At 38.8% G+C, this 269,175-nt stretch overlaps 6 protein-coding genes across 12 annotated transcripts; 1 reads left to right on the forward strand and 5 right to left on the reverse strand.

Annotated features, from left to right (window-relative positions):
* Positions 1–103,199: 103,199 nt before the first annotated feature.
* On the reverse strand, positions 103,200–166,169 carry pnpla6 (patatin-like phospholipase domain containing 6). The gene is made up of 40 exons (XM_088342899.1): positions 166,023–166,169; positions 160,428–160,516; positions 159,156–159,209; positions 158,708–158,795; positions 156,903–156,985; positions 156,746–156,837; positions 153,835–153,975; positions 152,608–152,767; positions 151,394–151,474; positions 151,202–151,330; positions 149,635–149,715; positions 149,428–149,566; positions 149,291–149,353; positions 147,823–147,923; positions 147,580–147,747; positions 145,686–145,763; positions 145,421–145,626; positions 144,868–144,999; positions 144,678–144,801; positions 142,452–142,565; positions 140,178–140,253; positions 139,963–140,112; positions 138,828–138,891; positions 136,511–136,679; positions 136,261–136,443; positions 135,908–136,026; positions 134,262–134,418; positions 133,281–133,397; positions 131,892–131,961; positions 128,176–128,292; positions 125,627–125,743; positions 119,652–119,800; positions 119,419–119,571; positions 117,802–117,918; positions 116,241–116,328; positions 114,550–114,740; positions 112,558–112,674; positions 110,997–111,084; positions 109,375–109,496; positions 103,200–108,286 (listed from the first exon to the last, which is right to left on the reverse strand). The coding sequence occupies exons 2-40, from the start codon at positions 160,473–160,475 to the stop codon at positions 108,233–108,235; spliced, it is 4,500 nt and encodes a 1,499-aa protein (XP_088199025.1). The 5' UTR covers positions 160,476–160,516; positions 166,023–166,169; the 3' UTR covers positions 103,200–108,232.
* A 2,163-nt stretch (positions 166,170–168,332) lies between these two features.
* Positions 168,333–175,563, reverse strand: atp5pd (ATP synthase peripheral stalk subunit d). Its single transcript, XM_088341228.1, has 6 exons — positions 175,491–175,563; positions 172,586–172,716; positions 170,319–170,415; positions 170,177–170,248; positions 170,044–170,106; positions 168,333–168,522 (listed from the first exon to the last, which is right to left on the reverse strand). The coding sequence occupies exons 2-6, from the start codon at positions 172,705–172,707 to the stop codon at positions 168,391–168,393; spliced, it is 486 nt and encodes a 161-aa protein (XP_088197354.1). The 5' UTR covers positions 172,708–172,716; positions 175,491–175,563; the 3' UTR covers positions 168,333–168,390.
* A 1,176-nt stretch (positions 175,564–176,739) lies between these two features.
* nsmce1 (NSE1 component of SMC5/6 complex) lies at positions 176,740–185,677 on the reverse strand. 3 transcript variants are annotated; one of them, XM_088342952.1, is made up of 8 exons: positions 185,583–185,677; positions 183,654–183,761; positions 183,464–183,579; positions 181,357–181,434; positions 181,152–181,295; positions 180,125–180,241; positions 178,894–179,020; positions 176,740–176,890 (listed from the first exon to the last, which is right to left on the reverse strand). In XM_088342952.1, the coding sequence occupies exons 2-8, from the start codon at positions 183,757–183,759 to the stop codon at positions 176,844–176,846; spliced, it is 735 nt and encodes a 244-aa protein (XP_088199078.1). In that variant the 5' UTR covers positions 183,760–183,761; positions 185,583–185,677; the 3' UTR covers positions 176,740–176,843. The 3 variants fall into 3 exon arrangements, with proteins under 3 accessions (XP_088199078.1, XP_088199079.1, XP_088199080.1); XM_088342953.1 differs by lacking the exon at positions 185,583–185,677 and adding an exon at positions 184,700–184,718; XM_088342954.1 differs by lacking the exon at positions 178,894–179,020.
* Positions 185,678–187,303: 1,626 nt separating this feature from the next.
* Positions 187,304–198,523, reverse strand: vps37a (VPS37A subunit of ESCRT-I). Of its 3 annotated transcripts, none has more exons than XM_088341232.1 (12): positions 198,038–198,523; positions 196,541–196,615; positions 194,975–195,092; positions 194,763–194,866; positions 194,500–194,677; positions 192,110–192,180; positions 191,916–192,043; positions 191,790–191,848; positions 190,300–190,368; positions 190,027–190,170; positions 188,672–188,760; positions 187,304–187,684 (listed from the first exon to the last, which is right to left on the reverse strand). In XM_088341232.1, exons 1-11 carry the CDS (start codon positions 198,136–198,138, stop codon positions 188,680–188,682), a joined length of 1,128 nt encoding a protein of 375 aa, XP_088197358.1. In that variant the 5' UTR covers positions 198,139–198,523; the 3' UTR covers positions 187,304–187,684; positions 188,672–188,679. The 3 variants fall into 3 exon arrangements, with proteins under 3 accessions (XP_088197358.1, XP_088197356.1, XP_088197355.1); XM_088341230.1 differs by having other exon boundaries at positions 188,654–188,760; positions 194,500–194,680; positions 198,038–198,522; XM_088341229.1 differs by having other exon boundaries at positions 194,500–194,680; positions 198,038–198,521.
* Positions 198,524–201,401: 2,878 nt separating this feature from the next.
* Positions 201,402–243,521, reverse strand: micu3a (mitochondrial calcium uptake 3a). 3 transcript variants are annotated; one of them, XM_088341233.1, is made up of 15 exons: positions 243,231–243,521; positions 237,045–237,192; positions 232,232–232,263; positions 228,491–228,569; positions 224,672–224,719; positions 223,656–223,738; positions 222,535–222,606; positions 218,183–218,224; positions 216,647–216,742; positions 208,100–208,194; positions 206,838–207,009; positions 204,846–204,954; positions 204,611–204,768; positions 203,030–203,116; positions 201,402–202,941 (listed from the first exon to the last, which is right to left on the reverse strand). In XM_088341233.1, exons 1-14 carry the CDS (start codon positions 243,492–243,494, stop codon positions 203,048–203,050), a joined length of 1,467 nt encoding a protein of 488 aa, XP_088197359.1. In that variant the 5' UTR covers positions 243,495–243,521; the 3' UTR covers positions 201,402–202,941; positions 203,030–203,047. The 3 variants fall into 3 exon arrangements, with proteins under 3 accessions (XP_088197359.1, XP_088197360.1, XP_088197361.1); XM_088341234.1 differs by lacking the exon at positions 218,183–218,224; XM_088341235.1 differs by lacking the exons at positions 216,647–216,742; positions 218,183–218,224.
* Positions 243,522–249,822: 6,301 nt separating this feature from the next.
* LOC148360408 (fibroblast growth factor 20-like) lies at positions 249,823–260,314 on the forward strand. Its single transcript, XM_088342955.1, has 3 exons — positions 249,823–250,164; positions 255,089–255,192; positions 258,808–260,314. The coding sequence occupies exons 1-3, from the start codon at positions 249,918–249,920 to the stop codon at positions 259,051–259,053; spliced, it is 597 nt and encodes a 198-aa protein (XP_088199081.1). The 5' UTR covers positions 249,823–249,917; the 3' UTR covers positions 259,054–260,314.
* The last annotated feature ends 8,861 nt before the right edge of the window (positions 260,315–269,175 follow it).

Here is a 269,175-nt window from a genome sequence, read left to right on the forward strand (position 1 = left end):
CCCCTTTATTGTTTTTTTTAAATTATCGACATAGTAACTCCTTTGGGTTTTTTCAACATTTTCGACAAAGTAACCCCTTGGTTTTTTTTCGACATTTTCGACATAGTAACCCCTTGGTGTTTCTTCGACATTTTCGACATAGTAACCCCTTGGTGTTTTTTCATATTTTCGACGGACTAACCCCTTTGTGTTTTTTCAACATTTTCGACATACTAACCCATTTGTGTTTTTTCGACATTTTCGACATAGTAACCCCTTTGTGTTTTTTCATATTTTTGACATACTAACCCCTTTGTGTTTTTTCGACATTTTCGACATAGTAACCCCTTTGTGTTTTTTCTAAATTATCGACATAGTAACCCCTTTGTGTTTTTTCAAAATTTTCGACATAGTAACCCATTTTTTTTTTCCAAAATTTTTGACATAGTAACCATTTTGTGTTTTTTTTTCAAATTTTTTGACATACTAACCCCTTATGCCTTTTTAAATCAACATTTTTGACATACTAGCTCCATTTGTGATTTTTCATCAATTTTGACACAGTAACCCCTTTGTCATTTTTCCGAAAATTAGTCATAGTAACCCCTTTATTGTTTTTTCTAAATCATCGACACAGTAACCCCTTTGTTTTTGTTTCAACATTTTCGACATAGTAACCCCTTTGTGTTTTTTCATATTTTTGACATAGTAACCCCTTTGTGTTTTTTTTTTAACATTTCGTGTTTTTTCATAATTTTAACATACTAGCCCCTTTGTGTTTTTTCGACAATTTTGACATAGTAACCCCTTTGTGTTTTTTCTAATGTTTTATGTTTTTTCATAATTTCCGACAATAGTTTTTTTCAACAATTTTAACATAGTAACCCCTTTATTGTTATTTCTAAACTATCGACATACTAAACCCTTTGTGTTTTTCAACATTTTCGACATAGTAACCCCTTTGTGTTTTTCCTGAAATTTCGTCATGGTAACCCCTTTATTGTTTTTTTTTAAATTATCGACATAGTAACCCCTTGTGTTTTTCCAACATTTTTGACATAGTAACCCCTTGTTTTTTTTTCGACATTTTCGACATAGTAACCCCTTGGTGTTTTTTTTTTTTTAACATTTTGTGTTTTTTCGACAATTTTGACATAGTAACCCCTTTGTGTTTTTTCTAATGTTTTATGTTTTTTCATAATTTCCGACAATAGTTTTTTTCAACAATTTTAACATAGTAACCCCTTTGTGTTTTTTCCAAAATTTCGTCATAGTAACCCTTTTATTGTTATTTCTAAACTATCGACATACTAAACCCTTTGTGTTTTTCAACATTTTCGACATAGTAACCCCCGTTGTGGTTTTTCAAAATTTTCAACATAGTAATCATTTTGAGTTTTCTCAACATTTTCGACATAGTAACCCCTTTGAGTTTTTTCGACATTTTCGACATAGTAACCCCTTTGTGTTTTTTCCAACATTTTCGACATAGGAACCCCTTTATTGTTTTTTTCTGAAATTTGGACATAGTAACCATTTTGTGTTTTTTCGACATTTTTGACATAGTAACCCCTTGTTTTTTTTCGACATTTTCGACATAGTAACCCCTTGGTGTTTTTTTTTTTTAACATTTTGTGTTTTTTCATAATTTTAACATACTAACCCCTTTGTGTTTTTTCGACAATTTTGACATAGTAACCCCTTTGTGTTTTTTCTAATTTTTTATGTTTTTTCATAATTTCCGACAATAGTTTTTTTCAACAATTTTAACATAGTAACCCCTTTGTGTTTTTTCGACATTTTCGACATAGTAACCCTTTTATTGTTATTTCTAAACTATCGACATACTAAACCCTTTGTGTTTTTCAACATTTTCGACATAGTAACCCCTTTGTGTTTTTTCAACATTTTCGACATAGTAACCCCTTTGTGTTTTTTCGACATTTTCAACATAGTAACCCCTTTGTGTTTTTCCTGAAATTTCGTCATAGTAACCCCTTTATTGTTTTTTTTTAAATTATCGACATAGTAACCCCTTGTGTTTTTCCAACATTTTAGATTTACTAACCTCTTGGTGTTTTTTTTGACATTTTCGACATAGTAACCCCTTTGTGTTTTTTCAACATTTTCGACATAGTAACCCCTTGTGTTTTTCCAACATTTTTGACATAGTAACCCCTTGTTTTTTTTTCGACATTTTCGACATAGTAACCCCTTGGTGTTTTTTTTTTTTTAACATTTTGTGTTTTTTCATAATTTTAACATACTAGCCCCTTTGTGTTTTTTCGACAATTTTGACATAGTAACCCCTTTGTGTTTTTTCTAATGTTTTATGTTTTTTCATAATTTCCGACAATAGTTTTTTTCAACAATTTTAACATAGTAACCCCTTTGTGTTTTTTCGACATTTTCGACATAGTAACCCCTTTGTGTTTTTTCAACATTTTCGACATAGTAACCCCTTTGTGTTTTTTCGACATTTTCGACATAGTAACCCCTTGGTGTTTTTTCAACATTTTCGACATACTAACCCATTTGTGTTTTTTCCAAAATTTTAGATTTACTAACCTCTTGGTGGTTTTTTTGACATTTTCGACATAGTAACCCCTTTGTGTTTTTTCAACATTTTCGACATAGTAACCCCTTTGTGTTTTTCCTGAAATTTCGTCATGGTAACCCCTTTATTGTTTTTTTTTAAATTATCGACATAGTAACCCCTTGTGTTTTTCCAACATTTTTGACATAGTAACCCCTTGTTTTTTTTTCGACATTTTCGACATAGTAACCCCTTGGTGTTTTTTTTTTTTTAACATTTTGTGTTTTTTCATAATTTTAACATACTAACCCCTTTGTGTTTTTTCGACAATTTTGACATAGTAACCCCTTTGTGTTTTTTCTAATGTTTTATGTTTTTTCATAATTTCCGACAATAGTTTTTTTCAACAATTTTAACATAGTAACCCCTTTGTGTTTTTTCCAAAATTTCGTCATAGTAACCCTTTTATTGTTATTTCTAAACTATCGACATACTAAACCCTTTGTGTTTTTCAACATTTTCGACATAGTAACCCCCGTTGTGGTTTTTCAAAATTTTCAACATAGTAATCATTTTGAGTTTTTTCAACATTTTCGACATAGTAACCCCTTTGTGTTTTTTCATATTTTTGACATACTAACCCCTTTGTGTTTTTTCAACATTTTCGACATAGTAACCCCTTTGTGTTTTTTCAACATTTTCGACATAGTAACCCCTTTGTGTTTTTTCGACATTTTCGACAAAGTAACCCCTTTGTGTTTTTCCTGAAATTTCGTCATAGTAACCCCTTTATTGTTTTTTTTAAATTATCGACATAGTAACCCCTTGTGTTTTTCCAACATTTTTGACATAGTAACCCCTTGTTTTTTTTTCGACATTTTCGACATAGTAACCCCTTGGTGTTTCTTCGACATTTTCGACATAGTAACCCCTTTGTGTTTTTTCAACATTTTCGACATAGTAACCCCTTTGTGTTTTTTTTTTAACATTTCGTGTTTTTTCATAATTTTAACATACTAGCCCCTTTGTGTTTTTTCGACAATTTTGACATAGTAACCCCTTTGTGTTTTTTCTAATGTTTTATGTTTTTTCATAATTTCCGACAATAGTTTTTTTCAACAATTTTAACATAGTAACCCCTTTATTGTTATTTCTAAACTATCGACATACTAAACCCTTTGTGTTTTTCAACATTTTCGACATAGTAACCCCCGTTGTGGTTTTTCAAAATTTTCAACATAGTAATCATTTTGAGTTTTTTCAACATTTTCGACATAGTAACCCCTTTGTGTTTTTTCATATTTTTGACATAGTAACCCCTTTGTGTTTTTTCAACATTTTCGACATAGTAACCCCTTTGTGTTTTTTCAACATTTTCGACATAGTAACCCCTTTGTGTTTTTTCGACATTTTCGACAAAGTAACCCCTTTGTGTTTTTCCTGAAATTTCGTCATAGTAACCCCTTTATTGTTTTTTTTAAATTATCGACATAGTAACCCCTTGTGTTTTTCCAACATTTTTGACATAGTAACCCCTTGTTTTTTTTTCGACATTTTCGACATAGTAACCCCTTGGTGTTTCTTCGACATTTTCGACATAGTAACCCCTTTGTGTTTTTTCAACATTTTCGACATAGTAACCCCTTTGTGTTTTTTCATATTTTTGACATAGTAACCCCTTTGTGTTTTTTTTTTAACATTTCGTGTTTTTTCATAATTTTAACATACTAGCCCCTTTGTGTTTTTTCGACAATTTTGACATAGTAACCCCTTTGTGTTTTTTCTAATGTTTTATGTTTTTTCATAATTTCCGACAATAGTTTTTTTCAACAATTTTAACATAGTAACCCCTTTATTGTTATTTCTAAACTATCGACATACTAAACCCTTTGTGTTTTTCAACATTTTCGACATAGTAACCCCCGTTGTGGTTTTTCAAAATTTTCAACATAGTAATCATTTTGAGTTTTTTCAACATTTTCGACATAGTAACCCCTTTGTGTTTTTTCATATTTTTGACATACTAACCCCTTTGTGTTTTTTCAACATTTTCGACATAGTAACCCCTTTGTGTTTTTTCAACATTTTCGACATAGTAACCCCTTTGTGTTTTTTCAACATTTTCGACATAGTAACCCCTTTGTGTTTTTTCAACATTTTCGACATAGTAACCCCTTTGTGTTTTTTCGACATTTTCGACAAAGTAACCCCTTTGTGTTTTTCCTGAAATTTCGTCATAGTAACCCCTTTATTGTTTTTTTTAAATTATCGACATAGTAACCCCTTGTGTTTTTCCAACATTTTTGACATAGTAACCCCTTGTTTTTTTTTTCGACATTTTCGACATAGTAACCCCTTGGTGTTTCTTCGACATTTTCGACATAGTAACCTCTTTGTGTTTTTTCAACATTTTCGACATAGTAACCCCTTTGTGTTTTTTCGACATTTTCGACATAGTAACCCCTTTGTCTTTTTTTGACATTTTCGACATAGTAACCCCTTTGTGTTTTTTCAACATTTTCGACGTAGTAAACCCTTTGTGTTTTTTCGACATTTTCGACATAGTAACCCCTTGGTGTTTTTTCAACATTTTCGACATAGTAACCCCTTTGTGTTTTTCCTGAAATTTCGTCATAGTAACCCCTTTCTTGTTTTTTTTTAAATTATCGACATAGTAACCCCTTGTGTTTTTCCAACATTTTCGACATAGTAACCCCTTTGTGTTTTTTCAAAATTTTTGACATAGTAACCCCTTTGTGTTTTTTTTTTTAACATTTCGTGTTTTTTCATAATTTTAACATACTAGCCCCTTTGTGTTTTTTCGACAATTTTGACATAGTAACCCCTTTGTGTTTTTTCTAATGTTTTATGTTTTTTCATAATTTCCGACAATAGTTTTTTTCAACAATTTTAACATAGTAACCCTTTTATTGTTATTTCTAAACTATCGACATACTAAACCCTTTGTGTTTTTCAACATTTTCGACATAGTAACCCCTTTGTGTTTTTTCAACATTTTCGACATAGTAACCCCTTTGTGTTTTTCCTGAAATTTGTCATAGTAACCCCTTTATTGTTTTTTTTAAATTATCGACATAGTAACTCCTTTGGGTTTTTTCAACATTTTCGACAAAGTAACCCCTTGGTTTTTTTTCGACATTTTCGACATAGTAACCCCTTGGTGTTTCTTCGACATTTTCGACATAGTAACCCCTTGGTGTTTTTTCATATTTTCGACATAGTAACCCCTTTGTGTTTTTTCAACATTTTCGACATAGTAACCCCTTTGTGTTTTTTCGACATTTTCGACATAGTAACCCCTTTGTGTTTTTTCATATTTTCGACATAGTAACCCCTTTGTGTTTTTTCAACATTTTCGACATAGTAACCCCTTTGTGTTTTTTCAACATTTTCGACATAGTAACCCCTTTGTGTTTTTTCAACATTTTCGACATAGTAACCCCTTTGTGTTTTTTCGACATTTTCGACAAAGTAACCCCTTTGTGTTTTTCCTGAAATTTCGTCATAGTAACCCCTTTATTGTTTTTTTTAAATTATCGACATAGTAACCCCTTGTGTTTTTCCAACATTTTTGACATAGTAACCCCTTGTTTTTTTTTCGACATTTTCGACATAGTAACCCCTTGGTGTTTCTTCGACATTTTCGACATAGTAACCCCTTTGTGTTTTTTCAACATTTTCGACATAGTAACCCCTTTGTGTTTTTTTTTTAACATTTCGTGTTTTTTCATAATTTTAACATACTAGCCCCTTTGTGTTTTTTCGACAATTTTGACATAGTAACCCCTTTGTGTTTTTTCTAATGTTTTATGTTTTTTCATAATTTCCGACAATAGTTTTTTTCAACAATTTTAACATAGTAACCCCTTTATTGTTATTTCTAAACTATCGACATACTAAACCCTTTGTGTTTTTCAACATTTTCGACATAGTAACCCCCGTTGTGGTTTTTCAAAATTTTCAACATAGTAATCATTTTGAGTTTTTTCAACATTTTCGACATAGTAACCCCTTTGTGTTTTTTCATATTTTTGACATACAAACCCCTTTGTGTTTTTTCAACATTTTCGACATAGTAACCCCTTTGTGTTTTTTCAACATTTTCGACATAGTAACCCCTTTGTGTTTTTTCGACATTTTCGACAAAGTAACCCCTTTGTGTTTTTCCTGAAATTTCGTCATAGTAACCCCTTTATTGTTTTTTTTAAATTATCGACATAGTAACCCCTTGTGTTTTTCCAACATTTTTGACATAGTAACCCCTTGTTTTTTTTTCGACATTTTCGACATAGTAACCCCTTGGTGTTTCTTCGACATTTTCGACATAGTAACCCCTTTGTGTTTTTTCAACATTTTCGACATAGTAACCCCTTTGTGTTTTTTTTTTAACATTTCGTGTTTTTTCATAATTTTAACATACTAGCCCCTTTGTGTTTTTTCGACAATTTTGACATAGTAACCCCTTTGTGTTTTTTCTAATGTTTTATGTTTTTTCATAATTTCCGACAATAGTTTTTTTCAACAATTTTAACATAGTAACCCCTTTATTGTTATTTCTAAACTATCGACATACTAAACCCTTTGTGTTTTTCAACATTTTCGACATAGTAACCCCCGTTGTGGTTTTTCAAAATTTTCAACATAGTAATCATTTTGAGTTTTTTCAACATTTTCGACATAGTAACCCCTTTGTGTTTTTTCATATTTTTGACATAGTAACCCCTTTGTGTTTTTTCAACATTTTCGACATAGTAACCCCTTTGTGTTTTTTCAACATTTTCGACATAGTAACCCCTTTGTGTTTTTTCGACATTTTCGACAAAGTAACCCCTTTGTGTTTTTCCTGAAATTTCGTCATAGTAACCCCTTTATTGTTTTTTTTAAATTATCGACATAGTAACCCCTTGTGTTTTTCCAACATTTTTGACATAGTAACCCCTTGTTTTTTTTTCGACATTTTCGACATAGTAACCCCTTGGTGTTTCTTCGACATTTTCGACATAGTAACCCCTTTGTGTTTTTTCAACATTTTCGACATAGTAACCCCTTTGTGTTTTTTCATATTTTTGACATAGTAACCCCTTTGTGTTTTTTTTTTAACATTTCGTGTTTTTTCATAATTTTAACATACTAGCCCCTTTGTGTTTTTTCGACAATTTTGACATAGTAACCCCTTTGTGTTTTTTCTAATGTTTTATGTTTTTTCATAATTTCCGACAATAGTTTTTTTCAACAATTTTAACATAGTAACCCCTTTATTGTTATTTCTAAACTATCGACATACTAAACCCTTTGTGTTTTTCAACATTTTCGACATAGTAACCCCCGTTGTGGTTTTTCAAAATTTTCAACATAGTAATCATTTTGAGTTTTTTCAACATTTTCGACATAGTAACCCCTTTGTGTTTTTTCATATTTTTGACATACTAACCCCTTTGTGTTTTTTCAACATTTTCGACATAGTAACCCCTTTGTGTTTTTTCAACATTTTCGACATAGTAACCCCTTTGTGTTTTTTCAACATTTTCGACATAGTAACCCCTTTGTGTTTTTTCGACATTTTCGACAAAGTAACCCCTTTGTGTTTTTCCTGAAATTTCGTCATAGTAACCCCTTTATTGTTTTTTTTAAATTATCGACATAGTAACCCCTTGTGTTTTTCCAACATTTTTGACATAGTAACCCCTTGTTTTTTTTTCGACATTTTCGACATAGTAACCCCTTGGTGTTTCTTCGACATTTTCGACATAGTAACCTCTTTGTGTTTTTTCAACATTTTCGACATAGTAACCCCTTTGTGTTTTTTCGACATTTTCGACATAGTAACCCCTTTGTCTTTTTTTGACATTTTCGACATAGTAACCCCTTTGTGTTTTTTCAACATTTTCGACGTAGTAAACCCTTTGTGTTTTTTCGACATTTTCGACATAGTAACCCCTTGGTGTTTTTTCAACATTTTCGACATAGTAACCCCTTTGTGTTTTTCCTGAAATTTCGTCATAGTAACCCCTTTCTTGTTTTTTTTTTAATTATCGACATAGTAACCCCTTGTGTTTTTCCAACATTTTCGACATAGTAACCCCTTTGTGTTTTTTCAAAATTTTTGACATAGTAACCCCTTTGTGTTTTTTTTTTAACATTTCGTGTTTTTTCATAATTTTAACATACTAGCCCCTTTGTGTTTTTTCGACAATTTTGACATAGTAACCCCTTTGTGTTTTTTCTAATGTTTTATGTTTTTTCATAATTTCCGACAATAGTTTTTTTCAACAATTTTAACATAGTAACCCTTTTATTGTTATTTCTAAACTATCGACATACTAAACCCTTTGTGTTTTTCAACATTTTCGACATAGTAACCCCTTTGTGTTTTTTCAACATTTTCGACATAGTAACCCCTTTGTGTTTTTCCTGAAATTTGTCATAGTAACCCCTTTATTGTTTTTTTTAAATTATCGACATAGTAACTCCTTTGGGTTTTTTCAACATTTTCGACAAAGTAACCCCTTGGTTTTTTTTCGACATTTTCGACATAGTAACCCCTTGGTGTTTCTTCGACATTTTCGACATAGTAACCCCTTTGTCTTTTTTCATATTTTCGACAGACTAACCCCTTTGTGTTTTTTCAACATTTTCGACATACTAACCCATTTGTGTTTTTTCGACATTTTCGACATAGTAACCCCTTTGTGTTTTTTCATATTTTTGACATACTAACCCCTTTGTGTTTTTTCGACATTTTCGACATAGTAACCCCTTTGTGTTTTTTCTAAATTATCGACATAGTAACCCCTTTGTGTTTTTTCAAAATTTTCGACATAGTAACCCATTTTTTTTTTCCAAAATTTTTGACATAGTAACCATTTTGTGTTTTTTTTTCAAATTTTTTGACATACTAACCCCTTATGCCTTTTTAAATCAACATTTTTGACATACTAGCTCCATTTGTGATTTTTCATCAATTTTGACACAGTAACCCCTTTGTCATTTTTCCGAAAATTAGTCATAGTAACCCCTTTATTGTTTTTTCTAAATCATCGACACAGTAACCCCTTTGTTTTTGTTTCAACATTTTCGACATAGTAACCCCTTTGTGTTTTTTCATATTTTTGACATAGTAACCCCTTTGTGTTTTTTTTTTAACATTTCGTGTTTTTTCATAATTTTAACATACTAGCCCCTTTGTGTTTTTTCGACAATTTTGACATAGTAACCCCTTTGTGTTTTTTCTAATGTTTTATGTTTTTTCATAATTTCCGACAATAGTTTTTTTCAACAATTTTAACATAGTAACCCCTTTATTGTTATTTCTAAACTATCGACATACTAAACCCTTTGTGTTTTTCAACATTTTCGACATAGTAACCCCTTTGTGTTTTTCCTGAAATTTCGTCATGGTAACCCCTTTATTGTTTTTTTTTAAATTATCGACATAGTAACCCCTTGTGTTTTTCCAACATTTTTGACATAGTAACCCCTTGTTTTTTTTTCGACATTTTCGACATAGTAACCCCTTGGTGTTTTTTTTTTTTTAACATTTTGTGTTTTTTCATAATTTTAACATACTAACCCCTTTGTGTTTTTTCGACAATTTTGACATAGTAACCCCTTTGTGTTTTTTCTAATGTTTTATGTTTTTTCATAATTTCCGACAATAGTTTTTTTCAACAATTTTAACATAGTAACCCCTTTGTGTTTTTTCCAAAATTTCGTCATAGTAACCCCTTTATTGTTATTTCTAAACTATCGACATACTAAACCCTTTGTGTTTTTCAACATTTTCGACATAGTAACCCCCGTTGTGGTTTTTCAAAATTTTCAACATAGTAATCATTTTGAGTTTTCTCAACATTTTCGACATAGTAACCCCTTTGAGTTTTTTCGACATTTTCGACATAGTAACCCCTTTGTGTTTTTTCCAACATTTTCGACATAGGAACCCCTTTATTGTTTTTTTCTGAAATTTGGACATAGTAACCATTTTGTGTTTTTTCGACATTTTTGACATAGTAACCCCTTGTTTTTTTTCGACATTTTCGACATAGTAACCCCTTGGTGTTTTTTTTTTTTAACATTTTGTGTTTTTTCATAATTTTAACATACTAACCCCTTTGTGTTTTTTCGACAATTTTGACATAGTAACCCCTTTGTGTTTTTTCTAATTTTTTATGTTTTTTCATAATTTCCGACAATAGTTTTTTTCAACAATTTTAACATAGTAACCCCTTTGTGTTTTTTCGACATTTTCGTCATAGTAACCCTTTTATTGTTATTTCTAAACTATCGACATACTAAACCTTTTGTGTTTTTCAACATTTTCGACATAGTAACCCCCGTTGTGGTTTTTCAAAATTTTCAACATAGTAATCATTTTGAGTTTTTTCAACATTTTCGACATAGTAACCCCTTTGTGTTTTTTCGACATTTTCGACATAGTAACCCCTTTGAGTTTTTTCGACATTTTCGACATAGTAACCCCTTTGTGTTTTTTCCAACATTTTCGACATAGGAACCCCTTTATTGTTTTTTTCTGAAATTCGGACATAGTAACCATTTTGTGTTTTTTCGACATTTTTGACATAGTAACCCCTTGTTTTTTTTTCGACATTTTCGACATAGTAACCCCTTGGTGTTTTTTTTTTTTTAACATTTTGTGTTTTTTCATAATTTTAACATACTAACCCCTTTGTGTTTTTTCGACAATTTTGACATAGTAACCCCTTTGTGTTTTTTCTAATGTTTTATGTTTTTTCATAATTTCCGACAATAGTTTTTTTCAACAATTTTAACATAGTAACCCCTTTGTGTTTTTTCCAAAATTTCGTCATAGTAACCCTTTTATTGTTATTTCTAAACTATCGACATACTAAACCCTTTGTGTTTTTCAACATTTTCGACATAGTAACCCCCGTTGTGGTTTTTCAAAATTTTCAACATAGTAATCATTTTGAGTTTTTTCAACATTTTCGACATAGTAACCCCTTTGTGTTTTTTCATATTTTTGACATACTAACCCCTTTGTGTTTTTTCAACATTTTCGACATAGTAACCCCTTTGTGTTTTTTCAACATTTTCGACATAGTAACCCCTTTGTGTTTTTTCTAATGTTTTATGTTTTTTCATAATTTCCGACAATAGTTTTTTTCAACAATTTTAACATAGTAACCCCTTTATTGTTATTTCTAAACTATCGACATACTAAACCCTTTGTGTTTTTCAACATTTTCGACATAGTAACCCCCGTTGTGGTTTTTCAAAATTTTCAACATAGTAATCATTTTGAGTTTTTTCAACATTTTCGACATAGTAACCCCTTTGTGTTTTTTCATATTTTTGACATACTAACCCCTTTGTGTTTTTTCAACATTTTCGACATAGTAACCCCTTTGTGTTTTTTCGACATTTTCGACAAAGTAACCCCTTTGTGTTTTTCCTGAAATTTCGTCATAGTAACCCCTTTATTGTTTTTTTTAAATTATCGACATAGTAACCCCTTGTGTTTTTCCAACATTTTTGACATAGTAACCCCTTGTTTTTTTTTCGACATTTTCGACATAGTAACCCCTTGGTGTTTCTTCGACATTTTCGACATAGTAACCCCTTTGTGTTTTTTCAACATTTTCGACATAGTAACCCCTTTGTGTTTTTTCATATTTTTGACATAGTAACCCCTTTGTGTTTTTTTTTTAACATTTCGTGTTTTTTCATAATTTTAACATACTAGCCCCTTTGTGTTTTTTCGACAATTTTGACATAGTAACCCCTTTGTGTTTTTTCTAATGTTTTATGTTTTTTCATAATTTCCGACAATAGTTTTTTTCAACAATTTTAACATAGTAACCCCTTTATTGTTATTTCTAAACTATCGACATACTAAACCCTTTGTGTTTTTCAACATTTTCGACATAGTAACCCCCGTTGTGGTTTTTCAAAATTTTCAACATAGTAATCATTTTGAGTTTTTTCAACATTTTCGACATAGTAACCCCTTTGTGTTTTTTCATATTTTTGACATACTAACCCCTTTGTGTTTTTTCAACATTTTCGACATAGTAACCCCTTTGTGTTTTTTCAACATTTTCGACATAGTAACCCCTTTGTGTTTTTTCAACATTTTCGACATAGTAACCCCTTTGTGTTTTTTCAACATTTTCGACATAGTAACCCCTTTGTGTTTTTTCGACATTTTCGACAAAGTAACCCCTTTGTGTTTTTTCCTGAAATTTCGTCATAGTAACCCCTTTATTGTTTTTTTTAAATTATCGACATAGTAACCCCTTGTGTTTTTCCAACATTTTTGACATAGTAACCCCATGTTTTTTTTTCGACATTTTCGACATAGTAACCCCTTGGTGTTTCTTCGACATTTTCGACATAGTAACCTCTTTGTGTTTTTTCAACATTTTCGACATAGTAACCCCTTTGTGTTTTTTCGACATTTTCGACATAGTAACCCCTTTGTCTTTTTTTGACATTTTCGACATAGTAACCCCTTTGTGTTTTTTCAACATTTTCGACGTAGTAAACCCTTTGTGTTTTTTCGACATTTTCGACATAGTAACCCCTTGGTGTTTTTTCAACATTTTCGACATAGTAACCCCTTTGTGTTTTTCCTGAAATTTCGTCATAGTAACCCCTTTCTTGTTTTTTTTTAAATTATCGACATAGTAACCCCTTGTGTTTTTCCAACATTTTCGACATAGTAACCCCTTTGTGTTTTTTCAAAATTTTTGACATAGTAACCCCTTTGTGTTTTTTTTTTTAACATTTCGTGTTTTTTCATAATTTTAACATACTAGCCCCTTTGTGTTTTTTCGACAATTTTGACATAGTAACCCCTTTGTGTTTTTTCTAATGTTTTATGTTTTTTCATAATTTCCGACAATAGTTTTTTTCAACAATTTTAACATAGTAACCCTTTTATTGTTATTTCTAAACTATCGACATACTAAACCCTTTGTGTTTTTCAACATTTTCGACATAGTAACCCCTTTGTGTTTTTTCAACATTTTCGACATAGTAACCCCTTTGTGTTTTTCCTGAAATTTGTCATAGTAACCCCTTTATTGTTTTTTTTAAATTATCGACATAGTAACTCCTTTGGGTTTTTTCAACATTTTCGACAAAGTAACCCCTTGGTTTTTTTTCGACATTTTCGACATAGTAACCCCTTGGTGTTTCTTCGACATTTTCGACATAGTAACCCCTTGGTGTTTTTTCATATTTTCGACATAGTAACCCCTTTGTGTTTTTTCAACATTTTCGACATAGTAACCCCTTTGTGTTTTTTCGACATTTTCGACATAGTAACCCCTTTGTGTTTTTTCATATTTTCGACATAGTAACCCCTTTGTGTTTTTTCAACATTTTCGACATAGTAACCCCTTTGTGTTTTTTCAACATTTTCGACATAGTAACCCCTTTGTGTTTTTTCAACATTTTCGACATAGTAACCCCTTTGTGTTTTTTCGACATTTTCGACAAAGTAACCCCTTTGTGTTTTTCCTGAAATTTCGTCATAGTAACCCCTTTATTGTTTTTTTTAAATTATCGACATAGTAACCCCTTGTGTTTTTCCAACATTTTTGACATAGTAACCCCTTGTTTTTTTTTCGACATTTTCGACATAGTAACCCCTTGGTGTTTCTTCGACATTTTCGACATAGTAACCCCTTTGTGTTTTTTCAACATTTTCGACATAGTAACCCCTTTGTGTTTTTTTTTTAACATTTCGTGATTTTTCATAATTTTAACATACTAGCCCCTTTGTGTTTTTTCGACAATTTTGACATAGTAACCCCTTTGTGTTTTTTCTAATGTTTTATGTTTTTTCATAATTTCCGACAATAGTTTTTTTCAACAATTTTAACATAGTAACCCCTTTATTGTTATTTCTAAACTATCGACATACTAAACCCTTTGTGTTTTTCAACATTTTCGACATAGTAACCCCCGTTGTGGTTTTTCAAAATTTTCAACATAGTAATCATTTTGAGTTTTTTCAACATTTTCGACATAGTAACCCCTTTGTGTTTTTTCATATTTTTGACATAGTAACCCCTTTGTGTTTTTTCAACATTTTCGACATAGTAACCCCTTTGTGTTTTTTCAACATTTTCGACATAGTAACCCCTTTGTGTTTTTTCGACATTTTCGACAAAGTAACCCCTTTGTGTTTTTCCTGAAATTTCGTCATAGTAACCCCTTTATTGTTTTTTTTAAATTATCGACATAGTAACCCCTTGTGTTTTTCCAACATTTTTGACATAGTAACCCCTTGTTTTTTTTTCGACATTTTCGACATAGTAACCCCTTGGTGTTTCTTCGACATTTTCGACATAGTAACCCCTTTGTGTTTTTTCAACATTTTCGACATAGTAACCCCTTTGTGTTTTTTCATATTTTTGACATAGTAACCCCTTTGTGTTTTTTTTTTAACATTTCGTGTTTTTTCATAATTTTAACATACTAGCCCCTTTGTGTTTTTTCGACAATTTTGACATAGTAACCCCTTTGTGTTTTTTCTAATGTTTTATGTTTTTTCATAATTTCCGACAATAGTTTTTTTCAACAATTTTAACATAGTAACCCCTTTATTGTTATTTCTAAACTATCGACATACTAAACCCTTTGTGTTTTTCAACATTTTCGACATAGTAACCCCCGTTGTGGTTTTTCAAAATTTTCAACATAGTAATCATTTTGAGTTTTTTCAACATTTTCGACATAGTAACCCCTTTGTGTTTTTTCATATTTTTGACATACTAACCCCTTTGTGTTTTTTCAACATTTTCGACATAGTAACCCCTTTGTGTTTTTTCAACATTTTCGACATAGTAACCCCTTTGTGTTTTTTCAACATTTTCGACATAGTAACCCCTTTGTGTTTTTTCAACATTTTCGACATAGTAACCCCTTTGTGTTTTTTCGACATTTTCGACAAAGTAACCCCTTTGTGTTTTTCCTGAAATTTCGTCATAGTAACCCCTTTATTGTTTTTTTTAAATTATCGACATAGTAACCCCTTGTGTTTTTCCAACATTTTTGACATAGTAACCCCTTGTTTTTTTTTCGACATTTTCGACATAGTAACCCCTTGGTGTTTCTTCGACATTTTCGACATAGTAACCTCTTTGTGTTTTTTCAACATTTTCGACATAGTAACCCCTTTGTCTTTTTTTGACATTTTCGACATAGTAACCCCTTTGTGTTTTTTCAACATTTTCGACGTAGTAAACCCTTGGTGTTTTTTCAACATTTTCGACATAGTAACCCCTTTGTGTTTTTCCTGAAATTTCGTCATAGTAACCCCTTTCTTGTTTTTTTTTAAATTATCGACATAGTAACCCCTTGTGTTTTTCCAACATTTTCGACATAGTAACCCCTTTGTGTTTTTTCAAAATTTTTGACATAGTAACCCCTTTGTGTTTTTTTTTTTAACATTTCGTGTTTTTTCATAATTTTAACATACTAGCCCCTTTGTGTTTTTTCGACAATTTTGACATAGTAACCCCTTTGTGTTTTTTCTAATGTTTTATGTTTTTTCATAATTTCCGACAATAGTTTTTTTCAACAATTTTAACATAGTAACCCTTTTATTGTTATTTCTAAACTATCGACATACTAAACCCTTTGTGTTTTTCAACATTTTCGACATAGTAACCCCTTTGTGTTTTTTCAACATTTTCGACATAGTAACCCCTTTGTGTTTTTCCTGAAATTTGTCATAGTAACCCCTTTATTGTTTTTTTTAAATTATCGACATAGTAACTCCTTTGGGTTTTTTCAACATTTTCGACAAAGTAACCCCTTGGTTTTTTTTCGACATTTTCGACATAGTAACCCCTTGGTGTTTCTTCGACATTTTCGACATAGTAACCCCTTTGTGTTTTTTCAACATTTTCGACATACTAACCCATTTGTGTTTTTTCGACATTTTCGACATAGTAACCCCTTTGTGTTTTTTCATATTTTTGACATACTAACCCCTTTGTGTTTTTTCGACATTTTCGACATAGTAACCCCTTTGTGTTTTTTCTAAATTATCGACATAGTAACCCCTTTGTGTTTTTTCAAAATTTTCGACATAGTAACCCATTTTTTTTTTCCAAAATTTTTGACATAGTAACCATTTTGTGTTTTTTTTTCAAATTTTTTGACATACTAACCCCTTATGCCTTTTTAAATCAACATTTTTGACATACTAGCTCCATTTGTGATTTTTCATCAATTTTGACACAGTAACCCCTTTGTCATTTTTCCGAAAATTAGTCATAGTAACCCCTTCATTGTTTTTTCTAAATCATCGACACAGTAACCCCTTTGTTTTTGTTTCAACATTTTCGACATAGTAACCCCTTTGTGTTTTTTCATATTTTTGACATAGTAACCCCTTTGTGTTTTTTTTTAACATTTCGTGTTTTTTCATAATTTTAACATACTAGCCCCTTTGTGTTTTTTCGACAATTTTGACATAGTAACCCCTTTGTGTTTTTTCTAATGTTTTATGTTTTTTCATAATTTCCGACAATAGTTTTTTTCAACAATTTTAACATAGTAACCCCTTTATTGTTATTTCTAAACTATCGACATACTAAACCCTTTGTGTTTTTCAACATTTTCGACATAGTAACCCCTTTGTGTTTTTCCTGAAATTTCGTCATGGTAACCCCTTTATTGTTTTTTTTTAAATTATCGACATAGTAACCCCTTGTGTTTTTCCAACATTTTTGACATAGTAACCCCTTGTTTTTTTTTCGACATTTTCGACATAGTAACCCCTTGGTGTTTTTTTTTTTTTAACATTTTGTGTTTTTTCGACAATTTTGACATAGTAACCCCTTTGTGTTTTTTCTAATGTTTTATGTTTTTTCATAATTTCCGACAATAGTTTTTTTCAACAATTTTAACATAGTAACCCCTTTGTGTTTTTTCCAAAATTTCGTCATAGTAACCCTTTTATTGTTATTTCTAAACTATCGACATACTAAACCCTTTGTGTTTTTCAACATTTTCGACATAGTAACCCCCGTTGTGGTTTTTCAAAATTTTCAACATAGTAATCATTTTGAGTTTTTTCAACATTTTCGACATAGTAACCCCTTTGTGTTTTTTCATATTTTTGACATACTAACCCCTTTGTGTTTTTTCAACATTTTCGACATAGTAACCCCTTTGTGTTTTTTCAACATTTTCGACATAGTAACCCCTTTGTGTTTTTTCTAATGTTTTATGTTTTTTCATAATTTCCGACAATAGTTTTTTTCAACAATTTTAACATAGTAACCCCTTTATTGTTATTTCTAAACTATCGACATACTAAACCCTTTGTGTTTTTCAACATTTTCGACATAGTAACCCCCGTTGTGGTTTTTCAAAATTTTCAACATAGTAATCATTTTGAGTTTTTTCAACATTTTCGACATAGTAACCCCTTTGTGTTTTTTCATATTTTTGACATACAAACCCCTTTGTGTTTTTTCAACATTTTCGACATAGTAACCCCTTTGTGTTTTTTCAACATTTTCGACATAGTAACCCCTTTGTGTTTTTTCGACATTTTCGACAAAGTAACCCCTTTGTGTTTTTCCTGAAATTTCGTCATAGTAACCCCTTTATTGTTTTTTTTAAATTATCGACATAGTAACCCCTTGTGTTTTTCCAACATTTTTGACATAGTAACCCCTTGTTTTTTTTTCGACATTTTCGACATAGTAACCCCTTGGTGTTTCTTCGACATTTTCGACATAGTAACCCCTTTGTGTTTTTTCAACATTTTCGACATAGTAACCCCTTTGTGTTTTTTTTTTAACATTTCGTGTTTTTTCATAATTTTAACATACTAGCCCCTTTGTGTTTTTTCGACAATTTTGACATAGTAACCCCTTTGTGTTTTTTCTAATGTTTTATGTTTTTTCATAATTTCCGACAATAGTTTTTTTCAACAATTTTAACATAGTAACCCCTTTATTGTTATTTCTAAACTATCGACATACTAAACCCTTTGTGTTTTTCAACATTTTCGACATAGTAACCCCCGTTGTGGTTTTTCAAAATTTTCAACATAGTAATCATTTTGAGTTTTTTCAACATTTTCGACATAGTAACCCCTTTGTGTTTTTTCATATTTTTGACATAGTAACCCCTTTGTGTTTTTTCAACATTTTCGACATAGTAACCCCTTTGTGTTTTTTCAACATTTTCGACATAGTAACCCCTTTGTGTTTTTTCGACATTTTCGACAAAGTAACCCCTTTGTGTTTTTCCTGAAATTTCGTCATAGTAACCCCTTTATTGTTTTTTTTAAATTATCGACATAGTAACCCCTTGTGTTTTTCCAACATTTTTGACATAGTAACCCCTTGTTTTTTTTTCGACATTTTCGACATAGTAACCCCTTGGTGTTTCTTCGACATTTTCGACATAGTAACCCCTTTGTGTTTTTTCAACATTTTCGACATAGTAACCCCTTTGTGTTTTTTCATATTTTTGACATAGTAACCCCTTTGTGTTTTTTTTTTAACATTTCGTGTTTTTTCATAATTTTAACATACTAGCCCCTTTGTGTTTTTTCGACAATTTTGACATAGTAACCCCTTTGTGTTTTTTCTAATGTTTTATGTTTTTTCATAATTTCCGACAATAGTTTTTTTCAACAATTTTAACATAGTAACCCCTTTATTGTTATTTCTAAACTATCGACATACTAAACCCTTTGTGTTTTTCAACATTTTCGACATAGTAACCCCCGTTGTGGTTTTTCAAAATTTTCAACATAGTAATCATTTTGAGTTTTTTCAACATTTTCGACATAGTAACCCCTTTGTGTTTTTTCATATTTTTGACATACTAACCCCTTTGTGTTTTTTCAACATTTTCGACATAGTAACCCCTTTGTGTTTTTTCAACATTTTCGACATAGTAACCCCTTTGTGTTTTTTCAACATTTTCGACATAGTAACCCCTTTGTGTTTTTTCGACATTTTCGACAAAGTAACCCCTTTGTGTTTTTCCTGAAATTTCGTCATAGTAACCCCTTTATTGTTTTTTTTAAATTATCGACATAGTAACCCCTTGTGTTTTTCCAACATTTTTGACATAGTAACCCCTTGTTTTTTTTTCGACATTTTCGACATAGTAACCCCTTGGTGTTTCTTCGACATTTTCGACATAGTAACCTCTTTGTGTTTTTTCAACATTTTCGACATAGTAACCCCTTTGTGTTTTTTCGACATTTTCGACATAGTAACCCCTTTGTCTTTTTTTGACATTTTCGACATAGTAACCCCTTTGTGTTTTTTCAACATTTTCGACGTAGTAAACCCTTTGTGTTTTTTCGACATTTTCGACATAGTAACCCCTTGGTGTTTTTTCAACATTTTCGACATAGTAACCCCTTTGTGTTTTTCCTGAAATTTCGTCATAGTAACCCCTTTCTTGTTTTTTTTTTAATTATCGACATAGTAACCCCTTGTGTTTTTCCAACATTTTCGACATAGTAACCCCTTTGTGTTTTTTCAAAATTTTTGACATAGTAACCCCTTTGTGTTTTTTTTTTTAACATTTCGTGTTTTTTCATAATTTTAACATACTAGCCCCTTTGTGTTTTTTCGACAATTTTGACATAGTAACCCCTTTGTGTTTTTTCTAATGTTTTATGTTTTTTCATAATTTCCGACAATAGTTTTTTTCAACAATTTTAACATAGTAACCCTTTTATTGTTATTTCTAAACTATCGACATACTAAACCCTTTGTGTTTTTCAACATTTTCGACATAGTAACCCCTTTGTGTTTTTTCAACATTTTCGACATAGTAACCCCTTTGTGTTTTTCCTGAAATTTGTCATAGTAACCCCTTTATTGTTTTTTTTAAATTATCGACATAGTAACTCCTTTGGGTTTTTTCAACATTTTCGACAAAGTAACCCCTTGGTTTTTTTTCGACATTTTCGACATAGTAACCCCTTGGTGTTTCTTCGACATTTTCGACATAGTAACCCCTTGGTGTTTTTTCATATTTTCGACAGACTAACCCCTTTGTGTTTTTTCAACATTTTCGACATACTAACCCATTTGTGTTTTTTCGACATTTTCGACATAGTAACCCCTTTGTGTTTTTTCATATTTTTGACATACTAACCCCTTTGTGTTTTTTCGACATTTTCGACATAGTAACCCCTTTGTGTTTTTTCTAAATTATCGACATAGTAACCCCTTTGTGTTTTTTCAAAATTTTCGACATAGTAACCCATTTTTTTTTTCCAAAATTTTTGACATAGTAACCATTTTGTGTTTTTTTTTCAAATTTTTTGACATACTAACCCCTTATGCCTTTTTAAATCAACATTTTTGACATACTAGCTCCATTTGTGATTTTTCATCAATTTTGACACAGTAACCCCTTTGTCATTTTTCCGAAAATTAGTCATAGTAACCCCTTTATTGTTTTTTCTAAATCATCGACACAGTAACCCCTTTGTTTTTGTTTCAACATTTTCGACATAGTAACCCCTTTGTGTTTTTTCATATTTTTGACATAGTAACCCCTTTGTGTTTTTTTTTTAACATTTCGTGTTTTTTCATAATTTTAACATACTAGCCCCTTTGTGTTTTTTCGACAATTTTGACATAGTAACCCCTTTGTGTTTTTTCTAATGTTTTATGTTTTTTCATAATTTCCGACAATAGTTTTTTTCAACAATTTTAACATAGTAACCCCTTTATTGTTATTTCTAAACTATCGACATACTAAACCCTTTGTGTTTTTCAACATTTTCGACATAGTAACCCCTTTGTGTTTTTCCTGAAATTTCGTCATGGTAACCCCTTTATTGTTTTTTTTTAAATTATCGACATAGTAACCCCTTGTGTTTTTCCAACATTTTTGACATAGTAACCCCTTGTTTTTTTTTCGACATTTTCGACATAGTAACCCCTTGGTGTTTTTTTTTTTTTAACATTTTGTGTTTTTTCGACAATTTTGACATAGTAACCCCTTTGTGTTTTTTCTAATGTTTTATGTTTTTTCATAATTTCCGACAATAGTTTTTTTCAACAATTTTAACATAGTAACCCCTTTGTGTTTTTTCCAAAATTTCGTCATAGTAACCCTTTGATTGTTATTTCTAAACTATCGACATACTAAACCCTTTGTGTTTTTCAACATTTTCGACATAGTAACCCCCGTTGTGGTTTTTCAAAATTTTCAACATAGTAATCATTTTGAGTTTTCTCAACATTTTCGACATAGTAACCCCTTTGAGTTTTTTCGACATTTTCGACATAGTAACCCCTTTGAGTTTTTTCGACATTTTCGACATAGTAACCCCTTTGTGTTTTTTCCAACATTTTCGACATAGGAACCCCTTTATTGTTTTTTTCTGAAATTTGGACATAGTAACCATTTTGTGTTTTTTCGACATTTTTGACATAGTAACCCCTTGTTTTTTTTCGACATTTTCGACATAGTAACCCCTTGGTGTTTTTTTTTTTTAACATTTTGTGTTTTTTCATAATTTTAACATACTAACCCCTTTGTGTTTTTTCGACAATTTTGACATAGTAACCCCTTTGTGTTTTTTCTAATTTTTTATGTTTTTTCATAATTTCCGACAATAGTTTTTTTCAACAATTTTAACATAGTAACCCCTTTGTGTTTTTTCGACATTTTCGACATAGTAACCCTTTTATTGTTATTTCTAAACTATCGACATACTAAACCCTTTGTGTTTTTCAACATTTTCGACATAGTAACCCCTTTGTGTTTTTTCAACATTTTCGACATAGTAACCCCTTTGTGTTTTTTCGACATTTTCAACATAGTAACCCCTTTGTGTTTTTCCTGAAATTTCGTCATAGTAACCCCTTTATTGTTTTTTTTTAAATTATCGACATAGTAACCCCTTGTGTTTTTCCAACATTTTAGATTTACTAACCTCTTGGTGTTTTTTTTGACATTTTCGACATAGTAACCCCTTTGTGTTTTTTCAACATTTTCGACATAGTAACCCCTTTGTGTTTTTCCTGAAATTTCGTCATAGTAACCCCTTTATTGTTTTTTTTTAAATTATCGACATAGTAACCCCTTGTGTTTTTCCAACATTTTTGACATAGTAACCCCTTGTTTTTTTTTCGACATTTTCGACATAGTAACCCCTTGGTGTTTTTTTTTTTTTAACATTTTGTGTTTTTTCATAATTTTAACATACTAGCCCCTTTGTGTTTTTTCGACAATTTTGACATAGTAACCCCTTTGTGTTTTTTCTAATGTTTTATGTTTTTTCATAATTTCCGACAATAGTTTTTTTCAACAATTTTAACATAGTAACCCCTTTGTGTTTTTTCGACATTTTCGACATAGTAACCCCTTTGTGTTTTTTCAACATTTTCGACATAGTAACCCCTTTGTGTTTTTTCGACATTTTCGACATAGTAACCCCTTGGTGTTTTTTCAACATTTTCGACATACTAACCCATTTGTGTTTTTTCCAAAATTTTAGATTTACTAACCTCTTGGTGGTTTTTTTGACATTTTCGACATAGTAACCCCTTTGTGTTTTTTCAACATTTTCGACATAGTAACCCCTTTGTGTGTTTCCTGAAATTTCGTCATGGTAACCCCTTTATTGTTTTTTTTTAAATTATCGACATAGTAACCCCTTGTGTTTTTCCAACATTTTTGACATAGTAACCCCTTGTTTTTTTTTCGACATTTTCGACATAGTAACCCCTTGGTGTTTTTTTTTTTTTAACATTTTGTGTTTTTTCATAATTTTAACATACTAACCCCTTTGTGTTTTTTCGACAATTTTGACATAGTAACCCCTTTGTGTTTTTTCTAATGTTTTATGTTTTTTCATAATTTCCGACAATAGTTTTTTTCAACAATTTTAACATAGTAACCCCTTTGTGTTTTTTCCAAAATTTCGTCATAGTAACCCTTTTATTGTTATTTCTAAACTATCGACATACTAAACCCTTTGTGTTTTTCAACATTTTCGACATAGTAACCCCCGTTGTGGTTTTTCAAAATTTTCAACATAGTAATCATTTTGAGTTTTTTCAACATTTTCGACATAGTAACCCCTTTGTGTTTTTTCGACATTTTCGACATAGTAACCCCTTTGAGTTTTTTCGACATTTTCGACATAGTAACCCCTTTGTGTTTTTTCCAACATTTTCGACATAGGAACCCCTTTATTGTTTTTTTCTGAAATTTGGACATAGTAACCATTTTGTGTTTTTTCGACATTTTTGACATAGTAACCCCTTGTTTTTTTTTCGACATTTTCGACATAGTAACCCCTTGGTGTTTTTTTTTTTTTAACATTTTGTGTTTTTTCATAATTTTAACATACTAACCCCTTTGTGTTTTTTCGACAATTTTGACATAGTAACCCCTTTGTGTTTTTTCTAATGTTTTATGTTTTTTCATAATTTCCGACAATAGTTTTTTTCAACAATTTTAACATAGTAACCCCTTTGTGTTTTTTCCAAAATTTCGTCATAGTAACCCTTTTATTGTTATTTCTAAACTATCGACATACTAAACCCTTTGTGTTTTTCAACATTTTCGACATAGTAACCCCCGTTGTGGTTTTTCAAAATTTTCAACATAGTAATCATTTTGAGTTTTTTCAACATTTTCGACATAGTAACCCCTTTGTGTTTTTTCATATTTTTGACATACTAACCCCTTTGTGTTTTTTCAACATTTTCGACATAGTAACCCCTTTGTGTTTTTTCTAATGTTTTATGTTTTTTCATAATTTCCGACAATAGTTTTTTTCAACAATTTTAACATAGTAACCCCTTTGTGTTTTTTCCAAAATTTCGTCATAGTAACCCTTTTATTGTTATTTCTAAACTATCGACATACTAAACCCTTTGTGTTTTTCAACATTTTCGACATAGTAACCCCCGTTGTGGTTTTTCAAAATTTTCAACATAGTAATCATTTTGAGTTTTTTCAACATTTTCGACATAGTAACCCCTTTGTGTTTTTTCATATTTTTGACATACAAACCCCTTTGTGTTTTTTCAACATTTTCGACATAGTAACCCCTTTGTGTTTTTTCAACATTTTCGACATAGTAACCCCTTTGTGTTTTTTCGACATTTTCGACAAAGTAACCCCTTTGTGTTTTTCCTGAAATTTCGTCATAGTAACCCCTTTATTGTTTTTTTTAAATTATCGACATAGTAACCCCTTGTGTTTTTCCAACATTTTTGACATAGTAACCCCTTGTTTTTTTTTCGACATTTTCGACATAGTAACCCCTTGGTGTTTCTTCGACATTTTCGACATAGTAACCCCTTTGTGTTTTTTCAACATTTTCGACATAGTAACCCCTTTGTGTTTTTTTTTTAACATTTCGTGTTTTTTCATAATTTTAACATACTAGCCCCTTTGTGTTTTTTCGACAATTTTGACATAGTAACCCCTTTGTGTTTTTTCTAATGTTTTATGTTTTTTCATAATTTCCGACAATAGTTTTTTTCAACAATTTTAACATAGTAACCCCTTTATTGTTATTTCTAAACTATCGACATACTAAACCCTTTGTGTTTTTCAACATTTTCGACATAGTAACCCCCGTTGTGGTTTTTCAAAATTTTCAACATAGTAATCATTTTGAGTTTTTTCAACATTTTCGACATAGTAACCCCTTTGTGTTTTTTCATATTTTTGACATAGTAACCCCTTTGTGTTTTTTCAACATTTTCGACATAGTAACCCCTTTGTGTTTTTTCAACATTTTCGACATAGTAACCCCTTTGTGTTTTTTCGACATTTTCGACAAAGTAACCCCTTTGTGTTTTTCCTGAAATTTCGTCATAGTAACCCCTTTATTGTTTTTTTTAAATTATCGACATAGTAACCCCTTGTGTTTTTCCAACATTTTTGACATAGTAACCCCTTGTTTTTTTTTCGACATTTTCGACATAGTAACCCCTTGGTGTTTCTTCGACATTTTCGACATAGTAACCCCTTTGTGTTTTTTCAACATTTTCGACATAGTAACCCCTTTGTGTTTTTTCATATTTTTGACATAGTAACCCCTTTGTGTTTTTTTTTTAACATTTCGTGTTTTTTCATAATTTTAACATACTAGCCCCTTTGTGTTTTTTCGACAATTTTGACATAGTAACCCCTTTGTGTTTTTTCTAATGTTTTATGTTTTTTCATAATTTCCGACAATAGTTTTTTTCAACAATTTTAACATAGTAACCCCTTTATTGTTATTTCTAAACTATCGACATACTAAACCCTTTGTGTTTTTCAACATTTTCGACATAGTAACCCCCGTTGTGGTTTTTCAAAATTTTCAACATAGTAATCATTTTGAGTTTTTTCAACATTTTCGACATAGTAACCCCTTTGTGTTTTTTCATATTTTTGACATACTAACCCCTTTGTGTTTTTTCAACATTTTCGACATAGTAACCCCTTTGTGTTTTTTCAACATTTTCGACATAGTAACCCCTTTGTGTTTTTTCAACATTTTCGACATAGTAACCCCTTTGTGTTTTTTCGACATTTTCGACAAAGTAACCCCTTTGTGTTTTTCCTGAAATTTCGTCATAGTAACCCCTTTATTGTTTTTTTTAAATTATCGACATAGTAACCCCTTGTGTTTTTCCAACATTTTTGACATAGTAACCCCTTGTTTTTTTTTCGACATTTTCGACATAGTAACCCCTTGGTGTTTCTTCGACATTTTCGACATAGTAACCTCTTTGTGTTTTTTCAACATTTTCGACATAGTAACCCCTTTGTGTTTTTTCGACATTTTCGACATAGTAACCCCTTTGTCTTTTTTTGACATTTTCGACATAGTAACCCCTTTGTGTTTTTTCAACATTTTCGACGTAGTAAACCCTTTGTGTTTTTTCGACATTTTCGACATAGTAACCCCTTGGTGTTTTTTCAACATTTTCGACATAGTAACCCCTTTGTGTTTTTCCTGAAATTTCGTCATAGTAACCCCTTTCTTGTTTTTTTTTTAATTATCGACATAGTAACCCCTTGTGTTTTTCCAACATTTTCGACATAGTAACCCCTTTGTGTTTTTTCAAAATTTTTGACATAGTAACCCCTTTGTGTTTTTTTTTTAACATTTCGTGTTTTTTCATAATTTTAACATACTAGCCCCTTTGTGTTTTTTCGACAATTTTGACATAGTAACCCCTTTGTGTTTTTTCTAATGTTTTATGTTTTTTCATAATTTCCGACAATAGTTTTTTTCAACAATTTTAACATAGTAACCCTTTTATTGTTATTTCTAAACTATCGACATACTAAACCCTTTGTGTTTTTCAACATTTTCGACATAGTAACCCCTTTGTGTTTTTTCTAAATTATCGACATAGTAACCCCTTTGTGTTTTTTCAAAATTTTCGACATAGTAACCCATTTTTTTTTTCCAAAATTTTTGACATAGTAACCATTTTGTGTTTTTTTTTCAAATTTTTTGACATACTAACCCCTTATGCCTTTTTAAATCAACATTTTTGACATACTAGCTCCATTTGTGATTTTTCATCAATTTTGACACAGTAACCCCTTTGTCATTTTTCCGAAAATTAGTCATAGTAACCCCTTTATTGTTTTTTCTAAATCATCGACACAGTAACCCCTTTGTTTTTGTTTCAACATTTTCGACATAGTAACCCCTTTGTGTTTTTTCATATTTTTGACATAGTAACCCCTTTGTGTTTTTTTTTAACATTTCGTGTTTTTTCATAATTTTAACATACTAGCCCCTTTGTGTTTTTTCGACAATTTTGACATAGTAACCCCTTTGTGTTTTTTCTAATGTTTTATGTTTTTTCATAATTTCCGACAATAGTTTTTTTCAACAATTTTAACATAGTAACCCCTTTATTGTTATTTCTAAACTATCGACATACTAAACCCTTTGTGTTTTTCAACATTTTCGACATAGTAACCCCTTTGTGTTTTTCCTGAAATTTCGTCATGGTAACCCCTTTATTGTTTTTTTTTAAATTATCGACATAGTAACCCCTTGTGTTTTTCCAACATTTTTGACATAGTAACCCCTTGTTTTTTTTTCGACATTTTCGACATAGTAACCCCTTGGTGTTTTTTTTTTTTTAACATTTTGTGTTTTTTCATAATTTTAACATACTAACCCCTTTGTGTTTTTTCGACAATTTTGACATAGTAACCCCTTTGTGTTTTTTCTAATGTTTTATGTTTTTTCATAATTTCCGACAATAGTTTTTTTCAACAATTTTAACATAGTAACCCCTTTGTGTTTTTTCCAAAATTTCGTCATAGTAACCCCTTTATTGTTATTTCTAAACTATCGACATACTAAACCCTTTGTGTTTTTCAACATTTTCGACATAGTAACCCCCGTTGTGGTTTTTCAAAATTTTCAACATAGTAATCATTTTGAGTTTTCTCAACATTTTCGACATAGTAACCCCTTTGAGTTTTTTCGACATTTTCGACATAGTAACCCCTTTGTGTTTTTTCCAACATTTTCGACATAGGAACCCCTTTATTGTTTTTTTCTGAAATTTGGACATAGTAACCATTTTGTGTTTTTTCGACATTTTTGACATAGTAACCCCTTGTTTTTTTTCGACATTTTCGACATAGTAACCCCTTGGTGTTTTTTTTTTTTAACATTTTGTGTTTTTTCATAATTTTAACATACTAACCCCTTTGTGTTTTTTCGACAATTTTGACATAGTAACCCCTTTGTGTTTTTTCTAATTTTTTATGTTTTTTCATAATTTCCGACAATAGTTTTTTTCAACAATTTTAACATAGTAACCCCTTTGTGTTTTTTCGACATTTTCGACATAGTAACCCTTTTATTGTTATTTCTAAACTATCGACATACTAAACCCTTTGTGTTTTTCAACATTTTCGACATAGTAACCCCTTTGTGTTTTTTCAACATTTTCGACATAGTAACCCCTTTGTGTTTTTTCGACATTTTCAACATAGTAACCCCTTTGTGTTTTTCCTGAAATTTCGTCATAGTAACCCCTTTATTGTTTTTTTTTAAATTATCGACATAGTAACCCCTTGTGTTTTTCCAACATTTTAGATTTACTAACCTCTTGGTGTTTTTTTTGACATTTTCGACATAGTAACCCCTTTGTGTTTTTTCAACATTTTCGACATAGTAACCCCTTTGTGTTTTTCCTGAAATTTCGTCATAGTAACCCCTTTATTGTTTTTTTTTAAATTATCGACATAGTAACCCCTTGTGTTTTTCCAACATTTTTGACATAGTAACCCCTTGTTTTTTTTTCGACATTTTCGACATAGTAACCCCTTGGTGTTTTTTTTTTTTTAACATTTTGTGTTTTTTCATAATTTTAACATACTAGCCCCTTTGTGTTTTTTCGACAATTTTGACATAGTAACCCCTTTGTGTTTTTTCTAATGTTTTATGTTTTTTCATAATTTCCGACAATAGTTTTTTTCAACAATTTTAACATAGTAACCCCTTTGTGTTTTTTCGACATTTTCGACATAGTAACCCCTTTGTGTTTTTTCAACATTTTCGACATAGTAACCCCTTTGTGTTTTTTCGACATTTTCGACATAGTAACCCCTTGGTGTTTTTTCAACATTTTCGACATACTAACCCATTTGTGTTTTTTCCAAAATTTTAGATTTACTAACCTCTTGGTGGTTTTTTTGACATTTTCGACATAGTAACCCCTTTGTGTTTTTTCAACATTTTCGACATAGTAACCCCTTTGTGTTTTTCCTGAAATTTCGTCATGGTAACCCCTTTATTGTTTTTTTTTAAATTATCGACATAGTAACCCCTTGTGTTTTTCCAACATTTTTGACATAGTAACCCCTTGTTTTTTTTTCGACATTTTCGACATAGTAACCCCTTGGTGTTTTTTTTTTTTAACATTTTGTGTTTTTTCATAATTTTAACATACTAACCCCTTTGTGTTTTTTCGACAATTTTGACATAGTAACCCCTTTGTGTTTTTTCTAATGTTTTATGTTTTTTCATAATTTCCGACAATAGTTTTTTTCAACAATTTTAACATAGTAACCCCTTTATTGTTATTTCTAAACTATCGACATACTAAACCCTTTGTGTTTTTCAACATTTTCGACATAGTAACCCCCGTTGTGGTTTTTCAAAATTTTCAACATAGTAATCATTTTGAGTTTTTTCAACATTTTCGACATAGTAACCCCTTTGTGTTTTTTCATATTTTTGACATACTAACCCCTTTGTGTTTTTTCAACATTTTCGACATAGTAACCCCTTTGTGTTTTTTCAACATTTTCGACATAGTAACCCCTTTGTGTTTTTTCTAATGTTTTATGTTTTTTCATAATTTCCGACAATAGTTTTTTTCAACAATTTTAACATAGTAACCCCTTTATTGTTATTTCTAAACTATCGACATACTAAACCCTTTGTGTTTTTCAACATTTTCGACATAGTAACCCCCGTTGTGGTTTTTCAAAATTTTCAACATAGTAATCATTTTGAGTTTTTTCAACATTTTCGACATAGTAACCCCTTTGTGTTTTTTCATATTTTTGACATACTAACCCCTTTGTGTTTTTTCAACATTTTCGACATAGTAACCCCTTTGTGTTTTTTCAACATTTTCGACATAGTAACCCCTTTGTGTTTTTTCGACATTTTCGACAAAGTAACCCCTTTGTGTTTTTCCTGAAATTTCGTCATAGTAACCCCTTTATTGTTTTTTTTAAATTATCGACATAGTAACCCCTTGTGTTTTTCCAACATTTTTGACATAGTAACCCCTTGTTTTTTTTTCGACATTTTCGACATAGTAACCCCTTGGTGTTTTTTTTTTTTTAACATTTTGTGTTTTTTCGACAATTTTGACATAGTAACCCCTTTGTGTTTTTTCTAATGTTTTATGTTTTTTCATAATTTCCGACAATAGTTTTTTTCAACAATTTTAACATAGTAACCCCTTTGTGTTTTTTCCAAAATTTCGTCATAGTAACCCTTTGATTGTTATTTCTAAACTATCGACATACTAAACCCTTTGTGTTTTTCAACATTTTCGACATAGTAACCCCCGTTGTGGTTTTTCAAAATTTTCAACATAGTAATCATTTTGAGTTTTCTCAACATTTTCGACATAGTAACCCCTTTGAGTTTTTTCGACATTTTCGACATAGTAACCCCTTTGAGTTTTTTCGACATTTTCGACATAGTAACCCCTTTGTGTTTTTTCCAACATTTTCGACATAGGAACCCCTTTATTGTTTTTTTCTGAAATTTGGACATAGTAACCATTTTGTGTTTTTTCGACATTTTTGACATAGTAACCCCTTGTTTTTTTTTCGACATTTTCGACATAGTAACCCCTTGGTGTTTTTTTTTTTTTAACATTTTGTGTTTTTTCATAATTTTAACATACTAACCCCTTTGTGTTTTTTCGACAATTTTGACATAGTAACCCCTTTGTGTTTTTTCTAATGTTTTATGTTTTTTCATAATTTCCGACAATAGTTTTTTTCAACAATTTTAACATAGTAACCCCTTTGTGTTTTTTCCAAAATTTCGTCATAGTAACCCTTTTATTGTTATTTCTAAACTATCGACATACTAAACCCTTTGTGTTTTTCAACATTTTCGACATAGTAACCCCCGTTGTGGTTTTTCAAAATTTTCAACATAGTAATCATTTTGAGTTTTTTCAACATTTTCGACATAGTAACCCCTTTGTGTTTTTTCATATTTTTGACATACTAACCCCTTTGTGTTTTTTCAACATTTTCGACATAGTAACCCCTTTGTGTTTTTTCAACATTTTCGACATAGTAACCCCTTTGTGTTTTTTCTAATGTTTTATGTTTTTTCATAATTTCCGACAATAGTTTTTTTCAACAATTTTAACATAGTAACCCCTTTATTGTTATTTCTAAACTATCGACATACTAAACCCTTTGTGTTTTTCAACATTTTCGACATAGTAACCCCCGTTGTGGTTTTTCAAAATTTTCAACATAGTAATCATTTTGAGTTTTTTCAACATTTTCGACATAGTAACCCCTTTGTGTTTTTTCATATTTTTGACATACTAACCCCTTTGTGTTTTTTCAACATTTTCGACATAGTAACCCCTTTGTGTTTTTTCGACATTTTCGACAAAGTAACCCCTTTGTGTTTTTCCTGAAATTTCGTCATAGTAACCCCTTTATTGTTTTTTTTAAATTATCGACATAGTAACCCCTTGTGTTTTTCCAACATTTTTGACATAGTAACCCCTTGTTTTTTTTTCGACATTTTCGACATAGTAACCCCTTGGTGTTTCTTCGACATTTTCGACATAGTAACCCCTTTGTGTTTTTTCAACATTTTCGACATAGTAACCCCTTTGTGTTTTTTCATATTTTTGACATAGTAACCCCTTTGTGTTTTTTTTTTAACATTTCGTGTTTTTTCATAATTTTAACATACTAGCCCCTTTGTGTTTTTTCGACAATTTTGACATAGTAACCCCTTTGTGTTTTTTCTAATGTTTTATGTTTTTTCATAATTTCCGACAATAGTTTTTTTCAACAATTTTAACATAGTAACCCCTTTATTGTTATTTCTAAACTATCGACATACTAAACCCTTTGTGTTTTTCAACATTTTCGACATAGTAACCCCCGTTGTGGTTTTTCAAAATTTTCAACATAGTAATCATTTTGAGTTTTTTCAACATTTTCGACATAGTAACCCCTTTGTGTTTTTTCATATTTTTGACATACTAACCCCTTTGTGTTTTTTCAACATTTTCGACATAGTAACCCCTTTGTGTTTTTTCAACATTTTCGACATAGTAACCCCTTTGTGTTTTTTCAACATTTTCGACATAGTAACCCCTTTGTGTTTTTTCAACATTTTCGACATAGTAACCCCTTTGTGTTTTTTCGACATTTTCGACAAAGTAACCCCTTTGTGTTTTTTCCTGAAATTTCGTCATAGTAACCCCTTTATTGTTTTTTTTAAATTATCGACATAGTAACCCCTTGTGTTTTTCCAACATTTTTGACATAGTAACCCCATGTTTTTTTTTCGACATTTTCGACATAGTAACCCCTTGGTGTTTCTTCGACATTTTCGACATAGTAACCTCTTTGTGTTTTTTCAACATTTTCGACATAGTAACCCCTTTGTGTTTTTTCGACATTTTCGACATAGTAACCCCTTTGTCTTTTTTTGACATTTTCGACATAGTAACCCCTTTGTGTTTTTTCAACATTTTCGACGTAGTAAACCCTTTGTGTTTTTTCGACATTTTCGACATAGTAACCCCTTGGTGTTTTTTCAACATTTTCGACATAGTAACCCCTTTGTGTTTTTCCTGAAATTTCGTCATAGTAACCCCTTTCTTGTTTTTTTTTAAATTATCGACATAGTAACCCCTTGTGTTTTTCCAACATTTTCGACATAGTAACCCCTTTGTGTTTTTTCAAAATTTTTGACATAGTAACCCCTTTGTGTTTTTTTTTTTAACATTTCGTGTTTTTTCATAATTTTAACATACTAGCCCCTTTGTGTTTTTTCGACAATTTTGACATAGTAACCCCTTTGTGTTTTTTCTAATGTTTTATGTTTTTTCATAATTTCCGACAATAGTTTTTTTCAACAATTTTAACATAGTAACCCTTTTATTGTTATTTCTAAACTATCGACATACTAAACCCTTTGTGTTTTTCAACATTTTCGACATAGTAACCCCTTTGTGTTTTTTCAACATTTTCGACATAGTAACCCCTTTGTGTTTTTCCTGAAATTTGTCATAGTAACCCCTTTATTGTTTTTTTTAAATTATCGACATAGTAACTCCTTTGGGTTTTTTCAACATTTTCGACAAAGTAACCCCTTGGTTTTTTTTCGACATTTTCGACATAGTAACCCCTTGGTGTTTCTTCGACATTTTCGACATAGTAACCCCTTGGTGTTTTTTCATATTTTCGACATAGTAACCCCTTTGTGTTTTTTCAACATTTTCGACATAGTAACCCCTTTGTGTTTTTTCGACATTTTCGACATAGTAACCCCTTTGTGTTTTTTCATATTTTCGACATAGTAACCCCTTTGTGTTTTTTCAACATTTTCGACATAGTAACCCCTTTGTGTTTTTTCAACATTTTCGACATAGTAACCCCTTTGTGTTTTTTCAACATTTTCGACATAGTAACCCCTTTGTGTTTTTTCGACATTTTCGACAAAGTAACCCCTTTGTGTTTTTCCTGAAATTTCGTCATAGTAACCCCTTTATTGTTTTTTTTAAATTATCGACATAGTAACCCCTTGTGTTTTTCCAACATTTTTGACATAGTAACCCCTTGTTTTTTTTTCGACATTTTCGACATAGTAACCCCTTGGTGTTTCTTCGACATTTTCGACATAGTAACCCCTTTGTGTTTTTTCAACATTTTCGACATAGTAACCCCTTTGTGTTTTTTTTTTAACATTTCGTGATTTTTCATAATTTTAACATACTAGCCCCTTTGTGTTTTTTCGACAATTTTGACATAGTAACCCCTTTGTGTTTTTTCTAATGTTTTATGTTTTTTCATAATTTCCGACAATAGTTTTTTTCAACAATTTTAACATAGTAACCCCTTTATTGTTATTTCTAAACTATCGACATACTAAACCCTTTGTGTTTTTCAACATTTTCGACATAGTAACCCCCGTTGTGGTTTTTCAAAATTTTCAACATAGTAATCATTTTGAGTTTTTTCAACATTTTCGACATAGTAACCCCTTTGTGTTTTTTCATATTTTTGACATAGTAACCCCTTTGTGTTTTTTCAACATTTTCGACATAGTAACCCCTTTGTGTTTTTTCAACATTTTCGACATAGTAACCCCTTTGTGTTTTTTCGACATTTTCGACAAAGTAACCCCTTTGTGTTTTTCCTGAAATTTCGTCATAGTAACCCCTTTATTGTTTTTTTTAAATTATCGACATAGTAACCCCTTGTGTTTTTCCAACATTTTTGACATAGTAACCCCTTGTTTTTTTTTCGACATTTTCGACATAGTAACCCCTTGGTGTTTCTTCGACATTTTCGACATAGTAACCCCTTTGTGTTTTTTCAACATTTTCGACATAGTAACCCCTTTGTGTTTTTTCATATTTTTGACATAGTAACCCCTTTGTGTTTTTTTTTTAACATTTCGTGTTTTTTCATAATTTTAACATACTAGCCCCTTTGTGTTTTTTCGACAATTTTGACATAGTAACCCCTTTGTGTTTTTTCTAATGTTTTATGTTTTTTCATAATTTCCGACAATAGTTTTTTTCAACAATTTTAACATAGTAACCCCTTTATTGTTATTTCTAAACTATCGACATACTAAACCCTTTGTGTTTTTCAACATTTTCGACATAGTAACCCCCGTTGTGGTTTTTCAAAATTTTCAACATAGTAATCATTTTGAGTTTTTTCAACATTTTCGACATAGTAACCCCTTTGTGTTTTTTCATATTTTTGACATACTAACCCCTTTGTGTTTTTTCAACATTTTCGACATAGTAACCCCTTTGTGTTTTTTCAACATTTTCGACATAGTAACCCCTTTGTGTTTTTTCAACATTTTCGACATAGTAACCCCTTTGTGTTTTTTCAACATTTTCGACATAGTAACCCCTTTGTGTTTTTTCGACATTTTCGACAAAGTAACCCCTTTGTGTTTTTCCTGAAATTTCGTCATAGTAACCCCTTTATTGTTTTTTTTAAATTATCGACATAGTAACCCCTTGTGTTTTTCCAACATTTTTGACATAGTAACCCCTTGTTTTTTTTTCGACATTTTCGACATAGTAACCCCTTGGTGTTTCTTCGACATTTTCGACATAGTAACCTCTTTGTGTTTTTTCAACATTTTCGACATAGTAACCCCTTTGTCTTTTTTTGACATTTTCGACATAGTAACCCCTTTGTGTTTTTTCAACATTTTCGACGTAGTAAACCCTTGGTGTTTTTTCAACATTTTCGACATAGTAACCCCTTTGTGTTTTTCCTGAAATTTCGTCATAGTAACCCCTTTCTTGTTTTTTTTTAAATTATCGACATAGTAACCCCTTGTGTTTTTCCAACATTTTCGACATAGTAACCCCTTTGTGTTTTTTCAAAATTTTTGACATAGTAACCCCTTTGTGTTTTTTTTTTTAACATTTCGTGTTTTTTCATAATTTTAACATACTAGCCCCTTTGTGTTTTTTCGACAATTTTGACATAGTAACCCCTTTGTGTTTTTTCTAATGTTTTATGTTTTTTCATAATTTCCGACAATAGTTTTTTTCAACAATTTTAACATAGTAACCCTTTTATTGTTATTTCTAAACTATCGACATACTAAACCCTTTGTGTTTTTCAACATTTTCGACATAGTAACCCCTTTGTGTTTTTTCAACATTTTCGACATAGTAACCCCTTTGTGTTTTTCCTGAAATTTGTCATAGTAACCCCTTTATTGTTTTTTTTAAATTATCGACATAGTAACTCCTTTGGGTTTTTTCAACATTTTCGACAAAGTAACCCCTTGGTTTTTTTTCGACATTTTCGACATAGTAACCCCTTGGTGTTTCTTCGACATTTTCGACATAGTAACCCCTTTGTGTTTTTTCAACATTTTCGACATACTAACCCATTTGTGTTTTTTCGACATTTTCGACATAGTAACCCCTTTGTGTTTTTTCATATTTTTGACATACTAACCCCTTTGTGTTTTTTCGACATTTTCGACATAGTAACCCCTTTGTGTTTTTTCTAAATTATCGACATAGTAACCCCTTTGTGTTTTTTCAAAATTTTCGACATAGTAACCCATTTTTTTTTTCCAAAATTTTTGACATAGTAACCATTTTGTGTTTTTTTTTCAAATTTTTTGACATACTAACCCCTTATGCCTTTTTAAATCAACATTTTTGACATACTAGCTCCATTTGTGATTTTTCATCAATTTTGACACAGTAACCCCTTTGTCATTTTTCCGAAAATTAGTCATAGTAACCCCTTCATTGTTTTTTCTAAATCATCGACACAGTAACCCCTTTGTTTTTGTTTCAACATTTTCGACATAGTAACCCCTTTGTGTTTTTTCATATTTTTGACATAGTAACCCCTTTGTGTTTTTTTTTAACATTTCGTGTTTTTTCATAATTTTAACATACTAGCCCCTTTGTGTTTTTTCGACAATTTTGACATAGTAACCCCTTTGTGTTTTTTCTAATGTTTTATGTTTTTTCATAATTTCCGACAATAGTTTTTTTCAACAATTTTAACATAGTAACCCCTTTATTGTTATTTCTAAACTATCGACATACTAAACCCTTTGTGTTTTTCAACATTTTCGACATAGTAACCCCTTTGTGTTTTTCCTGAAATTTCGTCATGGTAACCCCTTTATTGTTTTTTTTTAAATTATCGACATAGTAACCCCTTGTGTTTTTCCAACATTTTTGACATAGTAACCCCTTGTTTTTTTTTCGACATTTTCGACATAGTAACCCCTTGGTGTTTTTTTTTTTTTAACATTTTGTGTTTTTTCGACAATTTTGACATAGTAACCCCTTTGTGTTTTTTCTAATGTTTTATGTTTTTTCATAATTTCCGACAATAGTTTTTTTCAACAATTTTAACATAGTAACCCCTTTGTGTTTTTTCCAAAATTTCGTCATAGTAACCCTTTTATTGTTATTTCTAAACTATCGACATACTAAACCCTTTGTGTTTTTCAACATTTTCGACATAGTAACCCCCGTTGTGGTTTTTCAAAATTTTCAACATAGTAATCATTTTGAGTTTTTTCAACATTTTCGACATAGTAACCCCTTTGTGTTTTTTCATATTTTTGACATACTAACCCCTTTGTGTTTTTTCAACATTTTCGACATAGTAACCCCTTTGTGTTTTTTCAACATTTTCGACATAGTAACCCCTTTGTGTTTTTTCTAATGTTTTATGTTTTTTCATAATTTCCGACAATAGTTTTTTTCAACAATTTTAACATAGTAACCCCTTTATTGTTATTTCTAAACTATCGACATACTAAACCCTTTGTGTTTTTCAACATTTTCGACATAGTAACCCCCGTTGTGGTTTTTCAAAATTTTCAACATAGTAATCATTTTGAGTTTTTTCAACATTTTCGACATAGTAACCCCTTTGTGTTTTTTCATATTTTTGACATACAAACCCCTTTGTGTTTTTTCAACATTTTCGACATAGTAACCCCTTTGTGTTTTTTCAACATTTTCGACATAGTAACCCCTTTGTGTTTTTTCGACATTTTCGACAAAGTAACCCCTTTGTGTTTTTCCTGAAATTTCGTCATAGTAACCCCTTTATTGTTTTTTTTAAATTATCGACATAGTAACCCCTTGTGTTTTTCCAACATTTTTGACATAGTAACCCCTTGTTTTTTTTTCGACATTTTCGACATAGTAACCCCTTGGTGTTTCTTCGACATTTTCGACATAGTAACCCCTTTGTGTTTTTTCAACATTTTCGACATAGTAACCCCTTTGTGTTTTTTTTTTAACATTTCGTGTTTTTTCATAATTTTAACATACTAGCCCCTTTGTGTTTTTTCGACAATTTTGACATAGTAACCCCTTTGTGTTTTTTCTAATGTTTTATGTTTTTTCATAATTTCCGACAATAGTTTTTTTCAACAATTTTAACATAGTAACCCCTTTATTGTTATTTCTAAACTATCGACATACTAAACCCTTTGTGTTTTTCAACATTTTCGACATAGTAACCCCCGTTGTGGTTTTTCAAAATTTTCAACATAGTAATCATTTTGAGTTTTTTCAACATTTTCGACATAGTAACCCCTTTGTGTTTTTTCATATTTTTGACATAGTAACCCCTTTGTGTTTTTTCAACATTTTCGACATAGTAACCCCTTTGTGTTTTTTCAACATTTTCGACATAGTAACCCCTTTGTGTTTTTTCGACATTTTCGACAAAGTAACCCCTTTGTGTTTTTCCTGAAATTTCGTCATAGTAACCCCTTTATTGTTTTTTTTAAATTATCGACATAGTAACCCCTTGTGTTTTTCCAACATTTTTGACATAGTAACCCCTTGTTTTTTTTTCGACATTTTCGACATAGTAACCCCTTGGTGTTTCTTCGACATTTTCGACATAGTAACCCCTTTGTGTTTTTTCAACATTTTCGACATAGTAACCCCTTTGTGTTTTTTCATATTTTTGACATAGTAACCCCTTTGTGTTTTTTTTTTAACATTTCGTGTTTTTTCATAATTTTAACATACTAGCCCCTTTGTGTTTTTTCGACAATTTTGACATAGTAACCCCTTTGTGTTTTTTCTAATGTTTTATGTTTTTTCATAATTTCCGACAATAGTTTTTTTCAACAATTTTAACATAGTAACCCCTTTATTGTTATTTCTAAACTATCGACATACTAAACCCTTTGTGTTTTTCAACATTTTCGACATAGTAACCCCCGTTGTGGTTTTTCAAAATTTTCAACATAGTAATCATTTTGAGTTTTTTCAACATTTTCGACATAGTAACCCCTTTGTGTTTTTTCATATTTTTGACATACTAACCCCTTTGTGTTTTTTCAACATTTTCGACATAGTAACCCCTTTGTGTTTTTTCAACATTTTCGACATAGTAACCCCTTTGTGTTTTTTCAACATTTTCGACATAGTAACCCCTTTGTGTTTTTTCGACATTTTCGACAAAGTAACCCCTTTGTGTTTTTCCTGAAATTTCGTCATAGTAACCCCTTTATTGTTTTTTTTAAATTATCGACATAGTAACCCCTTGTGTTTTTCCAACATTTTTGACATAGTAACCCCTTGTTTTTTTTTCGACATTTTCGACATAGTAACCCCTTGGTGTTTCTTCGACATTTTCGACATAGTAACCTCTTTGTGTTTTTTCAACATTTTCGACATAGTAACCCCTTTGTGTTTTTTCGACATTTTCGACATAGTAACCCCTTTGTCTTTTTTTGACATTTTCGACATAGTAACCCCTTTGTGTTTTTTCAACATTTTCGACGTAGTAAACCCTTTGTGTTTTTTCGACATTTTCGACATAGTAACCCCTTGGTGTTTTTTCAACATTTTCGACATAGTAACCCCTTTGTGTTTTTCCTGAAATTTCGTCATAGTAACCCCTTTCTTGTTTTTTTTTTAATTATCGACATAGTAACCCCTTGTGTTTTTCCAACATTTTCGACATAGTAACCCCTTTGTGTTTTTTCAAAATTTTTGACATAGTAACCCCTTTGTGTTTTTTTTTTTAACATTTCGTGTTTTTTCATAATTTTAACATACTAGCCCCTTTGTGTTTTTTCGACAATTTTGACATAGTAACCCCTTTGTGTTTTTTCTAATGTTTTATGTTTTTTCATAATTTCCGACAATAGTTTTTTTCAACAATTTTAACATAGTAACCCTTTTATTGTTATTTCTAAACTATCGACATACTAAACCCTTTGTGTTTTTCAACATTTTCGACATAGTAACCCCTTTGTGTTTTTTCAACATTTTCGACATAGTAACCCCTTTGTGTTTTTCCTGAAATTTGTCATAGTAACCCCTTTATTGTTTTTTTTAAATTATCGACATAGTAACTCCTTTGGGTTTTTTCAACATTTTCGACAAAGTAACCCCTTGGTTTTTTTTCGACATTTTCGACATAGTAACCCCTTGGTGTTTCTTCGACATTTTCGACATAGTAACCCCTTGGTGTTTTTTCATATTTTCGACAGACTAACCCCTTTGTGTTTTTTCAACATTTTCGACATACTAACCCATTTGTGTTTTTTCGACATTTTCGACATAGTAACCCCTTTGTGTTTTTTCATATTTTTGACATACTAACCCCTTTGTGTTTTTTCGACATTTTCGACATAGTAACCCCTTTGTGTTTTTTCTAAATTATCGACATAGTAACCCCTTTGTGTTTTTTCAAAATTTTCGACATAGTAACCCATTTTTTTTTTCCAAAATTTTTGACATAGTAACCATTTTGTGTTTTTTTTTCAAATTTTTTGACATACTAACCCCTTATGCCTTTTTAAATCAACATTTTTGACATACTAGCTCCATTTGTGATTTTTCATCAATTTTGACACAGTAACCCCTTTGTCATTTTTCCGAAAATTAGTCATAGTAACCCCTTTATTGTTTTTTCTAAATCATCGACACAGTAACCCCTTTGTTTTTGTTTCAACATTTTCGACATAGTAACCCCTTTGTGTTTTTTCATATTTTTGACATAGTAACCCCTTTGTGTTTTTTTTTTAACATTTCGTGTTTTTTCATAATTTTAACATACTAGCCCCTTTGTGTTTTTTCGACAATTTTGACATAGTAACCCCTTTGTGTTTTTTCTAATGTTTTATGTTTTTTCATAATTTCCGACAATAGTTTTTTTCAACAATTTTAACATAGTAACCCCTTTATTGTTATTTCTAAACTATCGACATACTAAACCCTTTGTGTTTTTCAACATTTTCGACATAGTAACCCCTTTGTGTTTTTCCTGAAATTTCGTCATGGTAACCCCTTTATTGTTTTTTTTTAAATTATCGACATAGTAACCCCTTGTGTTTTTCCAACATTTTTGACATAGTAACCCCTTGTTTTTTTTTCGACATTTTCGACATAGTAACCCCTTGGTGTTTTTTTTTTTTTAACATTTTGTGTTTTTTCGACAATTTTGACATAGTAACCCCTTTGTGTTTTTTCTAATGTTTTATGTTTTTTCATAATTTCCGACAATAGTTTTTTTCAACAATTTTAACATAGTAACCCCTTTGTGTTTTTTCCAAAATTTCGTCATAGTAACCCTTTGATTGTTATTTCTAAACTATCGACATACTAAACCCTTTGTGTTTTTCAACATTTTCGACATAGTAACCCCCGTTGTGGTTTTTCAAAATTTTCAACATAGTAATCATTTTGAGTTTTCTCAACATTTTCGACATAGTAACCCCTTTGAGTTTTTTCGACATTTTCGACATAGTAACCCCTTTGAGTTTTTTCGACATTTTCGACATAGTAACCCCTTTGTGTTTTTTCCAACATTTTCGACATAGGAACCCCTTTATTGTTTTTTTCTGAAATTTGGACATAGTAACCATTTTGTGTTTTTTCGACATTTTTGACATAGTAACCCCTTGTTTTTTTTCGACATTTTCGACATAGTAACCCCTTGGTGTTTTTTTTTTTTAACATTTTGTGTTTTTTCATAATTTTAACATACTAACCCCTTTGTGTTTTTTCGACAATTTTGACATAGTAACCCCTTTGTGTTTTTTCTAATTTTTTATGTTTTTTCATAATTTCCGACAATAGTTTTTTTCAACAATTTTAACATAGTAACCCCTTTGTGTTTTTTCGACATTTTCGACATAGTAACCCTTTTATTGTTATTTCTAAACTATCGACATACTAAACCCTTTGTGTTTTTCAACATTTTCGACATAGTAACCCCTTTGTGTTTTTTCAACATTTTCGACATAGTAACCCCTTTGTGTTTTTTCGACATTTTCAACATAGTAACCCCTTTGTGTTTTTCCTGAAATTTCGTCATAGTAACCCCTTTATTGTTTTTTTTTAAATTATCGACATAGTAACCCCTTGTGTTTTTCCAACATTTTAGATTTACTAACCTCTTGGTGTTTTTTTTGACATTTTCGACATAGTAACCCCTTTGTGTTTTTTCAACATTTTCGACATAGTAACCCCTTTGTGTTTTTCCTGAAATTTCGTCATAGTAACCCCTTTATTGTTTTTTTTTAAATTATCGACATAGTAACCCCTTGTGTTTTTCCAACATTTTTGACATAGTAACCCCTTGTTTTTTTTTCGACATTTTCGACATAGTAACCCCTTGGTGTTTTTTTTTTTTTAACATTTTGTGTTTTTTCATAATTTTAACATACTAGCCCCTTTGTGTTTTTTCGACAATTTTGACATAGTAACCCCTTTGTGTTTTTTCTAATGTTTTATGTTTTTTCATAATTTCCGACAATAGTTTTTTTCAACAATTTTAACATAGTAACCCCTTTGTGTTTTTTCGACATTTTCGACATAGTAACCCCTTTGTGTTTTTTCAACATTTTCGACATAGTAACCCCTTTGTGTTTTTTCGACATTTTCGACATAGTAACCCCTTGGTGTTTTTTCAACATTTTCGACATACTAACCCATTTGTGTTTTTTCCAAAATTTTAGATTTACTAACCTCTTGGTGGTTTTTTTGACATTTTCGACATAGTAACCCCTTTGTGTTTTTTCAACATTTTCGACATAGTAACCCCTTTGTGTGTTTCCTGAAATTTCGTCATGGTAACCCCTTTATTGTTTTTTTTTAAATTATCGACATAGTAACCCCTTGTGTTTTTCCAACATTTTTGACATAGTAACCCCTTGTTTTTTTTTCGACATTTTCGACATAGTAACCCCTTGGTGTTTTTTTTTTTTTAACATTTTGTGTTTTTTCATAATTTTAACATACTAACCCCTTTGTGTTTTTTCGACAATTTTGACATAGTAACCCCTTTGTGTTTTTTCTAATGTTTTATGTTTTTTCATAATTTCCGACAATAGTTTTTTTCAACAATTTTAACATAGTAACCCCTTTGTGTTTTTTCCAAAATTTCGTCATAGTAACCCTTTTATTGTTATTTCTAAACTATCGACATACTAAACCCTTTGTGTTTTTCAACATTTTCGACATAGTAACCCCCGTTGTGGTTTTTCAAAATTTTCAACATAGTAATCATTTTGAGTTTTTTCAACATTTTCGACATAGTAACCCCTTTGTGTTTTTTCGACATTTTCGACATAGTAACCCCTTTGAGTTTTTTCGACATTTTCGACATAGTAACCCCTTTGTGTTTTTTCCAACATTTTCGACATAGGAACCCCTTTATTGTTTTTTTCTGAAATTTGGACATAGTAACCATTTTGTGTTTTTTCGACATTTTTGACATAGTAACCCCTTGTTTTTTTTTCGACATTTTCGACATAGTAACCCCTTGGTGTTTTTTTTTTTTTAACATTTTGTGTTTTTTCATAATTTTAACATACTAACCCCTTTGTGTTTTTTCGACAATTTTGACATAGTAACCCCTTTGTGTTTTTTCTAATGTTTTATGTTTTTTCATAATTTCCGACAATAGTTTTTTTCAACAATTTTAACATAGTAACCCCTTTGTGTTTTTTCCAAAATTTCGTCATAGTAACCCTTTTATTGTTATTTCTAAACTATCGACATACTAAACCCTTTGTGTTTTTCAACATTTTCGACATAGTAACCCCCGTTGTGGTTTTTCAAAATTTTCAACATAGTAATCATTTTGAGTTTTTTCAACATTTTCGACATAGTAACCCCTTTGTGTTTTTTCATATTTTTGACATACTAACCCCTTTGTGTTTTTTCAACATTTTCGACATAGTAACCCCTTTGTGTTTTTTCTAATGTTTTATGTTTTTTCATAATTTCCGACAATAGTTTTTTTCAACAATTTTAACATAGTAACCCCTTTGTGTTTTTTCCAAAATTTCGTCATAGTAACCCTTTTATTGTTATTTCTAAACTATCGACATACTAAACCCTTTGTGTTTTTCAACATTTTCGACATAGTAACCCCCGTTGTGGTTTTTCAAAATTTTCAACATAGTAATCATTTTGAGTTTTTTCAACATTTTCGACATAGTAACCCCTTTGTGTTTTTTCATATTTTTGACATACAAACCCCTTTGTGTTTTTTCAACATTTTCGACATAGTAACCCCTTTGTGTTTTTTCAACATTTTCGACATAGTAACCCCTTTGTGTTTTTTCGACATTTTCGACAAAGTAACCCCTTTGTGTTTTTCCTGAAATTTCGTCATAGTAACCCCTTTATTGTTTTTTTTAAATTATCGACATAGTAACCCCTTGTGTTTTTCCAACATTTTTGACATAGTAACCCCTTGTTTTTTTTTCGACATTTTCGACATAGTAACCCCTTGGTGTTTCTTCGACATTTTCGACATAGTAACCCCTTTGTGTTTTTTCAACATTTTCGACATAGTAACCCCTTTGTGTTTTTTTTTTAACATTTCGTGTTTTTTCATAATTTTAACATACTAGCCCCTTTGTGTTTTTTCGACAATTTTGACATAGTAACCCCTTTGTGTTTTTTCTAATGTTTTATGTTTTTTCATAATTTCCGACAATAGTTTTTTTCAACAATTTTAACATAGTAACCCCTTTATTGTTATTTCTAAACTATCGACATACTAAACCCTTTGTGTTTTTCAACATTTTCGACATAGTAACCCCCGTTGTGGTTTTTCAAAATTTTCAACATAGTAATCATTTTGAGTTTTTTCAACATTTTCGACATAGTAACCCCTTTGTGTTTTTTCATATTTTTGACATAGTAACCCCTTTGTGTTTTTTCAACATTTTCGACATAGTAACCCCTTTGTGTTTTTTCAACATTTTCGACATAGTAACCCCTTTGTGTTTTTTCGACATTTTCGACAAAGTAACCCCTTTGTGTTTTTCCTGAAATTTCGTCATAGTAACCCCTTTATTGTTTTTTTTAAATTATCGACATAGTAACCCCTTGTGTTTTTCCAACATTTTTGACATAGTAACCCCTTGTTTTTTTTTCGACATTTTCGACATAGTAACCCCTTGGTGTTTCTTCGACATTTTCGACATAGTAACCCCTTTGTGTTTTTTCAACATTTTCGACATAGTAACCCCTTTGTGTTTTTTCATATTTTTGACATAGTAACCCCTTTGTGTTTTTTTTTTAACATTTCGTGTTTTTTCATAATTTTAACATACTAGCCCCTTTGTGTTTTTTCGACAATTTTGACATAGTAACCCCTTTGTGTTTTTTCTAATGTTTTATGTTTTTTCATAATTTCCGACAATAGTTTTTTTCAACAATTTTAACATAGTAACCCCTTTATTGTTATTTCTAAACTATCGACATACTAAACCCTTTGTGTTTTTCAACATTTTCGACATAGTAACCCCCGTTGTGGTTTTTCAAAATTTTCAACATAGTAATCATTTTGAGTTTTTTCAACATTTTCGACATAGTAACCCCTTTGTGTTTTTTCATATTTTTGACATACTAACCCCTTTGTGTTTTTTCAACATTTTCGACATAGTAACCCCTTTGTGTTTTTTCAACATTTTCGACATAGTAACCCCTTTGTGTTTTTTCAACATTTTCGACATAGTAACCCCTTTGTGTTTTTTCGACATTTTCGACAAAGTAACCCCTTTGTGTTTTTCCTGAAATTTCGTCATAGTAACCCCTTTATTGTTTTTTTTAAATTATCGACATAGTAACCCCTTGTGTTTTTCCAACATTTTTGACATAGTAACCCCTTGTTTTTTTTTCGACATTTTCGACATAGTAACCCCTTGGTGTTTCTTCGACATTTTCGACATAGTAACCTCTTTGTGTTTTTTCAACATTTTCGACATAGTAACCCCTTTGTGTTTTTTCGACATTTTCGACATAGTAACCCCTTTGTCTTTTTTTGACATTTTCGACATAGTAACCCCTTTGTGTTTTTTCAACATTTTCGACGTAGTAAACCCTTTGTGTTTTTTCGACATTTTCGACATAGTAACCCCTTGGTGTTTTTTCAACATTTTCGACATAGTAACCCCTTTGTGTTTTTCCTGAAATTTCGTCATAGTAACCCCTTTCTTGTTTTTTTTTTAATTATCGACATAGTAACCCCTTGTGTTTTTCCAACATTTTCGACATAGTAACCCCTTTGTGTTTTTTCAAAATTTTTGACATAGTAACCCCTTTGTGTTTTTTTTTTAACATTTCGTGTTTTTTCATAATTTTAACATACTAGCCCCTTTGTGTTTTTTCGACAATTTTGACATAGTAACCCCTTTGTGTTTTTTCTAATGTTTTATGTTTTTTCATAATTTCCGACAATAGTTTTTTTCAACAATTTTAACATAGTAACCCTTTTATTGTTATTTCTAAACTATCGACATACTAAACCCTTTGTGTTTTTCAACATTTTCGACATAGTAACCCCTTTGTGTTTTTTCTAAATTATCGACATAGTAACCCCTTTGTGTTTTTTCAAAATTTTCGACATAGTAACCCATTTTTTTTTTCCAAAATTTTTGACATAGTAACCATTTTGTGTTTTTTTTTCAAATTTTTTGACATACTAACCCCTTATGCCTTTTTAAATCAACATTTTTGACATACTAGCTCCATTTGTGATTTTTCATCAATTTTGACACAGTAACCCCTTTGTCATTTTTCCGAAAATTAGTCATAGTAACCCCTTTATTGTTTTTTCTAAATCATCGACACAGTAACCCCTTTGTTTTTGTTTCAACATTTTCGACATAGTAACCCCTTTGTGTTTTTTCATATTTTTGACATAGTAACCCCTTTGTGTTTTTTTTTAACATTTCGTGTTTTTTCATAATTTTAACATACTAGCCCCTTTGTGTTTTTTCGACAATTTTGACATAGTAACCCCTTTGTGTTTTTTCTAATGTTTTATGTTTTTTCATAATTTCCGACAATAGTTTTTTTCAACAATTTTAACATAGTAACCCCTTTATTGTTATTTCTAAACTATCGACATACTAAACCCTTTGTGTTTTTCAACATTTTCGACATAGTAACCCCTTTGTGTTTTTCCTGAAATTTCGTCATGGTAACCCCTTTATTGTTTTTTTTTAAATTATCGACATAGTAACCCCTTGTGTTTTTCCAACATTTTTGACATAGTAACCCCTTGTTTTTTTTTCGACATTTTCGACATAGTAACCCCTTGGTGTTTTTTTTTTTTTAACATTTTGTGTTTTTTCATAATTTTAACATACTAACCCCTTTGTGTTTTTTCGACAATTTTGACATAGTAACCCCTTTGTGTTTTTTCTAATGTTTTATGTTTTTTCATAATTTCCGACAATAGTTTTTTTCAACAATTTTAACATAGTAACCCCTTTGTGTTTTTTCCAAAATTTCGTCATAGTAACCCCTTTATTGTTATTTCTAAACTATCGACATACTAAACCCTTTGTGTTTTTCAACATTTTCGACATAGTAACCCCCGTTGTGGTTTTTCAAAATTTTCAACATAGTAATCATTTTGAGTTTTCTCAACATTTTCGACATAGTAACCCCTTTGAGTTTTTTCGACATTTTCGACATAGTAACCCCTTTGTGTTTTTTCCAACATTTTCGACATAGGAACCCCTTTATTGTTTTTTTCTGAAATTTGGACATAGTAACCATTTTGTGTTTTTTCGACATTTTTGACATAGTAACCCCTTGTTTTTTTTCGACATTTTCGACATAGTAACCCCTTGGTGTTTTTTTTTTTTAACATTTTGTGTTTTTTCATAATTTTAACATACTAACCCCTTTGTGTTTTTTCGACAATTTTGACATAGTAACCCCTTTGTGTTTTTTCTAATTTTTTATGTTTTTTCATAATTTCCGACAATAGTTTTTTTCAACAATTTTAACATAGTAACCCCTTTGTGTTTTTTCGACATTTTCGACATAGTAACCCTTTTATTGTTATTTCTAAACTATCGACATACTAAACCCTTTGTGTTTTTCAACATTTTCGACATAGTAACCCCTTTGTGTTTTTTCAACATTTTCGACATAGTAACCCCTTTGTGTTTTTTCGACATTTTCAACATAGTAACCCCTTTGTGTTTTTCCTGAAATTTCGTCATAGTAACCCCTTTATTGTTTTTTTTTAAATTATCGACATAGTAACCCCTTGTGTTTTTCCAACATTTTAGATTTACTAACCTCTTGGTGTTTTTTTTGACATTTTCGACATAGTAACCCCTTTGTGTTTTTTCAACATTTTCGACATAGTAACCCCTTTGTGTTTTTCCTGAAATTTCGTCATAGTAACCCCTTTATTGTTTTTTTTTAAATTATCGACATAGTAACCCCTTGTGTTTTTCCAACATTTTTGACATAGTAACCCCTTGTTTTTTTTTCGACATTTTCGACATAGTAACCCCTTGGTGTTTTTTTTTTTTTAACATTTTGTGTTTTTTCATAATTTTAACATACTAGCCCCTTTGTGTTTTTTCGACAATTTTGACATAGTAACCCCTTTGTGTTTTTTCTAATGTTTTATGTTTTTTCATAATTTCCGACAATAGTTTTTTTCAACAATTTTAACATAGTAACCCCTTTGTGTTTTTTCGACATTTTCGACATAGTAACCCCTTTGTGTTTTTTCAACATTTTCGACATAGTAACCCCTTTGTGTTTTTTCGACATTTTCGACATAGTAACCCCTTGGTGTTTTTTCAACATTTTCGACATACTAACCCATTTGTGTTTTTTCCAAAATTTTAGATTTACTAACCTCTTGGTGGTTTTTTTGACATTTTCGACATAGTAACCCCTTTGTGTTTTTTCAACATTTTCGACATAGTAACCCCTTTGTGTTTTTCCTGAAATTTCGTCATGGTAACCCCTTTATTGTTTTTTTTTAAATTATCGACATAGTAACCCCTTGTGTTTTTCCAACATTTTTGACATAGTAACCCCTTGTTTTTTTTTCGACATTTTCGACATAGTAACCCCTTGGTGTTTTTTTTTTTTAACATTTTGTGTTTTTTCATAATTTTAACATACTAACCCCTTTGTGTTTTTTCGACAATTTTGACATAGTAACCCCTTTGTGTTTTTTCTAATGTTTTATGTTTTTTCATAATTTCCGACAATAGTTTTTTTCAACAATTTTAACATAGTAACCCCTTTATTGTTATTTCTAAACTATCGACATACTAAACCCTTTGTGTTTTTCAACATTTTCGACATAGTAACCCCCGTTGTGGTTTTTCAAAATTTTCAACATAGTAATCATTTTGAGTTTTTTCAACATTTTCGACATAGTAACCCCTTTGTGTTTTTTCATATTTTTGACATACTAACCCCTTTGTGTTTTTTCAACATTTTCGACATAGTAACCCCTTTGTGTTTTTTCAACATTTTCGACATAGTAACCCCTTTGTGTTTTTTCTAATGTTTTATGTTTTTTCATAATTTCCGACAATAGTTTTTTTCAACAATTTTAACATAGTAACCCCTTTATTGTTATTTCTAAACTATCGACATACTAAACCCTTTGTGTTTTTCAACATTTTCGACATAGTAACCCCCGTTGTGGTTTTTCAAAATTTTCAACATAGTAATCATTTTGAGTTTTTTCAACATTTTCGACATAGTAACCCCTTTGTGTTTTTTCATATTTTTGACATACTAACCCCTTTGTGTTTTTTCAACATTTTCGACATAGTAACCCCTTTGTGTTTTTTCAACATTTTCGACATAGTAACCCCTTTGTGTTTTTTCGACATTTTCGACAAAGTAACCCCTTTGTGTTTTTCCTGAAATTTCGTCATAGTAACCCCTTTATTGTTTTTTTTAAATTATCGACATAGTAACCCCTTGTGTTTTTCCAACATTTTTGACATAGTAACCCCTTGTTTTTTTTTCGACATTTTCGACATAGTAACCCCTTGGTGTTTCTTCGACATTTTCGACATAGTAACCCCTTTGTGTTTTTTCAACATTTTCGACATAGTAACCCCTTTGTGTTTTTTTTTTAACATTTCGTGTTTTTTCATAATTTTAACATACTAGCCCCTTTGTGTTTTTTCGACAATTTTGACATAGTAACCCCTTTGTGTTTTTTCTAATGTTTTATGTTTTTTCATAATTTCCGACAATAGTTTTTTTCAACAATTTTAACATAGTAACCCCTTTATTGTTATTTCTAAACTATCGACATACTAAACCCTTTGTGTTTTTCAACATTTTCGACATAGTAACCCCCGTTGTGGTTTTTCAAAATTTTCAACATAGTAATCATTTTGAGTTTTTTCAACATTTTCGACATAGTAACCCCTTTGTGTTTTTTCATATTTTTGACATAGTAACCCCTTTGTGTTTTTTCAACATTTTCGACATAGTAACCCCTTTGTGTTTTTTCAACATTTTCGACATAGTAACCCCTTTGTGTTTTTTCGACATTTTCGACAAAGTAACCCCTTTGTGTTTTTCCTGAAATTTCGTCATAGTAACCCCTTTATTGTTTTTTTTAAATTATCGACATAGTAACCCCTTGTGTTTTTCCAACATTTTTGACATAGTAACCCCTTGTTTTTTTTTCGACATTTTCGACATAGTAACCCCTTGGTGTTTCTTCGACATTTTCGACATAGTAACCCCTTTGTGTTTTTTCAACATTTTCGACATAGTAACCCCTTTGTGTTTTTTCATATTTTTGACATACTAACCCCTTTGTGTTTTTTCAACATTTTCGACATAGTAACCCCTTTGTGTTTTTCAACATTTTCGACATAGTAACCCCCGTTGTGGTTTTTCAAAATTTTCAACATAGTAATCATTTTGAGTTTTTTCAACATTTTCGACATAGTAACCCCTTTGTGTTTTTTCATATTTTTGACATACTAACCCCTTTGTGTTTTTTCAACATTTTCGACATAGTAACCCCTTTGTGTTTTTTCAACATTTTCGACATAGTAACCCCTTTGTGTTTTTTCAACATTTTCGACATAGCAACCCCTTTGTGTTTTTTCAACATTTTCGACATAGTAACCCCTTTGTGTTTTTTCGACATTTTCGACAAAGTAACCCCTTTGTGTTTTTCCTGAAATTTCGTCATAGTAACCCCTTTATTGTTTTTTTTAAATTATCGACATAGTAACCCCTTGTGTTTTTCCAACATTTTTGACATAGTAACCCCTTGTTTTTTTTTCGACATTTTCGACATAGTAACCCCTTGGTGTTTCTTCGACATTTTCGACATAGTAACCTCTTTGTGTTTTTTCAACATTTTCGACATAGTAACCCCTTTGTGTTTTTTCGACATTTTCGACATAGTAACCCCTTTGTCTTTTTTTGACATTTTCGACATAGTAACCCCTTTGTGTTTTTTCAACATTTTCGACGTAGTAAACCCTTTGTGTTTTTTCGACATTTTCGACATAGTAACCCCTTGGTGTTTTTTCAACATTTTCGACATAGTAACCCCTTTGTGTTTTTCCTGAAATTTCGTCATAGTAACCCCTTTCTTGTTTTTTTTTTAATTATCGACATAGTAACCCCTTGTGTTTTTCCAACATTTTCGACATAGTTACCCCTTTGTGTTTTTTCAAAATTTTTGACATAGTAACCCCTTTGTGTTTTTTTTTTAACATTTCGTGTTTTTTCATAATTTTAACATACTAGCCCCTTTGTGTTTTTTCGACAATTTTGACATAGTAACCCCTTTGTGTTTTTTCTAATGTTTTATGTTTTTTCATAATTTCCGACAATAGTTTTTTTCAACAATTTTAACATAGTAACCCTTTTATTGTTATTTCTAAACTATCGACATACTAAACCCTTTGTGTTTTTCAACATTTTCGACATAGTAACCCCTTTGTGTTTTTTCAACATTTTCGACATAGTAACCCCTTTGTGTTTTTCCTGAAATTTGTCATAGTAACCCCTTTATTGTTTTTTTTAAATTATCGACATAGTAACTCCTTTGGGTTTTTTCAACATTTTCGACAAAGTAACCCCTTGGTTTTTTTTCGACATTTTCGACATAGTAACCCCTTGGTGTTTCTTCGACATTTTCGACATAGTAACCCCTTGGTGTTTTTTCATATTTTCGACAGACTAACCCCTTTGTGTTTTTTCAACATTTTCGACATACTAACCCATTTGTGTTTTTTCGACATTTTCGACATAGTAACCCCTTTGTGTTTTTTCATATTTTTGACATACTAACCCCTTTGTGTTTTTTCGACATTTTCGACATAGTAACCCCTTTGTGTTTTTTCTAAATTATCGACATAGTAACCCCTTTGTGTTTTTTCAAAATTTTCGACATAGTAACCCATTTTTTTTTTCCAAAATTTTTGACATAGTAACCATTTTGTGTTTTTTTTTCAAATTTTTTGACATACTAACCCCTTATGCCTTTTTAAATCAACATTTTTGACATACTAGCTCCATTTGTGATTTTTCATCAATTTTGACACAGTAACCCCTTTGTCATTTTTCCGAAAATTAGTCATAGTAACCCCTTTATTGTTTTTTCTAAATCATCGACACAGTAACCCCTTTGTTTTTGTTTCAACATTTTCGACATAGTAACCCCTTTGTGTTTTTTCATATTTTTGACATAGTAACCCCTTTGTGTTTTTTTTTTAACATTTCGTGTTTTTTCATAATTTTAACATACTAGCCCCTTTGTGTTTTTTCGACAATTTTGACATAGTAACCCCTTTGTGTTTTTTCTAATGTTTTATGTTTTTTCATAATTTCCGACAATAGTTTTTTTCAACAATTTTAACATAGTAACCCCTTTATTGTTATTTCTAAACTATCGACATACTAAACCCTTTGTGTTTTTCAACATTTTCGACATAGTAACCCCTTTGTGTTTTTCCTGAAATTTCGTCATGGTAACCCCTTTATTGTTTTTTTTTTAAATTATCGACATAGTAACCCCTTGTGTTTTTCCAACATTTTTGACATAGTAACCCCTTGTTTTTTTTTCGACATTTTCGACATAGTAACCCCTTGGTGTTTTTTTTTTTTTAACATTTTGTGTTTTTTCGACAATTTTGACATAGTAACCCCTTTGTGTTTTTTCTAATGTTTTATGTTTTTTCATCATTTCTGACAATAGTTTTTTTCAACAATTTTAACATAGTAACCCCTTTGTGTTTTTTCCAAAATTTCGTCATAGTAACCCTTTTATTGTTATTTCTAAACTATCGACATACTAAACCCTTTGTGTTTTTCAACATTTTCGACATAGTAACCCCCGTTGTGGTTTTTCAAAATTTTCAACATAGTAATCATTTTGAGTTTTCTCAACATTTTCGACATAGTAACCCCTTTGAGTTTTTTCGACATTTTCGACATAGTAACCCCTTTGTGTTTTTTCCAACATTTTCGACATAGGAACCCCTTTATTGTTTTTTTCTGAAATTTGGACATAGTAACCATTTTGTGTTTTTTCGACATTTTTGACATAGTAACCCCTTGTTTTTTTTCGACATTTTCGACATAGTAACCCCTTGGTGTTTTTTTTTTTTTAACATTTTGTGTTTTTTCATAATTTTAACATACTAACCCCTTTGTGTTTTTTCGACAATTTTGACATAGTAACCCCTTTGTGTTTTTTCTAATTTTTTATGTTTTTTCATAATTTCCGACAATAGTTTTTTTCAACAATTTTAACATAGTAACCCCTTTGTGTTTTTTCGACATTTTCGACATAGTAACCCTTTTATTGTTATTTCTAAACTATCGACATACTAAACCCTTTGTGTTTTTCAACATTTTCGACATAGTAACCCCTTTGTGTTTTTTCAACATTTTCGACATAGTAACCCCTTTGTGTTTTTTCGACATTTTCAACATAGTAACCCCTTTGTGTTTTTCCTGAAATTTCGTCATAGTAACCCCTTTATTGTTTTTTTTTAAATTATCGACATAGTAACCCCTTGTGTTTTTCCAACATTTTAGATTTACTAACCTCTTGGTGTTTTTTTTGACATTTTCGACATAGTAACCCCTTTGTGTTTTTTCAACATTTTCGACATAGTAACCCCTTTGTGTTTTTCCTGAAATTTCGTCATAGTAACCCCTTTATTGTTTTTTTTTAAATTATCGACATAGTAACCCCTTGTGTTTTTCCAACATTTTTGACATAGTAACCCCTTGTTTTTTTTTCGACATTTTCGACATAGTAACCCCTTGGTGTTTTTTTTTTTTTAACATTTTGTGTTTTTTCATAATTTTAACATACTAGCCCCTTTGTGTTTTTTCGACAATTTTGACATAGTAACCCCTTTGTGTTTTTTCTAATGTTTTATGTTTTTTCATAATTTCCGACAATAGTTTTTTTCAACAATTTTAACATAGTAACCCCTTTGTGTTTTTTCCAAAATTTCGTCATAGTAACCCTTTTATTGTTATTTCTAAACTATCGACATACTAAACCCTTTGTGTTTTTCAACATTTTCGACATAGTAACCCCCGTTGTGGTTTTTCAAAATTTTCAACATAGTAATCATTTTGAGTTTTTTCAACATTTTCGACATAGTAACCCCTTTGTGTTTTTTCGACATTTTCGACATAGTAACCCCTTTGAGTTTTTTCGACATTTTCGACATAGTAACCCCTTTGTGTTTTTTCCAACATTTTCGACATAGGAACCCCTTTATTGTTTTTTTCTGAAATTTGGACATAGTAACCATTTTGTGTTTTTTCGACATTTTTGACATAGTAACCCCTTGTTTTTTTTTCGACATTTTCGACATAGTAACCCCTTGGTGTTTTTTTTTTTTTAACATTTTGTGTTTTTTCATAATTTTAACATACTAACCCCTTTGTGTTTTTTCGACAATTTTGACATAGTAACCCCTTTGTGTTTTTTCTAATGTTTTATGTTTTTTCATAATTTCCGACAATAGTTTTTTTCAACAATTTTAACATAGTAACCCCTTTGTGTTTTTTCCAAAATTTCGTCATAGTAACCCTTTTATTGTTATTTCTAAACTATCGACATACTAAACCCTTTGTGTTTTTCAACATTTTCGACATAGTAACCCCCGTTGTGGTTTTTCAAAATTTTCAACATAGTAATCATTTTGAGTTTTTTCAACATTTTCGACATAGTAACCCCTTTGTGTTTTTTCATATTTTTGACATACTAACCCCTTTGTGTTTTTTCAACATTTTCGACATAGTAACCCCTTTGTGTTTTTTCAACATTTTCGACATAGTAACCCCTTTGTGTTTTTTCGACATTTTCGACAAAGTAACCCCTTTGTGTTTTTCCTGAAATTTCGTCATAGTAACCCCTTTATTGTTTTTTTTAAATTATCGACATAGTAACCCCTTGTGTTTTTCCAACATTTTTGACATAGTAACCCCTTGTTTTTTTTTCGACATTTTCGACATAGTAACCCCTTGGTGTTTTTTCGACATTTTCGACATAGTAACCCCTTTGTGTTTTTCCTGAAATTTCGTCATAGTAACCCCTTTATTGTTTTTTTTAAATTATCGACATAGTAACCCCTTTGTGTTTTTTCAACATTTTCGACATAGTAACCCCTTGGTGTTTTTCCTGAAATTTCGTCATAGTAACCCCTTTATTGTTTTTTTTAAATTAGGGACATAGTAACTCCTTTGTGTTTTTTCGACATTTTCGACATAGTAACCCCTTTGTGTTTTTTCATATTTTTGACATACTAATCCCTTTGTGTTTTTTCAACATTTTCGACATAGTAACCCCTTTGTGTTTTCTCAACATTTTCGACATAGTAACCCCTTTGTGTTTTTTCAACATTTTCGACATAGTAAACCCTTTGTGTTTTTTCGACATTTTCGACATAGTAAACCCTTTGTGTTTTTTCGACATTTTCGACATAGTAACCCCTTGGTGTTTTTTCAACATTTTCGACATAGTAACCCCTTGGTGTTTCTTCGACATTTTCGACATACTAACCCCTTTGTGTTTTTTCGACATTTTCGACATAGTAACCCCTTTGTCTTTTTTCGACATTTTCGACATAGTAACCCCTTTGTGTTTTTTCAACATTTTCGACATAGTAACCCCTTTGTGTTTTTTCGACATTTTCGACATAGTAACCCCTTTGTCTTTTTTCGACATTTTCGACATAGTAACCCCTTTGTGTTTTTTCAACATTTTCGACATAGTAACCCCTTTGTCTTTTTTCGACATTTTCGACATAGTAACCCCTTTGTGTTTTTTCAACATTTTCGACATAGTAACCCCTTTGTGTTTTTTCGACATTTTCAACATAGTAACCCCTTTGTGTTTTTTCAACATTTTCGACATACTAACCCATTTGTGTTTTTTCCAAAATTTTAGATTTACTAACCCCTTTGTGTTTTTTCAACATTTTCGACATAGTAACCCCTTTGTGTTTTTCCTGAAATTTCGTCATAGTAACCCCTTTATTGTTTTTTTTAAATTATCGACATAGTAACTCCTTTGGGTTTTTTCAACATTTTCAACATAGTAACCCCTTGGGTTTTTTTCGACATTTTCGACATAGTAACCCATTTGGTTTTTTTATCAAAATTTTTGACATAGTAACCGTTTTGTGTTTTTTTTTTCAAATTTTTTGACATACTAACCCCTTGCCTTTTTAAATCAACATTTTTGACATACTAACTCCATTTGTGATTTTTCATCAATTTTGACACAGTAACCCCTTTGTCCTTTTTCCGAAAATTAGTCATAGTAACCCCTTTATTGTTTTTTCTAAATCATCGACACAGTAACCCCTTTGTGTTTTTCCTGAAATTTCGTCATAGTAACCCCTTTATTGTTTTTTTTAAATTATCGTCATAGTAACCCCTTTATTGTTTTTTTTAAATTATCGACATAGTAACCCCTTGTGTTTTCTCAACATTTTCAACATAGAAACCCCTTTGTGTTTTTCCTGAAATTTCGTCATAGTAACCCCTTTATTGTTTTTTTTAAATTATCGACATAGTAACCCCTTTGGGTTTTTTCAACATTTTCGACATAGTAACCCCTTTGTGTTTTTTCGACATTTTCGACATAGTAACCCCTTTGGGTTTTTTCAACATTTTCGACATAGTAACCCCTTTGTGTTTTTTCGACATTTTCGACATAGTAACCCCTTTGGGTTTTTTCAACATTTTCGACATAGTAACCCCTTTGTGTTTTTTCAACATTTTCGACATAGTAACCCCTTTGTGTTTTTCCTGAAATTTCGTCATAGTAACCCCTTTATTGTTTTTTCTAAATCATCGACATAGTAACCCCTTTGTTTTTTTTTCAACATTTTCGACATAGTAACCCCTTTCTGTTTTTTTGTAAACATTTTTGTAATAGTAACCCCTTTGTTTCTTTTTTTAACATTTTTGACATAGTAACCCCTTACAGAGCCAAAGACTGATGGTAGGGATTGGGCCGGTTTCAATCAAGGCAGGCGGGCAAAATTTGGGGCTCAAGGAGCCTATAACCATTCGAAAAAGTTCCATCCGTCACGGACTCAAAGACGTTCAGGCAACGCGACCAAAAGGAAACAGCGGCGAGTGGGCGGGATTCGTAGGAGGAGGGGGCGGGGTTTGCATATGACTCAAAGGCGCTCGTGCAGGGATCGGTAGGAGGGGGCGGGGTCAAAAGGTTGCCTCGCTGAGAGTGTTAAGTGCTCGCCCACGTGGCACCCGAGCAGGTCCCGCTTGATATTATGGCGGGGGCGGCCATTTGCACGGGTGACTCACGCTCATTGGCTCGGAGTGGCCCTCGGGTGGGCGTATCAGGCCCCGCCCCCCCGGGGGCCCGGAGGCCCGCCCCGTCACCGGTCGCCGTCGAGCCTCGGGGTGCCGTCGTCGCGAGAAAACAAAAGCGCTTATTTCCCTGGAAAATCATTTGGATTTTCCCAGACATTAAGACGAAGAGCCGTGGTGATTTCAGAAGCCGGCGACTGGCTGCTCCCGGCCCCACTGGGGACACGCCCCGCCCTTTGAAAACCTGCACGGCCACACTTTCGTCAAAGAGTCGGAAGATATTCCACGAGATTTGATGAAGACGTTGACAATTCGCATTTTGTATATGGGGAAATTCACTTAAAGACAGGCTTAGGGATTGAATCCGGCTCAGAGAAGCGCAAGAGAAAAACAAGCTGCAGCTTGAAATAGGTCCACTTGATGTTGCCAAAGCCAGGTGCCTCCAACAAAGACACTGTACATGTATTTATTTTTCTCCCTCTTCTTCTCTCTCTCTCTGTTTCTTTCTTTCTTTTCCACCCCTTTTCTCCCACTCTCTGTCTCTTTCACTCTCTGTGTCTCTCTTTTTCTCTTCCTTTGTTGCTCTTTGTCTCTTTCTCTCTCTGTGTCTTTTAATCTCTTTTGCTCAAACTTCCTTTTTTTCCTTTTCTCTCTTTTCTCTTTCTCTCCTCCTACCCTTTGTGCTTTCTTTTCTCTTTTCTCTCCTTCTCATTTTCTATTTCTCTTTGGATTTTTTTCTTCCGCTCCCTTTCTTTCCCCCCCTCCCTCACTACTTTTTATCTTTTGTTTTTCTCGCTCTCTCCCTCTCTTTCTTTTTCTTTCTTTGTCCCGCCCTCTCTCCTTTTCCCTCCCTCTTTCTGCCGTTTTTATCTCTCTCTTAATCTAATCGTCCGGCCCCCGACAGAATGTTTGTTCTATGGTGTGGCCCCCCGAGTTCAAATGAGTTGGACACCCTGATCTAAAGCTTCAGTTGTGTCCACTCTATACAGAAAGAAACAGCTGTGGGCTTACAGTACATACGGTTGTATACAACTGTGGACGTACACTATACATGGAAAGATGCATATACTATTGATGGATGGATACAATTGTAGCATTATTGCCATGGGACGTGTCCTATAAGGGAAATGTCCTGGAGAAATCAACCAATCTTAGGAAAGAAGTAAAAGTAGGACAAAGGAAAGAAAGAAAAAAGGTAAGGAAAGGATTATGTAGAAAAACAAGAACAGGAAAGGGAAAATAAAGCAAGGAAACAAACAGAAAAAGGAAGTAAAAGAAGAAAAACGAAGATAGAAAACAAGAACAGAAATATCAATGAGAAAAAGGAGTAATGAAGGGGGGAAGGTAACAAGAAGAAAAGAAAAGTAAAAGAAAGGAAAAGGAGCAAAAAAGAGAATAGGAAAACAGGAGAAGAATAGAAACGAAAAGAAAAGGGGGGAAAAGAAAGCAAAAAAGAAAGAAAGAAAACATGTTAAAAGAAAAGAAAAAGAGAAAAAAAAGACCAAGAAAAGAGAATAGGAAAATAGGAGGAAAAGAAACGAAAAGAAATGGGGGAAAAATAAAGCAAAAAAGAAGCATAAAAGAAAGAAAGAAAGAAAGAAAGACAGAAAGAAAGACAGAAAGAAATACAGAAAGAAAGAAAGAAAGAAAGAAAGAAAGAAAGAAATCTGAAATGAATTCAAATTTGGGGGAGAGAAGAAGAGCGGTTAGCGTTAAGCTAGCAAAAGAGGGGGCGCTAGCTCATGCTCCTCTAGTGCCTTTCAAGGAGCTGCCACGGAGGCTAATCACAAGCCATTATGGCACCACGCCAAATCAGGTATTCGGCCCCTTTTAAAGGATCAGTGCGTGTGCGCGCTTCGAACATGGCATGTAGCCGCTCGGTGCCACCGAAAAACAGAAAAACTACACGGGGACTCCGAAAAACCAGACGGCCACGTTTTTCATCTCCTTTATTTGAACCCCCAAAAAATAGAAAGGAAAAAAAGAATAGAATAGAATCTACTTTTATTGTCATTGTTACAAAATGCGTTGAACATATTGTGACAACAAAATTGGGCGTGGTACTCCGGTTTCACTTTTCACAGTGAGGATAGAAGAAAACAAAGAAGATAAAGGTTATCATTGACACAATATTTACACAAGAAGTGTGGGCAGCTAGGATGTTGCCTACAGTTTTGGGATCCTGTTATTGCAATATGCGTTAAGTGCAATAATATTTAACAGTTTTTTGTGCGGTGTGTGTTAAGGCTGGTAATGGATCTGGGGAAAAAAAGGGGATTTAAAAAAGAGAAAAATAAGAAAAGAGAGAGTTAAAAAGGAGACCGAGAAATAAATTTTTAAAAAAGAGGAAAAAAAGAAAACAGGGAGAAAGAGAGAGTTAAAAAAGAGAGTTAAAAGGGAGAGCGAAAAATAGATTTAAAAAGAGAAAAAAGAAAAGAGGGAGAGAGAGAGAGAGAGTTAAAAAGGAGACCGAGAAATAGATTTTAAAAAGAGAAAAAACAAAAGAGGGAGAGAGGGAGGGAGAGAGAGTTAAAAGAGAGTTAAAAGGGAGACGGATAAATAGATTTTAAAAAGAGAAAAAAGAAAAGAGGGAGAGAGGGAGGGAGAGAGAGTTAAAAGAGAGTTAAAAGGGAGACGGATAAATAGATTTAATAAAGAGAGAAAAAAAGAAATGAGGGAGAGTTAAAAAAAGAGTTAAAAAGAGAGTTAAAGGGGAGACCGAGAAATAGATTTAAAAAAGAGAAAAAAGAAAAGAGGGAGAGAGAGAGAGAGAGTTAAAAAAGAGAGTTAAAAGGGAGACACAGAAATAGATTTAATAAAGAGAGAAAAAAAGAAAAGAGGGAGAGAGTTAAAAAAGAGAGTTAAATGGGAGACCAAGAAATAGTTTTTAAAAAGAGAGAAAAAAGAAAAGAGAGAGAGCTGTTTAAAAAGAACGTTAAAAGGGAGACAGAGAAATAGATTTAATAAATAGAGAAAAAAAGAAAAGAGGGAGAGAGTTAAAAAAGAGAGTTAAAAGGGAGACCGAGAAATAGTTTTTAAAAAGAGAGAAAAAAGAAAAGAGAGAGAGCTGTTTAAAAAGAACGGTAAAAGGGAGACAGAGAAATAGATTTAAAAAAAGAGAAAGAAAAGAAAAGAGGGGGAGAGAGAGAGTTAAAACATAATGTTAAAAGAGAGAGAGGGGGGGGCAGAGAGAGAGAAAGAGAGAGAGAGAGAGATAAAAAGGAGGCAAGAGAATCCAAAGGAAGCCGCAAAAAGGATGAAAGCGGCAATCAAATCTTTGCGGTGGCGATGTATGCTTGCAAATAAGCTGTTTTGATTTCCCAGAATGCACCTCTTTAACTCTCTCCCCCTCTCGCTCTCTTTCTCTGACAGAAAATGAAAAAACAGGGCCTCAGGAACAAACAGCGCAACCAGAAAAGAGAGAGCGGCCAATTGAAAAGAAGGAATTGGATCCCATTGGCTGTCTTTTCATCCAGTCCATTTCTGGAATTGAACCCGGGACTGGAATTGCTCACCACCCGTCCACTGTGCCTCCCCTGCTTTTCTTTGACAGCCGAATAAAAAACGCCCTCTAGAGGAAAACAAGAACAGTCTCTCTCCCTCCCTTTCCCCCTCTCATTCGCTCCCTCTTTCTCTGTCATCTCACACATTCTTTCTCTCTCTTTATTTTGCACTTTTTCCCTTTCTCCCTGCCTCTATTCCTTCACTTCTCTCTTTTTCACCGTCTCTCTCCCTTTATCCCTCCATTTCTTTCCCTTTTTCTTCCCTCTCGGTTTTTATCATTTCTATTTTCTCTCTGTCTCTCTCTTGCTCTCCACTTCTCACTTTCTCCTCTTCTCTCTTTCTCTCCATCTCTTTTCTGTTTTTCTTTCTTGCCCTCTTTCTTCCCCCCTCTCTCACTATTTCTCTATTTATCTCTTTTGTTTCTTGTGTCCTCTTTCCTCTCTCTCTCTCTCTCTCTCTCTCTCTTTCTCTCTCTCTCTTTCTTTTTAAATCAATAGAAAGATGTTTACTACACAAATACATTTTCATTCTACTCTGATATAATTGCTTGAAAATGATTATCAACACGAGGATAACTGTTTTTTACCACAGTAGTCAACTTGGGATAATGGATTAGAGACGGCCTCCTCTTCTCTCTCTCTCTCTCTCTCTCTCTCTCTTTGTCTTTTTCTCTCTCTGTGTCTTTTTACCTTCTTTTGCTCTCCTTTCCTCTCTGTCTCTCTCTTGTTTTCCCTTTCTCACTTTCTCACTTTCTCCCCTTCTCTCTTTCTCGCCTTTTTATCTCTTTTGTTTCTTGCGTCCTCTTTTCTCTCTCTCTCTCTCTCTCTCTCTCTCTCTCTCTCTCTCTCTCTCTCTCTCTCTCTCTCTCTCTCCTTCTCTCTTTCTAAAACAATAGAAAGGTGAACCAATATTTCTATTTATTACATTTTCATTCTACTCTCTGAAATAATTGCTTGAAAATGATTATCAACACGAGAATAACTGTTTTTTTTACCACAATAGTCAACTGGGGAGAATGGATTACAATAGGGTTTTAAAGCAGTCTTAGGTAAAGGGCGGGCCGGAGGAAAAGGCCCGAGGGTCCGCGAGGAGCTCGCGGACCGTAGTTTCCCTCGACGGCGTCCTCCTACGGTCCGCCTCGGCTTCCGCCTCGGCTTCCACCTCGGCTTCCGCCTCTTCCCGTGGAGAAGAGTAATCGGATTTCCTCCGGACGAGATCCGTCTTTCGTATCGATGGGAGATAAAAGAAAACGGACATCCGGCTCCAGAGTCGGCCACAAAATAGGTTAGGCGGCCAGCCAGAAGAAGAAGACGCCCCCGGGATACAGCCACCCCGCCCTACAACCTTTTCACTTTACGGCGGGGTTTACGGGGGGGTTTTCTCGGCCCCTCTCCATGGAATTTCCCCCGCGATACAGCATCAACAAAAAATCATTTGTAGTCGGCCCCGGGAGAGGGTTACCCCGCTTTATGTCGTTTTCATTTGATGGTGTGGAGTAATATATTTTTCACCCCCTCTTTATGCCATTTATCCCACCATACGTCATCCATCACACCCTCTTCATGGAATTTCCCCCATGATACTGCATCAACAACAAATCATTTGGAGTCAGCCCCAGGAAAAGGTTACCCCGCTTTATGTTATTACCCCGCTTTATGTTGTTTTCATTTGATGGTGTGGAATAATATATTTTTCACCCCCTCTTTATGCCATTTACCCCACCATACCTTATCCACCACACCATATCTCACGTGCCCAAAAATCTGTGAAGAAGTGTGTTTTGGTACAGTTGCCCCCAGGATACAGCCACCCCACCTTACAACCTTTTCACTTTACGGCGGGGTTTACAGGGGGGTTTCTCAGGCCCTTTTCATGGAATTTCCCCCATAATACTGCATCAATAACAAATCATTTGGAGTCAGCCCCGGGATAAGGTTACCCCGCTTTATGTTATTACCCCGCTTTATGTTGTTTTCATTTGATGGTGTGGAATAATATATTTTTCACCCCCTCTTTATGCCATTTACCCCACCATACCTTATCCACCACACCATATCTCACGTGCCCAAAAATCTGTGAAGAAGTGTGTTTTGGTACAGTTGCCCCCAGGATACAGCCACCCCACCTTACAACCTTTTCACTTTACGGCGGGGTTTACAGGGGGGTTTCTCAGGCCCTTTTCATGGAATTTCCCCCATAATACTGCATCAATAACAAATCATTTGGAGTCAGCCCCGGGATAAGGTTACCCCGCTTTATGTTATTACCCCGCTTTATGTTGTTTTCATTTGATGGTGTGAAATAATTCATTTTTCACCCCCTCTTTATGCCATTTTTGCCACCATACCTCATCAAACACACCTAATTTCACATGACCAAAAATCTGTAAACAAGCATGATTTGGTACAGTGGCTCCCAGGATATGGTTACCCCGCCTTAGGACGTTTTCACTTTTTGATGGGAATCAAGTTCGCTTTGTGATCCCCACCTCAGAACGGATTCATAGTGATCCTGGAAGCTTTAGAGTAAATTATTTTCTTCCCTCTACATCCACCCGCGACTCCGTTGTACCAGCTTGAGTCACATCACACCAAAGGTCAGTAAAACATGAATATATAGACATATTTTGAAGATTATATCACTTGTCATCAGAACTTTAGAGATTTTCTTATTTTATCTGACATCAGTTTCTTTCTACCTCAGATTGGATTTATATTGTATTCTGGAGGCTCATTTGACCCCTTCCCTCTGCTTCCACCCGCTACTCCATTGTACCAACTCAAGTCACATCACATCATAGGTCGAAAAAACGTCATTTTTCCTTCTATATTTATCTATAATATTATATTGCATGTAAGTAGTACTTCATAGATTCTGTTATTCGTATGTTTTTAGAGACATTACAACAGATTCCATCCCCCGCTATACAGCAATTTCACTTCGTGAAGGGAATTGATATTGTATCCTGGAGGCTCTATATTAGATTTGACTGCTTCCCTCTGCTTCCACCCGCTACTCCATTGTACCAGCCCGAGTCACATCAAACCATAGGTAGAGAAAACGTCATTTTTCCTTTGCATGTATATTTATCTATAATATCATATTACATGTATGAAGTACTTCATAGATTCTGTTATTCGAATGTTTTTAGCGACATAGCAACGGTTTCCATCCCCGCTATACGGCAATTTGACTTTGTGATGGGAATTCATATTGTATCTTGGAGGCTCTAAATTAGATTCGACCCCTTCCCTCTGCATCCACCTGCTACTTCATTATACCAGCTCAGGCCACAGAAGGGAATTTATATTGTATCCTGGAGGCTCTAAATTAGATTCGACCCCTTCCCTCTGCATCCACCCGCTACCCCAGTGTACCAGCTCAAATCACATCACATCCTGGAGGCTTCAGAGTAGAATTGGGAAGGGGACGATAGCTCAACGTTGCGCATAATTAAAAAGTAGCATCTGCGAGCGCCGCGTCACGCTAAGTGAGTTCCTCCCCTCCTTCCCTCCGCGGCAAAATGGGAGAACGGCTAAACCGGAGAGGCGATAAATGAGTAGACGGGCGCTAGAGAGCGGATGTACTTGCTCAGGTGAAATCATTGGCGGGCGAGACGCTCGCGTCAAGGAAATTGAACCCTGGCAATTTTTCAAGTGCGGTTTGAAATGACAGCGGTCGACATAGACGTAAACAACTAGGCATCGGCAAAATTCTGGTACTAATAGATCTTTGTTTTAGTCATATAAAATATTTGAGCAGGAATGGAAGCACGGCGGCGCAGTGGTTAGCGCATGTGCGACACAGTTCTGAGGTCGTGATATTGAACCTCCCGTGTGGAGTTTGCATGTTCTGTCTGTCACCTGTTGTCAGTCCGTCTGCGAACCTCAGTGTACTCTAAGCAAGCTTTTTTCGACCCTGACTCGCACCTGTTTTTGCTCCCGTCTGTTTCCCAGCTTCGACCTGCTTTTTGATCCTGACCACGTCTACTCTCCCGTCCCAGCTTTCGACCTCTTTTCTGTCCTCGACCAGGTCTACTCTCCTCTCCTGGCTTTTGACTCGTTTCTGATCCCGACCACGCCTTAGACTCCCAGTCCTGTCTCTCCCCTGTTGTCAGTCCGTCTGTGAACCTCAGTCCATACTGGGCAAGCCTTTTTTGACCCTGACTCCCACCTGTCTTGTTCTTTGCTCCTGTCTGTCCCCTGGCTTCGACCCGTTTTTGATCCCGACCACGTCTACTCTCCCGTCCCGGCTTTAAACCTCTTTTAGTCCCGACCAGGTCTACTCTGCTCTCCTGGCTTTTGACTGGTTTCTGATCCCGACCACGCCTTAGTCTCCCAGTCCTGTCTCTCCCCTGTTGTCAGTCCGTCTGCGAACCTCAGTGCATACTAGGCAAGCCTTTTTCGACCCTGACTCCCGCCTGTTTTGGCTCCCATCTGTCCCCCGGCTTCGACCCGTTTTTGATCCTGACCACGCCTTAGTGTCCCAGTCCTGTCTCTCCCCTGTTTTCAGTCTGTCTGTGAACCTCAGTGCATACTAGGCAAGCCTTTTTTGACCCTGACTCCCACCTGTCTTGTTCTTTGCTCCTGTCTGTCCCCTGGCTTCGACCCGTTTTTGATCCTGACCACGTCTACTCTCCCGTCCCGGCTTTTGACCTATTTTTGTCCCCGACCACGTCTACTCTCCTTTCCTGGCTTTTGACTCGTTTCTGATCCCGACCACGCCTTAGTCTCCCAGGCCTGTCTGTCACCTGTTGTCAGTCCATCCGCGAACCTCAGTGTACTCTAGGCAAGCTTTTTCGACCCTGACTCCCACCTGTTTTTGCTCCTGTCTGTTTCCCGGCTTCGACCCGTTTCTGATCCTGACCACGTCTACTCTCCCGTCCCGTCTTGCGACCTATTTTTGTCCCCGACCAAGTCTACTCTCCTTTCCTGGCTTTCGACTCGTTTCTGACCGGCTACTGACCTGTTTTCTGTTCCTGACACCGCCATCGCCCACTTCCGCGTTCAGAATGACCTGCTTCCCGCATCCAGCGATCACCGGATCGTGGGGGTAACCCTTTCTCTTCCTTCAATAAAACTTGTGGTAATGTTACGCAAGTGGGTTCTGTCTCCGTTCTGTTCCTGACAGGTGCCTCAATAAATCGAGTGTTTAGTCTTTGGGTTGTCTCCGTATGCTATTCAAACGGGAGTGAGAAATGGGCAAAAAAAGACGGAAATCGGGAAGAGGGCAATGACTTTTACAGCAACAATTAATAAATAAACGCTAACGTCAACATCCGGGCCCCAGGGGACACCGAAGGCAAATGTTAGCTAACATCCGGCACGGCCGTTCGCTCCCGTCACGTTTCCGGGGTTACCGTTTGTTTCTCGGGGTCTTTCCAGGGGCCACAGGGGAGCCGCAGGGTAGGAACACACTTTTTGAGCTCAGCGACGAAAGACTCAAATTGTTCCTAGCATGCTAGCTGATATTAGCAACCGTTCGCTAACGCTAACATTTGTTTTCTGCCGATTTGTCGTAACGGAATCGGTTAAGACCAACATATGGCCAATTTTTGAAGGGAAGTATTCGCAGGCTCCCGTATCGACACTCATTTAGAAAAATCGATTCCGTGTACAGTAGCCCCCAGGATACAGCGCAAACGTGTTCCGAGACTAAGATCATAAAGCGATCGAAACTTATGCTAATGAGCTAATGCTAGCCCGAATAAAACATTCAAATTACAAAAACAGTATTGATTTGCGGAATCCATCGGATTCACAAAATTTGGAATCAATTGTTTGTCCTTAATCAGGTTGCTGTATAGCGGGGGATTTCAACCTATGCTAATGAGCTAACGCTACCCCAGATAAAAATATTGAAATCTCAAAATGGCCAAGAGTATCGATACTAATTTTCAGAATCGATTCAAAAGAGATTCAGTCGATTGGATTTCATTGAATTCCATTCACTATAAAGTGAAAACCATATATTGGGGGATGAAAACCTATGCTAATTGGCTAGCGTTAACCCCGCTACCCTAGGTAAAAACCTTAAGATAACAGAATAGTACTACTCACATTTAATATTACATTATAAATATATTTACATGTAAAAATGACCTCTGATGTGATGTGACTTGGTAGAGTGGAGTAGCAGGTGGATGCCGAGGGAGACTTCCGATTCAATTGAAAACAGTTTGAATCCTTGTTGCTCTAATCAACTCTTTAGTTTTGAACCCAATCATCCATTGGTCTACTTTTGATGATTGCGAGCTCTGTTTTCATGGTTATCACTTTGTTTACTTCTCCCTTTAGCATCAGTGTGTTATGATTTTGCTAGTAGACGGAACGCACTGCAAGCATTGGAACCCAAAACTATTAATAAAGTGCGATAAATATACAGATGAAAGCTTCAATTATGTCTTTTTCATGTTTTGCTTCTTCCTTTAGCATCACGACAAGACTTGGGACCCCCAGTATGAAAAAATACAGTATTATAATGCATGACCTCACCCAAATCATTTTTGGGCAGTTATTTATTTCATTCGTGCGTCTATCCTTGTTACCATGGATACCGCTTTCGAGAGTTCTGTTTGAGAACGGAATCATGATTATTTTATGGATTCCTGAAAGCGTGAATCCATGATTTCAAAATGGTTATGTTAACACCGGCCGATATTAAAAAGACATTTATGAAATATTGAGAAATTCCCATTTGAAAGAGAACGTTTTTCCTGTGTTCACAGCAAAAAATGCATCATTTATGAATCAAGTATCTATCTATCTATACATCTATCTAGACATCTATCTATTTATGGTATCTATCTATCCATCTATCCAGACATCTAGACATCTATCTAGACATCTATCTAGAAATCTATCTAGACATCTAGATATCTATCCATCTATCCATCTATCCATCTAGACATCTATCTAGACATCAATCTATCCATCTATCTAGACATCTATCTAGACATATATCTAGACATCTAGATATCTATCCATCTATCCATCTATCCATCTAGACATCTATCTAGACATCAATCTATCCATCTATCTAGACATCTATCTAGACATATATCTAGAAATCTATCTATCTATCTATCTATCTATCTATCTATCTATCTATCTATCTATCTATCTATCTAGATATCCATACATCTATCTATGGTATCTATCCATCTATCTATCTATCTAGACATCTATCTATCCATCTATCTAGACATCTATCTATCCATCTATCTATCTAGACATCTATCTAGACATATATCTATCTCTCTATCTATCTAGACATCTATCTAGATATCCATACATCTATCTATGGTATCTATCCATCTATCTATCTATCTAGACATCTATCTATCCATCTATCTAGACATCTATCTATCCATCTATCTATCTAGACATCTATCTAGACATATATCTATCTCTCTATCTATCTAGACATCTATCTAGATATCTATACATCTATCTATGGTATCTATCTCTCTATCTATCTAGACATCTATCTAGACATCTATCTAGACATCTAGATATCTATACATCTATCTATGGTATCTATCCATCCATCTATCTATCCATCTATCTATCTATCCATCTATCTAGATATCTATCTATCTAGACATCTAGATATCTAGACATCGATTTATCTATGGTATCTATCTAATTGAGTAAAATGACTCGCTTCTGACCCCGACCGAGTTTTTGCTCCTGTCTGTCCCCTGGCTTCGACCCCTTTTTGATCCTGACCACGCCTATGGCCCTGTCCCGGCTTTCGACCTTTTTTGTCCCCGACAGCGTCTACTCTCCTTTCCTGGCTTACGACTCGCTTCTGACCCCGACCACGTTTTTGCTCTCCCGTCCCGGCGACTGACCCGTTTTCCGTTCCGGACACCGCCATCGCTCACCACCTGCGTCTTGACAAGTCCGGGAAATACGGTCTTAAATTGACTTTAATTGGAAAGTTTGCGAATTATTTTACGCTTTGAAAGGACTGCTACAAAAAACAAAACAAACACAAAAAAAATGTCATTGAAAAAGTCGATGAATCGATTTTTGGGGAAAGGCAGCCAGACGGCCGATTCCACGGTGCCGGGTTCTCACAGGATTTAACTTCTCTCTGAGGAAAATGAAGCGTAAACACTTGAGATTATTCTGGAGATGCAGCCCTCGCATTCCCCCCCTCGCATTCCCCCCTTGTCACTTCCTCTTACCCCGTCGTTGCTCACGTCTTCTGATTTTTTTTCTTCGTCCCCTTTCACCTCCTCGCTCTATTCTTCCATCGGAATCGGTCCTTTCCTAACCTCTTTTATCGTTTTGCCTCCCGACCTCGTTTGTTTTTCCTCATCGGCCCCAGGTACTGTGACTTTCAAAAAAATGTGCGGTAAAAAAAAGAGAAAAAAACAATCAGTAAGACTATGTGGGACTTCAAATCGAGTAAGAATCAAAAGGATGAATCGATCATGGAATTAATTGATTTTTTTTTAATCATCCCTCGCATTCCCCCTTGTCACTTCTTCGGCCCCCGGGTACGGTGACTTTCGAGAAAATGAGGGGAAAAAAGAGAAAAAATCAGTAAGACTATGCTGATGATTTGTGGGACGTCAAATCAAGTACTAATCAAAAGGATGAATCGATCATTAAATGAATTGATTTTTTTGAATCATCCCTCGCATTCCCCACACATGGTCACTTTCTCAACCCTCGTCATTGCTCATATCTTATGATTTTTTTTATTTATTCGATTTTTCGATTTTTCCTTTCCTCCTTTCGCTTTTTCCTTCCTTTTTTCCTTTCTTCTTTCCTTCCTTCGCTCCTTCCCTCCTTCCTCCTTTTGTTTTTTCCTTTCTTCCTGTCTTCCTTCCTTCTTTCCTTCCTCCCTCCCTTCCTTCCTTCCTTCCATCCTTCCTTTTTCTTTTTTATTACTTTATTTCTTTCTCTTTTTCTTTCTTTCTTTCTTGTTGTCCTTTTTTCCTTTCATCCTTTCTTCCTTTCATCCTTTTTTCCTTTCCCTCCTCCCCATTTTTATCATTTAGCCTCCCAACCTCGTCTGTTTCTTGTCTTACCCCCTCAGATCTCGTGACCCCGGATTAATCCATTACCAAAATGAATACAATTAATTCCGTGACATTATTTTGGGGGTCCTAATAAGTTTTAAAATGTAATTTGGGTTGCTAGCTAGTTCATTTTAGCATCACCTGCCATTGTTTCCTAACGCCACCCTGTCCCCTGCCAGCAGTTTGATGAATATAAATGGTGTTAGCATTAGCGATGTTAGCAAAATCAGGGACGCTTACTTCCTTAAGTTAGCATCAACGGCACTTCCCTATGGCAGAAGCTTATAAATCACGTTAGCATTAGCGATAGTAGCATCTTCAAGGATGCTTCCTTGCTTTGTTTAACATCAAAGACACCCGTCATTGTTCTTTAAATTCACCACGCTCCCTGGCAGAAGCTACAAGAATATTGACTATATTAGAATTTGTGATATTAGCATTGCCCCGGATGCTAGCTGGGTTCACTTAGCATATGCATCACCTGCCATTGAGCGCCACTCCGCCTTCTGACATTAATTATGTTAGCATCAGCGATATTAGCAGACAGCACACTAGCTCGCGCCGGTTAGCATCAACGACACTCACCGTTGTACCCCGATCCCTTGCAGCGTCTTATATGCTAGCTATTTCTATTCAACATCGACAGCAGGGATACTAGCTAGCGTTGACTGCGTGAATATTAAACGTGTTAGCATGAGTGACATGAGCTGTGCCCGGAATGCTAACGAGCTCCATTTAGCATCAACGACACTCGCCATTGTCCCCAGATATCAAATATGCTAGCTATCTCTATTAAACATCGACAGCAGGGATACTAGCTAGCGTTGACTGCGTGAATATCAAAGGTGTTAGCATGAGTGACATGAGCTGTCCCCGGAATGCTGACTAGCTCTATTTAGCATCAACGACACTCGCCATTGTCCCCTGATGCTAGCTCTCTTTATTTAACATCGACAGCAGAGATACTAGCTAGCATTGACAAAGTGAATCCCAAACGTGTTAGCATTCATGACATGAGCTATGCCTGGAATGCTAACTAGCTCCATTTAGCATCAATGACACTTGCCATTGTCCCCAGATATCAAATATGCTAGCTATCTCTATTAAACATCGACAGCAGGGATACTAGCTAGCGTTGACAACGTGAATATCAAAGGTGTTAGCATGAGTGACATGAGCTGTCCTTGGAATGCTAACTAGCTCTATTTAGCATCAACGACACTCACCGTTGTACCCCGATCCCTTTTAGCGTCTTATATGCTAGCTATTTCCATTTAACATCGACAGCAGGGATACTAGCTAGCGTTGACTGCGTGAATATTAAACGTGTTAGCATGAGTGACATGAGCTGTGCCCGGAATGCTAACGAGCTCCATTTAGCATCAACGACACTCGCCATTGTCCCCAGATATCAAATATGCTAGCTATCTCTATTAAACATCGACAGCAGGGATACTAGCTAGCGTTGACTGCGTGAATATCAAAGGTGTTAGCATGAGTGACATGAGCTGTCCCCGGAATGCTGACTAGCTCTATTTAGCATCAACGACACTCGCCATTGTCCCCTGATGCTAGCTCTCTTTATTTAACATCGACAGCAGAGATACTAGCTAGCATTGACAAAGTGAATCCCAAACGTGTTAGCATTCATGACATGAGCTATGCCTGGAATGCTAACTAGCTCCATTTAGCATCAATGACACTTGCCATTGTCCCCAGATATCAAATATGCTAGCTATCTCTATTAAACATCGACAGCAGGGATACTAGCTAGCGTTGACAACGTGAATATCAAAGGTGTTAGCATGAGTGACATGAGCTGTCCTTGGAATGCTAACTAGCTCTATTTAGCATCAACGACACTCACCGTTGTACCCCGATCCCTTTTAGCGTCTTATATGCTAGCTATTTCCATTTAACATCGACAGCAGGGATACTAGCTAGCGTTGACAACGTGAATATCAAACGTGTTAGCATGAGTGACATGAGCTGCGCCCGGAATGCTAACGAGCTCCATTTAGCATCAACGACACTCGCCATTGTCCCCTAATTCTAACCGCCACCCGCTCGGTGAATATTAATGACGTTAGCATTTGCCACGTTAGCAACAGCTTTGATGCTAGCTCGCATCAATTAGCATCAACGACACTCACCGTTGTACCCCGATCCCTTGCAGCGTCTTATATGCTAGCTATCTCCATTTAACATCGACAGCAAGGATACTAGCTAGCGTTGACTGCGTGAATATTAAACGTGTTAGCATGAGTGACATGAGCTGTGCCCGGAATGCTAACTAGCTCTATTTAGCATCAATGACACTCGCCATTGTCCCCCGACATCAAATATGCTAACTATCTCTATTGAACATCGACAGCAGGGATACTAGCTAGCGTTGACAACGTGAATATCAAAGATGTTAGCATGAGTGACAAGAACTGCGCCCAGAATGCTAACTAGCTCCATTTAGCATCAACGACACTCGCCATTGTCCCAGATATCAAATATGCTAGCTATCTCTATTAAACATCGACAGCAGGGATACTAGCTAGCGTTGACTGCGTGAATATCAAAGGTGTTAGCATGAGTGACATGAGCTGTGCCTTGAATGCTAACGAGCTCCATTTAGCATCAACGACACTCGCCATCGTCCCCCAATTCTAACCGCCACCCGCTAGGTGAATATTAAAGACGTTAGCATTTGCGACGTTAGCGGCGGCCTTAATGCTAGCTCGCTCCGGTTAGCATGAACGACAGCCGCCATTTTCCTCCGATTTCAACCCCGCCCCCCCGGCAGCAGCTTCATGAATATGAATGGGGTGGAGGTCAGGTATTTTTCGCGCTACCTGTCTCCCGTCAAGTATTTATTCCGTCATTTTCTCAAATTGCAGGCTAGCGCCTAGCGCTGATGGCGCGCCTCGTTTCCAGGGCGGGAAAAAACATCAGAGGTCACCGGGCAGGAATTCGAGAGCGGGTAAAAAAAAAAAGAAGCTGGCCGGCAATTTTCCGTGGCTATTTTGCGGGAGGGCGATGAACTTAGCGCCGACGCGTTAGCGTACACAGACGGCGATTCATAATAGCGCCATTAGCGATAGCGCGCTAAGGCAAAATTGAAAAATGAGGCGATTATACGCTGGCGCAGGGGATGAGCTAGCATTGGGGAGAGACAGAAAAAGCCCCGGGATACCGCATCCATCCGATCCCTGTTCGGGAGAGCGCCTTATAGCGGGGTAAAAACATGAAAACAGGAGACAGGAAGTACTACTTAGATGGAAAAGGGTTGAAGGACATAAATCAGGGGTCTCGAAACCGGTGCCCGTGGGCATCCAGCTGCCCCCTGAGGACCCCTGAGGTGCCCGTGGACCTGTTACGAAAATACCCCGCCAGGGTCATTGTGATTTTTTGGGTCGATTTATATTTTTGGAGTCAAATTAACCCTATATCCTACTTATCGTTCTTTCTATCTTTCTTTCTTTCTCTTTCTTTCTTTCTTTTTTCTTTTGTTCCTTTCTTTCTTCCTTTTTTCCTTTCTTCCTTCTTCCTTTCCTTCCTCCCTTTCTTTTTCTTTCTTTCTTTCTTTCTTCCTTCCTTTCTTCCTTATTGTCCTTTTTTCCTTTCTTATTTTCTTCCTTTCTTCCTTATTGTCCTTTTTCCCTTCCTTCCTTTTTCCCTATCTTCCGTCCTTCCGTTCTTCCTTCCTCCCTTCCTCCCTTTCTTCCTCCCATCCTTTCTTTGTTTCTTTCTTTCTTTATTCCTTTCTTTTTTTCTTGCTTTTTCCTTTTTCCTCCCTCTTTCTTCCTTTCTTTTTTCCTTTCTTCCTCCCTCCCTCTTTTCCTCCTTTCGCTTTTTCCTTCCTTTCTTCCTTTCTTCCTTTCTTTTTTCCTTTCTTCTTTCCTTCCTTCCCTCCTTCACTCCTTTCTCCTTTCGTTTTTTCCTTTCTTCCTGTCTTCCTTCCTTCTTTCATTCCTCCCTCCCTTCCTTCCTTCCTTCCTTCTTTCCTTCCTTCCTTCCTTTTTCTTTTTTTATTACTTTATTTCTTTCTCTTTTTCTTTCTTTCTTTCTTTCTTCCTTATTGTCCTTTTTTCCTTTCTTCCTTTTTTACTTTCCACCTTCCTTTCTACTTCCAATAATACTTGCACTAATAAGTAGCAAAAAGTAGCTTGACCCTCGAAAAGGGTTGGAGACTCCTGACATAAATAAAACAAAATATTACATTTACCTTATGCCGTGAGTTGAGCTGGTACAATGGAGTAGCAGGTGGATGCAGAGTTGACTGAGTTAATATGTAAGACTGTGGCGCTTAGAGTGCCTCCTTATGTTTAGTAGTTTTCCCAATTGTCGCTTGGTTACAGCAATGCAACTCAGGGAGCACCTAATTTGTCTCAGTATTAAGTTGGTATGGTCTTCCCCTTTTCTCCCTGCAGGGTCAAAATTAATTCCATGGGTCTTCTCTCTTCATTCCAAGTATCTGTTAAACTATAAACTCAGTGAGTCGGTCCAGTGAGCCAGATTTGAACCAGCGGCCTAATTTGAGTCAGCATCAAGGTCTGTACAGTCTTTCCCTGTTCTCCTTGCAAGATTAAAATTCCTGGTGTTTTCTTTACACATTTCAAATGTCTGTTAAACTTCAAACACTTGGTGCCTTGATCCAGAATTAAACCAGTGACGTCATTTGTGTGAGGATTAAGGTTTGTACAGTCCTCTTCTATTATCCTTCCAAGAGCCAAATTCATTTCTGGTGTCGTCTCTCCTTATTTAAAGCCTCTGTTGAATTATCCACTCAACAATTGGTCCTTTGAGCCAGATTTAAGCCAGTAGGTGTCATTATTATGTTCGCACCGTCCTCCCCTGTTCTCCTTGCAAGTGCAAAAAACACACCAAAAAAATCCTGTTTCTTCTCTCTTCATTACGAGCATCTGTTGAACTATCCACTCAAGAATTGTTCCTTTGAGGTAGATTTAAGCCAGTAGGTGTCATTATTAGGTTCGCACAGTCCTCCCCTGTTCTCCTTGCAAGCAAGCGCAAAAAAAAAGAAATCCTGGTTTCTTCTCTCTTTATTACGAGCATCTGTTGAACTAGTCACTCAAGAATTGGTCCTTTGAGCCAGATTTAAGCCAGTATGTGATATTATTATGTTCGCACAGTCCTCCCCTGTTCTCCTTGCAAGTGCAAAAAAAAAAAATAATAATCCTGGTTTCTTCTCTCTTTATTCCAAGTATCTGTTAAACTATAAACTCAAAAGTCGGTCCAGTGAGCCAGATTTGAACCAGCGGCCTAATTTGAGTCAACATTAAGGTCTGTACAGTCTTCCCCTGTTCTCCCTGCAAGATTAAAATTCCTGGTGTTTTCTCTCCTCATTTCCAGTGTCTGTCAGATTTAAAACAGTGACGTCATTTGTGTGAGGATTAAGGTTTGTACAGTCCTCTTCTATTATCCCTCCAGGAGCCAAATTCATTTCTGGTGTCCTCTCTCCTTATTTAAAGCGTCTGTTGCATTATCCACTCAACAATTGGTCCTTTGAGCCAGATTTAAGCCAGTAGGTGTCATTATTATGTTCGCACAGTCCTCCCCTGTTCTCCTTGCAAGTGCAAAAAAACACACACAAAAAAAATCCTGTTTCTTCTCTCTTCATTACGAGCATCTGTTGAACCATCCACTCAACAATTGGTCTTTTGAGCCAGATTTAAGCCAGTAGGTGTCATTACTAGGTTTACACAGTCCTCCCCTGTTCTCCTTCCAAGCACAAAAAAATAATAAAAAAAAATCCTGGTTTCCTCTCTCTTCAATACGAGCATCTGTTGAACTATCCACTCAACAATCGGTCTTTTGAGCCAGATTTAAGCCAGTAGGTGTCATTATTAGGTTCACACAGTCCTCCCCGGTTCTCCTTGCAAGCGCAAAATGAATAAATAAATCCTGGTTTCTTCTCCCTTCTTTACGAGCACCTGTTAAACAATAAAAACCTCATCTTAGCTTTTGTAAACCCGTAGAGAGGATAAAGGCTTCTGTGCAAATATTGCTCAATTTTATCATCAAGATGTTTGATGGCAGAAAATCCAATTAAAGGAAAGCTAACGCAAGCTAATGGCAGACTGGGAGCGCAACCATTTTGCGTTAGCTGTCCGCGGGAGGCGTCATTTGACATTAGCATGCGAGCGGGATTAGCATTTGCGTCCGGCGGTAACATTAACTCCAGGAGCGATTTTTCATTCTGTCGCCTGATGCACTCCAGCCCAGCTAGCGCTACGCTAATCCGGGTTGGTCTTCTTCGACGAAACTAAATAGAGCAACGTGGATTTCGATTCATCCAAATCAGGAATTGTTGTAGCTACCCGAATGAGTTGGGTGGGGATAGCTTTCGCAAGGCATGATAAGCGCTACGTGCTAACGGCTACATGCTAACGGCTACATGCAAAAGAGGAGAGGATAACCAGTCATGCTAGCGACTGCATCCTAACGAGTCATGATAACGACTACATGCTAATGAGTAGATGCTAACGAGTCATGCGAACAGCTACATACTAACAGCTCCATGCTAACAGCTACATGCAAAAGAGGATAGGATAACAAGTCATGCTAGCAAATGCGTCCTAACGAGTCATGCAAACAGCTACATGCTAACAGTTATTGGCCAACAGTTACATGCTAAAGAGTCACGCTAACAGCTATAACATAAGTCATGTTAACAACTACATGCTAACAAGTAAATGCGAAGGAGTCATGCTCACAGCTACATGCAAACAGCTGCATGCTAAAAAAATCATGCCAACAGCTTCATGCTAATGAGTAGATGCTAATTGCTGTTTGCTAACAAGTACGTGCTAACAAGTAGGTGCTAATGATTACACGCTAACATCCTAGCATTTACATGGCAAAGAAACATGCTAAAGACGACATGCTAACGATAATATGCCAACATTCTAATTCAAAATCAATAGGCCCATTCATTTAGATTCATTTTGTTATGTTAAATTCTTAAAGTCTTGGGTTACATAAAGTAGACCAACCTTAAAGGTTGTGGAAATCAAGTAACATCCATATGGTTTGCCTCCTTGCGCAATCATGGGTGGAGGCCAACACAATGACGCAATTGATGATCACAAATAGAACAACCCTGGCATTACAAGCACGATTCAATGTAAGCATTTAGTCATTAAAATACAACAACCCTGGATTTGTCTGCATACTTCATTACAAGTGATCAATCGAATAGAACAACCCAGAAATTAAAAGCATTCTTAATTGCAAACGTTTAATCATTAAAATAGAACAACCCTGGATTCAAAAGCATTCTTCATTGCAAACGTTTAATCATTCAAATAGAACAACCCTGATAGTACAGGCATTTTTCATTAAACGTGTTCAATCATTAAAATAGAAGAACCTTGGATTTAAAAGCATTCTTCATTGCTAGTGTTTAATAATCAATATAGAACAACCCTGACAGTACAGGCATTCTTCAATAAAGGTCATCAATCATTAAAATAGAGAAACCCTAGAATTAAAAGCATTCCTTATTGCTAGTGTTTAATCATCAAAATAGAACAACTTACAAATACTGTCTGGGAATGCAAAGTTCTCTTGTTACCTTGGCTAGCTTTTCAATGATAAAAAAGAACAATCTTGTCATGACAAGTATCGTTTGGGAAATGCAAAGAATTCCTTCATTGCAAGCATTCAATGATCAAAAAAAAACACCTTTGACATTAAAAGTACCGTCCGGGAATATTTCTTCATTGCAAGCGTTCAATCATCAAAATAGCACAACCTTATTTACAAGTGCAAAGCGCTTCTTCGTCGCCCAAAATTAATAATCAATAACAAGTGTAATACAGATGTGTACCAAACACGAAACAATCTTTTTTTTTACCGGGACAAAAGCAAAACGGGAATTTTCCTGGGAAAGACGTCACCCGATTGACGTAAATGCTCCCAGTGTCGGTTTATTTCTTTATTTTTCCCCGTTTGGTGTTTTTCCGCCAGCATCCTCCTCTCTGCGCAGCGCATTAATAGAAGAGTCCTTGACGTGGAAGGGAACAAATGGAAAGCGTTGTCACGACGCGCTTTGAAATAGTACAGGCGGCGCCTCCTAATGGGAAAAGAACAAACTATTTCTTCGGCGGCTGCCATTTTTTATTCGCCTCCGGAGTAGAAAAAGGAAGTGACAGACAGGAATTGTTTCCATTTTTTCCCGCAGTCACGTCCCGTTCTCGCCTGACAAAAAAGCCGGGAAATAGATGTTCGCGCTCTTTCGACTCCAGCGAAAAGAACCGGAGATCGCTTTTGCTCGTTCCGTTCCGTGACTTTTTGGGGCCTTTCAAAAGTATATGTTGATTATCAATTCTGAAGAACCTGAAATTTGGATTTAGTTTTTGTTTGTTTATCGGTTAAAAAACGACTCGATTTGCCGACTAAATGCCATGATTGGCTCCCGATCAGTATTTGTACCCAGTCCTGTCTGTCCCCTTTGGTCAGTCCGTCTGCAAACCTCAGTTAACACTAGGCAAGCCTTTTTCGACCCTGACTCCTACCTGTCCCGTTTTTTGCTTCCGTCTGTTCCCTGACTTCGACACGTTTTTTGATCCTGACCACGTCTACTCTCCTATTCTGGCTTACGACTCGCTTCCGACCACGACCATGTTTTTGCTCCCGTCTGTTCCTCGGCTTTGACGTCTTTTTGATCCTGACCACCTCTACTCTCTCGTCCCGGCTTTCGACCTGTTTTTTTCCCCGACCACGTCTTCCCTCTTATTCTGGCCTACGACTTGTTTCCGACCCGACCACGTTTTTGCTCCCGTCTGTTCCCCGGCTTCAACCCATTTTTGATCCTGACCACGTCTACTCTCCCATCCTGGCTTTCTACCTCTTTTTGTCCCCGATCACGGTTTCTCTCTTATTCTGGCTTACGACTCGCTTCAGACCCCGACCATGTTTTTGCTCCCGTCTGTTCCTCGGCTTCGACCTCTTTTTGATCCTGACCTCGTCTGCTCTCTCGTCCCGGCTTTCGACCTGTTTTCGTCCCCGACCACGTCTTCCCTCCTATTCTGGCCTACGACTTGTTTCCGACCCCGACCCCGTTTTTGCTCCCGTCTCTTCCCCAGTTTTGACCTTTTTTTGATCCTGACCATGTCTACTCTCCTGTCCTGGCTGTCGACCTCTTTTTGTCCCCGACCACGTCTTCCCTCCTATTCTGGCCTACGACTTGTTTCCGACCTTGACCACGTTTTTGCTCCCGTCTCTTCCCCAGTTTCGACCTGTTTTTGATCCTGACCATGTCTACTCTCCCGTCCCGGCTTTCGACCTCTTTTTGTTCCCGACCACCGTCTTCTCTCCTATTCTGGCTTCCAACTCGCTTCCGACCCCGACAATGTTTTTGCTACCATCTGTTCCCTGGTTTCGACCCATTTTTGATCCTGACCACGTCTACTCTCCCGTCCCGGCTTTCGGCCTCTTTATGTCCCCGATCACGTCTTCTCTCCTATTCTGGCTTACGACTTGCTTCAGACCCGACCACGTTTTTGCTCGCGCCTGTTCCTCGGCTTCGACCCGTTTTTGATCCTGCCCACGTCTACTCTCTTGTCCCGGCTTTCGACCTCTTTCTGTCCGCAACCACGTCTACTCTCCTATTCTGGCTTCCGACTCGCTTCCGACCCCGTTTTTCCTCTCCTGTCCCGGCTGCTACTGACCCGTTTTTCTGTTTTCGACACCGTTATCGCTCGCCACGGAAGATCCACTTCCGCGTTCAGAGCGACCTGCTTCCCGCGTCCAGCAATCACCGTATCTTAGGCGCAACCCTTTCTCTTTCTTCCAATAAAACTTGAGAGAAACGCGACGCAAGTGGGTTCTGTTTCCGTTCTGGTCTCGACACTAAAGAGGATTCCTCTTTTATCGATCAAAAATACTTTTGGAGATCTTCAGACTGAGCCACCTGGAGCACCGGGGGAGCTATGCCAGGTTGTATTTTATTGACAGATTTCTGAGACAATCTTCATCTATTTTTGAGAAGCCTGTGAGGGATGATATTCGTAACGAAGAAAGAAAAAGGAATTGACAGGAAAGCCACCATACTTCAGACCAGGCCACCTGGAGCACCGGGGGAGTCATGTCACGGTGTTTATTTACGACGGAATTAGAAAAACCTTTGAGATGTTTTTGAAATAAAGATCGATATAACGAACAAAGTAAACCAAGTCGCAGGGATAAGATATTTGAAATCTGTGGCTGGTTTTCCGCCTCCACCACAGAAGTCATTTATCAGACAGGGACAGACCTAACGAGCCGCTCGTCTCTTGTTCCCGACATGCAAATAAATCAAGCCCTGGCTTGTCCCCGCAGGTGAAGATCGTCCCCGTGTTCTCAGAGTCCAGGCTTAGACTTTAGCAACTCGGAGTCATGCTAACCAAGTCGCCGTTGTGTCCTGATTTTTGCAGGACTCCGCCCCTTTCCACCTTGGGGTCAAGGGCTTTTTTAGATTCGGTTTTTCTTTTTTGTCCGCTATCGATTTCCTGCCGTCCGATTGGACGAGACGAGATGGAGGACGGCTTCGGAAGGACGGCTGTCCTTAACCTTCCGCGCCTTTGCCGGCGGCCGCCGCTAACGTTAGCCGCGTTCGCGAAAACAGAGAGTTTGTAGGAAGACGGGGGATGGAATGACTTCTTGCTTGGAAGGCCAAGGTTGTTCAATATTTATCATGGTACGCTCACAATGAAGATGTCCTTTGCATCTTTGGCCAGTACTCGCAACGCCAAGGTTGTTCTATTTTCATCATCGAACACTTGAAATGAATAAGTGACTCGAGTTCTCAGGTGCCGAGCTAGCGCTACGCTCATCGGGGTTGTTTTTCTTCGATGGAACTGGTCGGCCTTTACAAAATAGAGCAACATGGATTTCAATTCATCCAAAACAGCAATTATTGTTTTTACCCGAATAAGTTAGACATGCTAACGGCAATGAAGATGTCCTTTGCATCTTTGGCCAGTACTTGTAACACCAAGGTTGTTCTATTTTCATCATTGAACACTTAAGACGAAAAAACATTCTCAGATGGCACTTGTACATTGAGCGCTTGTAAAGAAGAAATGCTTTGCAGTCCTAAATAGAATTGTAATTTCACTGTGCTCGATGTGCCAGGGTTGTTCTATTTTCATCATTGAACACTTGAAATGAAAAAGTGACTTATATTCTCAGATGGTACTTGTACATTGAGCGCTTGTAAAGAAGAAATGCTTTGCAGTCCTAGATAGACTATAATTTTCAGGGTTGTCTTTGAGTTCTGGGACTGTGCTCGATGAGCCAAGGTTGTTCTATTTTCATCATCTAACATTTGAAATGAAAAAGTGACTTGCATTCTCAGATGGTACTTGTACATTGAGCGCTTGCAAAGAAGAAATGTTTTGTAGTCCTAGACCTAGACAGACTTGTAATTCCACTGTGCTCGATGTGCCAAGGTTGTTCTCTTTTGATAGTTGAAGACAGCGAAGGACAATTGAAAACACTTGCTGTATTTATGGTCACTATTTGCATCATTGTCGTTGGTGGCCACCCAAGATTGTGCAAGTCCACTTGGTTTATGTTCCTTTATTTGCCCATCCTTTAAGGTTGGTCTATTTCATGTCGCCTATTAGAGTCAAGATTCTTTTTTTTTTGAATGGCTCTAGTGGGACTTTTTTTTTCTACATCTAGAGAATTTTGTCGGCCGCACGAGTCTTAAGAGTCGTAATTGTGCATTAGCATGCGAGCGTGAATAGCATTTTCGGGCCTGGCGAGAAAAACCTAGCGGAGCGGCCATCTTTCATTTGTCCGCTTAATGGACTCAAATCCAGCCAATGTTGTTCTACTTTGATTAAGCTCGTCCGCCTTTTCCAAATTGACTGCAAAAGGATGAAATTCACCGCCAAAAATGACGTACCGTGTTTGCTTTCCGACTGTCCAAAAAAAACAATTCTTAGTTGTTAATACAGGGGTGTGCAAGCTACGGCCCACGGGCCACATGAGGCCCCCCTTTCACAAAATGGTCCAAATAAAATTAGAGAGGCAGCATGGTCTCTGCTAGGATGGCTCTGATGAGAGGGGGAGAGAGAGAGAGAGAGAGAGAGAGAGAAAAAAAGAGAGAGAGAGAGAGAGAGAGAAAGAGCGAGAGAGAGAGAGAGAGAGAAAGAGAGAGAGAAAGAGAAAGAGAGAGAGAGAGAGAGAGAGAGAGAGAGAGAGAGAGAGAGAGAGTGAGAAAAAGAGAGGATGAGACAAACAAAAGTGATAAAAAGAGAAATAGTGAGGGAGGGGGAAAGAAGAGAGACAAAATAATAATTAAAAAAAACGTGAAATAATTGATATGAAAAAAAATAGAATACATCTAAAAAACTATATCTCTAAAAAAGTCATTTTTAAGAATTAAAAATGACTTTTTATCAATCCTTTGAATTATTAATATAAGAAATAACAAAAATAAAACAAATAATATTTTTAACAAATGTATCAATTTTTTAAATTTTTGTCATGAACCTGAACAGAATCAGGACCCAAACGCATGACGTTCTTACACAAGCCTTTTATTTTACAGGAAATGGGGAAGTCACGCGTGTTGGGCAGCCGTCTGGTGTGGAAGGACAGAAAGCCAGAGACTGACGAGATCGATTCCAAGTGATATCGGACAGATGGGGTCGATACCGGACAGAACGGACAGACGGGATTGATAATGAAACAGGATATCGAAAATAAACAGAACAAACAAGACAGGAACGAAAACTGGAGAAAATAATAAACAGGACAAAAATAGACACGAACGAAACCGGAAACCGATATTAGACAGGACAAAAATAGACGGGAACGAAACTGGAAACGGATATTTAACAGGACATAAATAGACGAGAACGAAACTGGAAACCGATATTAAACAGGACAAAAGTAAACAAGAACAATACCGGACAGGAAATACCAACAGGAAAACAAGACCGAGTCGAAACTCACGTCTCGCGGGGCAGAGGTTCGTTGACGGACTGACATAGGAAGAGTGAGAGCACTGAACTTAAATAGACGGGAAGCCGATCTGTCAATGAGTCGCAGTGGGCGCCACATGGGCGGGGCCAAATGGGCGCCATGGCAACCGTGACAATTACAAAAAAAAAAAAAAAAAAAATGTAAAAATGTGTTTTTAATTTCGTTTTATTATTTTTTTATTTAAATTTTGGATCTAAAAATGACAAAAATAGTGTTAAAACGTGTATGAAATTGAAATGTTTTTGAAATAAGACGAAATGAAATGTAGATTAGAATATCTGGAGACGGATAACTATGGTTATTTACGTGAAACGCCGTTTCCGTTCTCCCGTTTTGAAACGGTTTGTTTTTTTTCCATTCCTACGACGTCAATCCTCTTTTTTACATATTTCCTCGTGAAATATTCAAGGCCGGTGGTGGAAGCGCCCGAGGGTGCTGCCGCCCGAGGGTACCCTAGCCCGGCCTCCCATTTAAAGTCAATGACTCGAAAGTCCTTTGAAATATTTAACAGACATTTTGCCTCATTCTCCCTTTTCTCCCCACTCTCACCATTCTCGCCGTTCACCCTTTTCTCGCCGTTCTCCCTTTTTACGTCATTCTCGCCATTCTCCATTTTCGTATTCACACGTTCTTGCCGTTCTCAGCATTCTCTCCATTCTCCCATTCTTACATTATCTCCATTCTTGCAATTCTCACCATTCTCCCCCCCTTCTCAGCTCACTTTCCCTCAGTCTGTCATTCTTACCATTCTCCCTTTTTCACCATACTCGCCAATCTCCACATTCTCTCCCATCTTCCATTCTCAATGCTCTCTCTCCCGTTTCTCACCATTCTCGCCATTCATCCTTTTCTCGCTGTTCTCCCTTTTAACGTAATCCTCGCCATTCTCCGTTTTCTCGCCATATTTCGTATTCACACATTCTTGCCATTCTCAGCATTCTCTCTGTTCTCACCATTCTCCCATTCATACACTATCTCCATTATTGCAATGCTCACCATTCTCCCCCATTCTCAGCTCACTATCTCTCATTCCATCATTCTTACCATTCTCCCTTTTTCTCTGCATTCTCGCCAATCTCGACATTCTCTCCAATCCCCCGTTCTCAGCGCTCTCTCGTTTCTCGCCATTCTCCCCGTTCCCCCGGCGGCTTTAAAGTAAAGGACTTAAAAGTCATTTGAAATACGTTCAAACGAACGAGGGCTCCCGCGTGCTAGCGCGGTCGCGTTATTAGATTTGGCGGCCCCTAGAGGGCAAGAAAAGACAAACGGAAATTGCCAGGCTAACGCTGACGCTAGCGGCGTCTTTGTAGACAATCCGGATGGAGTCGAGTGCCAAACGAAACACAAAGTATACGCAAATGCCATCGTTTGTCTGAAAAGCTTCACCGGCCTAGCGCTAATGCTAATATTCTTCGTACGCTAACGAGAAAATGAGCCTCTGTTTTGTGATTGTTGACCTCCGTTAGGGTGAGATCATGCGACAAAGGAAGAAGTCACGTGTGCAATTTGGCAATATCCTCACCAGGTACATTTTCACAACTTTGGGACAGTATTCTGTGTTCCAGGAAGGAAGGCTCACAAAGCCATGAACTGGTCTTGCTATCAAGTCCTGTTTATTGGTGACGCCCTTAGTCCCAAAGAGTCTCAAAGGACTGCACAGATCAAAGACTATTTTGCCAACTACAGACTATTATGACACTATCCCCTGATCTAAAACATGAGGGCAAGGAAAAACTCAAAAAACTCAAAGTGAGGAAAATGAAGAAACCTTGAGAAGGGACAGTCTCAAAGAGCTACACAGACCACAGACTATTGCAAACCACAGAACATTATGACAGCATCCCCTGATCTAAAACCGACATGAGGGCAAGGAAAAACTCAAACACCTCAACATGAGGAAAACGGAGGGACAGTCTCAAAGAGCTACACAGACCACAGACTATTGCAAACCACAGAACATTATGACAGCATCCCCTGATCTAAAACCCACATGAGGATAAGGAAAAACTCAAAAACCTCAACGTGAGGAAAATGAAGAAACCTTGAAAAGGGGCAGTCTCAAAGGGCTGGACAGACCACAGACTATTGCAAACCACAGACCATTATGACAGCATCCCCGGATCTAAAACCGACATGAGGGTAATGAAAAACTCTAAAACCTCAACATGAGGAAAACAAAGGTACAGTCTCAAAGAGCTGCAAAGACCACAGATTATTGCAAACCACAGACCATGATGACACCATCCCCTGATCTAAAACCTACATGACGGCAAGGAAAAACTCAAAAACCTCAAGTCAAGTTTCTTTGTTTGGCCCTTAATCACAAAGAGTCTCAAAGAGCTACACAGACCACAGACTATTGCAAACCACAGACCATTTTGACAGCATCCCCTGATCTAAAACCGACATGAGGGCAAGGAAAAACTCAAACACCTCAACATGAGGAAAACGATGGGACAGTCTCAAAGAGCTGCAAAGACCACAGATGATTGCAAACTACAGACTATGATGACACCATCCCCTGATCTAAAACCTACATGAGGGCAAGGAAAAACTCAAAAACCTCAACATGAGGAAAGTCAAGTCATGTTTGTTTGGCCCTTAATCACAAGGAGTCTCAAAGGGCTGCACAGACCACAGACTATTATGACAGCATTCCCTGATCTGAAACCAACATAAAGGCAAGGAAAAACTCAAAAACCTCAACATGAGGAAAATGAAGAAACTTTGAGAAGGGAGCGCACATAAAGTGATGACTTTGAGCCAGGAGATGGCGACAGAGAAACACATGACGGAATCTCTTAGACGCGTTCCAATAAACTCTTCTCTTCTCATCTTAGAGGGGGTTTGTTCCGCCTTGATCAAAGTGAGATAAAAGCAGATCGGTGCAATGGAAAATAAAGCATAGGGGCTCATTGGACTTAAGACTCCATGCGGCCCAGACCTAAGCAGAAGGTGGGCATCTTCAGGTCCACCGCCCTTCTCCACAAACTCTTCCAACAAGATACCTTTTGTTCCTGTGAGGTAAACCAAGAAAAGGTTTTCCATCTGACTGTTTTTAGTGCGGGCAGCAGGGCGGCGCAGTGGTTAGCGCGTGTGCGGCACAGTTCCGAGGTCATGTGATCGAACCTTCCTGTGTGGAGTTTGCATGTTCTCCCCGTGCTTGCGTGGTTTTCCTCCCACATTCCAAAAACATGCGTGTCAGGTGAATTGGCCGGTCCAAATTGTCCCTAAGTGGGAATGAGCCAGTGATTGGCTGGCAAGCAGTTGAGGGTGTCCCCTGCCCACTGCTTGAAGATAGCTGGAATGGGCTCCAGCACCCCCGTGACCCTACTGAGGATAAGTGCTGCAGATCATGAATGGATGGATGTTTTTAGTGCAAATAATACTTCATTCCTGGCACGTTATGAATCAATTCCCAGTCCTTTAAAGAAGATGATTGTTTTAACTGGGTTTATGGATCCATCATTGACAAATTTCTTTTTCCGTTCCTGTTTTATAATAAATGGAGTTTGTATCAAAAACGAGCAGCATGTATTTATGAAATATGTTTCCCCCTTTTAACCGTTCTCTCCCTTTCCCCCAGCAGGACTCCACAATCTTTAAACAACTCATCTGAAAGATATGACACGATCGAGATGTGAAATAAATGACGAATTTTGCCTTATTTTGCCATTTTCCCTTTTTTCGTCATTTTCGCTATTCTCCCTTTTCTCTCCATTCTCTCTTTTCTTGTGATTCTGTTTTCCTTGCCATTCTCTCTTGACTCGCTACACTCCATTTTCTCGCCATACTTGACGTTTTTCTGTTTTTTCGCCTTTTTTCCCTTTTCTCGCCATTTTTGTCATTTTTGTTCTTCTCCCTTTTCTTGCCATTCTTGCCATTCTTTGTTTTCTTGCCATTTTGCCTTATTTTGCCATTCTCCCTTTTCTCGTCATTTTTGCTACTCTCCATTTTCTCTCCATTCTCTCTTTTCCTGTCATTTTCTGTTTTTCTCACCGTCATCTCTTTTCTCGCTACCCTCCCTTTTCTCGCCATGCTTGCCATTTTCTGTTTTTTCGCCTTTTCCCTTTTCTAGCCATTCTCTTGTTTCTTGCCATTTTTCGTCATTTTTGCTTTTCTCCCTTTTCTTGCCATTCTTGCCATTCTTTGTTTTCTTGCCATTTTGCTTTATTTTGCCATTCTCCCTTTTCTCTCCATTGTCTCTTTTCTTGCAATTCTGTTTTTCTCGCCATTCTTGCTAGCTGCCCTTTTCTTGCCAGGCTTGCCGTTTTCTGTTTTTTCACCTTTTTCCCTTTTCTCTCCATTCTCTCCTTTCTTGTCATTCTCTGTTTTTCTCACCATTCTCTCTTTTCTCGCTACCCTCCCTTTTCTTGCCATTCTTGCAATTTTCTGTTTTTTCGCCTTTTTCCCTTTTCTCGCCATTCTCCCTTTTCTTGCCATTCTTGCCATTTTTTGTTTTCTTGCCATTTTGCCATATTTTGCCATTCTCCCTTTTCTCGTCATTTTTGCTACTCTCTCTTTTTTCTCCATTCTCTCTTTTCTTGTCATTCTCTGTTTTTCTCACCGTCATCTCTTTTCTCGCTAGCTTCCCTTTTCTTGCCAGGCTTGCCATTTTCTGTTTTTTTCCTTTTTTTTCTCTTTTCTCGCCATCCTCCCTTTTCCGGCCATCCCGGCCCCTTAATTGCTAGCGCTCGTCCGGACGTCTCGGGAATAAAAATGCGGCGCCGTCGGCGCCTATTAAGCCCGAAGGCGTCTCGAAGCCAGCGCTAATAAGCTGCGAGAATGCTAGCGTGGACGCCTGCGATCCCCCCCCTCCCCCGGGTCACCGTTTCGCTTTATCCAAACGTGATTTGCTTTTTGAAATTTTGTAGCATTTAGCGCGCTCGATTTTTGAATAGCGTTCCGGAATCGCTTTTCGCTTTGAACTGCAAAGACTTCTTTTAAACATTTTAAAGTGACAATGTGTCATCGATGGCCACCAGAGGTCGCTGTAGCTTAGAATAGAGCCGAAGCGTCGGAATTTGAAGTAGACGCACGACGGAAGCACAGAGCGGCTAAAAAGATCCGATCGTTGGAGTCGGTCGATATATGCGCAAAGCGATTCAAAAGAGCAGCTAGCCACGAGTGGCTAAAGGACGAAACAGGAGAAGAAAAGAGCAAAATGCTTCAATCGTCACAGGACTCGGCTGGGTGAACGACACTGAGGGATAAAGCAAAAGCAGCTCACAGTAGTGGCTAGCTGCGAGCTTTAGCTTACAGAAAAGTAGCTCATGGAGTGGCTAGAGAAGGAAAGAGTAGAAAAAAAGGTCGACTATGCCTGAATCGCAGCGGCTCTGCCGTCAAAGGCGAAAGACGACAACCACAAAAGCACTCGGCAGACGGACGTGGCCTGCAAGCGAGGGGCTAATGTGGGTGACTAGAGATGGAAACAGGGAAAAAGCGGCAGATGCCTGGATGAGTGGACTTTATAAAACCCCAAAAAATCAAAAAGAAAACAAGCAACACGAGCTTACCTTTTCTCCAGTTGTAGCAGCGAGCAGTGACCTCCTCGTCAGTGGACGTCAAGTGAGAAAATGGCCGCCCCTTAAGGTTGATTTAAAAGAAAATGGGATTTAGATGTCTAGATAGATGTCTAGATAGATAGATGCTATAGATATATAGTTAGATCTAGATCGATAGATAGAAATGGATACATAAATACTATAGATAGATGTCTAGATAGATAGTTAGATCTAGCTAGATAGAGGCCAAAGGTTAAGGGCGTAAAAAGCGGTCCGGGTGCCTCGGCGGCGAGCGATCGTGGCGGACGGCACTCGGACTTTATTAACGGCGAGCGGCCTCCGTGAACTCCAAACCCACCGCCGCGAGATGATTTTCCCATTAAAGGGACGTCCCTACTTCTCTGCCATGAACCGTTATCGCTCCTGTCCTTTTCTGTACTTCCTGTGCTTTGCGGCTTTATGTGGAATTTCGATCCTCCTTTCATGTTTTGTTCATTTTCTGTACTCCTTTGCTCTGTGCTTTGCTGATTTATGTGGAATTTTGATCCTCTTTCATGTTTTGTTCATTTTCTGTACTTCCTTGTTCTGTGCTTTGCTGCTTTCTGTTGAATTTTCATCCTCTTTTCATGTTTTGTTCATTTTCTGTACTTCCTTGCTCTGTGCTTTGTGGCTATCTGTGGAATTTTGATCCCGCTTTCACGTTTTGTTGACTTAGGCTCCATTGGTGTCGGACATGAAGCACGACGGTTCTCGGGCAAGAAGCGTTTCGACGCCTGCCGGATAGGAATCGAACGCGCCGACGAGGCGACCGAGGCGCTCCGTTGTGGCGTCGGAACGAAGGTTCGTTTAGGGAACGCGGAACGCGAAGACCGAGGAAAAAAGGTGCGGGGCGGGGCAAAAGAGGGCCGAGCGAAAGCCGGAAAAGGACGGAGCGACGGGCAGAAAGAAACGGCGCCCCCTGCCTTCTTCAACATGAATTTTATGACATACAGGAAAAGTATCCTCTTTATTTCATGTTTTGTTGAGTTTAGTAAAATTGTTTTTTTTTTGTCCGTCTTTCTTTCATGTTTTTATTCCATTTGGAGTGATTGACTTTAGAACATTGGGTCAAGTATGTTCCCTGCATTCCTTCACTTCCGTGTTTTGTTCAGTTAGAACCAATTTGTGGTAACGGAAGAGTCTTCTTACTTTCATATTTTGTTCAGTTGCTGGTCGCTGTATATAGTATATGATGACTGTGGTTTCTCCCTTTCATGTTTTGTTCTGTTAGAGCCAGTTGGTATCTCAATGTATTCTGCCTCGTCTCCCTTTCTTGTTTCTGTTCAGTTAGAAGTAGTTAGTATTTCTAAATATTCTTCTTTTATGTTTTCCCTAGCATATTCTGTTGTCCCTTTCCCTACTTCCATGTTTTGTTCAGTTAGATCTAGTTGGTGTCTCAACATATCCTTCCTGGTCCTTATTTCATTTTAACTCATTTTCTGCTGAGGTAGGTCAAGAGAGTTTGTGTTCCGACACATCACACGTCCTTTCATGTTTTGTTCATTTAGATCGCAGGTGTTAAACTCGGGGCCCGCAGGCTAGGTCAGGTCACCAAGGTATTGAATTGGGCCCGCGAGATAAGACCCAGAGATGCACAAGAGAGAAATCAGCTACAATTTGAAAAATGTCGACTAGATGTTGAAAAAGCCAGATAGGAAGCTACTCGTACGGAAACTGGAGATCTAGCACTTTTTCTCTCTCTCCCCTTTTTTCTTCTTCTCTTACTGACTCTCGCTTTCTTGATTTCTCCATCTCTCTCCTTCTCGTTATCTTTCTGTCTCTTACTTTTTTTTGTCTTTTGCTTTTTCTCCTTTCCTTTTTTTCCTCTCTCATCTTCCTCTCTCACCCTCTTTTTTTTTTAGTTCTCTCTAGTTCTTTCTTGTCCTCTCTCTCGTGTTTTCTCTTACTCTTATTTGCTCTCTAACCCTTTTTTTCTTTCATTTTATCTCTCTTGGTTTTCTTTTTTGTTCTCTTACTTTCTCCCTCTTTGCTGTCTTTCGCGATTTCTCCTTTCTTTTTTTTCTCTTTCACCTTTTTTTTTCTTGTTCTCTCTACCTCGTGTTTTCGCTTGCTCTTGTTTGCTCTCTACCCACTCATTTTTTTATCCCAATTTCTCTTTCTTGGTTTTCTTTTTCATTCTCTTACTTTCTCTCTCTTTTCTGTCTTTTGCTATTTCTCCTTTCCTTTTTTTTCTCTCTCACCCTTTTTTTCTTGTTCTCCCTACCTCCTTCTTATTCTCTCTCTCTTGTGTTTTCTTTTGCTCTTGTTTGCTCTTCACCCCCCATTTTTTCTCATTTTCTCTCTCTTGGTTTTCTTTTTCGATCTCTTACTTTCTCTCTCTTTTCTGTCTTTTGCTATTTCTACTTTCCTTTTTATTCTCTCTCACCCTTTTTTTTTCTTGTTCTCTCTACCTCGTGTTTTCGCTTGCTCTTGTTTGCTCTCTACCCCTCATCTTTTATCTCGTTTTCTTTTTCGTTTTCTCACTTTATCTCTTTTTTCTGTCTTTTGCTATTTCTCCTTTCCTTTTTTTATCTCATCCTTTTTTCTTGTTCTCCTCTCTCTCTCTCGTGTTTGCTCTTGTTTGCGCTCTACCCCTCATTTTCTTTTGCGTTCTCTTTCCTGATTTCGATGTAGTTTGCGTTTCAACACGTCCTCGAGGCGAAGAGGGTGCTCGAGCAGCTGCCGCGTCGCCACCGCGCCGCTCGCCACATGTTTGTCCTCCGAATCTTTTATTTTTTTTTTTCTTTTCTTTCCCGAAGAGCATCTGTCGGGCGGATTGCCGCTTCATCTGTATTCGCGTCGGCCCGTTTGGCTCTAGAACCTCGAAATCGATGGACGAGATTTTGTTGCCGGAGAGAAAATGGCCTCTGGCGAAGTCAGCGTTAGCATCTAAATGAATTAGCATTAGCTGCTAAAGTGATGCTAGCAGCTAAAAAAACATTCGACATATTGTGTACAACGAGCAGGTTATAACAAGACACTAGCGTTAGCAATTAGCATTCACAAGATTAACATTAGCTGCTTAAGTGATGCTATCGACGTTTTATTGAATTAGCCTGATACGATAGCAAAGACAATAGCATCGGTGAATTGTGTCCATAATAATAGCATTAGCTGCTAAAGAGATGCTAGCCACTAAAAAAACATTCGACATAGTGTGTCCAACGAGTAGGGTAACAAGACACTAGCGTTAGCAATTAGCATTCACAAGATTAGCATTAGCTGCTAAAGTGATGCTAGCCACTAAAAGCAACATTCGACTCGATTGTGTACAACGAGCACAATATAACAAGACACTGGCGTTTGCAACTAGCATTCACAACATTAGCATTAGCTGCTAAAGTGATGCTAGCGACTTCAAGCGACATTTGATTGCTATCGTACCAGGCTAATTCGAAGACACTAGCGTCAGCAACTAGCATTCACAACATTAGCATTAGCTACTAAAGTAATGCTAGCCACTAAGAGAGCATTCGACTAGATTGTGTCCAACGAGCACAATATAACAAGATACTAGCGTTAGTAACTAGCATTCACCACATTAGCATCAGCTGCTGGAGTGATGCTAGCCACTAAAAAAAAACATTCGACATATTGTGTCCAACGAGCAGGATATCACAAGACACTAGCGTTAGCAAATAGCATTCACAACATTAGCATTAGCTGCTTAAGTGATGCTATCAACATTTTATTGAATTAGCCTGATACGATAGCAAAGACAATAGCATCGGCGAATTGCGTCCACAATGCTGACATTAGCTGCTAAATGAACTAGACTTGAGTGCTGAAGTGGTGCTAGCAGCTAAAAGCAACATTTGCCATTGTGTATTAATGGAGCAAGTGGATCAGAGACATTAGCGTTAGCGACTAGCGTCCACAACGCTAACATTAGCATTTGAAGGAATTAGCATTACCTGTTGCAGTGCTTGTTGTGGCTAAAGTGAAGCTAATGAATAATGATAAACGGAGGAGCAAGACAATTGGAGGTTTCACTGGAAAAGAAGGGGGAGAAAGAAAAGAAAGAAAAAAGAAAAAAAAGAAAGAAAAAAAAAAAAACATTTTCTTTTTTCTCTGTCTCCCTTCTCTCTCTATCTCTTTCTGCGCTGTTTGTCTTTCTCCTGCTTCCCCTCTATATCTCTCTCTCTCTCTCTCTCTCCCTCCGTGTCTTTCTTTGTTCCTCTTTGTCTTTTTCTCTCTCTGTGTCATTTTACTTTCTTTTGCTCTCTTTTCTCTCTGTCTCTCTCTTGCTTTCCCCTTTTCACTTTCTCCCTTTCTCTCTTTCTCTCCATCTCTTTTCGCTCCTTTCTTGCTCTCTCTCTCTCTCTCTCTCTCTTTCTTCCTCCCTATCTCACTATTTGTCTTTTTATCCCCTTTTGTTTCTTGCATCCTCTTTCCTCTTTCTCTTTTTGCTCTCTCTATCTCTCTCTCTCTCTCTCTCTTTCTAAATCAATAGAAAGATGAACAAATACTTCTGTTTAATACAAAAATACATTTTCATTCTACTTTCTTAAATAATTGCTTGAAAATGATTATCAACGCGAGAATAACAGTTTTTTTACCACAATAGTCAACTGGGGATAATGGATTAGAAACAGTGTCCTCTCTCTCTCTCTCTCTCTCTCTCTCTCTCTAATAGTGAACCCGGTAACGACATATTAAGCAGTACGAGTTCTCAATTTAGAAACAGATACAAAAGTGGGTGCGCCGATAACGCAAAAATAATTAAAACAATAATAATAATAATAATAATAATAATAAATAAAAAGAACAATACTAAAAAAAAAAAGGAAAATAAATAAAATAAAAACAATAAAAAATAGGGGATAATGAATAAAATGATTTTCATGAGGTAGAATAAAATATGCTTGCCTCGGACATAAAGGGCCTTCCTCGTTAGCGTTAGCATTAGCACGAGTCACTTTTTTTTTTTTTTGCAGCATCTTTGGTCACTTTATGACAGGAAGGCGTCCCTCTTTGCCGTTGCCGCGGGCGACCGGCAGGCTCCTTTGCCGTTGCCCCGGCGACCGGCGCCTCGGCTCTAATGGGGCGAAAGCGGCTAATTCTGTTTGAACAAATCCCGCAAAAGTCAACAAAAAAGGAACCCGGAATCTGTCTCCTTCAATGTCCTCCTGACTGGCACGCTCTTCCTTCTTCCGGCCTTTGAGGGAGGATATTATATATATATATATATATATATATATATATATATATATATATATATGTGTGTGTGTCTTTTGTCGATTGTGCCGACATTTTGACTCCTTCCAAAGAGTTCCGTTTGAAACTCATGGGTCCGGAGAATGATTGAGGATAATCAAGATGCTTTTTGGCCAAACAGCGCATCACTGTCCTCATCTTCCTTCTTCCTGCCTTCGAGAGAGAATAGATGTTATATATGTGTCTTTTGTCAATCGCGCGTGTATTTTGACTTCCTCCAAAGAGTTCCGTTTGGAACTCATCAGTTTGCAGAATGTTTGAGGATAATCAAGATGCTTTTTGGCCAAACGCCACTGCGCATCACAGTTCTCATCTTCCTTCTTCTTGCCTTCGAGGGAGAATAGATTTTATATATGCATCTTTTGTCGATTGTGCCGACGTTTCGACTCCTTTTAAAGAGTTCCGTTTGAAACTCATGGGTCCGGAGAATGATTGAGGATAATCAAGATGCTTTTTGGCCGAATGGTGCATCACTGTCCTCATCTTCCTTCTTCCTGCCTTTGAGGGAGAATATATATATATATATATATATATATATATATATATATATATATATATATAAAAATGTGTGTGTGTCTTTTGTCAATCGCGCCGCCATTTTGACTCCTTCCAAAGAGGTTCCATTCGGAACTCATCGGTCTGCAGAATGTTTGAGGATAATCAAGATGCTTTTTGGCAAAAGATGAGACGACTCTGTGTACTTTTGCGACCGCAATGGATGCCATTTTTGGCCGAGGTCTTCCTTATCGTGGAGTCGCGAACAGTTCATGGGTTCACGGTGATCAGGTTTTCAAATTTCCTTGCTAGGGTTCGAAGACCAACAAATCTGGCATATGCGTTTATCAGGTTATTTTTAGATCTGTGTATTGGTTTTTGAGCCAAATCACTCTCCAAAGAGGTGTTGGGTGAAAATAGTACGTTTTCAGTTCTTCCCATTCCATTTTACCATCCCTTTGTCCATGGCCCATGAAAAAAGTCCGAACGTGATACCGTGTACTACCGTTATCTCCGATCATTATTTAGTGACATTTGAGGTGCTAACTAAATGTAGTGTTAAAAAAGCTGAAGGATTTAGCGGACGCAATATAAGCACTGGCACAGTTTCTGAGCTCCTTGAACTCCTTCCTGAAGCAGTTGCGTCCTTTCCTAAATACACTGGCTCGATTGACTCACTCACGAATGAGTTCAATACCACCCTGACTAGTGTGATGGATACCATAGCGCCCTTAAAACTAAAATCACGTCCTAAAAGACGCACACCTTGGTTTACTGATGAAACTAGAACCCTTAAAAAAGAATGCAGGAAATGGGAGAGAAAATGGCGCGCTACCAAGCTTGAGGTTTTCCATCAAACCTGGTGTGATAGCTTGTTAAAGTATAAAGCGGCCCTTGCCTCTGCAAAATCGGCCTACCTTTCGAAGGTGATTGCGTCTCAAAAGAACAACCCCAAAGCCCTTTTTGACACTGTAGCATCGCTTACAAGGCAACAGACTACCGCTGATAGTTCGACACACTCTGCTCAGGACTTAATGGTCTTCTTCACTAAAAAGATTCAATGCATACAGGAAGAAATTGCTAAAGATACTATTAGTACCACTCATATTAAAGAACTGAAACTTACAGATGCACGACAGGGTGGCTGCCCAGGGAAAATGGCCGGTTTTAGTGAACTGTCACTTGATGATCTCAAACAAGTGGTGACTGCGGCCAAACCGACAACTTGCCAGTTCGACCCGCTCCCAGGTTCACTTATTAAAAGTCTTTTTAGCGTCATTGGGCCTTCAGTTCTAAATATTATAAATACATCACTCTCCTCAGGTGTAGTTCCAGCAGCTTTTAAGTCCGCCGTTATTAAACCCACACTAAAACGACCCAACCTTGATCCAGAAATCTTAAGTAATTACAGACCTGTGTCAAACCTACCTTTCCTCTCTAAAGTACTCGAAAGAGTAGTGGCACAGCAGCTGAATGCTTTCATATCTGAGAACAACCTTTTTGAATCGATGCAATCAGGATTCAGGGCTAACCACTCTACTGAGACAGCGCTGATCAAGGTAACAAATGATCTCCTAATGTCAATGGATTCTGGCGCTTCATCACTTTTGCTGCTGCTGGATCTTAGTGCTGCTTTTGACACAGTGCGCCACAATATCCTACTAGAACGGTTGGAAAAATGGATTGGTCTCTCAGGAACCGTCCTCTCGTGGTTCAGATCCTACCTCTCAGATAGGACGCACTGTGTGAAATATGGTGAAACGACATCTGAGCCCTTTAATGTTACCTGCGGTGTTCCGCAGGGTTCTGTGCTCGGCCCCCTACTTTTCAACATTTACATGCTTCCATTAGGTGATATTATCCGCAAGTACAATATCAGCTTCCACTGCTACGCAGACGACACTCAACTATATCTTCCGTTGGAGGAATCTTCCACACTAAACTGTGGAAATTTGGAGGCCTGTCTCACTGAGATAAAAGAGTGGATGTCACTCAATTTCTTGCGTCTTAACCCTGAAAAGACCGAAATGTTAGTCATTGGTCCTTCTAAATGCCGTGACTTCTTCTCAAAAACTGCTGTGAACCTTGACAAATGTCACATCACACAGAGTGACTCAGTTAAAAATTTAGGTGTCATATTTGACCCTGATCTATCATTTGAGATGCATGTAAAGCAAATTACTAGAACTGCCTTCTTCCATCTTCGCAACATTGCTAAAATCCGTTCAATACTGTCTCAGTCTGATGCGGAAACAATAATTCATGCATTTGTTACCTCCCGTCTCGACTACTGTAATGCACTACTCTCCGGTCTCCCGAAGTCCAGAATCAAGTCTCTTCAGCTAGTACAAAATGCCGCAGCGAGGCTTTTAACTAGGACAAAAAAGTACGATCACATAACACCGATTTTGGCTAACCTGCATTGGCTCCCAGTTAGCCAAAGATGTGACTTCAAAGTTCTCTTAGTACTGTACAAAATCATACATGGACTTGCTCCCTCTTATCTTTCAGATCTGATCTGCCGCTATGTCCCGGTCCGAAGCCTGCGATCTGAGAGTGCCGGTCTTCTGGTGATCCCGAGAGCAAAGAAGTCTTCTGCTGGTTCGAGAGCGTTCTCCATCCGGGCACCGGTGCTGTGGAATGCTCTTCCCCCTGAGATCCGATCTGCAACCTCAGTGGAAATGTTTAAATCTAAACTTAAAACTCACCTCTACTCTATTGCATACGAATAACCTACTCCTCTTGTCGGTTGACAATAGTCTGTGTAATATAGTGTAACAATCTGTGAAGCCCTTTGAGACTCTTCGTGATTTAGGGCTATACAAAAATAAATGACTTGACTTGACTTGATAATCCTGGTCGAGACCAGAACGGAGACAGGACCCACTCGCGTAACGTTACTCGCAGTTTTATCGGGGAGATGGGAAAGGAGCGCACGCACGATCCGGAGATCGCCGGTCACAAGGAGTAGGTCGCTCGGACGCGGAAGTAGGACTTCCGTCGCAAGCACGGCGGTGTCGGGAACGGAGAAAAACGGGTCAGTTGCCGGGATAGAAGACCAAAAACGTGGTCGGGATCGGAAACAAGTCGAAAGCCAGGAGAGGAGGGTAGACGTGGTCCAGATCAAAAACGGATCGTTCTTCAGGACGGGAGAACAGACGTCGTCGAGATCAAAACAGGTCGTAATTCGGGACAGGAGAGCAGTTGTGGTCAAGATCAAAAACGAATCGTTATTCGGGACGGAACAGGTGTGGTCGAGATTAAAACGGGTAGTAATTTGGGACGAGAGAGCAGACGTGGTCGAGATCAGACGCATTGTAGTGGAAGAAGAAAGGGAGCAAAAAACACATGACAGGCGAAAAAGGGTTTGCCGTGTAAAATCAGAGATTCATAGACAGACCGACAACAGGGGACTGACAGGACAAAGTTTAAATACTGACAGGGAGCCAATCTGTCAACAAGCCGCAGCTGGCGCCACACGGGCGGGGCCAATTGGGCGCCATGGCAACCGTGACACACAGGCGGGGCCACTTGGGTACCCTGGCAACTGTGACAATCCTTGCACTGATATACTTTTCATAGTGTCTCGTTAACGTGTAGCATGCACCCGTCCTGCAGGGGGCAATGACACTTTATAAGACAAGGCCATACAAACCAATGCGGGTTTCCGTTCATCGCGAGGAAACCGGAAATGCGGACTCGTTGAAAAACGTGGCGGCAATTTCAAGCATTTACAGGGACTCGACCCAGAAGGCCACATCGAAATCGGAGGTTTCGGAGCCCCCGCACGTACCCCGTCCGCACGCATACTCGCAGGGGCCCGAGGCCCCGGCGGCGTCCGGTAATAACCCGCGACGGCGTCGGCCATTACCGAGCGGCGTCACCTCCGACCTGGGAGAGCGCGGAATCGTCAGGACGGAGAGCGTCAACGAGCCGGCGTGCGTCAAAGCGCTCCTCCCGATCGCCCCGGAGGTGAAATAACCTGGAGATAATGGCGGGGGGGAGGGAGGCGGGGCCCGTAATCGTGCGGCGGAGCCGTTTGCCGGGCTGCGAGTAACGCCGGGACGCGGATCCGTCTCGCGCCGCGGACACTTACGGGGGCGGCGGTGGGAAGTAATGCGGCGCTTGAAAAACAAATTGGAGGAGGGGGACGTGACAAACCACCAAAAGTGGGACTCCGGTTTCTTATGCTGAAGCTTAATAGCGAGCTCTGATGATTTTTTGGGCAAGATTTGAAAATCCATCGGCAAGAGGAGGGAGACGCGGAAAGCAGGAAGTTTTATTCCTGCAAATATCAAGAAAACGAGAGGGGGGGGAGGACTTCCAAAGCGTGTCCCGGGGGCCGTTTGAGGCCCATAACGCATCTCTCGGCGTACCAAAAGAAGCGCTAATGGCCGCAGCTGCTTTTCTTTCGATAAAGTGTCGGCCGTGACAAATGTTTTTCATTTCCGCCTTGAATTCCCTTCGCCGTTCTGCGCTGAGGTTTGGAGAATCAATTTGGGTTTCTGTTAATAAGCCAAGGAAAAGAAAAGAAGGTGGAAGAGGGAAAGTAGAGAAACAAAAAACAAAGAATAAAAGGAGAAGAATTGAAAAGAAAATGAATAGAAAACAGAAAGAACAAAAAAGAGGAGAAGAAAAGAAGGTGGAAGAGGGAAAGTAGAGAAACGAAAAAAAGAATAAAAAGAGAAGAATTGAAAAGAAAATGAATAGAAAACAGAAAGAACAAAAAAGAGGAGAAGAAAAGAAGGTGGAAGAGGGAAAGTAGAGAGAACTAAAAAAATCAAGAAGAAAAGAGGAAAACAAAAAAGAATAAAAAGGAGAAAATAAAGGAGAATTGAGGAGATGGAGAATACAAGAAAGAAATGAGGGGAAAAAAAGGCAGTAGGGCGATTCAAAAGGGAAAAATGATAACAAAAAATAAGGAAAAAAAAGAGAAAAAAGAAATGAGGAAATTAAGACAATAAGAAAAAGAGTGAAAGGAAAAGTAAAAGATAAAAACAAAAGTTAAAAGAAAAACAAGAGGAAAACAGATAGAGAAAAAAGAGAAGAGGAAAAAGAAAGCGAGAAAAGGACAAGAGAAAAAAAATAGAAAAAATAAAATAAAAGTAAAAACAGAAAGGAGAGAAAAAAACGAAGAAAAGGGAGAGAAGAGAGGAAAAAAGTAAAAAACAAAAACAACATTTTCCAATCAAGGTGGCGAATGTTCAAATCAAAAGTCGGTAGTTAATAATTAACCGGTTGATCGATTTTGCCTATCAGTCGACGCGGTGGCAATGCATGATGGGAGCGGTTGGCCTTCAAGGAAGGCTCCGCGAGATTCAAACAAAGCTTAGAAACACAAGGGCTTATTTGCTTGCTGAGGCGCTCGACGGACCGACCAGACGGATGCTGGGACGGATGTTTCATCAGCTAACCGCGACGACCCTTTCGCTAACGGCCTTTCGGAATCCTCCTTCGCTCGACAGGGGCCGGACTAGTAGAAAAAAGACAAAAAGAGGAAGAGAGAGAAAGAGAAAAGCAAAAAAAGGAGGGGAAAAAGACATAAAACAAGAGAGAGAGGAAAAAGAGATTAAGACAAATAGAAAGAGAAAGACAGAAAAAGAAAGAGAAAGCAAGTAAGAAAACAGAAATAGAGGAAAAGAAAAAAAGGAGACAGAAGGAAATAAAAAAAGTAAGAAAAGAAGAGAGGGGGAGAGAGAGAGAGAGAGAGAGAGAGAGAGAGAGAGAGAGAGAGAGAGAGAAAGGAAAACCAGAAGAGAGAAAAGGGGAGAGAGAGCAAGCACAAGAAAGAGAAGGGAAAAGGAGAAAAAGAGAAAGGAGGGACAAAATAGAAATGTAATCGAAGAAAGAATGAAATAAAGAGAGAAGACAAAAGGAGAGAAAAAATAGTAAGCCAATACGGAGAGAGAGAGAGTGTGAGAAAGAGAATAAATATAGAGGGACAAAAAGAAAGGGAAGACAAAAAGACAGGAAGAGGGGAAAAAAGAGAAAGACAATAGGGAAAGACAGAGAGTAGAGAAGGAGAGAAAAGGAAAGAGAGCAGAGACAGAGATATAAAAGAGAGTGAGAAGAATAGAGAGAGAGGGAGAGAATATGAAAGAGAAAAAGAGGGACAGAGGAAAGGGCAGACGGATACAAAGAGAGGGATAGAAAAGAAGAGAAGCAAGGAAACAAAATCCAGTAAGAGCGTCTTTGTGAGTGGCGCCTGGCTTTGGCGACATCTGGTGGACATGTTTGAAACCGCAAGTCATTTTTCTCTCGTGCTTCTCTGAGCATTGTCAGCCACCCCCCCAAAGGTCTTCCCAAAAAAGGAACAATGCACGACTTGTTTTTCCCCTTTCCTTTTCTAATGTAGTCGTTTGCACCTTAAAGGGGGTCAACGAGACGTCTCCGGGGAGAGGGACGTCACGAGTTGTCCCAAATATTTACAAAAATGTCCCCCGCCGATGCTCTCTGCGACCACTTCCTGTCGTAAAAAGAGTCAACGACCTTCGACGCCGTTCAACCCGACCAAAAAAAACCCTAACTGGGAAGCTCCCTCAGCTTGACGGGATGTCGTAAATCCCTCACTGAAAAATTCCACGCCGACTTTTCGGGAGTCCTTGGAAATCCTGCTTGCTTCTCCCTTTAGCGTCACGTCACACTTGAGAGGGCTTCCAAAAGAAAACAAAAAAAAGAAATCAAAGGGAAAAAATATGAATGAAATAGGGAATTGGAAAGGAACCTGAAAGGCCTCGGACCACGATGCCAAACGTGCGGCCTGCGGGCCGGATCGGGCCCGCCAAGGGATTCGATCCAACCCGCCAAGAGAAGCATAAGAGTATAACAAGGTGTCATTTGAAACAAGTCAGGTGCCAATCGCAAAGCTACTCGTAATGGATTTCTCAGCCTCTCTTTTTTTTCCTCTCTCTACCTCTTTTCTTCTCTATTCTCCCTCCCTTTTTTTCCATTTTTTCCTGTTTTGTCTTCTTCTGTTCTTTCTCACTCTCTCGTTAAATCAAGGTCCAACTCGCGTCTGAAGAGCGGGAACAAAAGAAAACAAAAATAATGATCATCGATAAAAACATTCAAAATAATAAGTATACTATTGGATGAAAAAAAATCACTCGACATTATAAAATGTTTTTTTGGGGAGGAAAAAAAATCTCATAACATTTCTAGACTTTTAGAGGAATAAAAAAGCAAAAGAATAACCCTATTTGTACTGAAACGAAAATGTGATTTTGATATGAAAAAAGGCAAAACCTGGATCGCTTGGAAAGAAACCAAAGCGATGAAATTGAATTCAAGAGAATCGACCTGAGGCGGACATTTTTTTTTTCAAGCTTCATCGGGGGAAAAGAGCATCGTTGCCCCCTGCTGGGGGATTTGAGTAATGCAGGATTATCGGAAGTCTTCCTCAATGATCTGAAAAAAAATGATTTCATATTGGCAATTCCTATACAATGATGGTAGATAGATATAGACAGATAGATAGAGATAGATGTCTAGATAGATCTCTAAATAGAAAGATGTCTAGATGGTTAATGTCTAGATAGTTAGATGTCTAGATAGATCTCTAGATAAATGTTTAGATGGATAGATGTCTAGATAGGGAGATAGATATCTAGATAGTTAGATGTCTAGATAGATGTCTAGATAAGTAGATGTCTAGATAAATGCCTAGATAGATCTCTAGATACATGTTTAGATAGATAGATGTCTAGATAGAGAGATAGATATCTACATAGTTAGATCTCTAGATAAGTAAATGTCTGGATATATGTTTGGATAGATGTCTAGATAGATGTCTAGAAGGATCTATAGATATCTACATAGTTAGATGTCCAGATAGAGGTCTGGATATATGTCTAGATAGATAGATGTCTAGAAAGTTAGTGGTCTAGATAGATGTCGAGGTGTCTAGATAGATTGCTGTCTGGATAGATAGTTATATGTCTAGATAGATGTCTAGATATCTAGATAGTTAGATGTCTAGATAGATGTTTAGCCAGGTAGATGTTTAGATAGACAGATGTCTAGATAGACAGATGTCTAGATAGATAAATGTCTAGATAGATATCTAGATAGATGCCTAGATAGTTAGATGTGTAGATAGATGTGTAGATAGATGTGTAGATAGATCTCTAGACAGATGTGTAGAACGATAGATGTCTATATAGATAGATCTGTAGATAGATGGATAGACGTCTACATAGAGAGATAGATACGTATTTTCTCTTGAGAAGGAGGAGGAAACTTACCATCGGCTTGCTGATTTTTTCCCTCCGTTTTCTCATGGCTGTGCCAGAATTGCTCGACGCTGCCAAGCCACATGAAATATTCTTTTTCTTTTTTTCCCCGCAAGGCGATGAAAAGTCTGCAACTCCCGACAAAACATTTGAAGCGGGTCGAAAACGTTTCCGGAACCGAGAAGTCAAGAAGTGGCCTCATTTTAACCGCGTGATTTGCATTTTTCTATTTTTTGCATTTTCAAAAAAAAAGAAACATTTGCTGAGTATTGTCAATAATTCCCTTAGCGTTTTAATGAGAAGCTCAAGAAATTCACATCCCGCGTCTCGAAAAATCCATAAAATTGATTTTTAGGAAAAAAAAAAGGGGGGGGTGGATAAAGATATCCATCTCGTCCCTTGAAGTTTTGCGACCGACTCAAATAAATACTCTGCATTCTTTCCAGTATATGATCCGAAATCTTCTCCGAAAATGAGAAGGTTGCCACGGAATGAACTTCCTGTAAAATGACTCGCCAACATTCCGGATTCCTCACAAATCCACTCAATATTGCTAGCGAGCTAACTTGCTAGCTCTAAATCTTCCCGACATCGGAAGTGGATTTTGAACTTCCCGTATCAGACTCTAAATGAATGTAATCGGATTACAAAGAGCAAGGGTTACGGTCCGCTAGAATCAGAATTACTTGCGAATTGTAGGTTCGCTAATGCTAGCTCATAGGCTACGATAAATCTTCACGAATTAGCGTTCGACTTTCTGTTCAATGCCGAAACAAAAGTGATCCGTTTAAAAAGAGCCGCAGCAACAGTTTTCTAGTCTGTCACTTTAGGACCCATCTAGGTAACGTATTTACTCGCAAGTGACGCGCTAACGAGCTAGCTAGCTATAAATCTTCGCTTCGTGCTTGAACTTCAACTTCCTGTAAAGACAGGAAACAAAAGTCATCCCATGACCAAGAGCATGAGTTACAGTTTGCTGGAATCAAAATGGTGGTTCTTGGATCAGTAACATGCCTAGGCTACCTTGCTACTTAGCTCAATTGCTAACTAAAAATCTAAGCTCAGGGAGCGGCAAACTTCCACTTCCTGTTAAAGAAAGTCAACAAAAGTTATCTGATTTAAAAGAGCCCCAATTACAAAATCAGAATTCGGGTTTTGGGACCCATTTTTCAAATCACTCTCCAAAGACAAGCTTTTGGCGGTTGCTAAGCTAACTTGCTAGCTATAAATCTTCCCTCTGCGTGTCAAAAATCTTGACTGGATCTTCAACTTCCTGCTAAAAACGTCTTTGCCAATGATGACAAATGCACCGATAAGATCCCTTCGACAAAAACGATAAATACGGTGATTTGCAGACCCTTCTACCTCCCCAGGGAGTTTAGCGCTACTATCATTACTGCCTTGTAGGTGCCCCCCAGCGCTAATACAAAGGAGGCAATGGACGTTCTCTACCGAACTGCGAGTGAACTGCAGCATGCTTACACCGGAGGCATTTTCATTCTTGCTGGGGACTTGAACCAGAACCAGGCCAGCCAACATGAAAACAGTTCTCCCGCTTTTCTACCGGCATGTCGACTTTGCTACAAGAGGTAGGAACATTGGACTTGGTCTATACAAATATCAAAGGAGCATACAGAGCAGCCCCCGCCCCCACCTTGGCTCATCAGACCACCTTTCTGTTATGCTAATTCCTGCATACAAGCCCCTGCTGACCAGAGAAAAACCTACAGTGAAGCAGGTGAGGGTGTGGACTGAGGGGGCAACGGAGGCACTACAGGACTGCTTTGAATGCACAGATTGGGACATGTTTAAATCGGCTGCCACCTATAACAGCAAAATAAACATAGATGAATACGCCATGTCTGTGTCAGCCTACATCAGTAAATGCGCAGAGGACGTCAGCAACACCAAAACCATCTGCACCCGTGCCAATCAGAAGCCCTGGATGACTGCTGAGATACGCTAAAGGCAGGGAACCTCGCCTTTAAAACGGGTGATGAGGAGGTACTGAGATCCGTGAACCGTGCTATCAGACTAGCAAAGCGATCGCAGTCAAAAAATCCAGGACCTTTTCCTCAGCACAACCAACACCAGGGATATGTGGAAAGGCATTTAGGCCATCACCAGATACAAGCCAACCACCGCCCCAGAGGGGGACACTAGCATGGACTTCCTGAATGACCTCAACAATTTCTTTGGGAGGTTTGAGGCACAAAATGGCACCCCTGCAGCGAAAGCGGTTCCACATCAGGACGAAAGAGCACTCCTCCTGGACTCAACTGAGGTGAGGAGGACCCTGAGAAGGGACAACACACAGAAGGCTCCAGGCAATGACAACATTCCAGGGCGGGTCCTTAGGGAGTGCGCCGATCAGCTGGCTTGTGTACTAACAGACATTTTCAACACCTCGCAAGACCAAGCCACGGTACCATCATGTTTCAAGATTGCCACCATCATCCCAGTGCCAAAGAATCCCCAGATCTCATCATTGAACGACTACCGGCCCGTTGCACTGACTCCTATCATAATGAAGTGCTTTGAGAGTTAAAGAGCACATCACCTCCAGTCTCCCCTCCTCACTCGACCCCTTTCAGTTTGCCTACCGGACAAACCGCTCCACCGGGGATGCCATCTCCTCTGCTCTTCACCTGAGCCTGACACGCCTAAAGGAGAAGAACACCCATGTGCGGATGCTGTTCCTGGACTTCAGTTCAGCATTCAACACCATCATCCCACAACACCTGGTAGACAAACTGAGACTCCTGGGCTTCAACACCCCCCTGCGGAACTGGCTGCTGGACTTCCTCACTGACAGACCCCAGTCAGTGCGGCTTGGTCAGAACATCTTCGATGTCATCACCCTTAGCACGGGCTCCCTTCAAGGCTGTGTCCTGAGCCCCCTGCCGTTCACCCTGATGGCATACGACTGCGTCCCTAGGTCAGCCACAAACCACATGGTGAAGTTTGATGACGACACAACAGTGGTGGGCCTCATCAGGGACGACAACGACCCGGCTTAAAGATAGGAGGTGGAGCAGTTGGTGGGCTGGTGCATGGACAACAGCCTGGTCCCGAATGTTGATAAAACTAAAGAGATCATTATCGACTTCAGGAAAAACCAGCCCAACCATGCCCCACTTCTCATCAACAACAAGGGTGTGGAGGTTGTCAGCAGCACCAAGTTCCTAGGGATGCACATCACAGACAAACTCACCTGGTCTGTGAACACTGCATCACTGGTGAAGAGGGCACAGCAGCGCCTGTACTTCCTGCAGAGGATGAGGAGAGTCCACCTGCCCCCACCCACTCACATCACATCCTACAGGGACACCATAGAGAACATCCTGACTAACTGTATCTCTGTGTGGTGTGGAGGCTGCAGTGCCTCCGACTGGAGTAGTGTGAGGAGGGTGATGAGGACAGCAGAGAAAATCATCGGGACTTATCTCTCCTCCATTCAGGACATTGGCCAGAAGCGCTGCCTATCCCGAGCCAAGAACATCATGAGGGACCCCTCTCACCCCCATCATGGACTGTTCACTCTGCTAGCCTGTGGGAAGAGGTACTGCAGTGTGCGCTGCAGGACCACCAGGTTCTGGCCATTAGACTGTTAAATGGTCAATCACACACATAGTAAGCCTACACAGCTGCTAATCTGTACATCTGTTTGTTTTGTTTTTTTTGCACTACTGGCAGTTCTCTTATACCTAGCCACTCCTTTGCACATCTGTTCTCCTCTGCACTACCGTACTCCGTTGTTATTGTTATTGTATAGTGACTTGTTTACCTGACTGCCCATTTTGCACATCTGTTCAGCTGCTCCTCTTGCACTCTTTGCACTACTGTAAAGTATTCATAGCTATCATTATTTAGTATATTATTTAGTATTTCAATACTCCAGCTCAATACTACATATTTATATCTGTACATTCAAGGAAAACTGTGCGAGTCAGATGTATCGACATTTGGTTCTGTATACACGTGTACAAGAATGATAATAAAGTAGATCTGAATCTGAAAGTAGCCTGTAGGCCATCATCAGCAATATCATAACGAGAGGCTCGCCAGATTTCAGTGGATTTGTCATGAATCCAAAATGGAGGACATTTGTCTTTTCTGTCATCGCATTACAGGAAATAAAAACTTTATGGCGCTATTCTCATTTTCTCAGACCGTCGCGCAGGTCCCGAGATCGATGATGATATCGATCTTCGTCTTCTTGGCGCCAGCCGCCCGGATGATCGACTGCGGCTCGGGCGGTCGGAAACCTCCTCCCGCCTTCTTCTAATGCCCTTATGACGAGAATTTAGATTTATGACGACGGTCGGAAACAATCCGGGAGGGGGACAAGTCTGCCGCTCGTGTCCGATTGCTCGTAAATCATCAGGTTCATAAACGTTCGTGAACGAGGTCCTCGCGTTCCGTTCGGTTGATTTATGACGTATGAATTCAGAGGAGTCCTGGGCTAGTCGCGACACGTCTGAGGAAGTCACGGTTACAACCGGGGTCGTAAATCACGCATAATTCATAAAGTCACTCGCAACTCACAGGGTCTTGAATCACTCATAAATCATGACTTCATAAGTCACTCATTATCAGTATGTCGGAAATCACTCATAATTCATAAAGTCACCTGTAACTCACAAGGTCATAAATCACTCATAAATCATAACTTCATATGTCACTCATAATTCATTTGTTCATAAGTCAGTCATTAGCGCTATGTCATAAATAACTCATAAATCATAAACATATTCCTGGAATTCGATGACGTCATTAATAAAGAGCTGAAATTAGTTTATGACCCTGGTGATTTATAACCGTTTTAACACAAGCGGCGACGAGCTCGCTTGCTCGCTAACCGTTGGGCTAGTCGCAACACGTCTGAGGAAGTCACGTCAACAACTGGGGTCGGAAATCACTCGTAATTCCTAAGGTCACAAATCACCCGTAACTCACAGGGTCATAAATCACTCATAAATCGTAACTTCGTAAGTCACTCATAATTCATTTGTTCATAAGTCACTCATAATTCATAAATATATTCCTGGAATCCGATGACGTCATTGATATAGAGCTGAATTTAGTTTATGACCCTGGTGTTTTATGACTGTTTTGACGCAAGTGACAATGAGCTTGCTCGCTCGCTCACTAACCGTCTTCCCTCATCAGAGTCCATCAAGGCTTCAAAAATCGTTCTTGGAAAGCCGCACTCCAAGAGAGAAGAAGAAAACTGGCGGGAAAATCCTAAAGGTTTTTTCCATATTTGTCCCTGGATGTAAAAAAGTTTTTCCCCGGGGTCAGCAGTCGCTGCCTGAAAGTTTCCGTCGCCGCCTCAAACTTTTGTCTTCGTCCTGCGGAGCGAAAACAAAAAATCGGTTAAGAAAAAAAAAAAAGACAGCCGACGTGCACGTAGAGCCGACGTCGCCACCGAGCGGGCGGGAAACGGAAACGTTTGGCGCCAACGATCGAGATTGGAGCGTCATCTTAAACCGTTAAGAGTTGATTGTTAGAATCTCTTCACAACCACTTACATTTTTACTATTTCGAATTCACCGCGGTTGCCTCTATCTCGGTATTGTTTTTTTTTTGTGAAGCACTTTGATCTCACTGTGCGCATGCGTCTGCCGACTGGGGATTTCCCATCATGCATCGTTCCGTGGTAGTCGTGTAGTGAAAAGAAGTCCGTCTCTTTTTAGAGAACCGGCTTTTTTGGCTCAACTCGTTCAAGAGAGCCGGCTCCCGAACGGCTCACTTGCTTTGATGCATTATATGACGAATCATTATTGTTGTATAAAGAAGAAAAAAAAGGAAGTATAAAAGGAGAAAATGAAAAAAAGACAGGTTTGCGGAGATCCCTTGAATCAGTATATTACCAACAATCATTGAATGCAGAAAATAAGAAAATGTATTATTCTACTTCATTCTATTTGCATGTATTTTTTCCTAGTGAACGTCCAAGCGACTTCATTTTCTAATAAACCTCATTCATGTCGAGCAACAAAATGTTCATGAACAATATATATGATATAAGGAAACACGTGTACAATATAACATGTTAAACGACATCAATAAACACGTTTGGAGAAAAAAAATATGGCGTAAGATGATTTTGTAAGGGAAAATACGACAGTTTATAAGGGTGTGGAGCCTTGGAGCGCGAAAGGTATGTGTTTTATTGAGATCGATAAGCTCGGGAGCCGAAAGAGCCCGTGTTTTAAATAGAGCTGTCCTTGGTGGTGACGCTTCATGTGACAAGCCACCAGAGCAGGCGCGTTTTGAAAAATGGTTTTGATTCAGACTGGCAAGAAACATGGCAACGGCAACCCTTTCAAGCACCCCAAATTCAAGCATTTTCAAGGATTTCAAGCACCGGTGGAAAACCCCGGAGATCAAAAGTGGCCAGCGTCTCCGTCTTTTTACGTGTTAGCGTGAACCTCACCGGCTGGAAGATCCCATTGGGCCCCCAGTCGGCGGGGGACACGTCCTCGGGATCTTCGGGATCCTCGTCCCCCTCCCTGACGGGGTCCTCTTCGTATTCCGTCAGACAGTCCGACTCCTCGGCTGCGAAAACGGAGAGAGACAGAAAAAGATCCGCCGTTAAACGTCCGACCCCGGCGACGGAGATTCCCGGTCCTTCAAAATAAAAGACCGGATTTTCCAGACTCGAAACCCAAAATTTGATTTCAAGTTACTCCGTCGTTACACTTTAAACCACGGGTGTCAAAGAGGCGGCCCGCGGGCCAGATCAGGCCCGCCGATGCTTTAAATCCGGCCCGCGAGACAACAGTGAGAGAAGCGCAAGAGGAAAATGAGCTGTCGTTTTAAATAGTTCCACCGGATGTCACCCAAGCCAGTTAACACTTGCAAAACAATTGTAGTCGTATTTCTTCATTTCTCTCTGACTCACTTCTTTTTTTATTTATTTCTCACTCTTTTTCTTTCTCCTGTTCACTCTCTTTCTTTTTCTCTTTTCTAAATTTCTCTCTCTCTCTTTCTCTTTTATCAATTTCTCTCACTCTCAAACTCTTTCCTTTTCTATTTTCTCTCTCTAATTTACACTTTAATTCTCTTTCTTTCTATTTTTCTCTCTTTCTCACCCTCTTTCTTTCCCTTTTTCGACCTCTCTCTCTCACCTCACTTGTCTCTTTTTCTCCTGCTGACTTTTTCTTCTTGTTGTTTCACTTCTCTTTCTTTTTATCTTTCTCTTTTCTCACTTTCTTTTTCTCTCTATATTCATTTCCCCCTTCTTCTCCATTCATATCTCTATTTTGCTCTCTTTTTCTCTCACTGTTACTCTGTTTTCCCTGTTTATCAATCTCTCTTTCCCTCTCTCTCTTTCTTTTTCTTTTTCTCCCTCTCTTTTTCTCTTAAACTTACTAGCCCGGCCCCCCTGAGATTTTTTGATAGCATTTGTGGCCCCAAGCTAAAACCAGTTTGACACCCCTGCTTCTTTAAATACAGTCCGGCTTATCGTTTCTTTTCGGTGAGGAAAACAGAGAGCTGCTCTTTTCTACAACGCACGCACCCAAAATACAAATCACCGCCGTGATATCTGAAAGCATTTCAGACGCCATTCAAGAGCAAAAATGCCAACATTATTTATATGATACATAACAATCGCAAAACAGACTGTTTAGCAGTACTTTATACAATATTTACAACATATTTCAAACTTTTCAACCAAGAATGGAGTCTTCAATTCAATTCATCCAAATTGATTATCGATGAAAAACACGACACTTTTATCAGTCAATCGTCGTTTTCCAGTGGCTGGAGTTCCCTTTAAGGAACAATAATAAGTACTGTGAGTGCTTTTTCAATAACAACAACGCCAAAATATGACTTGTGATGTCAGTGTTGCAATCTGGCACGATGCCCCTTACGGTCAGCACTAGTTATCTGCTTAAAATGTAAGAAACAGACGACTTCCTTTTTCATGGCAATACAAAAACTAAAAAAAACAGAATTCCGGCTTATGATCGGGTGTGCAGTGTTGTATTTTGGAGACTACATTAAAAAAAAAAAAATTTGGCGACAGGAACAAAAATGGTGTCACTCCACCTTCAGCAGAAACGTAGTTCTGGACCGGCTCGATCCTGGAGACGATTTCCGCCAGGTCGGTGAAGTCGGCGCCCTGGCACGTGCACGACTGCAAAAAAAGAGGAACTATTTGGCTGATGGCCGACAAAACAAAAACGTGGTTGACCCATTTATAAGCAAATCAGGACGACAATAGAACCCTTGCATACGACACAAATCACTATTTTTGCTCTTCAAACTAAACTGTTTTTTTTTTAAACAAGCTACCAATAGGAGGTGAAATTTTCATATGACGGGGGATAAAAACTTATGCTAAGGGTGGATTCAAAATGAAAATGATTTTAAAACTGCTCTGTTTCCATGGTTATCATGTTTTTGCTTCCCATTTAGCATCTGTGCAAGCTTTAGGACCCATTGCCACAAAAACGATCACACTGAACTGCCACTTTCGATTCTGAACCGTATGAAGGCATTGTGGGAGGGAGTTCAGCAGATAGGATATCATTTTCATGACGTCGTGACACAAACCAGTAGCGGACTAGCATTTTCGATGACATTGACCCATAGCAGAAAGGCGTTTTAGAGATCCAACTACGAGTACGCATGAACGTCACAAAGTTTGATTTTTGGGGGGGGAAATTGAAATCATGTGTTGCCAATGCGGTATCGGGAGCAAATCTCAACCCTTCGCTGACATCATAGCAGCTCCGTGTTATTTCGCACTTTTTGCGATTTCTTGTTTTAAGTGTCTGCTTCTATCTTCGGTGTTTTTCGTCCCGTTTGAATGACTTTCTATCCTATGGTTATGGGTTTTAATGCACAAAAATGCGTTTATTCGAGGAATCAACTCCTTGCCCTGAAGAATTCTCGTGCCGGCGTGATGAGGGGGCCCTATCGTGGATGCAGAGCCGGAGCTAAGGCTAAGCGGCTAGCGGCATTATAAGCCTTCGGTACCGTCTGTAATCATCTACAAAATAAGACAGAGGAAAAGCCGTGCTGGTGAAAAACATCAAAGCGTACAGGGAGTGCAGTTTGCTAACGTGGAGCTACCCGGCTTCAGCGCTGCGGGAAGCGGAGAGGAGGCGGACTCGCTATCTACGTGAACAGGAGGCGGTGTCACCCTGGGCACAAAGATTGCCATCTGCCACAGGGACATGGAACTTTTGGCCTAGCGTGTGACGTCACCCACTCCGCCGTGGCTAAACTACAACACGGCACCCCGAGGCCATCCTGTTAATAAACAACACAAGGATACTGCCGGAAGTGTGAATTTCCCTACGGGGATGAATAAACTATCTATCCAGGGTGAAAGTGCTGTAAGGCGGGGTTCTCCGTATCCTAGGGCTCTACGGTATTTACAATTTCATAAAAGATACAACATGGAACTGATCGTTATATTGTACGACAAATTGAAAAGAAATCCAATGCAAAACTAATTGAGTGTCTCTTAAAGTGCCCTTTCGTATGCAGCTAGAATAAAAAAAACGGCGGTATCAAGCGGTATCGGCGAACGGTATCGGCGAGCGGTATCGGCGAACGGTATCGGCGAGCGGTATCGGCGAACGGTACGGGCGTCCCTCACGTCGACAGTCTGGCCGGCGTCGTAGTCGGCGGATCGGTGGTCCCTCAGGATGTTGCGGATGATGTCGCCTCGAGCCCAGCCGCCGAAAAGCAGCTTGCCGTGTTGGAAGCCCACGTCCTGCGTCGGGAAACAAAAAATACATCCGGTTTTTTAGTCATTGGGGTCATTTTTAAAACATATTTATTCATAGAAAAAGTGTTAGGTTTAAGTCCCCAACATTTATAATAAAACGCTCTGAAATAAAAGACAAAGAGAATCTGATCCGTTTTAGATATCTTGCAAGGAGAGGATCGAAGATTGTATACCGCCAATCTCCCAAATCACTCTGGAGAAATCTTCGATCTCTCTCCTCTTTTTATTAAGGTTCGCCCTATCGTACATAAGTCTCAACTTCTAAAGGGAGGGGTTCTATCTAACGAGTTGAGACCGCCGTCTGACTGTTGCTACGCAGAGTTAATTAATCTTCTTTCGCACGCCTTGCTTTCCGCCCGATGATCACAGCTGGTTTCTGTCTGGACACCTCCTTTCTTCTTTCAAGGCTTTCGGTGAAAAACAACTTGAGTTATTTCATGCATAAAAGGGCACAGATTATTCCAGGGTAAGTTGCACCCATGGGTACGTGAGATAAAAAGAGACAGACTGTACAAAGAACAACTCATGGCCTTGAAGAACAGGTTACAAACTGAAAACTCTACAAAAGGGCTGAGAACACTACTGTCAACTGTAGGATAAATATATGTATATAATTCCAACAAAAAACAAAAAAATTAAACTTGTTTTTATTGTATTTTTTTAGTTTGATATTTGTGTTATTTTCATGACTTCCATTATCCATCCATTATCTGCAGCGCTTATCCTGAGTAGGGTCGCCGGGGTGCTGGAGCACATCCCAGCCATCTTCGGGCAGTGGGCAGGGGACACATTCACACCAAGGGACAACTTGGACGGCCAAGGAACCTTACATGCATGTTTTTGGAATGTGGGAGGAAACCGGAGTGCCCGGAGGAAACCCAGACAAGCACGGGGAGAACATGCAAACTCCACACAGAATGTTTGAGCTCATGACCTCAAAACTGTGCCGCACACGCGCTAACCACTGTGCCGCCGGTTGCCCTAAATTTATCTATTAATAAAAAAAAATTTGATTTTACAGAAAAAAATAAGGAAAAAGGATAAAAAAAAAAGAGAAAAAGACAGAATAGAGGGGAGAAAGAAGGGAAAATGACAAAAAGACATAATAGAGAGTGGAGAAAGAAGGGAAAATGACAAAAAGGAAGAAAAGAGGAAAATGGAAAAAAGGGGACAAACACAAAAAAGAAAAAAGAAAAGAAAAACGGGGAAAAAAAAAAGAGAGCCGGCTCCCGAACGGCTCACTTGCTTTGATGCATTATATGACGAATCATTATTGTTGTATAAAGAAGAAAAAAAAGGAAGTATAAAAGGAGAAAATGAAAAAAAGACAGGTTTGCGGAGATCCCTTGAATCAGTATATTACCAACAATCATTGAATGCAGAAAATAAGAAAATGTATTATTCTACTTCATTCTATTTGCATGTATTTTTTCCTAGTGAACGTCCAAGCGACTTCATTTTCTAATAAACCTCATTCATGTCGAGCAACAAAATGTTCATGAACAATATATATGATATAAGGAAACACGTGTACAATATAACATGTTAAACGACATCAATAAACACGTTTGGAGAAAAAAAATATGGCGTAAGATGATTTTGTAAGGGAAAATACGACAGTTTATAAGGGTGTGGAGCCTTGGAGCGCGAAAGGTATGTGTTTTATTGAGATCGATAAGCTCGGGAGCCGAAAGAGCCCGTGTTTTAAATAGAGCTGTCCTTGGTGGTGACGCTTCATGTGACAAGCCACCAGAGCAGGCGCGTTTTGAAAAATGGTTTTGATTCAGACTGGCAAGAAACATGGCAACGGCAACCCTTTCAAGCACCCCAAATTCAAGCATTTTCAAGGATTTCAAGCACCGGTGGAAAACCCCGGAGATCAAAAGTGGCCAGCGTCTCCGTCTTTTTATGTGTTAGCGTGAACCTCACCGGCTGGAAGATCCCATTGGGCCCCCAGTCGGCGGGGGACACGTCCTCGGGATCTTCGGGATCCTCGTCCCCCTCCCTGACGGGGTCCTCTTCGTATTCCGTCAGACAGTCCGACTCCTCGGCTGCGAAAACGGAGAGAGACAGAAAAAGATCCGCCGTTAAACGTCCGACCCCGGCGACGGAGATTCCCGGTCCTTCAAAATAAAAGACCGGATTTTCCAGACTCGAAACCCAAAATTTGATTTCAAGTTACTCCGTCGTTACACTTTAAACCACGGGTGTCAAAGAGGCGGCCCGCGGGCCAGATCAGGCCCGCCGATGCTTTAAATCCGGCCCGCGAGACAACAGTGAGAGAAGCGCAAGAGGAAAATGAGCTGTCGTTTTAAATAGTTCCACCGGATGTCACCCAAGCCAGTTAACACTTGCAAAACAATTGTAGTCGTATTTCTTCATTTCTCTCTGACTCACTTCTTTTTTTATTTATTTCTCACTCTTTTTCTTTCTCCTGTTCACTCTCTTTCTTTTTCTCTTTTCTAAATTTCTCTCTCTCTCTTTCTCTTTTATCAATTTCTCTCACTCTCAAACTCTTTCCTTTTCTATTTTCTCTCTCTAATTTACACTTTAATTCTCTTTCTTTCTATTTTTCTCTCTTTCTCACCCTCTTTCTTTCCCTTTTTCGACCTCTCTCTCTCACCTCACTTGTCTCTTTTTCTCCTGCTGACTTTTTCTTCTTGTTGTTTCACTTCTCTTTCTTTTTATCTTTCTCTTTTCTCACTTTCTTTTTCTCTCTATATTCATTTCCCCCTTCTTCTCCATTCATATCTCTATTTTGCTCTCTTTTTCTCTCACTGTTACTCTGTTTTCCCTGTTTATCAATCTCTCTTTCCCTCTCTCTCTTTCTTTTTCTTTTTCTCCCTCTCTTTTTCTCTTAAACTTACTAGCCCGGCCCCCCTGAGATTTTTTGATAGCATTTGTGGCCCCAAGCTAAAACCAGTTTGACACCCCTGCTTCTTTAAATACAGTCCGGCTTATCGTTTCTTTTCGGTGAGGAAAACAGAGAGCTGCTCTTTTCTACAACGCACGCACCCAAAATACAAATCACCGCCGTGATATCTGAAAGCATTTCAGACGCCATTCAAGAGCAAAAATGCCAACATTATTTATATGATACATAACAATCGCAAAACAGACTGTTTAGCAGTACTTTATACAATATTTACAACATATTTCAAACTTTTCAACCAAGAATGGAGTCTTCAATTCAATTCATCCAAATTGATTATCGATGAAAAACACGACACTTTTATCAGTCAATCGTCGTTTTCCAGTGGCTGGAGTTCCCTTTAAGGAACAATAATAAGTACTGTGAGTGCTTTTTCAATAACAACAACGCCAAAATATGACTTGTGATGTCAGTGTTGCAATCTGGCACGATGCCCCTTACGGTCAGCACTAGTTATCTGCTTAAAATGTAAGAAACAGACGACTTCCTTTTTCATGGCAATACAAAAACTAAAAAAAACAGAATTCCGGCTTATGATCGGGTGTGCAGTGTTGTATTTTGGAGACTACATTAAAAAAAAAAAAATTTGGCGACAGGAACAAAAATGGTGTCACTCCACCTTCAGCAGAAACGTAGTTCTGGACCGGCTCGATCCTGGAGACGATTTCCGCCAGGTCGGTGAAGTCGGCGCCCTGGCACGTGCACGACTGCAAAAAAAGAGGAACTATTTGGCTGATGGCCGACAAAACAAAAACGTGGTTGACCCATTTATAAGCAAATCAGGACGACAATAGAACCCTTGCATACGACACAAATCACTATTTTTGCTCTTCAAACTAAACTGTTTTTTTTTTAAACAAGCTACCAATAGGAGGTGAAATTTTCATATGACGGGGGATAAAAACTTATGCTAAGGGTGGATTCAAAATGAAAATGATTTTAAAACTGCTCTGTTTCCATGGTTATCATGTTTTTGCTTCCCATTTAGCATCTGTGCAAGCTTTAGGACCCATTGCCACAAAAACGATCACACTGAACTGCCACTTTCGATTCTGAACCGTATGAAGGCATTGTGGGAGGGAGTTCAGCAGATAGGATATCATTTTCATGACGTCGTGACACAAACCAGTAGCGGACTAGCATTTTCGATGACATTGACCCATAGCAGAAAGGCGTTTTAGAGATCCAACTACGAGTACGCATGAACGTCACAAAGTTTGATTTTTGGGGGGGGAAATTGAAATCATGTGTTGCCAATGCGGTATCGGGAGCAAATCTCAACCCTTCGCTGACATCATAGCAGCTCCGTGTTATTTCGCACTTTTTGCGATTTCTTGTTTTAAGTGTCTGCTTCTATCTTCGGTGTTTTTCGTCCCGTTTGAATGACTTTCTATCCTATGGTTATGGGTTTTAATGCACAAAAATGCGTTTATTCGAGGAATCAACTCCTTGCCCTGAAGAATTCTCGTGCCGGCGTGATGAGGGGGCCCTATCGTGGATGCAGAGCCGGAGCTAAGGCTAAGCGGCTAGCGGCATTATAAGCCTTCGGTACCGTCTGTAATCATCTACAAAATAAGACAGAGGAAAAGCCGTGCTGGTGAAAAACATCAAAGCGTACAGGGAGTGCAGTTTGCTAACGTGGAGCTACCCGGCTTCAGCGCTGCGGGAAGCGGAGAGGAGGCGGACTCGCTATCTACGTGAACAGGAGGCGGTGTCACCCTGGGCACAAAGATTGCCATCTGCCACAGGGACATGGAACTTTTGGCCTAGCGTGTGACGTCACCCACTCCGCCGTGGCTAAACTACAACACGGCACCCCGAGGCCATCCTGTTAATAAACAACACAAGGATACTGCCGGAAGTGTGAATTTCCCTACGGGGATGAATAAACTATCTATCCAGGGTGAAAGTGCTGTAAGGCGGGGTTCTCCGTATCCTAGGGCTCTACGGTATTTACAATTTCATAAAAGATACAACATGGAACTGATCGTTATATTGTACGACAAATTGAAAAGAAATCCAATGCAAAACTAATTGAGTGTCTCTTAAAGTGCCCTTTCGTATGCAGCTAGAATAAAAAAAACGGCGGTATCAAGCGGTATCGGCGAACGGTATCGGCGAGCGGTATCGGCGAACGGTATCGGCGAGCGGTATCGGCGAACGGTACGGGCGTCCCTCACGTCGACAGTCTGGCCGGCGTCGTAGTCGGCGGATCGGTGGTCCCTCAGGATGTTGCGGATGATGTCGCCTCGAGCCCAGCCGCCGAAAAGCAGCTTGCCGTGTTGGAAGCCCACGTCCTGCGTCGGGAAACAAAAAATACATCCGGTTTTTTAGTCATTGGGGTCATTTTTAAAACATATTTATTCATAGAAAAAGTGTTAGGTTTAAGTCCCCAACATTTATAATAAAACGCTCTGAAATAAAAGACAAAGAGAATCTGATCCGTTTTAGATATCTTGCAAGGAGAGGATCGAAGATTGTATACCGCCAATCTCCCAAATCACTCTGGAGAAATCTTCGATCTCTCTCCTCTTTTTATTAAGGTTCGCCCTATCGTACATAAGTCTCAACTTCTAAAGGGAGGGGTTCTATCTAACGAGTTGAGACCGCCGTCTGACTGTTGCTACGCAGAGTTAATTAATCTTCTTTCGCACGCCTTGCTTTCCGCCCGATGATCACAGCTGGTTTCTGTCTGGACACCTCCTTTCTTCTTTCAAGGCTTTCGGTGAAAAACAACTTGAGTTATTTCATGCATAAAAGGGCACAGATTATTCCAGGGTAAGTTGCACCCATGGGTACGTGAGATAAAAAGAGACAGACTGTACAAAGAACAACTCATGGCCTTGAAGAACAGGTTACAAACTGAAAACTCTACAAAAGGGCTGAGAACACTACTGTCAACTGTAGGATAAATATATGTATATAATTCCAACAAAAAACAAAAAAATTAAACTTGTTTTTATTGTATTTTTTTAGTTTGATATTTGTGTTATTTTCATGACTTCCATTATCCATCCATTATCTGCAGCGCTTATCCTGAGTAGGGTCGCCGGGGTGCTGGAGCACATCCCAGCCATCTTCGGGCAGTGGGCAGGGGACACATTCACACCAAGGGACAACTTGGACGGCCAAGGAACCTTACATGCATGTTTTTGGAATGTGGGAGGAAACCGGAGTGCCCGGAGGAAACCCAGACAAGCACGGGGAGAACATGCAAACTCCACACAGAATGTTTGAGCTCATGACCTCAAAACTGTGCCGCACACGCGCTAACCACTGTGCCGCCGGTTGCCCTAAATTTATCTATTAATAAAAAAAAATTTGATTTTACAGAAAAAAATAAGGAAAAAGGATAAAAAAAAAAGAGAAAAAGACAGAATAGAGGGGAGAAAGAAGGGAAAATGACAAAAAGACATAATAGAGAGTGGAGAAAGAAGGGAAAATGACAAAAAGGAAGAAAAGAGGAAAATGGAAAAAAGGGGACAAACACAAAAAAGAAAAAAGAAAAGAAAAACGGGGAAAAAAAAAAGAGTAACACAAATAAAACAGATTGAAAAGGAACATAAAAAAATAAGGAATAGGAAGAGAATGACCGACAACAAAAGAAGGCAAAAAAGGGGGAAAAAAAGGAAATAAAAACGGGAAAAAAAGAGAAACTGAAATAAAACAGAATGAAAAGGAACACAAAAAAATAAGGAATAGGAAGAGAAAAACTGACAACAAAAGAAGGAAATAAAGGGAAAGAGAAAAAGGAAAAAAAAATAAACAGAAGCTATTCGACTTTCCCTCTCACTCACATAGATCTCGTCGAACTTTCCGAAGTCCATGGTCTTGAAGCGGTCGATGGGCGGTCGGATGTACTCGCAATAAGCGCTCTTCTTCACCAACTCCAGCTGACGGACGCAGGAGACGTACGCCAGGCGGGATTGGATCTCCGCCATGTCCGGCACCTGCCGCCGGACCGGGGACCCCGTTGGACACCGTTGGACCGTGCACCACCGGGGGGCGACGATGGCGGCGGCGCACCCACCTTGACCTTCTCGGCCCAGGGATTGATGCGTTTCCACAGCAACCACCATCCCGAGAGGCAGTCGCCGTAGTTACAGAGGTCCGTCTCGTCCTGGCTGCCCACGTCGATGGCGATCACCGTCTTGGCGCCCATGTTGCGGGCGATGTCCGCTGCGGGGGAAGGCCAGTTATACCGCCGCGGCAGAGCGGTTTTTCGCTTCTACCTTTAGCGTCGCCGCGAGTCTCGGGACCCGAAATACATATTGAAGCTTCTTTTCCGTCCGTGTCGTGATTTCGCTTCTCCCTTTAGCGTCACCGCTAGCTTCGGCTCTCCATTCGCGGATGGAAATCTCATTGAGTTGGCTTGTATTTTTATCAATTATGTTTTAGCTAAAAAAAAGATAGATCTATTTTTTGGTACTAATCAGGCACGAACAGAAAGAAATAGGATTATTACAAAATCAATACCGAGAGCAAAATGCCACTCAAAAGATTTCCGGCTAATGAAATAAATAAAAAGATATTTTTTTAAATTAAAAATGAAATGACACATTAAAAATAAACCATACCCCCCCAAAAAAAATCAATAAAAAACGACATCTTCGCTCAGACGAGTAAAATAAACCAACACCACCGTCGTGATTTTCAGCTAACACACGAAAAAAAGAATAAAAAAAATGTAAAAAATAAAATATGACCTAGAAAATGAGTCAAAACTAGCCAAATCATTTTAGCTAATGATAATTCAAAAATAATAATGATAGAAATGGGGAAAATGACTTTTGTTTCATAAAAAATAAACAAAACAAAAAATTAAATTGAACTTGAATACAAAGTGCAAAACAAGCCAACACCGTCAAAAGGATTGCTAGCTAATTATAAAAAAATAATACGAATGATAAGATTCAAACACAATGCATGAATAAAACTCAAAAGACGACCTTCAAAATAAGTCAGCTGATAAAACAAAATACATAAAATAGAAACGAAATGATCAATAAACAATAAATACAAATAATATCCATCCATTGCTCCAATATCTACACCGCTTATCCTCAGTAGGGTCGCGGGGGTGCTGGAGCCCATCCCAGCAAATCATCAGGCAGTGGGCAGGGGACACCCTGAACTGCTTGCCAGCCAGTCGCAGGGCATACAAATAATACAAAATAAATTATGATTATTGAATGAAAGTCATAAAAATACATTAAGAAAAATATCAACTACCAATAAAGAGATATTATGCGTATTCTAGAATTTCCATCTGCAAATGGAGAGCCAAAAAGGTCATTTTAGAAATCCTGAATTTATTGGTCCTCAGTGTTTTGCAGACAAAGCTCTTTTCTGCCATCCAGTTTGGCGTCATAAACTTTCCCGATGGATCGGATGTGTCCAGAAGGAGGCGGGACAATCATTTCATCCGTAAATAGCTGCGGCTTTGGAAAGAGGCCATATTTCTCCACAATAGTCCCCCTTTTTTATCGGCGTGACACCGGATGGCAAAAAAGCTTCTTTGTCTGTAGCGCGTCGGATACCATCAAACACGCGGAATCAACATCATTTAGATTAGATTAGATTAATAGATGTCTAGATAGATGGATAGATAGAGATAGATAGATAGATATAGAGATATAGCGATAGATATAGAGGTAGATATAGAGATAGAGAGATAGATGTCTAGATAGATAGATGGATGTCTAGATAGATGGATAGATGTCTAGATAGATAGATGTCTAGATAGAGATACATGTCTAGATAGAGATAGATACTGTAGATATATAGTTAGATCTAGATAGATGTCTAGGTGTCTAGAAAAATAGATGTCTAGATAGATGGATAGATGTCTAGATAGGTAGATAGATAGATGGATGTCTACATAGATAGATGGATGTCTAGATAGATAGATGTCTAGATAGATACTATAGATATATAGTTAGATCTAGATAGATGTCTAAATAGATAGATACTATAGATATATATTTAGATCTAGAGAGATGTCTAGATAGATGTCTAGTTAGATGTCTAGAAAAATAGATGTCTAGATAGATGTCTAGATAAATGTCTAGATAGATAGATAGATGTCTAGATAGATGTCTAGATAAATGTCTGGATAGATAGATAGATACTATAGATATATAGTTAGATCTAGATAGATGTCTAGATAGATGTCTAGATAAATGTTTACATAAATGTCTAGATAGATAGATAGATAGATAGATAGATGTCTAGATAGATGTCTAGAAAAATAGATGTCTAGATAGATGTCTAGATAAATGTCTGGATAGATAGATAGATACTATAGATATATAGTTAGATCTAGATAGATGTCTAGATAGATGTCTAGATAAATGTTTACATAAATGTCTAGATAGATAGATAGATAGATAGATAGATGTCTAGATAGATGTCTAGAAAAATAGATGTCTAGATAGATGTCTAGATAAATATCTGGATAGATAGATACTATAGATATATAGTTAGATCTAGATAGATGTCTAGATAGATGTCTAGATGGATAGACGTCTAGATAGATAGATAGATGTCTAGATAAATGTTTACATAAATGTCTAGATAGATAGATAGATAGATAGATAGATGTCTAGATAGATGTCTAGAAAAATAGATGTCTAGATAGATGTCTAGATAAATATCTGGATAGATAGATACTATAGATATATAGTTAGATCTAGATAGATGTCTAGATAGATGTCTAGATGGATAGACGTCTAGATAGATAGATAGATGTCTAGATAAATGTTTACATAAATGTCTAGATAGATAGATAGATAGATAGATAGATGTCTAGATAGATGTCTAGAAAAATAGATGTCTAGATAGATGTCTAGATAAATATCTGGATAGATAGATACTATAGATATATAGTTAGATCTAGATAGATGTCTAGATAGATGTCTAGATGGATAGACGTCTAGATAGATAGATAGATGTCTAGATAAATGTTTACATAAATGTCTAGATAGATAGATAGATAGATAGATAGATGTCTAGATAGATGTCTAGAAAAATAGATGTCTAGATAGATGTCTAGATAAATATCTGGATAGATAGATACTATAGATATATAGTTAGATCTAGATAGATGTCTAGATAGATGTCTAGATGGATAGACGTCTAGATAGATAGATAGATGTCTAGATAAATGTTTACATAAATGTCTAGATAGATAGATAGATAGATAGATAGATGTCTAGATAGATGTCTAGAAAAATAGATGTCTAGATAGATGTCTAGATAAATATCTGGATAGATAGATACTATAGATATATAGTTAGATCTAGATAGATGTCTAGATAGATGTCTAGATGGATAGACGTCTAGATAGATAGATAGATGTCTAGATAAATGTTTACATAAATGTCTAGATAGATAGATAGATAGATAGATAGATAGATGTCTAGATAGATGTCTAGAAAAATAGATGTCTAGATAGATGTCTAGATAAATATCTGGATAGATAGATACTATAGATATATAGTTAGATCTAGATAGATGTCTAGATAGATGTCTAGATGGATAGACGTCTAGATAGATAGATAGATGTCTAGATAAATGTTTACATAAATGTCTAGATAGATAGATAGATAGATAGATAGATGTCTAGATAGATGTCTAGAAAAATAGATGTCTAGATAGATGTCTAGATAAATATCTGGATAGATAGATACTATAGATATATAGTTAGATCTAGATAGATGTCTAGATAGATGTCTAGATGGATAGACGTCTAGATAGATAGATAGATGTCTAGATAAATGTTTACATAAATGTCTAGATAGATAGATAGATAGATAGATAGATGTCTAGATAGATGTCTAGAAAAATAGATGTCTAGATAGATGTCTAGATAAATATCTGGATAGATAGATACTATAGATATATAGTTAGATCTAGATAGATGTCTAGATAGATGTCTAGATGGATAGACGTCTAGATAGATAGATAGATGTCTAGATAAATGTTTACATAAATGTCTAGATAGATAGATAGATAGATAGATAGATGTCTAGATAGATGTCTAGAAAAATAGATGTCTAGATAGATGTCTAGATAAATATCTGGATAGATAGATACTATAGATATATAGTTAGATCTAGATAGATGTCTAGATAGATGTCTAGATGGATAGACGTCTAGATAGATAGATAGATGTCTAGATAAATGTTTACATAAATGTCTAGATAGATAGATAGATAGATAGATAGATAGATGTCTAGATAGATGTCTAGAAAAATAGATGTCTAGATAGATGTCTAGATAAATATCTGGATAGATAGATACTATAGATATATAGTTAGATCTAGATAGATGTCTAGATAGATGTCTAGATGGATAGACGTCTAGATAGATAGATAGATGTCTAGATAAATGTTTACATAAATGTCTAGATAGATAGATAGATAGATAGATGTCTAGATAGATGTCTAGAAAAATAGATGTCTAGATAGATGTCTAGATAAATATCTGGATAGATAGATACTATAGATATATAGTTAGATCTAGATAGATGTCTAGATAGATGTCTAGATGGATAGATAGATGTCTAGATAGACGTCTAGATAGATAGATAGATGTCTAGATAGATGTCTAGATAGATACTTTCTTCATCCCCGTAGGGAAATTCACACATTTGCGGCAAAATGGAGGAACATTTTAGAACAGAGACTGACAATCGTTCCCAATGTTTTGGAGTTTTTCCACACACCATTTTTTTTTTTTTTTAAAGAACTCCGTTCTAAAAGGAAGGGCCATTTTTGCATAAGACTTGACGTCAGTCAACCAGTCAAAGACGAAATGGATTTTTTAAATGACTCGTTTGCCGAAATTGAACAAAAAGTGGATCCAAATGTCTCAAAACGAAGAAACCTTCAAGTGTTTGACTTTGCCAGGTCCGAACAAATACGTATAGGGTACCGGATTGAAAAGACTGTTGATTTTGATATAGAAGGAGCGTTCACATTGGATAAATCCAATTCCATTTTTTGATCCTGACCACGTCTACTCTACTCTACACCGGATCGTGGGCGCAACCCTTTCCTTTTTCCAATAAAACTAAGAGAAACGTAACGCGAGTGGGTCCCGTCTCCGTTCTGGTCTCGACAATACGAAAGGAAAAAAGAAAGTACTGTAAGTATAAAAACAGAAAAATGAGCCAAATTTGGACTCGTTACTCATTTGAATTTTGATTTTTTTCGCCCGTTTCGAAATTGGTGAAAATAGAATGATAACGAGGTCATTGTTTTGCATTTTATCATTTATTTATAGCACTGAAGAAATATGATTTTTAATTTACATTTTATTGTTTTGCATTTTCAGGGATGTTGTGTTGTTGTTCTACTTTCATCCGGTGAGCGGGTAAAAAGCTAGAATTGTTTTGTAGTTTACCATTTGTTTCGCAGATCTGTTAACATTTGGATTTATATTTCATCAGTTTTTCAAGAATCTGAGGAGCCGTTCGAGAGCCGAACCAAAAGAGCCGGATGTATAAATAGAGCTGTCCTCTCTGCTGCGACCAGTAGGGGACGGTGACGCTTCACTCGACAACGGCATAATGGCAAACCACCGGAGCAGGCGTGTTGGCGTCATTTTCAAGCACTTTTTAAAAATGTTATTCGTCATTCATTGCGTGTTCTATAGAGCCAGACTGCCAAGAAACATGGCAACAGTTTAAAGCACTTTCAAGCACTTTGCCTAAAATTCAAGCATTTTCCTGACCTCGAACAAAATAATAGTAATAATAAATTTGAAAGCATTTTCAAGGATTTCAAGTAACCGCACTACTAGTTTGGGGAAAAAAAAGTAGTCATAATAATGAAGAAATCGAGATTTGAACGCGATTTTCTGAAACAACCTTGCAAAAGTGAACGCTCCCTTTTTATCAGAAAAAGCTAATCCTACTCACCCATCCCGTGCCATGATTTTGCCAACTCTGGCGGGGGGGCAGGGGGTGTGGTGCCCAGGATTTGGCCAATCTCGACTTACCTGGCAGGTTGTTGATGTATCCCCCGTCCATGAGCAAGTTTCCGTCTTTGGGGTCACAGAGAGGCGGCAGGTACCCCGAAAGGGTCATGCTCGCCCGCACATAGCGCCATAGAGATCCTGGCATACCCCAGCAGGGGGCGCAAGTAGGGAGGGAGGGGGTATAAGGTCTCAATTTACGCTAGGTGAGAAAAGTTAGTGTCGGGGCGAATGGCAAACCGGGCGAGGACGGGCTCACCGTTGGACGGGCGAGGCCGTCCCCGCTCCGTTTTGCTGCGGTTCTGCCCACTGGCCCCACCTTGGGGCTCTGATTGGACGGGCATCACAGAGCGCCAAGGCTGCCAATCTCCAAAACCTGGCACAACCATTTCTCATTCCTTCGACCAATAATTTGCCTTAAAACCTAAACGTTGAGTGCCACCTTTTGAAGACTGTGCCAGCCTGCCCGATGCTGCAGTACACGCGAGTGCCAGCAGGGGGCAGCAGCAGACAGAGAGCGACATGGCTTGGAAGGACAGAGATGCACTAGCAGGAAATATCATTTTCTTCCGCTCTTGTTTGATTTGATTTTAAAGGACAACAGCAAGATCCAGAACACTCCGTTGGGAAAAAAAAAACAGGGACTAACATGCACAAAACACAAGCAAAGCCGAGGCGGGAGACGGGTTGCCGGGCGACGGGTGGCCAATCGGGTGGAGGTGAACTGACGGATGGATTGAGATGAAACGGCGACGGCGTCGCGGAGGAGACGGACATTTCGGGTGAGCTACGAATTCCTTTGAGTGCTAAAGCGGAATTAGCTTCCGTTGAACAAGGTAAAAACAATCCCATTACTTCCCCTTCATCTTCCTCTGACTCGTAAAGCGTAGAGCTAATTGGTTACCTTCCATTTGACACATTTTAATGAGTTACCGATCGGACTTGTCGCCACTCACCAATCAAATACACTCGCATCCGTTGGACGATTGAAGAACAATCCCATTACTTCCACTTCTCTTGTCTTCCACCTCCCCCTTCCACTTCTTCTGACTGCATACAGTGGAGTGCTCAACGACTAGCTTCCGTTTGACACCATTTTCCTGATGGGCAAACTACTCAGTGGACTTGTAGTCACCTGCCTGCCAAACGCACTGATATCTATTTGGACAACTGAATAACAATCCCATTACTTCCCCCTTATTTTTCCTTCTAACCCTTCCCCTTCCTTTGAGACTGCATACGGAGAGGCTAAAATAGGCATTGTTTTTTACTTTTATTAAAATCAGTACTGTTTTTTGTAGCAAAATAAATATACTTAATAACTTAAAAATATGTTTTTTTCAATCCGACATTCAATTGAATTCATCCGTCAAAAACGTTGATGAAATAACTGAAACAAAGAAAGAAAACAAGTCATACTTAAAATTGATTTCTCCCATTGTTAGTTGGAAAAAGCTTTTTACGCTATTTTTGACGACATGGCTAGGGAGAAGATATTTTTGTCAAAGGAAACTTGTAACCCTTCCCCTTGCGGAGAATTGGGATAGTCTCCCGCATTGCTTGAGCCTCACGAGCACCTCTCACCTCTGTGCTTTTCCTTCAAACGGAACCTTCTATCCCTTCCTCTCGCGCCTATACTTTGTAGAGGAAGAAGCAAATAAAGAGGAATGATGGCATTGAACCTCACAAATACCTCTCACTGTGCTGGAATAGGGCATTTATAACCCAAACGAAGCCTGTATCCCTTACCCTTTCCCCTCCCCCTGGAGGAATGGGACAGTCTCAGTCTCCAGTGGTGCTAGATTAAGGAACAAAATGTAGGGAAATGGAGAGTCCCGGGATTGAACCTCACAAATCCCTCTCACTTTGCTGACACTAAGGCATTTATAACCCAAACCAAGCTTGTATCCCTTACCCTTTCCCCTCACCCTGGAGGAATGGTACAGTCTCTGTCTCCTGTGTTGCTTCATTTAGGAACAAAATGTAGGGGAAAAGAGAATCCTGGGATTGAACCTCACAAATACCTCTCACTGTGCTGACAGTAGGGCATTTATGACCCAAACGAAGCTCGGATCCCTTACCCTTTCCCCTCCCCCTTTGTGGAGGAATGGGACAGTCTCCGTCTCCAGTGTTGCTAGATTTAGGAACAAAATATAAGGGAAAAGTGTCGTGACGCTCCCAACCAAAAGGAAGCTTATATGCTTTCCCCTTCCCCTTATGATATTTGGAATAGGACAGTCTCAGTCTCCAGCATTGCTAAAGTAAAGAAGCAAATGGAGGGGAAAGCCTTGCACTAAAAACACTGTGACTGGATCAAACATGTCTACAAAAAGTATAGAAAATGAATGAAAATATATGAACTGATTTCCGATGAGTAGACAAAAGATCCTTTGGCGCTACGATTTTCATATGACCAAGTGAAACTAGCCCAGCTAGCTTGTTGGGTACTCGTTGCACTCGTCTAGTTCGACGGGAACAATCTTTCCTTCCAAACCACGGGCTCCCCGGGGTCGGGTTAGTGAGGGAGCGGGACGGCGAGGGGGACGATAACCCGAGATCCTTTGGCGCTCTACCTGGGACGTTGTTGACATAGCAACCGTCCACTAGCAAGTGTCCGTCCTTGGGATCGCAGAGGGGAGGCAAATAGGGAGTGTAGGACGCGCTAGCTCTAACGTAGCGCCACACGCAACCTGTCGGGAAATGCACATGACATATGGCCGAGACTCAAAAGGAGGAAAGGAGAATGCCACTCGGACCGCTTACCTTAGCTTATGATATACAGTAGACCACCGGATACACCTTACCTTAGTTTTTTTTTTTTTTGTACATTTGCTAAGTTGCAATGGACGATCGGGACTATTGTTAAAAATAAGCAGGCGAATCAGGCGAGAAAATATTCTAAGGAGACTCCTTGGTCATTCTAAATTGTATTAATCTGCCACCTCCCCCCTCTGCATCCACCCAGTACCACCACTGCACCAGCTAGAGTAGAGTCACACCTTATGTAAATCAGCTTTCTTCTACCCTCCGGAGCAGACACATCACGTCAGAAATATCACATGACGCGCTTGTTTTTCTCAAAGTGCATGCTTCCAGGAATTGACAATGTTTTTGTCAGAATGTTTTCGACCTCTTTCGATTCTCCAAAATTACGCAATTTCCGAGAAAATTGTTGGACCCAGTCAAATTCCTGTCAGCTTGCAAGCTGTTCCAGACCAATTAATATAAATTACTATTAATAACACTCGCTGACATTTAACTCGGGAGAAACAAGCCTGGAATTTCCTGTCCAAACAAATGTGTCCTCATTATGTCGATAAGCTCTGACTACATTATTCCACGACGACCAGGAATATTATTAAAAATAAGCAGGCGAATCAGGCGAGAAAATATTCTAAGGAGACTCCTTGGTCATTCTAAATTGTATTAATCTGCCACCTCCCCCCTCTGCATCCACCCAGTAACACCACTGCACCAGCTTGAGTAGAGTCACACCTTATGTAAATCAAAATGTCCCTTTTCTGTCACATGTACAGTTACCTAATCCTATACACTTATATTACACATTACTACCACTTACTATATATAGTTTGGTTATTTTAATGTTATTATATCAGGGTATTGGAGGTTTGGAGCTCATTAGAAGATTCATGTCACATCCAGTGGTCTACTGCATGAAAAGAAAACAAAGAAAAAATAACCACACGATGAAAAGTCATCAAACTCGTAATGGCATTAATATTAGCATGGTTAGAGCACAAGCTAGTGTGAGTGAGGAAGTTTGAGAGTACTGTAAGATGAAACATATTGCTAAAAAACCAAAAAGATGGAGGACATTTAAAAGGTCAAGAGAAAACATGACTGGTGATAGTATCGAAATGAAAGCTACATAGCACAAGATAAACTATGCGAATGACAGAAAGCAGGAAATGGGAAAAGTGATTTTAGAGAGAAGGATGGAGTGTTCTGGATCCTACATGGACAAGGGAGGCGGAGTCAAAAGCGTTTAGGCGAATCCGAAGGTTAGTTCGCCCGGGCGTCGCCATTTTGGAACAAGACGGCCGCTCGTGACGGGAACACATTTTTCATTTAGATCCAGCATGCTTAAAGTAAAGAGGGACGACGCATGGAATATTAGAATATTAGCCATTGTTAGCGACGACGTCGAATCAAAACATCTCATTTTCTCGTGAATGAAAACAGAACAGGAGTTGTGTCATCCTGCAAAATACAAACAGCGGTTTTGCAATTTGTGCATTCAGATATTTATTCTTAACTGTTTTTTGAACGATCGGTATACTTTTGATTTATTTACTGACGCGCTGCAAAAAAAAAGAAATTCTAACAGATTTTAGATCATTTTAGAGATTTTCTCGACACACAATAGGATCACATACACTGGAGATCCAAAACTTATAAAATAATGCCCTCTTTGCTAATCCACGGTTAAATGTCATTTCATTGAGTCAATATCTTGACACGCCAACACTTTTTTCACAACATGACGAAAGTCATTTCACAAAAACGCTGATCAAAATGAGAGACCGACAATGACTTTGGCATGAAAAAACAGTTCTGAAGCAATAGTGTTGTGGAATGTGGATAATAACTAATGATAAGTATGTAGGCATCTGGTGAAGGTCGTGGGATGACGTTGTTGCCGGGATAGCTTCACTTTAATTGAGAACACTATAAAAGCCAATGTTGAACGTCTGGAACTTGGAACATGTCCCGAATGCAATAAAGCGCATTTCCCTTTTTGTCATATCTCCTCTCTGCGTATTTTTGGGGCGATGCCCAACGACGGTCCTTCCAAAATAAGGTAAGTGTGCAGAACTCGGCCGTGAATGACTTCAGCACATCTGCTGCCAAAGGATGGCACGAGCCTGTCCTGTTTTTTGCTCCTGTTTGTCTCCCGCTACGACCTGTTTTGATCCCGACCACGTCCGCTTTCCCGTCCCGACTCACGACCTGTTTTTGATCCCGACTACGTCTACTCTCCCGTTCTAGCTTACGACTCGTTTCTGACCCCGACCGGTCCCGGCTACCGACCAGTTTTCCGCCCCTGACACCGCCACCGCTCGCTACGGAAGATCCTCTTCTGTGTTCGGATCAATCCGAGTACGAGAGCGACTTGCTTCCCGCGCCCAGCGAACACCGGATCGTGGACGCAGCTCTTCCCCTCTCTTTCAATAAAACTTGTGGTAAACGTCACGCCAGTGGGTTCTGTTTCCGATCTGCTCTTGACAGCTAGATTAGCGCCGTTAAGTGGGGAAATAGAGATCTTTTGTTGAAATGCCTTATTCATTTTGTGAAAGTGACAACAAAATGGCCTTAAACCGTTGAGCAAGGGATTTGGTATTATTTCAAAATGTCCAATTTTTCAAATGCTGTTCTCTCACTTTGATCTCCAGCGTACTTCGAAAAAGGCTAAATTAGTCAAGCCTGGATGAGACAAATATGTTTATTTGAATCACAACGTTTTTTATTTTGCTAGAAAGCCAAGAAAAAATATCAAGAAAAATGATACTTAAGAACTATCTGCAAAGGAACTGAGAATTTGTTTTTGCAGTGTACTACTTATTATTAAACAAATCGAAGGGATACCAAAAGAAAGCAGGCATAGAAAATTTGGCACCTTCACAATAAAAGTTAAACGCTTTCAACCCCAAGTGAGGTAAAAGTACTTCATTTATTTAAATACAATGCTATTGAATCTAATAATGGCTATTGTTAGCCGCAAGTTTCTATTGTAGCTTCCAAAGCTGGTCACTTTTATTTTCTATGGTTTCCTTCTTCAGCCACATAGCTGCAGACTATGGTTTGTATTAGTTTTATTTGCTAGCTCCTCCGTAATTGAAGTACTCTTTTGCAATCTTTGATTTATTCAGTTAAAGAACAAAAAAAAGATTTGAATACTTGCCAAAAATACAAGAAATATACCAATGTTTATTTTTATTTTTAAAAAAAAATCATATTTATTTGACATAGTGGAATCCTAAAGTGCCTCCGTGTTTGCCTGCCGTCTTGCTGCGGCGTTGCTTTTCCTTTGCATTCAACAACAGTGCCATCTAGTGGTCAAATACGACACGCTGGTGCTTTAAGTTGTAGAATAACATCCGGTATAAATTACTGAGCCTGTTTTCCTGGATACATCTGTGTGTAATAATCACACACTGTCACTTTAGGTTTTGCATGCTGTTGCTGAGAGTTTTTTTTTTTTTTTTTAAGAAACAAATGAGTTTGAATGGCCTAAAATCCTAAAGAAGGAGAGATTTCTGTCGCTTACCGTCTTGGTGGACTCGCATGGCGGAGGCGGTGATATCTGTGGTGACGTTGAAGTACGGCAGCCAAAGATCCTGGAGGAACAAAGCAATCACGCTCCATGATCAATAGAAATATATATACATATATATTTTTTTAATACACACACGCACACACACACAGTATGTCAAAAAAATATAGCCATCAATAACTAAACCTCTGGTAACAAAAGTGGACATATAAGGGTGTAGTGTCTTTGGGTTGTACTTAAACAAAGCACTGCATCTTCCCTCCAAAATACCATGTGATTTCTTACTCTTACTAGGTCTGATATATATTCAGGGAGCAGGTGAGTTCAACTTGTAGTACAGCTCACTGAAATTCCCAAAATGGCACACCATGGCAAGGAATCCTCTGGGGACCTTAGAAGAATGAATAGTGGCACTACATAAGGCAGCAAGATGATTTTCAACATCTTAAAGTTAAGCTGCAGTACAGTGGCCAAAATCCTCCAGCGTTTTAAAACGTTAGGCTGCAATCACAACAAAGCTTGTGTTAGATATCTAATGAAGCGGAGAGAACGTTCACAGCGTCACCTCCGAATGCTATCTAAGAAAGATAGGGGCAGGAGTGCTGTCAGCATTGCTGCGGGGATTGAAGAGGTGGAGGTCAGCCTGAAAGTACTCGGACCATACACTTCAGGAACTTTCACTTTAGGGTGTACTCTCTTTTGTTGCAAAGGGGTCTAGTTATCAAAGGCTGTGCTTTTTTTTTTTTAAATAGTTTAAATCAATTTCCACTGCGATAAAAGATTTCCCGACATCTTTTTATTGTGTCATAGCGATGTTTTTTTCTGTGTTGCTCTATTCAACATTATAATAAAATCTCTGAAGAAATGTGAGGGGTGTACTGACTTTTGTGACACACTGTGTATATATCCATCCATCCATCCATCCATTATCTGGACCACTTATCCTCAGTGAAGTAATGGGAGTGCTGGACACCCTGAACTGGTTGCCAGCCAGTCCCAGGGCCTGTGTGTGTATATTAGGTATAAGATACATAAAACAGTTTGAAATTAGTTAATGTTTTTTTCCCTTTGGGGGTGCCTTTATTGACTAAGAGTGAGGGGGAGCATGAGAAAGAAAGAGAAAGGAAAAACATGCATCGGCTTTGGTGGCATGACGAAGGCCCAAGACAAACTCTTCTCAGCGAGATGTAGAGGGACGCAGAGCAGGTGTCCGGTCACTATACAGTATGAAAGACGCTACAATGTGAATTGGCCAATCGGCGTCAAGAGATCTTAAATCAAGAGGGTCTGGCCGATCAGCGTGAGTTTTGGATTTTTTTTTAATGACAGTGGACAACTTAAGTGGGAAGTAGGGAGGGGTCTCTATATGTGAATATATATTACCTCGGCTTGCTTGTCCTGGAAAACTTTGTATATGCTCGTGTTGAAGGCAGAGCCGGAGAACATGGAGGTGATGGGGTAGGTCAGGTCCAAGACCGTTTTGAAGACCGAATTCATAGCCTGAAAAGCAAATATAAAAAGCAAACAACCAAAGTGAGGATGCTGGCAAAATGCAAGCAATTTTGTTTTTTGGGGAAAGAAAATCAACAACAACAACAACAACAAATAGATGCCGTTTTTTTCTAGTTTTGAGACACTTTTTCCGAGCAAAAAAAAAAAAATTAAATCTGTGTTTTTCTTTGTGTGCTGCAAAAATAAATTGACAGATCATTGTTTTTTTCAAGTTTTTAAACATTTTTTTCTCGAAATAAAACATTTTCTGGAAATACACTGCAAAAAAGCACTCCATAAATAACGAACAGAACGTTTGTCTCAAATGTTTTTGAAACAATTTTCTGTTCGTTTTTATTTACTGCAAAAAGTATCGGAGATTTTTTTTTTTTCTGGTTGAAATTGCTTTTTCAATTAAGAAAAAAGACATTCTGTATGTTTATTCAGTACATATATGATTTTTGACTAATTTAAATAAAGCTTGAGAAAATAATGAAGTTATATACTATTTTATACACTGTTTTATTTTACTTATACTCAAAATACTTGTCCTAAGTTTAACCTCAGGCTTGAGTGCAACTTTTTAGAAGGATGTCGTAAAACGCCTGTGCTTTGGAATGTTTTCTTTGGTTTCAGTCCGTGCAGATAACAATGACTTATCACCTCGCCTGGGGGGTGGGGGGGGGGGGGGTTAGAATGTGTGTGTCGTGCCCCATTCTGACCGGAGGGCGATGACCTATCACCCTTCTCCCAAGCTTCAAAGGACGATTGGGAAATTTGCATCGACACGAAAATGTTGGTCTTTTTAAGGTGCCATTTTTCTCCTTTCCAGCCAAACGATGCGTCAATGCGATTGTCGGATCGGGAGCGCACCTTGGCCCACTCCCGGGCCCTCTGCTTGGTCCTGACGGCGCTCCTCTCTTCGGCGTAGAGGGCCCCGATGAAGGAGCCGATGGAGGTCCCGCCCACGATGTCGATGGGGATGCCCGCCTCCTCCATGGCTTTAATCACGCCCACGTGGGAGCAGCCTCTATAGTAGACGGAAAACCGGACGGTGGTGACGTCGCCGTGGTCACTGCGCCTCTCACACATCACTCTGACTCACACGCTTTCTCTCTCTCTCTTTTACACGCTCACTCTGTCTCTCATGCTTGCTCTCACACTCTCTCACTCACTCACAAACACACATCGTTTCACTCACTCAGGTTGTCTCTCACATGCACACTATCTAATGCTCACTCATTCTTACACATGCATGCTCTCTCAAACTCTCTCGCTCATTCTCAGTAACGCACACACATATGCTCTCACTGGCACACACTCTCTCCCTCTTTCTCTTACTCACACTCTCATGCCCTCCATCTCTCACACAAACACACACTTATTTAGTCAAACATGCTCTCCCCGTTTCTCATTAACACTGTTATGCACCTTCTATCTCACACACTTTCTCACATATGCTCCTATTCATATACATGGTCTCTCACACGTTTTCTCCCTTTTCTTCCTCACCTCTCACACGCTCTCTCCCTTTCTCTCTCACACCTCGTCTCTCATATGCGCTCTCTCTCACCTCTTCTCTTGTATGCTCTCTCTCAGACCTCTCTCTAGTGCACTCACTCACTCACTCATTTGCTCTCTCCCCCTTTCTCTCACATGCTCTATTCATATACATTCTCTCTCACACGTTCTCTCCCTTTTTCTTCCTCACCTCTCACACACTCTCCCTTTCTCTCTCACCTCTTCCCTCACACGCTCTCTCTCTCACCTCTTCTCTCACATGCTCTCTCTCTCACCTCTTCTCTCACATGCTCTCTCTATCTTTCACCTCTTCTCTCAAATGCTCTCTCTCTCTCACCTCTCTCTAATGCTCTCTCTCAGACCTCTCCCTAATGCACTTACTCATTCGCTCTCTCCCTCTTTCTATCACACACACTGTTACACATGCTCCTATTCATATACATTCTCTCTCACACATGCTCCTATTCATTTACATTATCTCTCAGACATTATCTCCTTTTCCCTTCCTCACCTTTCATACGCTTTCCCCCTTTCTTTCTCACCTCTTTTCTCACATCTTCTCTCACATGCTCTCTCTCTCTCACCTCTCTCTAATGCTCTCTCTCAGACCTCTCCCTAATGCACTTACTCATTCGCTCTCTCCCTCTTTCTATCACACACACTGTTACACATGCTCCTATTCATATACATTCTCTCTCACACATGCTCCTATTCATTTACATTATCTCTCAGACATTATCTCCTTTTCCCTTCCTCACCTTTCATACGCTTTCCCCCTTTCTTTCTCACCTCTTTTCTCACATCTTCTCTCACATGCTCTCTCTCTCACCTCTTCTCTCACATGCTCTCTCTCTCACATCTTCTCTGAAATGCTTTCTCTCTCTCTCTCTCTCTCTCTCTCAACTCTCTCTAATGCTCTCTCTCACTCACTCACTCACTCACTCACTCACTCACTCACTCACTCACTCACTCACTCACTCACTCATTCACTCACTCACCGAGCTCCGCCCCCACCCAGCACCAGGGCGATGCTGTTGCCCGTCAGCTCCCGAGCCAGCCGCGAGAAATCGCTGTGTCGGTCGGCCGTTTTCTCAAAGACTTTTTCATAGACTTCTCTCTGAAAAGAAATAAAAAAGTGGCTCTTTTTAATATCGCTTGAAGATATCCTCTCCGCTGTTGCTAAACTACAACACAGCACCCTGAGGCCATCCTGTTTATCTGTTAATAAAAAACAAAAGGATATTGCCGGGAGTGTGAATTTCCCTACAAGGATGAATAAATCTATCTATTTTCTTAAACAAGTTAAAAAAAAATCCACATTTTCTGCCATTTTCTGGGGGGGGGGGCGTACCAGTTTAGTGGGTCCTCGCCTAGAGAAGACCCTGCGAGGACACTTGAGGTGAAGATGTCCCGAGCACCAGCTTCGCATGTTGAGCCACTCCACGGTCCTGGAAGGACCCGGACCGTCTTCGCGATGGAGGAGGATCAGCTGCTTCAAGGCCCGGACCGCCGTGTTCTCCAGCATCTGCTCCAGCTGGGCCACAGGAAAACCCGTTGGGATACGCGAGTATACGGACGGAGGACCGGTTGTGGGTTCCGACCTCTCCGACGGTGGGTTCCTGCTCCCCCAGGCCCACGATGAGGATGCAGTCGGCCTGCCGGATGCAGCGCTGGGTCCAGGGCGTCATGCAGTTGTCCGTCTGGTACAGGACGATGCGGTGGAGGTCCTCCTGCTGGGCCAGCCAGCCCGAGAGACGGTACTCGTGGATGCTGGAGGACACCAAAAAGGATCTCGCTAGATTGCCAAAAAATGAGGCTGAAGAACACTTGGATAGGCTGCTGAATAGTCCCTGATAAAAAAAAAATTCTTTGGCGCTAACTCCCCATTTAAACCCAGTCCTGTCTGTCCCCTTTGGTCTGTCCGTCTGTGAACCTCAGTTAACACTAGGCAAGCCTTTTTTCGAACCTGACTCCCACCTGTTCGTTTTTTGCTCCCGTCTGTCCCCCAATTTCTGCCCAGTTTTTGATCCTGACCACGTCTACTCTCCTCTCCTGCCTTACGACTTGTTTCCGATCCCGACTACTGACCCATTTTTTCCTTCCCGACACCGCCATGGCTCGCCACGGAAGTCCCACTTCAGCGTTCAGAGCGACCTGCTTTCCGTGTCCGGCAATCGTCGGATCGTGAGCGCAACGCTTTCTCTTCCTTCAATAAAACTTGCGGTAACGTTACGTGTGTGGGTCCCGTCTCCGTTCTGGTCCTGACAGTATTATTCAATTGAAACTGAGCAGTTCCGATTGCATCCCCCACATTTTCCAAATTATAAGGAGCACTTTCACTTTTTTAGTGAGTAGAGTCCTGTCACGATTACCGAGATGCTTCACCTGTGCCCCGGACTCCGATTGGCTCTCTCTCCCTATTTAATCCCACTCCTGTCTGTCCCCTGTTGTCAGTCCGTCTGCAAACTTCAGTTTACACTAGGCAAGCCTTTTACTTGACCCTGACTCCCCCCTGTTTTTTGCTCCTGTCTGTTTCCCGTCTTCGACCCGTTTTTGGAACATATCGAGTGGTCTTTAGAGTGCCCTCTTGTGGTTCACATGTTTAGTGTTTGTTACTAAAACGGGGATACTTCAGAGTGAGGAGTAACCATAGTCACCATTTATAAATGATTTAAATTGTTTTAAATGCTGAAACCGGATGTTACAATGTTAATTGATCTTCTTTGAAAAAACAATTTTAAAGGTATTTCTGATGCGACCTTTAGTCCTACAGTGAATAAATGAAAACTTAAGTCAAACATTAAAATAGAAACCGAACAAGAACATTAACTCAACAACAAAATAATGTTACATAATATGTTCATCTTCCCGATGAAATACTGCAATGCTAATAACAACAATAGCAATAATAACAGTTGTGAAATAACAGTAGCAACAATAACAACAAAGTTAACCATAATTCTAGACGCACTATTCCAAATCTCTCGTAGCCCATTTTCTTAATCTCTGTTTTCCGCCAGTAATATTTTTTTGTATCTAAATTTGAACACGTGAATAGTCTTGCAATCCGTTCCAAAATTTGACTCCGCACACAGACACCCACATACTTTTCCTGGTGGTTCTCACCTTTGGGATGAGGAATTGACGACAGCCCCTTAAGTTATAATTTCCCTCTTTCCGAATGAATCATTTATGGATGTTTTCTGGCACTATGTTTTTGTTGACCTTAAATAGCAGTTGTGCAGTGAAAAATGGGACTAAATCATCTAAATTGTAATCATTTACACTGCAGGAATAAAATAGGAGCATGATCTCGATAACCTACCCTGTGTATGGCTCTCATTGCACATTTTTGGAGGATAAAAAGGGTCTGGAGTCAACTTTCGTAAGACTTCTGCACAATATGTAAAGTATGGCAGAACTAGAGAACAATATCATAAATACAATGCATTATAGTTTAAAATGAATTTGGCTTTATTCATGATTGAAATGCTTTTAGATACTTTCGTTTGTATGTGTCTGATGTGTGTTTTCCGGCTTCATTTCTTGTCTATGATGACCCCTAAAAACGTCATTTCTGATACTATTGCAGCAGTAGCTTTAATTCGATGCGCAGAGACTATCTTTGGGGGGAGGGCGCACAGAAAAGACAGTATTTGATGAGCAATGCAGTACATGATCAATTCTTCGTCATACGGTAAAACCCCAGGATGCAACTGTATCAGTTCTGAGGTGGAGATTGCTAATTAATAGTATTGTACATCAGGAGATCAAAACCTATGCTAAATATCTGCAATAACTTTCGATGGTTATCATGTTCATTTGTTGTTTAAGTGGTACAGCGGGGAAAAGGCTGTAAAGAGGGCACGCCGTATCCTGGGGGTCTACCGTCACTTTATGGGATAGGATTGTGAAAACCTGTCCAATGCAGACGCTCCGAGTCGCTCTCTGATGATGTCACTGGTCAACAGCAACGTCGGCCCTTGATAGAGTAGAAACAAAACAAGGTAGAAATATTCAAAGTGGAATCCAGTAATATAGGATTCAAATAGGCATGCATTACAATGTAGAGTACATTGTTTGCGTAAAGATAGATAGATAGATAGATAGATACTTTATTCATCCCCTTTGGGAAATTCCCATTTCCAGCAGCATCCCTGAGCTGAGAACAGTACAATAATAAAGCCAAAAGAATACAATATACAAATACCCAGTGTGACGTGCAAATGCCCACTGTAGCGTGTTATATAGAGTAACTAAATAGTGCTACACAGAAAGTATTAAAGTATTAAACACAATTTTTATTGTTTTATTTACATGATTATTTATCTAGCCATCTATCTACCTATTTATCTATCTAGACATCTACCTATCTATGTATATAGACACCCATCTATCCATCTATCTAGACACCCATCTATCCATCGAGACCTCTATCTATCTAGACATCCATCCATCTAGACTACTATCTATCTATCCATCTAGACCTCTATCTATCTTTACCTTTATCCATCTATCTATCTAGACCTTTATCTATATAAACATCCATCCATCTAGACACTATCTAGATATCTATCTAGACATCCATCTAGACACTATCTATCTAGACATCTATCTATCTATCTAGACGTCTATCTATTCATCTATCTAGACCTCTATCCATCTTTCTAGACATCTATCTAGACATCTATCCATCTAGACACTATCTAACTATCTATCTAGACATCTATCAATCTATCTAGACGTCTATCTATTCATTTATCTAGACCTCTATCCATCTATCCAGACATCTATCTAGGCATCAATCTAGACATCAATCTATTTAGACATCAATCTATCTAGACATCTATCTATCTAGACATCTATCTATCTATCTGTCTTTACATTTATTTAGACATGTATCTAGACATCTAGATATCTATCTAGACATCTATCTCTATCTAGACATCTAGACATCGATCCATCTATCTTTCTAGACATCTATCTATCTATCTCATAATATACGCATGACATTTCTAAAAAAATCGGGCGGAGAAAAAAAAAAGTCATTTACCGATGGCGCTGAGGGCGTGGCTAAGCTCCAGGTTGAAGGCGTTGACGGGCACCTCGTCGCAGACGGGCAAAACGGCCACGGTGGAAAGGTTGCTGGCCGGGTTGGTCACGTCGGCCCCCGCGCCCACGCCGGGCAGACTCAGGGCCGAGCCTGCGAAAGGGCAAAGAGGGGGAAATGAGGTCCGGTCGAGCGCTAGGTGGCGCCGTGATCCGCACCCGAGAAGGGACCTCGGCCCTGCTGGAGGTTCCCCAGGATTTTTTGGCCCAGTAAGTGGATCAACCTCGTCACCACCTGGCGGGGGGAGAAAAATATATCGGATTCAGAACGGATGATGTCAAGTGGGCTTAAACGAGTTCCACAAAAAGGGTGTATCTCTAAACCAGATGGTATCACCTTTCTGTTTCAAATATTGGTATTTCTTTCTTTCTCTTTCTTTGTTCTGCTTAAATAAATGCAGTTTGGTGGGGGAAGGGCCCCCCAGAGTTAGGAGCGCGTCCAAGGAGATGGACCTAAGTTTCCTCCTCTCCAACTGGCAGTTGTAAAAAAGTCAAAATGCCTGGTGTATCTTTTTAGCCATCAGCCAACTTTAAAATGGCTCTCCCACAACATGTAAAAGAGGTCGATTTCAATCCCGCATTTCTACGCAATAAATGCAACATCATCGCGTACACGAAAAATGGTGATTCAAAGACGAAATATCACTTAAATGAATGATCAAATATCGTAGAAAATACTGAACAAAATAAAGAATAAATGCAGAATTGTATCTGTTTAAGGCAGTGATTGTCACGACCACAACAGAAGTAGGACCCAGATGCGTAACGTTAATTACAAGTTTATTGAGATATAGAGGAAAGGCAGCGCCCGCGATCTGGTGCTGGCTGGACGCGGGAAGCGAGCCGCTCACAGAATCGGAAAGTGTTCCGAATGCGGAAGTGGATCTTCCGGAAAGGGAGATCATAGTGTAGAAGACGGAAAAAACGAGTCGTTAGCTGGGATGGGAGATCAAAACGTGGTCGGGGTCAAAAAAGAAGTCGATAGCCGGGACAGGAAATCAAAACATGGTCAAGGTAAAAAAAACGAGTCATTAGCCAGGACGGGAGTTTAAAACGTGGTCGGGTCAAAAAACAGGTCGTTAGCCAGGACGGGAGTTTAGAACATGGTCAGGGGTAAAAAAAAAATGGGTTGTTAGCCAGGACGAGAGATAAAAACGTGGTCGGGGTGGAAAACAGGTGAAAAACGGGACAAACGGGAGTCAGAGTCAAAATTGCTTGCCTTGCGAAAACAGTTCTCTGACAGACTGACAACAGGCGAGTGAAAGGACTGAGCTTAAGTAGGACACTAGTGTGCCGTGAGAAATGATCCAATGTCCCTTTTTAAAATCAAAAAATTGTAATTTTTGAATGAAAGAGTCTGCTCTCATAATTAACCAGCTCAGTAGCCTAGATGGTAAGGCGCCCGCTTTGAGACTGGGAGGTCGGTGGTTCGCGCCCCGGCCGAGTCATTCCTAAGACTTAAAAAGTGGTCGGCGGCGCCCTCTGTTGGCTGCGGCTGCATCGGCTCGCTACAACGGGTCAGGTGCAATCGACATTTCGTTCTGTGTACATTGTTACACAGAATGACAATACAAGGAAATTATTATTATTATTATTATTATTATTATTAAAGGTGTGTGGTTTGAGGTGTCTGGGCTGGGTCATTGCGATTTTCTAGTGAAATGCTTTTTGTGGTCGACTCAGTCCATTTAACCCTACTTTCAATCATTTATCATCGCAGTCTCCTTGTTTATCATTTAAGAGTACGACTGTTATTTGTAAAATAGGAACACGTCAATAAACGTTTATATAGTATGTTGAATTTTTAAACAAACGCTTGATGTCATGCCACTAGAAGATTTCTTTGCTTTAATCCCCTCTTTATTTTTAATAATAGTGCCAATTGGTTTTGGCCATAGGGTAGTGATCCTCGTGTCTTCTTCATATCTCTTGCTTTGACATATTTTACATTTACACTCTGCCCTCGCCATCTCCTTAACATTTGCATCCACCTGATACACCACTCAACCAACTCAAACCATGTTGCAACAAAGGTAAATAAAATAGCATTTTTCCTTTACATGAATATTGATTTATGATGTTTAATCATCCACGCATATTACACATGAGTCATAATTACTATATTCTATTTAGGTATTTTAATGTTTTCGCGCCTTGCATGGCTGACTACCTATTGGTGTGAGTGTTTGTGTGTGAAAGGGTAAGTGTGAAGCACATTGTAAAGCGCTTTGGGAGGTCTTCAGTCACTTGAAAAGCGCTTTAGAAATGCAGACCATTTACCATTTGAGCTTGGAAAATTCTTTTTCTTTTTTTTTTTTTCTTTTTTTAACTTTCGACTGCGTGGATTTGGCCTATGGGGGTTTCTTTTTGGAACCTAAGCGCTGCGATCAACGAGGGATTACTGTAAATCCAAATGGATTTTGGGTGTTTTACCTGAGGATATCTTCTCTTGATGTTGTTCAGCGTTCCTTCGGGGAGCTTGACCAGTTCGGTATCTCTTACGGCGTGAACGGTGGTGGCTCGGGGCTGCCTGGTCAAAGCCTCCACCTGTCGCCAGAGAAGAAAACTCACATTTTAGGCGAGTAGGAATGGGGACCAGAAGCCCCTGCAGATAGTATAAATCCGGGAAGTAGCGGCACACCTTTACCACTGGAACAAAATAACTATAGATCTACAAATAACACAATTGCAATGAGATGATGTCTAGATAGATATCTAGATAGATGTCTAGATAGATAGATTAGATACTTTATTCATCCCCGTAGCGAAATTCACTTTCAGCAGTATCCTTGTGTTAAAAAATAAAAGATAGAGAATACTTTAAATAGTGTTAGGAAGAATACACAATGTAGTAAAAATAGGGTAACAAGACTGTGACAGCATTCTGTCGCTGAAGCTGCTCTTCTGTCTTGAGATGATGCTGTGTAGTGGATGTAATAAATTGTCCATGATTGACCACGGCAATTAAAAGGTTTTCAGGTCATTAGACAAAAGTCAAACAAACTTGGAGGGCTTCTCTTCTTGGTGTGAGAAAGCAATTTAGAGAGCGGCTGCCTAGCTGCGCGCTAGGTCGGACCGGCAACCAAGCTATGCTCTTCCATTCGATGCCACTTCGGTCGATTTCCCGACAGACGGGTCGTTGGCATTTCTTTCCGCTCTTCTGACTTTCCTCAGAGTCCGATTTCATCGCTGAATTGCTTTTCAGAGTAACGAGCTGCTAAAAGCTAGCGTAAGGAAGCATTTGCACGCTTTTTGCCAGAGGCATTCACCAGCCTATCACAGTCACGCACACCGACAGTCACACCCACCCGACACAGAGCACCCTCCCCCATACCTGTCAACTGTCCTTTTTTGCCGTACAAAGTACATTTATTGTGCATTTTAAGACATGTACGACGTAAAAGAAAATCTGTACGGAAAAAGGCAAATTTGTCAATGATGGGGACCATCCGGTATACAGCGACTATCACCAAACGCCAAACTAATCAAGTCAAACGAGTTTGCCGCGGTAGCCTCTATCTCTGTATCGTTTTTTTTTTATTGCAAAGCAAGCCAGCGCTTTGATGCTACTGTGCGCGTGCGTCTGCCCCTTGGGGATTTCCCATCATGCATCATTCCGTGGTAGTTGTGTAGTGAAAGGAACTCCATCTCTTTTTAGAGAACTGGCTTTTTCAGCTCAACTCATTCAAGAGAGCCGGCTCTCAAACGGCTCACTTGCTTTGATGCATTATATTACGATGTTGTATAAAGAAGTTAAGAAAATTAAAAAAAAAGACAGGTTCGCGCTTATCCCTTGAATCAGTATATTACCAACAATCATTGAATGCAGAAAATAATCAAATTTATTATTCTACTAAATTCTATTTGCATGTATTTTTTCCTTCTACAGTGAACGTCCAAGCTACTTCATTTTATTATAAACTTCATTCATGTCGAGCAACAAAATGTTCATTAACAATATGTATATATATAATATATATAACGAGACACATGTACAATATGGGGGGCAGCACGGCAGCGCAGTTCTAAGGTCTTGGGAACCTCCTGTGTGGGTTCGAATCCAGCTACCGGACTTACTGTGCGGAGTTTGTATGTTCTCCCCGTGCTTGCGTGGGTTTCCTCCCAAATTCCAAAGACATGTATTTCAGGTAGATTGTCCGGTCCAAATTGTCCCTAGGTGTGAATGAGCGAGCGAGTTGTTTGTCCCCGTGTGCCCTGCGATTGGCTGGCAACCGGTTCAGGGTGTCCCCTGCCCACTGCCCGATGATTGCTGGGATGGGTTCCAGCACCCCTCGCGACCCTACTGAGGATAAGCGGTGCGGCTAATGAGATGAGATGTACAATATGACATGTTAAACGACATAAATAAACACGTTTGAAAGAAAAATATGGTGTAAGATGATTTTGTATTTTGTAAGAGAAAATACGACAGTTTGTAAGGGCATAGAGCCCTGGAGCGCGACAGGTATGCTCCATACTCTGTCCCTGCGTTTTCTGCTGTCTAACAGAACACAATGCACTATACGTTGATATCAACGACAATAAAGACAAAATCGATTCAATTCGAAATCAGTGAAGGAGGGAACCATTGAGGGGTCTCTGCATCAGTAGAAAAACAGTTAGCGGGCATCCCCACTTTAAAAATCTCTGGATTCTCACCACTCCAATAAGGTCTCCTCTTCCGTATTCCCCCACCAGCTCCTTTTTCCCGTTGGCCTTGCGAATGACGGAACGCAGACGTCCGTTGAGAACGATATAGGTACAGTCCGACTTATCGTCTTGTCTGCGCGCACACGAAAGACACGGATATCATCTCGAGCGGGGAAAAAGGCGGGGCGGTTGCGTCTACCTGTAGAGCGCTCTCCCGGCTTCCACGGCCATCCAGTCGATGGCGAAGTCCATCTGTCGGACGAAAGGAGACATCCGGATGGCCACGGTGTGTGCCGCGCTCAGCACCACGCTGGGCTGCTCCCTCATAATCCTGTTTGCAAACCAAACAGTGCTTAGCCGGGACAAGGGGCGCATTGAAGCCTCCCTACCACCGGGGGTGCTGTGGCGCATCCCTACAATTCAGCACATTTCGTGTCCGAGTCGGTTTATTTCTAATTATCGGAGTCTTTTTTCCCATGAATAATCACGCGTTGTAATCCTTGTAGCATTTGTTCAATATTTTTTAAGCTATTTTAGAAAACAATTCGGAAAGGACATACAAAAAGGCAAAGCAACAAAGAAATACACCCAAGCCGCAAATTTGTATATTTTATCATAAATGTATTTTCTTTTATTTTGTTTTATTATATTTCATATTATATTCAGTTTAATTGATCATTAAATAAAGCTGAGTAAAACGAACACAATTGGGTCCCGTCTCCGTTCCTGGTTTGTGACAAATACATACTCACTCGTAGAAGTCGGACTTGGAAATTTTGAGGTATGTGCAGTCCCGGTTGGCCTTGATGGTGAAGATGAGCGGCTCTCCGGTCAGCACGGCCAATTGGCCCACCATCTCGCCCGGGTGGGTCACGAAAAGGCAGACGGCTTCTTGCTTGTTGATCATTCGCTGGTAGACGTGGAGGCAGCCCGACAGCACAAAATGGAGGCTGACGTCCTAGGTGAGGAAAGTCCGTGAGCGGCCTTGTCCTCGGGAGAAGGAATCGCCGGGGTTACCTGGTCTCCCTGCTTGGCCAGGACCGCTCCTGCTTTGGCGTGATGTAAAGTCACTTTGCCGTTGAGCAGAGAAGGATCCTAAAGGATTCAAAGGATTGTCTTCATGTCATACGAACGAGGCTCAAAATTGCAATGACAGAAAAAAGGAAGCCACCGGGCCTTGTTCAATCCAGAACAACAAACACAACGCTGTTTTACGCATGTTTTACTCTCTCTGTCATGATTACTGATTCAGGGCGTCTGCGGCTGCCCCGTTGACGCAACAGCCCTGGTCGCTGATTGGCTCCCTGACTCTTTTGAAACCCCCGTCTTAAAAAAGGAAGCTGTCACACCGTCTGCGAACCTATGCCCTCTGCTAGGCAAGCTTTGTACTCTTCGACATTATCCTGCCTGATACCTGTTGCCCACCTCTTTTCTGGACCGGTTACTACCCTTGCTCCTCCGTCCCGGATATCGACCCGTTTTCCCGCTGCCTACTATTACCCTTCCGCGTTCCTGCCATCAGCTACCCGTGTCCGACGATCATCGGATGGTGGAAGCAAGCGCTATCGATAAAACTGATTAAAACGAACGCTATTGGGTCCTGTCTCCGTTTCTGGCTTGTGACACTCTCCCGGCGTTTTATTGGAAAAGTTTGAAGCACGTTAACAAAATGATAACGCTTCATACGGTCCACCCTTAACAAGGAATTTCCCTAGCAGTATTTTTTCACAAGCAAACACCAGGAAGAGGTCAAAAGAATGAAGCTCCTGACAAACACGAGTAACTATACGATATGTATACACTAATATAGTAAACATTTTTAATACCAGTAAATAAGTACATTTATGATGTGTTTTCCGACATCAGGATCTGGTGATACCAGGAAAAGGCCCTAAAGAGAAAGGCCCACACTTAGACCAAGCACACCTTGTGACACCATGATGAGAACAAAAATAATGAGGCCCATAGTAATGTTGTTAAAAAAGTAACTATTTTACAGGATGTGTATCACGCACGTCTTGTGACATAAGGAAGAGGCTAACATGAACAAACTGATAGCGAGACCTTGCCTATCTTGTGACACGACAAGGAAACCAAACAGAATGAAACCATTTTCAACAGTCAGTTAATACTGTTGTGGTTTATTGGAGTCGAGCTTGACATAAGGAGAACACATTAGCTTAAAATGGGAAATTCCAGGCTTGTTGCTCCTGGGTTTAAATGTCAGCGAATGTTGTTATCAATCGCCTTGGGCTGCCAAGTAATAACATTCTGCTTGGCGTGGGACATGCGGTCCAGTCAGGAATTTGGATGTGTCAGGCCGGCTCCAACGAGTTTCTTGGAAATTGTGTAACTTTGGAAAATCGAAAGAGGACCAAAACGTTCGGAAAAAACATTGTCAATTCCCGAAAAGCATGCACTTTGAGGGAAAAAAAAGTGCGTCATCGCGAGGGGACGTGCTAAGTAACAAGAGATGTTGTCGGAGGACATAAAAAGCTGATTGTCTTTTAGACGAATGAGAACTTGGTTTTGGACACTGACGAAGATAAATAAACCGCTCTCCCGCCAAGACTTCTGTGTACTTTTGTGCATATTTTGGGGCATATTGGAGAGAGAAAAGAAGGTCAGAGTCTCTCCTGGGCCCATTTCTCTTTGCCTTGCCCCTCCTCCTTGCATATGTTTTATTGCAGCTCCAACAGGGTGGAGACAAAAAAAAACTAAAAAGATTAGAAATACACACTTTTGAGTAAATACGTTTTAAGCCTACTTTACAGACACCAGAGCGAGCCCCAAAAGAATAAGGCTCATATTAAAACTTTGCAAGAAGAGTAAATGTATGATCGTTACAAATTGATAACTCTATAAAATAAAAGAAATGAAAAAAGGATGAATAAAGGACGATGATCTTTACCTCAATCCTCATGAGCTTGAGAATTTCTTTCTGGGCTTCCTCAAACAGGGCCGAACTGGAACGGCAGCTCGCGCCTGAGAAAATAGGATCCGCTCCCGTTTCCTCTTCGGGGTAAAGATAAATCCCGGACGGGACCTCGTCCACCGTCACCTTCCTCTCCCGTTGATCCTGGGAAACACACCGACAAACGCTCGCCATCCATCATAAAAATCCAATCGGGGATCGAACTGGCGTTCCGCTTACCCGAGTAAAGCTCGGTGGAGTGTTGCCGTCCTCTACGGAGGCGGAGATGCGTCCTCTTTCGTACGCCATGTCAAAGTCCGATCGGGGACCTTTCTGCAAAGCTGCCCAAACACAAAACACTTGTTACGGGAGAGGAAATAACCAAACGTTTTGCTAAGGTCCTAAAAAGACAAAGTGGATGACCCAAGAATTGAGGATTATTTTTGACACCAGAAACATCATTGTTGGTTGTAATAGACCAGAGGTCTGCGACCTGAAATGTTAAACAGGCCACAACAGACCCCCCCCAAGAAAACATTGACCTTTCCTCCCTAAAGGGTTTTATACGTTTGACTATAAAAGGATTCTATACGATTCACCAAGTAAGACCGAGGAACTGGCTGTGCTGGTGAAAAACATCAAAGCGTACAGGGAGTGCCGTTTGCTAGGTTTTATGGAAACGTGGCTCACGTATAGCATCCCGGACGCTAACGTGGAGCTACCCGGAGCACGATAGCCTGCAGGAAGCGGAGAGGAGGCGGACTCGCTATCTAAGTGAACACGAGATGGTGTAACCCTGGGCACAAAGATTTCCATTTGCAGCAGGGACGTCAAACTTTTGGCCTAGCGTGCGACGTCATCCACTCCGCTGTAGCTAAACTACAACACAGCAGCCCGAGGCCATCCTGTTCATCTTTGGGGACTTCAATCACACGACTCTGGATACAACACCGCCTGCTTTCTTTATTATTTCGTTTTTCAACACAAGGATACTGCTGGAAGTGTGAATTTCCCTACAGGAATGAATAAACTATCTGTCTATCTATCTAATACATGTGTATAACATAATGCCATTAAGTTACGCATCCATTCGTTTTTTTCCCAAAATTGTGCAACCCTCGTCTGCCGCTCTTTATGTCTCCACTTTAGATTTAGACTCTGCTATGCAGAAAGCGTAGATGCTGAATACAAACAAAACATTCTGCCCCCTAGAGTAGTGGAGGCGCAATTTCAATTTATTCTAGAAAAGTCAAGTCATGTTTATTTGTTTGGCCCTTAATCACAAAGAGTCTCAAAGGGCTGCACAGGTTATTGCACAGACTATTATTTCAGACTATTATGACACCATCCCCTGATCTGAGACCAACATAAGGGCAAGGAAAACCCCAAAAACCTCAACATGAGGAAAATGAAGAAACCTTGAGAAGGGACCGCACATGTGGTCATCCCCCTTTCAGGATGACCAGTCCCAAGAGAGAGAGAAAAATAGTAAGACAGTGGGAAAAAAAAGAGAAGGAAATAAATCAAAAGAGAAATAGAAAGAGAGAAGGAGATAAAATGGGGAATGGGGAAAGAGAGAAAAGAAACACAGGGAAAAAAAAAAAAAGTTCAACCGATTTGAAAACCACAGACGTCACCCGATGTTTTCGACTCCATCGATGACATTTTATCTTAAAAAGTCAACTTGAAATCGAGAATAAGAGCTCACCAGCGATATCCACCGGCATGGAGATGGTCCTACTAAGTGTCGCTCCGCTCTTCGCTTGATCTCCTGGGACATAAAACGAAAAGTGAAGAGGAGAGTAAAAAAAAAAAAAAGAGTTCCTTTTCCCGTCCGATATTCACCGGCCAGATCTCCTCGGACGGCGGCCTGTCGCTGTTCTTCGGGCACGGTCAGGCTCCCGAAGCGTTTGCCGTGGCGAAGGGGGCTGGTCCTGGTGGGGTGAGGGGACGGCGACGGCGGCTGACGCGAGGGGTGCAATTCCTAGAAGAAAATTCCGGAACCCGGTGAGCTTCCTTTCCCCCGAGAGGAAATTTTGGGGTGGAACTTACGTGGCTGAAAAGCTCGTTGGTGAGGCCCAAGTAGTTGTGAAGGGCCAAGACGGTGACTCTCTGGAGACGGACCATGATGATCTGAAACCACGTGGGATCGTTTTTAGCTCCATTGGTTTCAGGATAGCCGACTCGAATGCAACATCTCTTTTTTTTTTGTACAAACGGATATAAATGAGTACAAAATCATTTTGATTTATTTAAGTTTCATTCGTGTATAAAGATGCATTTATTTCAGTTATTTTATTGGTGCGTTTATATCGATTTACATTTTGTATTATTGCAATTTTATTCATTTATTCTTCCATGAATTTATATAAGTGAGAATTATTTAATTTATTCATATTTTTTTTAAAGTGATTAGTACTTTTTATTTTGGTCTCTTATGTAATCATTGTTTTATATATGTATTTCTTAGTTATTTATTTGTGTATTTAGTTGTATTGATTTTTTTAATCAATTTGTAATATTTAATTGAGGCATTTATTTCTATTTATTATAATCCTTTTTTTATGAACATCGATATTTATATCATTTGTAATTTATATTTATTTTCCTTCTTACATACATTTGTGCTTTTTATTTATAAATTTATTAACGTAATTTTTTTTCTTATTTCTTAGGTTTTTTGTAATTCATTTTTTATTCTTATTTTTGAATGAATGTCATGTTTTTATTTTATTATTTCATTTGTGGATTTAGTTTGATTGTTTTTTTAATCAATTTGTACTATTTAATTGAGGCATTTATTTTTATTTATTACAATACTTTTTTAACGAATATCGATATTTATTTTGATTCGTAATTTATATTTATTTTCCTTCTTACATACATTTGTACTTTTTCATTTATGAATTCATTTACGTATTTATTTTTGATTCTTATTCATTTTGTAATTCATTTTTAATTCTTATTTTTTAATGAATATCATTTTTTTTATCATTTCATTTGAGGATTCATTTGGATTTTTCAGTATTTGGTCTGGTTTGTAAATGATTTGGTTTTTTTATTTTGCAATTTTTAATTATTTCATGTATGCATTTTTTGTTCTTATTTTTTAATTGGTTTGTATTCTTTTTCATTATTATTATTGTAGATTTTTCGGGGAGTACTCATTTTTATTCTAATATTTTTAAATTTGTATGTTTATATGTTGAATCATTTATGAATTGTTTGTTGTTACTTGTAAGAATTTTTGACGAGTATTTTCTAATATATTATTTATTCATTAAAAACACCCAAACGCTGCAGAATTCCTATTACGGCAGTAGCTCAGGAGGTAGAGCGCTCGTCTTGGGATCAAGGGATCCCAGTTTGAATCCCGGCTCGTCCGTGTTACATGTGGAAGTGTCCTTGGGTAAGACACTGAACCCCTAATACCCCCAATAAGCAGGTTAGCGCCTCACATGGCTGCAAGGCCGCTATTGGGAAATGTGGAGCACATTGTAAAGCGCTTTGGGAAGTCATTGACTTGAAAAGCGCTAGAGAAATGCAGATCATTTCATTTCATTTCATTACGATCCTCCATTTTTTTTCCCCAAGAATGAGTGCCAAAGGCGGGGTTCACCTGCACCACGCGCACCAAACTCTCGGGGTACTTCTGGAAAATGTTGAGGAAGGCCTCCACCGGCAAGCGGAGGACGGTGGAGACCTCGGCCGCCCGAGCCGAAACCGTCCGGAAAGGCTTCTGGTGGCCCTGCGGGGAAGAAATCCGGCATGGCGGGGAAAGAAAAAAAAATGGAAGGGGGCGCTCGGGTACCGTGATGACATCCAGGATGCTGAGGAGGCTGTGGACGCTGTCGCCGGGGAAAACCTCCTTCACCACGCTTTCTTTGCCGTCCTAAAAAGAAAGAGGAGGTAAAAAATGGCTGACAACGGCCTTTTAAAGACATCAACAATCGCAAAATCGAAGTAGCATTTAAGAGAGACATTTTCGCTTGAACGTGCTTCAAGTTTAGTACTTATAATAAAAAGGTGGAGAAAAGGGGAAAAATCAGTAAAAAAAAGGGGGGGAAACAGGAAAACATGAGTGGAAGTAAAAAAAGAGTAAATGAAGGAATAAAAAAGTTAAAAATTAAAAACCTGGGGGAAAAACAGATTCAATGGTATAAAAGGGGCAACGAGGATCTAAGAAGAAAAAAGTATTCAAAAATGAAAGGGGAAAAAGAAGTAAAAAAAAGGGAGAGAAACAGGAAAACATGAGTAGAAGGGAAAAAGAGTAAATGAAGGAATAAAAAAAATTACCAAATTAGAAAACTGGAAAAAAAACAATGGTATAAAAAGAGCAAGAAGGAAATAAGAAGAAAAAAGTATTCCAAAATGAAAGGGGAAAAGGAGTAAAAAGAGATAAAGGGGCTATAAAGTGGGGAAAAAATTGAATGGAAAAGGGAGAAAAAACAGGAAAATCAAGAAATCCAAAGAGTAATAGAAAGGGCAAAATGGGAAAACAAGATTGAAGGGGATGGAGAAAAAAAAGAAAAATAATGGAAGATGAAAAATGAAAAGAAATAGAAAATGGTAAAAGGTGCATAAGGGGAAGAAAAGAAGAAAAATGGGAGGGAAAGGGAAAAGAAGAATGAAACAAAAGAATGAATAAGTAAAAAAGGAAGGAAAAGGGAGAAATAACAGGGAAAAAGTAAAAGGGTTAAAAGGGGGGAAAGAGAGTAATAAAAGAAAACAAAAGAGACAAACAAGAAATAACGTACTAAGAGAAAAAAAAAAGGGAAAATAAAAACAGACCAAATCACCGATATGAATTAGATGTAATACTCATATTAGTGATTTAGTAAATGTGCTACAACAGGATGCCGGTTTTTCTTCGATGGTTTCCAGGAGGTTATTTCATACCATTTACTCCCTTTAATAATATTGGTGAGTCCCCGATGAAGTGATAATAAACCTTACAAACGCAACACGGGACTCATTTATGCATCCCGACTTAAGATGGTGATTTTTTTTTTTTTGTCGACGTACGTTTCCGGTAAGGCACAATTCGAGTTTTCCGTCCTGGACGACGTAGATGCTGCAGTCGGGCTGTCCCGGCCTGAAGACGTGCTCTCCTTGCTGGAACTGCACAAAGACCATGTGCTTGCAAAGCTCCAGGAAAAGGGGCTTCTCAAAGTGGCCCAGAACGCTGTGGCAAAAACAAAATGGAGGACGCTGGATTAGAACTCTCGGAGGAAAAGGAATAGGAAAAGAAAGTACTCCTGGCTACTATTTGGGTGTTAAATGTAGTCATGCTGTGCGTTCGTGTGCCCGATCGAAGAAAAAGAAGAGAGTTGTGGATGAATTCGAGCGAAAAGACTGGACCGAGGCAATCGTCAAATAATGCTCATGTCTGCGGCGCGCATTTCATAGGAGGTAAGAGAAACTGGGGGTCGGACTAGTAGATGAAACGGCAAATGGGAACATGACAGAGAAAGAGAGTGAGCGAAAGAAAAAAAAAACAGACGGAAAATAAGAAAGCGAGGACAAGTCAGAGAAAGAGAACAAAAAAAGAGAGAGAGAGAGAACAGGAGAGAAAGAGAGCCAAAGAGAGAGAAAGACAGAGGGAGAGAGAGAACAAGAGAGAAAGAGAGCCAAAGAGAGAGAAAGACAGAATGAAAAAGTGTAAGAGAGGGAAAGAAAGGAAAAAAAAGAGCAAAAAAAAGAAAAGGAGAGCTGGAGAAGTAATGAAAGAGACAAAAGAGAGCGTGATAAAGAAAGAGAATATAGTGAAAAAGAAAAAAAAAGAGTCATTGCGAGGTAAGAAAGATTGACAGAAAGAGTGAAGAGAGGAGAGAAAAAGTAAAAAAGAGGAAAAGAAATAAAGAAGGAACGACAGTGAAAAAACGGATTTAAAGAGGGGTAAACAGAGAAAAGGGGTAAGAAAGAGTCAGAAAGAGAGCGAGCAAGATAGAGAGAAAAAGGAGTGAGAAAAAGATAGAAACTAATATAGCTCCAGTTTCTGTGTGAGTGGCGCCTGTCTGGCGTTGTCAACATCAAGCGGACACATTTCAAACTGCAGCGGATTTTTCTCTCGTGCTTCTCACGTGCCAAATTGAAAACCTTGGCGGGCCCGTTTTGGCCCGTGGGCCGCATGTGGTCTTTAAGACTAGGCACTTAGATAAGACAGACTTCCACTAATAGCGGTCTCCTGCCTCTTCTTTCCAGCTCAAAGAAGCGAGGGCCGGGAGACGGCGCCCCCCGGAGGCCACCTACCGCACGTTTTTGAGCATGTAAAGCACTTCGGAGGGAAGATGGGAGTTGGCCACGTCGAACTCGGTGAGGTCGGCCTCCAGGACGGAGGGAGGGGGCTCCTTGGCCTGCAAGGTAGGCACTTCCTTCTTAAAGCGAAGGATCCTAAAAAAAAAAGAGAAGAAAGGAAAAAGGGAAGCCAATAGAAAAAGGACTTGATAGAGGAGCCATCCTGCCGTATAATTCATGTCATACCTAAACGGAGGACATCCGTGCAATATATTCCGAAACGTACGCATCAATATTTATCTTTTTTTTTTATTCCTTATTTTATCGTGTAAATGGTCGTGTAGAAATTACCGTATTTTCCGCACTATAAGGCGCACCGGGTTATAGGGCGCACCCCGAAAAAATAGTTTTTGGTCCTATTTTTGACATACATAAGACGCACCGGATTATAAGGCGCTACAATGGGAACGTTGACAAAACAGTCAGATAGTTCAGTCTAACTTCTTACCCCCTTAACATTCCCAAAGCTTGCAAATACGTGTCGAGAACACGTGCGGATGCGGTGTCCGTACGATGTCACTCAAATGCATCGTTCCATCATTCGGAAGGTTAAAGTCTTGGGATTCAAGAAATGCCAACCATTCCTTACTTTCTATTTTCTTTTTCGCTCGCAACTTTACTGTGCATATGACAATAAACACTTGGAATTGAGTTGAATTTAAAAATAGACACTCCATTCCATCCATTATCTGCACGGCTTATCACAGAAACATCGAGTTCAGTCTGAAACAAGATATATAGCCAGAGTAGCTCACCAAAGTCGTTGTGTTCGGAAAAATGTGTAGCCGTGGTCCTCTTATATCCGTGAGTTTAGTAAATCCAGGAGAATAAAATATTTACAAATACAAAATAGTAAAAAAATGCTTTCTTTATGCCGTCAGCCACGTGCTATACGCATTCATCTTTTTCGGCCAATCGCAGGGTTTGTTTTGCCCCTTTAGCCTATGCGAGCCTGTAAATGATAAAAAAGATCCGCCCCTTTACCTCCGAATAACTTTAGCCAATAGTGATCGATTCAACTGATGATTGACACATTGGTTAGCCAATGAAACGCCGGTAAATAAATCCCAGCATGCACCGCGTTCGGGGGAAAATCGAGTCGGCGGCTGCAAGTTAGTTGGAAGACTTTGCGACTTAATATTGATCCATATATAAGGCGCACTGTATTATAAGGCGCATGGTCAGCTTTTGAAAAAAATAAAGGCTTTTAGGTGCGCCTTACAGTGCGGAAAATACGGTAGTCTATATTGTTACATATTTTTCTCCCGGCATTTTCTCATTTCTTCTGTCGTGTACAGTATTTTGACGTGTATAATGTCATTCATTTTGTCGTGATTTTCTCTGATTTATTTTTAGAGTATTTTGTCGGGTATGTTGTCAAACAAAATGCCATTTATTTTGTTGTCTTTTTGACTCAGCTGTTTTGTTGTAAACCTTTTCAGGTATTTTCTCATGCCTTTTTTTTGTCGTTTACAATATTTTGTCATTTATATTGTCACTTTTTTTATGCCAGGTATTTCGTCGTGTATTTTCCAATATATTCTGTTGAGGCGGCGCAGTGGTTAGCGCTTGTGCGGCACAGTTCATGTCATGGGAACCTGTCGTGGGTTCAAATCCAGCTCCAGGCTTCCTGTGCGGAGTTTGTATGTTCTCCCCGTGCTTGCGTGGGTTTCCTCCGGGCACTCCGGTTTCCTCCCACGTTCCAAAAACATGCATGTCAGGTTAATTGGCCGGTCCAAATTGTCCCTAGGTGTGAAGGAGCAAATGAGTTGAGTTGTCTGTCCCTGTGTGCCCTGCGATTGGCTGGCAACCAGTTCAGGGGTGTCCCCTGCCCACTGCCCGCAGATGGCTGGGATGGGCTCCAGCCCCCCGCGACCCTAATGAGGATAAGCGGTACAGCTAATGAGATGAGATGAGATTCTGTTGAGGTTTTTGTCGTGTCTATTGTCGTATATAATGTGGTCAATCGTGGACAATTTATGATATCCACCTTACAGCATCATCTCCAAACAGAAGAGCGGCTTTAGCAACAGACTGCCGTCACAGTCTTGTTCCACGGAGAGACTGAGGAGATCATTTCTTCCTCATGCCATGAGGCTCTTTAACTCCACCCGGGGGAGTAAAAGCCCACATGAAACCCCACCCCCACATTTGCATATTACCCTTTTTACTTTCCATAGCACTATTTAAATACCCTATAGCAAAATGTTTGTTGTATTGGGTATTTTTGTATTCTATTTCTTTTATTTTATTATTTTATTTTGGAAGTGGGAATTTCCACTACGGGGATGAATAAACTGTCTATCTATCTAATGTATATAATTTATTTTTTTCATGTATTTCCTCCTGTATTTTTCTTTGGAATTTTGGCATTTATATCGTTTTTTTTGTAGTCCGTTTTTTGTTTAATTTGTCATTTGCAGTTTTTTTACTCTTGTATTTTGTCAATGTTGTAAAAGGATGGTGGAATGTTTGGATGCGTTCTAAGGTACCCGTATGATGCGGCGGGGGTAAACCAGCAAAGCTGTCGGGTCCTGCTGTCGGGACAGAAGAGTGTGTTGCGTCACCCTGACCCGAGTGACACGGCCGCTTTCTGGTGTCCCGTTTCATCCGGAGGGACGAAAGCATGTACCAACTTGGGTGCCGAGGTGCCTAACTTGTTTGGGTGTTTGGGCATTTGGCTTGGCCAAGTTTTGTGTGTGTTTTTTGCTACTTTTTCCCTTCTTTATTTTCTTTTTTTGTATGTGTTTGTCTTGCTGTCGGTCACCCCTCTCGAGGGATATGACCAGGGTAGATATATATATATATATATATTTCCCCATATGGCAGGACAGCTCTTCCCTAGTACTCGGTTTCAGGACTGTACTTTTTGGCAATGTTGAGCATCTTCTGCTTCTTTTTGAGGCGCGGTCTTGAGGAGGAGGAGGTCCCCACCAGGGAGGACGTGGACTGAGAAACCTTTGGAGAAACGGGTGGCGGTCAGGTGAGAAGGAAACGCCAAAAGAAGAATGCAAAATACTGACTTTGCGCATGATTTTGCGTCCGTAGAACATGACTTTGTCCCTTTTGCGAAAGCGGTACTTGGGAGCTTCCTGCGCTTCCAGGTCTGACAAAATAAAAGCAAATGTTGGCGTAAGAGTGCTGAGAAAATGCACCTTTCCTGATTTTGCTGTTTTTTTTTGCATCTTTCTCACTCGCAAAGGTTTCAGATCGTCAAGGATTTGAATAGTGCACAGAGACAACAAAAAATAATACACTTGGTTTATGAAGGCACCCGAAAAATCAAAAGCTTTTTGGCCCTGTGTGAAGAAGTCAAGAAATTGGAAAAAGTCTATGAAAGGGCTCCAGCAAACCACTGTCAAAGCCGTTATCCACAAATGGAGAAAACTGGGGACGATGGCAAACCTTCCCAGGTGTTGGGTCTAAAAAGGGACCACTTTTATGTGGGAGAGCTTTAAAAGTTGGCTAACGCTAGAAAATACAAAAGGTATGAGACTTTTTAAGTTTTCTTAACAACTGCAGTTGGAGAAAGAAAGAAGGTCAGAAGAGCAAGGATTTTACCTACTTACAGCTCACTAGCCCAACTCTTTCTGAAACATCCCCCTTCTGCACTATGTTTTATTAAAGGGACAAGGGTGGACAGGTACTGAGACAAAGAGAAAAGACTATAGACCATCCCCCCTGGACAGCTGTGGGGTGGTGAGAAACAAAGACGGGAAGACTAACGCCAAAAGGGAGCAGGAAACCGATTAGAAATACACACCTTTGAACAAATACGTTTAAGTCTACTTTACACCAGGAGTGATCGACCAACTAAGATGACTCAGAGCTTACAAAAGAACCTCCAAAAACATCCGTGGAACTAAGGGCCTCACTGGTCTCAGTTAGGTCAGTGTGCAAGACCTCACAATAAGAAAGACACTGGCCAAAAATGCCATCCATAGAAGAGTTCCCGGGCGAAAACCACTGCTGTCTCAAAAGAACGTAAAGATTCATCTCATATTTGCCAACGAGCATCTCGATTATCCTGAAGACTTTTAAAGAGACTGACGAGTCAAAAACTGAACTTTTGGGAAGGTTTGCAACCCGTTACATCTGGCTTCAAAACAGCACGGCATTTGACATGTGAACGGTAAAGCCGGGTGGTGGCATTGTGACTGTCTGGGGCGGCTTTGAGCGATCATGAATTCTGGTGTTCACCAGGAGATCCTGAAATAAAACGTCCGGTCATTAGTTGGTGCCCTCAAACTCAAGCACTTCATGCTAGAAAAGCCGCCAAAATATATCCACAGCGTTACCAATTATGGTAAACGTTCGGTTTCACTGCCAAATGTGGCCCAAATGCTATTAGGTTCAGGGGGCAATTGCTTTTCACAAAGGGCCAGATAGCTTTAGATTTCCTTAATAAGAGGAATCAACTGTATTTCCGGGGCAGTACGGCGGCACCGTGGTTAGCGCGTGTGCGGCACAGTTCTGAGGTCATGAGATCGAACCTCCGGTGTAGAGTTTGCATGTTCTCCGCGTGCTTGCGTGGGATTCCTCCCACATTCCAAAAACATGCGTGTCAGGTTAATTGGCCGGTCCAAATTGTCCCTAGTGAGTTGTCTGTCCCTGTGTCCCCTGCCCACCGCCCGAGGACGGCTGGGATGGGCTCCAGCACCCCCGCGACCCCACTGAGGATAAGCGGTGCAGATAATGAATGAATAAATTGTATTTCCTTGTGTCGTCTCTGTGTGATATTCAAAATTTTTTAGAGGATCTGAAACCTTTGCGAGCGGCATTGTATATCTCGGAAAGGAAAAAAATATTGCAAATGAAAAAAGCTGACTTCTTAAGTGTATCCGCCGCAGGACGAAGAAGATGAGGATGGCGATGAGGACGATGGCTACGCCCGCGCCCATCACGATGCCCATCATCTGAGGAGTCGGACCAAAATACATCACAAATATAAAAAAAGAAAACCTATCAAATATACAGAAGATTTATCATCATGCAAAATACAAAATGTAGAAAAATGTCAAAATAAAAATATATGTAATAATATACAAAATACATAACAATGTAATATATATATACAGTAATTAAAACATATACATGTCTAAAAATAAATGCATAAATCATATAGAAAAAAAATGTAAATATAAATGCAAGTATATAAAAAATATATATAAAAATAGATGTAAAAAATAAAATAAAAATATAAATACAAAAAAATGTATAAATATAGAAATGAATAGTGATATGAACACGACATAAGCTGTAATTGCGACACTCACCATGCCGGTCTGGAGCTCCTCCTCCACAAGCGATTTAACGTCATCAAACGTGTCCTGTTACAAACAGACTCCCATTGATTTTTGCACACTTATGAGAGCAAGGGTGGGATACTATTCGGAGTCGCCACGCTGGATTTAAAAAATGTAGTCAAAGGGTCCTAGCCTGGAGACCCATCACGTGATTTCATTTAGCAAATAATATATGCATTTCTTTAGAGATGTTTTAAAATACAATAGAATCTGAATCCCCTTTATTATCATTGCTTTTATACAGCAAAATGACAGTTGCACTCCAGTTAGCAAGAATGTACATTATAAAGACTCATAAATAGAATATTCAGTATTCACCTCTCAAAGTAAAGTATACGCATCTGATATAAAAACGATACACAACCAGGATATTGCAGTTAACAAGTCAATATGTTTGCACATTATTATAGAAATGACATAAAGTGTTAATAAAGTCAACAGTGCAATAAAATGAAATAAAATAAAGTACATATATTTATCCTGCATCAGATACTTCTACTGCAAAAAAAATATTACGACAGCACAAATGTTTTAAAACGATTCTAAAAAAAAAATCCGAATTAAAAAAACTGCACACAACCGGAATATTGCATTTAACATTAAATAAGTTGAAACGATCTTGAATTAAAGCAAAAAAATATTTTAGCATTAAATTTGTGTTGTAATATTTCTGTAGTAGTATTTTGCATTACAGTAATACCATAGTGGTCATTTTTTTCTATAGTAGACACAGAAAGGGACAATAGGGACAAAGCTGGCAGGGAGAAATAACAAGGAAAAAAGAAACTACTGTAGCACGTTATCATACATATTGTCGTTATATTTTGACCTCTTGTGTTTGGCTGGCTGGGGCCGCACGTGGCCCGCGGGCCATAGTTTGCCCACCCCTGGAATAGACGCGTGCAGGTTATTTTAGGGAATTTAGGGAATTTAAGCGCTACTAAAACCTTGTGAGAAGGAAAAGAGCTGCTGAGTGAGAAAACATATCTTGCAACTTTTTGGCTTCTTTCCTTTTTTGCTGTGGTTAAAAGAAAATGAAAATACATAGGAAATCTTGTAAATCCCCTGCCCACTGCCTGAAGATAGCTGGGATGGGCTCCAGCACCTCCGCGACCCTACTGAGGATAAGCGCTGCAGATCATGGATGGATGGATGGATGGATGTCTAGTGAAGTGTCGTGTCCAACATCAATGATATCAATGACGACAAAGACAATTGTATAGCATCGAACGAGGAACCCACCTGGGAGCCGTCGACCCGGACCTCTTCTTCTGAGGTAGTCTGTCCCATGGTAGAGCCGATTCTTCATAGGGCCGATCCATAAAAGGCAGCTGCGGAGAAAGCGTGGAGAACTATCGTTATCTGGATGCACAACCAAAGCTGGCGCACTTCCTGCTCATTCTCCGAGCTTTTAACGTCTCTGGAGTGCTGCGCAGGAAGGACTAAAAGGCTTCCGCTTGCATCAAGCGAATGACAAAATAAGGACGCCGCTGCTTCTGCAATACGGCGAGGGAGGAAGCTTCGTCCGGCTGCCCATCGACAGATCGATCCGTCGAAGCTTTAGAGCAGGGGTCGGGAACCTTTTTGAGCCAAAGAGCCATAAAAGCAAAAAAAAATGTTTTCAAAAGAAATTGAGAGAGCCGCATCATATCTTTTCAGACAAAATGGAAAAAAAACTGCCAAACACGCTCTCTAGACAAAATCTCATTTGATTTCACTGTGTGTCATTCGATGATTTCATCAAATGAACGAAATGATAATAATGCCAAATCCAGTGTCCCAAATCAATGTCAATGTTCCTTTTACAATTTGTCTTCCGCCTTCAGTTAAGAGTGTTGAGGCTATTTTCTTCCATGAAATTTGTCCTTCATAACGGTTTCAGAACAATGTGCATGCAAAGTTCTTTTGTAAAAATGTCACAACAAATGACTGCAAACCATAAGCATATCGTCAAATTCGCTTTCAGTGAGCGAAAGAGAGAGAAGGAAGTGCCTTGCGCTGTGTGCAGGGATCCGCCCACCTTTACTGCTCACCCAATCAAAGTCCTTCGCCAGCGTTTTTATTTATCACTTTTAAATGGTATGATGCGGCAGGGGTAAACCAGTGAAAGCTGCAAAATGATGCATGGACTCGCCCCCTCATAGCTTTCAGATTTGATTCCCCCTATGTTCCTGCTCGAAGCATCTGCTCAGAATACTGGGGATCTCCAGAGCCAAGAAGAAATCCACAGCTTGGAGAGCGTTCTCTTTTCAGGCCCCAACGGTGTGGAGCCACAAATATATATATATATATATATATATATATATGATTTACACGTGAGATTTCCTATATTGTGTTCGCAATTATCAAGACATATCATTTTCAGGTCGAGTAAATAGTGAATATATTCGTTTTTGAGACAACTCTCTTCCCATATAGGTGTCAGGTAAAAATGACAGCATGTCGCTTAGATTTACAGTTGCAGGAAGTTCCTCTCATAACAATATACCACAGGAAAAGGCTACCTTCATTTTTTGGATGTTCATAATGAATACCCATAAACATACCAGGCTGTATTTGCCCAAGACACACCCGAGAAATGGTGCCCCTGCGACCCTAGTGGTCAAAAGATCTGTAACCCTTGCACCCCTACACCCTTGAGGTGTAGCATAGACTTATCCTCTGGGGCACAACCCCTAGGGGGCGATTACAATTCATAGGACACTGCAACACAAAACGATGCCGGCTGCAGTTGATCACGAGGGAAGAAGAAACGCCAGAAAAACGAACGCCAGCTGAGAGACAAAGAAATGCAGTGGCAAAGCAAAGCCACCGGAGAGCAGGGTTTGCGTCATTTTTAGGTAGACTTGTTGAGAAACATGGCAACCATCTCAAGCATTGAAAAGGACTTTACAAAAAATTCAAGCACTTTTCAATCCTTTATTAAAAATCAAGCATTTTCAAGTATTTCAAGCACCCTTACAAACCCTTAGAAGAGGACCTTTAGAACAGGTTGGAATTTCTTGTTGGATTTTTGGGTCCTTTCCTGTTCTTTTTGCGAGGTCAAAATTCATGAATGCCTTCTCTCCTTGTTTTGAGTGTCTGCTAAACTGTCATTTTAGCAATCGTTTATAAAGAATAAGTCAGGAAATATGAGAATACAAATTTATTATAAACATATATTGTTGTTTTGTCAGGTTGGAGTGCGGTGAAGCACAATTTAGATATACAAATAAACAAAGTTACATCTAATTTGATTGGCCGAGCAAGAAAGTGATATTTGGGGCGGCAGTGGCTCAGGAGGTAGAGCGCTCGTCTTGGGATCAAGGGATCCAGTTCGAATCCCGGCTCGTCCGTGTTACATGTCGAAGTGTCCTTGGGTAAGACAGTGAACCCCTAATACCCCCAATAAGCAGGTTAGCGCCTTACATGGCTGCAAGGCCGCTATTGGGAAATGTGAAGCACACTGTAAAGCGCTTTGAGAAGTCATTGACTTGAAAAGCGCTATAGAAATGCAGATCATTTCATTTCATCATATATCAACTGGAGCATACTGAACATGTTTTTATTGTCTTACCTTAGCTCATAAACTAAGTCTATGTGGCTCTTTTGAATAAGAGCATCAATTCTAAAAAAGAGTCCACGCAACGAGAAAAAAAAATACCGGATGGCTCGCCTTGTCGTTAGCTGGCCAAGCCAATGGTCAGTTCTATGATTTGGGGTTGAGGTGTGCGCCGAATCGGAATCCTTGCTCTCGTGATCGCCCTCTGCCATAAGGCAAGAGAATTGCGTGCCTCATTCTGCATCTGCTCAACGGAGCAATAAGTTGCCTGCTCATTGTATTTGTAATATTCATGATGCCGTGTGAAAATTTTAAGAAAAATAAAATCTCACCTGCCTCACTCGACCGCACGTCACCCACGCATACCATATTTGCCTTTTTTTCTCCTCTGTTTGAAAACGAAGTAACGCTTTTCCCGCGAGAGATGACGCAAGAGGGAAGCCTCCGAGCGAGCCGGGCGTGCCTCCCTCCACGGACGTCTTCTCCATTTGTTCTCGAACAAAAGGGACCGTTGACCACTGTGTACACTAACTGGCCTGTGTATCGCCACAAGACCGAGATCAAAATATCCTGCCCATGAATATTGTATTTGAGGGTGGACCGATATGGGTTTTTCGGGGCCGATACCGATGAGAGAAGGCCTAAAACGGATTGCGGTTTAGTGTGAAAATAACATGTATAATGATATTAGTCGAATGGTGTAAAGTAGGCTTGAACGTATTTGCTCAATGTGTGTATTTCTAATCAGTTTCATGCTCCCTTTTGGCGTTACCTAGTCTTATTGTCTTTGTTTACGTGTCTAGGGGGGATGGTCTGTGGTCTTTTCTCTTCGTCTCAGTACTTTTCCACTCTTCAATAAAACACAGCGCAGGGGGGGGAAGGTTTTCAGAAAGAGTTGGGCTAGCGAGCTGAAAGCAGGTAAAATCCTTGCTCTACTGACCTCTCTTTCTCTAACTGCAGTTGTTAAGAAAACTCAAAAAGTCTCATGCCTGGTGTATTTTCTAGCGTTAGCCTATTTTTATAGCTCTCCCACATGTAAATGGTCGTTTTTAGACCCAACAGTTGGATCCCTCAAGCACACAGGGGGTAGGGGCACCATTTCCTACGGTGTGTCTTGGGCAAGTACAGCCTGATGGCACCCATTCCTCTCCAGGCCAACATGTATTTCGACCCAGTCTTAAAACCGGGGACCTTTCAGGTGTTAAGTGAATGTGCCAACCGCTGTGCTACCCAATAATAATGTGGTAACAGTTTCACATATAAGTCTAGAGAATTTTTAACCCTCTTTATTGATGTTGACTGTGTTTTGTGTACTGTTACCCAATGCAAAATATGTTGCACCCTGATCTTCCCGAGAGGGGGATGACCCCTTGTGAGGCCCCTTCTCAAGGTTTCTTATTTTCCTCATGCTGAGGTTTTGAGTTTTTCCTTGTCCGCATGTTAATTTCAGATCAGGGAACGGTATTATTGTAAGTTGTGCAGACATTTTGTGACTTGACCAGAGTATAATTTTGACCCCCGACCAAATTATGGAAAAAAAAAAAAATGCGACTTATAGTCCAGAAAATACCGTACCTAGCTTAATGTTGAATTCAAACAATAATAATGATTGGAGTGAGAAACAAATTTCTATTTCCAATTTGCTCTCATCTATTTATTAGGTAACTTCTGAGAGTTTGGAGATGAAACTGAAAAATAAAGTAAAATACTGTAAAGTTTTTCCCTTGTAAATAGTTTGGGATGTTGTCGGTGAGAATTGATCTGAAAATCCATGCGATGACATGTACAGAATGAGGCGGCAAGAAAAAAGGAAAAGAAAGAGCGGTCTTTGAAACATTCTTTGACTTGTTGGGAGCTGTCTGGTCTTGTTTGAAGCACAATCAAGAGAAAAGAAATGAGAACCTGCATGATATATTCCATGTTCACCCCACAGAATAAGTAAACATAGCTTATGTTTAGCGCCCTTAAAGCCACAGTGTGTAATATTTGCAACTAGATGGCACTGTTTCTAATGTGAATGAAAACCAGTTCTGCAGTAAGACGGTAGACAAACATGAATATCTATATACTGTACTGGAGTCATATCCCTCTAGTGGTAGGTGGCTAGAGAAAAAAAAAAAAACAACATTCACCAAATATCCATTCCACTTTGCTCTTCCTAACCAGACACCTAACATTAATGTTGAGGTTTTTGAGTTTTTCCTTGCCCTCATGTTGGTTCCAGATCAGGGGATGCTGTAATAATAGTCTGAAAAAATAGTCTGTGTAATAACCTGTGACGCCCATTGAGACTCTTTGTGATTAAGGGCTATACAAAGAAAAATGACTTGACTTAAGCCCACAGCACAACAAAGGCGGAGTTGCTGTGCCAGGAAACCAGCAAAGAAGCTCGGCAGCATACATTCGTTTACCCCCTCTGCATCATATGAATCAATCATATGAGCCCAGGTTAGCCAGTACGGGCTGCATCGATAGTCATTCTTTACTGTACTTCGCCATTCACAGCTACTAATAGCAAACACTCTTGCATCCATGAAATTAACCGATTTGACACAAAGACCACGTTTCACCCAATGTGTCCAACCATATTCGGGCCTTCCTCTCATTCTATTTCCCAGCATTTCTCCACTACATCTCAGTCAAACAGCCTTCAAACATGGCTGACAATCATGGCGGCCACTAAGTTGGGATTACAATACAATTTTATCCACCTGTATTTTTTTCATTAGAAAAATAAATTAAATTAAATCAACATTGGTATGATACTTCATGTATTTTGGCCTAGAATTCAAGTCAAGGTTTTGTTTTCCTGACTGAAAGATTTTTTATAACACTAGGAAGCACTGAATAGTATACACCGTCCCTTTAAGCAAACAATATGCTTGACTGAGAGCAGAAAGTGTTTAAATCAATACTTGACTGAAATAAGAGCCTGCTCCATTTTGCTCAGAGGTCAATTGGCTTCCGGTCGCACGTTGATGACGTCACGCCTTGAAGCACCATTCCGTGGTCGCCCAGACAAATAATAATAATAAGCCTGCTACCTGGCGCGACCTGTCAACATTTCTCTTGATACAACTGATAATTTGGAATTATTTTGAGTGTTTTCGTGTCGATTCTTGGGATAAAAATAGAATAAAAACAACAACAACAGCAATACCGGTCCGTTACTCAATCACACCACCGTACTTTGCACCACTCGAGTCTCCTCTCGGACGGGCAAATTTCAAATAAATAATATGAATGTACAAACATGAACATATTTAAGACGTGAATGGATAAGAATTGTAGTTTACCTGGAGCCTTGAAGTCGAAAACCGTCAAAGACAATCTAAATAACCCAACAAGGCTCGCAATGGAGCAACTGCTACGTGACTCTTCCGCAAGACCCTCAACCAATCAGCATAAGCGTAACTGCAATCACAAACCAATTGCGGAGCGGGAATCGGCTGGGGTGGGGAATACGGGCTAGTCCTGATGTCAATAAAGAGCTTCTGTCCAATGAGAAACGTCATATGCTTTTTGCCACTCAGTGATTTGGTAATAAAGTGATTGACAGTCCTGGTAGCCAATTGTAGGAGATCGTGCCGCACTCAAAAAGAGGAAATGTAAGGCAAAACATGAATTGTTCTAGGATTATTTGGATTTTTTCTACATTTGCTAGACCTTAAAAATAACGTTTTGAAATAAAATGAAAACCCATTTTTAAATTTAAAAGGTCGTTTTTTTATGATTTGAATGTTCATTTTAAGAACGTTTTAATTAAAAGACCATTTTATTAAATGAATGTTGGCACTCTCGGGTTTCCATAATACAAATAACCCAAATGTATGTATAAAGTACTTTAATACGTTTGTTTTTCGCTAAACTTTCCAAGTGTGAATAAATTGACATACTGGATTCCCCCTTTAACTATTCATAACACATTTGCACTTGACAAATATGTTTTTAGCCATTCATCTTATCAAGTGTAGATAACTTAATGCACCAGCAATCTTTTTTTTCCTTAAAGCGCCAGTGTGTAATATTTGACCACTAGTGTCTAATGTGAAGGAAAACCAGTACCACAGAGTACAGTGCAGCAACAAGATCCCAGACAAACATGGTAGGGATTCCACCATGTCAAAGAAATAGATTTTTTCTTCTATTATTTTTTATATATAAAAAATAACATTCGTATGATAGTTCATGTCTTTTTGCCAAGTATTCAAATAATTATTTTTTTTACTTAATGAAGTTTCAGTACTAATGAGACCCTTACTTTACACACGGTGCCTTTAAGTCCTCTGGAAACAAGCATTTTATTTCATATATTCTTTCTGTGCGCTTTTTAAAATTAATACATTTTCAGTAAATAAAAATGTAAATAAAAACGAGCACACAAGTGCGTAAAACAATAACTTGCCCCTAAATAGAAAAGTGGACAATCATATATCATTTCTTGTCTCTTATTTTGGAACTATGTCGCCGCTCATGTCATCGCACGACTTTCTGATGCACTTCATTGCTGTGATGCTAAAGGGAGAAGCAAGCCTACAAGCACAATCGTGGAATTTTTTACCCATTTATCTTGACGTCCTTTTATATCTTATCGTCATTTCTGACCTGTTTCTCCAGGAGGGCCAGTTGTAGTTTCAGAAGCAATATTCGCTACATTAGCCGTAGCAACAAATACATGTTTAAATTTGACGGGCCTATGAATTTAATGGAAAGATCTGCAACGGCTTATTTCACCCAATTAACGTGTGAATTTTCTGTCAATTCGACTATTATCGTGCAATGTTGTTAGTTGTTTTACCATTTGGGGCGGCAGTAGCTCAGGAGGTAGAGCGATCGTTTTAGGATTAAGGGATCCCAGTTCGAATCCCGGCTTGTCCGTGTTACACGTCGAAGTGTCCTTGGGTAAGACACTGAACCCCCAATAAGCAGGTTAGCGCCTTACATGGCTGCACAGATCACGGCCGCTATTGGGAAATGTGAAGCACACTGTAAAGCGCTTTGGGAAGTCATTGACTTGAAAAGCGCTAGAGAAATGCAAATCATTTCATTTCATTTCATTATGCATTGTATCATCGATTTGAACAATCATGTTGCGGTTCTTTGATATCCGCACCCTAACGGCAGATCTGCTTTTTGTACCAGGAGATTTAATAAGAAAAAAAATAGTAAAGCCTTTAATCAAGTCCCATTTCTTGGGCATGTCCCATTTCTGCTCACTTCCAATAATGTAGTTCATCAATGTTGCTGGTTGTTTAACCGTTTGGTATGGTTTACGTCATTGTAGCCAATCCTGGTGCTGTTCTTTGACTCCCTACCCTTTAGGGCGTATCTTATTTTGTAACCTTGGAATCTTTCTTAAAAGAAAGGGCTACAACAGTTTTTTAATAATCCGCAATTTGGGCTCTCTCCCCTGTTGTTCCTGCAAGTTCAAAATCCATTGAAGCCTTCTCTTCTTTTTACAATTGTCTACTTAACTATAAAATTATTGTTCATGTAGAACAGCACATAATTGATCAAATCTAAATATGAGGGAATAAACAAGATATGAAAGGGTATTTCTTTGGCTTTCAAGCAAACGCGTCTTTCAAAGTGAGACTATGGTTCAATCCGTTTAAAATAGGATTTATTTTTCTTCAAGGTGATGCGAAGGTCAAGCGAAGGTGATTACAAGTCGGCGATGGGCCTGTGCGGCCAATAGGGATACTTTTCCTTGTCCAGTTTGGTTTCGGGGTAAACGTCGTTCAGGTCTTCGATGGTCATCTGGTCTAACGGGATCATGTTCTTGAATTTGTTCAACTGGAAAGGAGACAAAAACGTAGCAGAGCGTCAATGATATCGTCGGGTTATTTTGGAGTACTCCTGCATGATCGGTCCCGGATCCGTGTCGGACCACCTATTTGTTCAACTGCAAAAATAGGACGCTACATGAATAGCCAAAAAGGCTCTTCATCCAGCTGGACCACACCTCCACACTGTGGATTTTTTGCAGGAACACGGCAGTTCAAATGACTCCAGTTTTGGGGTAAAAAAAAAAACTCTTCTACCGAATAGAGTGTTGTCAATCTTTCAAACGAAGTGACTGCCCATCTTTTGCTTTTTATTTGAATCAATAAAATTTATATTTGTATCGCATGTCATTCAGAATGTATCTAAATTGGTTGAATTTCGGAAGTAGCAAAGTTTTTTTTATTGTATTTGATCAGTTATCTATAGCACTAAAGATTTTAAATATGGAATTCATGTTTAATGGCTGTGCATTTCCAGGGATGTTGTGTCGTTGTTTGACTTCAAGTTGGTTCAGTGTGTAAAAAGCAAAAATTGATTTAAATTTTAGTTTTTTTTGTAGATCTGATTATTGTACCGTAAATTCCAGACAATAAGCTGCCATTTTTTCCCCAAAGCTTTTACCCTGCACCTTATGCATTTTGATGCATTTTTTCCAACAGGGGGCGCAAGAGCAGTAAAGGCGAGTGTAAGACATTATTATTGATAATATAGGACAAAAAAATCATAATCCGAGGAACCGTTTGGGAGCGCAAAAAGCCGACGCTTCTCGGTCAGCCGAGCCAAAAGAGCCACTACTGGAAACAGCTCCAGAAAACCCACAAAGAGCCTAATGAACCGATCCTTTTGGATGGGACAGTATCGCTTCACTCGATAAGGAGGACTGGAGCCCTCATCCGCGTCATTTTTACACATTGTTTTTTCTTTCAAGTTTTCTTCATTTAAAACTTTGGTCTATCGACCGCCAGGAAACACGGCAACGGAAATAATTTCAAGCATTTTTGAGCACTCCACCCAAAATTCAAGCGTTTTTCCGGCCTTGATAACACTAGCTCAGGCGGTAGAGCGCTCGTCTTGGGATCAAGAGGTCGCAGGTCCGATTCCCGGCTCCTCCGTGTTATGTCGAAGTGTCCTTGGGCAAGACACTGAATCCCTAATGCCCCCAATAAGCAGGTAGTTGACATCCTATTGGTGCTAGGTGTGTGTGTGTGTGAATGGGTAAGTTTGAAGCACATTGTAGAGCGCTTTGGGAGCTCTTCATTGACTTGAAAAAGCGCGATAGAAATGCAGGACATTTACTTAAGAAATTGGAAAAAAGTCTATGAAAGGGCTCCAGCACATTACTGTCAAAGCCATTATCCACAAATGGAGAAAACTGGGGACGATGGCAAACCTTCCCAGGGGTTGGGTCTAAACAGGGACCACTTACATGTGGCAGAACTTTAGAACATTTACCACTAAAAGCCAAGCGTTTTCACTTCCCGTGGGTGGTCCCCATTAAGCGCCAAAAGACAGGGATCTCCGTTTTCTCACCTCAGCCTCGTACTCGGCGACGCGAGCTTTGGAAGCTTCCACGTAAGCCTTGGCGTCCAAGTCCTGTTGATAAATCCGTTAGTCGCAGCAACAGGACAACATTTCATTTGTGGGGAAAAACTTTGAAACGTACGGCCTCGGCCTCCTGCGCGTCGATGACGCTCGTCTGCGTGTCCACGGGCTCGGGGATCTGCAGGGCTTTGAACTAGAAAACCGAGAAGAACAACATGGAGCCGAGAGGTCGAAAAAGGGACGTTCCGTTACGATTTCTCAACCTTCTTCTCGAATTCGTCCACCATGCCGGCTTTGGCCACGGCGCCTCGGTAAAAGTTCCAGTCGATGGCGGCGGGAGACGCTGGCAGGGAAGTCAGTCTAGCAAAAGGAAACAAAGTGTTGACAAAGTGCAGACCATCTAAGGTGGAAGCTTGTCAGTGATAGTTTTTTCCCAGTTTTAGTAATCCCTTTTATATTGTGGAGGTTCTTCTCCAAAAAGAACCTGTAATAGGCAAAATCCATAAGGTAGAAACCTGTCAGGAACAGGACGTTCTCACACAAGCCTTTTATTTTACAGGAAATGGGGAATCATGCACGTTAGGCGGCAGTCTGGCGTGAAATGATAGGAAGCCGGAGGCCAACAAGATCGATCCGAATTGCCCGAGCCGATACCGGACAGGACCGACAGACAGGATTGATAATAAAACAGGATATCGAAAATAAACAGGACAAACAAGGGAACAAAAACAGAGAATAATAAACAGGACAAAAATAGACGGGAACGAAACTGGAAATCAATATTAAACAGGACAAAAATAAACGGGAACAATATTGAATAACCTACTCTTCTCGTCGGCTGAAAAATAGTCTGTGTAGTATAGTGTAATAATCTGTGAAGCCCTTTGAGACTCTTCGTGATTTAGTGCTACACAAATAAAAATGACTTGACTTGGAAATACCAACAGGAAAACAGGACCGCGTCAGAGGTTCGTTGACGGACTGACAAAGGAAAAATGAGAGCACTGAGCTTAAAAAGAGGGAAAGTCAATCCGTTAATGAGCCGCAGCTGGCGCCACACGGGCGGGGCCAATTGGGTGCCATGGCAACCGTGACAGAAACCCAGCGTTTCCTATACCATCTCCAAACTCTGGCGGGCCAGAGTTTAATTGGGGCCTGCCAGGGTCTCAAACTTGTATTAAAAGAAAAAAGAATGAGTTGATTGGTTAATAGTTTGCTGGGCTAGGGGGACTATCACTGTAGCACATTGAGTACAGGGACATTTCATGTGAGATTGCAATACGGGGGAGAGAAAGGAAATTTTAAAAGAGGAAAATGATCATTTTTGGGACTTTTATGAATGGCTCCAAAACATTGAGCATCATCCATCACTAAGAGAAGGATCTGACTCAGCCCATCAAAGCTTAGCACAACGCAAATCCCTGAAGTAGCCAAACTGAAAAGTCAACCACGCTATAATAAGGGATTACATGACTGACATTTGTATTCAACAAAAAGACGTTTCATTGTAAAACACAATAGACCCCCAGGATACTGTCGCCCCACTTTACAGTAAAGAACAAGATGTTTTTTGGTTGAAACAATTCTTGCAATTTATTTGATTATATTTGAACCAAATTATTGTTTTTCTTTGAAGTCAATTTAGCCTGGTTTTGCTATAATAAGAAACCAAAGGGTACCGATGCTCCCTGAATAACAGCGGCTAGCTTTTAGAGACAATCTTCTCAATAGAAGAAATTGGAAACTTAAATATGAATGCAAATAATGATTTCAAGTAGTGACAATATATTAAGCTTCAGTACTGTATCGGTGTAGTCATTGCTTTAGGGGTCGCTAGCTGCGACTGGCACATTAGCAACTAGCTTAGCTTAAGCAACTGACATCATAGACGCTACCACTAGCTGTATTAGCATTAACAACTAATATTAGCATCCATTCAGTCGTTCATTTATTTATTAACATATCTAGCTTTAGCAGTTATCTCTTCGCTGTAATATTGTAGCATCGCTTTAAACGGCGCTAGCAGCGACAAGCGCAACATTGGCAACTAGCATTAGCAGCTCCTTTTATTTTTAACGCAGTCCGTCCCTTCGGAAATTTATCAGCTCTATTTCACTTTGACGCCCCCGATTTAAGCACAAGCCTGCATATTACACTTAAGTAGTAGAAGTGGACTGAGTCTGAAGCGCGTCTGTGATTGATATATATCATAAAAAAAGCTAAAGCGGAAGTGATGAGCTCTTACCATAACATTAGTCAATCTGGCTCTAAAACAAGTGTGCCCACACTTCAATTTAAGTTATTTTTAAAGGCATGTTGGTTGTATTGTATTTTATTTATTTTGGCTATTTATAAAGTTTCAGAGAGCTATTTAGTATATACTATTAGCTTATTTAAATACAGTTTCTATCATCTGCTAGACGTCAATTTCAATTTGCATTCCCCACCTCGGAAGCGGTTCAGGTCTTATTCCAGGGGGTCTATTGTACAAGAAATTGAAAAGAAAAAAGATTGAGAATATTGAAGGTACTTGGCAGAAATGGCGTCGCTGCGGGTCTTGAGCGCATTAAACATGCTCTTCTGATTGGGGGGCACACGTTCGGCAAAAGCCATCCAATCGACGGCCTTCAGGGCTAAGCGGCGGGCGGCCATCTTGGAAATCTAAAACACAAAGGACGGCGTCACATGAGGGCCCCAGGATTCACCGAGAACGAATCGATATTGCCATGTGATAGGATTGTCATCGTAAGATACAGTGCTTTTTTTCAAGGATTTGGGGAGTGTCGATGGGGCTAATGAATAAAGGCCAGGCAAAGCTTGAAAGCAGCACGAGATGTTACACACTGTGTGAGCAACTGTGATTGACTTTTGTATGCTGTCAGTCAAACAGTTGGGCGGGCGCACAACTAGCCAAAGAAACAAACGGCGGAGCAATGAGACTTTAGTAGCTTTAGCCGCTCGTTACATTACTGCGAACGATGAAATCGGACTCTGAGAGAAGTCAAAAGTGGGCAAGGAACTGGTGATAAACAACAGGTGCTCGGTGGATTGTTATCGAGTCCGGGAAGAGACTGAGGCGGGGTCGGGAGAGACGGCAATAGCGAGGCTACAGGTCCGGCCTACTTCTACAGCTAGGCTAAGAACTTTAACAAACGTCCCCTGCCGAACCTTGCTAGTCAAAAACGCCAGTTACATTACCCATGAAAGGGGTGACCTGGAGCTAAAACCTGTGTGAAACTGCGTCATTTGTGACTCTTATATTCAGGGATCAGAATGGAGATTTTCATTTTCAGCTGAAATAGCCAGCATCCAGGAATAAACCAGGGCGGAGAGCCCCCCCACCCCCGCCCCCCCCCCCCCCCCCCCCCCATTTTCCTAACGGCCGCCAGGGTGCGCCAGAGCAATAAAGGAAAGAGCGAGACAGTCGGATTTTGAATTTGTTTGCTACGCAAGAGAAAAAGTGAAAAAGTCGGAATGCCTTTGGGGTTCAAAAACAGCGGAAATCCGCGGATCCGCGGAAAATTCTGATCCCTGTATATTTCAATCATTGCAGAGACCATGCTGAATTCAAACCGATGATAACCGTTCTCTAAATCACGGATTCTCTAAATGGACTACACATTACACAATGTCCCTTTAAAATAAAATAAAAAAATCGCATGGAAATTGCAATACTGGTATGAAAATTCCGAAATCGTGCTGCTCGACTTCACATCCCCACAAAACAGTTCGCGTGTCGTAAAATAAGGAATTTTTCAGCACGTGTCATATTTTAGTATCTTATTTTGAACAATCTTTTAAGAGAACGTGAACAGATTTAGTAAATTTACCAAAACAGTGACGTGAAAACGTGCATTGTTTTTAAAAGAGTGTTTAGCGAGGTACACTGTGTTATAGAGAAAAATCTCAATGGCCACTACCTGAATAAAAGCACACAATGTGGATCGTGTGGAGGATACTGTGCAATCAAGTGGAAAACTCTTCCGTTTATTTTTGGTTTGGTTTGGTTTTCAATTTTGCTCTTCCCCGAGATTCGATCTGCAACCTCAGTGGAACTGTTTAGGTTAAAACACACTTCTATTCTATAGCATATGAATAACCTAAGATTTCATGTTGACAATATCTGTGTATTATTTGTTATTGCAACATCCATTGCAGCCTGGTTATCGTAGAAGGGGGATGACCTCATGTGCGGTCCCTTTTCAAGGTTTCTTCGTTTTCCTCATGTTGAGGTTTTTGAGTTTTTCCTTGCCCTCGTGTCGGTTTTAGATCAGGGGATGCTGTCATAGTAGTCTGTGGTTTGCAATAATCTGTGGTCTGCGCAGCCCTTTGAGACTCTTTGGGATTAAGGGCCAAACAAACATGACTTTCTACATTAGACGTTCCGGGATTTTTCTTCTTGTACTTTCTAATTATTTTCATACAGCACTGAGTTGCATTTCTTTAGCTAAAAAAAGTAGTATGAAAATACAATTTAATCTAGTGAGATGGGCAAGCACATGCAAATGGATTGAAAACTATAGCAGTTGTACATCTGATGAGTTACGTACATTTATATTGTTTATTAAAGGACAACATTTAGAAAAAAGGATTTGTAAAATGTATTTAATAGGTAAGATAAAGGGGTAGGGAAAATAAGCATCTGCTTCCGACTACCCCTTTTCGAGCATGTTATGTGACATCATCTTGTTGTTGACTCATTGTTTGAGTCCTGTTTTTATTTTAAGGTTCGAATTCAAGTTTTCATTCATTCAAACGCCCATGCCATTTAATGAGTGGTTAGGCTGAATAGAAAGAATTATAGTCTAATGGCATCAATACAGAAAACTTACAGATTACTTTATTGCACAGTGGCAGAACTATAGCTGTATCTTGTTTTTGCTCGTTTTTGTTTTATGCACTTCATTATTGTTATTGTTGTGGACCAGTCTGAAATAATTGACTGTATGTAGAAAAGGGTGGTCTTTATTGCCCCTGATGACAAATTAGTGTACATTGTTTACGAGATTAGACGTGGCACTCCGGGAGGAACATGTAAGGAAAATAAAAACGAAATAAAAATATTATTGCTTTTGAAAGGCAGATGTGCGCGCTTCACAAAACAGTGCAATGACATCAACAGCAACAATTTGCAAAAATTAAAAAGAAGTAAAATGTGAATATGTAATAAGTAATATAGAGTATTCAAGTCACATTTAAAGCGTCGTCCTTGTCTTGATATTGCACTTGCAGCTAAACGCCGCTAGCATTGTTAGCATGCTAGCCAAGGTCAGAGAAAAGCGTTTCGAACCTCGGCACTCTAGCCGAAGATTAACTATTTAATATGTGACATTAATAGCAAAAATAAGTGCGACAAAAAACATGTACAAGAAAAGGTGGACATTTAAAGATAAATTTAATAGCGTCTTCATTGAAAAGAAAGGCGGAGGACTTACCTCGCTGGTCCAAATGAGTCGGGAACGGAAATGGTTCTTCTTCGATTTGTAAAAAGAAAAAATAATAGCAGCCGGGCGCTGGTTGTGCTTTAGCGGTAAAATGGAAGAACTGCAGCTTTGCTCGAAATGCAAATGCTTATTTATTTAAACAACGTTTTTTTTATTTTAACTACTCATAATTCATCAATCACAAATTTGAATTATGTTGATTTTATTTACGTTCATTTTTTATTTAGTTTAATTTGAATAAATCAAAATGTGTGGAGTAATCGAAAATTTAATTTGGGTTGATTTAATGTAGTCATATTTTTTTATTTCAATTTATTATGACTTTTGAATAAACGTAAAATTGAAATGTGTTGATTGGTGTTTATTTTCATTTATTTTTACTCATCTTCTATCTACTCATCTATCTATTTACTCATCTTAACGTATCGAATTCACATTTGAAATGTTTTATTTTTACTTTTTTTATTTATAAATTAATCACAAATTTAAATTATGGTATTTTATTTAAAATGACTTTACATTTTATTCTTTCATTTTAATGATTTAATAATTTACGTATTTATAACAGATTAGAATTGCGGTTAATTCAATTATGTTTAGTTATTTATTTTTGCAATCAATTAAAATCTATCAATTAAACACAAATATAAATTGTAATCATTTGTTATTTATTTTCTTTTTAAAATAATTTGAATGTATGATTAAATCCCAAATTGCAATAGTTAACTGATATTTTATTATTTTACCGTCCATTTATTAATGACTGTGTTCAAATTTCTTCACAATGAGCTAGAAATGCAAATATTTTTTATGACCTTTTCAAAACATTTTTGAAAAAAAATTGTAGCAAATTGTTTTTAATCATATCCTTTTTAGGGCAATTTTCTGTGCATTTTTTTTATTAATTGCTTTTTTTTTTTTATCATTTTCTTTGCTCTTTTGAACTATTTTCGGAGTAAATTGTAGTTTCCTGTGTTTGTACGCGATTGTAGAAGAAAAATGGATTATATATATAGTTCTCATTTGAAGAAGTAGAAAAGACTTGGTAAACTACATTATAATCCTTTGTAAATTGGACTATTCCTGCGCTTTGAGTCTAGTAAATCACTCTCTCTTGAAATACTCGATATCTTTTCACAAGATATATACACGTTATTGACACGGCAGTTTGCCATTGTACACTCCTTTTTTAATGATAGCAGGTTTTTTTTTCAACTCGAGACAAAGAATCAAGCAAATCTATTTAGAAAACAATACCTTTATTACTTTAAAACAATACAAATAATTACAAAATCAACTTTAGAAGAAACCCATTCGTTGCGGATATTATATGAACACATTTGTTTATCGAAATGTTGTCGTGAAGTCTTCATCCGCCGACTTTCTTATTTCTGAAATGAGCAGAACTTGGCATGAGAAACAAATTTATACAAATGATAAAATCATAACAATATATATATATATATGTATGTTTTTTTAAGTAGGCTTAAACGTATTAGCTCAAAGTGTGTATTTCTAATCAGTGCTGGCCCTTTTTTATGTTACCTAGTTTTCCTGTATTTGTGTAAAAGTGAACTGTTCCAGGGGGGGATGGTAAATTCTCTTTGTCTCAGTACTCTTCCACCCTGAATTCAATAAAACACTGAGGCAGAAGGGGGGAGGGTCAGAAAGAGTTGGGCTAGCGAGCTGAAAGCAGGTAAAATTTCTTGCTTCGCTGACCTTCTTTCTTTCTCCAATTGCAATTGTTAAGAAAACTCAAGTCTCATGCCTGGTGTATTTTCTAGCGTTAGCCAACTTTTAAAGCTCTCCAACAAGTAAGTGGTCTGTTTTAGACCCAACAATATTCTAAATGAAGGACCATGCAAAATCAAACCAATAATTCTATCCATCAAAAATTATATATCTATAAACATCTATGAATCAATCAATAAAACTATCAATTTAGATACACCATTTCATAGTTAATGAATGACTTGGGCTTCGCATTTACTAAATTTGGAACTTACAAATATATGCGTGTATAAATTAATATAGTGAAATGGTTGTGTCCCGAAAGCACCAGGGTGGTACGGGAACCTATTACGGAAGTGTGTGTTGGGCAAGGACAGCCTGAAGGCGCCCATCCCTTTGCAAATGTAAAATGTGTGTATTGACCGTTTCGTGATAGTTGCCACTTTTAGTGCATTTTTAATTGGCGGCCACGAGATGGCGGCAAAGTTTTTTTTTTTAAATTGTAAGCTTTGATCTGATCTGAAATTCAAAGAAAAATCGAATAAGTATAAAACGTATTTAATATTGATTTGTGTATTTTGGAATCAATTAGTATTGTAATCATTTTGCATTTGATCTGTAACAATGGCTTTGTATTAAAACCTTTAAATAACTTCATGAATCCTGATTGGTGTATTTGGAGGTGACTTGTATGACGTATCGACAAGTCTGTCAAGTCATTTGTATAACCCTAAATCACAAAAAACTTCAAAGGGCTTCAGACTACTATGAAACCATCCCCTGATCTAAAACCTACAAGAGGGCAAGGAAAAACTCAAAAACCTCTTTTAAAGCACTCCATTTACTGCACTGAAAAACTCCAAATGCAACAGGACTAGCTCAGAAGTGGATTTTGGCATGACATTTGATATATATTTTGAAAAAAATGCATGATGAAAAAAAATAGCAAGTACAGAAAAATATAGCCAGCTATTTGTATCTTAAGCGCAGTACATATACAACTTTTATGAAAACCCTATTTATCATGCACTATGATGACTATTTTTTTGCACCAAATGCATAATTGCACAAACCCTTACGATACCAGCTGTATGTAACATCCTACACGCCGACATTTCTTGTGTAAATATTGTGTCAATTATAACTATAACCTTATCCTCCTTGTTTTATAACCTTATCTTCTCTGTTCCTTTATCTTCTTGGCTTTTTTACCTCACTGTGAATGTGTGAAACTGGAGTGTCATGCCCAATTTCGTTGTCACAATATGTTAACCCATTTTGTAACAATGACAATAAAGCTATATTGTATTCTATTTTATTTATTTGGGTGACACAAAAAGGGACACAAGGAACAAGACTCATTTTTGCTAGCTTTTTATATCATTTTTGTATATAAATTACAATCAAAGATTTTTGTTAGGCAATAGGCTCCGCAGCTGCAAAAGCCACTTTAGTGAAAACAGACAGTCGTACTTAAGACCTCTGCGAGTGTTTTCGGCTAGGTTTCGTGTCAATAAAACATCTATTTTCGTGCAGTCTGCTTCAATCGCAAGACTATTTGAAACATATAACTTGAGTTTATAACGTAAATGAGGAACGTCGTCTAAAAACAGAATAGGACTTCCGCTTTACTTTAAAGGAGTGACATTTTCGTGTGACGTACCGGATATTTCGTGAGGCCAAACGCGGTTGCAAGCAGGACAGCGAGGCTCGGCAGCTCCTCGGAAGAATCGGACCGAGCAAGGCGAGTGGATTTTGATGCCGCATTTTGCGTTCTCGCACGTTTGGGACTGTGAAACCGAAAACAAGGGTTTAAACCAGGCCATTCCCGCGGAAATTAAGACAGACGGGGCTGGGCACTGGTACGTATTAGCATCTACTCGTTAGCATCCACTCATTAGCATGTAGCGGATAACGTGTTTTAATGAGCATGTAGTCGTTAGCATGTAGTGGTAAACATGAACTTGTTAGCAAGCAGTCAATGGCATGTAGTTATTAGCACATAACCATTACCGTTAGCATGATGCTATTAGTGCACAGTGGTTAGCATGTAGCCCTGATCATCTACTTGTTTGCATCTAGTGGTTAGCATATAGTAGTTAGCATATAGTAGTTAGCATGTAGTCGTTAGAATATAGTCGTTAGAATATAGTCGTTAGCAAATAGTCTTTCGCATATACCCGTTAACATGTAGTTGTAGAATCTACTCTTTAGCATATACTTTTTAGTATCTACTCATTAGCATGTAGTGGTCAACGTTGTGTAGTGAGCAATTAGTCGTTAGCAGCTACTCATTAGAATGTAGTCGTTAGCATGAGGTGGTAAACATCGACTTGTTAGCATGTAGTCGTTAGCATGCAGTTGTTAGCGCGCAGTGGTTAGCATGTAGTCGTGATCATCTACTTGTTAGCATCTAGTGGTTAGCATATAGTAGTTAATATGTAGTTGTTTGAATATAGTTGATAGAAAGCAGTCTTTTGCATCTACCCGTTAGCATGTAGTTGTAGCATTTTCTCTTTAGCATATACTTTTTAGTATCAACTCATTAGCATGAAGCGGTTAAGATGGTGTAGTGAGCATGTCCTTGTTAGCAGCTACTCAATAGAATGTGGTCACCAGCTTTTAGTCGATAGCATGGAGTCGCTATCATCTACGCATTAGAATGAAGATGTTAGCTTGTAGTCGTTAGCATATACTCTTTCGCATATACTTGTTAACATCTATTGTTTAGCATATAATTGTTAGCATTTATTTGTTAGTATATACTCCTTAGCATATACTTGTTAGCATCCATTCGTTAGCATATACTCTTTATCATATACTTGTTAGCATCTATTCGTTAGCATTTAGCATGAAACAACAGAAAATGATGTGCCCATTCATTTGGAAACAACCTGCAAGGCGATGTTGCGACAGATGCGGCATTCTTTGACTTGCTCCTCGAACATCGTGCGGATATATTGCTCCATCTCCATTAAGCAGCGCGTGGATAACATGTATTCTCCCTCTCTCTGCACAAAAAATGAAGGCCCGGTGTGTAAGATATGGCAACCCCTAGAGGTGTCGAAATCCCTCATTCAGAAAACACGATCGACTTAAATAATAATCAAAAACACCTGTACACATCTCATTAGCAGCTTTTTTAAACTAGAAATTTGTAATCATATGAAAAAGACAGAATGTGACGGTTGCCGAGTGACAACTTAATATTCGACGTTTCCTTCTCTAGCCACTTATGTTAGCCATTTGGCTGCAGGCTATGGATGGCTGCTAGCCACAATTGTTATTGATGGAGTCTCCCGCTTCGTCTCAGTGTCACTTTCTGTTGTGAAGGCCTCTTCCGCCTTTCTTCCACTGTTTCCTTCTCAAGCTACTCATTAACTGCTGTTGGCTGCTCCTGCTTATGGAAGAAAACGTAGCTGACTTTTAGAAGTTTAGCTGCATTTTCCTTCTCTAGCCACTACCATTAGCCACTCAGCTGTAAGGCTAAGGCTTGCCGCTAACTGCTATCAACATTGTGAGTGTCTCTGTGTAAATGAAGTTTGCTCTTGCGATCTTTTATGGTTTTTCTTTTTCAGTTTCTCCTTCTATCTGCTAAAGCCAGCTCTGACCCACTCAAGCTTTTCACCGTTTGCAGCCGCTCTAGGTGTTTCCTGTGGGCCCTGTCTATTACTGGATTAACAGTGCTTTCATGTCCTGTCGCTGTCTGAAATTTAGTATATCTCGGAGGTTTGAGAGTTTTGCCTCCAGGCTTCGGTAGTGTGTCTTCTTCCAATGCTTCGGCTCCCTCTACTGGTCAAGGATTATACACTGTCACTTAAAACAAAAAGCTTTTGCACAAAAGTTGTGCCTGTTAAGCAGTCAAAGTATTATTTTTGTTGTTGAATTTAGTAAGAGAAGAAGACAAAATATGGAACTGACCTCAACGAGCCATTTGTCTTTCACAAATCGATGGAGAAGCAGCTCGGTGTCTCTCTTCTTCATTTTTTTGGAGGTGGAAACGGCAAAATTGAGGATCTCCATGGAAGACGCCCTGCCGGAGTCCGACTCCACCGCCATCTCTATCTTCATATTGATTTTACAGACGGTGAGTTGCGTTATCGTCCAGAGACGTCAGCGTACGTACAATTTTGCGGAAAATCTCGAGTTCCTGCTCGGCGTAGTCGCTGGTCATCCTGGTCACGTCCGTTTCGATCACGTTGACCTGCGTGTCGACAAATAGGAATTGGGCGTTCGGTGAAACGGAAAGGATGGATTACAAAAGGAGAGCTGAAAGTGATGTGGTTTAATGGAGTCGGAGCTTGACAAAATGAGGACACGTTTGTTTAAAACAGGAAATTCCAGGCTTGTTTCTCCCGAGTTTAAATGCCAGCGAGTGTTATTATTAATAATTGGACTTGCCAAGTAATAACATTCTGCTTGGCTTGGAATAAGCGGTCAAGTCAGAAATTTGGATGTGTCAGGCCGGCTCCAACTAGTTTCTTGGAAATTGTGTAACTTCGGGGAAAACACGTAATGTTGGAAAATTGAAAAAAGGACGCACCACCTTCAGGGAGAAACATCACGTGATATGGCTGATGGGATGTGTCTGCTCTGGAGGGTATAAGAAAGCTGATTGTCTCTTAGATGAATGAGAACTTTGTTTTGGACACTGATGAACATGAATAAACAGCTTCTCCCTCTCCAAAGATGTTGAGAACGTGTATCTGTTGTTCTCCATTCCAACTTGAGGAATTTGTGCTAACCAATTTACTGTATGTGGAGTTTGAGTAGACGGCTGAGGAGAACGTCCGTTCGACCGACTGCTCAGAGATCAGACCGACACCGCGCGTGAAAAAGGTCCTGGAGAAGCCGACCTCTACAACAAGTTCAAGGACAAGTTCGAGGTCCACGACGCCAACATGGAAACGAGCGACTGACAGACCGGCTAGACTGGTGACTTCAGATCAAGATTGACTTTTGGCTCTTCTTGTTCAAAGCCATCCATCCATCCATTATCTGCAGCGCTTATCCTCAGTAGGGTCGCAGGGGTGCTGGAGCCCATCTCAGCTATCTTCAGGCAGTGGGCAGGGGATACCTGGGACCAATTGGACTGGCCAATTCACCTGACATGCATATTTTTGGAATGTGGGAGGAAACCGGAGTGCCCAAAGGAAACCCACACAAGCACGGGGAGCACATGCAAACTCCACACAGGAAAATTCAATCTCATGACCTCAGAACTGTGCCGCACACACGCTAACCACTGCGCCGCCATGCTGCACTTGTTCAAATAGACGGATGTCTAGATGTCTAGATATAGCTACTTTCTTCATCCGGGTAGGGAAATTCCCACTTCCAGCAGTATCCTTGTGTTGAAAAATAAAATAATAAAATCATAAAATAAAGATATAGAAGTATGTACTCAGCATCAGTGTTTTCCAGGGTCATTATAGCTTGTTAGGGGCAATGACATTGAATTGGCCCTCTGTTGTGCTTGTCAGGCAGGATGCAGCAGCAGTCCAGGCAGGGAGAGGTGCTAAAATTGTGCCCGTCCCTCACAAATTCACGCATAGACTTCAAAAGTGACCGTGGACGCTGGGTGAGAGGGAGAAGGAGCATGCTCTCGATATAGGGACGCGGTTGAACAGTGTCTCATATTTAAACGTTAAATGGCGCTATATTGTATCATGCCACTGAAAACACAAACTACGGAGTCTCAAAGTGGCCAAACCACACCATTTTTTTGTTTTGCTCAGTCTTTCATGGAGGAAAAAATAAGAAATGATAGAAAACTGAGTGAAAATAAAGAGGGTACATGAAAAACAGAGAAGAAAAAGAAAAAGGGAAGAGAAAGTTAAGAAAAGTGAAAAAATGAAATAAGGAAAAAAGAAAGAAAAATGATGTTAAATACAGAAAAAAAAGAAAAAGGATAAAAAATAGTATGAGAAAAAAGGAAAAAGAAACAAGACAAAATGAAAAAAACTCCAAAAGAGAAAAGAAAGAAATAAGAAAAGAAGACAAAAAGAACGAGAAAAAGAAAGGATAAGGAAGAAAAAAAGAACGTCACCACCCGACTTCTTGCTGCTACAGGTACAGCAAAAACCTCTTGCCAGACAGAGCAAAAAAAGGAAAGAGGGAAATCCTGCAGTCTCTATTGTTTCTATCCCGTCTCGTGCCTTTTCACCCTGGTTTTCGGTCGCAACATCTCGCGCTCACACATCACGCACTGTCCCTTTAAAAAGAGGACTCACCAAAGCGTAGTGCTGCACACCGCTTTCTTCGCACATTCCTTTGCGGATCTGCATGAAGAACGGCTCCAGGTTGGAATTGATGACGTCGATGAAATCCTCCAGACGTCCCGGAGGCCCTCCAGTAGCAAAATAGGACACGAGGTTTGTTTATTTGCTCACTTCAAATTCCGATTCCTTAAAAATGGCCGACCTTTAAGAAACGAGCAGCAATGGCGGTGAAGTCGCTCGGCATTTGCTTCCTCCGTCACGCCGCAGCGCATCAACGACTGGAGGAATCTTTTGTGGCTCTCCTCCATCGCTTCGAGAAAAAAAATAAAAAAAATTCCATGACATGATGACATGCTCGCCAAGTGGTTCCTAAATAGTGGGGTGCGCCCCCCTGGCCTGTGTCCAAGAGGGGCACCAGTAAACTCAATGCTATGCTATAACGTGCAATTGCACCCTGACTACTCTAGGGGGCGGTAGCGCTCTCATGGACCGAGTGTGCGCTTGTGGTTTTGTTTCCATTGAGCAGTAGCGTGAAGTGGAGCAGACCTTCAAGTTAAAGTATTCCAACAATTATGCTAAATAATAGTCGGTTCTTGAGATTAAGGGGGTCACAAATAAACAAGACTTGACTAGGAGTTGAGGTTCCCCTTCACTTTGCTTATGTCCAAAAACTTTGGGAAAACTTCTGATATTGAAAGATTTAGATTTAAAAAAAAAAAAACACTTTAATATCACTCCTCATTTCACATTTCCACTTGTTACACAAGCACAAATATGGAGAAAGTGACACAGAACAATTCATGTTACAACTTTCTTCAAAAATAATCTTATGTATGTAACCGCGGTGTACGTGTCCCACCAAAGATCCACATTCACGCTGGACTGGATGATGAGGTTTTTATTATTACAGTTTCTGCAAATGGATGAGTCACAACATTAGCTTTTCTGCTGGCTTTGATCTCTTTGATCTCATTGCAGTTCTCTCTGGTAAGACTGCCAACAAAGCATATCAAAGAGCTTTCTTTTCACTTTACATAAAATACATTTTAGAATATCACAATACATTTTTACATCTTTACATTTTAACAAGATACTTTTAACAAGAGATCGTATAGTGGATTTTTAACGTTTACAATAAATTCAACATATTTTTCTTTAGTCTGAATTTTAACCAACATCATCCTTTTTAATGTATATGAGAAAATAGAAATAAAAACAATAATGAGTATAAAAACGGGTACAATTTACCTGCAAATGGATGAGTCACAACATTAGCTTTTCTGCTGGCTTTGATCTCTTTGATCTCTACAAGGGGAATTCATATTTAGTAAAACAGAAACAAAACGAAAATAAACCTAAACAGCTTGACAATATCAATCACATTACTGTGCATGTTGAGAGATTTGTCAGCTGGGGTTATAATATTTAAAATTAACTTCTTTTGTGAACACCAAAAAATGCGTCTTACCATTGCAGTTCTCTCTGGTAAGACTGCCAACAAACCCCGCCTCCCGGTCACATGTCAGAAGCCAAAACCAAACCCCACCCTGTACCAGCAGATGGCACTGTTGGACTCAACATTGCAAGACATTTACCAAGAACTATACACATATTTCAGCAGGAATTTCAATAAAACAAAAGTTATTACACCCGTTACATGTATATATATATATATATATATGTATATATATATAAGAATTAGTTCAGGATGTCCCCTGCCCAAAGATGGCTGTGATGGGCTCCAGCACCTCCGCGACCCTACTGAGGATAAGCGGTGCAGATAATGGATGGATGGATATATTTTGCATTAAAAGCACGATTCACACCAGACCATTTCATTTTAAGCACCAACGACTGAACAGTGTGTGTTTCACTTCCATATCTATAAACGTTACACACACAAAAAGTTAAAATGTTTCAGTTCATTTATCTGGAAGCCTTTGAAAGTTGCATAGCAGCCGTGTTAGCATTCTATGCTAAACAGTAGCATTTATGCGCTAACGTCGACCGCAGTTAACGGTGACTTTGAGCACATTAGAAACAAAGTAAGATGAAATAAATATACGTTGGAACGTCTTGGAGAAGTTTGTCTTAATTGTATTTTGAAGAAAGGCAAAACTGAAAATATTACCGGCTTGAAATCGGCTGAACTTCCGAGCTTTTCCGCGTTCGTCTCCTTCGTGTTGAAACTGAACGTAAAGGCGACATCTGCTGCTTGGGGGTGGAATTGAACAGATTCCCCAAAGTGCCCCTTTATTCAGAATATCAGTTAAAATTGAATTAAAATTGTAAACCGTGACCTGTTCATGAATTGATTTTAGTCATCCAGTAATACCTGAATGGCAAAGTAACAAAGGCAATAATGATTTTCTTAATTCATTAGACGCACTCATGTCATCATTCACCACCAATCTTGTTCACAATGAAGGATTTTATACATTTGACTATAAATGATTTTATATGATTGAATACAAGTGACATTTCCTTCCTTGGCAGGCCCATGGGAGGAGTCGGCACGCCATTATGTGGGGAGAAGATGGCCAAAAGGAGAAAGCTAAAGGACTTGAGAAAAAGGCTTCCCAGAGACTCCAACGTCACTAATTCGGCCGTTTTCGATGGAGTACACTTAGTTCAATTGTTAAAGAAATGAAATCTGCCCCCGTGCGGAAATGTCGGCTTTCCTGTTCATCTTTTCCTTCAAGAATTTTTTTTTTTTAGGTGAATATAGGTTGTGTTTGGTAAATGGAGTCGGATAACTCATTCGAACAATTTGCTAAACGCTACATAGAAAATTCCCCACAAGATACGGCCTTTATGGAACGAATCACAAGAAAACAGTCATTTGTAGTAAACACTTTAATTGCCTAACAAATTAAATAAGACCGTTTCAAATCCAAGATGGCAATATAGTCCGCTATAAACATGATTTAAATACAGTCGTCAATGTCATTGAACATATCCGACCGTGATCGGAAACATTTGTTTTTTTTACGCTTTATTCCAGACACCCACAGGTCCAAAATGAAAAACCGAAAGAGCAAAAAGATTCGACCGAACGGCTACTTTCCATTGAGATCTACGTTTGAGCAAACAGATTTTGAAGATTTAAAACCGGCACGAGGCAATTTCACCCAAAAGCTCCTTCTAAACAAATTTCCTTTTTATCGGTTAGTTAACTGGGTTAGCTCAGATCACGCTAAACGCCTTCAAACTGTCTTGTAGCATGCAGCTCTTCTGAATTTCTTACGTGAGATGTCCCACTGTGTGACTGGTCATTGAATGCACCTCAAATAAGAAGTCCATTTTTTTTGTTTTTGCACATTTTTCCGAGACAAAATCTGATATGCAAAACTGTTCTGCTTTTGATCGCCCGGGTTGTTGTTTAGCATCAAATACAGTATCACCTTCGCCACAGCATAAACAAGAGCAATTAACTTTGCCACAGCGCCACCTGCTGCTAAAATTCTCACCTCGACTAGAAGAAATGCGCCGCATCCGTACAGTAAATACATCTTTAGTGTCATTGCTGCAGTAGTGTTCAAGTCCTAATGGTCAGCTTTGCTTTTTCAATTGTCCACTTTCTTTGTTTTCTCCAATAAAGGTTTAGCATTTTGTTCTAAAGACTAGTAGGAAAGGAGGGGGGAGAGGAGAGAGAGAAAGAGAAAGAAAGAAAAAGAAAGAGAACAAGAGAGAATGAGGGAAAGATAGAAAAGGAGACAGAAAGAAAAGGAGAGAGAAAGAGAAAAGGAGAGAGGGGAGAGAGGAGAGAGAAAGAGAGGAAATGAGAAAGAGAAAAGGAGAGAGGAGAGAGAAGGAGAGAAAGACACCTCCTGTGTCTTTGTGAGTGTCATCTTTCTCTTGTGCTTCCCTCAGCGTTGTCTTGCGGACCGGATTAAAACCTGATCTGGCCCGCGGGCCACACGATGGACACCCCCGTCTTAGGTAGAACCGTAATATTGTGCAATCTCCGTCACGTGTGTCGAACAGAAGCAAAGGAAATAGGAAACGTTAAAGATTGGAGGACATTTCTACCTCGTCCCAAAATTCTCAGTGGTAAATAAAAGTGCAGACTTTTGTCTCCAGAGTCAAAGGTGCAACAGCGTCTTCACTCCCAAACCCGAAGCCTTCCGCATTTCAATTTTAGAGCTTCGATGTCGGGAAAAAAAAAAGCTTCTTTTCTCCCACGTTCTTTAAACTGCTCTCTCGTCCGGGTTGGCCGGCACGGCGTCAAACCTGAGAAGAAATGACGTCAAAGAAAAGCACTATCTCAATTCGACTATTTCTTACAAGGAAGATATAACGAGGGATTTGTCACAAATGATGATAGAGATTTGATGTATTATAGAGCAGGGCTCAGGAACCCTTTTTCGAGCCAAAGAACCATAAAACTGGCTAACCCGCTCTCCAGACAAAAACTCATTTTATTTCACTGTGTGACTTAATGGGATTTAATCAAATTGATGAAATAAAAATCATGCTCGGGCCTGTGTATCTACAAATATACCACTTAAAACTTATCTCCCTCCCGGTGTTGTTTTGAGTGTTCCAGACATCTTGACCCCCAGGGGGGGCTTCCTTGGCACGCCCATGGGAGGGGTCAGCACGCCATTTTGCGGGGAGAAGATGGCCAAAAAGAGAGAGCTAAAGGACTTCAGAAGGCTTCCCAGAGACTCCAACGTCACTAATTCGGCCGTACGATCATTCAGGCTCATTTTGACCTTCATTTTTTCTTAAATACCGTTTTCCGAACAAGGTACAGGCAGTTCTTTTGTAAAAACGTCACAAAACAGTGCAATCGACAAGTTTCCGACAATACAGTATTACCCTACGGCGCCGTCGGCGCGTGCAAGAGAGAAGGAAGCGTGTTGCGCGTGCAGAGATCCGCCCACCCAAACAGTTCTGTGTTCGCATCAGGTGTTTTTTAGCAGTTTACAGTTTGTTCTGCGGGTTCTTATTATAAAGTGTCTCCAAAGTGAACATCCATCCATTATCTGCACCGCTTATCCTTAGTAGGGTCACGAGGGTGGAGCCCATCCCAGCCATCCTCAGGCAGTGGGCAGGGGACACCCTTAACCGGTTGCCAGCCAATCGCAGGGCACACAGAAACAGACAACTCACTCACTCATTCCCACCTATGGACAATTTGGACCGGTAGGACAGTCGTCATCAAAACACTAATAAATCCATTGTCCTTTCATTTACCTGGACTGAATGTGGTACCTGAAGTTCTAGTGCGTGGAGGGAAACTGTTGATGTGTGAGGATGGACTGCTGCAGCTTCTCTTCTTTGGCCCTTCTGCTGTGGCAAAGCTGTGCACAAATATAAAAGCAGTGAGGCTTTGAACCAAGACAAGAACGTTTGATCACATGACCCTGATTTTAGCTAAACTTCATTGGCTAACTGTTAGCTTAAGATGTCATTTTAAGGTTCTGCTGGTATTCTAGAAAAATATGCTTAGACTTTCCCCCTCTTATCTTTCAGATTTCCCCTCCCTATCTTCCTGCTCGGAGACTTCGCTTAGAAAATGCTGGACTACTCGTGACTACGAGAACCAAGAAGAAATCCAGAAGGTTGAGAGTGTTCTCCATTTGGGCCCTGGTCCTAATGAATGCCCTTTGAGATTGGATCTGCAACCTCAGTGGAATTGTTTAAATCCAATCTTAAAACACACTTCTATTCTATAGCTTAAGAATGACCTAAATTTCAGGTTAAGATCTGTGTGCTGTTTGTTAATGCAACATCCATTTTGGCCTGGTCATCCTGGGAGGGGGATGACCTCATGTGCGGCCTCTTCTCAAAGTTTCTTCATTGTCCTCATGTTGAGGTTTTTGAGTTTTCCTTGCCCTCTTGTAGGTTTTGGATCAGGGATGGTGTCATAATAGTCTGTAGTCTGCAATCATCTGTGGTCTGTGCAGCCCTTTGAGATGCTTTGTGATTAAGGGCTATACAAATAAATATGACTTGAGGTTTTTGAGTTTTTCCTTGCCCTCATGTAGGTTTTAGATCAGGGGATAGTGTCATAATAGTCTGTGGTTTGCAGTAATCTGTGGTCTGTGCAGCCCTTTGAGACTCTTTGTGATTAAGGGCCAAACAAATAAACACAACTTGACTTGACATGACTTGAGGCTTTTGAGTTTTTCCTTGCCCTCATGTAGGTTTTAGATAAGGGGATGGTGTCATAATAGTCTGTGGTTTGCAATAGTCTGTGGTCTGTGCAGCCCTTTGAGACTCTTTGTGAGTAAGGGCCAAACAAATAAACAGGACTTGAGGTTTTTGAGTTTTTCCTTGCCCTCGTGTCGGTTTTAGATCAGGGGATGGAGTCATCATAGTCTTTGGTTTGCAATAATCTGTGGTCTGTGCAGCTCTTTGAGACTCTTTGTGATTAAGGGCCAAACAAATAAACAGGACTTGACTTGACTTGAGGTTTTGAGTTTTTCCTTGCCCTCATGCAGGTTTTAGATCAGGGGATGGTGTCATAATAGTCTTTAGTCTGTATTAGTCTTCTTGTGATTAAAGATGACTCGACACTCCATTTTTTCATTCTTCTGAAGAAAATATCCCCATTAGTAATCTACCGTTCTCTTTTCCATGAAGCCGCTCAGGAACTCGTCAATGTCGGTGCGTCCTTCTAAAAAGTTTTCGGCGGTGGCTTCCGAGTCCTCCTCGGCTTGATGCGCTGCCACCTTCAGGCGGGCTTGGAGAGCGCGCATGCTGCAGCTCTGTGGTGAGGAACACAAAGACATTTTGGTTTCCTTTCATTGGACAAAAGAACTTTGCTTTTTTTTTCCATTTGTGGATTTCCGTGAATGATTTTGAAACTGTGGGGCTGTGTTTTAGTGGAGATTTACCTCGCTGAGATCGTGTTGTTTCTGCATCTTGCTCTCAAAGTCAAACTTGAGCTGAGTCAACTGTTCAAACTGCACAGGAGGAAAGTATGGAGTCATAGTCTACGTATACGAGCAGTCGATCATACAATTGGAAAGGGACACACTATTCCGATTAAATTCTTAGTCCAACTGCAAGTATTTAGATTGCGATGTTTCGTTTTACCGGATAGTTTGATGCCGCAAAGCATCGTGGGACTTAGTAGAGAGACCCATGGGACACACAAAGCTGCCAAATATTGAATATCATATATCCAAACGTACATAGAGATTTTTTACATATACAGAACGTTTTGTAGTAGCATTTAGACCCACCATGTTGATGTCAAAAGTGGAAATTAGACCAGCGTTTCTTAGAATTTAGCTGTATTTAAGTTTTTTTTTTTAGGATTTTTCTAGATTTTTAACCCTTGTTTCATGTTTTCCTACATGTTTTGCTTGTGCTTCTACAACAAATATATGTGACTATTGGTCATTCTAACTCTTGTTTGCCATAGAGGATGGAAATGTATGTCCCACTAACAGTTTTCTGTTTCTTTTTGTAATCAAAATAAAAAAAAAAAAAGGGCAATTTCAGTTAATAATTTGGGTGTAATTTGGGAATTTTATATATTTCTAAGTGTTTTTAAAGCGTTACAATATTTTTAACTTGTTTTTCTAAAAATTAACAAGTTATTTTTTCTCCTTTTAACTTTCTTTTGTCAGTGGATGAAATATTTTTCTGTTTCTTTTTTAAATAAAAAAAACAAGATTGTGGCTAATAATTTAACTCAAATTTTGGATTTGTAAAAAATATTTTTAACCTGTTTTTCAAGTTTTACTCTATTTTTTCTTGTTTTTCTAAAAAATAAACAGTAATATTTGCTCATTTCCAGTATTGTTTGCCAGTGGAACAACAATATCTATATACAATGTTTGGTTTATGTTTTAGCTGGGATTTCAGATATTTCGATTTTCAAGTATTGCTGTACGTTTATCTTGTTTTTCTAGAAATATTAAGAGTCATTTTTGCTCATTTCACGCATTTTTTGGCATTGGAACAAAATGTTTATTTACTCATAACTTTTGTTCTGTTTCTTTTTTAAATAAAAGAAAAGAGCAACATTTTTGTAATTTAGCTGTAATTATGGGCTTTTCTATATTTCTAATAGTTTTACTATGCCTCCATCTTGTTTTTCTCATCATATAACATTTTGTATGCTCATTTTAAGTATTTGCCAGAGACAATAAAATATTTAATACTTTTAAACTTTTTTTCTGTATATAAATATAAAAAATTGCTTAAGAATTTTCTCTATTTGTAATCAGTTTTTCAGGTTTTACTATGTTTTGATCTCATTTCTCTAGAAAAGGAGGGGCGTGAGGGGCGTCAGGGGTGTCTGGTCCCCATTAACTGCAAAAATTGAGGGTATAATTCTGAACAGGATAATGGCCTGCGTGTAAAACGTCGTCACCTTGAAAATGATTTCTTCTCTTTTGCTTTCCAGTTGCGGTTCCATTTGAAGATTTCTCTCTGCAATAAGAAATCAACGTTGTCGTTTTTTTTGCAGATCTTGTCCAGGATCGGACAAAGAACGTACTGGCCATTTCTACGATGTTGTTGACCAACTCCTCTTTATCGCTCGTGACTCGCTTGAGCTGCGGCAAGGTGACGAAGAATCTCAGCAAAGCGTCTTCGTTTTCCGACATGTCCGAGAGCTGAGTCAGGCTGGAAGGACGAAAAGTTCATTTGGATCATTCGCCGACAAGGTGGGAACACTTGAGAACACGTTACTTTGAGTCCGCGAGTTCGGGAAAGGACTCTGGAATCTCGGGCATCTTGTACAGGTGTCCGTTTAGGCCGGCCTGAAGAGAAAACATTGAGGTGAAAGGCTGCCTGGGAAGAAGCAAGTCAAGTCATGTTTATTTGTTTGGCCCTTAATCACAAAGAGTCTCAAAGGGCTGCACAGACCACAGACTATTATGACACCATCCCCTGATCTAAAACCTACATGAGGGCAAGGAAAAGCTCAAAAACCTCAAGTCCTGTTTATTTGTTTGGCCATTAATCACAAAGAGTCTCAAAGGGCTGCACAGATCAAAGACTATTGCAAAGTACAGACTATTAGGACACCATCCCATGATATTGTCAACATAAAATACAGGTTATTCATATGATATAAAATAGAAGTGTGTTTTAAGCTTAGATTGAAACATTTCCACTGAGGTTGCAGATCGAATAAATGATGCTATGTCCCATCTTATACTGAACACGAAATTAGACCCGATCAAGCCAAACGAGTCACTGTGATGCAAATATCAAATTGGGGTTTTCGGTATCAATGATACCATAGTTAAAGTTTTATGACTAATATTTTTGAAAATAAGGCCGTTAAAATGATGGCCTTCCATCCACCCTTTTTTCTGATCAAAAAACCTCTTTTTTGTGTTTTTGCAGTTCAAGTGATAGTTTAATTTTAACAAAGGCGTATAAAAAGAATTAGACCAGACTGAAAGACATTTTTAGCAAGTATTTATTTAAATACACATTAAAAGACCTCTCTTTTTCTTTTCTAAATAAGGAAATATTCCACTTAAATCACTGCTTTTATTACTTTGCCTATTTATTTGGATTATAAAACTCAGGGAGAGTGTTTTCGAATGTCATAACTTGTAAAATACATTTACTTTTCATGATTTTCCTAGGGGTTTTTTTCAGTGATCAGCCTGTAGCTGAAAATAGAACGTTGCTATATGTAACTCCTTTTGACAGAGCAGGTCACAAATAAACTACACATATGCTACATAAGTAGCGCATTGAAACATTAGAACAGGGCTGAGCATTTTTTGACTCTTATTGGGTTTTAAATAATGACATTGCTTCCATTCGGAGTGTTTCAAAACCAATGTGATGAAATGGTCTATTCGTAGATAAAAATAATGACGTGTAAAATGTACATGTAGATGTTTGCATGTTTGTGAATCGCTGCTATTCCAAAATAACTTGTATCCATTGTTTTTGTCTTTTTTTTTGCATAAATGTAAAGTTTACAAAAAGCCAAAAATGAGATAGGTCTTTGTGAAACAACAGCTGCAAGAGGAGAAAAACTCCCTGCATTAACTGTTTTTCCTGATGTATCGCCAAGATACTGTATAGGTGGGAAGGGAAAAAAAGAACCAACACATAAATCTTGGCCGCTTCGAGAGAAATTTGGCAAGTACGTCGACGTGTATTCAATGGCCACTTGCAAAGTTAGAATCATTAAAGAAAACGTCATGAGTAAATACAAATAATTGAGATTTGTTTGGGATTTTGACTCACATAAAATGCGGGGTTGGAAGTGACGGTAAAGCAATTCCTCAAATATTATCACGGAAATATAAAAATAGTATAATAGACTATAATATCTATTCAATCTTCTTTCTCTAACGTCACAATTTTTTTTTAAACTTGTTATTGTATAAATTTTCAAATATAATGAATAATATTAAGACAATTAGTATGTAATGTAGGACTGAGCTTAATGTCTGCAGATGCAGTGAGGCACATCATTCGCTTGCCTCAAGGCAGAGGGCAATAGTGAGGCCATAGATTCCTAATTGGGACGCAGCTAAGCCTTGCAAAAATGAGCAAGTCAAGGCATCCAGTAATTTTTCTCACTGCATGGCTTTTTTTCTTAACTATTGATGGGGCGGCATTGGCTCAGGAGGTAGAGCGCTTGTCTTGGGATCAAGAGATCGCAGGTTCGATTCCCGGCTCCTCCCTGTTATATGTCGAAGTGTCCTTGGGCAAGACACTGAATCCCTAATAGGCAGGTAGACGCTTATTGCATGGCTGACTCCCTATTGGTGTGTGTGAATGGGTCAGTGTGAAGCACATAGTAAAGCGCTATATAAATGCAGACCATTTACCCTCCTGGACCTCCTGTCATTATATTAACCCAAAGCGGACTGTGTATCAATAGGTTTGCCCACCCCGTGCTACAAAGTTCAAAGTGGTGTAAGTGGAAGCACAAATATTGCAGCAAAAGAGAAAAATGAATAACAACATTTAGCAGGCCCAATTAAAAGGCTGTAGTTTGCTCATGCCTGTACTGGAACAAAAATGACAGCTGGTATTTACAATTTAGATTTGGCCAAATCATCATTTGTGTTTGAAACCATCAGGTTCCCTACTCTACGTACCTGCAAGTCTCCAATGGGGACAGGCAAAGGCAGGTCGGTGATGAGGCCGTAAGGGGCCGGACCTCGAGCGTCCGATCCGGAATGGATCGCCGGTCCCGGTCCGGAAGGGAGCGGCGGCGTCTGACTGGGCCCGCCGTGTCGATAGTGGTAACCTTGAGCCTGGTAGGGCTTGTACATACTGCTGCAGATCGACATCAAAAAGCGTTTAAAAGCGTCTTTCTTTTCACAAAATCTCCGTTTGTATCTCAGCAGAAACGACTCACTATGGAAAGCCGGGCGGGCCGGAAGACATCAGGGCAGGGGGGCTTTTCCAGAACTCGTCCAGCAGACTTTGGATGACCTTCCCCAAGTCGGAATGCATTCCAAACTATAAATGATAATCAACGTAAGAGGATTCATTCCTGTCTTAAAGTTGTTGATTTATGCACGTGAGGCGACTTTAAATACATATTCCAGAACTGAATTTTCAACTCACATTTGCGATGAGGGGGCTCGTGATCACGGTGCCGTTATTGCCGTCGACGAGGTGATGGCCGACAGGGGGGAAAACGCTAACCACCGGCTTCTCCTGGGGGAACTGGGGAGGCAAGAGACTGGAGCAAAAACAAAATGGACAATTTAGAGTGTGATTATCACATTAAATATTAGAAATGTAAAAAAATACACCCTTTTTGTTCAACAGCAGGGTCCGACAGCTTTCACTGGTTTACCCCTGCCGCATCATACGGGTGCCCAGCCTATCCTTAAGAACGCATCCACAATCCCACTATCCTTTTACAACACCTCTCCACTCCTTCCTATCACCAACAAGAGCTCTAGCTTCCATTAGATTTCGACCTCTTTCTTGCAGTGCACTCATAACACCATCCCTCCACGTCAATGGCGGCCTTCCTCTCGGTCTCCTTCCAATGACTTCTGCTCTGTAGATCCTCTTCAACATTGGCTCCTCATCCATCCTCTCCATGTGTCCAAACCAACCGAGTACTCTCTTATCCACGCGCTTGCTCAGTTCCACGACTAATCCAGTTCTGTCTCTCACAATTTCATTTCTCGATCTATCCAATCTTGTCACTCCTAACATACTCCTCAAACATTTCATTTCCATCTCAAATCTGCGTTCAGGCTCCAAGTCTCTGCGCCATACAACACAGTCAGCACAATCACACTCTCATACAGTCCCCTCTTAACTCTTGTTGCTCATCACTCTTCTCAGAGCACCCGAAACCTTGCTTCCTTGATTGACTCAGTGCAATACCTCACACTCCATTCCACCAACTGCAGCCAGATCACAACCCAAGTACCTAAAGCTTTCAACTTCTTCCAGCACCTGTCCATGCAATCTTATTTCCATAACGTGAACACTTCATCACCTTACTCTTCCCAACAGTGACACATAATGCCTATCACACACTCTTCCAAACTCCATGACCAAACCTTCTCAATGCTTCCTCAGAATCAGCTACAAGCGCTGTGTCATCTGCAAACAACAACTGACTAACCTGCCACACCGTTCCACTCTTATCCATCATCTCTACACCTCTGCCGAATACTCTCTCATCACACCATCGCTGTACACATTAAACAGCCATGGTGACATCACACACCAGTCAACACAGGGAACCACTCACTTGTCTCACTCCCTACTCTTACACAAGCTCTGCTGTTCACATAAAAACTCTTCAATGCTTTCAACAATTTTCCACCCACTCTATACATTACCAGTTACGGCATTAACCCCAAGTTACAATGTCAACAACAATGTCTTTCACGGAATAAAATGATAACTTTGCACAGGAAGAGTTAAGTCTATAAGAAGACAGTCACTATTGGTAGAAATACCTTTTTATTTGCATGTTTTTAGGGTTTTCTAGGGATTAAAACAAATTAGCATCGTTTTCTGCCCCCGTTATACAGCGATTTCACCCTGCAATCCCCGACTGAGAACCAGTTCGTGTCGTATCGAAAAGGTTTCAAGTAGGGTTGAAATTGTAGTGTGTATGTCTTGTACTAACTGAATCGAGTGCTAAAAACATGAACTCACACATTAACAGTGATGGTGGAGTTATTGACCGTGAAGGGGATCCTGTATTCCACATCTTTCTGGATTTCTGCAACGCTGTTTTGAAGATACAAATACATTCAAGTCATTCAGTGCAAAATTGTGAGCGACAATTCTGGCTTTCAACTATTCACAAGTTCCAAACCGTATTTGGACAATTGGTTGGCACTACGGAAGCCTGAAACATTTTACTTGGAGATCAAATGCTCTTGCATGAATTTCAGCCACTTACAGGACACGAAAGCTACGGTTAACAACAAAAGACCGAGCCAGCTGGATACACACAGAGCGACTGGAAAGAGCCAGTAGGTGGTGTTGGTCAGAGCTGGTGGAAGTGTCAATAGTGACACTCTTAATTTTTTCACACACAGGTTTTGACGGTGTTTCCTTGCCCTCATGCAGGTTTCAGGTCAGGGGATGGTGTCATAATAGTATGTACAGCCCTTTGAGACTTCTTGTGATTAAGGGCTATACAAGTAAATATGACTTGTTCTTTTTATGATTATTTGAATAGTTCAGGAGGTAGGGCACTCGTCTTGGGTTCAAGAGGTGGCAGGTTCGATTCCCGGCTCCTCCCTAATGCCCCCAATTAGCAGATAGTTGCCTTGCATGGCTGACTCTCTATTGGTGTGTGAATGGGTAAGTGTGAAGCACATTGTAAAGCACTTTGGGAGCTCTTCATTGACTTGAAAAGCGCTATGGAAATGCAGAAATCATGTTTAAGAGATTGGATGTTATTGCTTTTTTTGCTTATTATTCTAATCAGTAGTCATGTTGAGACACTGCTAGCGATCACACAGAGGTTTTGAGTGTTTCCTTGCCCTCATGCAGGTTTCAAATCAGGGAATGGTGTAATACGATCTGTTACAATCCCAAAACTGTATGTAACATCCTACATGCCCACATTTCTTGTGTAAGTATTGTGTAAATCATAACCTTTATCTTCTTGGTTCCTTTATATTATGTAAATTATAACCTTATCTTGTTTGTTCCTTTATATTAACTATCTATTGATCCTTTGTTTTCTTGTGTCCTCACTGTTAAATGTGAACTGGAGTGCCACGTCCAATTTCGATGTCACAATATGTTCAACTCATTTTGTAACAATGACAATAAAGGTAGATTCTATTCAATTCTAATAATAGTATGTACAGCCCTTTGAGACTTCTTGTGATTAAGGGCTATGCAAATAAACATGACTTGCTTTTTTTGCTTATTATTTGAATCAGTAGTCTTTTATTGAAACAAATGAAGTCTTTTTTAGGCGATCACTAGTGATCACACTGGGCCTTTAAAGAAACGAGGCAGAACATCGATCTCACCAGACGTCAACTCGTGACGTCCGATCTAAAGATAGCGACAGTCTTGGATTAACAAACAGGAAGTATTAACAAAGGACACATTTTTTCGTCCATCTTATTCGATCTGAAAAACAAAACAAATTGTAAATTAGCAGACAAAGATTATTATAGTATGAACCTGGGATGAGCAGCTTTGAGGGACTCGATCTGTCTCTGTCGTTGTTGTTGCAGAGTGTTGATGGGTCCGGAAGCCTTCGAGACGGGGAAAAGCCAGTTCATTCTTTTAAGAATTCTTTTAGATTCGAGTGGAGCGAGTTGCTAACGTTGCCGACTAGTTTGACTTTCTTGCTTCGTCACAAAAACGAGTGACACGGCGTGACGAGCTAGTTGCTAGCCTTACCGGCTAGCGTTCGCTTTCTCGCTAGCTTGATGACAAACAAATAAACACTGACCCACCGCTTTACGCCACGTGAGATAAAGTTGTTCAGTATTTCATGAATGTCTTAAAATGTTTTTAACGTCCTTTATTGGCGACTTGACGGACGCCGACACGACAGCTAATCACGCTAAAGGGGAAAAACAACATTGACGCTTGGGCAACTTCTCGACGTAGTTCGTCACAGTCCGGAAGGGAGACCGGAACTTCCTGTTTGTCCTTTCAAAATACAAACTGCTTGAACACATCGCCAATTGACTCGATTTGAGTTACATAACCGAATTTCTGCATTTCTATAGCGCTTTTCAAGTCACTGATCATTGAAGACCTCCCAAAGCGCTTTACAAGGTACTTCTACAGTAATACTACAAAAATACTACAGATTGAGACAAAATAATGCCATGGTAAAAGTACCACAGAGCTACAACTAGAATAATGCTACAAAATAAAAGTACAGTTCTACCATAAAAATACCACAAAATTCGACGAGAGTAATACTTACAATACTACAAAAACACCACAAAAATATAGCTGGAGTAATACAACAAATATACTAGAAATAAACTACAAAAATACTATTGCAGAAATACTGCAAACACATAGCTATAGTAATACTACAGAAATGTGACTTTAGAAATACAGACTAGAAGTACAGTCATATTACAAAAATACTATAGACATGATACAAAAATGATGCCATGGTAAGAATGAGAAATACTACTGTATAAATACTAAAAAATAAAAGTACAGTCCTACTCTAAAAATACTAAAAAAAAATACCACAAAAATACAACTAAAGTATTACTATAAAAATACTACAAAACCACCCCAAAATATAACTAGAGTAATACAACGAAGATACTACAAATATACTACATTATAAGATGGAAATACAACAAAAATATTTTTGCAGAAAGACTACAAAAATACTATAAATATAGCTATAGCAATACTACAAGTAGTAATTCTACAAAATAAAAGTACAGTAATACTAAAAAATACTATAAAAATACCACAAAAATACAACTATAGTAGTACTATAAAATAATACAAAAACACCCCAAAAATATAGAGTAATACAACAAAGAGACTACAAATATACTCTATTTTATTACTGAAATACTAAAAAATCAACTGCAGCAAAACCACAAAAATAGCACAAAATACTATTGCAGAAAGGCTACAAAATACTATGAATTATAACTACAGTAATACTACAAAAGTGTTACCGTTATTGTTACTGTACTTTAGTTTTCTATAGTAAATTAACTGAATTCTACAACCTTTCCGTTCATTTAATCACACATTGGATAGTTTAGCATGGATAGAAACCAATGATGGGCATTTCTTATAATTAACTACTGTATCTTCAAATAATTTAGGGGCTCAGGAGGTAGAGCGCTCGTCTTGGGATCAAGGGATCCCAGTTCGAATCCCGGCTCGTCCGTGTTACTTGTCGAAGTGTCCTTGGGTAAGACACTGAACCCCTAATACCCCCAAAAAGCAGGTTAGCGTCTTACATGGCTGCAATACAAGGCCGCTATTTGGAAATGTGAAGCACACTTTAAAGCGCGTTGGAAGGTCATTGACTTGAAAAGCGCTATAGAAATGCAGATCAGTTCATTTCAATTTATAAAAATACTCAATATTCAAAATAAAAGCGTTGCATTCTTTCTCGAAGCAAAATAAGCGGCTGCTGCGGGCCCCGCGACCACTAGGGGGCCCCCTAAAAACGCGGTCAACTTTTTGGGTGTCAACTCTGTCCCCATTGAATACAGAAATACTACAAAAGCACTACAAAGCAAAATATATCAGGTATAGTACTTAAAAACGGGGACCTCATACATTATTTTGCTTTCATTCGGAAAAAAAAGATATACGACAAAAATACCATGATGCAAAATACTACAGAAATATTACACCAGAATTACTACAAAAACACAACTACAGAAATATTACAAAATACGAAAGAAATATGACAAAAACAATGCTATGGGAATACTACAAAAAATTACAAAATAAATACCAAAACACTACCAGAAAAAATATTACTAGAGAAATACTACTATGGAAGTATTTCAACAAAAATACAAACTAGAGCGATACTACAAAAATTCTACTGTGGAAATACGACAAAAATGCTACAAAAAGAAAACTTGTACATCAACCATTCTACTATGAACATACTACAAAATACAACAGAAATAGTACAAATATACAAAAAAATAATAGAGTATTTCTAGGAAAACACCAAAATCATTCGAGTACAGTAATCTTACAAAAATACTAAAGAAATATGACAAAAACAATACTATAGGAATACTACCAAAAAATACTAAAACACTACTAGAAAAATATTACTACATAAATACTACTATGGAAGTATATTAAAAAAATACAAACGAGAGTTATACTACAAAAATTCTACTATGGAAATACGACAGAAAATGCTACAAAAAGAAAACTACAATAATATTTTACATACTACAAAATACAACAGAAATAGTACAAATATACGAAAAAATAAATATAAGAGTATTTCTACAAAAACACCAAAATAATTCAAGTACTGTAATACTACAAAAATACTAGACATACAACAAAATCTTCTATCGTATTACAACAAAATTACTACAGAAATACTAAGAATTTACTATGATGGTAAACTACCCAAAAAAACGACTGCTGAAATACTACAAAAATAAAACTAAAGTAATACTACAAAAACGACTGAACCTCAACTGAAATCCGACGACAGAAGTACTAAAAAAAAATACTTTAAAAAAAGTAGAACTACTGTAACGCTTGACAACTAAATATTAAATAAAGTGCTTAAAATAGAGATCGTTTCAAAACCAATTTGATGAGACTAATCTCGTTCAAACGAAATAGAGCATGTAAATGTCTGCACGGATATTTCTTCCCGGATGAAAAAATGGGATTCTTTTCCAAGATCGGCCTTTTTTTTTTTTTTCAAATATACGAAAATGGGAAAAACATGAACAGAACCAAATCCAATTCATTTTTCAAATGGGACCCATAAAATTCACAGAAGAGACATAAATTCAACCGTTTTTACCCAAATAAATGGATTCAAAGGCAGTCGGATTTTTTATTTTAGTTTAATGAAATATATTTACATACTTGTGAATGTCATATTGTTATATTTTACTCGCGTACTCCGTGCATAAATGTATAATCCAAACAAATAGGAAGTCAAATATGAAACAGGGATCGAAAATACAATGTGTTTGATGAAGAAGACAAAAGAGCACATTCGGGCAGCACAGCGGCGCAGTGGTTAGCGCGCGTGCGGCACAGTTCTGGTCATGAGATCGAACCTCCTGTGTGGAGTTTGCATGTTCTCCCCCGTGCTTGCGTGGGTTTCCTCCGGGCACTCCGGTTTCCTCCCACGTTCCAAAAACATGCATGTCAGGTTAAATGACTGTTTGGCAAGCAGTTGTGGGTGTCCCCTGCCCACTGCCCAAAGTTAGCTGGGATGGGCTCCAGCACCCCCGTGACCCTACTGAGGATAAGCGCTGCAGATAATGGATGGATGGATGGGAACTTCATTCTTCAGATGGGTGTCATGTTTAACTTTTATAGTCGTTTGACTGCGGCACGACATCTGGACGGGTAGCGTGCAGCTCCACGATGAAGAGGTCCATGGTTCGAATACAGCTCCAGCCTTTCTGCGCAGAGTTTGCACGTTCTCCCCGTGCTTGCGTGGGTTCTCCTTTGGCTACCCGAAAACATGCATGCCAGGTTACCAAATTGTCCCTATGTGTGGGCGAGCGAGTGTGTCGTGTGACTCTGTGTCCATTTTGATTGGCTGGCAAGCAGTTGAGTGTCACAGTTGCCATGGCACCCAATTGGCCCCGCCCGTGTGGTGCCAGCTGCGGGTCATTATCAGATTGGCTTTCTGTCTATTTAAGCTCAGTGCTCTCACTCTTCCTATGTCAGCCCGTCAACGAACCCCTTCCCCACAAGACGTGGGTTTTGACTCGGTCCTGTTCTTGTTGGTATTGTTCCCGTTTATTTTCTACTGTTTAATATCAGTTTCCAGTTTTGTTTCCGTTTATTTTTGTCCCGTTTATTATTTTCTCCAGTTTTTGTTCCCGACTAATTTGTCCTGTTTATTTCGATATCCTGTTTCATTATCAATCCTGTCTGTCCCGATATCAACTCGGGCAATTGGTATCGATCTCATCCGCCTCTGGCTTCCAATCATTTCACACCAAACTGCTGCCTAATGTGCATGACTCCCGTAAAATAAAATGCTTGTGTGAGAACGTCACGCGATTGGGTCCTGATCCTGTTCTGATTCTTGACATGAGGGTGGCTCCGTAGAGTTAGGGTTTAGGGTTAGGGGGGGGGCTTATTTTTTTGACTCATTGTTGGAATGATTTATCAACTTGATTACTCATTTGGGTTTGCTTTTTAACTTTAATCTAGCAAAGGAAATAAGAGTTGCATAGTTTTTTTTACTAATATGATTAATAAGTTGTCCTCCAGGTAATGAACATAATATACGTATGATTTTTTTTTTTACAAATAAATAAATACAGGTGAGCAGTTCCCGCTCCACAATCTAGTTTTACTCGATTCTTGGTTTCAGGAACTCGTATGCAGCACTGAACCTTCACCTAGTAGACACAGAAGAGGATGGACAGACATGAATATATTGTCCTCCTTAAATGCACATTGTACAAAAAGACAGGTTCATCGTTTCACCTGACGACGGCGATTTCCCTATCTGCTCGCCAGCTCTTTTTTCAAACAGGATCGAAATGAGACGGCGCGCTCCACGGATTTATATCCCTGAGGAGGATGTCGTGACGGAGGAATGGGGAAAACAAACGATGATCGTGAAAAAAGGGAAAAGAGAAGATTTTGGAAATGCAACAGGGGATGAGTATGGGAAAGGAGAGGACAAGACACAACAAGAGGTTAGTTATCACGATTCAAAATAGCCCGCCGCTAGAGGGCACTCTTTGCAGTTTGGAAAGGATTCCTTGGAGTGAGGAGAGGTGCTTTCCATCCACCACTTCAAATAATCAGGTGGAGTTTCTTCCCCCCGAGCTGGGAAAGATCAAACCGGCTGAGAAATCCCCGAGAACAGAACAGGAAATCAAAAGAATCGCTTCATTTGCATTTTGGATTCGTTGACTCAATCGTTCTTTGAACTTTTGGATGCACGACCTCATAGAACATACGCTCTTCCGTGATTATGAATTCATTGTGAGCATTTCCGGGCTCGTCGAGGTGAATGCCTGCAATTGGCGGAAAAAGAAAAATGAGGCTTATAGAAAATAGTTTTACCAGTCTGTTTATTTATAGTTTCTAGCAGTATCGCGTAGACCCTTCTATCTACAGAGAGAGCTAACTGTGGTCATTGCAATTGTTGTTTACGTTCCACCGGATGCTAACGTTAGCGTAGCACTAAATCTCCTGCTCGCTGCTATCAATAAACAGCAGCTCGCACACCCCGACGGAGCTTTTATCGTCGCCGGCGACTTTAATCAGGCATGCTCAAGGACTGTACTTCCCAAATTCGTTCAATACGTGGACTGTGCAACCAGGGGGGAAAACACTGGACTGTGTGTACAGTCACATCAAACATGCAAACAGAGCTTCCCGCCCACCTCGCTGGATCTGACCATCTCTGTCTGTCCCTCACCCCCTCATTCACCCCTTCTGGAAAAAAACAAAGCCTGAAACAAGGACACAGAAACAGAAACATCTTCTTTGTTCCTTTATCTTCTATCCTCAGTGTAAAATGTTAAACTGGAGTGCCGCGTCCAATTTCCTTGTCACAATATGTTCGACTCATTTTGTAACAATGACAATAAAGGTATACTCTATTCTAGTCTATTTGTAAACAGGAAGGACAAAGCTAAACAGACGACGAGCGACGAGGGATGTCCATCGATGCTGGAGGATTATGGTGTGTTTTGGATTCCATGTTTTACCCAGTTTTCCGCATATGAATAACCTATATTTTATGTTGATAATATGTGTATTATTTGCCTTCATGTAGGTTTTAGATCAGGGGATGGTGTCATAATCGTCTGTGGTTTGCAATAATCTGTGATTTGTGCAGCCCTTTGAGACTCTTTGTGATTAAGGGCGTCACAAATTAAAAGGACTTAACTTGAGGTTTTCGAGTTTTCCCTTGCCCTCATGTAGGTTTTAGATCAGGGAACGCTATCATAATAGTCTGTACTTTGTAATAGTCTGTGCAGCCCTTTGAGACTCTTTGTGATTAAGGGCGTTACAAATAAAAATGACTTGACTCGATCGCTCGCGTCTCACCCTCGCTCCTCGATGCAGCCTGTCCTTCATGATGCCGATGAACTCTTTATAAGAGAGCTGGTCGTCGTGATCCACGTCGAAGATCTTGAAGATGGTGTTGACCAAGTGACGCGTCAGCTTCAGACCCGTTGCCACGTAGACCGCACGCGCAAACTCCTCTGAAAAGAAAGAAAAAGACGAGGATATCGCGTCTCCCTTTGGAACGTTCCGGTCGATTTAGATGGAGTTTCCTCACCTTGGCCGATGGAGCGGGCCGCAAAATTGTACATTTGCATGGCGATGGCAAAGTCTTCCAAGTTGTTCAAAAACTGGAAGAAGGAGCGGAACTCGTCGAAAGTTATTCCCTGAAACAGAAAAAGGACGCAAAGGACATCTCTTCAAAACGCACGCAAAAAAATGGATGGAATTGACCAAGGCAGGGTGGGAAAACTATGGCCTGCAGGCCAAATACAGACTGCCTGTCATGATTACTGATGTGGAAATCTTTTTTTTAAAACTATTTTGCATTTTTAGTTTTTTAATGCACATATTCAAATGAAGCGCTTCAAAATATATTTGACTTATATTGTGTACATATTGAAAATAATATACAAAATAAAGTAAAACAAAAATAACAAAAAATAAAATAAAAATATTTTATTAAAAGAAAAAATTAGATTAAAAAAAACTAAAAAAAATGAAAAGAAGAAGTAGAATTAGATAAAAATAAAATCAAAAATTGAAAAGAATCATTAAAAAATAACGTGAAAAAATACTGAGATAAAAAAGAATCAAATCAAACTTCATTCAGGTGACAGTAAGCCTGATATATTTGACTTATATAGTGTACATAATGAAAATAATATACAAAATAAAGTAAAAAAAATACAATAAAAATATTTTTCAAAAAAAGGAAAAATTTGATAAAAATAAAATCAAAAAATGTAAATAAATATGAAAAAATAACGTGAAAAAATACTATAATAAAAATGAATCAAATCAAACTTCATTCAAGTGACAAAATGCGTGTTGTGAGTGCGCGCCGGAGCGTCGAAGCGTAGCGAGCGACAACAGCCACAGGCAGAGAGCCTGCTGGGAAATCGGAGATGCCTTTTATGGCCAGAAGGCAAGAGCGCTAGAAGGAAGACAAAATCAAGCAGATGCCAGGAAATGGAAGGAAAAAAGTCAATGATACCTGGAGGGGATCCATTTCTTCTCTTTCCTTTGTCACGTGAATTTCTATCCGATTTTGGAACCATAAAAGGAATTGAAACTCTTATTTGAAGCTCAAACCCTTGCTCCTAACCGTAACCTAACACCTCACCTAAGAAACATGGTCACAATCTCGAGCATTTTCAAGAACTCCCAAAATGTAAGGATTTTCCCGTTTTTCAAGCACCCGTGCGAACCCTGTTAAGTGCCGGGGTAGTTCTATTTTATTATTGAGCGCTTTCGCACGATTTACATCATTGTCGCCGTTAGCCAATCGTGTTGTTGTTCTTCGATTTCAACACCCTTTAGTGTTAATCTGTTTTTAGTACCCTCAGGGATTTTAACAAGAAGAGGGCTCAGGGTAGGACCTTTGGAAGAGGCTGGATTTGTACATTTTGTTAATTGTGAATGGTCTTCTCTCATTCTCCTTCAAGCTAGTATTCACCAATGTCTTCATTCTTGATTTGGACTTTCTACTTAGCTATATTTTTCCACGGATTGACAGAGGAGATCATTTCTTCCTCATGCCATGAGGCTCTTTAACTCCAAAAAAGCCCACATGAAACCCCACCCCCACATTTGCATACGACCCTATTTTTATTACAGTGTATTTTCCGTAGCACTATTTATATACTCTATATCAACACATGATATTGGGTATTTTTGGATTCTATATCTTTATTTTATTTTTCAACACAAGAATACTGCTGGAAGTGGGAATTTCCCGACGGGGATAAATAAAGTATCTATCTATCTATTTATCTATCTATCTATGTAGACATCTAGACATCTATCTATCTACACATCTAGAAATCTATCTATCTATCTAGAAATATATATATCCATCTAGACATCTATCTATCTATGTAGACATCTAGACATCTATCTATCTAGACATGTAGAAATCTATCCATCTATCTAGAAATCTATCTAGACATCTATCTATCTAGACATCTATCTATCTACTATAAAAGGTATCACTTGATTGATCGTATTTCATGTTTACGCACAGCCATAAATGATTTTTTTCAGGTACCTTTTCATCAGGTATGCTATGACGGACATTTTCCAAGTAAGCCCCGATATTCTCCACATTGGTGAAGCGCAAGAGGATCTTTGCAAAGTCTTCTTCGCTGATGGTGGCCATTCCTTTGGAGTAGGTGAGAAATTCAATCTCCAGCACCTCCGTCTGAAGGTTGTCCATGAACCTGAATCCACACAAAAACAGAAATATTTGCATTTTGCAGCAGGGCTCTCAAATTCGTTTTCGCTCAAGGCCATCAATTGAGTAATGGCTGTCCTTAAAGGGCCTTATGTCACGAAATATAATTGAATCTCATGTGAAATAAACTATTATCTTTTTCAGTAACGAGGTCACGTGGAGGACTCACCGCCGTTACCGCCATTGAGTCCTCCACGTCACGTCTTTTCGGATCATGACACCTTAGCCATAATGACAGGTGGATAATAATAATCATCAAAAAAATGTCAGCAAGAGATAAACTTGGCCCGACCCAAACGTAATGATTGACATTCTAGGCCGGACTGGCCAAAATTGAAGTCGGGCCTAAATTTTTTGACCTCTAGTTCAAAAGTGGCGGAGTTTTCTGACCTTTCACTATTAAATATACACAGCGATATATTTCCTTGAGCAGCTCTTTCTCTTCAAGTTAAATTGCGCAATTGCTTTGGTGGATTACTGCCCCCTAGCCAATCATAGTTTGCGATACCAGTGACGTTTCTCAAGGCCCTCTAGAAGGCTCTCAGACGCCGACTTGCAGTATGATCGGCTAAACCCACAGCTTTCTCAAAGACCGATGTTACGGGCCAGGGCCTTCATGGTTTTATGTGAAGGCCTCCGAGTAAATACTGTATCTAAGTCTAGCAAATGCGATTGGTTAAAGGGTTGAAAATGAAAACACATATCTGGAAGCGGCACAACCAGGGAGAAGCAATGGAAATAAGCTTAGAATTATTTAATGAGTATTGATTTTCAAAATATCATTAAAATTACACAATTCTGATTTTTTTAGACCCACAGAAAAGGCCTTGCAGGCCCTCACAGCCCACCCACCACGATATAAACGAAATATTTGAGTAAAAACAGGGAAATTTTAATTCTCGTCTCCATTCATCGGCATTAATATGGAAACACTGCTGTGTCCTGACACTAGCTGTCAATTCATGGGGATCAGATCTGAGAGGCATGGTGGGAAATGGAGTTTTTTGACTTATTTACCAGACATTTCAAATATAAAGCAAGCACGGCAGGCTATTTCAGATTTTACCCAATCTTACCGATAAAAGTCATCAAAAGTCAGCTCGGCTTTCCCTTTCTTGCCAAAGAAATGGACCAGGAGGGTGGTGTCGATGGTCAAGTTTTCATCCGCGCGCTAAAAACCAAAAGAAAGAACTGTCAAGGATCTTTGTCTTTTCTTTTTCGTCAATTCAGCAAAAAAAATGTCCGTTTCTCAATACCAAAGAAAAAATAGAAGCTATCTTGGTTCAAAGTACACAGATTTTATATCATTATAAATGATTTAGGCTTAAAACCACAAACAATGTATATTGAGAAACTGAAGGAGTATTTTAGCAATGCAAACAGAGATTCAAGCTAGTTTCTTTGACCGGTTAGCATCCAGAAAACAGCAATTGGAAGTTCCATTTGTTAATTAAAAAAAAAAAAAAACAGAATCCAGCAAATCCACAGGAAAATCTCAAAGCCAACATGCCGAAATAAAAAAATAGAAATGGAGAAGATGTGAACGAAAGAGAGAGAGGCCGAAGAGGCAAGCAAGTTAGCATGCTAGCACGTGACATAGCATGCAACAAACATCAATGCAGGACACATCAGACGATTCCACCTTTCTCTTTTATTTTCTTATTCTTAAATCAGCTTCTCTTCAGTTCAATTTCAATTCAGTTCCGAAGGCTAATCGCTATTCAAGCTAATCATGCTAAGAAAAGCTCTACGGTAGGGGTTAGCATCCTGTGTTAGCAATTAGCGCAAAAGGCTACTCGTGCTTTATCTATTTTGAAACGGGACAACTTATCATATTATTAATATGTGATTAGCGGGTAGTAGGGATAACAGAGGCCGAGTCAAGCACAAAAAATAAGGGCATTGAGCCATTTAGAAGCTCATTTTAAAGGGACACTGTGTCATATTTGACCGCTAGATGTTGCCGTATTGTGTCGTGCGCAGAAATAGTAATAGAAAGTATAATGGGGAATACAAAAAAGTGTTTCCTTGTTTTTTATTTTTAAGATAAAAGGATTTATTTTTTGGGGGGGACTCGCGTTGACCAACCTGCACCATTCTTTACCCAATTTTTTTGCGATCAGAAAAAAAGATAAGGAAAAGGAGAAAATCGAGGAAAAGATAAATTTATAAAAAGGAAAAAGTGGAAAAAGAAACAAAGAAAAAACATAACCCAAAAAGAAAGGGACAAAAGAAATATAAAGGAACAAGTGGAAAAATATGAAAAAAGGAAGAAAACAACAGAAAAGATTGAAGACAAACAAATGAGAAAAAAAAGAAAACATGAAAATGAAAGAAAAAGAAAAGGGAAAGATGAAAAAATAAAAGGAAAGAAAAATAAGAGTTAAAAATAAACCCAAAAAAATAAAAAGGGAAGAAAAAAGGGACAGAAAAAGAAAACAAGGAGAAAAAGAAAGAAAAAAGGAAAAAAAGAAAATCTGAAAACAATGAAAAAAAGGCCTTTTTTAATAATGATGGGGGATTTTTTCCCCCCATTAAGACGCGCTAAATAACACACACTGCCCCTTTAAAATATTTAGGAAGAAGTGATCATCTATCTAACCCTTCATCCTTGTTTCGCTTCTTCCTTCTTTCCTCTCTTCTTTTTTCCTCTTCATTCCGTCCTTATTTCTTTTTCTTTCTGTATTTCTCTCTCCTTTGCTCTTTCTCACTACCTTCCTTCTCTCTTCTTTCCTTCTCTATTCATCCCTTTCTTTTGTCCTTTCTTTCATTATCTCTTCCTTTTATCGTTTCTTTTTTCTCTTTTCCGTCAGTCCTGTCTTTCTTGAGTTCTCTCTTGCTCTTTTTCTGTTTCTTACTTCCATCCTGCAGCCCTTTGAGACACCTAGTGATTAAGGGCGTCACAAATCAACATGACTTGAGTATTTCAAGACGCAATTTCCCTAGAAAATCACAATGTGCTACTTTCAGGACTGGTTCGCGGGCTACTGGGATTTTTTGAGGGTCTTGGTGAGATAAATAAGATGGTGAGGCGGAGATATTTCACAAATCCAGTCGAAGGCGTGCGATCGAAATCATTTCAAATCGCCGAAAAAAGTCTGAAAAGGGGGAAGTCAAGGATCCTAATTGCAGCCATTTTTGTGGGTACATGCAAACAAAAATCCACGTTCTCAAAATGCCCAAAATGGAGCAGCTTCGATGCCAACGTCATCGTCATTTTCAGCAAAAACTGGAAGGAGTTTCTACCTCCAGATTCAAATCCTCAAATCCAAAGCGGGACAGAGACCAAAGTGTGAAAAGAGCCCATAGTGGACTGTGAGTCAAAACATAGAAAGACGGGTAGAAGAAATGTGGAATGGCCTACATGGCATTTTTCTTCCTTTCATTTTCTTTTCTTTTTCTCTTATTTCGTTTTCTTCCTTCCTTGTCCTTTCTTCTTTTCTTTCGTTTGTTCTTTTTTTTGATATGTTTCTTTTGTCCTTCCGGTTTTTTATTTCTTCTTCCTGGCTTTCTTTTGTCCCTTTTTTCTCTCATCCTTTCTGTTTTCCTCTCTTCTGTTTCATTCATCTTTTATTCTTTTATTATTTTTTCATACAACCATTTTACTTCCATCATTTCTTTTTGGTCGAGTTTTTGAGTCCTTTTTTATGTCCCTTCTTCCTTTCCATTGTCCTTTCATCCATTCTTTATTTTGTCCTTTCTTTTTTTTCATTTTCTTTTGTCCTTTCTATAAATTGTCCTCTCCTTTTGTTTCATTGTTGATTTCGTCCTTAGTTTCGTCCTTTTTGGGGGTTCTTTCTCTCTATAGTGATCTTGTCGTTCGTTTCAATGTTTCATCTTTTCTTTTATCCTTTCTTTTATCCTTCCTGTTTTTCATTTGTTCTTCCTGTCTTTCTTTCATCCCTTGTTTTTGTCCTTTCCTTTGTCCTCTCTTCCCCCGTTTCATTCATCCTTTTTTCTTTTATTCATTTTCATTTTACCTTTTTATCCTTTTTTCCCTTATAATATCCATCATTTCTTTTTTTGCTCGATTTTCATTTTTTGTCCCTTTCTCTTGTCCTTTCTTCCTTTGTTTAGTTTGGTTCTTTTTTGGGGTTCTTTCTTTCGATTGTGATCTCGTCCTTCGTTTCAATGTTTCTTCCTTTCTTCCCTCCTTTCCCAAGTGCCTTTTTTTCTCACGCCGCCCGTACGGGCTTCTGGTCTATCCCCTCCTCCCGGCGTAGCCGTCATTTTTAGCCTGGAGACCGAGGCGTCGACTAAACGCATCCTCCTGCTTTAAAGTGCTCCTCTTTGTAGCCGGACATTTGTTCTCGGTTGAACTCTGAACCCGGGCCGCCGATCGGGAGCCGACTCCCCTTTATCTTACTTTCATGTTTAGTTCCGTTGGAGACAGTTAGTATTCCAACATTACGTTCGCGGTCTCATCGTCTTAACTCTCTGGATACTGTTGTGTCCCTGAAAGAGTACATATCCTGCGTCTACCTTTCATGTTTTGTTTAGTGAGAGCTAATAAGTATTCCAACATATCCTGCGTTGTATCGCATTCATATTTGTATTCAGTTAGAGCTAGTTTGTGTTACTTCGTCTCAAGGTCATGGCACTCTCATTGTTATTCTGTCCGTGTGTGAGAATGTTTCTTGTCTCGACACTCTTTCATGTTATGTTCTGGTTTAAGATCAGATAATTGTGTAATTTTGTAATTGTAATCCTGTGCAGTCCTTTGAGACATTTTTGTGATTAAGGGCGTCATAAATAAATGGGACTTGACTTGACTTCTGTTAAAATTAATTGATTTTTTTTCATGTTTTGTTGTGAGAGCTACTTTTTGGGCATGCACTTTCATGTTTAGTTCAGTTGGAGCCAGTTAGTATTCCAACATTACGTTCACTTTCTCGTCGTCTAACCTCTCTGGTTAGAGTTGTGTCCCTGTAAAAGTACATATCCTGACTACCTTTCATGTTTTGTTAAGTGAGAGCTAATAAGTATTCCAACGTATCCTGCGTTGTATCGCATTCATATTTTTGTTCAGTTAGAGCTAGTTTGTTTCTTTGTCTCAAGGTCATGGCACGCTCGTTGTTGTTCTGTCCATGTGTGAGAATGTTTCTTGTGTCGACACTCTTTCGTGTTATGTTCTGTTAAAATGAAGGGGTGTTGTTCCATCTATGTCGGAGTATGTTGCCATGTTTACTTCTTTCATGTTTTGTGGTGAAAGCTACTTTTTGGGTCTTTTCATCATGGCACTCTCCATCTGTTGATGTGTGGGATTGTTTCCAGTCTTGTCTCTCTTTCATGTTTTGTTCAGTCAGAGCCGGTTGGCGTTGGAACGTGATGTAGTTGTTCTATCCACATATGGCATCTTCCCTGTGTCCTTATTTGTTCGTGTTTTGTTCAGTTCTAAGATGTTGGTGTTCCATCCTATGCGACAGTGTCTTACTTTTCTGTTTTGTTCAGTTAGAGGTTATTATTGCAGCCTGGTCCTTTTAAAGTGCCTGCATTTTCTTTCTTGTTCTTTTAGTCGTGGCACTCTCGTTTGGTCAACGTGTGGGAGTGTTTCTAGCACAGTCTACTTTTGTGTTTTGTTCTGTTAGAGATGGTTATTAACAGAACATTAAGAAGTTGTTATATCCACATTTGAGTTCCGTCTCCTCTTTTGTGTTTTGTTCAGTTATAACGAGTTGGTGTTCTAACATACACCCCTTTTCCTTCTTGTTTTGCCCGAGTAGAAAAATTTGGTGTGCCTTGATTTCTTTATCATGGCACTCTTGTTCGGTCAAAGTGTGGGAATGTTCCTCGTGTTGTCTATCTTTTGTGTTTTGTTCAGGTAGTTAGTTGGAATTCCTACATGTCCTGCATCTTCTCCTTTCATAAGTTGTTCATTTAGACTGACTTATCATTTCAATAGCTGTCGTCGAGGAGTTGTTTCTTTCGATTCGGATAATCCACGTAAACTTCCTTGTTCTTTTTCTCTACGATTGTTTTTTTCTGGAAACGAATCACTTTCCAAAAGCTGTATTTCGAGTCAGCATTTGTGAGACCTGCTTCTCCGGCCCCGCCTGATCTTGACAAAGTTTGCATAATGTGTCTAGAGGCAAACAATTAGAATTTGTTTTTTTGTTTCTTTTGGCTCATTCCATCTGACAGATGAAAGGCCCCTAAAAGTAAATAGAAGGTCAGAGTTAACTTCTTACTTCACTGTTATTACCTTCACCTCAGCTTCCGCTGCACAAAGCCTGTCATTAGCCAGTTTGTTGCCGTGCTAGCTTTTTTTTTTCTTTGCTGTCAGTAATCATTAGCAGCAGCTCTCACGTGTTTTTCAGGTTTTTTTTCTTTTGACAGGTAGTACACACATCGTTTTCGAGCTAATATTATCCGACCATGTGTTCAGTGGTTTCAGGCACATCAAAATTATCAGGAAAATAGAAAAAAACAAAAAACAATTATGAGTCACTTTAAGCCGCACTATAATATTTAATAAGCCGACACTCCTTGTTGCATCCTCATAAGAATATATTTGGATTTTCCATAGCAGTAGTCGCACAATTTGGTTGTGTCTCCTCCATACCTCTTCATAATATGCTCGAGGAACCGGAGAGCCTAGCTGTGATAAGATTTGAAGCCTTCATGTTCCTCATTAGAATAAAGTTTCAATTTTCTATTGAAGGAGTTGCCCAGCTTGGTTGCGTCTCCTCCCTACCTCTTCATAATATGCTCGAGGCACCAGAGAGCCTGGCCGTGATATGTTGTGAAGCATTCATGTTCCTAATTAGAATGAAGTATCGATTTGCTATTGGAGATGTTGCACAGTTTGGTCGTGTCTCCTCCCTACCCTTTCATAATATGCTCGAGGCACCGGAGAGCCGGCTGTGATAAGATTTGAGGCATTCATGTTTCTAATAAGAATAAAGTTTAGATTTTCTATGGAAGTAGTTGCACAGCTTGGTCGTGTCTCCTCCCTACCTCTTCATAAAATGCTTGAGGCACCTGAGAGCCTGGCCGTGATATGATTTGAAGCATTCATGTTCCTAATTAGAATAAAGTTTAGATTTTCTATTGAAGTAGTTGCACAGTTTGGTCGTGTCTCCTCCCTACCTTTTCATAATATGCTCGAGGCACTGGAGAGCCTGACCGTGATATGATTTGAAGCATTCCTGTTCCTAATAAGAATAAAGTTTCGATTTTCTATTGAAGTAGTTGCCCAGCTTGGTCGTGTCTCCTCCCTACCTCTTCATAATATGCTCGAGGCACTGGAGAGCCTGGGCGTGATAAGATTTGAGGCATTCATGTTCCTAATTAGAATAAAGTTTAGATTTTCTATTGAAGTCGTTGCACAGCTTAGTTGTTTCTCCTCCCTACCTCTTCATAATATGCTTGAGGCACCGGAGAAGCTGGCCATAAATAGATTTAAAGCATTTGAGAATAGATTTAGATTCCCAAGAGAATTAGTAGCACATTATTTTCCTGTCTCCTCTCTACTTCTTCATAATGTGAGCGAGGCACCGGAGACTTTGGCCATAATCAGTCACATGGCTCAGAATCTCGCAATTGGACACGTTTTTTGACTTCAGTGTGAACATTGAGTCATTCTTTTCTGTTTTTTGGCCACTAATTAAAAAAAAAAAGTATACAGGTTATTGAAAAATATTTCCTACTTTTTCTATTACATGTGCAAAACGTGTATCGTTATCAGATACGAATTATTGTTGTCGGTAAGAAGAAACAGTTACTATGAATCCTTAGAAAATAATGATTTGCTATCATAAATGTCAGGTTAGTTCATGAAAAAGATGAATTATTAGAAAATCACGACACAAAAATAAATAATTGAACCGTCAAGTCACACCAGCAAAGTACAGACTTAAAAAAATAGAAACGAGCAAACCAGAATTATTGTGTTATATTGAAAAAAAACGAAAAGGGATACAAATCCAAATATACCCATTGTAATTAGCAGCTTATATGTGTGTATATATATATATATATATATATATATATATATATATATATATATATATATATATATACATATAAAACATGAAGGTTAAGGAAAATAAATTAAACACCCTATCTTTTATAATTAACTTGGTAATAACATAGTAACAACATAGTAATAACATGAAAAGTTGTTATTTAAGAAATTCAAATCAATAAATTCTAGTTGATGGGCTTCAAGGACAAGAACAAACAAACAATTCAAGTACTGATCATTATTTTTGAGCTAATAATTAAAAGAATAGAATGAGAATCTATGTGTATTAAACAAATGTATTCATTCATCTTTTTATTGATTTATTTTACATGAAATACAACAAACTCAGTTCCAAATAATGGGTTTTATAAAGCGTAAGAGCAAAAATGTGCAGTTTTTTTAAACTAGCTATCTGGCTACCTTTTTTGCTTTGTAGCTAGCTATCTTCCTACATTTTTAGCTATTTAGCAAGCTGGCGAGCCAGCTTTTTACATTTGTTTGCATCCTATCTAGCTAATATTTGATCTTTTTTTGCCAGTTATCAAGATAATTTTTGGCCACTTTTCTAGCTAGCCATCGTCCTACATTTTTTGCCATTTAGCAAGCTAGATAGCTAGCTTTTCACATTTTTCCCATCCTATGCAGCTATCTAGCTTCTTTATTTGCTAGTTATCAAGATCATTTTTGGCCACTTTTCTAGCTAGCCATCGTCCTACATTTTTTGCCATTTAGCAAGCTAGATAGCTAGCTTTTCACATTTTTCCCATCCTATGCAGCTATCTAGCTTCTTTATTTGCTAGTTATCAAGATCATTTTTGGCCACTTTTCCAACTAGCTATTTTCCTACATTTTTAGCCATTTAACGAGCTAGATAGCTAGCTTTTTACATTTTTTTCCATCCTATCTATACCTTTATACCTGTTTACCTTTCTAGCTAACAATCAAGCCACTGTTTAGCTATTCAGCAAGCTAGCGAGCCAGCTTTTTACATTTTTTGCACCCTATCTAGCTAACATTGACCTTTTTGTTATCAGGATAAATTTTGGCCACCATTCTAGCTAGCAATCAAGTTTTGTAGCTTTTCTATCTGGCTATTCAGTGAATTTTTACTCTTAGTTTTATACCCGTTTACCTTTCTAGCTAACGATCGAGCTACTGTTTAGCTATTTAGCAAGCTAGCGAGCCAGCTTTTTACAATTTTTTTGCATGCTATCTAGCTAATAGTTGATTTTTTTTTGCGAGTTATCGAGATAATTTTTGGCCACCTTTCTAGCTGTCTATTTAGTTTTTGTAGCTTTTCTATCTGGCTATTCAGTGGAATTTTACCCTTTTAGTTTTATACTTGTTTACCTTTCTAGCTAACAATCAAGCTACTGTTTAGCTATTTAGTAAGCCATCTAGTTAAGTTGCTATTTCTGAAATGCATATGCACGATTTAGTAACAGAATGTAGCTCTCTGCTTGAAAAATGTCGGAGACCCCCGAAGAGAACAAATGAACAAACTATAAAAACAAAATGACTCCATTTTATAATACAGGTGTTAACTTTTTGTTTGTCTAACTGCAAGCAAATGTTGAAATGGCCTTACGACAACAGAAATACAGGAAAGAGGATAGAATAAAAAAAGGAATATGGAGGACGGTGGGGGTCTTGGTACCTCGGCCAGGTCAGAAAAGAGGATTTGGCTGGCGCCTCGCCTTAGAAGGTCCCAGTAACTCCGGGCCACAAACTCCTGACTCTCTTTTTTAAGCACCTGCAAGGGTGGTCAAGGGGGGGCCAGGGTCAGTTTGCTTCGAATGCCACCGCTTCAGAAAGAAGCTTCTGCATTCTAAAGAGACAGTATGTAATAACAGACCGCTAAAGGGCACTGTAGCTTAGAGCGGAGCAGAAGCCAAAAAGACAAACTACGGAAGCCCGAAGGAAACATTCTCAAGCCTACTTTCAAGCCATCTGTATACAACCGAAGCGACTGAAAAGATCCCTAATAGGCTAACTTTAACTGGAGAATATACTAAAATTGGAACATTATTATTATTTACAAGCGGCAGCTAACAAAAACAGCCAGTGGCCAGCCACAGCCTGCAGCCAAGTGGCTAGAGAAGGAACACTGGGGGTGGAAAAAAGATTAAAATGCTTAAATTGCAGGACACAGCGTTGTTTCTAGGCAGCTGTGAAAAAATGAGATGCTGAGCACAGAGAGAAAAAAGGAGCAGCTAACAATGCTAATAGCGCCCAGTGCCTGCAGGTAATGGACTAACATGATGGCTAACGATGGAAACAATGGTAAAAAGGAGATTTGGGACTTGACTGTTTAAGGCGAGTGACAGTGAAGGACAAAGCAGGAGTATTTATAAAAAACAATATCATCTAGAGGCAATTTATATTAGCCAACAAGTTGCAGGCTTGAAGTGGCTAGAGAAGGAAACATTTTATACTGTGCTGAGCCATTTGGAGAAACCTGGGGGCTAGGTCAGGATGCTCTTCCGAGACTTCAGCTCTGTGTTCAATACCGTCATCTTGGAGATCCTGCTACTGCTGCTGGATTATGGACTTTCTCATCAATGACAATTCATTAACAGCTAGAAGCGAGTTATAGCATACAGCCAAGTTGCTATTAAGAGCGGCTAGAGAAAGAAACAAAAGCACCAGGTGCCTGAATCGTCGGCTAGTGACACCGACTGACAAAACAGGAGCAGCTAAAAATATCAATTGCAGCGAGTGGTGACCCATAGCCTGCACCCAACGTGAAAGGCTAGAGAACGAAACAGAGGGAAAACAACATTGATGATGACTGAATGACGGTACTTGGAAACCCTAACCTTTAGGGCTCAGGTGTGTGCGATGCAGGGCTATTTCATGCTAAAAGTAGCACCGGAACAAGCTAGCGAGGTAAATTCCTCATTCGGGCTTCCGTAGTGTCAAGATGGCGGCCAAACATAGGATTACAAATTCTAAATTCAAAAGGATGTTTAAGAGACACAGTGCATATGTTTTTGCTTGTTATTTGTATCAGTCGTGTTTTATTGTCATAAATGGACGATGCTTGCGCCACGAGGGGTCACAGTGGAACATTATTTAGAGCTTTATGTTAATTTCAATTCACTTTATATTCAAATTTGTTGCAAACTCGTTGTCATTTCAAGCGAATCACAAGACTAGGTTTTTGTTTTGGGGCGGTGGGGGGGATACATACGCTGTTGACGGGGGCAACCTGATATCCGTACAGCTGCATACTCTAGCGCACGGAAAGCGGCATGAAAAAGAGAGGACGGCGCAGCATGCAGTCAGAGGAGAGAAGAGAAAAGAAAAGACATGTTAGTACATGCTAGGGAAACGCTTGTGGATACACTCTGCAAAGGGGGAAGGGGGGCAGGGGGGTTTCGTGTCCTCTTCGACACCTCTCTGATTGTATCTTTGAGCAAATCTTCTTTCACAAAATCTAAGGAGAATCCCCAAAATGTGGATTTATTGTGTCCTATATACGTCATATCCAGGGTTGGGTAGGGTTACTTGAACTGGATTACTTTCAATGACTTTTGGATGACTCCAATACCAAATATGCTCAGAAAAGACAAAAGAAAGTATTTATGAATAAAATGATGACTGACAACACGTGGTAAGCTTTCTCTCCTGGCTTTGATCTCTTTGATCTCCGACAAAACGAACATAAAATGCCACAGAAACAAAATGAAAAGAAATCCAAACAGCTTGCCAACATCGTTTTTGCTGTTCCATGTATTCCGTTACTCCCCGAGCCTGCACAAAATGTAGTCATTTTATTCCTATTTAGTTTCTTTTGACTTTTATTAGCATATTTGGCATTGGAGCAATCCAAAAGTAATTGAAAGTAATCCAGTAAAAGTAACCCTAACCAACCTTGCCTACATATGTAATCCATCATTTCTAACAGGCAAATTTCCAAATCAAATGAAAATAGCAAAAGTTATACCAATATACAAAAATGGAAACAAGCACATTTTTACAAACTATAGACCGGTATCCCTGCTTTCTCAGTTCTCTAAAATATGAGAGAAACTTCACAATGATAGACTAGAACAATTTGTAGATAAACAAATTGATTCATGAAAGTCAATATGGTTTTAGAGCAAACCGATGAGCAACAATGGCTATTATTGATGCAGTAGAAGAAATCACCCATAGTATAGAAAAGGAGAGATACGCAGTTGGGGTATTTATTGACTTCAAAAAAGCATTTGATATCATTAATCATAATATACTATTAAAAAATGGAAAGATATGGCATCAGGCTTTGCAATGGATTCAAAGTTATTTGACGGGAGGAAGCAATATGTAAAAATTGGAGAGTTGTCATCTGAATACTTGGACATCTGTTGTGGAGTACCACAGGGTTCTATCCTGGGTCCAAAGTTATTTGAATTATATATTAACGATATCTTTAAAGTTTCAAAACTATTGAAAATAGTAATATTTGCAGACGACACTAACATTTTCTATTCAAATGATAACTACATTGATTTGGTAACCTGCATTCATCGTGAATTAATTCATCTAAAAGTATGGATGGATGGAAATAAATTATCTTTAAATTTAAATAAAACCAAAGTAATATTCAAAATCAAGATTTAGAAGTAAAAATGGATGGCGCTGCAATAGACACTGTATCAGAAATTAAGTTTATAATAGACAAGAAATTAAGCTGGAAAAAACACATCGGACACATACAAACTAAAGTATCTAAAAGCATTTCAATAATTACTAAAACCAAATTCATTTTAAACTATAATGCATTGTATTTATGATATTGTTCTCTAGTTCTGCCATACTTAACATATTGTGCAGAAGTCTGGGGCAATCATTACAAAAGTTGACTCCAGCCCCTTTTTATCCTCCAAAAACGTGCAATTACAACCATATCTTGATCATACAAATATTTTACTCCTGGAGTCCAAATGATTAAAATTGGATGATTTGCTAAGATTTTTCACCGCACAACTGCTATTTAAGGTCAACAAAAGCCCAGTGCCAGAAAACATCCAAAAATGATCCACTCGGTTAGTTATAACTTAAGTGGCTGTCATAAATTCAAAATCCCAGAGGTGAGAACCACCAGGAAAAGTATGTGTGTGTCTGTGTGCGGAGTCAAACTTTGGAACAATTTACAAGATGATATTAAACAATGTCCGACTATTCACGTGTTTCAAATTTAAATACAAAAAAACATTACTGGCGGAATACAGAGATGAAGAAAATGGCGTATGATACTAGAAATTGGAAATACTGCGTTTACAATTATAGTTAATCTTGTTGTTATTGTTATATCATAACTGCTATTATTAATATTATTACTATTGTTGTTCTTATCATTGGTGTATTTCATAGGGAAGATGAAGGGGTAGGGAATATAAGCATCTGCTTCTTACTACCCCTTTTCAAACATATTATGCAACATTATTTTGTTATTGTTTCTGTCCTGTTTTTATTCTAATGTTCAAAATAAAGTTTTCGTTCATTTATTCAATTTTCCCAGGTCTCACCTGTCCCAGGGTTTGCCCAATATTTTTCCATTCAAATTGAAGACGTTTTAAGACCTTTTCAAGAGCACAAGAAATTTAAGACCAACCTCACGCCTTTTCTAGCGTAGACGCGGGAGTCGTGACACACTAGGCGCACCCGGGGACTTTGATATGATATCATGGACATGATTTGGATGGTAATTCCAAAATCCAATATTTTGGTTTCAACTCTATCGAGGTCAGTCCATGTTACACATGAAAAAAATCTTTTTCCGTTTTAATATATTTTCACCTCGTTTTCTAACCTTTAATTCACCAATTAAATACTATATTCACTATATTAACTATTTTTGTCAAGGTCCAGGACAGGAAACAGTAAGCAGGACCCACTCGCGTAACGTTACTCACAGTTTATTGGGGAGAAGAGGAATGAGCGCAAACTCGATCCGGGGATCATTGGTCGCAGAAGTCGATTGTTTGGAACGAGGAAGTGGTCAAAATCAAACAGATCGGGGTGAGAAAAAACAGTAGCAAAACACAGGCAAAAACGGAGATTCACTGGGCTTGGCAAAACAAGAGCAAAAAACACAGGCAAAACGGGGATACACAGGGCTTGACGCATCACAACAGAGTTTTGCAGGAGTTTCGCAGACGCTCTGACAAAAGGCGACTCACAAGACAGCGTTTAAGTAGTGCTAGGGAGCAATCTGTCAATGCGTTTCAGCTGGTATCCACGGGCGGGGCCAATTGGGCGCCGTGGCAACCATGACAATTTTCTCTTGTAAAATAAAGGAAATATGAGCAAATGTTTCTAAATGAGCAGTTCATTTGAGAATATTTGATCAAAATAAATTTTTAAAAATCCTGAAATGAGAAAAAACATTGTCTGTCAGGTCAGACAGTTTCATTTTGATTATTTTTATTTTAAAAAAATGAGAAAAGTTACAAAAAATGTATTGTGATATTGTCACAGTTGCCATGGCGCCCAATTGGCCCCGCCCGTGCGGCGCCAACTGCAGCTTGTTGACAGATTGGCTCCCTGTCAGTATTTAAACCCTGTCCTGTCAGTACCCTTTTGTCGGCCCGTCTGTGAATCTGTTTTTACACGGCAAGCCCTTTTTCACCTGTCCTGTTTTTTGCTCCTGTTTGTCTCCCGCTACGACCTGTTTTGATCTCGACCATGTCTGCTCTCCCGTCCCGAGAAAAGATCCGTTTTTTATCTCGACCACGTCTGCTCTCCCGTCCCGGCATTTGACTCGTTTTCAACCCTGACCTCGTCTTGCTCTCCTAGTCCCGGCTACTGACCCGTTTTTTCCGTTCCCGACACCGCCATCGCTCGCTACGGAAGATCCACTTCCGCGTTCAGAGCGACCTGCTTGCCGCGTCCAGCGATCCCCGGATCATGGGCGCAACCCTTTCCCTTTCTTCTAATAAAACTTGTGAGAAACGTTAAGCGAAAGGGTCCCGTTTCCGTTCTGGTCCTGACAGATACAAAATGTTTTCAAGTTTTTCTGAAATATATTGCCATGAAAGAAATTCTTCTGTTTAAATGAACCTAACATTTTTAAAATGAATTTCAGTTCAAATATTATTTGAGTAAAAAAATATATTTTATCTGTATTTGGTTCTTATTACACAAAAAATACCAAGAGCAAGTCAATATGAAATAAAACATTTTTTTTTCCAGATACTGATATTCATGTTTATTTCTTTTAGGGAGTGAAGATAAAACAACCTTTGAACCTCTGCATCCTCATCGAACAACTTCAAATGAATCTCTGATGTTTACAGCTGTCTGGCTCTGAATGACTACCCAAAAGACGCTTTCCCCACCACTAGGAGGCGCTATATAATATAAAATGTCACTCAATCACAAAGGCATAGAAGAAGACCAATGGCACTCGAGTATATCCATTTCGTCGTCGTCGGGATGTTTTCACAGACCAGAAAACTCGGGCAGCATGCACACTCACTTTACACGGAAGGTTCAAATCCCAATTTTTTTGCAAAAATACTAGAAGAAGTCAACGGAAAATTCATGATGGCTTACCAACTGCGCAGACTTCTCGGCGTCGCCTTTCCGGCTCCTTTTCTCATTTTTCTTGCGGAAGATCTCCTGAAGCTGCAACCAGCAAAAGTCAAGTGATACATGAAATACGTGCACAGGAGAAGTCTTATTTATTAAGGCACACAAAAAAATCAAAACCTAATCCAAACCTAAATCTAAAATTGAATCTGTAAGACCAAGTGAAGTAGGCTACACAGTTGACATGTTATTATCCGAATAAATTCCTGAAGAAACGAAAAAAAATGATAGAAATCTATCAGTCCGAAAAGATCACAAAGCCATTTGCAAGGCTAAAGGGCTCCAGTGAACCACTGTCAGAGCCATTATCCACAAATGGAGAAGACTGGGTGAAAATCAGACTTTGAGACTCTTTGTGATTATAGGCTAAACAAATAAACATGACTTGACTCATGCTGATGTTTTGAGTTTTCCCTTGCCCTCATGAAAGTTTTAGATGAGGGGATGGTGTCAGAATAGTCTGTGGTTTGCAATAGTCTGTGGTCTGTGCAGCCCTTTGAGACTCTTTGTGATTAAGGGCGTCACAAATAAACATGGCTGATTTGACTTGAGGTTTTTGAGTTTTCCCTTGCCCTCATGAAAATTTTAGATGAGGGGATGGTGTCAGAATAGTCTGTGGTTTGCAATAGTCTGTGGTCTGTGCAGCCCTTTGAGACTCTTTGTTATTAAGGGCGTCACAAATAAACATGGATGATTTGACTTGAGGTTTTTGAGTTTTTCCTTGACCTCATGTAGGTTTTAGATCAGGGGATGCTGTAATAATAGTCTGTGGTTTGCAATCATCTGTGGTCAGTGCAGCCCTTTGAGACTCTTTGTGATTAAGGGCCAAACAAATGAACTTGCTAGGGTGCTGGTGTTTTTCACATGACGTCACAGCTCAGGAAGTCAAAAACGAGACGGACTGTCTTCAAAAAGCATCATCTTAGAAAATAATTGGAATATACCAATGACGTTTACATAGATATTGTGCAAAAAAGATGTACTATTTTCTCCCATTTTTTATGTTTTAGAATTTGAATAACTCTTTGAAAGCAATGAGAATGATATCACGGATGAGTGATTTCGGCTTCCGATCGTGGACTCACCACCAAGAACTCCCTCTTGTCCACCATCTGGTTGCCGTCTGCATCAAACATATTGAAAGCGATCTTAAAGCCAGCGTGAGGCTCTGCAACAGATCACAACACACATGGCGGAGGTTAGGGGCCGAATCCGCTCGAGGGGCCCCATGCAATCCTCAAATAGTGGACGCTCCGTTGGAAAATGCTTTCATTTCGTTACCAATGCCAGTAAAATGGGCAAAAATCTTAGATCAATTTGCTCTTTTTAAGTAGTATTTCTGCTTATCAAAGTATTGACATGTACTTTTTCTAAAATTGTCACTTTTAATATTATATTTCTACATCCCAATTTTTTTTTTAACTATGATCAACTTGCTAATTTCAAGTACCAAAAGTCTGGCTCTTCTTACTTGATTAAATGAAGTTCTGTATTCATTTTTCTACATATAAAATGAGTTAAAGTTGAGTAATATAATGTGCTTGTTTAAAACTATTTTTAGTCTTATCTGTCTACATGTATAATGTGTAATAAAATCGGAATATGATTTTTGAAACAATTTTGAGTCATATTTACATGTAAAATGTTAAAGGAATCCAATCAATTTGCTCAGTTAAGGTATAATAATGGGTTGTGTTTTTTTAACTAATTTTAAGTCGACATGTAAAATGAGTAAAAAAAATAGCAAATATTTTTTTCTTTCTCTACATATTGAAATGTTCTTTATTTCAAAGTTTAATTTTTATTCAAGTTGTATTTTTCTATATGTGAAATGAGTACACATATCTGATGTATTAGCTCGTTTTAAGTGTTAAAATTGACTTCTTTTTATGCATTTTGAAGTTAAAAGTATTTCTAAACCGTATTTTTCTACACTTAAGGGAAGTTAAAAAAAAAAAATCGATCCATTTTCTTTCTTTTAAAGTATTGAAACGTTTCAATTATTTATCTTTTGGATATGTAAAACGAGTGAAAAAAAAATCGGATCAATTTTAGGTATTAAAATGTTAATTTTTCGTGAGCGAATTGAAATGGGACTCACTTGTCAGGATGCAGAGCAGGAAGAGGTACTCCGTGTAGGAGATGACACCTAGCAACAAAAACATCAAGCACTTACTTCAAATCCATCATCTCAATACTATTCCAAACAATGCAATAAGAATTTTAATGGAGAAACTAAAAACGAATGTCAAAAATAGACACAAAGTTTCTCTTGCCATCGTGCGTTTTAACCGCTAAGCATTTTATGGTCGTGCAACCTCGGCACTCTCGCTCTTGTTCTATCCCAGAAGTCTTCCACCTTTTTCAAGCGTCAAGCTTATTTTCGTAAATAATGAGCGCAAAAGCACCCAGTTTTTCTAAAATAGCAACTTCACTAGATGGCTAGCTAAATGGCTTAAAGGCAGCTAGATCGCTAACTAGAAAGGTAAACAGGTATAAAACTAAAATGGGGTTAACTAGCTAAAAGAGTAAAAAGCCAACTAAATAGTCGGACAGAAAGCAAAGAAAAAGCTAGACAGCTAGCTAGAAAGGTAAACAGGTAAAATCTAAAATGGAGTTAGCTTGCTAAAAGAGTAAAAAGCCAACTAAATAGTCGGACAGAAAGCAAAGAAAAATCTAGCTAGCTAGAAAGGCGCCCAAAACCTAGCCTGATAACTAGCAGAAAAAGTAAAATGTTAGCGAGATAGTATGCAAAAGAAATGTAAAATGCTAGCTAGCTAGCTTGCTAAATAGCTCAAAAAGGTAGCTTAATAGTTAGCTGGCTAAAAAAACTGTACATTCTTTGCTCATTCACCTTCTAAACCCATAAATATGAATTTATTTTGTTGCATTTCCCGTTAAATAAATCATTAAAAAGATGAAAATACATTTATTTCATACATGAATATATTTTCATTCTACTCTCATAATTGCTTAAAAAAGTTATCAGTACTTGAATCGGGTTTTTTGTTTTTGTCCATGAAGTCCATTAACTTAAATTTATTGATTTGAATTTCTAAAATAACAAGTTATCACCATGTTTTTACTATGTTATTACCAGGTTAATTATCAAACATATGGTTATGCAAAAAAAAAAAAAAAAAAATTGGACTTCTCATGTTATTACTATGTTGTTACAATATTTTTATACGGTTAATAAATTGATGTAGGGTTAAATAGACTCAGTCGACCACTAAAACAATGTTTTTTCTAGAAAATCGTAATGACCTAGCACCGCTGAGCTCTTTTTAGAACAAGTCCGCGGGAACTTCAGCTGTCCTTAAAGGGGCACCCCGGTGCCCGCGGGTTGACCAATAGGAATGTCACTTGTGTCATCCCAATTTCATGTTTTGTTCTGTTAGAACGATTCAGTATCCAACTTTCATGTTTTGTTCAGTGCGGTCAAGTTTATGTTCTACCATACAAGGTGTCCTCTTACTTCTATGTTTTGTTCTATGGTTTGGAGTTAAGAGTTTCAACATGATGTAGCGGGGATGTGCAGTGGAGCCAGACTTAGCATCGCTTTGATGTCTTTGAATTCCGTTTCATGAGGATCCTATTAAACTTTCTGGTTTTGTATACAATCCGAGATTCCGATTCATCTTCTTTAGACGAAGATAAATATTTTCTTAAAACCGGTTTTGTGTCTACGTTTGTGGGAACCGCTTCTCCAGCTATGTAGGACGATGACAGTTCACCAGTAGCATGGCAGATCATTCTAAAAATGGAGAGCTTTTCTCCATGGTTGTACGGATAGATGTCCTTCATTCTTTTAAAGGGAACCTTGACAAAATTCTACAAACGAGCATTCCGTTTCATTTGTTCTTCCTCAGAAAGCATTCCAAGGCTGTTCCCGCTCAGCGTACGTGTCGGGACAAATATATTTGGGATGGCGTACATACGAAGTGAGATATTGCCTAATGAAATGGGGAACCGCCCACAGATATACATCTGCGTTTTGCTCCATTGGACTCGGAGCAGCAAAGGTTTATTTTTAGTTTGGTGGGCAGGTTGCTTGGCAGTCGGGGAAGCCAGCGGGCCTCCCACCTCGGATTAAAAGACACCTACTGGGACACGTTGGCAAGCCTGAAACGTGCTACTCGAAATGGGATTCAGTCTTAGGCTATATCATCAAGATTCATGCACCTTTTTCATAAACCTTTTTTATGGGCAAATTCGAAGACTTTTTAAGGAGTTTCAAAGCCCCTTTTCCAATATGTACAGTACCATTACAAGAAGGAATCCAGTACCGTTAAAAACCATGATTTCGGAAACTTAAAATATGTTTAAAACCCGAACTTGCAGCCACAACCCTAGCTACTAACTATAGCTCTAGTTCCTAACCCTAAACCTACACATAATCCTGGACTAAATTCCCTAAATTCAGTTTAGCACCCAAATATGGAGTTCCTAACCTTACATCGAACTCTAGCTCTAACACTAGCCCCAACCCTACTTCAGAACCTGAGATTCGGTTTAATATCCTAATAAGGAGCCTTAACCTAAGCCTTTAACTCTAGTCCCAATCCTTTTTTGGAACCATAAAATAAGTTTAAAAACCTTATTTGAACACCTCACTATCTCTCGGATCACTATTATGTACAATAATGTCCTTATACACAAATAAAGACAATTGTATTAGAAAAATAGCAATTAACAATACCATGTTTGTGTTGCATTGTGTTATGTTGTTTGTGTTTTAAAAGCACACAATTTCAATAAAGACTGTAATTGTAGTTAATATTTTTCTTTTTTTTAATTGTTTGGCATTTTCAGACACTGTGTTGTTCAACTTTAAATCCGTTTAGTATTTTACATTTTTTTTGTAGATCTGTGAATATTTTAATTCATAAATTATGTGTTTTTCAGGGATCCCCTGCAAAAAAATGTGAAACCACTAACTACTACATAATTCGATGCATAATGTTTTACTATTATTGATAATATGTCATGAAAAAAAATATTTAAGGAGCCATGTGGGACCCAGATGAGCTGATTTTGTAAATAGAGCTGTCCTATTGGTTGCAACCAGGGGCACTGGCACTTCACATGACAACACCATAATGACTGAGAGCAGGCGTGTCAGAGTCATTTTCAAACTCTTTTTCTTAATTTATTGCATGGTCTATAGACTCAGACTGACATGAAACATGGCATGGGCAAGTACCTCACTCAGAATTTAAGCATTTTCCTGACCTTGAAAACACAACATTAAGGTTCAAGGATTTCAAGCACTCGTACAAACCCCGTGAGAAGTTCTTTCTGTTAAAATTTATCACAGGCTTCCTTAATTTTTAGCATGGCCCACCATAAATGTTGATACGTTATCCTAGCACTAATACACATGTCATAGTGCCCTGTTTAGGGGTAGCATGTAGCAAACGGTTAGCAAAAAACATTGTTAAGCTAATCATCTCCGTGAATTCTCATTAGCAGACTGACTCTCACATTATAATGAGTTGGATCTCTTTGTTTCACCTTGCAGAATACTATGTGTGGATTTTCTCCACGTTTATTAAAACAGCAGCCTCCATCTGACCTTTTGGACGAGAGACTAGGGGACGATGACGCGCCATACAAACTAATACCAGCTGCCGTTCATCGCAGGTGAAGAAATGCAATGGCAAAGCTAAGCCACCAGAGAGCAGTGTCATTTTTAAGCAGACTTGTTTTAGACTGATGTGAAACATAGCAAAAAAAGTCAAGCATTTACAAGCACTTCACCCATAACTCAAGAACTTTTCAAACCTTCAAAACACGACATCAAAATTCAAGCATTTTCAAGGATTTAAACCCCCCTACTAACCCTGCGAGAAGTTTTATAGACTGCTTAAAAAACAGTTTGCCTGTCATGCACATATGCAAGTTTGTTATGTTGTACCTCGTTCTCTGAGGTTCCGGAACAATTTGGAGGAACCTCTCCATACGGGGGGAGTATCAGAGAGGATTTTCTCCAGCTCCTGGAAAAAAAGTCACTTGTGAAGAAATTCTAAAATACGTTTCTTCATAACAAAATAATGCCCACAATATTTCCCGTGGTATGATGTTTTATATGTAAATGTAAGGCTTGTGACCAAGCTTTTTACTGGAAATTTTCATTTTAAGATGTTAAAATCTTTGTGGTTGGAGGTGCTCGAGTTCACACTGTGTGCATTTTTACTTTCAACCAGCAGAGGCACTGTTAAGTAATTCTCATTGACTTTCCAAAAAAGAATAGTAGCATATTAATATGTGACCCGCTCTGCCAAATGAGTCGCAAGTAGCACAGTTCTATTTTTAGCTGCAGGCCGATAACTGAGAAAAAATGAGGAAAATCATAAATTTTTACTTTTTTTTTGCTATTTTGAAATATATGACATTCAAAAACACTTTCCCTGAGTTTCACAAGCCACATAAATAAGGAACGTAACAGCGATCAAAGTTTAATAAATCCGATTTTAGAAAACAAAATAAAGTCATTTAATGTGCATTGCAATGAATGTGTGTTAAAAATGTCTTTCAGTAAGCTCCAATTATTTTTTATATGTGTACACATTTCTATTTTGAAATTGAAACTTTAGAATGACTAACTGTAAGAACACTTGAATGACACCACACCAAAAAAAGCAAAAAACATTTTAAACATGATTTTCTCAGACGTCAAGTGAAAAATTCCGCACCCTAGCTAGACAGCCATCATATCGGTTTACATGCTAACTAGTCGAAGTGTTTTACGTAAAGTTTTGGTCGTTTCTGTGGAGAACGCCTAGGCGTCGTGTCGCTGGTGGGCACAGTACAACAGCCAACAATGGGGCGAACTAGCAAAAATAACACACAGAGAGCTAACAGGGGCTAAACCAGTCGGAACATGGCAGGCTAGACGGCTACAAAAAAGGCTAACCTGGACCGATCGGCGAAAAAAAACGTGAGGCTGGGCGACCAAAAGCCTGCAGTAAGCAGCCAAGATAACCGAGAGCCAACCACAACAAAAAACGCCACGAAAACAAACACGAACCCGACCGTAAATACACCAGATGATCACGTCAGGCTAGCCAGCTGGCTGATTGCTAACAGGTGTAACCTGGACCAAAATATAACTGGAAGCCATCGGCAGCCTGGACGCTAACGAGAAGCTATCTGGACAACATTACATTAATTGCAAGACACGCGGAAAACAACACAAAGGAAAAGTTATAATCACCTACCTAAAAGGAGGTGAAGGCAAAAAAGGAGAGTATGCTGTACATGAAGGCAGGTAAACTTATTATTATTTTATTTTGACGATTAATGCACGCAACTTGGACAAAACTTTAAAGGTTTCCCAGCAAATCAATAAGTAAATTCTCCGTTTACTACAATCGCCGTCTTTTGTGAGACTTTGTTGTCATCCAATGACGTCACAGCTCTACAGGATATGACCCAACATGGTCAACTTTAAGACTAAATTTCTCGAGTCCCCCACCGCGTGGAATTGTGGGAAGCAACACTACACGTTCCGCGCCTAACTGAAAAAAGGGTCTTTTATAATCCCTTCAATATACAAATTAAAGGGCCAGAGTGTATTATTCAATCACTCTATATCACTGTATTCAGTGCTAAAAATCATAAAAAGTAAAGATACAAACTGTGAAGACTCAAAGTGACCATCAAGCACAATTGTCTTCTATATTTCTTTTTTGCCCAGGCTTTCAACGGGTTTCTGGTTTTTCGGGTACCCATAGCAGCAAGATGACGGAAAATTACAGCATGTCATCTCCCTCTAAGTGAGCCTCGTCTCATGTAAATTGAACACAAACTTCTCCACAGAATGCACCACCATACATTAGGTCTTTGAGGGTGAATACGCCAATTTGGAAGGTGGACACATTGGTCGACCAAAGAGGTCGCAGGTTCGATTCCCAGCTCCTCCGTGTTGTACCTAGAAGTGTCCTTGGGCAAGACACTGAATCCCTGATGCCCCCGATAAGCAGGAAGGCACCTTGCACGGCTGACTCCACTATCGGTGTGTGAGTGTGTGAATGGGTAAAGTGTGAAGTGTATTGTAAAGAGCTTTGGAGGTCAGCAGAGACTTGGTATATAAATGCCGGCCTTTCAAATATAGTGAATTAAGAAAAAGGTGCTTGATTTAAATCGTATTCAAAAATAATAATACAAAAACATAGTTTCACATGCAAAACAAAAGCAACAAAAAATACCTAGCTTTGAAAATATGTTTACAAAAAACTATATATAATTAAGAATTTGACTAGAAAAGTAGAAATATAGTAAAACAAGAAAAACTGAAGCCCTTTGAGACTGTTTGGGATGAAGGGATATACAAATAAACATGGCATGACACCATTTCCCATCCACCAACGAGTATTTTTTATATGATAGTTGATGTATTTCAGCCAACTATTTAGCCCGACCTCACCCAGACCCTAGCTTCCTTGTCCCCCGAGTAAATTAAGTTTTAGACCCCTGCTTTATTCCTAATCCCAAAGGTGAGAACCACCAGGAAAAGTATGTGTGTGTCTGTGTGTGGAGTCAAACTTTGGAACAATTTACAAGACCAGATCAAACAATGTCCAACTATTCACGTCTTCAAATTTAAATGCAAAAAACATTTCAGAGATGAAGAAAATGGGGTATGAGTGATACGAGAGATTGGGAATAGTGCGTCTAGAACGCGGGTGTCAAACAGGCGGCCCGCTAAGGGATTGAATCCGGCACACGAGACAACACTCAGAGAAGCGCAAGAGAAAAACAAGCTGCAGGTTGAAATATGTCAACTTGATGTTGCCAAAGCCAGGTGCCTCGAACAAAGACACTGTACTTGTATTTATTTATCTCTCTCTCTCTCTCTGTCTATTTTCTTTCTTTCTTTTCCACCCCTTTTCTCCCACTATGTCTCTTTCACTCTCTGTTTCGCTCTTTTTCTCTTTCTTTCTTTTCCACCCCTTTACTCCCACTCTGTCTCTTTCACTCTATGTGTCGCTCTCTTTCTCTCTCTGTCTTTAAACCTCTTTTGCTCTAACTTCCTTTTCTCTTTCTCTCTTCCTACCCTTTGCGCTTTCTTTTCTCTTCTCTCCTTCTGTCTTTCTATTTTTCTTTGATTTCTTTCCTCCTCTCCCTTTCTTTCCCCCTCTCTCACGAATTCTCTTTTTATCTCTTTTGTTTCTCACCCTCTCTCCCTTTTTTCTTTCTTTGTCCCACCCTCTCTCCTTTTCCCTTCCTCTTTCTCTTATTTCTTTATCTCTCTTCTTCTTTCTCTTGAATCTACTAGTCCGGCCCCCGACAGAATGTTTGTTCTATCGTGTGGCCCCAGAGTTCAAATGAGTTTGACACCCCTGCTCTAGAACTATGGTTAACTTTGTGTTATTGTTGCTATTGTTATATCATAACTGTTATTATTCATATTATTACAATTGTTGTTATATCATTGGTGTATTTAATAGGGAAGATGAAGGGGTTAGGGAATAGAAGCATATGCTTCTTACTACCCCTCTTCGGACATATTATGGAACATTATTTTGTTACTGTTTTTGTTCCGTTTTGATTTGAATGTTCGAATAAAGTTTTCATTCATTAAAAAACAAGGTCAATCCGAACAGAGGGCGACAAAAGAAAGAAAAGGAGGAATGTGTCGGAGTGCGTCTCCCACCTGTTTGGTCAGGGACCTCCAGGGCCTCTTGCCTTCCAGCCAGCAGACAAAAGAGAGACAAAAAATAAGAGGAAAGAGGAGAAGAAGGGTACGGGTGGGCCGTCAGATAGCATCTGTATTATCTACAAATGGCTCTTGATGTACACGCTACAGTCACAACAGGCGCACACTTTGTTTAGATGACCGGCATCATCAAAGTGCTCGTCTTTGCCGTCCTGCTACTTTGCTCGGCTTTCAGGAAACAAACTCAGTCTTAATTCCTCTTCAAAGGACCGCTGTTGCTGAGATCTCTCGTACAGGTGCGTAACGCTTGAATTTCGAAGAGTCGACGTATCGGTTTTAGCAGAATGTCGATTTCGTGGAAGTTTGCACGTGCATCAATGTTGACGTGTTTATATGCCCGAAATGGATCTCAGTCCAAACAAAATCGGGAAAGTCTTTCGGTTCCTGAACAAATGCACGGTTTCCCATAAGTCACTGGCTGGCCACCGGGGTTGAATTGGTCACCAGATATCGCAGCAGCACAAGGGAAACTGTGCAAGTGAGGAAAACATTTCGACTCGTTTTAATTCGAATCATGGCTCCAAAACATTGATTATTGTCTATCACTGACACAATAATCCAAATCGGTCCCTCAAAGCCAATATTCAGTGGAGACCAATGTTCCCTGTCATTTTCCTCACGGGTCTGAGCGTTCAAACAAAGTCGGTGAGCAACGCTTGAAACAACAGTGAGCAACCATAATCCCAAGTGTGGCAACTACATCATTATCAAACATCTTGACATCACGTTACATTTTGCTGAGTTTCCGGCAATGCAAAATTATTTTTCACTTTTGAATGAATTGACTCATGTACGATAGCCTACAAACGTCATTTCTTTTTACAATTCTTTCACAAGATTTCCATTTATTTTATTCCTGGTACCTTTTGTCGCATAATACTAACATTTTTGGGGGCTTATTGAGTCAGTTGCAAGATACACAACTGTATTTAATCACGTTTTTTTAGTGGAAGTTCAATGTTGGCAACAAGATTGACTTGATATCATTGGAAATGATTTGAATGCAACACAAACTTTTTCTTCTTTTTTCCGTGTTTTTTTCTACTTTTTAAAAATTCCCTTAAAAAAATCTCATTTTGTTTATTTTTTCCGAGCTGTTACTTTTTTCTTTTTGTTCTACATTTACTTTTTTCCTAAATTTCTTTCTTTTTTTTTCTGTCTTTTTTTCTAAAATTTTCCTTCTTTTTTCTCTTCCTTTTGTTTCTTTTTTTCCCCAGTTTTTCACTACTTTTTCATGTTGGTATTTTTTTCTTTTTGGTTCTACTGCGCCCCCCCTTCCTTCAAGTCATTTTGTGCATAATTGTAGATAATATCTGGTCTTGTAGGAATTAAAGAAGCAAAAACAACCCCAAGAGCCGTTTGGGACCCGCAAGAGCCGGTTCTTTTTAGTGAGCTGAGCCGAAGAAGCCGGTTCAAGAAAAACTCTACTGACTTTACTCAACTTTGTTGTACTTCGACCTTGACTTCAAAATACCGCATTTAGAACACAGTGTCGGGGGAACCCTTGTATTTTTACCATCATGCACTGTAACTTTGACTTAATTCACTTCTTAATTAGCAATTTCAAGCCCTGATTTTTGTGAGTTGGCTTTTTGTTATTTATTTCTTTCTCTCTCTCTTTTCCACCCCTTTTCCCCCACTCTCTGTCTCTTTCACTCTCAGTGTCTCTCTTTCTTCTCCTCCTTTGTTGCTCTTTGTCTCTTTCTCTCTCTGTGTCTTTTTACCTTCTTTTGCTCTAACTACATTTTTTCCTTTTCTCTTTCTCTCTTCCTACCCTTTGATTTTTGTGCGCGGAAAAGCTCTGGGTAGTGCGCCATTGCGCACACACGCAGCTTAGTCCACATCAGTGGAGACCAATGCTTTTTTGTTTTTGTTGTACACATTTTAATTTATATTTTAAGTGTAATCCCATACCTGTGGCACTCCAGGGCTCCATGCCCTTACAAACGGTCACATTTTCCCCTACAAAATACAAAATAATCATACACCATATTTTTTTTCCAAATGTGTTTATATATGTCGTTTAACATGTTATATTGTACATGTGTTTTGTTATATCATATATATTGTTCATGAACATTTTGTTGTGAGATCCTGAGTTGCTCGACATGAATGAGGTTTATTATAAAAAAAGTTCAAAAATGAAGTCGCTTAGACGTTCACTGTAGAAGGAAAAATACATGCAAATAGAATGAAGGAGAATAATATATTTTCTTATTCAAATTATTAATTCATTTTTTGCATTCAATTATTGTTGGTAATATACTGATTAGAGAGATAACCTCAAACCTGTCTTTTTTCATTTTCTCCTTTTATACTTCCTTTTTTTCTTAACTTCTTTATACAACATAATAATTTGTACTATAATGTGGCAAGTGAGCCGTTTGAGAGCCGGCTCTCTTTAATGAGTTGAGCTGAAAAAGACGGTTCTTTAAAAATAGACGGACTTCCTTTCACTACACAACTACCACGGAATGATGCATGATGAGAAATCTCCAGGCGGCAGTCTCATGCGCACAGTAGCATCAAACCGCTGCAACGAAAAAAAAACGATACCGAGATAGAGGCTACCGCGGCGAACTGGTTTGACTTGATTGATTTGCCGTTTGGTGATAGTCTGTGTATACCGGTTGGTACCCGTCATTGACAAATTTGCCTTTTTCCGTACAGATTTTCATGTACGTCGTACACGTCTTAAAATGCATCATAAACCTACTTTGTACGGCAAAAACGTACAGCTTGACAGGTATGTAATTAGATGAGATGAGAGAGAGATTTTGCATGAAACCGGTCTGGTTTACCATTCTTTGTGGGTGTGACTTGTTTGCCGTATCATTGCCTTTCATAACTACTAGTCTTTACGATTCAATGGTTTACAAGGGCACACATTCATCATAGGTCACGCTTTTTGATTCTGCTAAAAAAAAAATGCACCGGATGGATGCGTTTGAATCTAAAATGTACCCAATTTTCTTTCTTCTGGAGGTGGGGGGTAGGGGTCCCACCCCCAGGCACACCACCAGACCTACCGAGACTGTGCACCCACTGGGCTCTCACAAAATTCTATGGGAAACACTTAAAAGTGTTTCTAATGGCCGAAATAACAAAATCAGGTCAGCCTTTAAATTGTACACAGTAGACCCCCAGCATACAGCGAACCCACCTTGCAACGTTTTCACTTTATGGTGTAGAATAAGATGTTTTTCCCCCTCTATTGCTTTTTTCACACTACACCACTGAAGGATTTTATACATTTGACTATAAAGGATTTTATACGATTAAATACAAGTTACATTTATCGAGTGCAATGAAGATTTTCACTGAGTGGGCTTCGGGTCACGGTGTTCCAAATGCGTAATGTTTTGGCTGGGGTATTTTGATAACAGGACTCTGACGGGGGACGGCAGGCGATGTTTGGAGAACAAGGCCCTGATGACGCAGAGTTTCTCCAGACATCGAGGCGAGGGGGTTTTCCTGGCACGCCCATGGGAGGAGCCGGCACACCAGCTTGCGGAAAAAACGTGGGGCGAGGAGGAGAAGCAGAAGATCGAGAGAGGAGGCTTGACGGAGACTCGAGCGACAGTAATCCGGCCATATATTCGATGGAGTTCACTTAGTTAAATTGTTTAAGAAATTAAATCTGCCCCCGTGTGGAAATGCCGGTCTCTTGTTCATTTTTCCATCAAGAAACGAGCGCGCATTGTTAGGTGAATGTAGGTTGTGTTTGGTCAATGGAGTCAGATAACTCATTCGAACAATTTGGTAAACGATACATTTTAATTTTTAATTTCTAACACCACGTTAACAACAAATGATTTAGCCCGCCTAAAGACTTCGCAAATTGGTGATTTGATACTGGTTTTTGTACTGTATTTATTTGCTACGGGTCCCAAGGCCTGCAGTGATGATAAAGTTGAGGCAAAATATGATAACCAAGGAAACAAAGTTTGCCATTATCAAGAAATAACGAAGAAGGCACACAAATTGTTACCGTGGCTAAGGAATATAGCAGTAACGAAGAACAGAAACATTTTTCATCTTATTTTTTTTTCTTTTTGGGTACCCATGACAGCAAGATGAATGACAATGGTGTCAGCTTCCTCTAGGTGAGGCTCATGTTAGGAAACATAAATACAAATTTCTCCACCTAAGAATGTTTAAAAAAAGTACTTGCTTGTCAATAAAGTCCATATTTTAATTATTAGTTTTCTTTTGAATCCTCCGTCTCCTACCTCCTCTGCATTTATCTGCCACTCCACCGTACCAGCTCAAGTCTCGTCACGCCAGAAGGTACATAAAATGTCCTTTTTCTTTTACATGTATATTAATTTAATCATATGCATGTGTATTACACACAAGTGGCATTGATTATAGACTATTTTGTCATTTTAATGTTTTTTTTCTGGAGTGGGTAACGCATTAGAACGAGTTTTTTTATCCGAACCATATGCAATTTCACTTTGCGATCCCCACCTGAGAATCAATTCATCGTGTTACCTGTGGTTCTACTGTAGTACTACCTAAATAATTCTATTTGGGGGCTAATCTTGCACTTGAAGGTTATTTTTTATTCTACATATATGTCTTATGTATTATATGTTTTTGTTTTTCATCCCATGGTTGCTCACATCGTGGCTGTGAAATGAGGAACGGACATAATCCGGCAGTATTATAAATATTAGGACTACATCTGCTTTTCTAACAACATATTGAAGGTTTTTGAATTAGTGGAAAAGAATACTTCACGTACTCCTAGGTTCGCTCATGGTGACCGACTCGATGAAGTTCTGCGGAGTCATGTAGAGCTGGCCGTCGTACTCCACCGAGCTGAAAGTTCGGAAACGGTGCTCGTGGGACGACATGTGAACGTCTCCTTCCTCAAAGTCCATCGGGTGGGCCTAGGGTCGATAAAATACAATCATAAACTATCTTGCCATTGTTAACAAACACAAAAGTCAATTTCTGCTGATTTGTTTGGCCCTTCATCACAAGAAGTCTCAAAGGGCTGTAAAAAGTAGAGGCTATTATGACAGCATCCCCTGATCTAAAACCCCAATGAGGGCAAGGGAAAACTCAAAAACCTCAATCAACATAATAAATGTGTACAATAAATGATGGCAGTAGCCCTTTGGCCGCCCTGCTCTTGGCATAGGTGAGAATTTTAGCTCTCCCAGTTTCTGACATGGCAACAGTGAATTTAAAAAAAAGGAAAATTGACTGTGAGGGCCGTCACTTCCAGGACAAGCGGAAATTGGAGTATCGTTTTCACCGAAATCCGAAACAACTGCATCGGACTCATTTGCAAAGAAACTGTTGCTGTTTTTAAATAATACATTATGGAGAAGTATTTCAGAGCAGACCGTGTATTCGCCTCACCCCAGAAATATGCACAAAAGCACAGAGAAATTTGACGGAGAGGGAGAAGTTGTTTATTGATATTCGTTAGTGTTGAAACAGCGTTCTCATTCGTCTAAGAGACAATCAGCATTCTTATACCCTCCGGAGCAAAAACATCACGTCAGAAATATCACATGTTACTTAGTGCGTCCCCTATCGATGACGCGCTTGTTTTTCTCATAGTGCATGCTTCCAGGAATTGACAGTGTTTTTTGCAATCTCTGCATGTTTCTCATCAAGTCGCCGTGACCCAGCCAAGTTCCTGACAGCTTGTTCCAAACTAAGGCTGACATTTAAACTCGGGAGAAACAAGCCTGGAGTTTCCTGTCAAAACAAATGTGTCCTCATTATGTCGATAAGCTCTGACTTCCACAACAAGTACTGCCAGACCAAGCACGCTGACTACAAAAGGATAACTGGAAACAAATGCTGTGAAAAGCTGAAGCAACTGGAAGCTGTTTTAACGGCACAGGTTTTTCACGAGTCCCAGCAAGTCAAATTAAAAAGCTACAAAGGCGAGCCATGAGGTCATGCTCTGCAAGCCTTTGACAGAGGGCGAATTTATTAAAAACTAATCAAAGAATGCTAAGCTTAAAAGTCAGCTCTCACACATTATCAGCTAAACAAATCTCGTCTGCTTTCTCTAAAGTTTGGACACCCACGTTTTAGGATGATTGGATCTCAAGCAGCCAGGCCATCAATTTGATGAGCTGCAGCGCAACAGCCGCATGGAAGCTGTGTTCGTACGAGAGAGCTTCCAAAATTCCAAGCCCCGTTTCTGCATAGCTCAGCGAACATGCAAATGAGCGATCTTATCTGTTGACGCAGCCATTCACTGAGGCGGCACGAATATCGGATGAATCCTTCGTCCGTTGTGTTGACTCTCAGTTAAGTTTTCCAAGTTTCACAGCGGCCTTTTAAAGCTGTGCTACAGCATCAAGTCCAAATGTAATTTTTGGGGGGGGATTGACACTAAATCAGGGGTCACCAACCTTTTTTTAAACTGAGAGCTACTTTTTGTTACTGATTAATGCAAAGGACACCCAGTTTAATATACTTTCCAAAATAAATTGTGTTATTACTATGATGTGACTATGTTAGTGCCAGGTTTAATTATTAGAAGTGAAGTCAACCACTATAACGGCATTTCAGTTAGAAATCAAACTTACTAGACCCATCACTGGTGAGCTAACCTGTCTGCAGGCTACTCAGGTGTTTTGAGAGGGCTACCTGGAGACGTTGGAGACCCCAGCACTGAATTATGTCATTGATTGCCAAAATCTGATAAATAGTACAAGAACTTATCGATAGAGTAATTATATGAACTATGACAAAATAAGTTCTTGCACATTTTCCTATTACTTATAGATAGGTGTCTAGATGTCTAGATAAATAGATGTCTAGATAGATGGATGTCTAGATAGATGTCTAGATAGGTAGATGTCTAGGGTTGGGGTTTAATGTGGGCTTTTACTCCCCCGGGTGGAGTTAAAGAGCCTCATGGCATGAGGAAGAAATGATCTCAGTCTGTCTGTGGAAAAAGAAAAAATATGAGCCAGTAAACAATGACTGCACTTTATTTACAAATTCTCCTTTTTTTCTCTCTTGCTAAAGCTTGTATTTGGTTTTCAAGTCAAGCCATATTTATTTGTAAAGCCCTTGATGGAAAAAGTCTCAAAGGGCTGCACAGACCACCATTATATCATCTTCTGATCTAAAACCTAAAAATGGGGGGGGGGGGAAATCAGCCAACTACCGCCATCATCCGCATCCCGTATAATTTCCAAGTCTTTGACGTATTTATTATAAAACTCTTCCCGGATAAGTTAAATCCTTTTATTTAAGACCATGAGAATGGGTGGCGCCATCTGAATTAATTGGCTGTCGTGTAAAAGCAGCTAGCTACCATGTCCAACAAGTATTTGAGTTTTTTTTTAATTTTCAGCAATAACCTTAAAGAAATAAGCTGATCTAGCAAAAGCAAGAGCCGTTTTTAATTTCAGCAAGGTGTCATTGCATTTTGTATGTCTATATGTTCCAACAATAGTATTTAACAAAATAAGACTACTGAGTAGCACCACAGTTGAATTACAGCAGCTTAGTACAACAGATTGTTCACCAAAGGTTTAATTCCTTAAAATATAATTGAGATCCGATTATATGTTAAAGAAAAAATGTTTATCTTTTGTTGCCTCTCACGATTTTGTTATTCTTGATTGCAACGTCTAATCTTGTTATTAACAATGTACACTGAATTTTAATGATGACGGAGACATTTCGATTCTAACTATATCCAAAGCAAACTCTATTTGATTTCCATTTCATACAATAATAAAGGGCTCCAGTTCTTATCATTCTATGGTTCATTTCATTTGTCAATTCACCAATTTGCTGGACTAACCTGTGATTGATCAACAAGAAGAATTCATTGAAAACCACTTACCTTGTTGACAAGAGAATCACTGACCAATTAAGATTATTCAGATCCAATCGTTTCGTATTGATTACATTCGGTGAGTTTTGACACAAGTTCATCAATATCTTCTCAAGAGGATCCATTTCAATCTGGATCAATAAGAATAAGTCCCTTAAAATAAAGACAAAAAGGCTGAGGGACAGTTTCTTCAGAAGGGTCATCACAGCCCCAAAGAAGTATACAAGACTGTAGAAAAATATATATTATCTTGCCTTCGAATAGCAAAAATATAGGGATATTGATAAGTTGATTCAGCTTTATTTTTGTTTTTTCATGTTGCAGAGGAGACTTCATAGGATGCAAGTTCTATGTATTGAGTTTGATTGCGCGCTGTTGTTCATTGTTTTGACTATTATGCACTGTTTACATCCGCGTCGCTATTGGCCAATCATATTTCTGTTCTTTGATACCCTGATCTGCTTTTGGTAACCCTGAAGAAGTCATAAAAAGAGGGGGCTAAGGGAATTCCCTTATCTGAAGGCTTCTCTCTGTGTGCAAGTTCCAATTAAATTGATGTCTTCTCTCTTTAGTTTGAATGTCTACTAGAGTTTAAACTTGATAGAGTTTTGGCCAATACTGCTGTTATCGCCATTGCACTACTGTTCTGTGAAACTTACAATTGAGTCCAGTCTACAAGTCTTACCTTATGAATATGACTTATTATCCTAACATTCTTTTGTATCTTAATTTTTTTCTTTAAGACTTACTTCACGTTTATCCTGGAGTTGTCACAACCAGAACAGGAGGAGGACCCAGATGCGTAACGTTTTTCACACAAGCTTTATTTTATGGGAATCAGGCAGTCATGCACGTTAACACAAACGCCAGTGATTCGGCGATTGCTGGGCAGAAGAAGTAAGGCAGAAATCCGGCGTGGAACAACAGGAAGCCAGAGGCCGAAGAGATTAATACCAGTTACACAAGCAGATACCGGACAGATGGGGTCCATACCGGACAGAAAGGATTTATATCAGATACCGGAGACAGATATCAGACAGGACGAGACAGACTGAAACGATACCAGACACTGGAGACTGGAGTTTGATATCAAACAGGACGAGATAGAAGGGGACGATACCCAATACTGGGGATTGTAGCAACGTAGCAGATAGAACGAGATAGATGGGAACCATACCCGATACTGGGGATTGTAGCAAGGTACCAGACAGGATGAGACCGACAGGATCGATACCTAACACTGTAGACTGGGGTCAGACATAAAACAGGGTGAGATAGACGGGATCGATACCGGACAGGATAGACTAGAAGGATACAGGACAGAGTCAAAACACAGGGTGAGTGAGAGCACTGAGCTTAAACAGGAGGGAAGCCAATTAGTCAACAAGCCGCAGCTGGCGCAAAACGGATGGAGAATGTTTACGATTGTAAATAAAATCATATCAGTAAATGGACTCAAGAAAAGAGGCCCACACAGACTCATTCCAACACACACTCCTTATTTTTGAGAAACCCTGTGGGTGAGGCCTAGGCCACTTTAAATCAATACTGTTGTGTAGTCCATAACACTAGCTTGATAGATGTATGGCTAGTTGGCAAGCCTGATATATTTCTGCTTAGCCTGCTTGGTCGACATGTTGCTAGTTAGCTCGATTAGTCGACATAAAGCAAGTTACCTCATTGATATATGGCTAGTTTACTGGCTTAATAAACAAATGATTTGTTTTTCCCTCAGAATATTGGTTTGAAGGTAGGTCATCAAAATATAGGCTGGAGGGGACGAACTGTTTGTTTTGAAGGTTTTATTGGCAAAATATTCCAGGAACAAAATTAGTTACAGATATGGCTATAGTGAATAACAAGCGCAAAGACAACTTGGATTACAATCATTCTTATACTAAAATGGTGGTCAATAAGCTTAAACAAAACCTAAACAAATTTAAGAACAAGCTGTGGAAAATTTCCGCTGCATAACGAACCTTTGCCGAAGTCGTTTCTAGCGGATCGGATATGATAACGCTCAAGGCCACTCGTTGCTCATGTTGAGGTTTTTAAGTTTTTCCTTGCCCTCGTGTAGGTTTTAGATCAGGGGATGGTGTCATAATACTCTGTAGTTCATAAATAATCTGTGGTCTGTGCAACCCTTTGAGACTCCTTGTGATTAAGGGCCAAACAAATAAACATGACATGACACGTGTATGTAACGACTACTCCTTTCTAGTTGGACGTGATCACCTTCCATCCAGCAAAGATTATCTTAATCAAAAGTTACAAAAACGATCATACAAAAACACTGATTCATTCAAGGCCCACCTAGAATTTTTATAAGTAATAATAATAAAAATGACAACCTAAAAATATTTGTGTTAGTTTTTATTTATATATTTTTAATTTTAAAGATTTTTTTCATAAAAGTTTACAAAGAGATAATAATAATTTAGCGATCGATAGAAGTGCTACGTTTTTTTTAATGACAATATTACCCAAATAACTGTTTTTAGTTTTTAGGCGCTAACCTGCTTATTGGGGGTATTAAGGGTTCAGTGTCTTACCCAAGGACACTTCGACATATAACACGGAGGAGCCGGGATTCGAACTGCGATCTCTTGATCCCAAGACGAGCGCTCTACCTCCTGAGCCACTGCCGCCCCAAAATATGTTTTATTCTGTAGAACTAGGCTTAAAACAAACTTTATTCTAAGGCATATGAATAACCTATGTTTTACGTGGAAAATATCTGTGTATTATTGGTTATTGCAACATCCATTTGGGCCTGGTCATCCTGGAAGTGGAATTAGCTCATGTGCGGTCCCTTCTCAAGGTTTCCTTATTTTCCTTATGTTGAGGTTTTTGAGTTTTTTCTTGCATACAAATAAATATGACTTGACAAAAGTGAATATATGTACAAAAAATAAACAGGATTTCCTCGTGTTGACGTTTCAGCACCAGTAGCTTGGGAGAGTTCCATCCTCAGGTGTGCGCATGCGCGGCGGCACAATTGCCAAATAGTGAGCAGTAGTTTTAAAAAGACAACACGAAGATGTGAACGAATAACAGGTTTACCGGAGATAATGGTTCTTTCCATTTATCCAGTAAGCCACCCACCTTTTCCTTGGCTTCAACTGCCGGGATAAACGGAAGCAGGCCGCGGATGCTGCGAGCCGCCATCGTCCTCCTCCAGCCTCGACGTTTGGCCTCGTCGTCATAAAAATAAAGCGCCACGGCGCCTCCAGTCGCCAAACAAAGCCCCAGAGTCAGACATTTCCGTGTCCTTGTCGCCGTCAAACGCCCGCTAAGCTCGTTTCTCGACGCCGAGCGAAGGCTAAGCTTGGCGGCCAGCGAAAGAGCTCCACGGAAGGCGGCGGCCATTGTTGCTATTGAGGATGGATGCCGCGAAAAGTGGAGGAAATGCTGGGAGATATCGCGTGATTTGTGCGCTATCGCGAGACGTGCTGCCTAGAAAAGTGTTGATGTCGATCAAATTAAAAATGATTCAATTATTGTATTTATTTATTTAGGAATCTGGGGTTTTAAATTGATAATATAGCGAGAGTTTCATCATTAAGACTATAGCGCTGTCAGAAACAATTATGTTCATTCACAACCTCAAGAGCAACATACAAAAAGCATTTGTATCAGATTTCTTAAAGGGGCAGTGTCTAATATTGAGGCCCTCCTAATGGTACAAAATATTTTCAGTCAGTAAAAAAAAAACATTGATTTGAATTCTAGGCAAAAATACATGGTCTCCATAGTTTTCTGGCATCTTGCTTCTGCTTTGTACTTTTGTTCATGGTTATCCTTCGCATTAGACAATAAGATGCTGTCTAGTGGTCAATAGTGGTCAAATATTACACACTGAGGCTTTAATCATATTCTCAAAAGTAAAGAAAGCGAACCACACTGCCAATATTTCTATTATTGGCTAGCGGTTGTGCCCACAATGCTAGCATTTATAGTTGAAATGAAAGATTTTCTCTATTAAGTTAACAATGTCCAAGTGAGTTCAAAGAGCCATTATATATATTTTTTCCACAGCACCTATCTGCTTTTTTCTACTTATCCCTTTCGTGTTTTGGCCATGGAACGCATTGCGGCGGAGCACGGGTCTCGAACTCATTTTAGCTAGGCGGCCACATGGTAGGAAAAAAACAAAAGAAAGAAAGAAAGAACAGAGAGAACAGGGAGAGAGACAGAGAGAGAACAATAGAGGAAGAGAACAAAAGAGATAACAAAAGAGAGATAGAGAAAGAGAGAACAGAATGAAAGATAGACAGAAAAAAAGGCCAGAAAGAAAAAGAGACAGAGAGAGAGAAAGATAGATGTCGAGAATAAATAAATAGAGAACAGGTAAATAGAAAAAGAGAAATAGAGAGAAAAGAGTGAAAGCAAGGAAAGAGAAAAATACAGAATGAAAAACAGAGAGACATGGAGAGTAAATCTATCTATCCATCTAGACATCTAGGCATCTATCTAGCTATCTAGCTAGCTTTTTTTTAATTTTCTATCTGGCTATTTACTTTTAACTATCTTGCTCCCCCTTACTTTTTTTACCTGATTACCTTTTTAGGTAACTATCGAGTTACCCTTTTAGCTAGCTTTCTAGCTAATGCTATCCAGCTCACATTTTAGTTTAAGCTATTTATCAAGCTCAATTTTGGCCTCCTTTCTAGCAAACTAGCAATTATTGTAACTTTTTATCTGTCTATTTACTCTTAGCCAGCTATCTAGCTCCTTTCTAGTTTTTTTTACCAGTTTACCTTTCTAGCAAGCTATTTTGCTAGCGTTATTCATTTTTCTGCATGCTATCAAGCTAACATTTGACTTTTTTGCTAGCTATCAAGACACATTTTTGCCTCCTATCTATCTATCTATCTTATCTATTTATCTATCTATCTAGCTAGCTAGCTAGCTAGCTATCTTCCTTTTTTCTTAACTTTCTATCTGGCTATTTACTCTTAACTAACTATCTAACTCCCTTTTACTTTTTTTTTACCTGATTACCTTTTTAGGTAACTATTGAGCTACCATTTTAGCTAACTTTCTAGCTAATGCTATCCAGCTCACATTTTAGCCTTTTTGCTATTTATTGAGCTCAATTTTGCCTCCTTTCTAGCAAGCTTGTAACTTCTTATCTGTCTATTTACTCTTCGCCAGCTATCTAGCTCCTTTTTAGTTTGTTATCAGTTTAGCTTTCTCGCTAACTATCAAGCAATTTATTTAGCTATTTAGCAATCCAGTTAGCTATGTTGCTATTTTAGAAATTGATATGAATTTGGGCATCTTTTGCGGTAATCAGAAACACAAAGTTGGAGTCAGGCAACCCAGAATCCCTGAAAAACACACAACACAATAAAATATAAAGTAAAAATAGTTACCTTTCAGTGCAATAACAAATATAGTAGGATATCGCATACAAAAATACACTCTTAACTTATTTTAAGGGTTAATGGATCCCTTGTTTTCATATTTTTGGTTGAAAAACAAACTCCATGGCCAAGAGCCAAGAAGAAATCTGCATGTTTGAGATCAGGGGAAGGTGTAATAGTAATCTGTACAGCCCTTTGAGACTTCTTGTGATTCAGGGCGTCACAAATATACATGACTTGACTCGACTTGAGACCCCTGCACTATAGTATCCGATAAGGATTCATTTCCTGCCACAAACAGAACAAATAAAAAAACGAATATCTTGTGTGTCAATAAAACAATAAGAGCAATATTTTTGGGGATCAAGTAGAATAAAATGAGAAGAGTGATATTGATTTTCTTTGATGGATCTTCTGGATTCAGCCATATGCATTGGAGTACAAGCTAACCCTTCGGGCAATTTCCTTATGACGTTATTGGAGGGTTGTGAAGGGGGGGGGGGGGGCGGTCGGTTTGACAGGGGCCACTCTGGGGCCGGCACCCACCCACCAACAACGAGCTCCCCCCCTCGGCCGTCAAGGCAGAAAGCGTCGTCGGGAACGCTTCTCGCCATTGTGCCACCGGATCAATATCTCATACATCGGGAGCCGATCGGCCCCGGGGCCACGCCGGATCGTCCTTCGGGGGGCCGAAAGGGGGTTACCTAGCGCTCATAAATACTAATGAAAGGCAAATCGAATCGAGAATCGGGAGAACCGGACAGGAGAGGGAAACGATCTGCCCAGTTCTGGAGTCATTCATCAAGGGCGCTCCCCGGGGAGGGGGGAGGAGGGGGGAGGAGGGGCCCCTGGGTGGAGGGTTTGCTAACGCTCCCACCAAAATCAATGCCACGCTACAAAACTACAATTTGAAGCTCATTATCGGAAGTAGGGTTAAATCGACTCAGTTAACCACATTTTTACTAGAAAATCACAATGACCCAGCACCAATGAGCTACTTTCAAAACAGGTCCGCAGGCCCCTCAGCTGTCCTTTGAGGGGGCACCCTGTTGCCCGCAGGCACCAAGTTGGAGACCCATGCTATAAGGTTGATAAAAAGATCTGGAAAAAATGATGACAATATTTGTGTTATTTTGGGAATGAAACAACGGGGAAATGGGCATGGAGAGAGAGAGAGAGAGAGAGAAAGAGAAGGGACAGAGAGATGGAAAGAAAGAGATAGGGAGATAAAAGGTGACACAGGAAGAGAGGGCAAAAGAGTGGGAGAAAGGGAAAATAGATATGGAGAGGAGAGAAAGAGAAAGAGCAAGAGCGTTAGAAGAAAAATGGAGAAGAGTAGAGGGAAAGAGAGAAAGAAGAAAGGAATGGAAGAGGGGGAGAGAAAGAGAGAGAGAGAGAATAGAAAAGAGTGAGGGAGAGATTGATGAATCCACGGATAAGGAAAGAGAGGTAGAAGGGAAAGGGGTAGGGAGTGAGAGAGAAGAAGAGAAGGAGAAAGTGAATGAGATGCAAAGAAACAGAGAGACAGAGAGAGAAAACGGAGGAGAAGAGGGCAAGAAAAAGACCTGTTTGGTAGAATGATGAGAGAACAAGAAAGAAAGAATAGATGTATGGCTAGTTGAAAGAAGAGAGAAAGGGGTGGGGGGATAGGAAGAGAGGTTGAAAGGAAGAGAGATGGAGAGCAGAGGAGAGAGAGAACTAAACGGAAAAGGACAGGAAGAGAAAGAAAGCAAAATAGAAGAAGAGAGAGAAGTGCCGAGAGAGACAGAGAGAGGGAAGCGAAGAAGGAAGAGAGACAATGAGAGCGATGCAGTGCTAGGAATCAAATGGACTGAACCATTTCAAGAAAGTTGATTTCCGACGCTGTGCTGTTCACATTTTCATCTTGTTTTATCTATTTTTTATATTGTTATCTTTCATTTTTCCTCATATTTTAGTCTAAGCTGTCCTTTATTGACGAAAAAATAGCTTTTCATGAGCTATCATTTTTCAGGGTGCTTGGGTTGAATTTGGGGGTGCTCAAGGGTCTGGTTACGCCCACGGTATATCGTTTGAAGTGAAAGGAAACAGGACCAAGTCAAAACCCACGTCTTGCGGGGCAGAGGTTCGTTGACGGACTGACAAAGGAAGAGTGAGAGCACTGAGCTTAAACAGACGGAAAGCCAATCTGTCAACGAGCCGCAGCTAGCGCCACACGGGCGGGGCCAATTGGGCGCCAGGGCAACTGTGACAAATATACTTGTCCAGAACCATTACAACAGAAATACTATACTGGATAAAGCTACAATCATATGACAAATAATAGTACGAAAGTAATGGCGGGTATCCCTTGAGCACACCGGTTGTGGGGGCCCCACGACACACATACGATAAGGAAATACTTCCGTACTGCAGATATGACGTCATCCGGGGAGAAACCTGGATTTGCAAAACGGCCCAAATGAAGATCACGTGATACTCGTGAATCCATTTTTGCTTTCTTGGCGGTTTTGGGGGGATCGGAACCTAGAGTGCGGATTTTGCAGCGGTATTTTCCCAAGCTTGTTTTCTTGCCGAGCTCTTTGAAGGCCTCCTCGACTTTGAGAGACCACAATTAAGGAAAGAAGTCCCCCCCTCCCGTTTTTCCCCCTCAGCGAGTTCAATGAGGTGATTGACAGGTAAGCGATGTCTTGTTTGGCGCAGGTGCATGCGTCCATACGCATAAAAGGCGGGCGGGGGTCATAAATCAGCAGCCGTCGGCGCACTTGCGCAAACGGGGGATTTCCTTTCCTTGACTGCACCTGATTTGCTCTCTGCGTGTGTGTGTGTGGGGGGGGGGGGGAATTCTTTCTTCTTTTTGCATTTAGTTTCATTCATCCTTGGATTTCTCTTTTCAATTCTTCCCCCTTTTTCCCTTTGCTTTTATTTTGTTAACAATCTCATTCCATCATTTTCCCTCTCTTTTCTGATTTTCTCCCTTTATTTTATTCATTTCTCCCGTTTTCCCTTTATTTTCATCTTTTCCTTTCCTTTCTTTGTTCAATTTTCTCATTCCCTCATTTTCCTCTCTCTTCTTATATTTTCCCTTTATTTTCTTCATTTTCCCCCGTTTTCCCTTTATTTTCATCTTTTCCTTTCCTTTCTTTTTTCAATTTTCTCATTCCCTCATTTTCCTCTCTTTTTTTGTATTTTCCCTTTATTTTCTCCATTTCTCCCATTTTCCCTTTTTTTCGTTTTTTTCCTTTCCTTTCTTTTTTCAATTTTCTCAATAACTCATTCTCCTCTCTCTTCTTATATTTTCGCTTTATTTTCTACATTTCTCCCGTTTTCCCTTTATTTTCAATTTTTCCTTTCCGTTTCTTTCTTTTTTCAATTTTCTCATTCCCTCATTTTCCTCTCTTTTCTTATATTTCCCTTTATTTTCTTCATTCCTCCCGTTTTCCCTTTATTTTCATTTTTTCCTTTTCTTGTCTTCCTTTTATTTCATTTTCTCATTCCCTCATTTTCCTCTCTTTTCTTATATTTTCCCTTAGTTTTCTTCATTTCCCCAGATTTTCCCCTTTATTCTCATTTTCCTTTCCTTTTTCTTCCTTTCACCCCTTTCCTCCCCACGTTTCCTTTTTTCGTTGAAAAAATAGAAAGTGCGCTTTAGTCAAAGAGGGAGGTCGGGGGTGATTGTGGTTAATTGAGGAGAGAGAAGGAGAGGGAGGAGCGAAAGAAAGAGGAAGAGAAAGGGAAGAGGGAGAGAGGAAGGGAGATGGAGAGAGGGAGAGTTAAAGGAAGAGGAAGGAAGAGAGAAAAGAAGAAAAGGGGAGAGAAATAATAAAGAGGTTAAGTGGAGGAAAGGGAAAGAAAGAAGATGGAAAGAATGACGGAGATTGAAAGAGGGAAAGGGAGAAAGAAACAGAAGGGAAGCAAGAGAGAGAGAGAGTTAGACAGAGAGAGGAGGTGGAGAGGATGAAATGGGAGATAGATAAGGAGAGACAACAAGATGGTGAGAGAGTGGAGGGATTGAAGAAATATAAATAAAGAGGAAGCGGGATAGAGGGAGGAGGGATAGAGAGAGATGGAGAAAAGAGAAATGGGATGGATAAAGAGGTGAGAGAAAGAGGGCAGGAAATCTGTAAAAGGGAGAAAAGGAGATTGAGAGAGAAAAAGCTACATCGAAGGAAGAGAGAGAGTGAGAGAGAACCAGATAAAGACAGAAAGAGGGCGAGAGAGACAGAGACGGAGAGAGAAACAGCTAAAGACAGAAGAGAGCGAGAGAGAGAGAGAGAGAGAGAGATCCACCCCCCAAACCCCCCATCCCACCCCTCCTCGCAAAGAGGAGCCTCTTCTCCTCCTTTTTGGCGATGTGAGTGTGCGGCGGAGATGAGTCCGAGGAAAGCTCCGTGAAGCGCCGCTAAAGCGCAGAGGAAGCCACGGGACGGGCCAGAAAGAGAGGATGGGGGCCGAGGTGGGGGTCTTTCAAGGATTTCTGGAGGCATCGGCGGGGGCTCATTTCTTTCTCCACGACCGGAACCAGCACCAGCAAGCGATGTCCTCGGAACATCTCCAGCGGAGCGCGTCGGAGCTCAGCCACCTGAAGGGCATCCTCAGGCGGCGGCAGCTCTACTGCCGGACCGGCTTCCACTTGGAGATCCGCCCGGACGGGACCGTGCGCGGAACCAGGGAGGACCACAGCAGATTCGGTACGCAAAATATTTCCACATCAAAATGAGGATTGGATAGTGTAGCAAAAAATATAATTATAGAAAAAGATCGAAGAGTTCTTTTTGCTCAAATATATTTATCCTAAAAAGTCTTCAAAGTAGGATCATTTCATAGGATTTGATTTTTGGGGGGGTAAACTAAATATATTTTATATATGTTCATCTATTTTCATGGAAAATAATGTGACCATTATCATTTACATTTTCATTCCAAAAATCTGATTCCATTTAGAAATGAGATATTTTTGAGATTCAAAATGATCACACAAAAGAATCACAGAAATATGAATAATTCTGTTCTCTTTGAAAAATAGAAATACATTTGAATGGAAAATCTCAGCGCTGTCCTCAATGATCACTGTCTGATTCTGTTATAAAATATCTCATCTCATCAGCTGCACCGCATATCCTTAGTAGGGTCGCGGGGGTGCCGGAGCACATCTATTTATTTAAAATAAAATCGATATTATCGTTTCAAAAAGAAAGACCGAAAGATTTACGTCAACTCGATTCTCTTAATAAATATATATTTCTGGAAAATATCATCAAGGAATTTCATAATCAAAATCACTCAACATGATTGCAAAACATAAATCCAATAAAACAATTGCATTTTTGTAAAACTTGATTTTTGTGGTAAATGCAAATGTATACATTTGGAAAAAAAGTGCTTACAGCCTTGTAGTTTTTAATTAATATTCAAATATTTTGAGATCTATGAAACGTTGCCATCATTGGCAATTAATAATAATAATTTCCTTGTATTGTCATTCTGTGTAACAATGTACACAGAACGAAATGTCGATTGCACCTGACCCGTTGTAGCGAGCCGATGCAGCCGCAGCCAACAGAGGGCGCCGCCGACCACTTTTTAAGTCTTAGGAATGACTCGGCCGGGGCGCGAACCACCGACCTCCCAGTCTCAAAGCGGGCGCCTTACCATCTAGGCTACTGAGCTGGTTAAAAGACAGCCATGCATCCATCCATGATCTGCACCGCTTATCCTCAGTAGGGTCGCGGGGGTGCTGGAGCCCATCTCAGCTGTCTTCGGGCAGTGGGCAGGGGACACCCTCAACTTCTTGCCAGCCAGTCGCAGGGCAGACATGGACAGACAACTCACTCACTCATTCATACCCAGGGGCAATTACTCACTCGCTCATTCACACCTAAGGACAATTTGGACCGGCCGATTCTCCTGACGTGCATGCTTTTGGAAGGTGGGAGGAAACCCACGTAAGCACGGGGAGAACATGCAAACTCAGCACAGGAAGGTTCGATCTCTTGACCTCAGAACTGGGACGCACACGCGATAACCACTGCCCCGCCGTGCTACCCCTTTTTCTTTTTTATGAATTGCGTTACAGAAAACAAGGAACGTGATTACCATCTATTTTTTCTATATTAAAGAATTATGTGCAGGTCAAGTTGAAGTATTTTCCTCTTTTTGACTTTTTTTATGTCGTTTTTTTAGAGTTAGATAAGAAAACGAGCAAGGATTTTGCTGCATTGGCACAAAGGTTTGCTTATTTGCAGTCCCGTAGTTTAAGAGTCTTTGACATAGTTCTTTTTAGATAGATAGATAGATAGATAGATAGATGTCTAGATGGATAGATGGATAGATGTCTAGATAGATGTAAATGAAATGAAATGATCTGCATTTCTATAGCGCTTTACAGTGTGTTTCACATTTCCCAATAGCGGCCGTGCAGCCATGTAAGGTGCTAACCTGCTTATTGGAGGTATTAAGGGTTCAGTGTCTTACCCAAGGACACTTCGACATGTAACACAGAGGAGCCGGGATTCGAACTGCGATCTCTTGATCCCAAGACGAGCGCTCTACCTCCTGAGCCACTGCCGCCGTCTAGATAGATGTCTAGATAGATAGATGTCCCGATGTCTAGATAGATAGCTGTCTAGATAGATGTCTAGATAGATATGTGTCTAGATAGATAGATAGATGTCTAGATAGATAGATAGATAGATGTCTAGATAGATAGATAGATAGGTGTCTAGATAGATAGATGGATAGATGTCTAGATAGATGTCTAGATAGATAGATGTCTAGTTAGATAGATAGATAGATGTCTAGATAGATAGATGGATAGATGTCTAGATGTCTAGATAGATAGATGTCTAGATAGATGTCTAGATGGATGTCTAGATAGATGTCTAGATAGATGTCTAGATGGATGTCTAGATGGATAGATGTCTAGATATAGATAGATGTCTAGATGGCTAGATAGATGTCTAGATAGATGTCTAGATAGATGTCTAGCTAGATAGACAGATGTCTAGATGTCTAGATAGATAGGTAGGGATATTCACACTTCCAGCAGTTCATATGCTTGATACACGTCTTAATATTGGTGCCCCGAGCGAGGGTTGACATAAGGAAATTGTACCAAAACTAGACTGTGCTGTATATTCTAATATCATAAAACAAATCAAATACTTACAATATTTCAGCTGTTTTTGTAATACATCCAGAATGTAGAACATTTTTCTTCTCTTTTCAATTGCACTACAGGCAGCACGGCGGCGCAGCGGTTAGCGCGTGTGCAGCACAGTTCAGAGGTCATGAGATCGAACCTCCTGTGCGGAGTTTGCATGTTCTCCTCGTGCTGGCGTGGGTTTCCTCCCACATTTCAAAAACGTGCATGTCAGGTTAATGGGCCGGTCCAAAATGTCCCTAGGTGGGAATGAGCCAGTGAATTGTCTGTCCCTGTGTCCCCTGCCCACTGCCCGAAGATAGCTGGGATGGGCTCCCTACTGAGGATAAGCGCTGCAGATAATGGATAGATGGATGAATTGCACTACAGAAAACGAGGAACATTATCACCGTACTTTTTTTGCTATATTGGAAAATTCTATGCAGGTCAACGTAAGGATTTTTTTCTAACTTCGGCAAAAAAAATGGTGTCTTTTTTAGACTTTTTGGACGGTCCTAATATTGGTGCCCTGAGCAAAAATTCTCAACAAATCAGTGTTGTAAGAAATAATAGAATATATTCAAATAATAAAACAATTGCACAAATTTATTGGTAATGTCAAGAACTGGAACGGGGTCAGGACCCAAAAGCGCGACGTTACTCACACAAGTCTTTTATTAACGGGAAACGGGGAGTCATGCGCGTTAGGCAGCCGTCTGGCGTGAAACAAGATCGATACCAATTGCTTGAGTAGATATCGGACAGATGGGGTCGATACCGGACAGCACGGGACTGAAAGGATTGATAATGACACAGGATATCGAAAATAAACAGGAAAAACTAGACAGGAACGAAACTGGAAACCGATATTAAACAGGACAAAAATAAACGGGAACAATACCGGACAGGAAATACCAATAGGAAACAGGATCGAGTCAAAACCCATGTCTTGCGGGGCAGAAGTTCGTTGACGGACTGACAAAGGAAGAGTGAGGGCACTGAGCTTAAATAGATGGAAAGCCAATCTGTCAATGAGCCGCAGCTGGCGCCACACGGGCGGGGCCAATTGGGTGCCATGGCAACCATGACAGGTAAAGACCTTTGGAGTACAAAAAGAAAATAAGGCACAGTACGAATAGAGGAGTGAGGGTAACTGATAGTAAGACGTTCGACTTTAAAATAATCAAAGACTTGTGACATTTCATCAGTTTTGTAATGGATCCAGAAGGTTGACATTTATTTGAATTCTATGACAGAAAATAAGGAAAAGTCTTTTTTTCTGAGGATGTGAGAGCTACCGTTTGCAAAATTCGAACTAGTAATTGCAATTTCAATGACTTTGCAGAAAATAAGGAACTTGAGCACAAAATTCTCATGTCCTTAGACATTTCGGTAGATTGGTGCCCCGAGTGAGGGTTATTATCAAGTCAAATCCTGTTTATTTGTTTGACCCTTAATCACAAAGAGTCTCAAAGGGCTGCACAGACCACAGATTATTGCAAACTACAGACCATTATTCCACTATACCCTGATCCAAAACCTACATGAAGGCAAGGAAAAGCTCAAAAAACTCAAGTCATGTTTATTTGTTTGGCCCTTAATCACAAAGAGTCTCAACGGGCTGCACGGACCACAGACGATTGCAAACTACAGACTATTATGACAGCATCCCCTGATCCAAAACCTACATGAGGGCAAGGAAAAACTCAAAAACCTCAAGTCAAGTCAAGTCCTGTTTTTTTGTTTGGCCCTTGATCACAAAGACTCTCAAAGGGCTGCACAAATCAAAGACTATTGCAAACCACAGACTATTACAGACTACAGAGTATTATGACAGCATCCCCTGATCTAAAACCTACATGAGGGCAAATAATACACATATTGTTAACACAAAATATAGGTTATTCCTATGCGAATGAGTAGAAATGTGTTTTAAGCTTAGATTAAAACATTTCCACTGAGGTTGCAGATCCAATCTCAGAGGGAAGAGTATTCCACAGCACCCCCAATGGAAAACACTGTCAGATTTCTTCTTGGCTCTCGGGATGTGGAAGAAAAAACATAACCAAAAAAAATAAAGGGACCAAAGAAATATAAAGGAACAAGTGGAAAAAGACAAAAAAAAGGAAAGGAATAAAACAACAGAAAAGATAGAAGACGAAGAAATAAGAAAAAAATGAAAACATGGAAATATTAGAAAAAGAAAAGGGGAAAAAGGAAAGAAAAATAAGTTAAAAAAAACATTGGCCAAACATAAGACTTTCGCTCGCCTTTTTTAATTGCACTCCAGAAAACAAAGAACTTATTCTCCCGTTCTCCTATACAGGAGGACAAAAAAACCTTCTGATGGACATGAATTACGATTTACGGAGCGGATGCCAAAGCAGCTCGCTTCGCTGGCAGCGCTTTTGGCTGCTAGCAATTAGCCAGGAAATGAAGCTGATGTTTTGGATATGTGGTGACTTGCCCCCCAGGAATTTTGGAGTTTGTGAGTCTGGCGGTGGGCCTGGTGAGCATCCGAGGCGTGGACAGCCGACTTTACCTCTCCATGGACGCTAGGGGGCGACTCTACGGAGCGGTGAGGATCTCCAATTACAAATTTGGGATTAGAATCGTCTTGAATGTCTTTTTTTGATACGGTACTCCAGGAGAAACTAGCATTACACTCCAAAAAATTCGATCGAAAAAAGAAAATCGGGTATTATTTCCGAGGTAGCGCTTGAAGACTAGCCTGAAGCAGCAGTTGTCAGGACCAGAACGGAGACAGGACCCACTTGCGTTGCGTTTCTCACAAGTTTTATTAGAAGAAAGAGAAAGGGTTGTCAGTAGCCGGGACAGGGGAGCAAAAACATGGTCGGGGTCGGAAGCGAGTCAGAAGCTAGGAAAAGAGCTTAGATGTGGTCGGGGACAAAAAGAGGTCGAAAGCCGGGACGGGAGAGTAGACGTGGTCAGGATCAAAAACGGGTCGAAGCCGGGGAACAGACGGAAGCAAAAACGTGGCCGGGGTTGTAAGCGAGTCGAAAGCCAGGAAAGGAGAGTAGACGTGGTCGGGGACAAAAGAGGTCCAATGCCGGGATGGGAGAGTAGACGTGGTCAGGATCAAAAATGGGTCGGAGCTGGGGGACAGACAGGAGCACAAACAGGTGGGAGTCAGGGTCAAAAAAGGCTTGCCTGGTGTTCACTGAGGTTTGCAGACAGACTGACCAAAGGGGACAGACAGGACTGGGTACAAATACTGATCGGGAGCCAATCAGAGCTCACGGCAGCTGAGGCCAAAGGAGCGGGCACAGCCGAGTCACATTGGTAATCATGACAGCCGTAGCTAAAACAACTTGATTTGATGGCGGCTCTCACAGAACAATGCGATACCTCAAATGGATCTACGACTTTTATGTTTTATTTCTTTTTTATTTTTTGTATTTTGATTGAAAAGATTCACCTCTTCCGGCAATAGATTCGGGAACGTTGTGGAACTCCGTCGTGCCTCAGTTTTGACATTACGAAAAAAGGGATTTTAGATGAAGAATAGGAATTGACATTTTTAGTAACATGCTCTAAAAGCCTAAAATGTTTATAGACACAAATATGCATTGTGTTCAGTGAAGATCACGTTTGAATGAGTTATTCATCATTGTTTGACAAAGTTACTTTGAAAAATGTAGTCAAATGTAAAAAAAACTTTCTAGTGTCAGGGCCAGAACGGAAACAGGACCCACTCGAGTAACGTTACCACAAGTTCTATTGAAGGAAGAGAAAAGGTTGCGCTCACGATCTGACGATTGCCGGACGCGGAAAGCATGTCGCTCTGAACGCAAAAGTGGGACTTCCGTGGCGAGCGATGGCGCTGTCGGGAACGGAAAAAACGGGTCAGTAGCCAAGACAGGAGAGCAAAAACGTGGTCGGGATCGGAAACGGATCGTTATTCGGGACGGGAGAACGGACGTGGTCGAGATCAAAACAGATCGTAGCAAAAAACAAAATACGGGACAGGCAAAAAAAAGGGCTTGCCGTGTAAAAACAGAGATTCGCAGACGGACTGACAACAGGTGACAGAAAGATGTGGGTTTAAATAGAGACACCTAGTTGGCTTCTACAAAGTTTTTCTTATTTGACAAAAAAGGATTCAAGACTCGTTTTTAGTAATAAAAGGAGAATACTGATGCAAGTCAAATCATGATATTTTATTGGGGAAAAAAACTGTTAGAATATTACAGTTAAAAATACTATTCCTACTTGTTTTCCTAAAAGTATTGTTGATGGTCATGGTTGAGGTCATCCTATTTTTATTTTCTTAACAAAATAAGTCTGAAAAAGTCAGATTGATGCATAAAGGAAAAAAGGAAAAGGAAATTGAAATCCATATTTTTAACTACAATATGGTTAAAGATCATTCTAGTAACACTTCAATAAAACGTCAGTTACTGGATTATTTTAGTCAATTTATTTAAAAAAAAAAATTATATATGATATTATGCCGTGTTTATTAATAAAAGTAACTCATCACATGTATTTTAATCTTTTGAAATTTCGTTTTTATCTTGATTTAATTTGAAACCATGGGAATTTACCGACGTAAAAAGAATAATAGTGCTATTTTTTTGCAAAATTAGAGAAGAAATCATTTGCATAGGTATTTGCAATTGATTTTGAAATTTTGAAAATAAAATAAGAATTCAGATTAATAGTAAAACTGTTTTTTTTGTCAAATTAGATCATCAATAAATCAAATGATTAAGATGATTGTTCATTTTTCTTTGAAAACAAGTTATATGGGATTTAGTTTGAAACTTGGGAAAATAAATGAAATTGAAAAATAGTATATTTTTTTTTACAAATTCAAAAATGAATAATTCAAATACGTAGAATAATCTTTGAGTTTTATTTTACTTTAAAGGTTTTTTGTGATTTATTTTGAAACTGGAGAAATTAAATAAGATTTCAAAATAATATTAAACCTGTGTAGTTTTCTTTTTAATTTCTGCAAAATTGGATAAATAATCCAAATAAGTAGAATAATCTTGGAGTTTTATTTTTGTGATTTATTTTGAAATTGGAGACATCAAATTAGATTTCAAAATAATATTAAACCTGTGTAGTTTTTTTTTTCATTTCTGCAAAATTAGATAAACATCCAATAAAGTAGAATAATCTTGGAGTTTTAGTTTACTTTAAAACTGTGATTTATTTTGAAACTGGAGAAATCAAATAAGATTTCAAAATAATATTAAACCTGTGCAGTTTTTTAAATGTCTGCAAAATTAGATAAATAATCCAAATACGTTTTTTTTTTTTTTTTTCATCGAACAAAAGTTATTTGTGATTTATTTTGATATTTATTCAATTATGTGCAAAAACAAAGAACGTGATTATATATGTTTCAATGTTTATTTTCCGATTTTTTATTTAAAAAAAAAAACTGCGATGTTTTGTCCATATAACTTGATTTTTACACGTCTACGTGTGTGGCCATATTGGATGTGTCATTGGGTTATTACTTGACCTCAGGCGTGTTCAGGAGAGTGAGCGATTGCTATCGCTAGCTATCGCTAGCTTCTGAACGGCCAATGATTATTGAGCGCTCGCGTGCCCGAGTAATCACGGGAGAAAGACCGCTTACTTTGATTTCCAACATGGCGTCGACAGTGCAGAAGATGGAGGATCTCACCCTGACGAGTGCTGTTGGCGATGTAATATATCGTCTTACATTGCCTGGTAATGTTTGTGAACAATGCAAGACAGGTATGACCCTTCCACTGCGTTTAGGATAACCTTAACTGTGTCGATATGCGAACTGTCGCTCATATCAGCCAACTCGCTCAAAGCAAGCTGTAGAACGAAATCCATTGTACTGTCGTCGGCCATTTTGGATCAGTAAGGCAATCACAGTGAGCGATTACAAAACGTTCAGCAGTGCGCGGCAAGCGATTAACAAGCGACTACATGTCTGATTACTCTCCTGAACACGCCTCTCTTCTTGCTAGGAACACGCAGCTACACGGCAGCCATTTTGGATGTGTCATAAGCTTACCATTTGACTTCTTTTTGGCAATTGTACGCGTTTAAAGCCGGGCATAATGGATGTGTCATAAGCTTACCACTTCACTTTTTTCGCCAATTGAACACGATTAAAGTCGGCCATATTGGATGTGTCAGAACTTCCTCACGTGATCGCATTTCTTCTTCTCTTCTGCAGGAAAAACTGTCAGCGGAAAGCGTTTTCCGGGAACATTTTGAGGAGAACTGGTACAACACGTACTCCTCCAACATTTATCGAAACGGAGCCCGAGGAACTTTCTTCTTCGTGGCCTTGAACAAGGACGGCACGGCGCGGGACGGCACTCGATCCCGGCGCCATCAGAGGTTTACCCACTTCCTGCCCAGGCCCGTCGACCCCGACCGAGTACCGGAACTTTACGGGGATATTTTTGGACCCGGTTGAGTCCCAAAAACTGCGGGAAAAACACCAAAGTGAGGCTGGAAAGCGGTGAGGAACGTCTTGGAGAACGCCACAACGGCAGTGATGGATTTTCCCTGGCCTCAAATCAAAATCATGCAAGCAGATTGGATTGGGGTTTTTTTTAATTTCAAGATCCGAGCTCCTTCCTTAAACGTAGAGGGCACCATGACGGGCGCTTTTCCAAAAGTCCACATCCGAAAAGTCCCAGTGTACTGAAATTGAGACAAGGATTCGAGATCAGGCAAGCAGAGTGGATTTGTTTCTCAGTTTTATTGCAGGACCAAGCTCCTTCCTTAAACGTAAAGGGTACCATGAGATATCCAGTGTGGCCCTTTTTGAAAAGTCCACATACGAAAGGTCCCGATACACTGAAATGGACACGAGGATTTGAGATCAGGCAAGCAGAGTGGATTTCTTTTTCAGTTTTATTGCAGGACTAAGCTCCTTCCTTAAACGTAGAGAGCACCATGAGATATCCAGTTAGGCTGGCCCTTTTTGAAAAATTGACATCTGAAAGGCCCGATGCACTGAAACGGAGGACAAAAAAAATGGAGATCGGCGAGGAAATCTGTCATTTTTCAGTTTTATTGCAAGATCCGAGCTTCTTCCTTAAACGTAGAGGGCACCATAAGATCTGATATGGTGGCTTTTCAAAAAATCGACATTCGAAAGGCCCCTTTGCACTGAAGTGGACACGAGGATTCGAGATCAGGCAAGCAGAGTGGATTGGTTTTTCAGTTTTAGTGCAGGTCCAAGCTCCTTCCTAAAATGTAGAGGGCACCATGAGATATCCAGTATGGCCTCTTTTGAAAAATCGACATCTGAAAGGCGTCAATGCACTGAAACAGAGGATGAGGAACGGAGATCGGCAAGGAAATTTGACATTTTTCAGTTTCAAGCTCCTTCCTTAAAAGTAGAGGGTACCATGAGATATCCAGTATGGCCCTTTTTGAAGAATCGACGTCTGAAAGGCCCCGATGTACTGAAACGGAGGACGAGGAATGGAGATCGGCAAGGAAATTTGAGATTTTCCGGTTTTAGTGCAAGATTCGAGCTCCTTCCTTAAACGTAGAGGGCACCACGCTTTCCGAAGAAACGCACAACGGGAAGGTCTCAAAGCACTGAAAACGGCAACGGGAAAATCGGGAACGGGACGCTTTTTTCCCGGCTGATCACAAAGCAGCATCCTGCGCAGATTGTATACTTATTTATGCGGCTTCAGATACCATATTTATTTGCTATATTTATTTATTTCCAGAATCTATTTTTACAGGTTTGACTCCAAATAAAATTTAAAAAAGATCTTTTTTTGTCTTGTGTCATTTTGGGATATTTATATAGCCCAATTTTCTTACATTTTTTCGACAGTCGTCGATCACTATAAGCTATTTTAACGGTCAATAAATTGTAAAATGATGTCCGGGGTAGAAGTAGAAAAAGATCTAATTAAAGAGTTCTAACAATTACGTACAAAGTATAAAACCGGAATGAAATAAAAAAACAATACGCAAAATAAAATATAAAGTAAAAGTTTATAGGTAGAAAAAAATAGGATTCAAATGTCATCTGTTTCTTCATATGATGGAGTATTAAAGTATACAAAAAATATATCATTCAAAAATTCTAATTGGTGAAATGTATAACCGTCAAAAACCAGAGCAGGAAACAGGATGGAGAACCCAACCGCGTAACGTTACTCACAGTTTATTGGGGAGAAGAGAAATGAGCGCGCACTCGATCCGGGGCTCGGTACGAGGGAGTGCTTGAAATCAAACAGATCGGGCTGAAAACAAATCAGGATCAAACACGGGCAAAAACGGATTCACAGAGCTCGGCAAACAAGAGCAAAAACACAGACAAAACGGGGATTCACAGGGCTTGACGTATCACAACAGAGTTTAGCAGGAGTTTCGCAGACGCTCCGACAAAAGGCGACTCACAAGACAGCGTTTAAGTCGTCTGGGAGCAATCTGTCAACGTGTTTCAGCTGGTGTCCGTGGGCGGGGCCAATTGAGCGCCCTGGCAACCGTGACAGAACCTGGCGCCACACGGCGGGGACAAATTGGGCACCATGGCAACTGTGACAATAACATTTTATATATCACGGTTGAGGGCATGGGTCTTAAGGGCACCAATGAGAATGCAACTCTGGACAGTTTTCTCCACTGTTGACGGTCCCTGTTCGGTATAACATAAGAATACTGTCAGAAACCAGAAACAGAGACAGGACCCACTTGCGTTCGTTTTTCTCAGCTTTATTTAGAAAGAGAAAAGGGCTTGCACCCAAGATCTGTAGATTGCTGGTCGCGGGGAGCAGGTTGCTCGGACGCGGAAGTCATATTTTCGTGGCGAGCGAGGGCAGTGTCGAGAGCGAGGGAAGAACAGGTGGAAGGCCGGGACGGAGGAACGGAACGTAATCGAGTTCAGAAAAGGGGTCGGCGCCGGGAATCAAACGGGAATAAGGACAGGATAGAGTCGGGGTCGAAAGGGGATCGCCTGGCTTGGGGCTGAGGTTCGCAGACGGACTGACAATGGATGACAGGAAGACGGGGGTTTAAAAAGAGATGAACAGCCAATCGGCGTCCGAGGCAGTTGGCGGGTGCCTCGCGTCAGTAATCATGGAAAATATAATTGTTTAAATCAAGTACTTTGAGAAAATAATTATAATAAGTACAATAATAATAAAAGAAATAATACTAATAAAGTGCAACTTCGAACCACATGTGTAAAACAGGGAAAAGGCAGAAGTTTTTCAAAAAATTCAACTCATATTTTTTCCAAGAGTAAGTTTAAAAATGAACTACGGTAAAATTGTTTTTTTGTGTGTGGCGTGGACAGGGATTAGCATATCTTTTTTTTCATTTTGAAATTCTTTTTTTTTTCCCTGAGAAATAAAATCAAAACACGAAAATTACAAATGTTTTCTACCGGTTGGCGTTATTGGATTTTTTTGACGAAATATCATTAGTCCATAGAAAACTTTATCGACAATGATAGTAAGGTGATGCCGATTTCCGGAAATTTGCTTTGGGTGCAATATTTTTAAGACATTGAAAACTTTATCGACAAAGACACTCACGTGATGCTGGTTTCCTTCCTAAAATGGGTTTTTATTGTCATATCTTTGATCCATTAAAAACTTTATTGACAGGGATGCCGATTTCCTGACATTTTTTTTATTGCAATCTTTGGTCCACAGAAAACTTTATCGACAATGACACTCACATTAGGCCGATAACCTGAAATTTGTTTTTGGTGTAATATCTTTAGTGCATGGAAAACTTTATCGACAATGACACTCACGTGAGGGCGGCGAGTGGTCAAGTCAAGTCCTGTTTATTTAGTCTCAAAGGGCTGTCCAGACCACAGACCATTATGAGACCATCCCCTGATCCAAAACCTACATGAGAGCAAGGAAAAACCCGAATACCTCAACATGTCGGGAACAGAAAAAACGGGTCAGTAGCTGGGATAGAGAGCAAAAACGTGGTCGGGATCGGAAACGAGTCGAAAACCAGGAGAGGAGAGTCGACGTGGTCGAGATCAAAAACAGGTCGTAATTTGGGACGGGAGAACAGACGCGGTCAAGATCAAAACAGATCGTAGCGAGAGACAAACGGAAGCAAAAAACAGGACAGGCGAAAAAGGGCTTGCAATGTAAACACAGAGATTCGGAGACGGACCGACAAAAGGGGACTGACGGGACAGAGTTTAAATACAGACAGGGAGCCAATCCGTCAACAAGCTGCAGCTAGCGCCGCACGGGCGGGGCCAATTGGGCGCCATGGCAACCGTGACATAACGTGTGTTTGAAAGGATAGATCGGGGGTCAAATATGACACCTCAATTTTTGATTGAGTCACTCTGGGTGATATTACATTTGTCAATGTTCAGAGACGTTTTCAAATCACAAATCCAGATAACGGCCTTCCGGTGCAGAGTTTGCATGTTCTCCCCGTGCTGGCGCGGGTTTCCTCCGAACACTCCGGTTTCCCTCCCACATTCCAAAAACATGCACGAAATTTGTTTTTATCGCAATCTCCGGTCCGTGAAAAACGTGATCGTCAATGACGCTCACGGGAGATGGCGAGAGGAAGTTTGCGCGCCCGCGCAAGTGAGAACACGCCGACGGAAAGGGAAAGTTTTCGGGACGTAGACAAATAGCTCATTATGTGAGGCAACCGCAACACTTCCCTCGTCGGCACCATCAAAAGCACTTTTTTTTTCACCAGGGGCCATTTTAGGTCGGGAGCCTCAGGGGTGCCGAGCACCCACATTGGTGTCAAGACCAGAACGGAGACAGGACCCACTTGCGTTGCGTTTCTCACAAGTTTTATTGGAAGAGAGAGAAAGGTTTGCCCCCACGGACCCTGATTGGCTGTCGGACTCTTTTTAAACTCTCGTCTTCCTGAGAGAACTCGTCAGATCGTCTGCGAACCTATTCTACCAGCTAGGCAAGCTTTTGAGACTCTCCGACTCTATCCTGCCCTGTTTTCTGTCTGATACCTGTTGCCGACCTCGTTTCTGGACCCGTTTATGTTTTTGCTCCTCCGCCCTCGCCATCGACCCGTTTCCTCGCTTTCAACGACTATCCCGCTTGACAAGGAAGTGCCACTTCCACGTTCCTGCTACCTGTGACCGACAATCATCAGATCGTGGATGCAAGTCCTCTTTTCTCTTCTAAATAAAACTGAGTAAACGAACGCAATCGGGTTCCGTCTCTGTTCCTGGTCCGTGACACTTCAGTGGTGAGCAAAGGCGGTGTCGGGAACAGAAAACAGGTCAGTAGCCGGGATGGGGGAGAAAAAAACGTAGTCAGGGCCGGAAACAGAAACAGGACACACTCGTGTAACGTTACCACGAGTTTCATTGAAGGAAGAGAAAGGGTTGCGCTCGCGATCCAGCGATTGCTGGACGCGGGGAGTAGGTCGCTCTGAACGCGGAAGTGGGACTTCCGTGGCAAGCGATGGCATTGTCGAAACGGAAAAAAACGGGTCAGTCGTCGGGATCGGAAACAAGTCGTAAGCCAGGAGAGGAGAGTAGGCATGGACGGGATCAAAAACTGGTCGAAGCCAGGGGACAGACGGGAGCAAAAACAGGTGGGAGTCAGGGTCAAAAGGCTTGCCTAGCGTAAACTGAGGTTCGCCGACGGACTGACAAAAGGCGACAGATAGGACTGGGTACAAATAATGACAGGGAACCAATCAGAAACCGGGGCGGTTGGCGCCAAAGGAGCGGGCACAGGTGCTTCACATCAGTAATCATGACAGAATGGTGTCAAGACCAGAATGGAGACAGGACCCACTTGCGCTTCTCACATGTTTTATTGGGAGAGAAAGGGTTGCACCCACGATCCGGTGATTGCTGGTTGCGGGGAGTAGGTTGCTCAGACGCTGAAGTGGGACTTCCGTGGCGAGCGATGGCGGTGTCGGGAACGAAAAAAACGGGTCAGTCGCCGGGACAGCGGAGCAAGAACCTGGTCGAGGTCGGAAACGAGTTGTAAGCCAGGAGAGGGGAGTAGACGTGGTCGGGATCAAAAATGGGTCGAAGCCGGGGGACAGACGGGAGCAAAAACAGGTGGGAGTCAGGGTCTAAAAAGGCTTGCCTAGTGTTCACTGAGGTTTACAGACAGACTGACAAAAGGCATCGGACAGGAGAGGGTTTAAATAGGGACAGAATGGGGACAAAATGGACTTAGACTTGTTTTTCAAAGCTTTTCTTGTTTGCTAAATTGCCATTTTTTTGTTTTGGGTTCGAATCCGAGGTCAAACGCGATATTTCCTGTCCGGAACAAATCCTGAGTCTTTTTTTTTTTTCAATCGTGGACGGCGTTGACGATTTTTGCCCCAGAAAGCAGGGAGGAAGTCAAAGGTGTCATTACTCAAGTCATTGAGAGAAGAAGACTCATTATCACTAATGTGTGTGTGGCGTCAGCGCTTTGGAATCTTGAGAACGCGCCGTCAGCAAATCCCAATCCTTTTTTCCCGCAAAGCTCCGTATGCAAATGGCTTGCTCCTTTTTACGAGTCGGGCGCGTTTGTACAGAAACGAGTCGCCTGAAAAAGAGACACTTGTTTTCCTGATCGGACGCTTTTGTCAGGAACCGGAACGGGATCAGGACCCAAACGCGTGACGTTTCTCACACAAGCCTTTTATTTTACAGGAAATAGGGAGTCACGCATGTTAGGCAGCGGTCTGCCGTGGAACGACAGGAAGCCAGAGGCCGACGAGATCGATACCAATTGCTTGAGAAGATATCGGACGGATGGGGTTGACAGGACAGACAGGATGATATCAAAACAGGATATCGAAATTAAACAGGACAAACTAGACGGGAACAACACTGGAAACTGATATTAAACAGGAGAAAATAAACAGGAACAAAAACAGGATATCGAAATTAAACAGGACGAACTAGACAGGAATGGAACTGGAAACCGATATTAAACAGGACAGAATAAACAGGAACAAAAACAGGATCTTGAAATTCAACAGGACAAAATAAACAGGAGAAAAAACAGGATATTAAAATTAAACAAACAGGACAAAATAAACAGGAGAAAAAACGGGATATTAAAATTAAACAGGACAAAATAAACAGGAGAAAAAACGGGATATTAAAATTAAACAGGACAAACTAGACAGGAATGAAACTGGAAACCGATAAACAGGACAGAATAAACAGGAACAAAAACAGGATCTTGAAATTCAACAGGACAAAATTAACAGGAGAAAAAACTGGATATTAAAATTAAACAGGACAAAATAAACAGGAACCAAAAACAGGATATCGAAATGAAACAGGACGAACTAGACAGGAATGGAACTGGAAACCGATATTAAACAGGACAGAATAAACAGGAACAAAAACAGGATCTTGAAATTCAACAGGACAAAATAAACAGGAGAAAAAACGGGATATTAAAATTAAACAGGACAGAATAAACAGGAACAAGAACAGGATATTGAAATTCAACAGGACAAAATAAAAAGGAACAAAAACAGGATATCGAAATGAAACAGGACAAACTAGACAGGAATGAAACTGGAAATCGATATTAAACAGGACAAAATAAACAGGAACAATACCGGACAAGAAATACCAACAGGAAACAGGACCCAAAACCCAAATCTTGTCAAATTTTCCCTAATTTGTTTCTAGTTTTTCTGAACATTTTTCCGCTTTCATTCACATTTTCTTTATATTTTTAGGGCTTTTTTGGTTTTCATCCTAAGAGAAATTTGTAGATCTTCTGTATATTTTGTCTTTTTTTTTTTTTTTTTTTTTTAGAATGTTTTTGTTATGTTTTGTGAATATTCTTTTATTTATATTTAGGAAATCTTTTTTGAGGATGTTATTATTTTTCTTAGGCAACCTTTTTATTCTATTCTTTTATGTTTTGAGAATATTATATATAATATCCAAGGGAAAAATGTTTCTGTTTTCAGAATAGTTTTGTCACTTTTTGAGAACATTTTTTTCCATTTTCCATTCTAATTCTTCTTATATTTAAGAAAAAATGTGATTTTGTAGGAAATAAATTCGCCTATTTTTTCCTGAACATTTTTTCCCTTTTCATTATATCCACTAGCCATTATCTGCACCGCTTATCCTCAGTAGGGTCGCGGGGGTGCTGGAGTAGTGGCAGGGGGCACCCTGAACAGGTTGCCACCCAGTCGCAGGACACGCAGGGACAGACAATTCGCTCGCTCATTCATACCCAGGGGCAATTACTCACTCCCTTATTCCCACCTAGGGACAATTTGGACCGGCAAATGAACCTGACATGCATGTTTTTGGAATGTGGGACTTTATTTAGTGCACACGGGAAAACGGCTACATTGAAGGCTTTATTTAGTGCCCGGAAGAAACCCACGCAAGCACGGGGAGAACATGCAAACTCCGCACAGGAAGGTCGGTAGCTGGATTTGAACCCATGACCTCAGAACTGTGCCGCACACACGCTAACCACTGCGCCGCTGTGCTGTCCCCTTTTCATTATAATTGTCTTTATATTTTCAGGAATATTATTTTGTCTTGGGGGCAACTTTTTAGATTTCCTGAATATTTTTTCTGAAACTTTTTGTTATGTTTTGTGAATATCTTTTAGGGAATATTTTTATGTTTCGCTGGTTAGTACAAAATGGCATTTACCCCAAAAAATAAACACTTTTTTCCCCGACATTTTTTATGGAATGTATTTTTCTCTTTTGGTTCACTTAATATTTTCTCCTTTCTGTTTCGAATCATATTTTTGTCGAATTTTCAGAATACATCTTTTAACTTTTGTGAATATAGCCCTAGCACATTTTCTGTTGTTTTTTTTATTTTATTTATTTTTTTCTATTCTGTTCTAATTTTTCTTCTTGTTTTATAGGGAACGTTTGAGGTTTCACTGTATATTGTTTTCAGCTTTTTTTTAAATATTTTTTTCTGTTTTAGTGATTTTTTTTTCCCAGTTTTTGTTCTTTTCATATTTTAGAATCCTTTTTTCAGTTTTTTCCCTATTAATATTATTTTTTGATGTTTTGAAAATATTTTCACAATGTTTGTGTATATAAAATCGTTCTAGAATATTTGTTTTCTTTTCGTGACTATTTTCGTTTTGTGCTTCTTTTCAAAAGAATATATGGGTCGAGGGCCAAAGGAAGGGCTCGCTGAAGTCAAACAAATGAGACGCGCTAGCTTAGCAGCGTGCGGTCGACTCAGACATAACAAATCGCTCCCCGAGGAGCCAGGGCATTTTGCTTAACAAATGATTTGAGCCGGTGTCTTTTGCATAGCAAAAAAAATGGATTCGGATGTTTTCTTAGGAGAAGAGAAATCATTCGAGCGAGCCAGAAAAAGGTGAGCATTTTTCAATGCTTATAATAAATGTCCTGCTTAAACTAGGACGATATCTTATTTCGTTGTCATTCGAAGTCCTTTGAAGCCAATCGGATGAAATCATTCTACAGGAATGTCTCGTCAAAGGAAAATATCACGAGTTCTCGATTTTTTGTTATCCATCCATCCATCATCTGCAGCGCTTATCCTCAGTAGGGTCTCGGGGGTGCTGGAGCCCATCCCAGCTATCTTGGGGCAGTGGGCAGGGGACAGCCTCAACTGCTCGCCAATGAACATGCAATGTTTTTGGAATATGGGAGGAAATCGGAGTGCCCGGTGTAAACCACGCAAGCACAGGGAGAACATGCAAACTCCGCACAGGAGGGTTCGATCTCACGACCTCAGAACTGTGCCGCACACGCGCTAACCGCTGCGCCGCCGTGCTGCCCTATTTTCTGTGATGCAATTTTAAAATATGTCATCTGTTCTCGATTCATGTCCAATCGTCTTTTATTATTTTAATATCGCTGATGATGGTTTGTATACTCATTCCGGATGTTTTCAATATTTTCTAACGGAGTTTTTGCCATTAAATACGGAAAATAAAAAGAAATCAAAAGTAAAATAAAATAAAAAGGGCAAAAGGAAATACATCAACCACACACAAAAAAGAAAGCGAGGCAAAATAAAAGAAGTCAACAAAACAGGAAAAAATGACAAAAGGGGGAAAATGGAAGCAGGAAAAAAAGAAAAGGAAAAACAAGAAAACAACTGAAAAAGGAAACAAGTTACTAAAAGAAAGAAAAAAGGAAAAAAAGGTCAAAGTAAAAAAGGAGGGACAGAAAAATGAGGAAAGAAAAATACATAAAAAGAAGAAAGGAATCAAAAAGAAGGAAAACAAATGTAAGAAGAAAATGAAAGAAAAAAAGAAGGAAAAAGGAAGGAAATGAATAGAGAAAAATAGAAAAAAAGGAAAAATAGTATAAGGAGAAAAAGTGTTTTTAAATAAAGGGGTGAAAAAGATCCAAATCCAACCTAAAGCTTAAAAGCAAATGTTGACTTCTGAAAAATGACATCGTGAGAAAAAAAAAAAAAGACACGCGGTGAGGAGAGAATACGGCAATCGGCGAAGAATGGATTTCTGCTCAAGATCCCTCAGGAGGCCGGCCCTCGGGGGGCCCCGCATGACAAATGGGTTCGCGGCCCCCGGGTCCACGCGGGGACTCCATGTCCATTCCATCCATCGAGTCCCTTTTTCAAGGATCGATAACGTTTTGG

Source organism: Urocampus carinirostris, chromosome 8 (assembly GCF_059441175.1).
Source record: "Urocampus carinirostris isolate Australia breed hairy pipefish chromosome 8, RoL_Ucar_1.0, whole genome shotgun sequence".
NCBI classification, from domain to species: domain Eukaryota; kingdom Metazoa; phylum Chordata; class Actinopteri; order Syngnathiformes; family Syngnathidae; genus Urocampus; species Urocampus carinirostris.

Coding starts and splice junctions, on each gene's coding strand:
- pnpla6 (XM_088342899.1), bottom strand. CDS start 160,475: ATGGGACAGACTACCTCAGAAGAAGAGGTCCGGGTCGACGGCTCCCAG. Junction 158,796..159,155: donor AGGAGCTCCAGACCGGCATG/GTGAGTGTCGCA, acceptor CCGACTCCTCAG/ATGATGGGCATCGTGATGGG. Junction 151,475..152,607: donor AATTGTGCCTTACCGGAAAC/GTACGTCGACAA, acceptor CTTTCTTTTTAG/GACGGCAAAGAAAGCGTGGT.
- atp5pd (XM_088341228.1), bottom strand. CDS start 172,707: ATGGCCGCCCGCCGCTTAGCCCTGAAGGCCGTCGATTGGATGGCTTTT. Junction 170,249..170,318: donor TGGACGAATTCGAGAAGAAG/GTTGAGAAATCG, acceptor TCGGTTTTCTAG/TTCAAAGCCCTGCAGATCCC. Junction 168,523..170,043: donor TCGCCGAGTACGAGGCTGAG/GTGAGAAAACGG, acceptor TCTCCTTTCCAG/TTGAACAAATTCAAGAACAT.
- nsmce1 (XM_088342952.1), bottom strand. CDS start 183,759: ATGGAGGAGAGCCACAAAAGATTCCTCCAGTCGTTGATGCGCTGCGGC. Junction 180,242..181,151: donor AAGACAAATGGCTCGTTGAG/GTCAGTTCCATA, acceptor TTTTTTGTGCAG/AGAGAGGGAGAATACATGTT. Junction 176,891..178,893: donor TTGGCCTCACGAAATATCCG/GTACGTCACACG, acceptor TGCTCATTTCAG/AAATAAGAAAGTCGGCGGAT.
- vps37a (XM_088341230.1), bottom strand. CDS start 198,138: ATGAACTGGCTTTTCCCCGTCTCGAAGGCTTCCGGACCCATCAACACT. Junction 195,093..196,540: donor TCCACCATCACTGTTAATGT/GTGAGTTCATGT, acceptor TTTTTGCTCCAG/TCTCTTGCCTCCCCAGTTCC. Junction 194,867..194,974: donor CGAGCCCCCTCATCGCAAAT/GTGAGTTGAAAA, acceptor TATCATTTATAG/TTTGGAATGCATTCCGACTT.
- micu3a (XM_088341233.1), bottom strand. CDS start 243,494: ATGGCCGCCGCCTTCCGTGGAGCTCTTTCGCTGGCCGCCAAGCTTAGC. Junction 232,264..237,044: donor CACCATGAGCGAACCTAGGA/GTACGTGAAGTA, acceptor GCTGGCTGGAAG/GCAAGAGGCCCTGGAGGTCC. Junction 208,195..216,646: donor TCTTTTCTGACCTGGCCGAG/GTACCAAGACCC, acceptor TTTGGTTTTTAG/CGCGCGGATGAAAACTTGAC.
- LOC148360408 (XM_088342955.1), top strand. CDS start 249,918: ATGGGGGCCGAGGTGGGGGTCTTTCAAGGATTTCTGGAGGCATCGGCG. Junction 250,165..255,088: donor GGAGGACCACAGCAGATTCG/GTACGCAAAATA, acceptor CTTGCCCCCCAG/GAATTTTGGAGTTTGTGAGT. Junction 255,193..258,807: donor GGGGGCGACTCTACGGAGCG/GTGAGGATCTCC, acceptor TCTCTTCTGCAG/GAAAAACTGTCAGCGGAAAG.